At 54.1% G+C, this 286,896-nt stretch overlaps 1 protein-coding gene across 1 annotated transcript; it reads right to left on the reverse strand.

Moving 5' to 3' along the window:
• Positions 1-31,601: 31,601 nt before the first annotated feature.
• TCERG1L (transcription elongation regulator 1 like) lies at positions 31,602-224,604 on the reverse strand. Its single transcript, XM_047826214.1, has 12 exons — positions 224,251-224,604; positions 222,002-222,148; positions 221,064-221,244; positions 183,526-183,705; positions 100,638-100,729; positions 97,475-97,563; positions 83,862-84,016; positions 72,694-72,763; positions 52,969-53,104; positions 40,488-40,577; positions 36,555-36,673; positions 31,602-32,328 (listed from the first exon to the last, which is right to left on the reverse strand). The coding sequence occupies exons 1-12, from the start codon at positions 224,602-224,604 to the stop codon at positions 32,172-32,174; spliced, it is 1,770 nt and encodes a 589-aa protein (XP_047682170.1). The 3' UTR covers positions 31,602-32,171.
• Positions 224,605-286,896: the final 62,292 nt, after the last annotated feature.

Genomic DNA, 286,896 nt, shown 5'->3' on the forward strand with positions numbered 1-286,896 from the left:
AAGGGGTGGAAATGTACAGAGACCGAAGCTGGCCGGGGGCGGGGGTGTGGGTGGCGGGAATCCCCAACCGTCATCTGAGGAGAACTCCAGGAGGAGAATCTGCTTCCAGGGACCTGGAGAAAAGGGAAGTGCTCTCTGGTCAGGTTATACTCAGTGACTGGGTATGTACAAGAGTGTGCATATAAATTTGCTGTAGATATAGATTCTCTGTGGATAGACAGACCGACAGGCCGGCCTTATTGACTCTGTACATATTCTGTTTCATATAATTCAGTAAAATAATTATGTATACAGTAGGTCTACACAAACCTATGCATGTATAGAGAAGTATATATAATTAGTTTGGACTAAAATAACATGAAATCTAATTTATCAAACTTCCTATTCTATAGGCACAAATTAGCAGGACTACAGGGGCGCCTGGGTGGCTCTGTTGGTTAAGCATCTGACTTCAGCTCAGGTCATGACCTCATGGTTCATGAGTTCGAGCCCCTCATCGAGTTCTGGGCTTACGATGTGGAGCCTACTTGGGATTCTCTCTCTCTCTCTCTCTCTCTCTCTCTCTCTCCCCCTCCTACATCTGTCTCTGGTCTGGCGCTAACTGTCTAGGGTTAGTGTGGACACCACACTGTCCTCAGCAAGACTGTCCGCACTTCAGGGACCAGCTGCAAGTTCCGGGGTCCCCAGTCCACCTGCACCTCCAACCAAACTGGCTACAAATCTAAGTGTTTCCTTACCTCTTCTGTCTCAGTAATTCACTAGAATGACTCAGAACTCAAGAAGGTGCCGTGCTTTTGATTCAGTCTGGTTATAAAGGACACCAATCAGGACAAGCCTCACAAAAAGAGGTCTAGAGGGGAGCCTGGGTGGCTACGTCGGTCAAACGTCCGACTTCAGCTCGGGTCGTGGTCTCACGGTCTGTGAGTTTAAGCCCCACGTCGGGCTCTATGCTGACAGCTCCGGGCCTGGAGCCTGCTTCGGATTCTCTCTCCCTGCCCCTCACCCACTCACGCTCTGCCTCTGTCTCTCAAAAATGAATAAATGTTAAAAAAAAAATTTTAAATAGAGAGGTCTGGCAAGGTCCCACACATGGAGCTCACCCCCTGGAATCAGGACAGACCAGCTTCCTGCCTGTGATGAGTTCACCCACAAAGATACGCACCTGACCCAGGTAGCCAGAGGTTTTACTGGGGTTTCATCACACGGGCGTGTGTGGTTGAATCCTTGGTCATACACCGAAGCCCGTCTCCGGCGCCCCACCTTTACCACACATCGGGGGGTAGCTGGTAGCCCCCGCCCTGTAATCGCAGTTGGTCTTCCCAGCATGGCCGCGAGTCACCTGACTAGCACGAGCTCAGATGTGGTCCCAGGGCCTACCGTGAATAACGAAGATGTCCACGCTTACCTCTCAGGAAACCCGAAGCGTTTGAAGCTTCCTCCCCACGCTCAGAGATAAAGAGCAGACACATTATTTATTATGGACAGTTATTCCAAGGGCAGTGGACATTGATTTCTTGTTCACTGTCATTTCTAGCGAATCACGAATTATTATACCCTTGATTCTCTCTAAAACTATGAAATACGTTTTGCACGGCACCTGCATTCTCCACGTATTGACAGTGATAATCCCGGTCGCTGGGAGAGTACAGACCCCATAAAGCAGTAAAAGGAGAGAAAACCACACCTCTTCATGCAGATGAAAATAAAGACATTGACACATTTGAGTAAAACACAAATGCAGTGTATCCGATACAGAAAATCCTGTTTCTGAACATGTATTTTTCAGCCTAAAGATAGTAATTTCCCCCAAATTGTCTAAGCACGTGGGGACGTAGCATCACAACCACGGGGGAGTGAGATTGTGTTCTCGTGGATCAGCGGCGGGATGGCGAGTCCCGCGGCCGCTGTCGCTGTCTGCACTCAACGTGACCACGTGACGAGAAATGCAAAGGAGGGAAGAATTTGTACTGGAAGTGTACAATTTGCCCCCAGAACTACTGCAGGGTAGAATCTGACTTTTGTTGGGACGGACAGTTGGCTCGAAGAAATCCCATAACACGGAGGCTCCTCTGGCAAGGTGGGAAATTTCAAACCCACGGGCGCCTCCGTGGCTCTGTTGGTTGAGCGTCCGACTCTTGATTTCGGTTCAGGACATGATCCCAGGGTCGCGGGATCGAGCTCCACATCAGGCTCTGCACTGAGTGTGGAGTCTGCTTGGGATTCTCTCCCTCTCCCTCTGCCGTTCCCTAGCTCACACACATGTGCTCACTCTCTCCTCTGCCGCCCCCACTCTCTCTCTCTCTCTCTCTCTCTCTCAGAATAAATAAATAAATTGCAAACTTTACGACCCTTGACGATTATGATTCACGTGTAGAATGCCTGGAATGGTCCAGAACCTCCTTGATTTTTGTCCTAGGCTTCTCCTAGACCATCTCCAGGATGAAGCACTGGGTTTTCAGCTTCCGGGACACAGCCCCCTCTATTTACAACTTCTGCTTGTGGGGAAAATAAATAAGTCCTTTTCCTGAAGCTCCAGTTGACGTGAGTTCTAGTTTAGAGGAAGTTTGTCCTGATGTACAAACATCATTCGAAAGAGGAAAACGGGAGCCCCTTGCCTTTATGACCAGCGGTAGGAATTAAAGAAAGCGACTTTGCCGTTACTGGTGTCTCCCTCTTACGTTTCTTTGGATGTAATTGAGGAAAGCGACAATAACAACAACAAAAACAAACCACACAAACACAACAAAATCAGAGTGTCTGTCGGATTTACTTTTGTCCCTGAGTGTGACAGGATCCGAAGGCAGGGGGCTGTTTGTCAAGGCTGTTGACAACTGAGGCAGGAAGTAGCTTGTCAGTCTGGGCACCTGCATAAATACACTGGACGGTACCGTCCTTTCAGAGGACAGTAGCTCTTTTCAAAAAGACTGTGATTTAAATAAAGTTCAAGTTGGCCCCAAGGCAAAAATCTGGCTTGGAAACACCCTGGGAGGCTGCCCAGCTCAGGCCAGGGGAAGCTGTCAGGTGAACTTGGGAACAATGGTGGACCCTGGGTCCTGGAGAGAAGGGCTCTGCAGATGGGAGCCGAAGAAGGGAAAGGCTGCGTCCCTGTGTCCAGAAGCAAGGCCACTTGGCGGGACGCACCCAGGCAGGCTGCCCCTCGTCACGCGGCCGGCGGAGCCTTCTGGCGTCGTGTCAGGCAGCTGGCTGCACCTGCGCCTCGTGATGTCCGCTTCTGCCGCCACAGAATCCGTGTGCTTTTGTGCTCTGTGTCTTCTGCTTCTTTCTTAAACTTGAAAGGACGTACGTGTCTTTGAAATCGTGAAAACTTTCTTTTCAAAGAGTCACTTTGACCGGAGGAAGATCTCAGAGTTCAACACACAGAGAGGACGCCTCCTGCATCCGGCCCCGCATCTGGCTCTGCTGCTTTCGGTGGAAAAACTCTTCCAACCATCGTGTTTCCTCCCATTCCTGATGATACACAAGCACAGTCAGTAATCTGGAAAGTGTCTCACGTATGACCGTGCAATTTGTCAAATTCATAAGAGATCGTCTGGAATTACTGCCTTTCAAAAGATTTCTGTCAAGACACGGAAGTAGGGTATGCGATTTTTCTCATCAGAAATCCTTTGCTTCTGGGGCGCCTGGGTGGCTCAGTCGGTTAAGCGTCCGACTTCGGCTCAGGTCACGATCTCGCGGTCCGTGAGTTCGAGCCCCGCGTCGGGCTCTGTGCTGACGGCTCAGAGCCTGGAGCCTGTTTCAGATTCTGTGTCTCCCTCTCTCTGACCCTCCCCCATTCATGCTCTGTCTCTCTCTGTCTCAAAAATAAATAAACGCTAAAAAAAAATTAAAAAAAAAAAAAGAAATCCTTTGCTTCTTAGGGAATCCGTTCTTCCTCGTGCACGTGGCTCTGGGGGACAAAAGGAAGAGTCGGCTCTGAGAAGCTGTGATTCGTGGCTTGGCTCCGTCGGTGGATTTTGAGCCGTGAGATCAAAAGCCCTCCCGTCACTGTGTTGACTGCGGCTGCGAATCTTCCATGGAGGAGAGGCTCGTCCTGCTTCAGAAACTTCAGGGCTGCCTCTCACGTGTTCCTGCAGGCAGAAATCAGGTGGAAAGTTCTTTCTATGTCTCTTTAAAAAGGAATCTGAGGCCTCTTCTGGCAAGATGGAGGGGCCATACTCTTTCCCCTTATGTACCCTCTCAATGCAGCTAAACACCCAGGAGTTATTTACATGCAGACCCAACAGATCTCTGCCAGGAAAGACAGGAAACTGGACTGGCCAGGCACCCGGGGACCTAGGAGACAACTACCGGGTTGTCTCTGGGTTTCTCTTTGCCTCTCACACCCCACCTGGGAACTGAAAAAGCCCACCCAGGACCCGAAGCCAGGTGGGGAGCCTAGACTCCCGCCCTCGCCTGGCTGCAGCGAGGCTCCTGGGCTCCCTCTCCCAGGTGTGTCCCAGAAGGCCAAGTTGGGAGCCACACTTGCACTTCACGAGGCTGTCCCCAAGCCTGTCCCTCCCCATGTGGTCAGCAGAGACACCACTCTGGGTGCTAACAAGATGTCCTTCATAGCCCCTCCTCGCTGGGGTGAGGTGGGGGGGGGGACTTTGACCACCCTCCAGAAGTAACAAAGCCGCCCCCACCAGGTGCCATCAATGGAGGTCACCTGCCTGGCAGTAACAGGGATTCCTACCACTCCTGGCCACAGAGGGACCCAGTAGGAGCCAGAACCTCCGCCCTCCCCCAGGCCGCGGTAAGGTCCCCGCCTTGTGCATCGATGGAGCCCAGTGGGAAAATGGACTTCTGTCCCCGCCTATTAGTGATGTCAGCGGAAACCAGCTGAAACAGAAGAAGACTGAAATAGTTTCTAGAATCTCAAAACATAATACCTCAAGGGCCAGGTTCCAATAGAGGATCACTCATCATACCAAGAACGTCTCAAACTGAATTAAAACAAAATCAACAGATGCGATTATGAACACTCCTCAAACAAATGGGAAAATGGAAAGTTTTAGCAAAGAAACGGATGATTTTCAGAAGAAACAAAGGGAAGGTTTAGGACTGAAAAATACCATGACAAAATGACGCCCTCGGCAGCAGAACGGAGGGGGGCGGAGGGAAGAATCAGATCGTACCTAGAAGGTTCTGTGCCGCGTGAATGCGGCACAGTGCGTCATCTAAAGTGAACAATGGAGAGAAAATAGACTGGAAACAGTGCGCGGAGGCTCAGGGACCCGCAGGACAATAACGAAGCTTAAACATCCGTGTCAACAGCTTCCTGAGGTGACAAAGTGGGGTGAGCTGGAAAGGTGCTCAAAGGAAACAGGGCTGAGATGTCCCAAATTGGTCAAAAGACAAAAGCATAGATTTAGAAAGCGATCTCAAGTGGGATAAGCTCCAAGAAATCCACACCGAGATGCGTCATTGTCAGACCCTGCAAAACAAGAGACAAAGACGGTTATTTTAAAGGCAGGAGGGTGAGCGGACAATTTACAAGCGGGGGTAACGACCGGGATGCACGGGCTTTTCCTTGGGGGGCACAGGGGTCACAGGAGGTGGGTCTTCAGTTTTCCCGTCCCGACGGGAAACAGCAGCCAACCCAGAATCCGCTATTGGCAAAAATCTCCCTGGGATGTGAAGGGAATGAGGTCTTGTCCGTCCCAGGGGATGGGACACGGGGAGAAGGTGTCACCCCTACAGAATGTCTGAAGAGAGCAGTAAGAGAGGAGTGTGGGGAAAGGAGCTGGAACAGACAGGGAAAAGTACCAGCACAGACAGTAGACTGTTTGCTGGTTTCTTTATTAAAAAAAAAAAAAAAGAACTAAATATGTAGCTCCCAGGTGACCCACCAATTTTCCTCGGGGACGTTTATCGCAGAGAAATGAGGACTTCGGTTCACACCAAGATCTGCACCCGCACATTCGTGGGGGTTTTGCTCATCACGGGCCCAAACTGGAAGCAGCCCGGATGTGCCCGGGTGGGCAAATGAGCCGACGGCCGTGGTCCCCCCCCCCTCCCGCCTGTACCACGGGGCACCGATGGCAGTGAGCAGGAGTGAGCTGCTGTGACACACAGTGGCCTGTATGAGTCTCCAGAAAATCGTGCTGAGTGAAAAAAAAAAAAAAAAAAGCCAATCCTCAAAGGGCGCACACGCTGTCCCCTTCGAATTCTGGACGGGGGGTTTGCAGGGGCTCGGGGGGAATGGGCACGCGGGGGAGCCGGTGGTTAGGAGGGTGTCGCGTGAGCTGTGCGATGCCGGGACCGCTCTCTGTCTCAGCTCTGTCGATACTGACGTCAGTTACAATTGTCGGGAGAAACAGGCCCTCTGTGCGTGGGATCTACAACTGTCTCAAAACAAAAAGTTCACCCGAGAACAGGGGAGTCTGTGGGAGCCTGGGATTCTGCCCAGCGCCTCCTCTGTGCGTTTCGGAGACTTTGGTCCTCGGCCGTGCGCTGGCGAGGGAAGTGTTCTCGGCGGCAACCTCGCCCGTCGGACCCACACTGAACTCCAGGAACGCTCTGGCTCTTCGGCAAAAACCGACTCTCCTGGAAAACTAAATTCTAGAAGCTCCACGTGTATTGCAAATGGCGGTTTTCGAAAAGCAGCGTTTTCGGGACTTACTGCTGCAAGACACAAGGCGGCAAGGACACCAAAGACGACAGGCGTCGTGCTGTCTGCCCCCCCCCGCCCCCCCCCCCCCCCCGCTGGAGCCCAGCCCGGGGCGGGGGAGGGGGGCCCATCCACGCCTCCTGCTGTGCACGGCTGACGTCACTTTCTGGTGCTACCGGCCCAGCTAAGATTTGTGTCGATTATTTGACAAGGATCGGAAGCCAAATTGTGCGCGAGCGAATGACAGCTGCAGGCTCTTTCCTGTGACACCGGGTCCCCTGTCTCCGTTTAAGGTGGCAGGCTCCGGTGTGGCGAAGCACGGGGACACGCACGCGAGCTGTTCTGGGCGCCAGGCGGTCCATCAGGCTTTCGTCAGGGTCTCCGAGGCCCAGGCCGCACGACGTCAGCAAAGAGCCGCTGAACTCCGGGACTCCTTCACCTTCTATTCCCAAACTTCCAAAAGGGACTTCCCTGTGGAGCATTCATGGTAGGCCTGCCCGAGTACGACGCGCTTCAGAAGAGGACAGCAAGGTGCCGCCGTCCCCGGAGAGCAGGAGCTCCGTGTCGGCTTTGAGGCACGTTCGCACACAGAGGCCCAGCTGTCCCCATTCACAGCGTCCCTCAGGTGCTGCCCTGCGTCCCCAGCATGCGTGCTGGCCCGTGCTCGGCTCTCCGGGACGCGGGCAGCAGCCTCGGTTTAAACGGCCCGGCTACCAAAAGACCAGAGGTGGAAAGCCTCCTCCCTGGGTGAGCGAGGAGGCCCTTGGCTTCCTCGGCTGTGAGAAGAGGGGGGAAGGAGCCATCACCCCGGGCTCCAGGCGCTCAGGCGCTGAGACCACGCGTTCCTGGATGTGCGGGGAGCACCCCCCGCTCCTCAGGCGGGACCCCGTCTTGGCTGTGGGAGCAGACCCGCGTGGCCGCGTGTGGATGACGGGCTCTCGAGGACGCCCCGGGCCAACATCGGGCTCGGCTGTAGGAGATGCGCTTCCTGAGCGTCTGGACTGTAAAAAGCAGGAGAAACCAGCTCAGCGTGTTCAGCAAGGCCACGTGTTCCGCCAAACAGCGGCAGAGGGTCGTGTTCTCGTGGGGAGAACACGGGGTGGGGGGCCCAGGACCATACCCCGCGCCCTCCGTGTCTCTGGGATGCTTTCACCGGAGCCCCTCGGGAGCCCTGCCCGTCTGCACCGGGAGCCGTGCCGTCAGGGACCCGCCACGGAGCTGCAGGACAGCTTGCTCTCAGGCAGGGGCTCGGTGGGGGAGTCGGCCTCGGGCCCAGACGGAGCCAGCAAGGAGGCACGGGCTGGGCTGAAGGAAGGTGGCCGCAGGGGAGCGGAGGCCCCAGGGGCTTGACTTCAGCCACCGAGCCCCTCCTTCCCCCACCCTGACCCCAGGCACTCGGAGTGCCTCTCCTCCCCCTCCCCTTTCTGAGCTCTCTGCTCGCACACAAGGCACAGCCGGAGCAGTCCACTTCTGTGCCCACACTGCTTCCTCCACCTGGAGCTCCTGCCTACTTCCTGTGCACCGGAAAACTCCTATGTGTACCTCAAGACCCAGCGCAAACCTGGTCTTACTTTAAAAGTTTTTCCAGATTTCCTCGGTGCCTGCCTGTGTCTCCACCAAGTCCGGGGCACTGGGCTCACACCCTCGCTGCCACAAAGAGCGTTCGTAAAGACGAATATCCGCGAGCAACCTGACCTTCGCTGGATTCAGAGGGCCTCCAGGGGAGGGCCTCCAGCAGCTGGGGTCTGGCCCCCACAAGGAAGGTCTTGGGGTGTTCTACAAGGGAAGGAGGAAGGAAGGGAGTGTGGCTGGAGGCCACTTTCACATCCCTGGGGCCAAACACAGAGTGGCTGTAGCCAGCCCAGATGATGGCCCCCGGCCTGGGGACACGACCGATGCTTTGGCAGCTGGAGACATCCCGTGGAGAATGCAAACCACTTCCCACCTCTCAGAGCCATCGTGTGGGTCACAGCCGGGCAAAGTCCCCACCTGTGGCTGGTCCCCTCCCTCTACGGAGGGCCCCGGGGTGGCTGAGATGGGAGGGAATGGGGAGCACAGATGGCAGTCTGTGCTGAAGGGGTCCAGGAGCAGGGGTGGGGCCCTGGGGGTCAGCGTCTGACCTTCTGGAGAGAAAGCTGGATGAGTACCCCCCACCCCTCGCTCCCCCAGGCCCCAGACTTCCTGCGGAGCCTGCTGGGCCGGCTTCAGCTACGACAAGGGTGCCCTTTCAGAAGCCAGCACCCAGAACCTCTGTCCCAGAAGAAGGCGCCTCCAGACCCGTGGACCCACCTCCCTTGTAAGTCTGGGCGGAGCTTCGGGCATCCCTTGACCCGACTTGGGTGTTGGGTGCAGGAGTCAACGGGCAGCTTCGGTTTTGTTCGCAGAACAGGCCAGAGCGGTCTCATTTTGTTCTCCTGGAGTCACAAGCCACTCTCCTGGAGTCTGGTGCCCCACACTTCAGGGGTTGCAAAACTCCTCCCATCCGTGACCCAAGTTAATCTTCCTGGTAATTCTACCCACCGCACAGGCAGAGACTTGGGGGGGGGGGGGCTCTCGGCCGCTGCCCCAGCCTCATAATCAGCAGCCCGGATCTGGATCCAGGCAGCACTGGCCGTGGCTGGGATGACTCTCCTCGCAGAGCGTGGGGCTCTCCCTCCTCCCGACCTGCCCAGGCGCTGGGTGGGGGGTGGGGGGGTGCTCTCTGGAAGGCACAGCGTGAACCCCAGAGCATCAGGGGTGGGAGCCCCCTGGTGGGACAGGACCCCGTCTCTCCGTCCCTCCAGAACTGTCCCTTGTGAGATTCCGGGAGCCGTGACTGCCCAGTGGCTGAAAACACTTAATTTCACAGGAGAAAAATGAAAAACCCAAAATTGTGTTTCAATCATACACATAAAATAAACGGAATAACAATGAACCAAGAAAGGGGAAAAACAGCCCAGGAAATTGAGATCTATAAATGTGTAATGATGTAGAATGAGATGCTCCTTTAGTCAGTAGGGAGCAGAACAGAAATATTTGGTCTTGGCAGCTGATGAAGGCCGCAGCTCTGGAGGAGCGAATTTTAGGGTGAATCTGGGGTTTCGAAAACTCCGGCGCGCTAGCTGGCTCAGCCGTGGAGCCCCGTCCTGCTCTTTATGGGAGGCTCGCGTTGGCTTCCTCTGTCGTATTATTTTTGGAACGTGATATATCCTCGTGAGAAAGGACAAAGACGAGGCCTCCCGGGCCGTACTCCAGGGGTAAAGCACGGTTACCTCCGCTCGCGTTTTCTTCTAGTCTTATGCACATATATTTACATGATTGAGATTATACTGCATGTGCAAGTTTATCTCCTGATTTTTTTCACTTAATTTTCTGCAGTAAAAAGTTTTACGAGGCGTTGACAATTTTCAAGAATTATTTTAGTGGTTATGTAATTATCTGTTGCGGGATCTAGCACACTTTAATTATTCCCCTATTGTGGGACATATGATTTTTGCATTTTTTCACTGTTGTGGATAATGTCGCGATGAGCACCTTTGTGAGGAACTCTCTGATGGTCACTAAAACTGCTTCTTGAGAACAGATATTAAGGCCAGGCGTCACCAAGTCAAATTATGTAGGTCAAGGACTCAGGGCCGATGAATCCCGAGGCAACAGAAGCAAAGCGCCTGCACTCTTCCCTGAGGGGCGATCACTATCTCATTATTTGTAAACTTTTCTAATTTAGTAAGTAACAAATATCTCACTACTGGGCTGAATCATGTCTCCCTAATTCTCCAGCACATTTAAGTCATTTTTATGTTTGTTTATCAATAACCCCCTCATAAATAATTGACGCACTTCCTTCCAACACTTTTCAGTTAAGGAAAATGAAACACTTCTAATTTATTAATTGCTCATTCGTTTTTAATTTTTTTAACGTTTTTATTAATTTTTGAGAGACAGAGAGAGACAGAGCATGAGTGGGGAAGGGGCAGAGAGAGGGAGACGCAGAATCGGAAGCAGGCTCCAGGCTCCGAGCCGTCAGCCCAGAGCCCGATGCGGGACTTGAACTCACAAACCGTGAGATCGTGACCTGAGCCGAGGTCGGATGCTCCACGGACTGAACCACCCAGATGCCCCTAATGGCTCATTAGTTTTTGACTCTCAGAAAACTGACCCTTTGGCGTTTTTGTAGAAAGTTCTCCTCCCTAAGTCCTGCCCCTGGGATTGCAAATCATTTCATATGCTTTTCAAGTAATGTTTCAAATATTCATCTCATCGCACCCAGAAGAAAATAATCCTCTTGTGCTTTTTTTTTTATTGTTTACATACTTCACAACCCAACACACATCTGACAAAACCTTCCTACCCATCCAGATCTCAAATAGCCTAACGTTCCTTCTCTTCCTTCCTCTGGGCTGCGCTTCAACATTTAGCCCGGTGTGGCTTTTATGTGGCACAACCACGTGGTGTAAGAACCCAACCCCCCAACCGCCCCCCCCCCGGCTTTTTTTTTTTTTACAAAATAAGAACTCGCTTGACAGAGCATGTTGAGGAACGCATCCCTTCCTGACGGGTGGGTGGTTCCCACTGCGTCTGAAGCCCCGGGGGCCGGTCTTACCTGTCCCACCGACCTCCCAATTCTTCCCAAAGCATCGCACCCCTCCGGGGACTACAGGGTTAGGACATCTTAAGGTCTAAATAGGCCCGGCCGTTCTCGCCTTCTGATTGTATTCTGACCATGGTCTCTAGTAGCCAGCTCTAGGTAACTGTCCCAGGGGGAACGAGAAATGAGTGTTGCCCCTCCCCTCGCCTGGAGCGCACTCTTAACGGCGACCTGACCGCACGGGAGCGGGTGCTGGGGACAGGGGGATGTCCAAGGCCTCCTTGTCCAGCTCTTAACACACTCCCCACTTCAGGGCCGCCTGCCAGGCCCCCTCTGCCCCTGGCCCTGCAGGCACCGCACCCATGGAAGCTCTTCTGGGGACCTGGGGCCGCTCTCCTCCCCTGGGGGTCCCCCGCCCTCTGCACGTGAGCCCTCGAGTGCCATCGGGAGCATTGATAACGCCTCCCCAAGGGTATCAGAGGCGCGGGAACCAGGTTTAAGAAGCACAGTTCACAGGACACGGTCCCTCCAGGCATGTGATCTCGGCCGCTGGGCGGTGCCCTCGCTTCTTGGACCTTAGGTTGCGGGTCCCCGAGGGCGCCTCCCGAGGCCCCGAGTCATACTTAGAGCACCTCTCTTCACGCCAACCGTGCCTGGCGTGAGTCCGGACAGGGGCAGGGGGAGGCCCTGACGCAGGAAACAGTAAGACTGAGCACCCACACGCAGAAGGAGCGGCTACAGAACCCTGAAGTGTGGATTTCCACCGGGAAACCCGGACACCCTTGTAGGAAATCCCGCCTCCCAGCCGCGGCGCTAACACAGTGACGTCAACGCTCAGGACCAGCGGTGGTTGATTTAAAAAACGGGAAAGAGATTGTGTACTCCACATGCGTCCTTAAGTTGTTTCGCAAGAGGGGACTTCGGGGTTGACCAGTGCTGATTCCATGAAGAAATGTCGAGAGTTTTGCGTGCAAACATTCCGAGGGCAAACGCAGGAGTAAGGGCGATTCTCTGCGCTCCCATGTCGGCAACTCAGAGCACGACACGCGCGCTGTTACTCCACAAGGTGGACCCTGTAATCTCCAGGTCTGGCGTGGGACGCGTGCTCGATGGATGCTGGGTGAAGGAGAAGACAGGTGTCGTTCTAGAATTCAGATCTCCACTGTGTACGGACGAGCCTCGCGCGTCATCCGCCGGGTCCCCGGAAGCGGGGGTGGGGGTTGCTGTTCCACAGACGTTCGTGATGGAGGAGCCAACCTCTGCTCCGCGAGAGCCCCCCGGGACCCCCAGGACCGCTCGGCAGCCTCTGCCCCCACCTGGAGCATCTCTGGCAGCAGATGGGCTCCGCGGGCGTCCTCACCAGGAAGAGGCATCCTGGGTTGTGGGGAATCTCTCCCCCGATGACACCCAGCCAGTGGCTGTGTGGGGTCCCCAGCGTTGAGAACCCCACCTCTGAGTCTCTTTAGAGCCTCTGGGCCAAGCGTGAGGCCCCCCCACGGCGAAGTGCTGACAGGTGGCCGCCTGTGGGTCCCGCCCCTTCTCCCCAAGCAAGCCGCAGTGGCTGAGGCTGTGCTGGCACAGCGGGGACAGTGCCCTCTCTCCAGGTTTCGACGGACAGGGGGTGGGGGTGGTCAGCCACGGAGCTCCCCGGGAAGCTCCCGGACCCAGAACAGCAGGTGCAGGGCGAGCAGCACCGCGGACAGTCTCTGGGCCATCTCCTGCCCCTTCCTGCCACATTCACCGCTGCAAGAACAGTGGGGTCCGAGACGGAAGGAGAGCCCTCCGTAAGACAAGCCCAGCGTGCAGCGCTCGACCTGGGAATTAACAGCGCAGCTTTGTACAGAACTGCCCCTGACCCATCCGTGAATTCAGACGGCACTTAGACTCACTGGGCACAGCAGGTGTTCACCTAACACCTGCCCCGCAGCGGATGGGCGCACGGCACGGCACGCTCTCCCGGCAGAAGTTTCCACGGAAACTCAGCATCCTCGGGGACCACTTCCACCCGAGTGCGCCCACCTGCCACGGCGGGACCCGGGTGCGTGTGGGACACAGACAGGCTGCTGTCTCAATTCTTACCATTGTTTCCTCTTTCTGCCAGGTGGACCCAAGTCCCCACGACCAGTTCATGATCGAAACAGCAACAACAAAAATGCTCAGTTAAACAGGAATCAGTTAAACAGTAATATCCTGACATGAGAAAGTCTCCTTCAGTCCCACAGCCGAGCGCGGCCTGCGGAGAGCGCCTGGTGAGACCGGTGCGCCCCGCACCCTCACCTGCGGGGCAGCGAGTCAGACAGGAGAAGCCCGCAGAGGCCCAGGAAGGGGCCCCTCTGTCTGCCATGGCGCACAGAATCCCCGCGAAGCCCATCGGAATCGAGGATGAAACTAAGTCCCTGAAACTGAAGCTAAAACCAAAACGTAGAAAAGCAAACAAATTAAATAGTTGTGTGAAGTGTCAGGATATAAAATCAAAATAACGAATAGCCTTCACACGATGACTGAATAGAAAAGATAATGGATAAGAGAACACCGTTCACGCGGCAATAAAAAGAAAAAAATACGTAAAAAATAAACTTAACAGAACCGTGAACCTATGGGAGAAAAACTGAAATGTCTCCTGAACAGTAGAATTAGACTTACCTACATACAGAGTCACCCTCGTTCCCGGGTAAGACAATTCAAAATTATAAAGATGCCCGTTTCCTCTGGCTAACGTATAAATTTCTGAGATACCAATAAAAATGCTAATTAGTTTTTTTTCTGAAGCCAAACAGGTAAATTCTAAACTTCATATGGAAACGAATGCAAGATATCTTTAAAAAAAATATCAAAAGCAGGGCAATGAAGGGAGACTTATTAGATCTGAAAAGTATGATAAAGCCTCTGTGATTAAAACAGTGTAATACTGGAACATGAATCAACACACCAAGAGGAGAAAATAGAAATCCATAAAGAGACCCAATTACCTGAGGAAATTGAGCATGTGTTCACGGCAACATCTCTCAAATCCTGGGGGAAACAGAGGTGTTTTCAGAGGTGCGAGAGACCCGAGAGCCACGTGGGGGCCTGGACGGGTCCTCCCAGCACTCGCCGCAGCCCCCGGACGGGCCCCACGGTAAAAGTGGATAATTCGAGAGTGAGGAGAAGGCAGGGCGAACTGCTTTTTAACCCGGAGGTGGGAGAAGATTTTCCACGGGGAACTCAACATTTGGAAGCAATAAAATGCAATGGCCTCCTTTTTAGTCGTGTGGTAATATCACCACAAATGAATCCAAGATACATCGCGAACTGCGAGAAAATATCTACAACTTTGCTCACCATGAAGGATAACGCGGTAAAACCTGCACAAGGTTCGGAACGTCGGAGGCAGAGCAGACGCCCCGCACGGGGACCGCGACACCCGAGGACTCCCGGGGACGGGGAGCTTCTCTCCGCCGACCCCGGGGAGGACCCGCTTTACTTCTAAGTGAGAAAAACGAAGTGCAACAGGGTGTTCATAGTGTGCAATCACTCACTCTTTCGGAAGGAATCACAGGGAGCATCAAGTGTGGAAATAAGGTGGAGGGGTAGGAACGATGACTTCTCTGCTTAATCGGGTTATGGCTTTAATTTTCAACGACATAAATACCTTAGACATGCAAAAAAACTAACTGAGAAAGGATGACCGGGGCGGGGGGGGGGGGCATTAGGCACCCGGGTGGCTCTGTGGGTTGAGCTTCCGGCTCTTGATTTGGGCTCAGGTCACGATCTCGAGGTTCATGGGATCAAGCCCGGAGTTGGGCTCCATGCTGACAGCACAGAGCCTGCTTGGGATTCTCTCTCTCCCTCTCTGTCTGCCCCTCTCCCTGCACATGCTCACTTGCTTGCTCTTGTGCTCTCTCTCAAAATAATTAAGTAAACTGAGAAAGAAGAAAAAAGAAAAGGAGGAAGGAGAAGGGAGGAAGGAGGGAAGGAAGGAAGAAAAGGAGGAAGGAAAGGAGGAAGAAGGGAGGGAGGGAAGGAAGGAAGGAAGGAAGGAGGAGGGAGGGAGGAGGGAAGGAAGGGGGGAAAGGTAAGCCATGAACTGAAACGGAAGTCCATGGTCCAAGTGTGCATCATCAGATTCACAACAGAAGTCACGCCAGAAAGTGACAAACAGCTGTTAAATAGCGAACTCTGTTCGCCCTTAGTGCCATCCAGTCTGGAGCAGTGACAGCAGAGTCTGAGTTCCAGCTGACAGGTTTATCGTTGACGCAATGCGATGCCAGCTCCGAGACGTGCCGCGCGGCACATGTGGCACTTGTGGTGGCGCTGGGTGTGGGGCTGCTCTTGGGGGAGACGGGGGCCAAGCGCAGGTGGCGGAGCCATCAGATGAGCCCGCGATGCTGCCCTGGAAGTGAAGGCACCAGTGTGAACCACGGGTTTTAAAGTTACGTGTTTAAATTAAAAACCTACGTGTACAGTTGCATAATTAGCTAGTGTAATCGCAGGTTGTGTGTATGATCTCCTATGTCTGCACGTGAAAAGGAGTCGGGGCTCCTGGGGCGCCTGGGTGGCTCAGTCGGTGGAGCATCCGACTTCGGCTCAGGTCATGATCTCGCAGTTCGTGGGTTCAAGCCCCGCGTCGGACTCCGTGCTGACAGCTCGAGCCTGGAGCCTGCTTCAGATTCCGTGTCTCCCTCCCTCTGACCCTCCACCGTTCATGCTCTGTCTCAAAAATAAAATAAAACATTAAATTTTTTAAAAAATAAACAAATAAACACTTAACAAAAATACAAAATAAACAAAAAGAATCAGGGTTCCTGACTCCAGCCCCGCAGAGCACTTGGTGACCCCACACGTCTCATTGCCCCCGAATGAGAACAAGCGTGTGCACGAGGACACAGACGCCCGCCCCCCGGAAAGCCTTCCCCTGGCCGGACCCGGGACACTCGAGCGTCACAAGGAGTACTGGCAGCAGCGGCCGTAACATTCTGAAACACGTACTTTACAAAGACCGTGAGAGAGAAAAGGGGCGGAAAGGGACTGTTCTTTGTTCTAACGTGGGAGTGCACTCTCCAGACTTGGCCACCGGTCCCTCCGGTGAATGGGCCACAGCGATGGAGGCGGGGTGCCAGGGACAAGGTGTCCGTGCGGACTGAGTGTGTGCCCCCCCTCCTCGGAGCACACAGCACCATGCAGGAAGGGGGAAGGGGGGCCATTTCCGGGCGCACTGACAGCAGGACCAGCAAAGCGCAGCGGCCTCGTGGCATTGTGCGTGTCCCCGGAGGAGGCGGTGACAGGACGTGTGTGGCATCTGGGCAGAGATGGGGCAGCAGAGGCGACTCACGGAGAGGTGATCTGCCCACACCAGCGCTGGCACCGGTCCTCCATGGATCCGAGGCCAGGAGAACAGACGGGACGCTGGGAAGTCCGGATTTTATTTTCTTTAAGGTTTATTATTTATTTTTGAGAGAGACAGAGACAGAGCATGAGTGGGGGAGCGGCAGCGAGACAGGGAGACACAGAATCCGAAGCAGGCTCCGGGCTCCGAGCTGGCAGCACGGAGCCCGACGCAGGGCTCGAACCCACAAACTGCGAGATCATGACCAGAGCTGAAGTCATACTGAGCCACCCAGGCACCCCATGGATTTAAAAATGTTCAGAGTGACCTGGCGCCCAAATCTAATGAGTAAAATTTGGTTGGATCCTGGGTGAGAAAAAGTATAAAAGATACTTTGTAAAAACGAGCACAATTTGAGTGTGGACGATTAGCTGATGATCGAGTTACGGTTGGAGAATCTTGGGTAGACGGTGGTGTCTTGGCTGCGGGGACGGACTCCTTGCTCTCTGGGGACACATGCTGTGGTACTCAGGGGTAAAGTGTCTTAAATTCACCTGCAAATACCTTAGGGAAAAAGATGTGTGTGTGTGTTTCTGGCTGCGTGTGTACGTGTGTGTGCACGTATGTGCCTACAGAGAGAGCTCACGTATGACATTGTTGCAAAGTTACGAATCTGATAGGTGTGGCAGGGTTTCTTTAACGATTTTTAACAATTTAAGAATAGAAGTTGGGTAACAGAGAATGATTATAAACACACAAACTGTCCATTTCCTTTAGTCACGGCTGTGAGAGTTGAGTCACAGCTGGTTCTGGTTGGGAAGCAAGGGACCCTCAGATAGCAGGTGCCTCAGGACACGACCGCATGGGCCCGGGACCGCCCCTGGGTCTTTCGCACCCGGAGGCTCTCCGGGCACATCGTGGACGGCCGCGTCCTCTGCCGGTCACGGGGACGCCTCCAGGTCCTTCCATCCCTGCCCCGGGCTCCGCGGTCAGCTCGCCCCTCTGACCCCGGCTGCGGTCTGTGTTCAGGGCCCAGTCGGAGATTCCTCAAAAGCATTCACCTCCTAAGCCACATCCCTTGGAAAAATATGCTTGTAATATTGTTCCGCTCGGATCTACACGCTCATGGTCCCGTTTATACAACAGCTACATGATGTTCCGTGTTTATGTGCTCATTACAAAAAATTTTACAGCAAAATAAAATCGATATTTCAAAAGGACATTATGCGTTTAATAATTTCCGTGCCCCAGATGATCTCACACTTGCGTCTTCCCGTGTGTGCAGGTGTGTAGAAGCGGGGCGCACGGGGTCTCTTGGTGCACGAACACACGCCCGGGCCCTGCCACGCCACGGCCTTCAGTCCAACCTTGTAATCCAGTCCTGGCCACACCGCCCTCCTGCAGCACTCCACGTGTTCCTTCCACGCACACGCACGTGCACACACGTGGGTCCTTGCCCCGGGCTGTTCTCCGTTACAGGTGCATGTTTAGCCTGTGTAGCTGGGACCCTGCAGTGTGTTCCTGCAGCCTCTGTGCGTTCAGGTCACGAGAGCTCAAAGCACCGTGACCCTGGTCCTTGGTTCCAGTGGGGCAGCGGTCCCTGCCGCCTGATGGCCCACACTCAGTTCCTGCTGCCTCCAGCCTGAACCCACCCCTCTGCCAGCCTGGCCCAGGTCCACTGCTGCTCACCTGCCGTCTAGCTCACTGAGAAAAGCAGAATAAGATGGCTGGGGAGGGGAAGGCTGTCCCTGTGTGTGTCCGGCGAGCCAAAGGGACCGCTGTGGCCCCGAGGACGGGCACCCAGGCTGTCCATACCGAGGGAGGGACCGGGACCGAGGATTCCACCCGGAAGCAGGCCGCTCCACGGTGCGAGCTCCCAGCTCGGTCTGGGTGGGCGGGGCAGCCCCCCAGGGCACAAGTGTCCTGCTTGGGACCCCTGACCTCTGCCTCTGGCTTTACTCCAGCCTCCAGGCACTGCTAGCTCCTTTCTACAGAATCCCACGGCCCATTCCATCCTGACGGGAGGCGTCTCTGAGCGCTTCCCAACAAGAGACCCTCGTCACTGGGAGAGCGCCTGCTGGCACTATCGCAGATGCGAAGGCCCCTCGAGGCTGGGGCTGGGCACCCTCCCACGGTGCCCTCCCCCGACCTCGACAACCCGCAGACACCTCCCCGACCGCAGGGCAGGTGCTCGTGGCCCCGACGCGGCCCTGGGGGGCAGCCTCCCTCACGTCCGGGCGCGGGAGTCGCAGTGGCCGCTCCGTGGGCTCGGAAGGGCCTGGACGTTCCAGGGGCTCAGCACACCCCGACTGCAGGATAATCTGCCGCCCCAACCCCCCGCCCCCGCTGCAGACGGGAGCTCTGGGTCCAGGGGCTTCGGACAATATCCTTTGCCCGCGTCCCTAACTTCAGCCTGACCGACGGAGCCCCCGATGCATTTCTGTCAGGGAACAAAAGCATCTATCAATTAATTGATGTTTTGTACCACGACTCTGCTGAGGCTGTCAATAAATGTTTCTAAAGATGCGAATTTTGCCATTTCATTATTGGACTTTGCTGACAAATGTATATTTTGAGTAGCTGATTCTAGAACGAGGAACGCAGCAGGAAGGCGGCCAACCTTGAGGGGCCCAGGACCCCACCTACGTCCGCAGGGCCACACCGACGGGCCAGGTCTGCAGGCACCGAACCCGGCCTTCCCAGGGCAGCAGACCGTTCCCACCCGGATCTCACCTCGGCGAAAGCCGTCTACACCGCACGGGACAGCACGAGGGACACAGGCAAATAAGACCCAAGCGCAGCGAAGCAGCCAGTTCCACCTGCTCGGGGTGAGGCTGCGCCGCGGGGGAGGCCAGCTCGGGGGACGCGGACTGGGGGCCGGTGAGCGCGCCACGGCCTCGCTGAGAGCCCGTCAGCACCGAGACCCTGCCGAGCAAAGGCGAAGTCTGGTCTCTGGTGCCCACACCTGCGCCAGTTCCCAGAGGGGCGCCCGGGTCCTGCCGCTGCTCGTGGCCGGCGCGGCCGTGCGAGACAGAGGGACCCTCCTCCCTTTACGTCGGGCCCGTGGGGGCGGGCTTCTCCACTCCGAGTCCCCGGACGGGCACGAGGGCACCGGCAGCAGGACACGGATAATGCCCCAGGGCGTGACCGCGGTGCCTCGAGTGAGCTCCGGACCCTCCTCTGTTAGCACTGACCCCAGAGCCCAACGGGCGGGGGTCTGATGTCGGGACCGCACAGGGAGGGGGGCACCCGAGGGACCCAGCTTCGGGGTCTGGTGGCTCCTGATGGAGGCGTGGGCGTCTGGGGGGCGATCGTTCTCTGCCCGCTCTTCCACGTGCATGAACACCCCCCCAATGGCCCGGCTGCACCTGGGTCAGCACCCAGAGGCCCCATCTCGGTACGTGCAGTGTTGTTCGGAGCCACAAAGCATGAAGGCCACCCCGTATCCCTCCACCCTGTCCGGCTTCTGCATGAAGCCCCCCAGAGGTGGCCCGAGCCTGTAGGAGCTGCAGGGTCTCCCATCGGTCACAGCGCCGGCAGGCAGCCCCCCTTCCCCCCCGTCTCTGTGTGGTGGCAGGACTGCGGGGAAGGTGGTTCATTCATGAAATTCGCACAGAGGCTTCATCAAGCCCCGGGACTGTTGCGGGCTGGGGGCCTCATCTGCTCCCCCAGCTGTGCTGCCCAGGGCCACGGGGACACACGTGGCACAGCACGGCACCCACGAGGACACGGGATTGGCCAGCTGTGGAGCCCGGGGCACACCCCAGTCCTGGCCGGGACGGTCACCTTGCCTCTCTGGGCCTCCGCCGCTGCAGACCAGGGTACGGACTGAATGAAAACGACACAAATCTGATGAAGGCCTCTCAGAGACAGGTGGGGCGGGCAGCCTCTGTGTGGGGCCGAGAGCTAAGTCGCCATCCAGGGATCCGACCTTTAAGGCGAGGCGTGGACGACGGTGGTGGCAGCCAGCGGGTCACCTCTGCCCGCCCCTCCTCGGCCTGGGGGGTGGGGGGGGCCCTGGACGGCCCTCTGCTGGGGCTGGAGGGACGCGGGTTGGCACCACAGATGGTCAGCCCTGGCTGGCTGCGGGGTCAGCCAGCCCCGAGCTTTCTGAGCAGAGGGGACAACCGTCCCACTGCTGTCCCCTGTGACACAGGGAGACCGGCCCCGGGAATGGGTGTGAGTCAGGCTCAGGCGTCTGGAACCGGCAGGTGGGAGCATTTATCACAGGCGGTTGGCCCCACAGGTGCGGAGGCTGGGCAGCAGGGAAGGAAAGGGGTCAGCGGGACCACCGGGGCAGGGCCAGCTCCCCACCTCCGAGCCCCCATCCTGGACAAGTGAGCCCAGGGCAGGAGGAAGAGGAAGGCAGGGCCAGGCGAGCCGCCGAGCCCACCAGGCGAGCCAGCGGGTCAGTGGCTCCAAGGTGCGTGATCCCCAAGCTGCCAGGAGCTGTGCTGGGAGGGGACCCAGGAAGGCAGTCGGGCTCAGCTGTTGGCACAGTGCACCCCCCATCACCGGCTTTGACCTCGGCAGACCGTCCTGGAATTCAGAGCAGAGGCTTAGCAATGATGGAATCTGAATCTCGGGCACAGGCGGATGGGGAGTCAGAGGCCGCAGAGGGGGAGGCGTTGACGGCTGACCCCGCTGCGCCCCGCCGCGCCCCGCCCGGGAAAGCGGGTTCTGCCGGCTGGCGTGCTGGGGATGGGGAGGCGGGGACAGGCTCTGCCCGCGCTGCCCGCAGCCACCAGCCCCCGCGTGATCAGCGACCTCCACGGAGCCCACATTGTAGCCAGTCTGCTTTCTGTGGCCGAAAGGGACTTTTAAATCCTAAATATTTTCATGTAAATTTGTCTTTAGACTTACGCTAAAAACACAATACTGTCAGAGGGGAACACATAGCTAAGAGGCTGATTTTTTTTTTTTCCTGAAGATATTTTCATTATTTGATAAGGATTTAAATGGATTTTAACTACCTCCCCAGATAGTTCTTTTTAAATGTTTTAATTTTAAGACCTTCCTGGCTTAATACATTATATGGTGCATAATCAGGTTATATATTCTCTGTCCTATCTCAGCCTGAATAATGGGAAAATGGGATTATAATAATACCTCTGCAGGGCAATTAAATGCAGCAATCACGGTGCAGAGCTGGTCTCCTCCCAGCTCGAGCTGCCTGGGGGGTGGGGGGGGGGGTCTCCCTGCCTCCCACATCCCCACCCTTCTGCCTCCACAGGGCCCGGCAGCGGCCATGCCTGGGGCGGCCCAGACCCAAGAGTCCTTTCCCGGTGACAAGGCCGTCATGCGGGTGGCATCGACCGAGCCCGTGGTGTGCCGGCCATCCTCACACACGGCCCCTCTCCCTTAGGGGCTCCTGCAAGACGGGAGCCGCTGTTCGGCGCAAGAAACTGAGCTTCTGAGAATTTCACCGGCCGGCCCGAGCTCACCCACTGAGCACCGACTCTGACCCCACAGACTCCAGGTTTAAACAGCTCTGCCCATTCGTCGACCCTGGAGGGAAACTGAGGTCGGGTGGGTGCTAGATCTGTGGCCCTGAGCAGGCGGCTTCTGCCTGAGGAGACGCTGAGTCTAGACGGAGCACTTAGCTCAGAGCCTCGGGTGATGTCGCCTGCCGTCCGTGCTGCTGGGGGTCCCGCTGAGCAGCGTCTGGACACGGGGCCCTTGAAACAGTCTGCCTGAGCCCCTTCCCCAGGTCAAATGCTCACTGCCCTTCTGTGAGTCAGTTTGCTCACCTGTAAAATGGGGCACTAATCTCGACTATCTGGTGGGCCCACGTGGGGATCACATGAGTTGTGCCTCGAACCGAAACCCCTGGCGAAGGTCTGCGGTGAGGACATCCGAGCGGCATTGTTGTCTGGAGTGTCATTCCACCCCAGGGCTCGGCGTGCGGGGCCAGCAAGGTTAACTTCCCCGCTGCTGCCTGAGCTCCACGGTGAGTTCCTGGGGGCGCGGGGCCTCTGTCTGCCCCACGCCTGAGTCCCCAGAACTTACCTCAGTAGGGACGCACCTTCGCCAGCTGTGACCTGCTCGTTCTGCCGTCCGCGGGTAGAGACACGGGGCATTCGGGCAGCCCGTGACCCCACCCGCACAAGGGACTCCCAAGTCAGTAGCCCAGGGCTTGCTGTCCTGGCCTCATGGGAGAGCCCCTCGGCCAGCAGAGCTCAGGCCAGCGGAGGGGAGGGGACGGACGAGGGGCGCTTAACGACTCTGCCCGAGGACAATTTACGGCGAGCTGCTGCACCGGAGGCTGCCAAGCGGGGGCCGGCGACTTCATTCTGCTTCCCGGCACCGGGCGATGTTGATGCAGAATCGTCGGGACCTTTATGGGCCGTTTCCAGTTCTAAAATACGGCATAAGTGGCAAAGTGATCGTGCGCGTGGCGAGAACTATTTATTACGTGTGGGACCGTGATAAATATTTCTTTTATATCCTAAATAAAACCCCCAAATCCTGGGTGTTTTGTGGTCCTCTTTTATATCTTCCCATTATGGCCCTGGCCCTGGGATTTAGCCAAAATTTAGTGGCAGTGAACATGAGCTATGTGGAGCCCCCCCGACCCCGGCAGGTGTCAGCACGGGGTGCCACGGGCTGGCTCGGCCGCTTTCGTCCAGAAGGAAGCCCCGCTCGGACGGAAAGCGGTCGGACACGGCACAGAGGAAGAGCTTCTCAGAACACGGGCCACTCGGTTGGACACGCCGCTCTCCGCACCCAGAACAACGGCCCAGCACACACCCCTTTCCTGAGAGCAGGGCACGGCATGCGTCCTAAAGTCGGTGAGGACCGTGTGCAAATACATTGGATCCAGACGGCATTTCGGTTCTGTTAGTCTGAGCTACGAAAAATGGCGTAGATCCGACTCTCGTATTAAATGCGCACGGCGAAGGTAGAGGAGGTCCCAAGGGCAGGGGAAGTGACGCGTTCCTTGGCACACCTCGCCGGCAGGCGACTTGTCGAAGGGAGCATCTGAGACGCCCACATCTGGAGACTCCCGGATGCGATCAGAGGACTGAAACGGAGCTCCGTCTCGGAAGGACATGGCTTTCAGAGAATGTGAAAGAGATCCGACCCTCCTGGGGACGGCATCCCGTGCTTCTCAGGTCCCTGCCCTCTGTCCGCTTGGGGTCGAGGCCACTTTCCAATGACGGTCCCACATCCGGGTAGGTGCACAGGGAGAGCCACAAATTTGGATGTTCCCCAGGGGTCTGTGGAGACACTCGCCATCGCAGAGCCTCCGAGGGAAGGACCAGGCATGGGTGAGTGGGTGACGGAAGACAGACAGAGGGGACAGTCTGGAGGCACAGGTGTGCACACCCAGGCGCACACAGACACAGGCACACACCCCACACACCTGTACGCAGTCCCGCAGGGCAGCGCTGGCCTCGGTGGGCCAGGAGGGAGCAGCCGTGCCCGGCAGGCTCATCGCCCCTCTGCAGAGTGTCAGTTCTGTCCCCAACTCCGCCATCGGGCACCGGGCACCCAGCCGGCTACATCCAGCCCTGCCTCCAGCCCCCTCAAATGCCAAGGGGATATTTTCCCGGATAATTCGGCACAACGCCACTGAAAAGAAAACGTTTGGAATGTCTCTGCCCTGCGACCAGGCAGCTGGTCCTCGCTCGACCTCCTCCGAGACGGTCCCGGCCGGCTGTGGCGGCCCCGTACGTCCCAGGACAGAGGGACAGACTCAGCATGAAGTCCTCTGCTGGCCCGAGCTGTGCTCGGCGAGCTCCCTTCCTAAAGATAGCTACGTCCCAGGACACACAGCAGGTCAGCAGAAGCAGAGAAGACAAGAGCCCAAACTGAAAGGACCAGAGTCCCTTCCCAGCCACCACTGCACTGGCCGGCCCGTGGGAGGTGAGTAGGGACAGTCGGTGGCAAGAAGGTGCTCGTTTCTGTGATGGGAGTAAACCTACGGGAGAAACACCCACCCCTGGGGTTCGAGCAGCAGGGTTGTGTCGCCAGGTCGGAGCCCCGGAGCTGGAAAAGCTGGCACTGGGAAAGGGCAGGGCTGTCTGTTCCCTTCTCCCCCAGCAGGTGGGAACAGGGAGGGCCTTGGAGGAGATGGTGTTTGGATGGAGGTGAAAGAGATCCAGGCTCCAGAGGAGCCGGGAAGCAGGCCCTCCGACCGGCCACCCTGGACAGATGTCGCCGCCAGACAGGCCTCCAAGCTCCAGAGCGTCGGTGTCCCCGCCTGACCTCACCCGCACCCCCACACCCGGGCACCTGCTGGGGTCGCCCAGCCCTGGCAGGAGCCACGTGAGGCTCACTGTTTGTTAGGGAGCAGCACCTGTGGGGGGGCTGGGCTGCCATCGTTCGGGGCAACGTGGCTTCTGGGGCCAGCCGGCCTGGGAACCCCCCTGGGCTGGTAAGGGCAGCCGCGAGGTGGAGAGACGTCCCACTGGGTTACGCTCAAGCTGCCAGTGCAGGAGCGCCCGTGCGCCCCGAGACCTTTCCTCAGCTCCTTCCCCACCAGCGGCAACTTGGGCATTTCCAGAAGCATGTGATTTCGGAGCAGCTCCCGCGAGGCTCCACTCACCTGCATTACTGCTTGATCGCGGGAATGAACCTCCCGCCCATCAGTGAGCCGCTCGTGAGGCTTCCTTCCAGGGGCTCCTGGGCCAAGAGGTGACTCCCCCTGCCCTGGGGAGTCTCGGGGCCTGGGGGCCTGGGGGGGGGGTGCGGCCTGGAGCACAGATTCTGGAGTCAAACGGACTTTTGGGCAAGTCCTGGCCGCATCTCTCTCCAGGAGACTTTGAGCAGATTGCTCGATGCCTCCAGACTTCGGGTTCTCTGTGAGCTGAGGACAGTTAACAAAACCCACCTCGGGGGATTTTGTTGGAGGCACGAAACGAGGCAAGGAACCAAGGCCCGGCGGAGAGCGAGCATTCGTCAGATCTCCCGTTAGAATGACCATTTCTGTGATTTATAGGTCGTCACGGTCATTCCCAAGGAGGAGCTTGTTGGAGTTTCGAAGCCTGCACAGCAAGTCGCTGAAACCGGCGGGCCTCCAACAAGGGCCACGTCTGGATTCGCTCGTGGGCCTGCCGGGGGGGGGGGGGGGGGGGGGGCTTGGGGAGGGCGGCTGGTGTCTGTGCCCCTTGGGGTCCACGCTTGGCAGCTGACGCCGCTTGTCACCTGAGACCCCAGCCAGAGACGAGGGCCACGGCACCTTCCCCTCCCTCTCCCGCCAGCCTGGGCTTCCCCGGGTCACGGTGGCTCCCAGGGGAGGCTGCCTCCGCTCTGGGGCCTGGCCCGGCAACCCCCGCGGCCCCGCCTCTGCCACGGGGCCCGCCCACACCCCGCCCCTGGCAGGCTTGTCCGCACGCGGTCCGGAGGGCATGCGTGGCGGTGCATGCGTGTGCGATCGTGCGTGTGCGATCGTGTGCGTGCGTGGTCATTGTCGGGACGTTCGATCCACCGCAAACTTGCACCAGACGCGTGGACGCAGCCCAGCGCTGCTGGGGGGGGAGACAGCCAACGCCCACGGGGGGCTCGGTCCACAGGCTCCCTCACTTTCCTGCAACAAGCAGGTGTCACTTCGATGATCACTAAACATCGCAATGTTTAAAAAAGTGTGATATAGTGTTTAAAGACTGTTTCTTGGAAAATAGAAAGTGGAGACAGAGAGGGTTTATACCACATGGCAAACATCTCTAAAATTCCATCCAAACAACTCTCTGCCTCAAATTCCTCTCCCTCCCCCCGAGCAGGCGTCTCCACCCTGCGCTGGCTTGGGGCGCCCGCCAGCCGACCACCGTCCTCCCACGTCACCCCTCCACGTCCACCGCTCTCGCCTCCTCACGGGCTGTCTCACGGGTTGTCCCGTCCAACACGGCAGTGTTTATAGGCACTGACTCTCGAGCCATTTTCTCCCACCACTGACCCCAAGGAGGCATGACTCCATTATCTCAACCACCTTTCTTGAGTGATCAGGAAGCTTTAACCTGTTCACACTTTATTATTTTTTTTTAATTTTTTAATGTTTATTTATGTTGAGATTAGAAGAGAGAGAGAAAGCAAGCTGAGGGACAGAGAGAGAGAGAGAGACATGGAGGGAGAGAATCCCAAGCAGGCTCCACAGCACAGAGCCCAGCACGGGGCTTGAACTCATGAACCTCGAGATCGTGACCTGAGCCAAGACCTAGAGTCGGAGGGTCTACCAACTGAGTCACCTAGGTGCCCCTGGTTCACACTTTAAATACCTTATGGGGAAAATGTCAACCAAGCAAAGGTTAAGTATTTGGGGACAAAAGATGAACGACTTTTTCCCGCTATTGTTGGGGGATTATTTGAAACAGATCATTCAAATGAAGCAACAGGAAAATAAATAGTAGAGACAATAAACGCTTCATACAAAAATAAGCCTTAAGCAAACCCAGGATAAGAAATCTGTCACTGCCGTCATCGATAAAGAAACCAGTGAGAACGCATCCATGTGCTCTGTCCTTTTTATTCATTCACCAGCTCCATAGGGATCCCTGCTGCCCAGGGCCCAGGGCACCTGCTGAGGCCCCTCCCTGCAGGGCCTGGGGGGGATGGGGTGGTGAGCTCTTCGAGGGGCTTCTGCCCACAGCAAGAAGATCTATGTGGGGAGCACGTGACAGATGTGGCTTCACCGAGAAGGCAATGGAAACTGGGCAAAGAGAGGAAGACGGGGCCCCGTGGAACCAGGGGCCTGCACACCAGGACCCACGTGAGCGCGCCAGTGCATGGCAGGATAGCTGGGCGAAGGCTGTGGTCCAGGGGGCGGTGACTGGCTGGGTGACGCTTGGGGAGACAAGCAAAGGGGCAGGTGGGTGAGAGGCGGGTGCTCTGGAGGTCGGGGTGACGGGCGGGACTCAGACCCCATGGCCCTATTGGGAAGCTCCTGCCTCTGGGACACGGAGGGTTAATCCAACGATCAATGACAGTGACCCACCACTCCTGCGTTAGTCCTTTGACTGGATGCATTTTTACCTGATCGACAGGCACTCAGTTTCCTGCTGGGTTTTAGCAGCTCAGAGGGCACGACTGAGTTGCCCCACGTTACCCGGTGGTGTTTCCAATGAAAGGAAAAGGTGCAAAAATTAAGCAAAGCTGCCATTTAAAAGAAATCTTGGTCTATTGTCTTCCTATCATGTCTTAACTACAGATCGATGGCTTAAAAATGGATTAATTCCACAGCCCTCAAAGTGGGCAAATGTTTGAAATACAGATCCCAGACACCTAGGGAGCAGCTTTTTCTCAAGCTGGTTCCCCTTCTTCTCCCTGAGGGTTTCCCTGATTACGCCAGAGTTGACCTTTCATCTCCAACCACATGATGACTGACAGCTAGACAGACGTGAGCATAAACATGGATGTCAATAGACTATCTGTCTACGACCTTCAATAATCTCATTTTCTGAGATTCAAAATCACGGTCAGAGGAACGAAAATGAAAGTTCCCAAACGTCTGGGTGAAAACCAGAAGCATCTGGAACTTCCCATAGGGGCCAGGAGGTGCCTGTGTGTTTCTAGGTGCTAACGTCATGGATGTTTTCCACCTCCTTCCAGCACAAAGTCTGGGCTTGTGTGATCTCCTATGTCCTCCCACTAACATGGTTTCTGGAGTAGTTCTGTGTCGTCGTGAGCCTCGGATAACTACCCTTGGAGTGTGATGATGGTGGTGATTAAGTCGTGCTGACAGCAAACAGATGGCCCGCAGCAGGAACGACTGAGCAGGGCTTAACAGAAGGGCCGTTAGGGGCGCGGGAGCAGCTATGGTCAGCACGCGCGGCCGGGTGCCCGGGACCAGCCTTCGCAGGGACTGTCCTGCTGTGGGCCTGAGGGAGCAGGACGCGGTCCTCACCGGAGCCGGGGCCCCAGGAGGCCCCCAACCGGGCCGAGCAAGTACTCCAAATCCGCTGCTGCCCACGCGGAAGCACCGAAGGCCAGAGGTTGTGGTGGGGAGGCTCCGGGGCCACCGGGCAGGGGGGAGGAGCTCAGGCAGCGAGTCCGCCACCGGGCCCCGCGAGGCGCTCGCTGCCGTGGGTGTAGACAACGCTGTGGCCCCAGCGTGGCAGACAACCGACCCAGTTCCCACACGTTTGTGGGGCGAGGCGAATGAAATCAGTCACGTGTCCGAAACCCACAGTAGTCCCCGACCAGGAAACAGTAGGGGCAAAGAAGGGAGAGACAACTTAATGGGAAAGCATGGCCCTCCAGCCTCTGCTTCTGCAGACGGCCGCGGAGCCCAGATGGCGATCGCACCTTCAGCCGACCCTGCGGTGCCCCTCGCCCCTCGCGGCACCTCAGACCCCAGTCTGTTCCCCACAGGCCCTCAGCGTCTGGCAGGCCCAGCTGTGTGCTGACTGGTACCCCGGGCGCCCGCTGAGCCCTCTGGCCCCGGACACTGTCCCTGTCCCACGGGATACGGGAGACATAACTTGCCCTCGGCAACTGGGATAACTGCCCAGCAAGCGTAGCCACCGTCTTCTCCACTCGATGTTTCCGCGCCACGAGGCGTCAGAAGGGCCAGGGGCCCGGCTTCAAATCGCATCAAGATGGTGGATGCTGCACTTGGGCCACGGGTTCTCCAAATCCACTAAGCCCGGGTTGCGGGGATGAAGGTTATCGGGCGGCATAATGAGAAGGGTCGCTCCCATCTCCCCTTTTTGGGGGCCGGTGTCTTGCCCCGTGATTCCAGGGAGACGGCGACATATGCCAGCTGCTGGTTTAAGGCCAACAGGTGACCCTCGCAGGACCCTACCCGACCTCGCCCGACCTCGCCCGACCTCGCCCCGTAGATGTACTGTGCCTTCAGCAGGCCGTCCCAGCACGGGACCAGCCAGCTGCTTCTGGGCCTGAGGGTTCATGGGGGTGCCCGTGGGGCCTGGGCGTGAGGGTTCGGTGGGGGGGGGGGAGGTGCCCGCGGGTCCTGGGCGTGAACCTATTGTTGCAATGACTGTCCCTTAAAATGCATTTCCTGGTCAAGACCACACTGTGTGGGAAGCCGTGTGGCCCAGCAGCCATTCTGCAAGAGCGTGGGTGGTAACTAGGGGAAGGGGAGGAGCATCTGAGATTCACCTTTGTGAGGGGGAGTTGCTCCCCGGAACAATGGGGGGATTTGGGGGCGCCTGGGTGGCTCAGTGGGTTAAGCATCCGACTTCGGGTCAGGTCACGATCTCACAATTCGTGGGTTCGAGCCCCGCGTCGGGCTCCGTGCTGACCGCTTAGAGCCTGGAGCCCGATTCGGATTCTGTGTCTCCCTGTGTCTCCGCCCCTCCCCCACTCACGCTCTGTCTCTGTCTCTCAAAAAATGAATAAACGTTAAAAAAACAAAACCAAAACCAAATGGGCGGATTCATGGGACCAACCCGGAACAGGGGTCTGGGTCGGTGGACACAGACCAGGAACAGTGGGGAGGGAGACACTGGCCGACGGGCCCACACGCCCAGGACCGCCCACCTGGTTACCCGGTCTCGGAGCTTCGTACAAACAGCGCGGGACGTGCGAACTCCCGGTGCTGCGCCCACCGCGCTCCCCTCACCTCATCGCCCCCATCCCAGCCTTGCGCCTTGTAGACCCCCAACCAGCCGGCGGTTCAGCCAGCCCCCAAATCAGTGTAGACGCGTGCCCCGGGCCCCCTCTCATCTCCCAGGCAAGTTTACAGAACTGCCGTTCGGTCTAGCCTGATGCTCCCCCGTGGGGACTTCCTTCACCTGCCCTCGGGGCCACTCCTGACCTGGGGGTGGGGGCTGAGGCCAGCACAGCAGGACGTGTGACCGCTACTCTGGGCCTGCCCCTTCCTCCTCAGCTGACGGACGGCAAGGACCTGACCGGGGGGGAGGCAGCAGCCAGGGGAGCAGGGGTCCACCGAGGTCTTCCAGAACCACTCAGGCTCAGCCCTGCCGCTGGCCTCTCCATCTGAGGTTAAATGCTGCCCCGTACGTCCGGCTGCACGCCGAAGGGGTCAGGTCACACTTCACGCTGACAACGTGGGTGCAGTCACGTGGGATCTTGTGGCCAGGCAGCCGGCCTCTCTCGGGGCAAGCAGCCAGTCAGCTGGCTTTCCAGTGGACGGGACAGATGGCAGGAGGGCCGCTGGCTTGTGCGAACCTCAGGGGTTGCCGGGGGTTCCGTCTCTGTCCCGGCTCCGCGTCCCGAGGCCCGCACCGCCGGCCGCCTCCCCCAGCCCGCCGTCTCTCCGGGTGCTGTTGGGCGAGGGTATGCCACCAGACCCGCCACACGAGCCACTTTCCCGGCATCTTAGACGGCGGGCTCCCGGGGCTCCCAGAGCCACGGCCGCGCCTTCTCCAGGGAGGTCCCCATCTCTGCACGGGTCGGGGGGCTCCTTCCGTGGGGGCTTCTCTGAGCCCTGGGGGTCACGTCTGCTCCTGTGGCTGTCGTCTGTGCGTTCTTTGGCGGTCACCCGGACTCACCAGCCTCATTACCCGAATGCCTTTATATGTGATAACTCTTTCCATTAAATTTCTCTGTTCAGTTTACAAAGTGGTTTCTACTCCAGATTGGACCCTTACCGGAAGGTCTGCCTCCTGGCCCCTGCCCCGGATGCCCAACCCCACTGGCTGCTGCCTGAACCCAAGTGATGGCCCCAGAACCCAGATCTAACCCAGAAGCTAGCCTCACAACACTGGTGCTGAGACCAGGGCTTACTTAACCCAAAGAAGAGAGAAACCCGCCCAATTACGTCCTAATACGCGTGGCAGAGAGCCGTGTTCACCGCACTGAAGAGGGACCGGGGAGGCGAGGAGGAGGTGTCGCTGTGCCCTGGGGCAGTGGCAGCGTATCTGAAGAGAGGCCCCGTAAGCCTCGAAATAAACAGGCAACAATTTAGAGAACGCAGTTAATTAGCTGGGTTTTAGCCACCATCGCTCCACCCAGAACGGGCAGGTTGAAAGGCAGGATTTTTGTTTGTGCTCACTCAGCCCTTGTGTGCGTTCACAAACACTGTTAGGAATCTTTCCAAACAGACTGTCTTCAGTTGAAACACTGTTTTGCCGCTGGAGATCGCAGTGGAAATCTTACCACCAAAACACACTGGTTTAAAATATTTATTAATTAAAAAAAATTTAAAATTCTTTTTATACAAAGATGATGAGAAAAATCTCATGCAAACTGGGCATACAATAAAAATAACTCAACTATTCGTATGATGATTTTGTACAAAATAATCCCATTTTGAGTAGGACCCCCGACAGACGTTGCGGCCGCCCTGTCTGGGGCCCGGCGCCCCCTCGGACTGCTGCGGGGGTCCGGGGTCCACGTGTGGAGGCGCTCAGGGTCGTCGCTATGACTGGTGATGATGATGCTATTGCTACTACTCGGGACACCGGACGGACACCCAGCACTCGGAAGGAGCCCCCGTGCCACGGGGCTCAGAACCCAGGGAACACACAAAGGTTTGGAGAAAAGTTTCAGGTACTCAGATCAACTCATGAAAACACCTTGAGAGGGATATAGATATTTCTGCTGAGCTACAAACCTGCGGTGGGTTTATGATTTGTATATATTACAAGTACTCTGCGTAATTAAACAATTAAGGGAGCGACCTACCATGGCAATTAGAAACGCATCAGACTCGGAACGCCGTACAAAAGAGAGCTTCAATATGAAACAGTAATCCTCCGAGAAGTGCGCGCAGCCCCGCGCGGCACCCTCCGCTCCGCACCTGTCCTACTGCGCCTCTCACACGTTCATCTCATCTTCCGCAGCCGGAGTCGGTTTTCCTTGTCCCGTTTCTTAAGAATAAGTATGAATTGGTTGAAAAAATGCTCCTGGTCCTTCTTTCTTTGAACAAGACGAAACCTCTGGTCCCGGCCGTACTTCTCCGCAAACTCCTTAAACGTGGTTCTGAAAAACAGGAACTTTCCTGAGACCTGTCTGCCCGGGAGCGGTTTCCGCACCTCCTGACCCCTGCAGGCTGGCATCACCTCCAGAGGTGGACAGCCGCTACCACCCGATCTAGCTGTCCTCGGGCCACAGGGAGAGGACATGGGGAAGGTCGGGGACAGGGGCGGGACTTGGGGCAGGTCGGGGGACAGGGGTGGGATCTGGGGCAGGTCAGGGGACAGGAGCAGGATTTGGGGCAGGAAATGGGCATCCCACACCTGCCCCAGCTACTCCCGTGCTGGGTGCCACTCCCCGTGGGGGCCCTTGGGATCCTGACCCCACTGAATACCTGCATGGCTACCTCTCCCCAGCCTCTGGAGATGAGCCCAGACTCTCCGGCTTCTTCAGCCTCCCTCACTCGGAGCTCTCAACTGCCACCTACGTCCACCACTGCTTTGGCCACACGGGTCCCCTCCTGTCCCCTCTTAGGATGTCCTGGCTGCCACAGGCCACTCAGGTAGCCCCTCTGCCTGGCACGCTGTCCCTTACGTCTGCTCTTGTCACTGGCAGCCGGGCTCCGCGTGTCTTTTTTGAGGAAACTCACCCTACAGACGGGGTCCCTCGCAGCCCTTGTCAACAGCCACAACCATGGTAAGCCCAACTGTGCCATCTACTCCTCCCCGCCCCCCGCTCCACCGGAGGCTCTGCGATCCGTGTTGTTTCCCGCCAAAGGTCCCGGACGCCTGGCGGCAGTGGCCGGCGTGTGGAAGAACCCAAGGTCAACTGAATGGGCCGGGGAGTCCGACGCAGGGTCTGGGCGGCTCAAAGGGCAAGTGGGTAAGCCCCTTGCAGGGACAAATGGCACCTTCGCGAGCACCGGTCCCCACAGCCTCCCCCTCCCAGGCCCGAGCTGGCAGCTGGGAACAGGCCCGCGGGGCTACGGGAGCTCGGTCCGGGGATCCAAAGTCCTCCCACTTCTCCTTGTGGAGGACTTCATACTCCGCTGCAGACATTTCACTCTTGTATCAAAGGATTATAATGTAACAGGAGGGCTGCACTGACATGGCTGTCAGGCGCCCGGACACATCCCCACCTGCCACCAGCGTCCCTCTTCCTGGTCCAGCCCCACAGCCTCCTGGGTCACGCTCCGGGGTTGTGCCTGCTCATGCGCGTCTCAGAAAGAAAGCGCTTCTCTCTGCTGCCCTCCTTCCTTCTTCCCTCTTCCTCCTTCTCTGGACTGAAAGTGTACATCCCCCAGGATCCTAGGTGGACCTCCCGGCACCCCCCCAGTACTAGTGTTGGAGGGGGGGGGTCAAGGCCTTTGGGAGGTGACTAGGTCACAAAGGGCTCACCACACGCTGAGCCAGAGTGCTGATCTCGGACTTCCAGCCTCTAGAACTGTGAGGAATATCCGTTGCTTGAGGCCCCTGGTTTGTGTTCCTGGGAACAGGAGCCCAAATGGACTAAAGGACTAAGGCCCTTGTCTCATCCTTCCTTCCTTCCAAGATGAGAATCACAGGGACTTGCTACTCTCTTCCCTTGTCTGGATAGCAGCCTGCATATCTTCCATTCAGAGGCTGAGCACAGGTCTTGTCTACAAGGTCCTGCTCGGGGCACTTCTGAAAAGAAGTGTCCCTGAGGAGAGAGGGAGAATTACAAATCTGTGGCCCCCCAGCCATGCCGTGGGGCATCCTGGCTTCTGCTGGGCCTTCCAGTGGGCCGGGGGGAGCCCCTGAGTCACCGGCACAGCACCCCCTTTGCCCTCTGGCAGCTGGGGACACAGCCCACCTGCACCTAAAGGAGGCAGACAGTGTGGCCTTGGGAAGAAGCACAGAGTGCAGACCCCACAGCCTGAGCGGCAGACCGAGGGGAGGACCCCCGTGGCCCCTCGCCCCATCTCAGGACCCCCAGAGCCGGGCAGGACTGGGAGCTGGCTCTGGCCGTCCCCGTGGCTGTGGTGACAGGGCCAGAGCACAGTGTAACTGGCGGAGCTGCTGAACCCCGAGAGGCTGCTTCTAGGGTGCTCAGATGGCCTGTGCTTAGCTCACCCGGCCACCCGTGTGCAGCGACTTGAACTGCACGTATTCTACTAGGAAACCTATGGAACAGTGAGGGGAGAAGGTGAAGTGGTCCGTAAAGTCTTGACGATGTTGCAGAATCAGCCATTTTGACATAAAAATGGCTTAATAATCATAAAAGTACGTATGCACGGTGCACATTTTTAACATAGCAGGCAGTTTAATCTACCTTTAAAGAAGAAGTAAGTTTAACTTTCTGATTTCTATCAGTCGTTTTCCTTCTGTGTGTGTGTGTGTGTGTGTGTGTGTGTGTGTGTGAGAGAGAGAGAGAGAGAGAGAGAGATCTTTCTCCTAATTGCCAGATGCGTTGTGAGTATTTTCTCCTTTGTCTTCAGGACGGGAAGGGGAATGTGTTGACTTCCTGTTAACATTTTACCAATGGACAGATTGAGAATATTTGGTGATGATGGTGATGATGGTGATGATGGTGATGAGAGGCATCTCTGTCACCAAGCTTCTTCTACCTGCCAGGTGCTATGTTCGCTTCCGCGTCTGCACCACCCAGGGAGTCTGCTGTAGCTGTACTGCCCACAGATGATGCCGGAAGCTCAGAAAGGTGCAGTGCCTCACTCCACTGCAGGGCTGAGGAGGGGTGGGGGGGGCTGTGCCCCGAGGCAGGGGCTGCACACCAACTCCTCTCTCCTAGGGTCACCACGTGGGGACACAGAGATGCCAGTGTTCTCATCTCTAACCACAGGAAATCACAATTTACAAACGTTTAGATGAACATTTGCTCTTCTAGATTAGCCTTTTGTGATGGGGGTAATTCACGCTGCATTTTTCCCCATTCGGAAAACATCCGTCCTTTAAATACTTGGAGAGGCTTTATAAGGACCATACAACCAACATCCAATTATTGACCAGGTGAACTAAATAATTATCAATCAAAACATGGGAGCCTATGTCTTCACAGAAAGCAAACATCAATTAATGTTTTTTTTAAAAAAAATAATGTTGTATTTATGCATTATTACTAAAATGCCGAAGTGCCCGCATTATTATTAAAAATAATAACACATAAACGTCCATTCAGATGTATCTCAACCCCAAATAAAAATAAACCGAAGTCAATTTTTTTGGCTTATAAAAGTTATAGTCCTATATTTCTAAAAGTAGTACAATGTTCATTACTTCTTAAATATCAGCCAATTTTAGGGGTGCCTGGGTGGCCAGTTAAAGCGTCTGACTCTTGATTTTGGCTCAGGTCATGATCTCACAGCTTATGAGTTTGCACTAACAGCATGGAGCCTGCTTGGGATTCTCTGTCTCCTCTCTCTCTGCCCCTCCCCCTGCTTGCATTCTCTCTCTCTCGCTCTCATAAATAAATAAACACTTTTACACAAAAGCCAATTTAAAAAAAAAAAATTTTTTTTTAACGTTTATTTATTTTTGAGACAGAGAGAGACAGAGCCTGAACGGGGGAGGGGCAGAGAGAGAGGGAGACACAGAATCGGAAACAGGCTCCAGGCTCTGAGCCATCAGCCCAGAGCCCGATGTGGGGCTCGGACTCACGGACCGCGAGATCGTGACCTGGCTGAAGTCGGACGCCCAACCAACTGCGCCACCCAGGTGCCCCACACAGAAGCCAATTTTAAAGAAGACTTAAGTTCATGCATTTTTCTAAGTTCTAACATCCAGTTTCCTATTGGTTTATTTCACGGGAACAGTGCCAGGTTATTTTAGGTGACTTTGGCAGCAAATTTACTTGGCTCATTTGCCCTGGTGTGTGTCCCCTCTCTTTCCACCCTGGCCGACTGGGAAGACGTCCACAACCAACGGTGAGGTTTATTTTACTGCCACTGTTCGGGCTCTGTATGCCTAGTCTCCGAGTTCGTGTTCCGTGCGCTTACTTTCTGATCCCTAGATTCGAGGTTAGCCCTCATCTTGAGTGCTGACCTACTGACTAGTTATTTACGTCATGGAGTCAGGGTGGCCACGCTGGAAAACCAGGCAGGGCAGCAAAATGGAAGGGTGTGGGGAGCAGAGAGAACCGTGAGCCGCGCAGGCAGGCAGCGCTGGTGGCTTAGTCACCGACAACTTCACCATTATGCTTGTGAGGTCTCCGCGATGGTAGGTTACACGATTTAACCAGAACAGACTTTAAAAGCCCTCTTACAGTCATTGGTAAGTCTCCCGCCCCGAAGTCACCCGGCATTTCTGTCTCCATACCTGGGTGACACCTTAGATTCCTCCAGAAGTTTCTTGAATTCTTCTTTGGCGAGCAGCAATTTGTTTTTCTTCTCCTTATATTCTTCTTTTATCCTTGTCTTGACAAACTGTTCGAATATCTTGAAACACACACATACACACACAGAAAAGTATTACAGGTTGCATATCAGAAATGAAATCTTGTGCCTCAAACACAACACAAAAGAACAGCGAGCATCTGTGGTTAAGCCTTTCTTTTCCATAAGATGGAAGGCACAGCCCCTCCGGGAGGGGCTCTCCTGAACCAAGCGTCTACATAATTAAGCCTGGATTCCCAAGAGAATCTCGGGGTCAAACGCTGAATCAGCCCCGCTTGGGGGCGGGGGTGGGTCCTGTTTCTTGTTTCAGAATTCCGTGAGCAGCTTCTGGGGTCACGCGCTGTCTGGCTGACCTTCACATCGCTGCCGGTCGTCCCAGGAACACATGAGGTTTTGTCATTTGTTCTAGTCAATTCCTACAGTTGACACAATTGGTATCTGAGCCTCCAAATGTGATTTTAACTCGGGAAAAGAAAGTCAACCCAGCATCTCTGATCCCCCAGCCTCTAGTCTCTAAGAAGACCACTTGTGGTCTGGGCATCAGGGCGGGGGCGTCACGCAGACACGGCAAGCCTCTCCTGGGGGCGTCACGGAGCCTCTGGGTGGTCAGACCCAAAGCGAAGACCTGACCCTCGGACACTGCGTGATACCCAGTTGGACAAGAAGTGGGTTTTGAGCAGGAGAACCCCGTCCCCTAGCCTGAAGGATACGAGTATCGTCTGGTGGGCAGGTGCATCATGGCCCCGGGACCCTCTCCCTTGCAAGCTGACAGTCCACACAGTGACGCGACACCGAGGACCCTCTCTGCAGCCGTCAGTCCGTCAATGGATGGGGGCAGCGCATCGTTGTGGTATGAGGTGCCATTTACAAACCGGAGCCCGAAGGAGGTAGGGACAGCTGCTTCATTCCTAATGCTATCCGAGCCTCAAGAGCATTAAAAAGAAAATACCGGAGATGACTTGAGAGTGTCCGCACACATGAATAAAAAGATCAATACAATTTCCACGTGTGGCCCTGGAAGGCCTATAAACAGCAACTCTGTCCCAACCGGACCCAAGGCCACTGCCGACATTAGACTTTGACCCGGGCGCTCTGGGGGTCTCCCGCACTCCTGCCCCCGAGGGGGAGGCGGGGAAGACGCGGCCAATGCAGGAGGCTCTCTCGGCTTGGACGGGGATTTCACACTGCCTTTCAGTGGCCACTCGCCTTACGGGATTATAAACACCCAATGCTCCCCTGTCCTGAAGACTCTGCACGGAAAGGAAACATTCAGGAGCAGGACTTGCATGGAGAAGGTGTGCTTATATATCGAAGTAGGACTATATCGGCTTATCTCACCTTCAAGGCAAGTGGTGTGCAACCTGGCCGGCTCTTAGAACTTAAACTAATAAAACAGGTGAAGGAAGGGTTATTGTCCACATAAAAGGGGGGGGCTCCGTCATCAGAGCTTCCGCTCTACTAATTTTAAGTCTGGACAGAACCCTGCCTGGCCGCGGGAGACCCGTTTCTCCTACCGCTGAGCGCCCACCCATGGAACCCGAGTTCTCGCCTCTCCCTCCGCCCTGTCGCTCTCTTTACGCCGCTATGATTTAACGTAGCGGCGTCTTTCTCCCCGCTTTGACAAATTACACCAGCTCCACTCAAAGTGGGGCACGACTTTTTAAAAGAGAGACCACTGGCCATTGTCCCGCTATGGTGTGTCCTCCCATAACGAAAAGGAAACACTATCTGTTACCGTGGAAACAGGTCTGACGAGCGTGGCCCGACCCCTCGTCTCTGTTTGGGCTCAGTCGCTTCTCCTTTGCAGCCCCCTGGGGAGGACGGGCCATTGGCGGTTTGCCCACCGTGATCTCTAGTTTCCCCATAGAAACACCATGTGACAGCGGGGCCGGTACAGGTTCTAGCCGGCTGCTTGCCATCAACGGTGGGGGTGGGGGGGGGGGGGTCCTGTGAGGAGCACTGGGGTTTCGGGTGGCCTAGATATTGCCTCCTTCTCCGGCACGGCTCCAGCCCCAGTGCTCATAGGAGCTGCGGCTTCCCCCGCGTCGCGGGTGGTTTCTGATCCCAGGGCTCTCTGGTGCTGCTCTGTGTCGACAGCCAGCGAGGCCCAGTTCCTGCTCTTCCTCCCGGGGCCTCCGGGGCCACGCTGCAGGCTGGTGACCCTGAAGTTTCCTCTGTCTGATGGCGTCCCCCAAACAGCGCACTCCGGTCTGATCTGTCTGCACAGCGCACATCCAGGTGTGGGGGCCCGGACATCCCAGCCCAGGTGGCCACAGCTGCACCTGCTACCATGGGTGGGGGGGGACACGCAGCCCCGTGGTGCTCACACGCGCGTCTCGTGCAGGACGCCCCCAGAGCAGTTCAGCAGCACACCGAGCGTCGCGTGCTCCCATCACGTGCGGGGGGGCGGGGGGTAAGCGTAAGATCCTGGGGGGGGGGGGTGGGCGGCGGGCTTCCTCAGCTTCCTTCAAAGGGGCTAACGGTCTCTAAAAACACCCCTGAACTGGCAACGATGGTGCTGACCGCGCCATCAGCGAAAGCACGGTCCGCAGATGGCCAGCGTGCGGGTCTTCACCAAGTAAGGCATTCTTCACAAAAACAAGCGGACTACGAGTGCTCACAGCCGAGTAGTCTGACCGTTTGCTCTTTAACATCGCACAGAAGAGCGAAATATTACTGATGATTACAGTCTACAGTTTTCTTCGGCTGTGTGCACACGTGTGTGTGCGTGCGTAATCTAAACTCCTCTGACTCTATTGTAACTTTTTTTTTTTTTTTTTTGAGCCACTTAGCTAACACGTTTCGCACGTTTTCAGATGTTTCCTTCTGGAAAATACAAGCCAGCTGCAATGCAACAAAAAGGTCATTAATTCTAAATTCCTCAAAGGTCTAAGTTCCGTGTCCCAGTGTGGCCGACCCAGCACCATCCCAAGCCCCGGCGTGTGCCAGCGGGGCCCTGCCATCGGCGGGACGGGCAGGGGTCCGCAAGCCCGAGGCTCCGCCCGCTCGGTGCTTCACTGATCGTGCCGGCGTGTGCTTGAGGAAACTTCAGGACCCACGACAGAGCTGGAAATGGGGTTGCCCTTTCTGTCCTCTGGGCCCCGGACTCTGCTGTCTGATAGCACGCGGGCCGTGGTGACAGAGGCCACGTCCGAAACAGCTCTCCAGCCCTCTCTGTTTCCAGCGGCCGATCCGATGACCCACTTTCCATGTGCATCATTTCACACTCAGAAGAGCGCAGACAGAAGAGGCAGGACTGGAGCAGGAACCAGAGACCCCAGAGACCTCCAGGGCACCCCGGACCCCGGCCGGGCTGTGCATCAGGGCCCAGTCCCTCAGCCGGCAGTCAGCACCACCCGTCCCTCTGTCCGTCCGCTTCGTCTTGGAAGCCGTATCGACAACCAGCCAGCGCAGACCGGCCAGGCTAACGTGTCCTCCGGGCGAGCTGCCTCTCGCCCACCTCTGCCCTTTCTGGGACCTGCCCTCTGGACCTGCCACCCCTTCCCTCATACACCCTCTTACTGTTTCCGGGACCCTCCTCTCGTTCAATGTCATCGTGTAAGAGCTTAATTGAGTCTTAGCACAGCTATCTGGGGTGCGGTCAGTGTTCCCAGCACGTGCATTTTCATCTGTCCTGTGGGGTCACCCCCGGATGGTCTGCTAAGACACTGAGGGGGGATGACCGTCCTCCGCACCGGTAACCACTGCTGCGCACAAGCTCACACGCGAGACCACCGGGTCTACCCCTTCCCCTCTGACAAAATGAACGTGACAGGCGCCCGCGTGTCACGAGCGTCAGGAGGAGTGTCCTGCTCGCGCTGTGTCTCCAGAGCCCGCCAGCCCGCCACCACGTTACCTGCTTCCGCTCCTCAGAGTTTAGCAGGAGGTAACGCGGATCAAACACGATTTTGTGTAATTCTTTCTCCCAGGTAGAAAACGCTGACACCTGAAGAAAGATATTCAACAGAGTTGTTTTTAGCATCCAGCACAGAGCCCGAGGTCACGCTGAAATCATCGATGGGGGCAAAGAGCATCGGGGTGCCGTGGGCTCGGCGACGCAGCCTCGCACGAGAGCGCTAGGCAACGCCAACGTTCCAGGAAATCAGCACCTAGAGCTCTGGGAAATTAAATTCTATACTCATGTCGCTATTTCTTCCCTGGGTTTCTTCCAGGGCCACGTGCCGCTGACCTGAAGCGCCCATTCTATCTGTGCAGCTGGAACGCCATTCTGGAACGTCACATCTTGAAATCAGAAATAAGGGTAAAAACTTTCAGAACCCCGCAGACCATGACAGAGGGCGATTGCTTATAGTCTGCACTTTGCAACAATTTTAGTTGATTTTCAGTCAACATTTAAATCTTTTTAGGTAGGCCATGTTTTTGGAAACAAACCATGTTACAATAGTTTCGGATTTGCAGAAAAGTTGACAAGAACATTACAGAGTGACCACATATCTCAGCCTCCCATACTGTGAACATCCTACATCAGTATGGATGCCAGATTTGTCTACACGGTTGTCAACAAAAGTCCACATTTAAGACTTCTTTAGTCTTGGGGGCACCCGGGTGGCTCAGTCGGTTAGGCATCCGAGTCTGGCTCAGGTCATGATCTCGTGGCTCGTGGGTTCGAGCCCCGCGTCAGGCTCTGTGCGGACAGCTCGGAGCCTGGAGCCTGCTTCCGATTCTGTGTCTCCCTCTCCCTCTGCCCCTCCCCTGCTCACACACTCTCTCTCTCTCTCTCTTAAAGATGAATACATATTAAAAAAAAAAAAATAACAAAGAAAAAAAGACTTCCTTAGTTTTGACCCAGTTTTCTTTTTCTGCCTAGGATCCCACCCAGGACAGCACGGGACAGTGTCATGTGAGTTTCTCCGACTTCCCTTGGTATTCTGGCCTTGACGGTTTTGCTGGTCAGGAGTGTTGTAAGATGGCCTCTATTAGGATTATCTTTTAGATAATTAGATGATTAGACCAGGGTTCTGGGTTTTGGGGAAAAGCACAGAACAAGGTGCTGTCTTCATCCATCACATCACAGTACTTCCTGTCACGGTGACTGACGACACTCGGTGTGGACCCAGACCACTGGGCTGAGGCTGTGCTCACCAGCTCTGTCCTGCACACACTCACTCTCTGTCCCCTTCCCGCTGTGCTTTCTGGGGGGGAAGTCACTGTGTGCAGCCCCTCCTCGGGTTATGTTCCACCTCTTGGGGGGGGGGTATCCCAATACGAGCTATTTGGAACTCTCAAGGGGATATTTACCGATTCCCCCACATTTACTTATTTATCGCATCATTTATTTGTACCATTACAGGCTCATGGGTATTTCTAACCTGGGTTATAACCCAATATCATCCAGACGCTTTGTTTTTGCCCACATTCTTCCAGCTTTGGCCGCTGAGAGGTTTTCCGACTGGCTCCAGCGTGCCTTTGGCGTACCCCATCATCGTTTCGGGGGGCCCTTCCTTATTTTCTGGAACTTCAAGGTGCCCTGGCCTCATCTTGTGTCTCTCCTGCCCCAGCCCTAGAGTCAGACGATTCTCCAAGAATCGCGGTTCCTTTTGCTGGAGAACAAATCAGAAACCGTGACCTGGTTCTCCGCCGTGGGACACGGAGCTTCTAGCTTCTCCCCGCTGACAGAGCAAGGAAACGTTTAAGTCATGTACACAATAATTTATCCACTTAAAAGCATGGACTAGGGATTGACTACGCCCTAGGCCCCACGCTGCGTGCTGAGGACTCAGAGAAAGTCAAGGTCCTGACATCAGAGAGCCCATGGCCTGGGGCAAGGCAGACAAGTAAGCTAATGATCCCTTGCGAGGCATCTGTGTCGTATGAGGGACACTCCCCGACACTGAGAGGCCACGGCGAAGGGACATCCCCATCCCCAGGGATCAGTTTCCAGAACACTGACTATTCTGGAACATGGACACTCCTCAGGCTCCCGAAGGGCCGGGGGGTCCAGGAGGAGCTGTCTGGGGTGCAAAGGCGTGTTCGTGAGCTGGGGGTATGTGACAACGGCAGAGCACGCTGGGGGGCAGGGAGGGGTCGGGGAGAGGCGGGATAGTCCCAGGCTGACGCAGGACCTGCACTTGACCTGGGGAGCTACGGCGGGCAGTCACACGTGATGCGCATTTGAGGGAGGCTACTCCGGCCCAACGGGCGGGGAATGAACCCTGGGCCCAGAGGAGACAGCAAGCTAACGGTGGCTTTACAAAAACAAAACCCATTCACCCTCTCACCTCTGAGCACATTGACGTGTTGATGGTAGAGACACTATTTTAATAAACAGGTGCTTTACTTGGTACACCACAACGTGTGGGGTTTTTTTTAATCGACGCTTTCTACCTTTACTAACAAAAGTCAAAACCCCTTGTTAATATTCATGAGCTCCGTTACTGGGCGGGATGACCCAGGCTCCACCCGGGGACTTCTTCCAAGGAGAACATGGTAAAGTGTGGACACGCCCCAGGGATTGGGGGCAGGGTTCCCGGGGAAGCATCCAGGCAGAGCGATCCCATCATTCCTTGGCTCCCGACCACAGCACCGTTAGGGCAGCTGTGGAGAGAAACTGTGGGCCGCCTCGGCTCAGCCCAGGCACACAGGCTCCTGTCCACCTGCTAGGGACCGGTCTCTCAGCTCGCTAGGGAGGGCAGAGGATGTCACAGAATCGGTGTCATGTAACTAACTCTACCAGGATTATGAGAATTTGGGGGATCCTAGACGTATAATAAAATCATTAAAAAAAATTAATGGTATATGGTTGCCTCCAAAGGAATTTGCAATCTGTTAAGAGGAGATAAGCCGCGTCTACAATGACTGTAATTCACAGTGACAGAACAGGTGTTGTCACATTACCTGAGAGCCATGCTAACAGGTGCTGCCCAAGTTCAGAGAATGGCGGCCGTGGTTGCGAGAGGGACAACCAGGTGTGGGACCCAGGGCTGGGGATCAGAGCAGATGGGACGGATGGATGGCCATGTTGGAACATTCGCCACCTGTGGGGGCACAGCCTTGTCTGTGAGACCCAGCTGTTCCCAGAGGACCCCGGATCATTGCCGTTAGGATCGATACAAGAATCGCTGCGGACACAGCCTGATCTCACTAGGCCTGCGCCTCCCACGTCCCCAAGGTCACGTCTAGGTAAGTTCATTCTACGGGGCTGGGAAGGAGGTCTCCCCACTCTTGCTGGGTGCCAGGAGGAGCCATTCTCAGCCCCAAGGCCACCGTGTTCCCTGTCGTGGCCCCCCACCCCATGCCAAGTGGCTGGCTTCTCCAACACCCACAGGAGAGTCTGTACGAGCCCCAGGCTTACGTTACATCATGTAATGTCCTTCCGGGTTGGCCCACCGCCCTATTCACGGGCCTGCCCAGTCTCAAACGAGGGGGTTCCTCCGGGGTGCACCCGGGGGTGGGGACCTTGGGGCTGCCTCAGGATCCTGCCCACCCGGCGGGCCCAGGACTGACTCCAGCACACGACTGTTTCTCTCTTATGTCCAGCCCACACTTCCCGACACTTTGGCGCTTCCCCGAGATTTCGTCTTTGAACGGTGGATTTTTCAGCAGTTTTAAACCCTCGCGTGCAGAGTCCTGCCGTCCCTCTGCAGCCGGGGGGTGTTCTGTGCCGATTCGGTCTCCCCCGCGGGGCCGTGTTCCGTGATCCGCGATCAGCTCCCGACCATCAGCAACGGTGATCCAGGCACGTCTGAGCGCCTGGGTGTGCCGGCCACCGGGAGACTCTGCCGCCAGCCTCTCCTGAGCCCCGCGCACGTTCTCCATTTCGTCCACGCTGGGGTGTCATCGCCGGCCAGCGTCGTGGGCACGTGCTGGACGGGTCACTGACTGCTGGGCCACGGCCCTGCCTTCTTCCCGCACAGCCTCCTGCTCCTGGGGTTCCTCGGGCACGCGCCGTCCCCGTCGTCTCTAGGTCCTGACTTGCTGTTGGTTCCCTGGCGTCTACGCTGCCGAGGACACTCCTGGCAGACGCAGCTGTAAGATGGCCTGCGGATAGGCCTTGACCTCCGGGCGGGGACCAGAGGTGCCACATGGCTGGCTGCGGGGGGGGGGGGGGTGTCCCTGTGTGGCACGTCTGCACCCACAGACGTCACTGCTGGGAGCGGCGGGGGGAGGATGATGAGAGGCAGGGGAGACGCTGGCACCATGGCCGCAGGAGCCGGGCCCTCTTCCAGCCGCTGTCAGCGTGCTCCCCGCGAAGACAACCTCGCTGGGAAAACCCCCGAGTGTTTTGCAGGAACCAGCTGCAAATGGAGGCTGGTCACTGCAGTGCCTGGAGACGGTGGTCTGGTCCCCAAACTGCTCCCCGTCCTCCAGCGCTCTTTTCCCTGGACCCCAGCACCCACCCTCCCGAGGGCTCCGTTTCTTGAGATCCGACTGGCCAGCCATTCGTTCAGCCAGGGCCCCCGTGGCGGCTTCTTGGTCAGCCAAGCTCTGAGCTGCTCCCGTGCAGGGCCCATCTTCCCTGAGCGAGGGACCTCCTCGGCCCCCTCCACCTGCTGGGCACAGGAGAGACCCACCCTCTATCAGAAGCCCCCTGAAGGTGACCAAGGTCTTGTGCACGAGGAAGAAAAATCGCCGATGAGATTGTTTCTGACCTCAGCCCCAGCGTCACTAAAGCCTCTGAAACCGGAGGAAAAGGGTCTCGCATTGCGTTCCGGCAGGAACACCAGGTGATATGCCAGCAAGAGCCTCCCGGGAGGCCGTCACAACCGGAAAGGCCCCCGCAGGCAGGACGCCTCGAAGGAAGCAGGCAGATGCTGCTTTTATCTTCAAAGCCAAAGGCCACTTCACGAGCTTGTCACTCACTGGATCACACACAAGACCAGGGACCCTAAGGACCACAGAAAATGAAGGAAGGCTGGAAACGGAGGGCTCGTGCCCGGCCCCGAACTTGAGGGTCAGTTGGCAGGACGGCGGGCTCCGGGGCCCATTGGGGGGTGGCAGGGCCACCGGGGCTCCCCTCTCATGCCCTGTGGGGCAGACGATGAGCCTGTGAACAGGTGATGTGACTGAGTCGCCTGTCCGTCCACGGCGCCGCCCCCCTGCACTGTCCTGTCACCTCCTGAGGGCTCTGTCGGGGTGCCCTGGCTGTTGGCTGGGCTCAGGAACACGGAGCTGGGTGGTCTCAGGGTCTCGGGGGCAATTTCCATCTCAAACACAAAACGCACTTATTTCAGAAGCCAACGGTTTTGCCCAAATTTGATTCTCAAACACGTCGTGTTTACTCTTTCCTTCCTCTGCGTTCCTAAACGTGATAATGGAGCCTGGAGAGTGGACGGTCCATCCGTAGGGTGGCTTTTCCCTCTGGTTTCCACGGCCTCCACGCCCCGCAGAAGGGCATCTGTCACAAGCACCTCCCAGCTCTGTGACAAGGACACTGGCCTCTGAGACACGGGCCGCACCTGCCTGGCCAGTCGGCTCTTGTCTTAGGCTTCTGCCTGCACACGGTGTCTTGGTGCCGAGAGGTGAGCGAGGCTCCTGTATGACGTCTCCTCATGTCACGTGAAAAACCAAAGAAAAGAGAAACAGGAGAGCGAGACCCCTCACAGGCGTATGGCCTGTTCTCGCAGCTGCTAAGCAGTGGGCTGGGCTGGGCCCCGGGGACCCGCCGTGCTCCCCGGCCCCTGGCAGGGCCCATCGCTGGTCCCCTGAGCTCAGGCAAGTTCCCCAAAGTGTCCATCGGGGGCAGCAGAAGGTATCTGTCACCAGATGGAGGGAGGCGGGGAGCAGGTGCAGGGGTCTCCCAGGCACCCCAAGACCACTGGGTGCAGGTGGACGTAGTGTTTGCCTAGCCACACCAGAGGCCCAGTGGCCCCTGGAGAAGGGTCAAGAACCTCCCTCCGGCCTGAGCCCACTGACCTCTGCCTCCAGGACCAGAGGCTGGAGACGCGACCCCTTGTTTAGTCTGTGTCTGCGTGGGGTGTGCCTGCCAGTCTGTCCATGCCACTCAGGAGCCCCCAGCCCCAGCTCAGCTCCCCACCCAGTCCGCCCACGGCTCCCCTCCCAGGACTGGTTCCTCCTGAGCACCGCAGTGCCCCCCCCCCCCCCCCCGCCAGCCATCACCCACAAACCCGGGTGGCACCAGGTCTATGCGGACGAGTTCTGGTTCCGAGAATCTGCATAGCTGCCCTCCACCCGTTCCCGTCCTCCCTCTTCCCTCCTCTCCCACTGCGTCCCACAGGCTCAGGCTGATACCGAATACAGTGTTCTCTGTAATTAGCACTTACACCATTACCCTCTTTACCCAATTTCCTGGAACGCATGGCTGTGTCTTCCGGAGCTCCTGACAATTAAAGGCAGCGTGAGAGGCCGTAAGGACAGGCGTGCTCCCGGCTCGGCTCGTCCTTGGTGGGGAGGCACGGGCACCCCTGTAGGCCGCCGGGATGAGGCCTGGGTGCAGGCGGTGCGTTTGGGGGGCAGCCGCAGGCATGCTGCGAGGAGAAAAGCCAAGGACGCCGCACAAATGAGCAGGTGACCACGGCGGGCTCCAGGGCCGGTCCCACCGGCAACCTCGGAAGACTCACGTGGAACAGGCCCACGGCTGCCTGGGATTTGTCCCGCGTAGGACGGGGACGTGGGGGTTACCTCCAGGTTGAAAATCATCCACGGAGATGTCCGATCTCTAAACCTAGACATGGGAGCGGTCCACACGAGCCCAGGTGAGCCAGGTGAGCTACAGGTGGGTCCAGAGGTGAGCAAGGGGTCTGCCCGCTTCCCCTGAACTCTGGGCACTTCGACTCCCGCCCTCACCTCCCAGTGCTCATGGGGCTTTAGCAACTTCAGCTTCTTTCTTCTGTTTTGACAGATAAACAGAATTTTGTGCCATGGTTGCACAACATCCTCCGCCGATTTGATTTACGTTTGCGGGTTGTTTTCACCTTAGCGACGGGCGGAATCCTGCTCCGGCAGTGAGAGGGGTGGTCCGCCTCCCTCCCCAAGGGCATCTTCATGATTAGAACAGGGTCTCATCGCTAACCACACGTATCTGAAGATCCGGATTGCCAAAGGCCACGGCCGTCAGTCCCGGAAAGAGGAACCACAGCACAGGAGGGAGACAAGACATAAACCCCAGGCAAAGAGCTATAGTATTCAAAAGACGGTATTTACGTTTCTTACTATTCAGTGCTGCTGGGGCTGCTGGGAAACGCCGTGTCAGGAACTCTCAGACGTGGCCACCAAACTACTCTTCCCAGAGCAATTCGGTTTATCGACCACATGTTCGTAGCCCGTAGGAAACAATTCTGCACACAAAGTACACACGTCCATATGATCATCAGAGTATTATTTGAAACAGCAAATTTGGAGAATATAAGAAATGAATGAAAATTCAGGATTTCTGAATTGACAACGAATTGAATATTATGACCTCATCCAAGTGTTTTCCAAAGGATTATATGAATGCTTTTTAAAAAAGCTGGAAAGGGGTGCCTGGGTGGCTCAGTCAGTTAAGCATCTGACTTCGGCTCAGGTCATGATCACACGCACGGTCCGTGAGTTCAAGCCCCGTGTCGGGCTCTGTGCTGACAGCTCAGAGCCTGGAGGCTGCTTCGGATTCTGTGTCTCCCTCTCTCTCTGCCCCTCCCCTACTCATGCTCTGTCTGTCTGCCTGTCTCTCTCTCTCAAAAATGAATAAACATTTAAAAAATTGTTAATGCTTGGGGCACCTGGGTGGCTCAGTCGGTTGAGTGTCTGACTTCGGCTCAGGTCATGATCTCACGTTTTGTGAGCTCGAGCCCCACGTTGGGCTCTGTGCTGACGGCTCAGAGCCTGGATCCTGCTTCGGATTCTGTGTCTCCCTCTCTCTCTGCCCCTTCCCCGCTCATGCTCTCTCAAAAATGAATAAACGTTAAAAAAAATTTTTTTTTTAAATTTTAATGCTTAAAAAGGAAAAACAGTACACAAATTTATAAGTAGGTTCAACCTCATAAAATCAACTACATCAGAATGTTTGGTTGAACCATGTTCAACTACAGGCCAATCCTGGTTATGTTCTAAGACGAAAATACTTATTATTGATATTTTTAAATCTAGTTTTAGAAACAAAAGACTGGAAAGAAATGTATCTCAATGAAAATAATGATCTCTTAGGACAGACAGGACTTGGGGTGAATTAGATATTCTTTTTTGCAAACTTTCTTTCCATGCACACGTCACTGTGCAGCAGGACTGTGTGTTATTAGTGGTGTGACGTGTGCCCTGTGGGGTCCGCGGACTTGCCACAGGTCCACGAGGAGCAGACACCGCAGGTGTCCGGGCTGGGACTCACACAGGTACCTGAGACGCGTCGCCTCCAGGGCCGTCTCGCCTACGTCGGCCGCTGGTCATGAGGATGACGGAGCCCTCCCGCGTGCGTCCGGAGGCAACGCCATGTGCGTGTCTGAGAGAAGGGCCGCCAGACACGGCTCACGGGGAGGGAAGCGAGGTGGCGCTTCCTGCTGCCGGGAGAAGGCCTCCCCCGCCGCCCTGTTAGCCAGAAGGCACCCGGTACTGTTACTTTACGGCAACCTTGTACGACAGCCTCATGGTGGACGGCCGACCCAGTGCAGAGAGAGACCGGCATGGCCCGTGGGTGTGAACGCGTGGTCTGTGAGTTTCTCTAACAGACTCGGATCCCAACTCCACGGAGCTCAGCTCCACAGTCAGCCACCATGCCAGCCAGTCTCCCTGAGGCCACTCACCGCTGGGAAGCTGGCCGAGGGTCACCCACAGAGGGACCCCAGAGAGCACAGCAGGTCAGGGCCGTGGGGTCCCTAAGGTAGGATCTGGGACTCTCCAAAGGCCCTTGGAAAGCCATACTTTTTTTTTTTTTTAATGTTTATTCATCAAATTCAACTGAAGCAGGCTCCAGGCTCCCAGCTGTTGACACAGAGCCCGATGCAGGGCTCGAACTCACCAGCTGTGAGATCATGACCCGAGCCGAAGTCGGATACTTAACCCCAGCGTCCTAATGGCTAGGTGCCCCAGCCGTACCCACTTCTAAGGGATACTTTGCAGGAGGAAGATGTTCTCAATAAAATGTTTCTAATACATTTGCCTGAATAGGAGGGATCACATTAATAATCTGCTATTCGACGAGACCTGCCCCTTCACAGGCTGAAGTGTTTTTTTTTTTTTTTTTTTTTAAGGCTCTACTGTGCTTTATACAGTAAAGCAAAACAAAAATAAAACCTTCCTTGAGCCGTCAGATACATACTACAAACACGCAAAGCCACAGGCCCTTCCCCAATCTGTGATCCCCACGGAAAAACCCCAAACATGCCCTTGTTAAACTACGAGAAACCCACAGGACCTAGCTCCATCGTTCCATAAGTACATGAATTTCTGGACTGAAGCATTGTACAAATGCAATAAAAAACATTATTAATCACTCAGTCCATGAAAAAAGTGACCTTTCTGTGCCTCATTTTCAAGCAACAGGAAATCTTATGGGCTTAGCTATCAAATTCTCTTGAGCACTGAGTAACTTATAAAATATGCTGGCATATTTTATAAAGTCAAAAAGCCATAAATGGTGGCATTGCTTTATGACATCAGCAGTAAATTCAGATTAATCTTTTCTATTCATGAGCTGCGTGTGGGATTCTTGCAAAATCCTCCTAAGACAGGAGGGGTTCAGGCTTCGCCCAGGTCTCTTCTTTCCAGGGAAAACTCAGAACTCCGGGTGGGTACTCGGCATTTCTGTGTTGTTTTGCTGATTCACATCTACCCGACCTACACAAGGTTCTCACGCAGAAGAATCTACGAATCAAAGGCCGAAAGGAATCACCCACCTCGGTGAGGCAAGAGCGTAGTGAAAATCTCATTAGTAAAGCTGCTCGACCACAGCCATTGGGATAAATTCAAGAAATTGCACAGCCCTGGCCTGCCGGCAGGCTTAGCAAACACAGGTAGGTGTCTCAGGCAGCCCTGGGCTCTCCCGGGGGTCGGTCTGATGCTGTGCTGGTGAGGCCGGGCTGGTTGGCTTCCCAAACAAAGAGGGGGACATGCAGACGAGATAAAATAAGTTCCTGCCTCCATTTCTCAAAGGCTCCTAATGCCATCACGTCTCAGGGAAGAGGGGTCACGTCTCCTGCTGGCTGGGTCAACAGGAACAGACTGGCCAGGTTGATCCAGACACTAAGAATTACATATATTTCTGTGCGTGACAAGGGCAGACAGCCACCCGCGTGTTGATCAATGCCTAATGAGACTAGAGACAAACCTCAGGAGTGTCCACGCCTATGGCTCTCCAGAGCAGAAGCAGCCCATTCTGGCGATTCTGTCGGGGGAGGAGTATGCTTTATCACTTCTCCCGAGTGATGCCGAGACCTGTCCTGCAGACGCCTGGTGGCCATGCGCGTGGAGAGAACAGAACGGGGAATGACAGGTGCTTCGGAGATAAGCCCCTTCGTCACGGGCTCGGCGGGCGGGCTCCAGGACCAGCGGGTCAGGGGGCACGTGTGGCGACATCACAGCCCAGTCCCAGATAGCGTCCACATGGACACTGAGGGGAATCTCGAGAGGTCGTTGAGCGCCTGCTGCACACCAGGCCCTGGGGACCCAAGGGAGCATCAGGCAGTCCCGACCCCGCAGGAGCTGAGGCCTCTCACAGCAGCTTGGACAATGTGGAAGGGGCACAGGAGTCATGTGGCATCCTGTGTTAGCCAGGGGACGGGCGGCAGGGCAGGGGACCTGAGGCGAGAGTGGAAGGCGGGCAGGGCATGGGAGAGACGGGGCAGGGTGGTGACACTGGGCCGTGAGGCCAGCCGGACCGTCACAACCCGAGCAGCCCCAAGGGTGGCGGTGACGGCATAAACACGCTGTTGGCAGCTTCCGGGACCCCCCGGGAAGAAGGGGAAGCAGCCCGCAGGCCCACGTCCCCAGCGGGCCCAGCTGAGCGGAGTGCAGGACGAGGCCGAGAGCAGCGCGAGGCCCCAGTGAGGGCTGTCCCGGCTCAGCGGGTCTCTCCCTGTCCCGTCGGAGATACGCAGCCGCCCGGGCGGGAGCAGGGGGCCCACTGCTCCCCGGGCCATTGCACATGGCAGGATTTGTTCCCCAAAGGGTCTCAACGTCTTGAAAAAATTGTTTGCGGGGGGGAGGCAGGAACTGACGTCCTTTTGAAGATAAAATTTCAGCCCAACACATGCAGGTTCGAACATCGTGTCTGTTCAAGTAACCCATCGTCATCAGCGCACACAGGCCGGCCCCCACGGGCCTGTGCCCCCGGCCCCCCTCCCGGCACGGCCGTGTCACCTCGCATCCGTGCCAGTTTGGGCTTCGCACACCCCACCGCGGTTTTGACTTCATGAGGCGACTTCTCCCTCCAGGCCCTCACGGCCAAGGGCTGTATTTCATTTGTAAGTGAATGACAAGACCGATGAAGTGATGCAGATGTTAAAACCCATGGTTGGAAGGAAGAGAGGCCCCCGCTGTGGACCGCCTCCCTCCTACCTGTAACACTTAAAGCTGACACACCCCAGTCGCCCTGCATCGCCAGGGCCTCATGCCAGCCTCACTCTGGGGAGCCCTGCTCGACCTCCTGCTCCGGGGGAGGTGGGGTCTCCCGACACCCGGCCTCAAGGGCCCGCGGCACCTGCCGTTGGGAGGGGCCGGCCCAGGAGGCGGCCTGGGCACAGCGATCGGCCAGGGAGGGAATCTGCTCCTTGTGCCAGGCCTCCCAAGGCCACCAGAGTGTCCGTGACCGTCACCACCACACAGGGCCCCCGGTACCGCGTTCAGCCTCATTCTGTGAACAAGCCCAAGTGGGCTATTAGAGCTGATTCATTTTATACCTGAGAGCCAAAGCTGGAAATAAAAGTCACCGGAAGGAGATCTGGTTCTAAACTGTTTCTCTCTTGAATTCAAAACAAGGTTCACAAGTCCACTATAATGAAGACATCCTCATTTCACTGAAAATAGTTGAACGGATCCACAGGTGTGACAGTCCCGGCTTGTCCAAGTTAGAACAGGGGACGCCCCCTGGGGGGCACGGACCCCGAGACCTGGCCGGGCTCCAGCAGGAAGCTCCCCAACATGGGTGCTGTCCGTACACGACGCCAGCCAGTGCCCGTCCCCCATCTGCCTCTCCGGGGCCGGCACGAGCGGGGGGGGGGGGGGGGGGGGGAAGGGGGCCGGGCGGCCACCGCACCCTCCAGACCAGAAGCAGGGGCCCCTCTTCGTGTCGCTTCAGCCTCAGCCCGACGCCCTGCACTCAGTGCGGGAGGAAAAGCGTCCCTGGGGCTGCGGGGGTGGTCGCTCGGTGGCTGGCGTCCCAGGGGAGCCGTGACCTGCGTTCGGGACCCGCCCCCTCGCTCCAGGAGCACGTCTCCGAAGCGGTTCCTTACCCCTCGCTCCAGGAGCATATCTCGGAAGTGGGTCACCCGCTCCTCCAGCGGCAGCAGGATCTGGGGAGGCGGCGTCTTGGTGTCCTGGTCCACTCCTTCTGCCTCCTCTGGCCCAGGACTCGCGTGGCCTTCTGTCCTTTAGGGCACGAGACACAGACAGTCAGCCGTGCCCTCGGAGACCCACCTGCCCACCCCTAAAAGTCCCCCAGGAAACTCTTTAAGAAGCAGACACTCGGAGAACCTTTCAAAGCCTGGTGCAGGCAGCCCAGCAAAGGTGGCGATTTTCGCTCTGGGGCGAAGACTGCTTTGTTGCGTTTGGGGCAGAGCTGAGGCTGAGACCCTGACCCCAGGGGCGCCGGCAGGGAGCGAAGGCGGCGGTGGGTGCGTGCGAGGGCCCACGAGGTGGGAGGAAGCCCAGAGTCACCGTTTCACTGCCTAGACCCGGCCGTCAGAGGAGGTGAAGAAGCCTTTCCATCTGACAAACCACGGGAGCCCACACTCGGCTCTCTTCCTGGTGTTTGGGTTTGTTTCGTTTCAGGGAAGACCTTCCTTTTGGACAAATGCAGGAAGACAATTACCGGAGACCAACCCGTCGTCACCCTGCGTACAGAAAACGCCGTCCCGGGGTCTAGCCCGACAGGGAGGTTTCAGTGACAACAGGGGGAACTCGACCCCCACCCCAGGCAGTCTGCGCAGCGATCGGTGCAGAGTGGGACCCGCAAGCCCTGGAGCCGTTCCCTCCCTCCGGTTCCCCCCGGCCCACAGCCACCGCCCAGACGCAGCGGGCACAAGCCAGGGCCCGGCGGGCACCAGGGGATCCAACAGGCCGCCTTTACCAGGCTGGCGGCCGAGAGGAAGGGAAGAGCCCACTCTCGCGAAGCACCAACCTGGCACCCGCCTTCTGTCACACGCCCGGCCGCTCGATGGTGCTCTCGGGTCCACAACTCATTCCAGCAGCATTTGGGAACCTGCTTCCCAAACACCTGGGCATTCGTTGCTGCAAGATGTTCGGGGAACAGCAGACATGGCTCTCTCGCGATGCCCCTCTCACCCTCTGCTCCCCGACGGGAACAAGCCCGTCCAGCCGCCGCGCCTGCCCCGCCTCACAGCCTGGGCTCTGCCCTGAGGCATGTTCTCCCCCTGCCCCGGCCTGGAGAGCCACGCGCTCTGACCCCCCCGGAACCCTCTGCTGGGCCTCCTTCTGGCCCACCCTGCCCCACGCTTCCCCACGGTCAGGTCCCACGGCCAGTGACTCCCGCAAGGACCGGTGCAAATCCATTGTGTCCCGAGACCCCCTGGTTCAGAGAACCTTCACTTCTGATGCGCTTTGGTCGGGTTAGACCAGCAACTGTAAAGAGAAGTCCCCTGGGAGGCGCCTGGCCTCAGCACCTCCTGCGGGCCCGCCAGCACCTACGTGGAGACGTCAGAGCAGAGGATGTGCCCCTCAAGAGCACGGCACGTCCCTGCTTCTTTGCAAACCCAGCCTTACCCTGCGAGTTAGTCAGTGAGAGTCACTTACGCCAGATACAGGGAGGGGCTTCCTGACACAGGTGTGGCATGGTGCCCCCCCAAGGGGACACCCAGCGGTGCCTGGAGACATTGGTGGTTATCACCGCCGGGGAGGCGCTGCTGGCACCTGGAGATGTCGAGGCCGGACGCGCTGCTAAATGTCCTGCCTCACACAGGACAGATGCCCGCGAGGGCTTGTCCGGCAAACCTCCACCATCCACGCATTTGGGGAGGGAGGGGACAGGCCCACTGAAGGTCATACCATCACTTAGTGGCCGGGACCAAGGAGGTCCCTGCCTCCTGACACCTGCTTTTTCCATCACTGTCTATCCAAGATACCGCGGAAATCCGTTAGTGACCGGCTCCAGGATGTGCCGAGAATATACAACGTTCTATGTCTAACACTCACCAGGGTTGCGCTATGCCTTAATCCAACCTAATACAAAATGTGCGAAGGGAAAAAAAGAAAAAACATTGGCTCGGCCCATTAGGGAATCTTATTTATAGACCAACTATTTCAGGAGAACTTACATTCTTTGCTGCTTATGTGATTATGTGGAATTTCAAGAAAAAGAAAATTACCAGTGGATTTGCAATTGTATCATAATCCAAAGGGTATAATTAGGAGTTCTTTGTAATAAATTTTCATTAGTTAAAAATAGAAGTGTGGAAACAAGACACGTATTGTAACTTGAAGTGAGATTAATAGGAACGTTGCAAGCCCAGCAATGATCACATTTTACCGCTCACTCAACACAATACTCTGTTCAGAGGTGCTGGGTGCCTTCCATATTGTGAAGCTATCGGTTCAATTGGAATTGGTCAAAAGTAATGCAAACTTGCTAAATATATTTTTAATAGTCTCACGGCTGAATGAGTGTCGTACCTTTACCGAAAAGCAAGTTCTAGTACTTGGGATACAACTAGCTTCAGGCCGAATCACCAGGGACGAGAGGCAGAAACCCCAAGGACACGGTAATCGGTGCCCACAGGTCCTGCTGGCCGGGTGGGTGGGAAAGGCCTCTCATCCGGAAAGAGTTTTGCCGCATGGCAGACCCCTCGCCAGGTCGACACCCTGCTTTGGGAAATCTTCCAGGTCAAGTGCATAGGTTGAGGAGGGCCTGGTCCTGCCCAGCCTTTCCCGCAGAGCAGGGGTCCCCAAGTCTGGGCCGCGGTGCTGGGGTCCCTTCACTCTGAGGGGCAGCTCCCCGGCTCCTGGCTCCCTCCGCCCTCTGACTGCTACTGAGCTTGTCCAGCCGAACCGCTGACGGCCTGCGTACGTGAGCACGAGCGACGTCCACCCGGCCGCCAAGTCTGTAGCGACAGGGTTTGCCGACCTCGCCCACGTGCGCAGGGCAGCAGGCTATTTGGTAAAACTCGCCGGACGCGTGCTCCGTGCAACCAGATTCTAGACGCGGCACGTCTGGTCACCGTTTCCTTTTTGCGGATGACGACCTCTAACGGGCTCATCTGAGGCTGAGGGAGCTCAGGCCGCGGGACTTTGCACATCTGCTGTGTGCCCAGAGGCCGCAGACTCGCAGACGTGCCTCTCTCCGGGAGAGGAGGGGAAGGGGCCCAGAGGCGGCACCGTCGCCGCAGCAGCTGCGCGCTGGGGGGCATGGTGCTCCGCGCGTCTGAGGCGCCCGCCGTTGACCCCAGTGTCCAGTCGCCAGTGTGCCATCATCCTGCCACCCCAAGGGGAAGCTCACGGGGGGCCCCGGACGCAGCAAAGGCCAAACCTCGGTCCGCACCGACGGACTGAGGTCCGCACACCCCAGAGTCCTCGTGTGGGGCGATGACAGTGCTCACCTCACCGAGCTGTGAGGATTCGTGAGATAACCTGCGAACCCCTCCGAGCTCCCGCCCACCTCCCCCCTCCCCCCCCCCCCTTCTAACACCATCACGCGAGAGGCCGTGCACAAATAGACGGCATTCACCGTAACGCTGCCCCGACGGCAGCACCGGAGCGGGAGGGAGGTGAAGGCCGACGCCCGGTCCCGGAGAAGAAGCCACACGTGGACGTGCAGAATTCAACGTGCTTCTGAGCCTCCGTGGGGACGGCTCGTTGCAAACTCTTGGGCGAATAATGGAAGCTCTCTGGGCCTCGTTTTGGTACAACCAGGCGGTTTGGACAAGACGATCTTGACACGCCTCAAAGCACCTCCATCCTGTGATGCGAACGGGATCCTGCTCGCTTAGTCCTGGTGAAATAGTCCAGCATCTGGATTCTTCCATAGATTAGCTCTGCCTCCTGGTTTTGACTATAAACTTGGTAAGAGGCCTCCCGCATCTTCCTCCAGATGGTCATAAAACGTGCAGCAGGAAGTGCCCAGGGCAGCGGCCTCTGGAGGGACCCACCAGCCCCGCCCCGCGGCGACCCTGCGTTCTCCCAGGTGGGCGATGGGCAGGGGGGCGGCCACGGCGGGAGCAGTGTCCTGGCAGCACCGTGTTTGCACGTGCCACGGCCACCACTGGGGTCCCTGCAGGAGACGGCCAGCCTGCGGTGCTCTCCGAGGTGCCGGTGGCCCGTCTCAAGTGACCTTGGTTTCATTTAAACCACCTCTCTCTCCCTCCTTGTCCTTGGGTCCGCTTCCCAGGGGGAGGGCAGCTTGGATGGCGTTTCTGCTTTACCACCATCGTCTGCAACCGGTGACCACTTGGTGCCACACTCTGCCGAGGGCCGGCTGGCCGGGCGATGAGCTGACAGGGGTGGTTCCATCAGGTAATAGCGACTGTGTCTGGTCTTTGTCCCTGCTTTCTTTGTGAATTTCCTGAGTGACTGGGGTGTCCTTGTTAAGGAGCCCGTTTTGGCCACCCCTGAGGTTACAAGACACGGTGACTCGGGGTGTGCCCTCAGACAGGTTCAAGGGAGGGCCAGGCCCACTGGAAACACCAGCACGTGAAAAGAGGGCTGGAACCCTCAGGAAGGGAGGGGGCTGGATGTCGAGTTCGGTCACATGGCCAGTGATTCAATCCGTCCTGCCTATATACCAACACCAGTGGGTTTGGAGGAGCCTCCTGGCTGGTGGGCCGGTGTCCCAGGAAGGAGGTGCACCCAAAATCCACAGGGACAGAGGCCCAGGACCCTTCCAGAACTCACCCTATGCATCTCTACCATTTGGTTGTTCCCGGGTTGTGCCCTTTATGATAAAACCACAACCTGAAGTACAGTGCTCTCCCGAGCTCTGTGAATCATTCTAGCAAATCATCAAACCTGAAGAGAGGTTATGAGAACCCCCGGATTTACAGCCAAGTCAGAGAGAAGTGGGGACAGGCTGGAGACTCCCCCGTCTGCTGGTGTCTGGAGTGGAGGCAGTTTTGTTTGGACTTCACCCGTGGGGTCTGTGCCGACTGGGGGCAGTTACGATCAGACTCGAGTGTGGGACACCAGGTGACTCTCAGAGAATCACCCTCAGAAGGCAGGCACAGGTTTTTGGGTTTTTTTATTCTGTCAGCAGGTGTGCCTGAGGGCCTGCTGTGTCGCCCCCGGTGGCCAGGGCAGGCCACATGGCTCCTGGGCTCCTGGGTCATTCATGGCAGACCACCCCCCCCCCCCCCAACCATGCAGCACTCAGCCAGGATCACCGATGGGTGCCTTTCAGAGGTCGAGAGATTCTGTCCCCAGTCCCTCCTGGCTTGGTGGCTCACCAGCTATACCTGGTGTCCCCTGGCCCGTAGAGGCATCCACCAGGTCTCTGCCCTCGTGGTCCCATGGCGTTCCCCCATGTGCATTCATGTCCAAATGGCCCCCTTTTTTAAGGACACCAGTCATTTGATTAGGGCCCACTTTAATGACCTCATCCTAACTAATTACATCTGCGACGACCCTATTTCCAAATAAGGCCCCATTCTGAGGTTCTGGGGCTAGGACTCCAACGTACGAATGGGGCGGGGGACACGATTAAACCCATAACCAGGTCCATCCTCACTGGGCAGGAAAGTGCCACACCCTCCAGGACGGTCCAGGTTTTGTCAACGAAGAAGCAACGGGCTGGAAATCGGGGGCCCGAGGTCTCCCTGTGTGTGAAGTGGGGTGCCGACATGCCCCCCAACCCAGGAAGCACCGCACCAACCTCACTCTCCCAGGGATGGAGACCGCCTGGGTCATGGCTTTTTTTCTAAAACATTCACGTTGGTTTGTGCAGAGAGGTCTCAGCTTCTCCAGGACATGCCTCTGTTTGCCCACAGCCCACGCAGGTGTCCCCTGTGAGCCTCTTGGTGGCATCACCACAGAAGAGCCACGTGCTTTCTCAGCTCCTCAGGCTGCCAATCGGTCCACCCGCCTCCTGTCTTCATGGCTGTCTCACCTCTGTGCCTTCGTCGTGACGCTTCATCCTGACACCTGCTCTTCCTGTCCCTTGTCCGCTCACAGGCCTGGCTTGGTTTCCATCTGGTCACCTGGCCTGCACGCCATACCTTACCCTGAGTGACTGAGCCGCTCTCTCCTCTGCACTCGCAGGTGTGGGGTTCCTGCAGCAGGTGGCCCGGACACACGATGCTTTCGGCGGAGCCACCGGGGGATCTGCCTCTCTGGCTGCCAGGCACGTCCCTGCATGCAGCATGAGGGCTTGTTCATGTCTTCTTCTCCAGCCCTAGGCACGTGCTGGGTGCCCAGAAAGCAGCGGCTAAACTGTTGACTTAGATTCTGTGGTTGAGTTTGTTCCCTGTGATTTCCTAGGACACACGTTAAATGCAGGAGAGCCTCAGGTCTCACTTCCTAAAGGGGACAGGTGTTGTGGTCTTTAGACGTCTTTCTTACAGCCACAGAATGGTGTCCTTCTGAGCGTTTCCTCTTGAATTTGTCTGGATGTAATTAACACATTTGTGTGAGCCTTCTGAATGCATGGCTGTTCTCTCTGAGAAGAGTTGTCAAAGGAATTCATAAAACAAGGTTGTTTTGTAAACGTCCTGTGGTTTGGTATCCACCGCTCTGTGCCATGTGAAGTGGCTGAGAGCAACGCTTCAGGACCCAGGCAAGACTAGAACCCTCCCATGGCTCACGGTCACTGTCTTCTGGATATTCATTAGCCTCTTCAAGCTTCATAGTCCTTGTCCTCAAAAGGGGAGGAACACAGAGGAAGAGGAGGAGAAGGAGGAGGGGAAGAAAACAGAGAAGAAGAAGAAGAAGGGGAAGAGGAAGAAGGAGAAGACAAGGGGGAAGAGGAGGAAGGGGAGAGGGAGGGGAGGGGGAGGAATGGGTGAGGGGAAGAGGAGACAAAAGAGAAGAAGGGGAAGGGGAAGGACAGGAAGAGAAAGAGGAGGAGGGCAGATCTACACTGTAGGGATGACACAGGAGGCGGAGCGTTTGTTGGGCATTAATGGTTTGATCTCAACAGACTTGTCTTTGAACTTGGACTTTCATCCAAACATGCTGTGTATTTTCAGACAAGCATCATCATTTTCCTTTTTTTTCACCTGTAAAATTGGAATTATAATAGTACTTGACTCTTAAGATCTGTTGTAAGAATTAAATGCAGTAATATGAATACCTGATATTTGTTGACATTCTGTGTGTAAAACCATATCCTCCTACTTTGCCTACATCACTTCATTCAATCCCAGTGCTACAGGGCGACATGGTTATCATCCTGACTCTACAGATGGGAAAACTGAGATGATGCCTGAAAAGTAGTTAGCACAATGGCTGCTCTATACATAGTGCTGATGCTGCTGCTGCTGCTGGTGATGATGATGATGGTGGTGATGATGGTGATGATGATGGTGATGATGATGGTGATGGTGATGATGGTGGTGGTGATGGTGGTGATGATGATGATGGTGGTGATGATGATGGTGGTGGTGATGGTGGTGGTGATGGTGGTAGTGATGATGATGGCGGTGGTGATGAGGATGGTGGTGATGGTGATGATGGTGATGATGAGGATGGTGGTGGTGATGGTGGTGATGATGATGATGGTGATGATGGTGATGATGGTGATGGTGATGACGATGGTGGTGGTGATGATGAGGACGGTGGTGGTGGTGATGTGGTGATGGCTATGATGAGGATGGTGCCACGTGATAGTGGTGGTAACAGTAATGATGATTCTTCACTTTCATCGTCTCTGGCAGCCTCTGACCACCCACACCAACCCTCCGAAGACTGGGATCCAGTCCTCTATGTGGCTGGATGAAGTCTCATCTTTTATTTAATAGAAGGGGAGAACTTGTTCTTTCTCCTGGCAAAGAAGGCTGGGAATTCATCATCAAAATACTGCCAGCCTGTAACTCTGGTGTTAGACACAATATGAAATTCTGCAGGAATCAAAGTCTCTGTGAACCTCTGCCTTGTGGGGCCTCAAACATTATGTTGTGTGGTTGTAACAAATAGTCTTCAGATGAGGCGAACTTTGAAAGATGCGCATTCTCTGGTCTTTAGCCCTGACACGGAGTGCGGTAGCGTGCCCCTGGCCACTGTCAGAAGACTGGCGCATCGATCAGGGTGGGCTCCAGGTCCCTTGACAGGGTGGGAGGGTGCAGGGGTGCCGGCTCTTCCAGCAACGCCCTTCGTATGCGGATGGTCGGGATTCAGCAGTGGCCTCGAGCAGGGCGCCTCTCCCGGATGAAACGCAGCCATGGGCAGGATCCTGGCTGCGGGGCCTCAGCACCGGTCCCGGGCAGGATGGAGTGAGGAGCCGTGGGAGCACAGGGATGTGGCTGTCCCTGCCTGCACACAGAGGTGAGGCTCAAGGCTGACAGGGACACAAGGTGCGCCCGGAGGAGCAGGACTCAGGCTCCAGGCCGGGCCTGGGACCTCGGGTTCTCAGCGCTGCCCTGCTCTGCCTGACTGACCGTGGACCCCCTGGCAAACCTCTGTGTGTCTCCTCGCCCGGCCCCACCTTCGGGCCCTGATGACACCTTCAGGGGGGTGTGGGCTGGGGACCAGCACAGGCACCCCGGCTCTGCCGAGGCCAACCCCTCCGTGGCGGGCTGACCACTCAGCCGTCCCCTTTCTGTGCACACAGTTACGATTTGCCAGTGACCAGCCAGGACCTCCTACCACACGATGCTCTGCTGGCCACGGCCTTCGGAGGGACCGAGGGGTGCCAGCTGCAGACTTACTTGTCAGCCTAAAGGCCATCTCTGCGCTCGAAGGCCAAGGTCCCCTCCGTGGAAAGCAGCGGCTGAAGGCTGTTTTCTGGCTCATGGCAGACGGCCCCATTCTGGGCTGCATAGAGCTCGGACCCCTGTCTCCAGAAATGGGTCGGTCTGGTTGTCAAAAGGGCAGGTTCTGAGTGGAGTCCCGCTTCACGACCCAGCTCCGTGAGGTGCCGTGCTGTCCTGGCTTCAGTGCTTGTCCTGGAGAAATCGGAACAAATTCCCAGCAGCTGGGGGTCCTCAAATGCCTTGGCGGATCCTGTGCGGTCTCATCTGGGAACACACAGGGCCTCAGCACCCAGGACCTGATCTCACACGATGGCAGCACAGGGGGCCCGCGGATGGGTCCCCGCTGTTCCTCGAGCAGGCGTTTCCTCCTTGCATGGGGCTGGTGGCCCGGTGCTGAATCCTGGGCACGCCCAGGCTTGCGGGGGGTGGGGGCGTCCTCGGCTTGGGGGACGTGGGCCGAGGCCCACGGAGGCTGCCGTGTCACTTGTATTGCAACAGTCACGACAGAACTTTGGGGAAGCACCGGAAGGAACGCATCAGCCCAATCCCACACACCTCGGGACACAAGACTCCTGGACATTTGAAGCTTTAAACCACAGGAAAACCTCCTGATGTGAAACAAGGCAAAGGCAGAGAAGTTCTCAGTGTCCCCAAATCCTCACGCTACAGCAGGCCGTCAGGACCGCGGAAGACAGCCCGCAGACGACGTCTTCACGAGTAGGGCGGAGGCTTCCCTGGGAACTCTCACTGTGGCGGGCACAGCCAGGCCCCAGGCACCAGCGGGCCCTCGGGTGTCAGCGACGGCCCCAGGAAGCAGGGAGGTGGCGGAGGCCCAGGGGGCCTGACGTGTCCCCGGGGCTGAGAGGCAGCCACGGGGCAGCGGCTGCCCGGAAGGGGTGGGGCCGGACCTGGAGGGGCTCCGGCTTCAGAGAAGCCAGCATGGTGGCCGGGCCTGCGAGCTAAGGGTCCCTCAGGTTAAAACCCGGGACAAGGACAAAGAGAAAATGGCGTGAACTTATCGGGATTACACAGAGACACCAAGGAAAGGGAAAGGAGGGTGAAAGTGGGGGGCACCGTGGACAGGCTCCAAACACAGGGGCACATCCCCGTGTCACGACGACGAGAGGGAGTGTTCCAGAGCCCGGTGACCAGGAATGCCGCCTCGGGCCATCTCCCCAGCACCCTCTCGTTTCACTCGAGCTGCAGAAAAATGTCGCCGTGCAACCCCACGTACAGGAGTAAGAGAACGATGATGCCCCTGCAGACAGAAGGAGCAAGGCCCGAAGTCAGCCAAGAATCTGATGAAAATAGTAACCAACCACTTGAAAATGAGCTACCTTTCCTTTCCTTTCTTTTTTTTTTTAAGTTTATTTATTTATTTTGAGACACAGACAGCACGTGTCGGGGAGGGGCAGAGAGAGAGGAAACAGAGAATCCCAACCAGCTCCCAAGCTGCCAGTGCAGAGTCCCACGCGGGGCTCGAACCACGAGCCGTGAGATTGTGACCTGAGCCGAAACCAAGAGTCGGATGTTCGACCAACTGAGCCACCCAGGTGCCCCGAAAATGAGCTCATTTTTCAAAGGCTGTGGTGGAGGTTATAAAATCACAGCCTATATCAGAGTAGATAATTCAGGGGGAAAAGGGCATGTTGTTGCCCCAAATAAAGATCTGAAAAGACAGCTGGATGACGCGGGAAATTACAAATTAAAGGGAAACAAATTAGAAATGAAGCATAAACCAGAAGGTGCACAAACACGCCTTAAGGTTAACAGATAAGAACGACAGGGAAAAACCTAAAGAAACCAGGAAAGGTACAAAGAGGGTGTGAAAGAAAGTGACATAGGAAGGCAAAGACCTACTTGTGTCCTTGGAGTGGCCAGTAAGGAGGCTCAAAGGATAAAATGGAACAAATTCTAAAAAAAACCCCACAAATTCAAGAAAATCTCCTCGTATTAAAAAGATGTTCACCTACATTTTGAAAAGGTACATCTCATGCCCGGGGCAGTCAAGCAACAGTCACCAAGACAGGGACAAGCGCTTTGTTGTTGTTGTTGTTGTTTTTAATTTTTATTTATTTTTGAGACAGAGAGAGAGAGAGAGAGACAGAGCATGAGCAGGGGAGGGGCAGAGAGAGAGGGAGACACAGAGCCCGAAGCAGGCTCTGGGCTCCGAGCTGTCAGCGCAGAGCCCCACGCGGGGCTCAAACTCACAGACCGAGAGATCAGGACCTGAGCGGAAGTCGGACGCTTAACCGACTGAGCCAGCCAGATGCCCCTCTTTATTTATTTTTGAGACAGAGAGAGAGACAGAGCATGAGCAGGGGAGAGGCAGAGAAAGGAGGAGACACAGAATCCGAAGCAGGCTCCGGGCTCTGAGCCGTCAGCACAAAGCCCGACGTGAGGCTCGAACTTACGAACCATGAGATCATGACCTGAGCCGAAGTCAGACACTTAACCGACTGAGCCACCCGGGCACCCCAACAAGCTCCTTGTTTTTTAAAGGACAGGACCCGTAACAGGGGGAAACACATCAACTGTTTAACTCTGGGAACTCATCGTGAGTTCATCGCCTTTGCAGGACACTACCAAGTCAGCACAAGGCTTTGACAATGAGCTTGGAAGGGGAAGAATCCAGCTTTTATCCTGTTTTCTATCTGGGTTATAACTTAAGGGAACCAAAAAGTTTATGAGGCCATTGCTCTTCGTAAAGTGTTCAATCCAGCAGGTGCAAATAAAGTGGGACGACTCACACACTGGTGTTTGACAACCCTTACGGAAATGACGGTCCTACACAAATCACCCGCTCACGTCACAAAAAGACAGGTGACCAGAGAGGCTGAGGCTCCTGGCGGAGGGAGCTCAGTGCTGCCATAAGGTTTTCTTACCAAACGTGGACCAGACCGGAGCTGGGGCGGCCTGTGTGTGTGGCTGCACGCACAGAAGCTCAGGGGCGGTGGAGCCCCTGGACGCGAGGACACGGATGCGGGACTTGGGTCGGGGGAAATGCTGATCCCTTTCAAAGCAAATGAAGAAAACCAACCTGGGGCAGGAGAGGAGAAAACCGCAGACTAAAACAGACTCAGGAAGGTGATCAGCAGGGTGTGGAAAGCAAACCTGACTCGGACGCTGGTGCGAAAACGAAGAGTAAGAGAAAAGAAAACCATCAAGGGAATCTGAACAACGTCCGGGCGGCGATTCGATCACATTAAGGAATCGTTGTTTGCTGCTTGTTTTCAGGCGTGACTACGGATAACTTCTAAAAACCTGGTATGTTAGTCCTGCGCCCTGAAATACGTCCAAACGGAATTTGTATGGGACCTGGGTTTGTTCCCAAATAGTCTGAGTGGGGGGCACAGACCAGACATGAGCTGCACTGGCCGTGACGTTACTGAGGCTGGGAACGTGGCCCCGGAGGGCGGATGTCCTGCTCTGCTTTCTATACTGAACTTTGCCCCGTTGAAAAGTTGAAGGACGAACTCAGGGCTGGGTCTGCTGAGTTGACCTCACCTGCGTTTTCCCTGCACACAGTCCTGCTCTCATGGCGGACCATCCTCTTGAGGCCGCACCTGCTCTGTGTCTGTCACCATAGAGGCAAACGCCGCCCTGCCGCTGCTCCAGCCACCTCCCCCTGCCTCCCGCCAGCTGAGCGTTCTTCGCGGTAGACGCGGTCGTCAGAGGGCGCAGAGCTGACCCATTACTTGTCCCAGGTCTGCAGCACGTACGTTCTTGCTCACGGGACACAAGAGAAAAAGCTGCCTCGGGCTGTCGCATGCATACACCTCCCGGGGTTAGGGAGGGAGCCCAAATTGTTGACAGCCAGTCTGGAGAAGAGGGAGGTGAGACGTGGGCCAGCACGTGGCGACGTCCCCTCTGTGTCCCCGCCGTGACACCGCCATCACGCCGCCGTAAGGGTCAAGTCGATTGGACGGAAGGGCTGCAGGAGACAGGCTCACTGTCGCAGCAGGCGCCCGGCTCCAGGCCGCACCCCCTTCCCCTCACTGGCCGTCGGGCGCGCCCCCACAACGACGTCTGCTGAGGCAGAAAACGCATTTCCCATTTCCCCTTCGAAGGGCTGCAGTGATTTCGGACATCCTAACTGCAATCGAGGCAACGCATGCAGGTTGCTGATGCTTGGTCGGTCGCTCGTTTGAGCGGCTTCTGGGGAGCAGCTGTAGCCGCGATGACCTCTCAGTAGGGACAGTCACCCTGGGTGTGCCACGGTCAGCGGGATGGAGAGGAGTCTGGGGATAGGAAACTCCCTGGATTCCGTTTAAGACGGAGAGTTTGAAAGTGGGAATTTTGAGGAAGAGGTGGAAATTGAAACTGTCTTCTCAAATCAAAGACCATCTCCAGGAGCGGTCCCGTCCTAAGCTCCCTTGGGAGCGGGTGGCAGAGGACACTGCACAGGGGTCCCGGGGAGGCCCCCGGGGCTCATCGTGGTGGAAGGAGAGAAGGCCAGCGTGAACCCAGACCCCACACGTCTCCTCGGGCTCCTCCGTCCTGGGTAAGCCTGTCAAAGTCCTGATTGTTTGAGACTCAGCTGACGCCTTGCCTCCCTGACCACCCAATGTCCGCGTGGCCTTGCAGGGACCCCCTGAATGCTTTCTCAGGGAAGGCAATGCAGACGGGCACAGCTCCGGTGTCGATGGCCCGTGTCACGCCCGCGCTGGGCCCTCCCTTCCTGGGCAGGGACTCAGATCAAACAACAGCTGTGGTTCTGTCATGCAGAGGCCCGAGGAGAAGCCAGATGCCCACGGAGGGACAGACCGGAATCGGTGACTGTGCCCGGCCCCAGTGCAGGGGCGGCAGGGGGTCCCCATGCCGAGGGGAGGGGGCTGCAGCTCAGCCGTGGTTATCGTACACCCGGCAGCTTCAGCACAGAGACACAGGATGGCAAGTTCCGGGATCAAGGGCTAGAGCGGGGAGTGCCGCCGACATGGTGGCACCAGGGACGGAGACATTTCTGCTGCAACCAACTGGCCCCGGGGTGCCCCAAGCCAAGGAGGAAATACGGTTGGTCCAGCGGTGCCGCGCTGCAGCGTCTGGGATGCTGGGTCTGTCTGGCATGGCCTTAACACTCCTGTCTTCCTGGGCTAGAGCTGCCAGAGACAGAAAACGACACCCAAGTGTTTGTGTGTCCCCGGGCCCCACACAGCAGGTGCGGTGGGCACCTGCTCGGCGCACGCCCGAAGGAGAGGGGGGAGAGCCAAGGACTGGTTATAATCTGGGAATGTGGCCACCTGTTTGTCCGTCCATCCGCTCTGTCTGTCTCTCCAGGAGCCATGGCCTTCCGTGGGAGGCCCCAGGCCTCCTATGCATGACCATTTGACAGACGTGGGCCTCATCCTGTCCCTGAAGTGTCCATCCCACCACAGAGATGGGGGCCATGGGAAGCTCCCAGATGGGGACAACCTGGAGGACACCGGGGGCCCGGGCACACAGTGCAGCGCATACAGCAGGTGCTTAGCATTTGACGGATGCACGGGCCAGAACCTAGCTTCTCTCTGCTGGCCTGCCTGTGGGCGGGTGCCACGTTGGACTTAGGAGGTCACGGCAGGCCGGGAAGGTCCCCAGGGTCTCCTGTGCACCCTGCATGTGGGTGTGCTCTCGACGGCATGAATGGACCCCTCGTGGAAGAAAATTCTCCAGCAGTCCCTCCCCCATGTGAGGGAAGACAGACTGATCATAGACATCACAGTTTTATCTCAGAGTTCAGGCACCTGCTGCAGCACTAGAGGTCCCCGGAGACCCCCGGCCAGCCCTCCCGCGCAAAGGTAAGTGATGGCAAACCAGAGTCCCAGGAAGGAAAGGTAGGCTGAGAGTTCTGACGAAGAGCCAGCGAGGGAACTTTGGGGGGGGTGAGGGCTCCGGTCGACTTGGCCTGGCCTCCTGCAGGCCGGATTTCAGATCTCTCCACGGGAGACCCTTGCGTGACGGGTGACGGCAGAAGTCTGCCTGTTCACCCCAGGGCAAGGGGCAGCGCCCACCGCGTCTGCGTGCAGCTGGCGTGCAACACGGGTCTCCTTACCAATGCTGGTATCTGGTCACCCCTTCAAAAACACAGAGGTTTATAATTCTTTTTGAAGAGCAAATAAATGGCAGGAATATGTGTGTTCCAGTTCAAAAAGACAGTGAAATCCCAGCACAACTGATCACTCCATCCCAAAGGCAGCTGTCACAAGGTAACCTGTGTGGGACGCTCTAGTGACCTGTGGCACAGGTTTCTATGCAGACCCCACTGATCAGCTGAGATCATGAATTATGTACCAAGAGTAGCAGAAGGGCGGTGGGCGTTAATCGTTTGTTTTCCACGCTCATCAAAGACCACAGAAAGACGACGCGCTGTCCTATCTTACGGAGTCTCCTGGAGAAGAACGTGAGACTCCCACCCTGACCCTGGAGTGCGGATCATTCTCGTTCTATCAGGGCCAATTAAAGATACAGTTTTATAGCAAGTTTATTTTTAAGCCCACCTATTTTCTAGCATTATCTGATGGCATTTCAAAGAGGCGATGCTCTCACTTTCTCAACAGCTAACCTCCGTGGGATTCGAGAGACCCGGTACATAGAAAGGAAAGAGCTTGGCTCCTGGTTGTGTCTGTGGCGTGATGCCCCCGCCGCTGCCCACACTTACTGATAATCGTTTGCCTGTGCGCCGGAGATCAGCGGCTTTCTGACTGCGGTAGGAGGGTTTCCTTCCACCTTCCACAGCTGGCTCTGTCTGGATACGGGCTTGACTGGGGAACAGTGTCAGGGGCAGTGTCTGCAACACCTCCACACTTTATATTAGGCTTGTCTTTTGGATGCTAATGTTTTTTTTCGTCCTAAATGGATTGTCCCAGCCCTGGATTGCCCCCAGGTGGGGTGTAGAACTCCAGGAAGACAGATCATAACCTCACGGCTCTGTGCGGGGCACCTCGGGATCATGTGTGGACACGGAGGATGGGGGTACCTCCTCAGGTGACCCCAAAGGTCCTTCAAGACCCAGCCTTGTCCAGAGGCCCTGCTTGGGGCGTGCCTTGGCCACGTTGGTTTGTCAAGAGAAAATATGCGGGGCGTACTTGGGGCAGACAGAAAAAGGACCGGGCACTTCCTGCCGATTCAATTAGGTCTCCAGCCCACGCCGCTCACGACCCCAAGAAAGCGCCCTACTGATGCGACTTTTTTATGGGATGAGGCCAACTTTACCCCTTCTACCCAAAGCCATCAACTGGGCATCCCCAAACTTACAAACTACAAAAGTTACAAACTTAGAAATAAGCAATACTCCAAGCCAAGAGATTTCTTTTGGTCACCCACAGGATAAAAAATCTGCGCCACAGCTGTGGGGCCAGTGGTAACTGAAGGAGCAAGGCCACCCTTTCGTGCTCCAGGAAGCCGTTAGTGAGGAGGAACCCCCAGCCCATCAACTGGTAAAATCAGGCACCGCTAAAAGCCACACGTTATCGTTGACAATTTCTTCTCTAATGCGTCTTGTGGATCATTTCATTCTGATGTTTAAACTATATGACTCACATTCGCTGGATCCTTGAGATAGTACCGTTCAATTACCTGACATAAATCCTAAGTTCTTAAAATAGACCGCACATGTGAAAAGCAGTCTGAACTTAGAGAAGACCACTCAACCAGAAACCGGCAAAACCCGTAGACACTGCACAAAACGGCAAAACAGGGAGACACAATCACTTTCCCACTTCCCAGTCCCGGGGGGGAAGATGCAGGGTCACATGTCATGGGCGCATCCCGTTAAGTAGTAAATAACAAGGCACTTGAAACTGCTCACCAGGTCATGTAAAATATTTTAGTAATTTGAAAGCTTGTCACTGGGACGTATTTCTCTTCCCAGGGAGTTTTGGGAAAAGTATCATCTAGACCTGAATTATTGGAACAATTGAGCTAATTCCATCTGTGGAAGAGTGTGCAAGATGTATACGAGTCGTGTCGGGGTTTGGAAGAAACGCAGGAGCAGAAAGCGACGTCCAGTGTTTCCTGAACATGGCGGCTGCTGAGTCACACGCCGTAGGAGGATTTGACACGCTTCTTGATGACGAAAAATTTCATTAGTTATACAATAAAGGTAGGTCAGAAGGGACTGATTTCAGCAGGTCCTCTGAAGGCTTGTTCTCTTAATATCTATGCCAGAATCCGCCAATTAAAAATACACAAACGCAGTCAGGAGCTCGAGAAAAGCCCGGACTCACTGACAATAACCTTCCCAAAGCCAGACACGGTGCACGGAGATGCCGGTGGTCTGGCAGCCCAGGGCGATTAGCTCTGAGCAAATGACACGCGGGTCAGGCTGTGGGGGGAGTTTGGAAAAACCGCACAGGAGTGAGCCTTCCAAACAGAACACGTGGTGTGTGTAAATGGCTCAGAGATGAATGACCAGGACGGGTGGAATATTCTAGAAGCCCAGTCCAGCTGCATTCACTACAGAGGAAGCACTTCCTGCCAGAGCTCAGCGGGAGAAAAGCGTGGCCAGGACAGGGACCCCCAGCCGGGGAAGGAGTCTGCAGGAGGAAACCGGGGCAGCAAGGCCCACAGCTTCTGGGTCTGTTCCAAAGCTGGTGCTCATTTGCGGAAATCATTCAGAGGAGTAAGACCAAAATTAATGTTCTGACGTTACTTGAATGCCAGCTGATCAGAATTCAAGGCCAGTCCCATGGGAACATGAGTGAAATGGGGCCACGTGTAGGCAGATGTCCCAGCTACTCTGGACCCCATCCAGCGTCTCCTCCAACCCGACTCCAACATCATCAAATGGTGGCTCCATGTGCATATTTCGGGTGCCTCGGGAAGCTCGTTTGGTTTTTCAGATCGTGGATACGTGTATGCAAAGACCAACAGAGACCGGCTTGGCTGATCCCCATGGTCTAAACATAAAAACAAAGACATGACACTCTACTCCCTTTCCTGGAGCCGTTGGCCCCGTGAAAGGCACATGGCCACAGGGAGCCTCTGGCCGTGCCGACCGGCAGCCCTGGTCCCCTTCGTCCCAGGGAGGAGCCTTCCCTGCACCCAGACAGCCCCCTGTCTTGGGGAGGACAGTGCTCACCATCCCCTGCAGTGTTTCTAGAAAGTTCTGTGCTGTCTGCTTGTGATCAGTTGAAATTACAACATACCTGGGCCCTGGCCAGCGAAATGATTTTTTAAGGGGCGCCTAATAGGGAGAGACCCGAAGGCATCGACATGAAAGGAATGGGGACCACACAGGGCTAACTCTGCAGGTCTGGGTCTCCAACCTCACTGGTCCGTCCTCAGTCCCAGAGAAGAGTCCCATCCCGACTGGGGGTCGGGTGTCAGGCGCCCGGTGCCCAGCGCTCGCTCTCCCTCCCTCCCTCCCCCTCCTTCCCTCCCTCTCTCCCACCTTCTTTTGCCAGGAAGCCACCCCTAAGGGCTGAAGAGGCTGGGATGGGCACAGGCTGAGACAAGATGGCATTTTCCTTCATCACCGTAAACAGGTGTCACTGCGGGAGTCTTACTTCTAAGGCACTTTTTTTTTTTTTTTTTGGTAGAAATAATATTGAGAGGGTATTTTTAAGACTGTACAACATAAGGCTAAAGAAGAATCAGGTGAAAGAAGGGCACCTGGCTGACTGTCAGTGGAACATGTGACTTTTGATCTCGGGCCCCATGTTAGGTGCAGAGATCACTTATAAAAGAAAATCTTTAAAATGTTAATGAAAAAAAAAGAAGAATTGGGCGGCATGAAAATGGTGACAGATAATGGTTTTCACCAAAACACACAGATCAGTGATGTGAGGTCTACCTTCCTCAGATATACAGACGATGATTTTTCTTTGCCACTAGAGTGATCACACTTTCCGTTGTGATGCTATTAAAAAACCACCAGTTTTCACAAGTTGGCTTTGGAGTCTTAGCCAGCACCTTCCCCTTGTCTCCCTCGCCCTCACAGCCCCGATGGCAGGCTGGAGCCCGCCCACCCGGCCGTCTGCCTCCCTTGTCCACACGACGAAGCTCTTCTTTGCACTGTTTCCGCGTCCAGAGACTCGTCTGAAACGCTTTCCTTTCAGAATGACTTCAAACGTGAGGCTCTTTTCTGCGTGAGCAGGGTGGGGGCTGGGCTCTGTCTGCAGCACCTGCCTCCTCCGTGCTCGGGTTCTAGGGCACACTGTGTAAGGAGAACGTACCCACGGTGCTCACCCTCCGGGGGCACGCTGATCCCTGCCGCCGGCCGAGGCCATCCCGTGAGAGGCGGGACGAGGGGGCGGCTGGTGCGTGGCCGGGAGCACCCACTGGGCCACGATGAGGGCCGGGCTCTGGCAGGACGTGGGCACCCCCTGAGCTCAGGAAGCGGCCCGTGACTCACGCTTCACGGGTGGCCTTTTATATCCCCCTCCTTCTCTGCCACGGGCGGGTGCCGGACAACACGGCCACGCCTTCTGCCCGCTTCCTAGGGGCTTAGACACACGGACCCGGGCTTCACCCCTGACGTGGGGGTCAGAAGGAAAGGAGCCACGGAACCGGCCCAGCAGGAGGGGCTGCAGGGGTAGCAGTCAGAGGAGGGTCCCGCACCTGCGTGTGCTGCCCGCACCACAGCCACAGGGTGACGGGCACAGAGAGCTGTGTATTCGCTAGTGTGACCACAGTCACACGCCCCCCCCCCCCCCCCCCGTCACCTCATGCTGTCATCGGGAGCTTCTGCAATCTCGCGCAGGTGGGGAATCTGAGGTCAGGGTGGAATTATTTTGCCCAGGTCACAAAGCAAGAGGCGCCCACCTCCTGCCCCAGACCTGCCTGACCCGCAAAACGGTGTCCTCTCCTCCCCCCACACCTGGCGCCTTCCATCCACACCTTCAGGGCTCCGGGTGCCAGGCCAGGGCTGAGCACGTGGGCACCAGGGAGGGCCAGTGCGGGCCCGACGCTGGCCAGTGTCCAAGGTGCCTGGAGCCCTCCCGGGCACCTGCCTGCCGAGGCACAGGGCACCCGGAGCAGTCACTGAGGAGGAACCTGGGACCTCCTGTTGCCTGTCCACTGGTTACACCTCTTCATTGCTCACACGGCAGGGCCAGAATGATCCCTTTTCTTCCTACACCCCCCAATTACCCACTAAGGAGAGACGCAGAAGCAAAAGGCATCGTCACCTACCGGTTCCTCTTGGTTCTCATGTTTCGGTCTTCCCTGCCATCCTCAGACCTCGACCCATCGCTGTGGTCGGCTGGAAGAAAACCAAGTTAACAAGATTGCCGGTCAGCGCCCATCACCCTGGCAAAGCCCGGGCAGCCCCCACTTCCAAGCGGAGTCAGCTGGAGGGTCAGGAAACATATTTCCCACAAAGACTGATATCAAATCCTGGAACCAACCTTCCCTTGGTACTCGCTCTATGTTCCAGCAGAATACAGATCTGATTCTCTTTCGTGCGGAGAAGGCATCTCTAGCTGCCGCCCGTGTGTAGAGGCTGCTAGATCGTCCAGAGAAGCCAGAGGCTGGAGACTGGGAGGTGGGCATCACCCAACCCCCACCCCCCTGCCCCGCCGGCACCTTGGGACTCAGGCCCTGGATAAGCCCTTCTGTGTCACGTGCCCCTGCAGGTTCTCACAAGTGACCCGAGAGACCTGGTCCCCCCTCTGTCCACTGCAGTGAATCACCCCACTTTTTTTTTAATATTTTATTTATTTTTGATAGAGAGAGACAGAGCACAAGTGGGAGAGGGGCAGAGAGAGAAGGAGACACAGAATGTGAAGCAGGCTCCAGGCTTAACCGACTGAGCCAGCCAGGTGCCCCTCTTTATTTTTGAGATAGAGAGAGAGAGAGACAGAGCGTGAGCAGGGGAGGGGCAGAGAGAGAAGGAGACACAGAATCCGAAGCAGGCTCCAGGCTCCGAGCTGTCAGCCTAGAGCCCGACGCGGGGCACGAACTCACAAACTTCGGCGAGATCGTGACCTGAGCCGAAGTCAGACGCTTAACCGACTGAGCCACCCAGGCGCTCCGTGAATCACCCCACTTCTGCACACGGCATGTACCTCACTACTGGCCACGCAGCTTCTTCAAAAACCCAAATTGATTTTGAAGACAGGCCCCCTATTTCCATCCTGAGGAGGCTGGCCTTGTAAATATCTGATGAGCTTTTGGAATGAAAAAGTAAAAAGGTGCTTCGGCATTTCTTATTTGTCTCCAAAAGGGAAAGAGGAAAAATGAGTATCAGGATGCTTCCAGAGCATTATTATTTCAGTCCTGACAGATGAATGATTTCCAAACGCTCCCTGGCGTTACAACTGATTTCTGCCCTGCTTCTCATTCTGTGTCCATCATGCACAGGAGACCACTTTCTCGTGTCCGCGTCCCGTGTGGGCAGAGGTGCAGGGGGCTGGGCTCCGTGGAGCATCCCCGGTCTCCGCGTCCCCCAGCCCACCTGGCTGCCTGAACTCCGCCCTTCCTGGGGAGGCTCTGCCACGAGAACGGGGCCACGAAGGATGCGCTGTTTGGAATCCCAGCGAAGCCTCCGCCCCCCACCTTTTCATAGGCTTCTTTCTATGTTCAGTGTGGGGCTGCCTGCAGGAGGAGAGAGTCAGGTTCTGGAAGCTCCCGGCTGCCCCAGCCCAGCCGTCGTCCTGGTTGGGGTTCCTCCCACGCACAGCCACCCACGCCAAGCTGCGTGCACTACACTACGCCATCACGGGACCAGTGGGCGCTTGCCAAGAACCTTCTGGAAGCACCTTCTGGAAGAGGCTCGCCCAGGAAGGAGACGTTACAGACACGGACATTGTCCAAATGAAGATGGGGAGCGGGGCTCCCTGTGGGACAGTGGGGAGGGGTGGTCCGGGACCTCAGCCCTGGCAGCCTCAAGCGGCACCTGGGGAGCCCTCGCGCAGGGAGCCTCCTGCGCTGGTGACGCTTGGGGCTGGACATGCTGCAGGTTGCTTAGCACATGCCTGTCGCAGGGGGGACAGGTCCCAGGTGCGACAGCCAGAAATGTCTCTAGAAACTGCCAAACACCCCCTAGGGAAGAGAAGCCCCCTCCTGGTTGAGAACCAGGTCTAGAGACGAGAGCATTTGTGACACCAGCTGATATGGGGAGGACTCACCGTCTTCACGCTTCCACACTCTCTTCCCACATGGCCCGTCCAGGGCGCCAACAGTCAGCCCTTCTAGGCCGCTGCCCCAAGAGGCACACGCACCTCCCTGCCCCTACCCTGTCCTCCCCACCCGGCCTCTCTGCTTCAGTGGCCCACGGGCACCCCAGCCCTGCACACTCAACCTGTCCACCCCTGTACCCACTCTGCCCCGTCCCTGCCTCCATGCCTGCCAGACCCCTGCACCTGAGACGCCAGGACTGGATCCCGGCCCCTCTGCCCCGGGGGGGACAGGGGTCCCCCAGGGGCTCCGCCTCAGTGACCCCAGAGCAGCCGCGAGCCTGCCTGTCTGCATCTCAGGGTGTCTGAAGGTGCACCTCCTTCCCAGAGCGCTTGGGGGGAGGGGACGCTGCAGCCAGGTTTCGCAGAAAGAGAGGGACTGTGTTTTGCCATCTGCTGGCCTTTCAGGCAGAGGGGACGGGGTGACGGGGAGCAGGCAAGGTGTGGCCACAATAAGAAACCAAGTGGAGCAGAGGCAGACCACGCCCCTCGCTCCACTCCAGTACGTACTTGAGGGAGGGCAAAGGGTAGACGTGAAAACTCAGAAGTTTTTTCAGGAAGAATGAGGTCATACAATTATAAAGCTATTGATTATTTTTTAAAGATCTTTTGTTGGTTTGTTGCGGATAGTCTCGTCGTGAGGAAAGTAATCAAGACACAGAATCCAGAAGCCGTAAAGGAAAATATTCGTAACCGCGACTGCCTTTAACAGCACAAGACCAGAAGGAAGATCACGCGTTCGGCAGAGCGGGGGGCGCTGGGGTCGGCAGTTCCTCCGGATGCCCACTGAGCTCTGGATTCGGACGAGACCGCATAGCCGCCCGGATGAGCCGCCAGCCTTCAATAGCCACAGAGATAATAACGGAGCAGAAACTCCAGAGGCCACACGCAAGGATCACACGTTTAAGAAAATCGTTTGGAAAACTCACAAATGGATGCCTCCAGTCCTCCACAAGCAGGAACCAGAAACCCCTGAGGATAGGAGACTCTGTTTTCCAGGATTTCCGTGTAATAAACCCAGAAAGTCCAGTTCTCAACAAAAAATTACAACCCATACAAAGAAATAGGAAAGCGTGGCCCATTCACGAGAAACAAGAATTGGACAGAAACCCTTCCCCAGGAAAATGACCTCCGAACGGATGAGAGAGAGAAATGTGGGAGCTAAAACCATAAAACTCTTAGGGGAAAACACAGGGAGACATCCTGACAGATTTGGTAATGGTTTCTTACCCATGACACCAAACCACAGGCGATAAAAGGAAGAAAACCCGAGAAATGGGACTTCATAAAATTAAAAACTTTTGTACATCAAAGGACACTAAGACCACACAACGGGAGCAAATGTTTGCAAATCACATATCTGCCAAGGGATTAGCACCCGGACCATGGGTAAACTCCTACCGCTCCACAACAACACCACAAACTAAGACAAAAACAACCCAATTACAAAAAGGACAAATGACGTGAAGGCACGCTTCTCTAAAGAAACCATACACGTGGCCAAGAAGCACGGGACAAGATGTCACACACCCTTAACCATTAGGGAAACGCCAGTCAAAACCAGAATGACGCGCCACTTTACATGCTCTATGGTGGTGATCACAACAGCAGTGATGATAATACTAACGATAAAAACAAGATCAGCGGGTTCTGGCGGGGATAGAGAAGGATGGGAAGACCCCCGTGTTGGGAACGTAAAACAGCGTCACTGCTGTGACAGAAGAAGTCGTGGCCGCTCCTCAAGAGGCCAAATGTAGAACTGCCCCTTGAGCCAGAAATTCAACTCCTCGGAACAGACGCAGAAGAACTGAAAACAGGGACGCAAACAGATATCTGTGCGCCGATGTTCATACTAACACAATTCATGGTAGCCAAACGGAGGCAACAGCCAAGCGCCCATCAACCGACGGACGGACAGGAAATGGGTCCATCCACACGATGGGATATCATTCGGCTGGAAACAGGAACGAACGTCCGACAGAGGCTACAGCCTACGCGGATAAGCCGAGAAGACACTAAGCTCGGTGAAGCCAGTCAGACACTAAGGGGGCAGGACCGCCTGGTGCCCCCCGCAGGAGGCCTATGAGCCGGCGAGTCCATAGCCTTGGGGGATGGGGAAGGGAGGCTCCCGGGGCTGCGGGAAGAAAGTCACGGGGACTTGCTGATAATGGTTACGGAGTCTCTGTCTGGGGTGAAGACAGAGCTTTGGAGGATGTGGTGATGGTTGTACAACAATATTAAGGAAGTTAATGCCACCAGATTGCACACTTGAAAATGGTTACAAAGACAGACGCCAAGTTACGTATACTTTAGTACAATCAGAAGAAATTCGGGACCGATTTTTTATGGAAAAAAAATCAAAAGATGAGGAAAAAAATACTGTAATCGTGCTGTAGCCCAAATGCTGATATCTACAACACTCCATATATTTCAATAAAAGAGACAAAGACTTAAGCATGTCACGGAATACAAAACAAAACAAATGGCCAATAAACCTGTGAAAAGGTTCAATTTCACTCAAAACTTAAAAAACGCCAGTCGAAACAAAGAATGGTTTTAAAATTCAAATGTGGATGATCTCTGGTGCTTGCAGAAGTGTGCAGAATCTATTAGTGGGTCTGGGAGCTGGGCTATTGTGGAGGAAAATTTAAAAGGCATGTACCTTTTGACCTGGCAGTTCGGATAATATGAATCTGTACAATACAAACGCTTGTAAAGATGCTCCTAAGATAAATACATGTGCACAAAGACATTCTTATCAGCACGTCCAGCTGAGGGAGAGGGAGCGGGAGAGAGGAGGGAACCTTGCACAGAGGACCTGAGCACTCTTCGGAGAAGCCTGGGCCCCGGGAACCAGGGTCAGGGCTGGCCAGATGTCCAAGTCCCGCCTACAGGACTGCCCCACGGGCACGCCCAGAATACGAGGCTCAGCTGGCCTGTCCTTCCGCTGGATGGGGGCCAAGCTTTGACGGGACAGCTGCACCCCTGACCTGAGTTCTCTGCCAATCGCCCTGCGACAGCTCTGTCTGCATTTCCTAAAATCCATGAAATTTGCAACAGATGAGTCATTCATTTAAAATCGTTGTCCCAGGGGCGCCTGGGTGGCTCAGTCGGTTAAGCATCCGACTTCAGCTCAGGTCATGACCACGTGGTTTCTGAGTTCGAGCCCTGCGTCGGGCTCTGCGCTGACAGCTCAGTGCTTCCGATTCTGTGTCTCCTTCTCTCTGCCCCTTCCTCGCTCGTACTCTGTCTCTCTCTCTCTCTCTCTCAAAAATAAATAAAACATTAAAAATAATAATAATAATAAAAAACACATAAAAGTTGCTGTCCTGTGCTCTTTAGGACTGCTGTTTGTGAGCCAACGGGAAGAACGGGCACCCCCGTTCCCTCCGAGACACAGAGGAGAAGCAGCCCCCAAGACCGTGGCTGCCCGGGGCGAACAGAGGGGCAAGGTGGGTGCACTTTCCTGCTTGGCCGCGAGCCCCGAAACCTGTCCCCCAGGCTGGGTCAGGGCAGCTGGCAGAGGTGGGTGGGGGTGTCAGCACTGGGGGACACGAGGGAATCCAGGGCCCTGCCTGAATCCAGGGCCCCGCACCGTGGCTCCATCACCTCCACCAGCTGGGGGCCTCCTGACACCAAAATTGGTCTCTGTGTTTCTTGTTTGTCTGCAGGTGGTGTTTAGTTTACGGCCTGGCCGCTGGTCTGGGACTCACTTTGCTCCTCCCCCACTGCCCCTGGGCCCCCTGCTCACTGCTGGGGTTGGGTGTCAGCCCCGTCCCCAAGTACACAAATGACTGGTCTGGAAAGGAACTAATGTCCTCCTCCTTCCCCTTCCTTCCCTTCCTCCTTCATTCCTGGGTCTGCAGTCAGGGGGTGACAGCTTGAAGCATTAGGTTCTGGGGAAAACCACTTTGAAAAAATGCTCTTCCCGCCTCTCGGGGTTAACAGCTGCACAGACGGGACCCAGCCCCTGCATCAGCACTAACTCAGCAGTGTTGCTGACCCCGGTTGAGCCTCTGCCCTGCCGTCCTGGCCACCCAGCTGCAGGAAACAGGGAGGTGACTGTTACGGAGCCTCATGAAGACCCCTGCTGTGATGCCTGTCCCGGCTGCCTGGCACATTCTGCTAGGAGTTCAGGCCCCCGACCCTGCTTTCTGGAGGCATGACGTGTCCCCACTCACCTGCCCCATCTAGGGTCTGGGTCATTCATCCCGCAAAGAGGAGCCACGGGAGGGGCCCCCACGTGTTGTCGGGTGTGGGACACATGTCACATGTGAAGGGCAGCGTCCCTCCCAAATAGCCGGGACGGCTGAACTCTGCTCGGGGTGGGGGCTCTGCAACCTGATCCCTGGGGACAGGTGATGCCCACACTGGAGTGTGGAGGACGAGTCGCTGAGCCCGGCCACCTGGTCCCCCTGTGGCTCGGAGATCCTCGTGCTGTCCCTGGGCAAACAAAGCCGGGGAAGTCACAGCTGTGTTGACTCACGGGGATGGCTCTATGTCCTACTTGGCGAAATGAACGTCATTAGCATTGTACATCTGTCTTGAATATAAATGACTAAAATGTTTACAAAGTAATTGAAGCCAAGTGACGTCCGTGCCCCCTCTGCTGCAGGTTGGGGACAAAGCGGCATTAGAGAACAAAGCCGCCTGCACCTGACTGTGGGTGTGTCGGGCACAGGGGGAGGTGCGTTCCCCTCACAGGCTCGCAGCTCACGAGAAGCCTGGTGGAGTCGGACCCACCAGGGTGCAAATCCGGGCCCCCCGCCTGACAGAAGCGTGACCTCGGGCCATCTCTTTTTTATCCCCTCTTCTGTAAAATGGGTATAAAGCCAGTGGGTTGCAGAATGATGACCCCAAAGATGGCCGTGCCCAGTCCCTGGAGCCTGTGACTGTATCAGCTTAGGCTGCAAAGGGAGATTTGCAAAGCATCCTTCCTTGAGATGGGAGAGCATCCCGGGTCGTCCAGGTGAGTCCAGTCTCATCAGAAGGACCCTGCCAAGCGGAGGAGGAAGGCAGAAGAGTGTCCGGAAGGATCTGAGGTGCTGTGCTGCCGCCTCTGTGGTAGAGCAAGGGGCCCGGAGCCCCCGAAACCAGGCGGCCAGAAACACGTCTGCCGACACCCTGGGACTTGAGTACCGTGACAAACTGGCGTTGTGGCAAGCTGCTAAGCAGGTGATGGTGCGTCCCAGCAGCGACGGGTAGTTCACACAGACGGCGCCTGCCCGATGAGGCTGGGGTGGGCTGGGCCCGCCGGGCGACGCACCCCTGTTTTCTGGGCGCACGTCCCTGCCCTCCCCCACCCGTGCCACCCGCAGCCCAGGTGCGAGGCCCGGACGGCCGGGAGCCCTCCACCCGGCACGAGAAAGGGGGGCTCTGGTGCCGCAGGGGAATGCGGCTCAAGAGCCGAGCGTCTGATGGGGCCGTGGACACCGAAGCCCGCGGACGAGCGCGAGCGTCCTCTGAACCGAGGCCCCGGCCAAGGCCCCTGCGCGGCCGGCGGGGTCGCAGGTGCAGGCTGAGGCTGGCGCCTCTCCGTTCACTCCGGTTCCGCAGGTGTCTACTCTCAACGAGCCGTGGACTTCGAGAGCCGAACCCAATCAGGACACGCTGCCAGACGGTCAGGAGACGGTCCCGGGCTCTGTCTGACTCTCTCAGCGACGCTACCAGAATGAAGGGGCTCTGCTGCTAGTCTGCTGACTGATGAGCGGCTCGGCACTTTTGGCGGTGCTGTGTCCTGGACCCCGAAGCCGTCTGGCACCATCAGCCCCTGCTTGTTTGCCTCACGTCCCCGGCAGGCACGCGCGCTTCTAGAACCATCGCAGCTAGATGCGGCAGCTCTTTTATAAAACTCGTGTATTTCATTTGCCTCTTGAAAGATAATTGGTATCCACTGGAAGGCTTAATTGTTCCATTCCAGACCAGAAACAGGTATTCATATATTCAAATCCATAATGACTCACGGTCGAACAAAATGTGAAAAACAAAATCCTCCACCAAGAACAATCTCCCCTGGAGCTGATTCTTATAATAATTAGGGTCAGATCACTGATGAGTCATGATGGATGAACAGCCAGGGAAAAATGTCACTTGCTGAAGGCTGGAGGTCATCAACTCTGCCCACTAATCGCTAATGAATCCTCCAGAAACACCCTCTGTCCTAATTGTTTTGCGGCAAACACAACAATTTGGGCGGGTGGGTCTTAGGAAATTAGAAATTATGCACGTAAATGTCAATCCTACCCTGCGACAGGAAGTTGCACTGAGGTCATTTGCATATCTTGAAGATTCAGGTTAAAAAAATACTGGTTTTTGTTTTGTAACTACACATAATCTTAGTAATCACATATCTATCTAGGTAGAGTAGTTTGGGTCATGGTAGCAGGTTACTGGATGACAAAATATCCTGATACAATAAATCTAAATTCATCAGATATTTCTGCTTGTGTTTGTCAGACTTAAGACTCAACTCTCTACCTTTTTTAGGTCTAAAATGAGATTCTTGTTAGGAGACTCAAGTGGAGCACTGATCTATGACCCACGTAACTCAGATCCCTGCCGTTAAGTTAATTAAACAAGGAGGCCACCAGGCTGACGTGGCTCTGGTTCCTTGGAGGTCTACTTAAGCAAACCGAAATCTAAGCCAGTAAATATCTCAGGTTGCAACACCAATCAAAACACTAAGGATGACCGGGGCGCCTGGGTGGCTCAGCCTGCGAAGTGCCCCACTTTGGCTCAGATCATGATCTCGCAGTTTGTGGGTTCGAGCCCTGAGTCGGGCTCTGTGCTGACAGCTCAGAGCCCGGAGCCTGCTTCGGACTCTGTGTCTCCCTCTCTCTACTCCTCCTCTGCTCATACTCTCTCTGTCAAAAATAAATAAACAGTGAAAAAAAGTGCTAAGGATGACCAATCACAAACAGGCACCTGTGTCTGAAGCTGCCGCCAATCAAACGGTTTCCCTTCTTCGCTTCCCCACCTTGTGTCCCCCCTCGCCGCCCCGCCCCCGCCGGCTCCCATCAGCTGCCCTGAACTGCTTCGGCTTTGGTACTCCCCAGCTGGAACCGGCTTCTGCTCAAACGAGTTCTTCAAATGTTTAATATCCCTCAGCTAATCCTCAACCCCGTCCTCCACCTACAATCCCCACAAGCCTTGAAATGGCAGGTGACTCAGCGGGGAGCTCTGTGCATGCCTCTGTTTCTCCTAGACCTGGCTTCATTAGACCCAAAGGACAGAAGCCACAGGGCAACCATGCGTTGACTGTTAATGAGCTCCTTCCTCATGCCTACCAATACTTCGGGGGGTGGGAAAAAGAGAAAAGGGAGGGAAGGGAGGGAGACAGGGAGGGAGGGAGGGAGGGAGGGAGGGAGGGAGGAAAGGAAGAAGGAAGGGAGGGAGGGAGGAAGAGAGGGAGGGAGGGAGAGAGGGAGAGAGGGAGGAAGGAAGGAAGGGAGGGAGGGAGGAAGGGAGGGAGGGAGGGAGGGAGGGAGGGAGGAAAGAAAGAAGGAAGGAAGGGAAGAAGGGAGGGAGGAAGGAAGGGAGGCAGGGAGGGAGAGAGGGAGGGAGGAAGAAAGGGAGGGAGGGAGGGAGGAAGGAAGGAAGGGAGGCAGGGAGGGAGAGAGGGAGGGAGGGAGGAAGAAAGGAAGGAAGGAAGGAAGGAAGGAGGGAGGGAGGGAGGAAGAAAGGAAGGAAGGAAGGAAGGAAGGAAGGAGGGAGGGAGGGAGGAGGGAGGGAGGAAGGAAGGGAAGGAGGGAGGAAGGGAGGAAAGGAGAAATAGCACCCAATTACCTAGAAGTACGTAAGCTCAGGACACTGCCTGCATTATCCGTCTTTTACGAATCAAATAAAATCCCAGCTATCGCAACTGCACCCCGTGTTTCTAATGGGACTGGGGAGTCCTGTGAGGCCCCAAGGTGTGCAGTGTTTTGTGGTCCGTGAGTCAGGGGATGGTTTTCTATGAGGATTTGTTTTCAGACCTTCTGTCAACGAAATATTCCCTGTAAAAGCGGACACCGCTCAGTCAAAGGAGGAAACAAAATCACAAAGCCAATTCGTAGTGTCCCTGAATGCAGCCAAGTTTTTACAGATTCAGTTCACGAGGCGCCTAAAGCACTTGTCTTTTCCCAATGTGGGTTGCCCCAGGCTCTCTGGAGAAGGGAGGGCCGTCTTATGTGAAACAAGCATATCACACTGTCACCTCTCAATCCTGAGGACCACCAGCAGCTCCAGAAGGGCAACACTCTCCAGGCTCTCGGCGCTGTTAAAAGTGCTAAGAAAGCTTTTACAATACCGCTTTCTCAAGTTGTAGTTAACGCCTCTGCTTCTACCTTTGACTAAGAACTGTGGGCAGGTGCTGGCTTGTGTTGGCCCTATATGATGGACTAAAAACCATCGATAAGCTCAATAAAGCACCCCATAAAAATAAAGACCCCTTTTCCAGGGGTCAAGATCCAGTTTCCTGGCCTCTCAGCCAAGCGCGTGCATCTCAGGTCGGGAGAGAGCTGCCGATTTCAAGGTTCTCCAGCATAGCCAATGCTATTTTAACCCACGTGCTCAGGGAATGGGGCTTTCCCAACACCGCAGCTAATAAAAAAATATATGGCGTCTAATCAGAAAGTATCCTTGCCGAAAATGCTGAACGTTCTTCTCAGACTCTGGGGAAATGAGATTTACACGGGTGTCTTCAGACACCACCACCTCCCGGCCAAGTAGCCCGTCCCCTACAGCAGGAACGTCCCCCACATGCCCGCCTCTCCCTGGAATTCAAGCACCCCTCAAATAAACGATGGATGGATTTTGTTCAAGGCTCTAAAACGAAGGCAGAAGGAAATTTGCTCTGGTTTGTGAGCGTCTGGTCTCTCAAGTGGAGCTCACGAAACATTTGGAATAAAAATTCAATGTTGGCTGACGACGGTGCTAGAAGCTTCCAGAGGCGGACAGAAGGCCTCTCTGAGTTCACAACTTTCCATAATGCGGCAAGGAAGCCCCAGCCAGCCCCCGGGAAGGACGTGCCCTCAGCAGAAAGTGCCATAAAAATTTAAATCCTAAATTCTAGAGTAGCCAAGACAATTCTTTAAAGATAAATTTCCTGCATAACCGGGAAAACCCCGCTTCCCATCACGACCATCAGGAACACGCAGTTCAAACACTAGGAAAGAGGACGCAAACGGCCCCGCTGTTAGTCACCTGTCGGGGCCTCCAGCTTGCGCTTGTGGGGCGGGTCCTCGATGATCCTGTTGAGGTCCCCACGGTTCTTCAGGTCCATGGGCTTCTCCCACACGGACAGCTGCATCGTCGGGTTGAAGAAGAAAACCCGGTCATCTCCCGTCCACACCACACACCTGTTTGAATGGAAAACTCACCTCAGTTACCCTCGGAGACATTTAGTTAAGAAATCATTGGCTTGCACCCTCACCCAATTATAAACCCTGTACAAATAATGATGACCGTGTCTGGCTTCTTAGGGGTTCTTCACAGAGATTCTCGTACGTCCCCATTTGATTCACAGGTCGGTACTATCCTAACCATCCTTTGACGGACACCGAAGCGGAGCAAAGCAAGCAGCCCGACAAGGTCCTTGGAGGTCCAGGCTCCTCCTGGCGTGCCAATACTCTCGGCTTTGACATAGCTCGGACCCTGCGCTCTGCCCCAAGGACTGCATACTTTGCAGGGGGCTTCCCGGTAGACATTCCTAAGTACCGTACACGCGGGCGGATTCATGGGCCGTCGTGGCCCAAGGGAGTCCATACGCTCCGGCATCAGGGATATGAAAGGGGCTGCTTTGATTAGCAACTCCGGCCCTCGTTTCCTGGCTTGTTTCTAAAAGATCAAAGGGTGAAGCTTTGTGTTTTCATATGTAGGAATCTAAAACCTCCAGAAGGAATAATATGCAATTTTAGGACCCCGTATCTGGGGAAGGTTATCAGGCAGGAGAAAGATTAAAAAGAAGGGAAGAAAACAAAAGAATTTATTTCACCTGTTCCAAAGGAGTGTGTGTGGATCCGTAAGGACTTGGATCTGGGGTCCCAAAGAACGCAGCCGCTCAAGGCCACCAGCCCAGCTTCCGGCTCTGTCCCGAGACTCGTCCGGGGACGGGGCAGGGAAGCAGCGGTGTGCTAGCCTGGGCTCCCAGAAGCTTCCTCTCGGACAAGGCCTCTCCCCTCCCTGGGCCTCAGTTGCCCACAGTGATCTCTCAGCGCCCTGCAGCCCCAGGCATCTCAGACTGCTGGTGCTGGGGGCTGAGCAGGAGAGCCCACGTGTGCTGAAACCCTCTGGCTATTGACTGTCCCCTGAGGTGGGGGCCTCTGCCCAACGGGAACTGCCTGCCAGGCACAGCCTTCGTCTCCGATAACCAGCTCCTCCCCTGCCCAGCCAGTGGCACGGAGCCGTCTGCCATCAGGATAGAGCCAGCCGTCGCCAGCCGCTCCGCTCTGCACAGAGGAAACCCTTCCGGCCCTGAATGTACAGCCCAGCTGACCCAGGAAGACGTTTCCCACGGGCCGCACAGAGGGCTTGGGCGCTGAACCCATGTTCTGGGAACTCTTAACAAATCAGTCTCCTTCCCGAAGGTGACACTGAGATGGTCTGCTGGATTTACTACCCCAGCCAGGCCAGGTTCAAGGGCACGGTCGGCAGAATGATGGCTCCTAAAACGTCCACATCTTAATCCTTCAAGCCTGCCAGCGGGTGACCTAACAAAGCAAGGGGCGGGGGGGTGCTTTGCAGATGTGATTCAGTTAATATCTTCGGATGAGGGAGGATCCTGGATTGTTTGGTAGAAGAGCGAGGCAGGAGGGTCCAAATCAGAGGGGGAGACTTCATGGAACCAGAGGTCAGCCGCACGGGGAACCTGAGAGACATAAAGACCCCCTGCGGCTCTCAGGTGGAGGAAGGGGCTCCAGAAGGCAAAAGCTGGAAAAGGCAAGGAACAGACTGCCCCCTGGAGCCTCCAGAAGGAATGTGGCCCCACCCACACCTGCACTTCAGTCCAGTGAGACCCGGGTGGGACTTCTGACCTCCAGTATGGTGAGGTGATACATTTGTGGAGTTGAAGCACCTGGGTTTGTGGGAGACCGGTCAGCGGGGCTCGCCTGTGGCCCCTCTCCGTCCTGGGCACCAGCATCGGGACCCGCCTCCAGCCAGCAGTGACCCAGGCGCCAGGCACCGGGCCCACAGGCACTGGCCACCACTGGCCCAGGCATCCCAGGAGGAAGAAGACAGCAGCCTGCCCTCTGGCTGACATCTTCAGCTCGAGACCTGTCCTTAACTAACCTTCAGGTGACCTTGAGAGCTTCCCTCACCCTGGCGGCCTCTGTTCCATCATCCGTGTAGGAGAGGGTTGGAATGGAAGTCTGCATTATTCCAACACCCCCCCCCCCCCCCCCGCTACGGGGATGTGAAAGCAAGACGTCGGGGCCCCTGCCTTTGTTAGAGGCGGGAGGGCTCCCGGGCCACAGGGGTGCTGCCCGCGCTGGAGCTGGAGGTCCAGGGGGAGGGCTGGCAGCTAGGAACACAGTGTTCCCATCCCTCCCCTGCCCCAGGCAGCCTGGGCGGGCCTTGCCTAACCCCTGCAGGCCGGGAGGGGGGTGCATGGCTTTACAGCGTGCAACCCGGCGGCATAGAGCTTTTATGGAGCATGAAGCCGAAGGTAATCACGCTGGCCATAAGTGATGCACAGTTCAGCCACCATGTGAGCTCCCCAGACGGGCTTCTGGGCCAACAGGGACCATAAACCCTGTCAGGGCCGCGAGCCTCCTTCCTCCTCGGATGCAGCTCCGGGGACAGAAGGCTCCCCGCCCATCAGGGGGCCTTGCTCCTCACCACACGCAGCCCTGGTCTGGGCACCCCCACGCCCTGGGCCTGTGACCTCCGGGGACTGGAGGGGGCTGGTTTTCCTGTCGTCACGGCAGCTTCACCTGGAAAAAGGCTGTGGGTCAAGCCACGTCGGAGGCCAGCTCTGTGCGGGAGGCGACGGCGGACCCCGGCCTCTTCCTGCGTGCTGCCCTGTGTGCCTTCGGGCTCAGGGCGCACACAGCCCCACACGTGGTTCGGGAGCCTCCTCGGGCTGGGCTGTGGCTGGAAAGGGAGCTGCAGGCCGCAGCGTCGTGCATGCTGTTCGACAGCACGGGGCCTCAGTGGAATGTTCTAAAGCATCCCTGGCCCCTGCATTCGTCTGCTCACTTGACATAAAAGAGGGGCCATGTGGACCCACAGCGTCTCCCCAGAGCCCTGACCTCACCTGACAGAGAATAACCTCTGTCAGCTTGGCTGTGGCTGGCACACCTAACGGGTCCCTCGGCACCCGGCAGCCAGGCGTCCCGTCCCCACCGCCCCCACCAGCCCCAGGGGCCCCGCCCCCACGCTGACTGACCTGTTCCCTCCCCTAGAGCCATGGAGGGAGACGGCACTCAGCTGGGAGTCCAGGGGCCTGGAGACCTGCCCTCCGGGGCGGCTGTGCCTCTGCGTCTGTACCACCCGAGCCTGTGGCTTCATGCCTCAGCGTCCTCATTTCTGAAAGAAGGTTGGCGGACTGGGATCTAGTCCCAGACGGTCGTGTAAGTCCCTCCAGGCTTCGATTCCAGTTTCTAGACTTCTCTCGCAATTTTCCAGGTTGGTGCCAGGACCCCAGTCACGGTCAAGCTGGTGTCCCTCCCCTCAGACCGACGTTCCGGGCAGGTGCGCCCACGCCTGGCTCCCTGAGCCCGGCGGCCTTGGGTCACGGCCGCACGTCCGAGGTAGCTCTGCTCAGCGAGTCGCAACCTCACCCGGGGCAGTCTGCAGCCCCCCACTTCAGCTGGGGTCAAGGGGCGGGTGCGGCCTCAGCTGCCCTGCCGCTTTCCCTCTCCCCTCTGCCTGGAAATCACTCCTTGGCAACACAGACATCCAGATCCCTGCCTGCCGCTCCCTCTGGGACGTCTGATCCGGACAAAGCCCAAAGGGGAGGAAGGACTGTGTTCCAGGAGATGTCCCAACAGGCGAAACAGCAGGTGGTGCCCGTGCCGGGGACACGGTTGCCCCCCTCTGCCCTAGAAAACCTGCACTGTGGGTTTTCAGAACGAAGACCTGATCCCACCAAACACAGCACTGTCATCGTTACGGTGGCTCAAGGACTCAGGCGTGAGATGTTCACAGAGAAATGGTTAACTAGGGCCTGTGGATGTGACACGGTCCTGGGGCACATCAGTTTGTCCCACAAGTAGCTGGGCCATTTCACATGAGAACTACTGAGGAGCAGGTAGCCTCGGAAAGGCAGGTGCCCAGTGGCTTGGAGCAGAGAGGGGACGGCATTGGCTCCAGGCCAGCCCCCCAAGGTCCATCACGGGGACCAACCTCAGATCACCCCCAGGCTCTCTCACCTGGCTCTGGGAGGCTGTCCCACTCACGGAGCAGATGGCCTCCTAGGTTGTTGACTGTAAGTCACTGGTTTCCCAAAGGCCCGGGCAGCGTGCTGGGTCCTAAAAATGTTCTGGTCAACAGCAGGGAGGAGACTTGAGAACAAGAAGACGCTGAAGACAGATGAGGGAAGATACCCACCACTCCTGGCTTGGGCAAGCCCACAGCTGTCATGTGGTGCCATGGGGTTTAAGAGAGATGGGGTTTCAACTCTGGGCCCTAGGCTGCCACTTGCCCATATCGTGTTGTCCTGACGTTAGGCTGAAGGGAGGCCCGTGGGTCCAGGCAGGGTCCAGGCAGGGGTCCGAGCAGGTGTGTCTAGCAGGTGAGTTTGGACAGTAGGTTCAGACAGGTGGCTTATGGTCAGGCGGGTCTAGGCAGATGGGCTTGGGCGCATGAGTCTGGACAGGAGGCCTGGGCAGCTGGGTCCACGGAGGGGTCTGGACAGGAGGCCTGGGCAGCTGGGTCCACGGAGGGGTCTGGACAGGAGGCCTGGGCGGCTGGGTCCACGAAGGGGTCTGGACAGGAGGCCTGGGCAGCTGGGTCCACAGAGGGGTCTGGACAGGAGGCCTGGGCCAGCAGGGGGCTCTGGGCAGCTGTGTTCAGAGAATTAGGGACTCTGCTGAAGCCTACCCCAGATAGGCTAAATGGTGTCAGAGGGACCCCTGGGTACCCAACCTCCCCTAGTGCAGACAGCAAGGTGGGGGCTGCCCGGGTTGGACTGCCCTCCAGCAGAGCCTGTGGGACCCTGCCCTGAATTCCTCCCAGTGTGTCGGTTTCCAAAGAAAACCAAATAACACTCCAGCAGGGATCAGGGCAAGACGGGAAATCTGGTTCTCTCGAGAGCCGCTGCTGAAGGCTGACAGTCTGACGTCCGGGGTCCTCCCTCTGCTGCCTCTCCTTTCCCCAGTGAAGCCCGTGTGCAGAGACGCTAGAAAACATGTGCTCCAAAGAGCCGCACGATGGCAGGACCCCCGATGTTCTCCCTGAGGTGGACGCGGCTCGTTTTGTCCCGAGGGGCTTGCAACCAGGCTCCAGGCACCGCTGTTACCGCCAGGAAGAGACTTCACACCCGGGGACTTAATTGGTACCATCCTCCCCAGCTCCTGGGTCAGTCCCCTGTTCCGGGGACACGTTGACTCCGTAAGCTCCCGGTGCCGGGTCCAGAGACACCCAGCTGGCATCCGAATCCTGGGAAAGGCCAGCACCCTGACTGCCCCAAAGTGTAGAAGCAGTCACTGCCCCCTGACTTCCATCACCGAGCGTCCAGAACAGGGAAAGACGGGGGCTAATCAGACCCTTACTAGGAGATTATTACCAGGAAGAGAGCCGAGGGACAACAATGAACATGGCACCCACTTCCCATCCAGGCTGCAAAGAACCCAGTTCCTGTGCCGTAGGGACACGTGTGGAATTGAACCAAAGAGCTGGTGGCAGGGTAAATAAACGTGAATCCCCAAGAGAAATCTGCCCATCCACTTGTTACGGTTGGTTTCAACTAGATGGAGCCAGCTGTAACATGCAAAATTAATTTTATGTACCATTTTATGCACATTTTAAGTAATATGTATACGTTCGCCTTCTTTAATCATGCTGCATAATTTTTGGATAGCTGCCATAGTCCCTCTTCTCCTTAACTGTCCCAGTATCCCAGAGGATGTAATTAGCACATCACAGCTATTTAAGTCTGGTACAGAACATCCACACTTAGCAGCCCTAACAGACGGATCCGGATCCCATCGAGTGGAATCTGGGCTTGCAGTTGTGGTGTGCTAAAGGGATCCCACGGTCGCCTTTTGGATGGCGAACCCCCAGGGCTGCAAGCTCCAGGGGTGAGGGGTGTTTCTGCTTCTCTCTCCAAGCATGCCCGCCCTCCTCCCCACATACAGGCAAAGACTCACTTTGGGTCCCTGCCTGTCCCAGGACTGTCCTGAGGGGACAGAGCCTGATGTCCCTTGCAACTCACCCCCAGGGCCGAGGGCTCTGGACTGAAAGGCAGGGTGTGGGTGCCCTTCACTCTTCCCTCTCTGTCCTCACCGCCCCCATCACGTCCAGGAAGGGCCCTCTGGCTGGTGCACAGGCGGCTTGGATGGGGTGACAGGTTCAGGGAGGAGTAAAACCTTCCCTCTTGTGATAGTGTGATGTGGACCAAGACATGCACATTTGGTCTTGTTTCTGGCACAGGGTTCCTAAAACCCTAGGCGTTTCCTACGAGGTGAGAGCAGAGACAAAAGGCGAGATGGCCTTCTTGCTACTTGAATGACAAGCCCTTTGTGCTAATGAGGTGACTTTGGGGCAGCCCTCAAGGATGGGGGCAGGTGGCCAGGGAACTAACCATGTGACCAGAGGGTTGGAACTTTCAACCCTGCCCACCCCCTCCTTGAGGGAGTGGAGAGGGGCTGGGGGTTGAATCCATCACCGACGGCCAATGATTCAGTCAATCGTGCCTACATGACGAAGCCTCCATAAAAACCCAAAAGGGGGAGGGTCGGAGATCTTCCAGATACTGGTGAACACGTGGAGCCTGGGGGAGAGTGGCCCCGGGAAAGGGCACGGACGCTCCTCACCCTCTCCCCACACCTCGCCCCTGCATTTCTTCCACCTGGCTGCTCCCAAGTTGTATCCTTTTGTAATAAACCAATAATCCAGAAAGTAAAATGTTTCCTGACTTCCATGAGCCGCTCTAGCAAATTAATCGAGACACAGGAGGGGGTCTTGGGACCTCTGATCTACAGCTAGAAGCACAGGAGACAGCCCGGACTTGGGATTGGGGTCTCAAGTTGAGGAGGGGCAGTCTTGGGGGACCGAGCCCTTGACCTGTGGGATCTGAGTGGCCTTCAGGTGGACAGTGTCCCATTGAGTTAACCTGCAGGCCTCACAGCTGGTGTCACCGAATGCTGGGCGTGGGACAGTCCACCACGGCAGGCGCCGTGCTCTGGGGTCTCGTGACCCCAGCAGACCCGGGCGCGTGCTTCTGTCTGCACCTCCTCGGCCTGCTCTCCACCCCACGGCGCTTACTCAGGGAAGAGCACACAGGTAACCAGGTGGACCGCTGCTACTCCAGACGAGGGCCCGGCCACGCCCCGCAGGACCGGTCATCGTGGGGAACCGCTGATGACGGCTCGTGTGCGCTCAGCTCCGGGACGTGGAGGCCGGGCCATCTCTCCTGCGGAGGCCGGTCAGACTGGTGAGACCCCAGTGTTGACACCAGACAGGTCGTCCCGCTGCTGGGAAGGGGTGCCGCCCAAGACGCCGAGGGCACACAGTTCACCCACCGCGACGCTCGGTGCCCTTCGTCCTGCCGTGTTCCTGAGGGAGGAACGAGGCTCCTGCCCCCGCCCTGTGCGGGAGGCTGAGCGTGTGCGTGAAAAGACAGGAACAGCGGGGGGTGGGGGTGGGGAGGGCAGGAGTGGCCGCTCCCAGGCTCCGTCCTCTCCGCAGCCCCCACACAGGGCGTTTTCCACGACGAGGGTCCACGGAACCGGTGCGTGCCGGCCTGCGCTCCCGACCACAGTCACTGCCACGTCTTTGCAGAACTCCTGAGAGCATCTGTCTGCCCTTCTTTGGTTACTGCACGACACCTCTCTTCCCATTTTCAGATGAGCAGCCCAGAAGCGCCAGGAAGTCATCGGCAGAGCTGGGCTCCTGCTCCGGGGACCCGGCCTGCTGTCCGTCCGGCCTCTCGGAGAGGAGACGAGGAGCCCCAGGAGGCTGGCTCTCAGCTTCGGAACAAGGCCCAGGACCCCCAGACCGTCTTCACACAACAAAGGCCCCGGGAACCCCCATCCTGACCGTGGCCGAGGCTTCCCGACGAGTCTGCCTTCACGGAGATCCAAAGCGCCGCCTCCCTCACTGTTGCGGGCGCAGGACCTTTTCACGGCTGTGAGTGCTGGCCACTCGGTCCCCTGTCCGGCCAGAGATGCACAGAACCGGCAGCCTGCCCCGCGCAGGTGAGGGGCCACGGCAGCTCCTGACACGACACTCCACCCCCGCCTTGGCATCAAAGCGAGGCCGCCTGAAGACTAATAAAACTAAGCCAAGAGCAGAGCAGAAGCGGCACGTCTCGCGCTCCATTCCGGGAGCCGCTACCGGGAGGCCTCTTAAGTGCGGATCTAAATGGCAGCCTCCTCATGCGTCTCCTCCGTCTGCCTTAACGAACCACTTTGACATTTCGCTGAACATTAGAGTCCCCTCCCCGACAAGTAATGTCCCACCTGTCCCCTCTTCGACATAACGAAAGGCTCGACTGTGCTAAGGGGACGGAGCGACACTTGGCGTCTCTTCAGTGGGACGTACGCGAGGCAGCGACGGTGCCCGGGCTCCGGGCTCAGCTGCCGTGACCGCGCGGGACCCGTGCGCACGCCCTGCGACGCGACCAGCCCGGCGCCCTCGGGGCTGCGTTTTCCACGACTCTCCTCTTGCCAAACATCATCCATGCATGTTGTGCTTTGGGGAACGTTCCTTTCTTTCTGGAAAAGCGCTACCAACTTCCTCCAAGAACTTGTCTTTTATATTAATTCGTTTAAAGCCAAAAGCGTCCACTACCCGGATTTAGAAAAATCTGGAGAACCTACTTTTAAAACATCACACTCGGTAAGTTAGGAGTTTTGAGTGAATAAAGAGACACCACCGATAGGTGCTAAAATATCCAATAAAGTCAGAATAAGAAGCGTGGCGTTAACACCAAGTCGGGAGGAGCAGGGAGTGCCCCCCGGGATGCCGCACCTCCAGTCACCTGTTCCAAGGGGGGCCGCCGGAGCCTGACGCGCACAGTGGCTCCTCCACCAAGCACGTCTCTCAGTGCCTCCGGGGCCTGTCGCTACTGCCTGACCTCTCGCTCCAGGGCAGAAGGCCACAACCAGCCAGCGGCTTCCCCGTGGCCGCACCACAGCCACGAACACGCACCTCTCGCGAGACCACCTCTGTCCTCACGGTAACCGCACGGAAGCCCGGCCGCGGTGGCACCTGCTGTCGGTGCCGGCCTCCTGACCGTGAGCGTCCCCTCGTCTTTGGGCACACCGTGGTCTCGTCCCACGCCGCTGGGAAAGGACTTCCCGTTTTGCTATGACGGCATTGCAGACGGAAAACCTGTACTGCGTCCACCCTGGCGTTTTGGAAAGTGGTACTATTTCAAACCCAATGTTCTTTTTTTTTTAATTGTACAAAAATAGCGAATTACTTGTAAACCCACAGTCTTCCCAAGAATTTTAAAACGTTGACCGCCGGCTTTGGCATTTATTGTCATGTAAGTGAAAACCTCATGAATTTTACACTTTGTGTGATAGTTACTTTTGACTTTTTTCCGTGTCTTCAATAATTCCAAGGAATATGTTTTCATTATTTTCCAATAAACAGTAATTGCTATGTGGGTCGAAAGCCAAGTTATAAAAAAGGAAGGGGAGGATGGAAAGGAGAAACGGAGAAACAGAAATCTGGAAGACACTAAAGAAGACTGTTCTAGAATTAACACACCCGGAAGCAGGAGCAGATTGGGAAGGACAGCTCAGATGACGCCGCGTCTCTCCCTCTGGCTCTGACTCCCACTTCGAGGTGGATGGGGTGTCCCTTTTTATGAAAGTTCACACACTGTCTTCATTTTCTTCTTTCTCCTTAAAATACCATGCCCCCAATTATGCCATCCTTAAAACCTCCCAAGGGCATTAAGCTAAATGAGCCTCTCAATGGCAGAGTTGGCCGAAGAAATTTTTCTGGGCTCTGAAACCACGCCCAGTGGTTAAGCGGGCACACACTCTTGTACCCTGTGTCCACTCGGTGTCAGGGCACTGACTTGGCATTTTTGAAGGGCTTAGCACGATGCCAATATTTTTAAGAAGGCTGTACATCTGGCCGTGTCTCCTGGCAGCGAGAAGAGCAGACAGAATCTTAGCCGGGTGAGGACAATTAAGGAGGCTGTTGGCTCGGCGCTTAACGCACACCGATGAGCCCCCCTGCCCGGGAGGAGGCAGTGCCTTCTCCGCTCTCACTTCCAGACCAGCGTTCGCACCGTCAGGGTCTTTGCTGACCCTGCTTCTTCCTCCCACACGTTCAATTTCTCAGCTCCAACTGGCTAAAAATGTGACCACAGTGAACAAGGCAACAGAGTAAGAATAGTTTGATTTCCACTTTACGTGTTTTGAGTAGATTCCAAAACTTTGACTTCTTTACTGTGATTCCAGCTTCCCCCTCACCCCCAGCTCTGCAACGGTCAAGAGGATCCTTTCCGAGCCCATTTGGGCTGCACCACTTACCCTGGATCCTCAAGAATCTTCTAGAAATCCTACATTTTCTCTGGAGAATGTTGGTCCGAGATTAAGGCTCAGGTTCCATAGGTGATGTGTAATTCTCAGATCTGACCAGGGCTGGCAGGCTGACCCCTCACCCTTCCCTCCAGAGGAGGCTCTGCTCCCCAAGGCAGGAAGGGGGCCTTTTGACCCAGGGGACCGCCACGCAGAGGGTGTGCCTTCCGGAATGAGATTTCTCAAGACCTGAGCAGGGAGTCCTGGGCATTGGACTGTGACAGGGGACCCACTTACGAAAGCACAGAGCTTCTTGGGGGTCCCGCCCCACTCCTGGGTCACCTGACAGCAGCTGCCGGACACGCCAACACCCCCACTCACCTCCAAGGGACCCAGTCACACCCCCCCACCCTCCCCGACCTCCACCTCACATTAACCCCTCCTGGAATACTCCATCTGGGTGAGGGTGTCCTTAAAGCACCAGGGGCAGGTTCAGATGTCCAGACACACAAGTGGCCGGAGAGCACGACGGGTGATAGAGCCCGAATCCCTCACCCGCCGTGGGTCCCTCTGCCCCTGACTGCCTGAGAAGCTGGCTGACCCTCGAGAAGGGCCGACTACCAGCAAACCCCAGCACGAGGACGACAGCAGGCGGCTCGGGTTAAGCTAGTGAAGGAGACACGGCTCCTCCGGGCGGGAGAGCGTCGCTGCCGGTGACAGATGGCGGTGTCGGCAAAGAGTGCGGTTACAGAGGGTCCCACACGCGCGACACCACGATTAGCAGACCACTCCGCTCGCAAAGCCCCCTCCCAGCTGGAGAGTGAGAGAGTGGGGGCCCTTTCACCCAGCAAGGTCGGGGGTCCGTCCCCATTTGCAGGGGACGTGCGAACCCGGCCCCCAGGGCGTGGAGGGGGTTCCGTCAACACTCACACCCTTCACCCAACGGCGGCGCCACGAAGCCCAGCAGCTCCGCTGCAGGCGGAACAGGGTGGGAAGACACAGACGAGGCGGCAGCTCCCGACACATCGGAGCAGTAACACAGGTTCCAGCCAGCGAGTGTCATTCTGACTCAGAAAGTGCGTCCCCGTGGGGGCGGGGACCTGCACGTGCACCTGCACGTGCACAGGTGACAGCGCCTCCATCCAGCCGGCGTCCTCAAGGCCTGCCCGCCCCATCCTGCCGGCGAGGCGGCGAGAAGACGCCGGAGCCTGGGCCCCGCTGCCGGCCGCTCGGCCGGGGAAGGGCACGCGCCGACGTGTAATTTGCGGGCCGAGGACCCACCCTGCAGCGAGCGATTTCCCCGACCCCGCTTAGCACTGTGCGTCCAACACGGTATGACCTACGGGGCAGACAGACCACGGCTTCACAGTGAGAAACGCCCAGTGCTCAAGGTCACACATTCCACCTAATTATAACCCTGCAAGACAAGGGCAGCATCCCCAGCTCGGCGTGACAGGGCCGCTCCCCTGTGCTGAATTTACCCCAACCCCCTACACACGACTTGTAAAGCGCACCTGTCTTAGACACACACCGGACAGAGTCTGCATGCAGAAGGCCCCAAAAGGCCCCGAGCAGCACGTGTGGCATAATAAGAAAGAAATGTTTGGTCTTCGTCCTTCACTGCACCCCTGGCACCGACCTCCCAAAGCCCTTGGGATTGGCTGAGTGATCGGAACACCTTTTTTTATTCGCCGGGAGCCCCTCTGACCACCGCTGGGTCCACGCCGACGAGGTGACTCCTGGAGGGCAGGGCAGGTCACCAGAAAGACCAAGCAGGTGATTCGAAGGTCGGTCCTTCTGTTCCACCCCCAGCCGCCAGGGAGGGGCCGCAGATGGGAGTCCAGTCCCCCGGCCAGTGACACCGGTGATGCAATCAGTCATGCCTTCGTAAGGAACCTTCCAGAAAGCCCCCGGAAGAGCGGGATCTGGGGAGCTTCCTGCTCGTGGACACTCCTGCCCTGGCGGTGGCGCTCTCCGGGGCACGGATGTTCCTGGACCCCCCTCCCCACACAGCTCAGCCACCGGGTCTCTTCCGTCTGCCAGTCCATGCTTCCTGATCAAACTGCAACCGTGAGCAAACCTTTTTCCTGGGCTCTGTGAGTCATGCTGACAAATTACCAGACCTGAGGGGAGGTCGTGGGAACCCCCGAATCTGCAATCAGCCAGACCAAAGTGCGGGTGGCCCGGGACCCCATTTGCATCCAGATCTGCTGCGAGGGTAGCACTGGGGGACTGAGCCCTTAGCCTGTGGGGCCTGGGCAACTCTGAGTTGGAGTCGGAACTGAATTGAATTGCAGGATGCTCCCTAAGTGCTGGGGCCCCTGGAGACGCGGGTGTGAACTCTGTGTTAGCAGAAGGAGGCTCTTCCCCAAGAGGCGTTTTCAGGGTGCACAGTGGCCGCGGCCGAAGACAGAGGGCGGGAGACCGCCAGGTGCTGGCCGACACTGACCGCCGACCGTGCAGAGAAGGGAGGAATGGTCCAGTGGCTCCAGTTAAGAGCATTATTTATCACAACAAGCAGGTGATGGGGGCATCGGTGGTCACGTCAGACGGGGACCAGTAGCGGGTGGCTTTCCTACCCAGGAGGCACGTGAAGCCGACCCAGGGCGCTGCGTGTGCTGTCCGAATTAGCTGCTCCTGCCAGCTCTGTCCTACCTTCTAATCTTCAGGTTTTAAAACTCATTTTTATCATAATAACCTTTTTCTTCTGCTTCCAAATTACTCCATTATAAAAGGACATTTTAAAAAACCAAAGACAGTGGCTCCCTCGTGGAGGCTAGTTTGAGCACAGCATACTCAAAGATCAGGAATCCTCACAGGGCAGCTGGAGAAAGCCAGACACATCTTTAATTAACAGCCATTCAGTTACTAGCTTCTTGGAGGGAAAACAGCTCTTTGAAGCGTAATGCGTGCTGCCTTTTCTTCAGACACCGTCTTTCGCTGATACATACGCAACAACTTATTATTTTAACACAGATTTGCAAACGCACGGGAGCAGGATAACTTATCACTTAAATGCTACTTTTCTTTCTGCAGCATTTGACAACAGTATGGTGCTGGTACCTGCCGTGAGCCACAAATTAATTTCTTAAAGCACGGCATTATCTAAGGAACGTGCACGTTCTCTTTAGTGCCAACCAACCATCGCTCCCATGGCTCGAGGCATCTTACCAGGGGGATCCGGGCACCGGGGTAGAGGCCACGGGTCTGTTGCCCTTTGCTGCGCTGTCCTCTCTTGTGACTAGTATCGACGGAGGCTCCTTTTAACAGAAAGAGAAGGAGAGCACTTTTTTTTTTAAATTTAAACACTCGTCTTCAATTAGGCAACCAAGTGAAGGGCAAGGCGGTTCATGCAGACACCCGCTGGATAATGACCCACTCAGTACAGCTAAGCCAACGGGACTGAGCAATTATGCTGAGAATACGGAATTTAAGGCACAACAGGCCGTGCTGAGGAATTCAGACCAAGGCATCTCCCTGATCACCCCAGATTGGCTAGACTATCTGCTTTTGCAGATACAGAGAAAGGCAGCCACCACCAAGAGATGGCCTGTGGATGCCTTAACATCTCAGGGGCAAAACATCACACAGGATTCATCTCCAGAAATGGGCCGACCCAGAGGCTGGGGTCCAGTGCTTCCAAGACTGTGCGCTCTGGGAGGGAATCTAGAAGCTGCAAGGAGGCCTGGGTCCACCCGGACTTCCTCATCTGGGCCCCTGAGGACGGGGGGCGGGGGGCACGAGGCCACGCCCTTGTAGCATCTGGTGATGTTCTCTCCTTCCCGAGCACCTAGCTGGGGGCGGAGATGGGGGGTGGTGCAAGGGATTCTGGGGCAGAGTTGGGTTTGAAAATCACTCTGTATCTGTGGCTCTATTTAGAAAACAAAGAATGTCTGAATATTACACCACCTAGAAGAAAATGAAGATGTATTCTCTAATATTAAAAAGGAAAAAAAAAAAAACAACAAAACTTTAGCGGTGTGGTAAGGACATGTTTTTCCTCTCCCGGCTGTCTCTACAGTTTTAATCTCAAACTTAGAATAATAACACTGTGTTCTCCTTCTCTGAAAAAATCAAATGAGGTTAAAAAACACCAGAATATACTCAAAGCAACAACCAGGCTCTCAGAGGAGACTGTCATTTGCAATTAAAGCTCTGGATTCATTGAGTTGAGTTGAGTTGAGTTGAGTTGAATTGAATTGAATTGAATTGAATGGAAGAAGGCCATCCTAAAATTCCGGGATCTCTATTCCCACCACTGTTCGTGCCAGGACCTTATGGGATGAGACACTGTAGGTGAGGTGATCAGCGGCCCGTGTGGGTGACGGGGCCGGGAGGTCAGCGCTGCACATGGCAGAGCCGGCCAGCGGGGAGGGCGCGGGCACAGAAGTCCACGCGCTGATCCGGGGCCCTGAGGGCTGCACCCCCTGTACGTCGCGTCAGCCTCCCTTCACACACAGGAGCTGGAAAGGCAAACGCTAGATCCTGGGGGCACGGGAACACGAGATCCAGACAAAAAGCCGAGAGAATCCCAGTGTCTCCAAAGCCCGGGCCGCAGTAAGTCCCACGCACAGAAACGTGGCATCTGCGTGGCTGACCCTGTTGCCATCTGCCCACCCACGAGCTGGGGACAGAATGGCCCACGTGGTCGGGGGTGAATGGCTGGCCGAGCAGAGCCGGCCAAGAGGAAGGACACAAGTCGTGGGATGAAAATGTTCCCCCGGAAGAGTCCCTGCGTGGCCTCTGGGTGAGGGCAGAGGGCAAGGCACGTCTCCAACAGACCTAACGCCCAGGAGCGAAGGGGTCGGGACGCCTCTTTCGCACGTGTGCTTCCCTGCTGGGGGCCCCCTGTGACCCTTTGCTCACCCACACAGAAAATTTCACTGAATACGTGAGGCTTAATTTATCTAATTATCCTTAAGTTCTACAGTTGAAGAATAATTTCTTTTAGACTTTTTGGGGAGCAGAAGATGCCTTTCCTTCCTGTGAGGGGGGAAAAAAAAAGGTCAGGATGAATAATGAGCCTAACAGGAAGGACTCAGACAGTGGTGTTAAAAATGTATGTCTATTGAGACCACAGTTTCCGTTACTGATCCAATTAGAGAAACAAGGGGAGATTTTCATCATGGAGCTAACTGAACGGTAGAGACCCAATGAGAGCCTCTGAGTACTAGGTCTCCCCAGCTAATCACTCACACAGCTCTGGCGCGGCGAGATTGGTGACGGCGACTAACGTTCGGATTTGGCAATGCTGGGATTCTCTACTGCTAATTACCAGGGTCTGCTTCTTGTTGCACGCGCCAGTTATGATTTCCTGTTGGTGATAAAAATGGCTCATCGTGGCATAAAACTCCCTTTCCGTGCTATGGTAACGAAACTGAATTGGAGGTGTGGAGCCCAGTGATGAAGTAGTTAAGGCACCAGAAAGGCTATTTGTTTAATAAACATGTAATACTGGCACGGATGCTGATCTCTTCCAGAGAAATCCTGCACCAGGGAGCAAAGGTGTCATCTGCACTAACATTCGTGACCCACTGACACCATTTAGCGCCGGCCCTAAGGATGAGAAGAGGCGCCCGTGTCCATGATGGTGCCCCCGACCGTCCCTAAGGGGGGAACCGGCAGGACAGCCGGTGGGTACAGGAGGGTTCGCGGGGCCGGCGGGAGCAGAGACGCACCCGTGGAGGTGAAGTCAGAACGTTCACAAGACCCTGGGGCGACCACAGGCCTCCGAGATACCTGACAGCTTGGAGCGAATGAAATTTGTGATTTTCAAAGACAGCGATAAAAGCTAATCCCTCGGGTCTCTCGTGGGAAGGTAAATGTGCCGAGCACAGCCACGGTCAATCCTTAAAATGCCACTTGGCAGAGAGGCAGAGAGAAGGGCCTGAGACTGGAAAGTGTGGAGAAAAAACCGATGTGTGTGGGGCTTGACGCACACGAATTTTAAACATCCGGAAACAGGCTCTGGCTTTGCCCTGTGGTGTCCGTGGCCCTGCAGCCCCGTGGCGTCTGTGGCCCTCTCCCGAAAGTGGGCGCGGCACACCCGGGAAGCCCAGGTCACCACACGGAGCCCCGGCCTTGCGAGGCCTGGAGCCAGGACCCGAGGGGAAGGCCTGGCGGCTTTTACCAAAGCCCGGGGCACCCACCCCTCTCGTCCGCGATCTGGAATCCACGTTCTCACTGGATTTGACTCCGCTTCACAGAGCAGACCCCAAAGCGTCAGCGAACGACAGGAGGGGTGAGGGGTAGGACCCGAGGGGTGCTCTGGGCCCGGTGCCCCTGAACCCCGGGGTTCAGGCCTGCAGAGCACAAGCAGAGTCCAGAGACCAACCTTGTCTTCTCCGTCCCCGGCCCGGCTCTTCCTGTCCGCGTGCAGCATCAGGCCGGGAGGACAGGGCGCTCGGCCACGCTCTCTGCTTTTATCTGTTGGACCAAAACAATTGCATTAGCATCCCATCCGTCAGACCAATTTGGAGAAACAGGGACAAAAAGTGTCCTCGGACGTTCAAACTGGCTGCACACGGTGGACCTCCCACAGAAAGGCCGTGCTGGCACAGGCCCTGACGGGGCCTCGTGACCAAGTCCCTCCAAAGACGCTGAGCTCCCTGGCAACTCCATCGGAGCCTGTGCACCGGCCACAGCACTACTGGCCACAGGTGACGGACCAGGCCCCGGGGGGGTGTGGGTTGACGGCCATAACCTGACAGACTTTTCCTCCTTGACGAGGAAAAGGGTCAACATGGGGCCGAAGAACCAGGCTTTCTTAGGCTTTGGGGGCTGGTGGCCACGATGGGCCACCCTTGGCCCCCATCCTGACCAGGGGACGGGCGGGGCCCACGACGGTCACACCCCAAGTCACCACAGTACACGACCCACACAGCACTTTGAAAAGTAGTTGTTTGTGGTGAGGGAGGGGGGAAATGGCAAAAACACAGATTCTGGGTACAAGAACAGAGATTAGATTTCACCTTCTTCTAAAATGTCCACTCAACCCTCAGACATTTGCAAGCGGGAAACAGGTGCAGTGAAACACAGCAAGACTAACCGCTGTTTTAATACTAAGAATTTTAAAAATCCCAAGCCATCTAACCACACGCCAACCTAACAGATTCATCCTGGAAGGGGCTTGAAGGTCAGGATCCCGGGGCTGCTGTCCGTCCCGAAGTTAGGAAGGCCCTGGCTGACGGTTCCCTGGGGAAGGGAGGAAGGCGTAGAAACAGCACCACTTCACACGTGTGTGTGCGTGCACGCATATGTGCACACACACGCACAGAGCAGGGGCAGGGAAGGTCCCTGTGCTCGCAGGGCGGGGCAGGGAAGGGCGGAGCTGGGAGGCCAGGTGGGGCCACCTACCTCCACCCCACCTTCCTTACCCTGCTGCAGACTCTGGCTTCCTCTGCCGCCGATCCCGGCAAGGAGGCCACGGGAAGGGGCCACACGGGCGGGGACCCCTCGTGGGGCCCTGCATCTGTCCGCGGTGGGCGTCTACACCTGGAACCCTTGGGGCCACAGACCCGGGTCCTGCAGGGCAATCTGTCCCAGAGCCCAGAGGCGGTCAGCTCTGACCACCGGGCCCCGGGGCAGCCGTGACCACCAGCAACCCCCGACACCACCGGCAACCCCCAATATGGGTCCACCTCTGGATCGGCCCTGGGGAGGAACCATCCAGCCTTCATTGAACTGGGAAACCGAACCTGAGTCAAGAACATTCCAAGCTCACGGGCAGCGGACACATTTTATTGTCGCTCACGGAGATAAGCAGAGCCCAGGGCCGCGCCGACATCTCCAGAACCCGTAGGGATTGCCGCCCAAGGCCCGTTTCTCGTCCAGGTGTGAGGAGCAGTGGGGAGCCTGGGCACCCAGGTCTCTGCGGGTCCACGCAGGCCTGTGCCGCCACCCGCACCCCCAGCCCCACGGCACGGAAGGCGACGGGGCCTCACGTCCACGCAGAGGGAGCGGCTAAGTGGGGGAAATGACCGACGCGGCAGCAAAACGCAGCAGAAAGTGAGGCGCTGCCCGGGAAAGCGAAGGGGAGACAAGCAGGACTCTGTCTACCGAATGTCTCAGGAGGGTGGGTTTCTCACCCTGAAATCACAGGACCACTTCCGCCAGTGTTTTATGTCGTACGCGGGGATGACGCGTCCTCACGTTAATGATGCCTGATTCACCAGCGTCAACGTCAAAGCCCCTTCCATCCACACTTCCTCCCGCGGCTGCGCACTCCCCGCTCTACTCCGTGGAGACCATCTGTGCGCAAAGACTCATGATCTAAACATCCGGCTACCTCAGCCATGTTGTCTTCCTCTGCTGGAACCAGCCGAGAAGCAAGTGTGGGCGATTCAGCTAGATCACGGGCACACTTTCCGGATACCCTGTCTCCCGCACCCATCCCAGGGGCCCCTGCCTGTAACAAGACCCCAGACCCCAGGGATCCCCATCTGGGCTGCAGCCCATGGCCCCTCGATCCGGCCACCCACCAACTGTGCTCGAGACGGGAGAGGGCTCGTCCAGGAGGCCTCTGAGAAGCGGGTCTGGAGCCCCCAACTCCTCTCCCACCAGCAGCGGAGGAAACAGGGTTGGGAGAGAGCGTGCGGCCAAGTCTGGGTGTGGGCGGAGGGATGTCTAGATGGGCCAGAGACACGAGTGGGCCTGTGTCAGGGGGGACCGTGGAGGACAGGAGGACCCACGGACGGCGGGTGTCCCAAGGAGCCAGGAGACGGAAGCAGGTCGCCCACCTACACTGCTTCTGAGCCCTCAGGGAACAGAGTTAAAGGGGCTCCCAGAGCCGCCAGGCGGGGCCCCAGACCCATGCTCCTTGTTGTGCGAGGGAGGCCACAGAGTGAGCTGAGCCCACCCTCCTGTGTCCCCGTAGAGACCCAGCCCAAAGCAGGCCTGAGGGGCAGAAAGACTCTGACTTGGAGCAGAGTCCCGCTCTTCGGTGATGGCCTGGGACTCTACCTGTTTAGTTACGGCACTGAGCCTGGCTTTGCGGCTAGAGATGAGGGGACGGAGCCAGGTCTGAAGGGGCCGTGCGGGGAGACGAGATCGACGGACTCCACGCCTCCCTGTGGTGTCTCCGCAGAAGGTCACAGCACTCGTGAACCAGGATGCGCATCGCTGACTTCTCCGCGTGAGAATAACACACACCGTGGAAAGTGTGCCAGGAGACCTGACCGTGGGCTGGGGTTCGCCCAGCTAATCTCAAATGCAAGTTGCCTTACTGAGGTTTACTCCCTCATTATCTCAACACAACATGAAAATAGTTGAAAATAGTTGATCTTGGTGAAAATCAGCTTCCGGAATCTGGCTTTGGAGGTGATGGATTTGCACGGCTCCCTGTGACTGGCTCTCTGAGGCCGGGGAGGTCATTTCAAAGCCCCGCATCACAGCCCCGGACCCCAGACTCTGCGGGACACGTGCTCCCACAGAGTCTGCATCTTCTAACAGTCCTGGGTTTGCAGCCGCCCGCGGCACCGTGGGCTCTCACGCGTGATCGGGTCGGCGTCTGGGCCGTTCCGCCGTGGAAATGCTTGCTCTGCGGCTCCCCGGGGGCCGCTTGTGGGGTCTGCTCTGACAGGTTCACGGACTCCCTGCCCTGGGCCTCTCCACAGACTCCGCTGATGTCATAAAACACTCCCCGGGGTGTCAGAGAGAACGAGTTTATGGAGGGAAACGTACCAGCCGTGATAGCAGAGGCACCGAGGCCCCCGGGCCCGTGCTGTGTTTCGCCCACGGAGGGAGGCGGGTGCTCAGAACTTTCAGGGCTATCTGCCTATTAATCATGCCCAGCTCCGCGATTTGGAGTGCTCTCAAATGGCCTGCGGTTCGATTTTCCTCCCGGCCGGGCTGAGAGGCGAGTGGGCCTGGAAGGACGGACGGAGGAAAGGTGTCTGCTGAAAATCGCCACGTCCGTCAACTGACACGTAGTTATTTGCTGCTTGTGTGGAGTCCGCACAGCCCTGGTGCTGGTGGGGGAGGTGCGGGGCAAGTGAGGTGAGCAATTATACGTCCGTCAGGGTGACCCGAGGAGACCACGGAGGAGGACGCTCGGAAGGCGAGCAGTGGCGGTCATTTAACCCCTTGGAAAAAACCGAGGTTTCCGGCCCCAGATCAAAGGCAGCTCTCAGGGCACAGGATGGGGCAGCAGGCCTGCTGGGAGCTCTGCCCTCCATTCAGCAGACGCTACACATATTAGATAAAGCACTAGGCTTTTTTAAAAACATTCAAAAAACTGTTTTTTTTTTTAATTATTAAAATGAACTGCAGACAAGTCAAAAGTGCCTAACTTATCAAAAAGATACGAGAAACGTATCAGTATCTCCTCATCCACAGGAAAATTCTACATTCAGTCTAGTTCCAACTCAGTAAGTACTGACCTCTCTTGCTCTGAGGCTCTCCATCTACAAAATAAACTAACCTCCTGAGTGTCTTCCGGTCTGGGGACTCGAAGAGTCATCTCCATGCTGGGAACTCTTGGGGGTATATCTCAAGGAAAGAGAAGTGACCTTGGGGGGGATGGTGAGAACAGTCTTTGGGGTTCCTGCTGGGGAGAAGGGCCAACTCTGGAAAACGGATTAACCCCAAGGAAGAGGGCAGGAGAGATAACTAACCGTTTCTATTCTGAAAGCCAGTAATGACCTCTGATGGACGGTTCCTTTGGAACCCACCCTCTCCGATGGATTTGGAATTAAGTGGGAAGTCTCCTCGTAGGCCGAGGGACCCCTAACTCACCCACGTCTCCCCCAGGGTGCCACGAGGTTGAAGGGGACCGCGAGACATCCTGAGTCCTCTGGCTGTTGCAGACCACTGGCCGTACAGGAAGAAGATCCACATCACCGACCCAGCACGCACGCCGGCCTCAGCCTGCAGCGTGCTGGACGTCAGCCGTGAGACGGGTTCGACAGAGGCCCACGGCGGGGGAGCCGTGCCTACACACAGGTGTCTCCCCCCAGTGGCCTCCGCTCCCGAGAAGCCTGTACATGTGGGTGTCAGGGGACAGACACCCCTGCAGTCACGGCGGCTCCGCTGTCTGCGTTTGCCACAGTCTGGCGACCTCATTTCCGCGTTTGAATGTTCCCACCTCCGAGAGCAGACAGTTCATCACGTGCAAACAGCAGTGTCTTATGGAGAGCAATGGGTGTTATTTCCACCTTGCACACGGTCTCCCCACAAGCACCACCTTGAAATTATCTCCCCGACGCTCGAGCAAAGCAGGGGCGATCGTCTCGCTTTACACGCAAGGAAAACAGACCAGGTGAGCCGTTTCCCAGGTTACAAAATAACCCATCAGGGAGGGCAGACTTGGTTTGTCAATTTAAGTGGCATCGGGCTCCCCCAAATATCTGACAATAAAATAAGGAGAAAAGTGCAACTGACGGTTAAGATAATAAAAATGACAGACTCCGGCCTGTCGTACGCGGTTCTCAATGAGGCTGGGAGAGCACGCTGGTTTTCAGAGTCTGCTTCCGGGGAACTAACGCCTCGAAGGGAGACCCCGCCCCTCCCCGGGAAAGTGGGGCTTCCCCTTGACTGCTGCCCCGTGGTGAGTCAGCAGGGGCTGCCGGTCCGGGGTGCCGACGGACAGACGGATGCAAGCAGGAGAGGCATGGGCTCCAGAGGCTGACAACAGGTGGGGTCCCAGCCTCGGCAGAGTGACGGGGGAGCGGCTGTGACGGCCTGGAACAGGAGGTCACTCCTTCCGTCCCTCTGCCCTTCATCGTGCCGCCCGCCCCGAGGAGCCCCTCACCCCGTCCCTACGGGCCTCAACAAGGTCACCACGGAAGGACGAGCCCTGCTGTGAGGACCGCGCGGAAAGGGCAAGGCTGAGCGGCTGCCCTCGGGTTCTCAGCCCCCAGCTCAGCGGCCGGAAGGCGGAGACAGAGACCCAAGTTCCTGGGAACCTCCCCGCCGTGCCGGCAAGCTGGGCAGTCAGCGTGGCCGCGCACAGAGGAGGCAAAGGTGGGCGGTCACGGGGATCCCGTTCTCCTGTCCCCTCCTCTCACCAGGGACACCCAGGCCGGGTCTCCCACCCTCTCAAGCCGCGTTACCATACAGAGTGGCCGCCACGGCCGGGATCAGGAGGCCACGAGTCAACGTCCCCGGACAGCTGGGAGTGTGGCTGCCTGGGTGTGAAGACGAGGCTGCGAATGTCCACTCCCAGCAAGCCCACGCCCCGGCAGCAAAGGCAGAAATCCTGAGGTTAGCCAAGTTTGGGCCGTTTGCTCAGAGAGTCTCATGGGGACGGAAAGACCTGGTAAGTGCCGGGCAGCGGAGCCTCGGAGACCGTGACCTGGAGCCTGCTCAGCGGGTACAGCGTCGGGAGGCTGGGACAGCACGTGCAGGGAGGGCCTAGGGTGCAAAGGGTCACTCGAAGGGGCCAGGGGTGTCGGAAACCTGCCGTGTCCTGGCCCGCCTTCCTGTTCCCCCAGCAGGTGCTGCCACATGAGGTCTAAGGGCACCTTCTGGAACTCTGCTGCAACTGAAGACTATTTTCCTATAAATGGCAAATCATTTCTGAGTCCTTCTAAATTTTTCATGGACAGTGATTCCCAGAGTTGACAAGCTGCAGAGAAAACTCATTTTCTACCTGTTTGTAACATCCTGGATCTCACTTTGCAGGAACAAAGGGTTTTAAAACACTCAGTTTAGAGGCCGTGAGCTTGGCTGTGACATGTTTTCACCCCGGTGACGGGTTTCTGTCCCCTCCGTCCCCCGCCAAGCTCCCACACCTGCACGTGCAGATTCTGCTGCTGGTCTGTGTGGGCGAACAAGATGCTGATGTCACCCCTGTGGACATGACGGGTCATCCTCACCAGATGATTCTAGAATCCGAGCCCCCGCAGCTCGCTGATGAAGGCAGGCTTGTGATGGGGCACGCCCACCTTACAACGGGATTACGTGGAAGAGGCCAGGCTGTGGAATGCTGGTGGGGACAGCGCGGCTCCCCTGTGTCCGGCAGGAGGCAGAGAGGAGTGGGCAGTGCCCCTCTCGCCTGGACGTGGTATTCTGGCCCAAGGGGAGGTCGGGGTCTTCCAGAGGAATGGCTCCAATGCTGTGCCACGGCCGGAGACCTACTCCAAAGTCAGCGGGGCCCCGAACAGAGCAGGTCGGCACCCGGGAGCATCTGTGTGGGGAGGGACCGGGAGGGCCAGTGCCCGAGCCACCTCGCTGACCCCAATGAACGTGTGTTCGGTGAGTGACCGAGTGACCCACAGGTGAGTCCCACACAACTTCAAAACCTATGTCCGAAGCTATAATTATTATCCAAAAGCAAGGATATTAAAGGCAAGAGGGACACAGCGAAGGAGAATTTCCATGAGAAAGGAAGCTGCAAGCCCCCTGTCCGCTATGCGGTGGACTGTGCCACCAACTCGGACCAGGAAGAGGACAGGAACGGAGCAGGTGGAGACGGGGGTGCGGAGGGGCCTGTGAGTGGCACAGGGGTGACGCGGAGACAGGCAGCGTGGGGGGAAGAGAGGGAGAGGGACTCCTGTCACCCGCAAACCATCGTTTACGTCCCCTTGGGCTCCGGGAGAACGTGCCGCAAAAGCCCAGCGTCCGAGCTTTCCCAAAAAGCGCACCCGTTTCACAGTCCGGCTGCATCACCCTCGCAGCACCGACCGTCCGGGCCGCGCAGAGTGACGGCCTCGGAAGGCCGAGGTCACCGCCTTGCTCCCTCCACGCGCACGAGGGCCGTTCCGCCAGACTGGCCCCGCGAGGTCACGGCAGCGCTGGTCACGGCGGTTGCTCCGGGGACGTGAGCTGCTTGGGTGTCCCCTGAGACGGACGCTGCCCCCCTCCGCGCACACGCGTGCGCGGAGACAAGGCTGGTTTGGGGATGGCTTCCTAGCCGTCCCAGAGGAGAAATTCGCTGGCCGCGGTCGCCTGCTCAGTTAGTAACTCTCAGGCCCACACGGCCGGAAAGGAATGGAAGAAAAGTCGTCTCTGTTAGGAAAACCACGCATGCCACGCGCTGCTTCCGAAACACAGACGACATCTGTGAACGCTGCCCCAAAGCGCGTCTTTAGCGGGAGCCCCTCCTCTGACCCCGAGGGCACAGCGCCACGTTCTCTTGCGTTCTTGCTTCCTCGGTGGGTCGGGGGCAGGGTGCGCGGTCCCGCTCACGTCCGCATGCCTTCCAAGGCCCCAGCCAACACCCGCTTCTGGGGCGCCGAGCGGGTGAGCAGGCAAGGGGCCCGGGGACGTGACCCCACAAGGCGGCGGGGCCAAAAGGCTTCCCCTTCTGCACCTCCGTCGAAGCGTTGGAGACCCACCGTCTGTGTTCTTCAGTCTTTCACGAGGCCCGCACCCCAAACGGTAGCCAGCCAGCCCCTCCGGCCTCTGGGGTCAAGCAGTTCCCCTTGTCTCCTCTGCTGACAGACCTCGGCCTGTGGCCATCTCTAACCTGACCAGCCTGTCCGTCTGGGACAGCCGCCCCCGGCCCTCCGCCCTGAGCCCTTCTCAGGCCTCCTGGCGGTCTCCTCGGAGCTTTCACAAACCCAGGGCCTCGGGTCCGCCCCTGGGCTGGCAGACCCTCGCCTCACCCCGGTGGAGGTTTCCCGGGCTAACGCAGGAAGGAGAAAGCTGGCGCGAGGCCCTCGAAGCGGCTTTGGAAAAGGCCGGCGTGCAGCGTGCACACCTCTTCCCGTCAGCCGAGCCGCGATCGATGTGAAAATGAGCCTCTTGTGGCTCTGGAGTGCTGCTTGAAAGGCCGGGGCTGAGTGTGCTTCCCGGGGCCTCGCCGAGAAGGCGGGGCTCCCTGACCTCGTGCACAGGACACCCTGCTCTCACAGGCTCTCGCCCGGATTCGGAAACTGGCCGTGGAGACACCAGGGCACGCGGTGCGGAAGCCCCCAGTCCCGCAGACCCGCTGCTACGCACCCGCCTCGGCATAAATGCTCCCAGGTTGACGATCCGGTTTTCCACACTCGATGGCTCTCTTTTATCAAGTTAAATAACAGAATCAACAGATGGGACTCTGCTGCACACTCCAAAGAGCCACAAATTAATTGTTTAATGAGAAAACAAAGCCGTTCTGATAGAGCCGCGCAAAGCTCCGCGTCGGACTCCAGCGTTTAATAGCTCAGATGTGCTCGTGAACGCATGTTTGTGTCCCGCAGGGACGTGCTCCCCTCGAGGGACAGGAGTCCAGCCCTATGGCAGCCAGTAAGTGTCACGCGTGGGGGCTCGGGGCCCCCAGGATCACACGGCCCCTGGCTCTGCCCACGGTAGGAACAAAGCAGGTCTGTGCGGGGTGAGCCAGGCCCACCCCGCACAGCAGGCTGGCCGCCACGACCCTGCGGCCCCCTGGGCTCTGAGCCGCACCTGCGGGTGGCCCGTGACCAGGACGCTCTGTTTCCTTCTCTGGGTTGTGGAGACAATCCGTGCCATGACTACGGGCAGGACTGGCTTAAGTTATAAACAAAGAAGCATCAAAACGTGGATCGTTTCAGTCGGTTTTCAGACTTTTCTTTCAATTTGAGAATCGCTAAACAGGGGTATGAAGAATGAGTCCCTCAGAGCGCCCTGTGTCCTGGAGAGCGTGGCCCCTCCCTCCCCCAAAGGCCACAGGCAGCCTGGGGTCCACCCTGGTGGTGGCATCTCCAGCCTCATGACCCTGAAAGTTCAGGCAAGGCCCCGCCCACCAATGGGGCCACCACAGACAGCTGGGGTCGGGGGTTCCCAGCAAGCAACCTCTTCCAATCCCAGGTTACTGAGCAAGGACCACACAACATACTCGATCTGGGTTTTGAGGTTCATGACAACTTTGCCAGTCTATGATCTACAGCAAGGGAACAGAACCCTAAACAATACAGCACCATGAGTTGGCGACAGTTTATGGGATGGTCTCTCCGTGAGGTCACAGCCCACACACCCCTGGGGGTCCCGCCACAGAGGGGTGACCGCCACTTTCATCTCTGTGCCCCCGGACAGTGGTCCTCCCCAAAGACAAAGGGTTTACTGCTGTTTCTTCCTCTCTTGCCCCGAAGCTGGTGCCCGGCACTGCCCTGCTCTAAGCACCGCATGAGGCGTGAGGGGGAGCGAGCGACAGGAAGGGCACGTCTGAGGCCAGCGTGAACTTCGGCGGTCAGCGGTGAGTGGCCAACCGACGTGTCGCCAGGGCGCCTGGGGGAGGCCAGGCCAGTGGGGCGGGCAACTTGCACACACAGTGAGCACGGAGAGAGTCCCCAGGACGTTCCACGGAGACCCCAAGATGGGAAGGCGTGAGGACAAGGGGGCAGGAGCGCCACATGGAGACAAGGAAGAGCAGACGCAAGGTCCCGGAGCCAAAGTCCCCTGTGTCAGCTCCGATCCTGGGGCGGGGCGGTTGGAGGGGTGGGGCCAGCGGGGAGCCAGGCCCCCCGCCGCCCAGCGGAGCAGTCCCCTCCCCACATCTGCACGTCCACAAGCATCAAGAGACGGAAAATGTGAGGACAGTGACTGGGGCCAACGTAGACAATGCTTTCAGGATACATCACGCGTAGAATGTTCCTGTTTCTGCACGTAACAAAAGTGACTCAGCTTTATTTTCACACTGAAAATTATTTTTCAAGCCCCCTAATTACTGTTCCTATTACTTCCCAGATAAAAGGAACCTCGAGGGGGGCCTACAACATCCGCGGCCGCGTTCTCACAATGCGGGAACCGAGTCTCGCAGCCATATGGTTCAAATATCGCCTTAACGCCGTGGTGATGCAGGCGCGGGTATCTGAGGCTTCAGATGTTCAAACGTCTCCAAAGCGCCTTTTTGTAACCTTTAGTTACAAATGGAAGAGAAAGCGTGATTCAACATACGCATACTTTAAATTACATCATTAAGTTTTACCAAACGGGAACACTTCTGTAGAACCACGGGATCCGACATTAAAGCAATTGTAACATGATAGGGGAGGTTTGCGCTCCGTACTTCTGGAACAGGAATCTTGATCGCTGAGTGTGTCCGGTCACGGCCGGGCTGTGGCTGCAGGCTCAAAGTGGGTGTGGGGCTGGGTGTCTGGGTTCAAGAGCGCCTGCTGGCTGTATCTCCTGACAGGCCCTTCCGCACTCAGGCCAGGAAGGGCACGGCGCCCCCCAAAGTCACTGCCCCGTGAAACTGACCGGTCTGCCCCCCCCCGCCCCCCACTGCTCCGGGTCGGCCCAGCTGGGACTCCCCAGTCCTCCAGCCCCACCACAGACGGAGCCCGGCCTGGGAGGATGGAACTGCGCTGGGGCTCAGCGAGGAACCCCCTCCCCCTTCACCTGGTTGAGGAGGCCCAGGAATCAGGGAGGATAGGGCAGTGTCTGACGCATCCTCAAGGACCAGACTGGACGGGGGCTCAGCACCCAGGCTGGGCCTGGGAATCAAGGCTCAGCTCAGCCACTTCCTATCCCGGAGTATGGGGACGAGGGGCGGAGGGCAGGCCGCCAAGGAATGTGCCCCTTTGGCGTGTGGATTATTTCGAGCCAAAGACCATTAAGGCCCAAGGAACAAGAAAGGCCGTTGATCTCCCCCTTCACTGCCCTGGGGAGTTTAAACAGGGGTCTGTACCAGGAAGACAGCTCTTCCCAAAGGTTTTCACATAAGAAAGACTTCTCCTCACCCGGCCCTGCAAACACTTAGGATTCCCACTCCCCATGACCTCCCTTGGAAGCCGGACCCCACCCCTTGTCCTTAGCTCAAGGGGGCACGTAAGCCTCTACTGCCTGACGCTGGAGGGGCCTCTCCCGTCCTCGTGGGGCTCCGGTCCGCACAGGATCAAATCTGTGTTTCTCCTGTTAATGTATTTTACGCCAATGTAACTGTTGGACGAGCCAAGAACACAGAAGGGAAGGTCTTCCTACTCTCCAGGGAGAATCACGTCCCTTCCCTGAGTTTCAGTGTTCCCAACAGAATGGGACAAACACTGTTCGAGCTCTCATATCAGAATACCACACGTCGAGGGGACTGCAACAGTTCCAGAGGCTGGGAGTTCCAGATCTAGGTGCTGGCGCTGTGGGATCCCGGGGGAGCCTGGGCCTGGCCGGCAGGTGCCACCTCTTGGTGCGCCCTCACACGGCAGAGGAAGAGCGCTTTCTGGCGACTCTCCTTACGAGGGCACTGATGCCACTGTGAGCGCACCCCCCCCCCCCAAAACCACATCTAAAGCTAATGAGCTCCCAAGGGCTCCACCTTCAAAACCATCACCCTGGAGGCTGGGGTTCAACATGCGAGTTTGGGGAACACGGGCATCCAGTCCATACACAACCACAGGGAAGATCCCGGTGACAGGCAGTCCTTGGCCACGGCCGGCATGCACGCAATGGGATTCTAGCAATTATGGCGGCAAAGTCATCCTAAAGCAGCTTCATCTGGGGTTGGGCGGGCACAAAGGACCCCCGTGGGTCCACAGCAGAGGGGCTCTCTGGGCCCCGGCTCCCCCCATGGTAAACTCGGGCCCCTTGGGCCCTTTGACAAATGCAGCCTGTATGTCCAGCGGGGTCTTTCAAAAACTTGTTGTTGCAACTATTCTACCACAAAGGGTTTAAGGGAAATGCTGACAGTTAGTTCCTTTCAAATATATTGGGAAAGAGCACCCAATCCTCCCAAAGCATCCTGGCTGTACTAAAATGCGGCCGGATATCGGGACGCAGACACCAGTGGTCCTCTGACGTAGCAGTGAGTCTGACCGTGCGCAGGTGCCAGCTTTCCCGGGCTTTGAACCAAGCCCCCTGTTGAATGTCCTAGACCCTTCCCCTGGCCCCGGGGCTCCTTGTGAGCAGACATAAGAAACAAGTCCTGAAGGATTTTCTCACGGGTCCTAAGAGCTGCGTCCGGCACTGGCATCGTACGGCAGAGATGAAACACGTATCAAGGGGACATCACAAGACCCTGGGAGGGTGCCCTCCTCACCCGGCGTCTTTCTGGTCCCCGCGCCTGCCTGGGGGTGGGGGTGGGGCAGTCACCGGCTGGACCCCATCGCGTACATAAATTGAAAGGATTAGCGTTTATTTAAAAAAAATGTCTTAGCTATAAATCATGATTTGTGATACGTTCGTCCTGACCGAACTCATTTGCATGGTTTCAATGAACACATACTTACCAGGGCGTATGCCCTGTGCACAAAAGTTGTGTTTCTCGTAACTCTAAGTGCCTGAAACAGCAGGAGACAGTCAAGGACGGTCGGGGGCCACCGTGCATCCGATCGTGGTGGCCCAGCTCACGTGCCTGCCGCCCCAGCGCTCGCAGTCAGCTTCTCTGAGGAGCTGCTTCGGAGTCCGCTCGGACTCTGCGGTCGCATCTATGTGAAAACGCAGCCCTCGCCTAGCTGATCTCTGCTCACGCGTAGATGCAGTAAAATGAGTAGAGCAGTTCTCGTTTCAGTTGATGAAACGAACTCAGGCTTTCTAAAAAACCCAACTTCCTTCAAGTATTTTCTTTATTTTCAGAAGGGAAGTTATTCCAGTCATTTGATACAAATGGCTTTAATTAGTTTGAAGGCAAACATAACCTTTAACAAATACAGGCTGGGGATCGCTCGTCGTGTGCTGAGGGATAAAAAACAGTGCTTGCGCGCACAGTGATTTGCGATGTGAGCCCGTGTGATCCGATTCGGTGGCGTCAGAGGAAGCCCCCGTCTCCCGAAAAGAACGATCCCCCCACCCCCGCGGAGGCCACGGGAAGCCAGCCCATCTGCTCACGCACACAAACCCGGTTTTACAACACGGGGCGCCGGGAGCAGGACCCCCAGCGCGTCTGTGTTCCGCGCACTCTGGTGGCCTGAAAATCAGACTTGTGCTGCCTTGGAGAATGGTAGATGCCTTCTAAGGAACCTGCATTTTTAATGACTTTCTTGTAAAGGTATTAAAAATGAAAACCAGTTAATCCTACTCTTGCCATGGAACACGTGGTAAAAGGAAACCTTCATCTCAGAAATACTCAAATGAAGTCTTGAGTCGACCTGCCACCGGCTCCCCGGGGCTGGTACCACAGCGGGCAGCTCTTCGTGGACTAGAATCATCGACCAGCACATCTACTGCACGTCTGACCGTGGACCCTTTCAGTGGCACCCCCTCCTCTCAAGACGGACTCGAATCCCCTCCCTTCCCCTTCAGCATCTTGTTCCCTAGGAGCCCCCGCTGCCTGAACCCCCTCCCCAGAACAAGGGTTCCAGTGCTTTCCACACCTGCTCCGTGCAGAATGCCTTCCCCACCCCTCCCCCGCACACAGCTCAGCTCTCCTCCTCCCTGCGACTGTCCGGGACTCTCCACGGTGAGCCGACTTCCTCGCTCTGCCCTCCGCTCTATTTCTCACGTCTTTACAGATTGTACTAAAATTGTTGGCTAATGAATCTCTCCTTCTTGGGAGATAAACTCCCACGGCAGAAACCGTGTCTTAGCATTTTTGTCCATCATGCACCTGCACGGGAACTGGGGGTTTCACGGGGATCACCCAGCTCTGTTAGCCAAAGTGACTTTTCTACCTCGGTGACCATTCCTTCTCTCTGCATCTGGCCAGGCCGGGCTGTGGGCTTTTCCATCTCACCCGCTATCTGTGCCTGTGTCTGTGTCTGTGTCCCTGTCCCTGTGTCTGCATCTATCCCTGTCCCGGTCCCTGTGTCTGTTCCTTGTCTTTGTCTGTGTCTGTCCTTGTGTCTGTTTCTGTCTCTGTGTCTGTCCCTATCCTTGTGTCTGTTCCTGTGTCTTTGTGTCTCTCCCTGTGTCTGTGTCTATCCCTGTCCCTGTGCTTGTGCCTGTGTCTGTGCCTGGGCCTCTGTCTGTCCCTGTATCTGTCCTGGATGTTACTGTTTCCTAGAATTTGTCTCCCTTTCTGCCTGACAGCCCTTGTCCTCTGTGCAGTAGAGAACGCCAATGCTCCTGTCCTCTGCAAAGCCTTCCCATAGATGGCTACACAGAGTAAAGACCTTATCGTCCTTCTGTATTTTCAAATATATATATTTCTATTCTAGCATATCACATTTAAATGACTCATTTCATGTCTGTGAGCTCTCCGAAAACAGAAGCCATGTCTTTTAATCTTTAAATCTACTTTAAATCAACTGTGTGATGGATGCAAAATAGACGCTTAATGAATGCTGGATGGCTGATTACATTTGTACTCAAATGAATGAACAACCACCCTCTGGAAGAGAGAAGCAGGCTTATCCATCTGCCCCCTCCCGTGTGCAGAGCAGTCAAACAAAAGAGAAACAAATCAGCAAATAAACAAGAAACTGGACACAAAATTCTGCAGAAGCCAAGGCAGCAAGTGTGGGGATTCTCCATTCCAGAGAAACACCGGTCGTTTACGGGTCCCACCACAGAATGGCTACCTCCCAGCACACCCAAACTCCAGCAAGATCTGCCTCTGGACGCTCCCTGAGGAGACTGAAGTCGTAGTCAACTTTGTACCGGCTGACTCTGAAGGCCGAACAGGCAGCCCGGGGCTGCCAGACACCTGAGCACATCTGCGGCACGAAAGAACGAGGCCACCCGTGGGATGCAGGTCGGGGGGCAGCGGACCTCACGTAACGGAGGAAAACGTGAGTGTTCTTATTAGGGTCTGCTCATGCTTTGCATGGCGCCCTCAAAGGGGGTTAAGAAACTGCTGTATCCACGAAACAAGAACAAAATGCTGCCAAAAATAACTCTCAGAAAACATAACTAATCCCTGGGAACAAATATATACAGGCGGTAATACACGTTATATTCTATTACATATAGATACACACACACACATACACATATATATATATATATATATGTATGTATCTTTCCTAGTATATTTACATATATTTCTATTTCAGCTTACACGTATATGTGTAATACAGATATGACTATATTAATATATGTGTATATACATAAGAAAGACCATATCAACTATCTCCAAATAGAGAAGAATGTGATCGAGACTTTTAAAAAAGACAGAAATGTGACCTTGGGTTTGGCAGTGGGTTACTGGCTAGGACACCAACAGCACGAGCCACAAAAGAAAAAAACTGATAAATTGTACCTTCTCCAAAATGAAAAACTTGTATGCATCAAAGGACAGTGTCAAGGACGTGACAAGAGCCACGGGATGGCAGAAGATATTTCCAAATCACTTCTCTGAAAAGGGTTGAGCATCAGAATATACAAAGAACCGTTACAACTTAACAAGAAGACAACCCAATTCAAACGTGATTTGCTCAGAAGGCCCCAGACCCGCCCGCCTCTCGGCACTGGGAGCCCCTCAGGCACCCTTCCCTTGCAGCCCGCAGCCTCCCTGCACCCTGACACGCGCTCTGGCCCCCCACAATCACGCACGCCCACCAGACACACACCACAGCACCACGGGTAACCGGAAGGACGGGCCAAAAGCACTTTGGATGGAGGACCCGTGTCCCTTAATACAGACGACAGTGACTTCAGTGACGGCAGGGCGTGCCGGTCAAGGACGCCATCGCCCCCACCCAGCCACCCGTGCAGGAGGGTGTGACGCACGGAGGGGCGAGGACGGGAGTGGCAGGTATTTGCTAGGGCTCATCCAGGGTCGTCTGATGTCCAGGGGGCCCGGCCGTGAGCACTCGGTCTGGCGCTCCGCTCTGCTGATATTCAACCCCATGGCCTTGTTAAGGACTGGCCCTCATCCCCACCCCCCCACCCCTGCTCAGTGCAGGGGGTTTGCTAGGAGGAGGTGTGTGTGCCCTGCATTCTGTCCATTCCACAAGGAAAAATTAAAGGCCGAGATAATCTGCCCCTTGCGGGTCTCCTCGGTTCTCCCTCGAATTTCCCAACTTCCTTCCGCCCCCCTCCCCCATCACCCATCTGCCAGCAACAAAACAGCCCTGCGTGGGATGTCTGGGCCACGTGAGCGCCCCTGAGGGCCCATGCAGCACCTCTACGAAGCGCTGGGGCCCGCTGCCACTTGGGGGCACTTGGGGTGAGCCCGTCAAAAGAAGGGGGAGAGCCACAAGGTCCCCGGCAGAGGGCAGCGCCCCACGCGGCCCGCACAGCCACTGCCCCTTCCTGGCTGGTCTCCGGCCTGGAGGGGAATCGGTCTGGGAGTGAGTCAGCGTACGCTCTCCTCCTGGGAGGCATCGTCTCCGCTTCGTCTCCGCTCCGTCCCCAGCACACACCTTCACCGCCCGCCCACCTCTGGTGCAATTAGAGCCCTGAGCTCGAGGCTTTTGACAAGAAGGAGGACTGGGCAGTCCTGGCGGTTAATTGGCGGTGTTATTTATGGGCGTTGAATGCTCCTGAAGTTCCCTGGCCGTTCCTGATGCAATTAGCTTCGCTGATGGCAAGGTTTATGAGTTGAAATGGTGGAAATCTAAGTGCCGCCTGATACAACAGGACACGATAAAATATGGGCACGCGCTGCCAGTTTCCACGCAGAACATCGAGCCAACGGGCTTCAAAGTTTTACGGGAAGATAAAAGATGCCTCTGGCTCAACTACTGTATCCACACTGGAGACGTACAGACCACAGCCAGAGGGCGACGAGCCCCCGAAACACAAGGCAGATTCCACTTGTAGCCAGCCCCGCATCTAAGTATCACAAAAACAAATCTGAATTTCTGTATTTCGGTGACTCCTACATTCAGTAACGGGCACATGGTTCACATTAATTCAGGACAATTATTGCAGAAAACTCAAAAGACGTTTCACATAAATGCTTAGATAGTTTCAACTTCGAGTGTTTTGCATGTGACAGTTACACGTGCACGCGTATGCGGGACCTGATTCTCTACCTTTCTTTTTTAAATCAACTTAAGTGTTAATAGATAATTACCCAACGCCTAACTACTCAAATTCCAAACAATACAGAAGAATATAATGGGAAATAGCTCCCTTCACTCCTCACCCCAGACACACACCCGTCTTTGGAACCAGCGGGTGTCAGCCCTGGCTTCTGTGAGCTTCCTTGGGCGTTCCGTGCATTTACACACGAATACGAGTGCACCTGCTTTCTTTTTGTTTCTGTACACAAACATACAGTCACACATACTTGCGTTGTGCCTTTTCCCTCAAATCTAATAATGTATGTGTCTTTGAGATCCAGGTAAAGAGAGTCTGCGTTACCCTTGGGAACAGCTCTAAATAGTCACTGTATGGATGACTGAAGTTTGCATAGCACTCCCTCCCTCCCCATTTCTAGGTGCTCGGCATGAAAATCAGCGGAACGTGCTGACTTTTATTGTGCTCTACTGTTCTGGGCATGAAGATTCTTCTAGTCTTTTGCTATCACTGCTATCATTGCCCCCGCAGGTAAAGCCCCAGAGGCCAGTGGCTGGGTCAGAGGCCACGGTCTCTGTGATTTTGACCTTTGCCGAATTGACCATCCCATTTCTCATTTTTAAAAAATTTTAAATGCTTATGTTATTTTTGAGAGAGTGAGAAAGAGAGAGAGACAGAGTGTGAGCAGGGGAGGGGCAGAGAGAGGGAAACACAGAATCTGAAGCAGGCTCCAGGCTCTCAGCCCGTCAGCACAGAGCCCTACGTGGGGCTCGAACCCACAAACCCTGAGATCATGACCTGAGCCAAAGTCAGATGATTAACCAACGGAGCCACCCAGGCACCCCCCATTTCTCATGTTAATCAGTGACCACACCTCCCACCGAGGGGAGTGCCTGGCTGCCTGGCTTCCTGGCCACACGATGGGGCATCAGGTGCCGCCTGGGGCCAGTGGGAGACGTGATGCTTGTCTTAAGAGAGATCACTTCACTTTGTTTCCTCCATTGAACAAATATTTGTGGAGAACCTCCCCGAGTGCCGAGTGCCGGCCACAGTTCTGACGCTGCCGGGGAGTGCACGGGGAGCAAACCACATGAGATCCCCTGCCCCCCGGACGTCCGTTCTGATGCAGACAGACCTGGCATCACTATGACTGTGGACAGCATGGCCCCCGGACATCCATTCTGTGGGCAGCACCTTCCACAGCTAAAGTTTGCCGTTCCAGCCCTTCCTGCAGCCAGCGGCCCCGCACACACAGACACAGACCCGTGCACGCGCGCGCGCACACACACACACACACACACACACACACACACACACACACGCTGTTTTAAGATCAAAGGGCAAAGAGAGCTGATGGTGGAACCTGGCAGACGACACACCCATGTTGCTAAATCCGACCCCCCCGACATTTTTGCTGCCCCTCTTCCTGGGGTCCCTGCCAGCAGCAGAGACCCCCCCAGAGCCAGGGCGTCTGGTGTCCGCAGATGCTGCCTACGTTCCCGCTGGCCCAGGCGAGTTTCGGGGTCAAGCGGCTGGGGACCTGCCCCAGCAAGCACGGGGACGGTGGTGAGACGGGGAGCAAGTGAGTCCTCTTGTCACATTGGCAAACCTCCCAGGAGCCTGGACCCCTGAACGGTAAGCCGGGACCACAGCCTGTCTGTCCTCATGGGGCAAGCGGTGTGGCCGTCCTCCTCACGTGAGCTGCACATCTCCGCTCAGAAACCACAGCGGGATGCCCACAGCAAGGCCTATCATCCGAAAGGCTTAGGCCCCTGTGAGTACAGCCAGAACCCGGCTTATGAAATCAAGCTCAAATTGAAAAAAGGAAATCCCTGATTTTCAAGGCTGATTAGAGTTGGGAATCCCTTCCTGAAATGGGCACCAGGAATGCAAGCTTATTCCTAGGGATGTTCTCCCGGATGGTCTTGCAGCTCTGCTCCTCCCATGGCTTCCGTGGTAGGGGTGGGGTGGGGGCAGCACAGGACCAAGAAGGAACCCCCTGCCTGGTCCGGAGCGCCCATCAGAGGGGCTGTGGTCCCACCCGTGACGCCTGAAGCTGCCACACAGGCAGACATGCCTGCTGGGTGCAGTGATGCTGAGGGCTCTGCCCAACGGCACAGGCATTCCGGAAAGTTCTGCCTTGGGGTTTTGTGGGATTACCATGGGAAGTCACGGTGTGCTTACCATGTACATGCTTCCTGATGGAGTATATTCAGACAGGCTGCTTGTTATAAATAAATCCTCACCGGGGTGCCTGGGTGGCTCAGTCAGTTAAGCATCTGACTTCAGCTCAGGTCACGATCTCAGGGTTCATGGGTTTGAGCCCCGCATCAGGGTCTGTGCTGACAGCTCAGAGCCTGGAGCTGCTTCAGATTCTGTGTCTCCCTCTCTCTCGATCTTTCCCCTGTTCACTCTCTCAAAAATAATTAAACATTAAAAAAGAAAAAAAAAAAAAAGGAATGAATCCTCACCTTACCATTGTACACATCTGAGGACTGAAGGACGTTTTCACCCACCTGCTTCCCACCTGGTCCCGAGGGACTGGGCACCCACACGCTTCCCCCATGCAGGTGAGAGCAGAGGAGGCTCCCCTGGGAGCCGTGCCCCCCTGGCATGGCTGGCCCTGCCCTGCCGGAAGCAGAAAGGTGCCCCCACCGCACCTGCCACACTAAGCGAACTCCCCGCTCACTTCCCCACGCCGCGTCCTGAGCGCCCAGGAGCACCCCACCCCCGCCCTGCAGAAGAAGCCGAGGAGGGGTGGTGGGGAGAGACGGCACACAGCGCCTACATCTTTGCAGAGTTGAAGTGAGCACAGGGTCAAGTGCACACAGTGCCAGGAGCTCCCCGGGGGTCTGGGAGGAGCCTGAGGAGGGGGCCCGGGAGCTTGGGCTTCATTCAGGTCTCTGCAAACCCGTGGCTGAAGCAGCAGGACTGTTTGCCTTATCTGCTATTTTAACAGACCACGTCCATGCTTCCAAAGCCCTTCACGACACGAGCATGATTTTAATAGCTGCCTAATCTCTCAACAGAAACGTAGACTACAATTTGCTCAGTCCCTGCTGTTGGACACTTAGACTTTTATTATTTCTGATTGCCCTATTTTACACCATATTCTGTGGCTGCGCACCTGTCATCATGTTCTAAACTTTCAGCTGCTATTTCAAGCTTGAGCTGGACAGGTCACTTTGCTAAGGAGCCTGATCCCTACCTCACCCCATGTCCAGGCGAGCCCCGTGCGAGTGCTCCACTCGATCGGCTGCTTTTTAGAGGGGAGGAAAGAAGGGATCGAACAAGAAGGTGTCAAACCCCAAGGCTATGCAGGAGTAGCCGGCTCGACCCGTCCAGGGGGCTGCAGCCCTGTCCTGGATTGCTGACAACAGGGCTTCTTAGGACCGGGTCCCAGGATTGCAGCTGCTGGGCTCAATTATTTGTAACATTAAGCATCTTGATTGATATGAACCCATTTCTTTCTAGAAGCATTGTACCAAGTTACATTATCGACAGCTACATGATACTTTGCCACCTGCTTGAAGAAGCATGTAGAAAAAACTCACCAAGGACTGTTTGTGATGGGTCCACATTAGGAACACTTTGTCCAACAACAACAACATATGTTTACGCCCATACCACAGAATACTCCTAGAGCAGTTAAGATTGGAAGTTCTTTCTGTGTGACTGCATTTTGGTCTTCAAGGTACGTGGCTAAGTAAAAAATTAGAAATACCTGCACCACAGAACCCCATGCAAGTTAAAACAAGCATGCTCCACACAATCGTGAATGAATGTGTGTGCGCATAACGCATTCAAAGCATTCTGACTATCACACGAACCTTCTAACAGACGTCTCTTCTGTGAGAAGAACAGGGCTGAGAGCAGGTAGAGTTCCATATGCTTCTAAATCGTTCCCCTTTCTTAAACAGAATATATTCACATTTTATACTTTAATTGGAAAGAAGCAAACATTTAACCAATCAAGTCTCTAGCCCAGGAGACCCACCCCTCGTTTGAGACTCTGCCTGACCGAGCAGACCATCAACTGCCATCCTAAGCGGAGGTTTGGGCCGAGAGGTTTCTCTGGTCCTCAGATGATGGGAGAGTGGCGACGGCCACACTGGCAGGCACACGTGTGACGCGGCACGCCGATGCCACTCAGGAATTCAAGAACCATCGTGACAACAGCCCCGGAAGAATCTGGAAGAGCTGGGGCAGGGCTCGTCAAGGAGCCGCGGTGGGAGGGAGTGGCGCTCACGCTACATCAAGGGCCCCCAGACCCTGTGATTCCCCGAGTGCGTCTGCGGCGAGAGGCCCCTTCAAGGTGGCCGGTGCGTCACCGCAGCGCACCGCACAGCACTCGACGAGGCTCATTCTGGTGAAGGACGAGGGACCGGGCGTTAAAGGAGGTTGATGGCAGAGAAGTGCCAATTGCCCTCTTGTCATCGGCCAAACCGTTCCTGGTAGGTTCTCTAAATTGGCCCCACCCACACGAACACGTTTCTACCTTAAGGAAACACGTGTACGGGACTCACCGGCTCTCCCTGCCGCGCGAAACCGCTCGAGTTTGGAGATGATTCATCACCGTGTCGGAACCAATCAGCGTCAGCGACGACGACTCCTTCCTTTTCGGGAGCCCGCCATCCCCAGAGCCTCAGCGTGGCCGGGATCGGAAGGAAGGCAGGGGATTCGAGGTGGGGGACACACATCCCCTTCCCGGCTGCCGTGCCAGGGACCTGACGCTCATCACTTCTGCGTACGCCCCGCTGGGTGGCCTGGCCGCCTGAGCCGTCCTGGCTCTGGGTGTCCAGGGCACCTCAGTCTGGTCCCAGGAGCCGCTTCCCAGCTACAACCACACAGCCAGAAGGGACAGCTGGTGTCTCCACCACAGCACGGCTGAGATGGCCGCCGGCGGGCGGCACATTAGGCCACAAACCAACACGTGGGCTGGTGTGACCACCCTACCTACCAGGTGGCCACAGGTCATCAGGCTCCCCGATCTCAGTTCCACCAGGGACCTTCGGGAATCCCTCATCAGGGTCCTGGTGGGGGTCTCCTAGAGTCCAGGACGAGGGTCCTGGGCACCGACCTGGCACCCCCTTTCTCACACCGTTCCTTGAAGGGGGACACAGTTTCACTGCCATGGAAAGCTGGCTTGCCTGGGGACAAAGTGAATGCTTTCGGAGGAGAGGATTAATTAAAACGTTTGCTCTTAATTACAGCCATTGTAATCGGGTCATCTGGTGCTGCCACCACCACGTGTGGCCTCCAGGACATCCCAGAGATCAGTAGGATGTTTGAAATCCTCCGGTGGAGTCCACCAGTTTTGAACACTTCTGCGCCCTCACGGGCTGCCGATGCTGCTGCCAGGCCTCAGCAATAAGAAGCCGACCCTGCAGTGGGAAGGGTCCTGGGGGGCCCTGGCTGGGAGGATCAGCCTTCCTGGATCCCAGGACAAGCCCTTCCCCTCCATGGCCTGTGCAAACTGGAAGGAAATAAAGGGGCACCTGGGGGTTCCAGGAAAGAACATGGATCTCCACCCAGACCCACCACTGGCAGGCGCCAAAAACTAGCGACGTACTTGTCCTCATAACCTCCATACACGTGGCGGAGCAACAGGGCGGGGGGATCACGGTTAGATTCTTCCCCCCCCCCCCCCCCCCCACCGCCAGGTGCCAGGAAGCACCTGTTGCACACTTTCCAAAGGGAGGAGTTTTCTCGAATGTCAGCTGACCCCCACTGCTGGCTCACCGCCCATCAGCTCCGATGGGATGCGGGTCTCAGGTAAAGCGCATGCCCGTGTCCTTCCACGGGAGCCATCTGTCCAACGTTCTTCCTCTGGTGGCTAAAATGAACCATGGAAGCCGTGATGTGATAAGGGGAAATTTGTTTTCAGAGCAGAAGGCTTCCCGTAAGGGAGAAGCCCCCTTGGTAGGGGACTTTGTCCATCAGCCTTGTGCTTCCCAGGCCCCCAGTCAGTGGGGGGCCACAGGCCAGACCTGTGACCGCCCAGCCGGTGAAGAGTCCCCGCGGGAGCAGAGAGGAAAGCCGCGGCAGGACGGTGGGGGAACCGGGGGTCGGGGAGGGGGGGCAGGACGTCCTGGGCTGCGTCATGTACATCACACACTCTCCCAGTACTTCTAACAAATTTCACTTTGCTCATTGTACTAGTGTCCTGGGGCACTAATTGACTTAAAACGGCAGAAATGTGTTCCCTCATGGTTCCCGAGCCCAGAAATCCTAAATCGAGTGTCAGCAGGGCTGTGCTCCCTCGGAGGCTCCAGGGGAGGGTCCCTCCTGCCTCTTCCCGCTCCGGGGGGCTCCAGGCATCCCTAGGCTTGTGGCTGTATCACCCCTCCCCCAGTGCGGATCCCTTGCTCTGGCCATGTGGCTCTGTTCCCCATTTCTGCGTCCTTCTCCTTTTCTTGAAAGGACACCAATCATTGGATTTAGGGCCAGCCTAAATCCAGCCCAGCGTCCTTCTGAAGTGGGTTTCTTTTTAGAGGATGCTACAAAGTATGGCTCTGCTTCCAAGTTATTACAAATCGAAGCCACCAAGGGGTTTGCGCAGATGAGTCACAAATGTATAAACTGAGATACTCTAAAGCTTGAATGTCATTTAGTCCTTTATACCAAGAGAAAGTCCGGGGAATAATGTCACCCACCTCCTGGCTTCATCAGTGGATGGAGGGAGAGGTTTGGAGGCAGGCTGGAGACCCTCCAGACCCCGAGCCCAGCATCACGTCCGTGGACCCAGGGCTCGGCCGGTCCACGTCCAGGGTCTGGCCCGGGGCCGGGATCTGTCTCCACACTGGCCCCGTGTTCTCTCTGGGGCCGCCGTGGGAAGCCAGCCGCGTCACATCAAACGGCTCATTTCATAACCAGACCCATCCTCCCTCAATCCAGTCTCATCAGACCTGATTTCATTGCCTTTTGTGCTTGATAAGTGGCTCCCTTAAAGAGAGAGAGAAAATGTTCCTCTTAGCACTTGGTGCTTTCATCCCCGCAGACCTCTTTGGAGGAGCGCTGCATAATTAAACAGGGACGCAAGGCCTGGTCGCGAGGCACGAATCAGACGAGTCCTGGCGACCTGGCGGAGTCACTTACCTCTAAAATGTGAAGCTATAAAACCTAAACAGGCTTTCAATTCCTCCTGACGTCGAAAAACAATGGCAATAAAATCAAAAAGTGAGGGAAAGGAAAAGGGAGGTAGGCTCTGAGAGCGGCACCGGCCACGAAACCACATCAGATGCGAATCTTTCCCACGATGATCCCGCGGAGCAGCCTCGTTCCCACGTGGCTCCCACACGGACACTCGTCAGTGGGCAGAACGTGTATTTGGAACAAGAATAGAAACTTCCTCCTCCGCAGCTCCAGCTGCAGAGGGCACCTCTTTCCGTGGCCTCCTGTGTGGACCTAACGAGGGCCACAGCCTGGAACGGTGGACCTTTCCCCGGAGCCTCCACGACGACGCCCCCGGGGCCTGCAGGCCCAGTTTTGCACAGACCCGACTGCCTTACAAGCCGTGCTCAAGTCACCAGAGGCACAGGAGCCCGAGACGCAGAGCCGAGGACGTGGCTGGTGTCGTGGGGCCGAGGTGATGGCCCCCGCCCCACCCACCCGACCCCCAGGGGCTGCAGATCTGATCCTGCAGACACTCACGGCCCCCACCGTTCCCATCTGGGCAACTGGTGGGTAGCCCTGCGTTCTAGAATAACCAGTACAGACAAGGTCGCCAGCACACATCCAGCATCAACTGCCCTGCCCTGCTGGGTGTCCAGCCGAGGTCAGGGAGAGAACCCTCACAAGAAGGCTGAGGGGCCCCCCTCAGAAGGACCAGATCTGGCGATGGGCGTGATGGCCCCACAGACAGCTGTCGACCCGGGGGTAGACTGAACGCAGCGGGGCGCAGCGGAGGGTCCTCTGGGCGGACGCAGAGGCGGTGCGCTCAAGCACGGGGCACGGGGGTTAGGGATGAGCTGGGGGGCTTGTCACTGCCTCCAAAGCCCCCCAACATCCAGGAAGGACAGAACTCAGGACGGGACACCGGCCCTCCTGGACAGGCACCTGGGCAGCAACCAGCCATCAGCGCGAAGGGCAGCTGCTGATCTGGGCGGCCACCGGGAGGGGCAGAGCGGTGGACCTTCGGTGCACGCGGATGCGGCCAGCACCTGGGAGGCCGATCGGGAGCCCGGGCAACGGATGAGAGTCCATGAAGACAGGGACCCCCATCGCTGAGCTCACGGCCCGCAGCAGGGGGAGGGGGTGAGGCAACCGGGCCTTGTGTCCCCATCAGTGACCGAGGGCCGGACCATCGTGGCTCTCAGAGCTGGGGGAGACAGGTGGACACAGTGCGGGCTGGAAGGGGGCGGGACACAGCCTGGGGGGTCTGCACGTGGGGGTGAGGGAGGGGGTGCCTGGCCTCTGCATGTGGTCCTGCAGTCATCGCTATGAAGCAAATTCTGGGCATAATTTTAACACAGGGACCCTTGGGACCAACCCCAACCACAGAGCCGGCCCCACCTAGCCCCCCAGGGACAACAGGGCACAGGACCCGGAGGCTGGGAGAAAACAGATTGACCTTCCTAAGCGACCTCTGATCTTCTTGAAGGTCCAATCCTGCACCCTCCTCTGAGGGATCCCCCACATCCTCGACCCTTCCCTCAGGGATGCCCCTGATCCTGGACCTCCCCTGGGGGATCCCCAGACTACTTCCATTGGAAAGCTCTGAGGGCTCTGTCGTCCGGTCGCCCTGGCCACCATGCCCGGGAGGGGCTGCTGGCCTGCCTTCCTCTGCTCCCCCTGGGCTCTAGCTCCCCGGTGCCAGCAGGGACACGACCCAGTCCAGGACCACAAGCTCCACGGGCATGTGCTCTGGCCAGGCAGGAATGGCGGCGTGAGCCCCCCGGCCACCGAGAGACCCCGGTTCACACAGGGCCTCTGTTGCCGCAGCACCGTCTCCACGGTCTGTGTTTTAGCGGACAGATTTTCACCGTAGGAGTCAAGCACACACAGCGGGGATGCACAAACCCTGTGTGATCCGTCCGCGCCCAGCCACCGCCAGTGAGGAGCAAAGGCCAACGTCCACCTCCAGGAGGGCTCTCGGCCCAGCCTTCACACCCCTGCAAAACCATGAGCCTTTTCAGTAGAAACGAGAATGAAACACAAAGTGGATACTCGCCTACCGTAATTACGATTAAAAAAAATTGGAGATTTGTTTAAAAAGCATTAGGGGATCATTATTAGAACTTTGAGGAACAGACATTTTTCTATGCACATGGCTTGACTTGTAAAATAATTCTATTATCACAAATGTGAATGTTCTAGATAAATGTCCTCATAAATATAAAATGTACCATCCTCGCTGCCTGTGCGGGAGCCAGCCTTCTCCAGGATCGTCCCTGCCCCGCACGTCCCGGCAGCTGAAGGCCCATCTGTCTTCCCCCTGTGCTGACCAACACCCCGGAGCAGCGACCCAGGAATCATTACGTTTTAGAATCATTTAAATACTTACGACAATACGTTATTAAATAAGCCATTTTATAATTATCTAAATAAATATCAGCAAATACTTTTAAGCTGAAGGAAGACTTTACGGTTTTAATATTAATTTTCAGAGGTAAATGCTTTCTTAGCGTTATTGTCTAATAAATCAGAATCTCGACAAGGCAGCTCCCGCGGTAGCAAGACCCCAAACATATTCCCACCTACAAATGCAGCTGTCATCGATCAGAGCTTATTGGGAAGCTATCGCTATTTTACCAGGCCGGCCACACCGACAAAAGTGACAATTAAAAATCTAGAGGATGTTGGGGCGCTTGGGCGGCTCAGTCGGTTAGGTGTCCCACCCTTGGTTTCGGCTCAGGTCATGATCTCCCGGTTCAGGAGATCGAGCCCTACGTCAGGCTCTGTGCTGAGAAGACCCTGCTTGAGATTCTCTCTCTCTCCCTCTCTCTCTGCCCCTCCCCTCCCTCCCTCTCTCAAAATAAATAAATAAACGTTAAAAAAAATCTAGAGAATGTTATCCTTTTACTAGTTTTCAAAAACGTGTTTCTGGTTAAGCAAGGAACATCAGTGAGATAAGACTGGCCGGAGAAAACCCGGCCTGACCCGAACTGGGAGCTGCGGGAGCCCATTGTGCAAATGGGGACACGGACGCTGGATGTATGCGGTGCTCCCAGCCTCCGGCTCTGAGGCAGGTGTCCGCTCACAGATGGACACCTCCCAGTCCCTCGCGGACCCCCAGCCCGCCACCACCTAGGGCAGAGCTGAGAACCTGCCCAGCTCTCACCTCACTCCCTGAGGGGACCACAGCCCCGCAGAGCCCTCTCCAGCAGGGGACTCCCAAATGATGGGGACTCCATGGGCAACATCCAGGAGAAGACAGGAGAAGTGTGATCGTCTCCGGGGGGGGGGGGGGGGGTGTCGAGCTGTGCCACTCACGAGTGCCACTTGGCCCAACAGATACTAAGAAAACTAGAGCAGAGCCTTGCAGGATTCGATTGCCTGTCAGGTCTGTCCTGGGGGCACACCGTCCCCTCCCTCCGCCTACGGGGACTCCCTCCCCTCCCCCACTTCTTATTATTCTTTCTTCCAGCTATGCTAACTACCCCATCAGGCCCAGGTTGCAGACACATTTTGCTTATTAATAATAAATTATATCTGCAGTCAATAACTCATTTTCCAAAAATTAATTTAGGAGCTACAGTACACAGTTCCCCATGTAAAATCAAGCAGGCATTGCAAGCCACTGAAACCCCAAGTCATTATATCATGTCCTTCCCATTTTCTCATTTTCCTCCAGTGAAGATTTACAATTTCCACAAGGAGCTGCCATGCGCTTTAATGTTTTAATCAAAATAAAATGCCTAAGACATTTCGTTCAATCTGCCCCTCTGACTCACACCCACCTGGGGACACTCTAAATGCCGGTTTGCAGACGTTGCCCGCCGTGTAGACACGTGTGCTCTGGGAACGGCCGTGGAGGGTCGTGGGGTTGACGGGGAGACAGGAGGGTGCCGTCTGGGTGCTGGAGCGGTCAGGGCCACAAATGCAGGGATCAGGCCAGCCTGGAGGGACAGGGGCCACCCTGGGCCTTCAAGGTTTCCACAGGTAGGACTCTACTTAGACTAGACTCCCCAAATCAGGACAGAGTCCGATGAGCCTGGAGAATCTGACTGGGCCCTTGAACATGCAGCCAATCACAGCTCTATCTTACTGACCCCTGTGCCTGGGGTGGGGGCGGGATTCCTACTGCGATTCCCTTCCTGGCGTTGTGGACCCATGCTGTGCTGTGTCCCCGCCCCTCACTAGAACACTCCTACTACCGCTGACATGAGTCACCGTCGCCACCATCACCACCATCGTCACCTTCACCGTGGTCACCGTCATCACCACTGCCATCGCCACCATCATCCCCGCCGTCCCCACCACCATCACCGTCCTCAGTACAGCTGCTAACGCTCGTGGAGTCTGACTCCGTACGAGGCCCCACGTTAAGCATCCTTAGATACGGTGCTTCGCTTAATTCTTCCATATACCTCTGCCCTTCACAATTCATACCCTAAACTGAAGAAACTGAGGCTCAGAGAAATGAAGGAGCTTCTCTAAGATTAGATAAAGCTAAATTTTGAACCCCAGATATGTGACTTCAAGTCCATGGATTCCAAGCCCTAAACCACTTAGGGACCTACGCTGACCAGTGCCATCCTCCTCACCTCTGGGCCGCACATCGCTTCTCCGGTACCGGCCCCGATTGGGGGAGGCTGAGGCTGCCATCCCCAACCCCACTTAGCCTACACCCTGGACCCCCATCCAGGTCCCATTCGTGCCCCCCACCCCCCAACCCTTGCTCTTGCTGGGTCCTAACCAAGCTGGAGGTGTCACGGTCCACTAGACAGCAGCTGGCTCTCCTGGAGGGAATAAAGGAAATAGAGCCAGTTCTAGAAGCCTACCTCACCTCATGTGGCTTCTCCTCTGAGCCTCCCCAAAGCTGGGCCGGGTCACGCACACTGGACCGTCACACTCACGTGCGGTCCCCTGGAGGCAACCCAGCGCCAGGGACTGAGCGTTGGAGCCACAGGGTCAGGGAGGACTCAAGATCCAGGGAAGGGAGGAGCCAGAGAGAGTCAGGGAGGACTCAAGATCCAGGGAAGGGAATGTGACTGGAAGCACACACAGGCAGGGCCCCAGCCTAGGACTTAAGGGCCAAGAGGCAAGAGCCCACCCTCCGCACTCAAGGCCCTGCAGGGGGCGGCGCTCCAGGACGCAGAGCCAAAACGCACAGCACGAAGGACAGGTTCCCACGGAGTGTCCCCTGTGCTCAGCCTGCTCTCTCCCCCGCCCCCCATGTCTCTGTCTCTGTCTGTCTCTGTCTTTCTGTGTCTCTCTCCTCCCTCTCTCTGTATGTCTCTCTCTGAGTCTCTGTTTCTATCTCTCCCTGTGTCTCTCCCTGTCTGTCTCTGTTCCTCTCTGTTTCTCTCCCTGTCTCTCTCTCGGAGTCTCTCCCTGTGTCTTTCCCCCCACCGTATGTCTTTCTCTCTGTCTCCCTCCTTCCTCTCTCCCCTTGCACTGTGTGTCTGTGTGTGTGTATGTGTCCCTGTCCCTGCCCCTTTCTGTCTCTCCCCCCCACTGTGCGGGTCTGTGTGTGTGCGTCTCCCCATGGCACCCGCTCACCTACGGACACCGCCCGTGGTGGAGAAAAGCGGAAGGCCGGGAGGCAGTTTCCCCACCATAACCCACCATGAGCCATCAGCAAAAGGAGACATTTTCAGAATAAAATTAACTAACATGCAAAGGGACAGAGAGCCACAGTAATTATTTGCATTTGCACAAGTTCAGATGCATCCCTGGTGACAAGCCGGCCTCCTCTGACATCATCAGGTGTGCTGGGGGCGTCCCTTTGCCTTCCTGCTCAGTGCTCAGTGAAACCCTCAAGCACTCTGAAGTCAGACACCGAAGAGTAGAGGCTCTCAAACGGAGGAAGCGGAGCGCCAAGGCCTTGGAGCAGTGAGAAGTTCATGGACGGTCTCCCGTGTCTCAGAGCGCAGGCCTCACCCACAGGTGCCACCTCGCCACCGAAATGGAAGGGCTCAGTGCGGTGACAGTGATGCTCGGGTTCAGATCTGACCAGGGAGTGCCTGGCTCGGCTTGGGAACAGAATTAGGACGTGGATGCAATTTATTCCGCCACAAAACCTTTAAAAGAAGGATCCGTGGTGCGAGTGGTGTAGACCGATGGGGCCTTGGGTGGTAAAAGCCGGAGGGGCCAGAACTCACGCCAGATCTGGCGCAAGCTCTCCGGCACGACAGGAACGCCCTGCCACATGGTGACGTCTTCACTCGCCTCCCAGACGGTGAACGGAAGCCAGGTCCTGTGTTTCAGCCACAGGAAGACATTTGCCAGAAAGATCATGAATGGCCTCTCTCATGCATGTGATGTACGTTATTAACATGTAGGGCTTCAAATTGCACAGCCAGAGAAAGGGCATCACTAGGACGTGGCCTCAGGCCTGGCAATGGGGCACACCCCGACAAGCCAGAGAACTGGCTGCCCACCCCCAGTAGCCTCTCGAATGCACAGTGACTGGTGGCAAAGGATTGTCCGAAAAGGTTTCTGTCTCGCATCTGTCTGTCTCTCTCTCTCAAAAATAAGTAAACATTAAAAAATTTTTAAAAATAAACAAAGTGAAATAACCACTGTGCCAAGGTGGCACATTTGGGGGCAACCTGCCCTTGGGCCCCACAACGCTGAGAAGGACCTTTGAGATCTTTTCCTTAAGACCCTGCAAAATAAACCGTGTTGTGGGTCTGGGAGCACTGGGGGGGGGGGGGGGGGGGGAGGGGACAGCCTTCTAGCCCAGTCCCTGAGTCTGTGTCAAGATGGTGTCAGCAGGTGGAGAGAGGGGACAAGGAGGCTGAAAAGGATTACACGAGGATTGTGAAACAGCAAAGTAATCCAATTAGCAGAAATTTCCACAGCATTAATCCTAAGTGAAACTGTCTTTTTGCCTTTGCTGGGAAGCTACACGACCACCGTAAGTCCTTCTTGTTTCCTTCCCGGGTCAGGAAGCAACGACAGATGATAAAACACAGCAGCTCTAAGGATTTTGTGCACAGAAGCACCCAAACAGGGTCACGGACAGGTGTTCTCTCTGCGAGAGCTGCTGCCACGTGCAGAAGCATGGGGAGGGGGGCCCGCAGAGAGAAACCGCTTCGCCCCTCTGGCTGTGTGGACACGGGAGACAGGCACAGCCTCGCCGTGCCTCAGCTCCCTCATCTGGGGAGGGAATCCTAACAACACCTCCCAGTGCCTTCTCCCTGAGCCTGCAAGGAGAACAAGATGGGTGAGTATTTAGAGCCCTGCCTGCCCTAAGGTGGGGTTAGTGATGGCTGCTACAGTTGCCGTTACTCTGGGGTGGGATGACTGAGAAGTTTAGGGGAACAGCTTTGCACTGAGTTGGCTGAGAGCGAAGAATTCTATTTCCAGACTAGAAGGGTACAGTTGCTCCCGCCGCTAAAATCTGCCAGCTGAATTCAATTCTCTGTGTTGTCTTGGCTCCAGCAAAACTCACAGACACAAAGCACGAAGAGTCTGTGACTCAGGTGTACACTGGATCACATCACCCTCATTTCCAGGCTGGATAAGAGGATGTCGGTCTCACCCCTTGTGTGAGGCGCGAACCCGCGGTCAGGCCGGCTGAGTGCGTGTCTGCCTCCTTGTCCCCTCTCTCCACCTGCTGACACCATGTTGACAGAGACTCAGGGACTGGGCTAGAAGGCTGTCCCCTCCCCCTCCCCCCCCCCCCCCCCCCCAGTGCTCCCAGACCCACAACACGGTTTATTTTGCAGGGTCTTAAGGAAAAGATCTCAAAGGTCTTTCTCAGCGTTGTAGGGCCCAAGGGCAGGTTGCCCCCAAATGTGCCACCTTGGCACAGTGGTTATTTTATTTATTTTTTAAAACATTTTTAATGTTTACTTATTTTTGAGAGAGAGAGACAGATGTGAGCAGGGGAGGGGCAGAGAGAGAGGGAGACACAGAATCCAAAGCAGGCTCCAGGCTGTCAGCACAGAGCCCGACGCGGGGCTCGAACTCGCGAACCACAAGATCATGACCTGAGCTGGTGTCAGATGCTTAACTGACTGAGCCACCCAGGCGCCCCAGCATATTGACTGTTTTAAATGAAAGTTACCTAGGAGATAGGCTTGTACAAGAAGGACACTCAGACTTCCCTCTGTCCCCTGAAAGCAGGGAATAAACCTCCCACACAGAAGGTGCCCTCCCTGTACCAGGAGGGGAAGACTTCCTTACCACCAGAGGTGGGAAACGCAGGGCTCAGAGGGCGTTGTTACTTCTTACTCATTTACTACTCCAGCCGCATTCTGTTCAGCACTCTTCCTGACCGAAGCTACTGGAGAGAAGTGTCCTCTGTCCTGTCGATCCCCCACAGATTTATTATCTCTTTGTCTAAAAAGTATAAAAACTGCCTGTCTTGGCTATTTCTCTAGGTCTCAATTTCACCATTGGGCCTCCGCGTGCACACAATAAAACTTTGGGTTTTTTTCTCCCGTTAATCTGTCTCACGTAAATTTAATTCTTAGTCCAGCTAGAGGAATTCTGAAGGGTAAGGAAGAATGTCTCCTTCCCCACGGTGTCCACAGCACATGACCCGGAGTTAAGAGCACTCCAAACGCATGACGGGGAAGTTCACTCATTCATCTTGGCATATGCAAGACCAAAATCACAAGCCCCCAGTTAATGAGCTTATCATTAAATTAACCTCCAAAGTGGAATGACAAATAGAGAGGGTGAAGTTCCAGGTGACACATCAAATACACATAGACCATTCGAAGGGTCTCAGACACCCGCTAGTTTGTACACACACACGGCTGCTATGCCAAGATTCTTAATGACACCTGGAACTACCAAATCAGGCCTATTAACTGGTGGCTAATAAAACAGCTAATTAACTTGTGAATGCTGTGAGCAACCACAGATGCACGTAAGAGCTCACTTTACAATCAGATGAAGAGAGCTGAGGCATCGGCAGTTCGGACAGTTGGACGGCATGTGCCGGGGCAGGTGACGAAGGCGCCCTGTGTGGGGCCACACCCCTAGAGCACTCTCCACAGAAGGGCTCCAAACCCACTCTCCTCTCAGCCACTTGACCTTCGGCTGCAAGTTGGAGCTGAAGACTTTAATTACTAATCAGCTTGAAAATGCTCCCGTCTGCCCCTGGGAGGCAGGAGGCCCAGAAAGCCATTCCTTAATCAGCCCCAATCAGCGGCTGCACGGGCAGTGAGGGGTGTCTGTGGGACTGAGGACCGGCTGCAGCCCCCGGAGTCTAGGACGGTCCCCTCCCGGGATCAGCATGGCCCTGGCACCCGGAAAGAGGGCGCATTTCAGGCTCACCACCTGCGCGTCGACCCTCCCGTGACCTTGGTGGGGCTTGATATCCAGGCGGCCCACTTGTTCAGAATTCCCAGAGAAATGCAAATGTTGAAAATAGATATAATTGGAACAATAGTTCACATTACAAAATTTCTTCACTGGAACTAGATATTTGTAAATGCCCACAGGTGTTTAAACATGATTCTGTCCTGCAAAGTCCTAGTGACTATCAGGCAGCAGGCAGGGGCTCAGCCCCGGAGCCTCAGCTCTGATCCCCGCTCAGCTGGGCCACCCTCTGCCTGGCTGGCTGGGCTGTGTCCCGTCCGTGGAAGGGGGACAAGAAGCAGAGGTGCCGAAGCTCCCTGCCGAGAAGGTTCAATGAGCTAATTTATGCAAAGCACTTAGAACTGCACCTGGCCCAGGTAAGCCCTGAGCAAATGCGACCGTGTATCCTGCTCTCTGCTGTGTTTGCTGAACAAAGGCCTAACTGAAATAACAATTTACACAGAAACATGAGAAGTCAGTGGAGCCTGAGCTCGGGGCTACCGACGGGCTGCACCGGGCACAACACACGGAGAAAACAGAACCGCTGCCCCAGGCAGGTGCGGCGCGAGGACTGAGGTCCCAGGTCCCGAGAAGGGCTCACAGCGCCAGCCTGTCCTGCAGTGAGGACGGCTCCAGTGAGCGTGGAAGTGAATCGATAACACAGCAGGGGTTTCCGTTCAAGATGAGGACGTAACACCAGCAAAACAAAACACAACGCCGTCTGTCGACAGAACTGGCACTCGCTGGTGAATTTCCAGCTCCTTGAGAAACCCGCAGGCTCCCAGTGTCCCGGCAGGGGTGGGGGCTCACTTCCGAGCCCTAGGCCGGTGTGGCGGGTTCTGGAGACGTCTCCACTCCTCTCACGGCCAGAGGCCCGCCGGCACCCTGCCCCGCTTGGCCTCTCTGCCTCGTGGTTTGGAAGTGTCCCTCCTCCCAGAGTAAGGCCCTCCTCCTGGAAAAGCAATCTTTACATTTGCTATTTAAGAAAGGATTTACCATCCTCGACACTTTGATTTCCACTGAACATTGCGCATCAGGAGGGAAAGGGACTGCCTCCCTCCAGGGATTGTTTGCTGCAAGGCTCATCAGGCCCTCGGCTCTTGGGAAGTGAGGAATCCACTGGGGGTTTAGGCTTCAGTTCAGCCTAAAGGAGGATTTAGAATCCTCGAGATGGTCGGGGGAGGGCGTGGGTGTCCACTCTGCCCCACACGCCTCCGGCGCCCCCCAAATGCCTCAGGAGCTGTCACGGCAGCCCTGGTGGTGGCCCCGCTCACGGACGGGCAGCTGGCGCTCTGAGCCGGGCTGAGCAGCTCGCCCAGGATGGCACAGGGCCAGTGGAGCGTGGGCTCAGCCAGGCTGGCGGCCCCCTCCGGCACCTCTCTGGATGCCTGCCTGCCGCACTCAGGTCACAAGTGGGACACGTCCCCATACAGATGTGTCCCAGTCAGTGCCACTTTATTTAGTGGTCCTGACCCACTAACTGATGTGGGACACAAAGGCAGAAGGAAACGGCAGATAGAAGAAACGTCCTTATAACCTGCAGCCCAGTGACAGATAATTGTAGAGTAGAACATCTCTCCAGGAACTCCCTATGACTTGATGCTAATGCTTTGCTGGAGGGCAAACAACCTCAGCTTGATGATGGCTAGGCCTTCGGTATCCTGGGAATCTTCTTTAGCAGATGAAAGTCTCACTGGAAACGCCCCCTGGACTTTACCTCCCCCCCAACTCCACAGTATATCACTAGTCTCTCCTCCTGGCCCTGGGGCAGCTCTTCCTGCCCACAGGACCTGTCCCCGTGCTTCGATAAAATCACCTCTTTGCACCAAAGATGTGTTTGAGAATTCTTTCTTGCCCGTCGGCTCCGGGCCCCGCAAGCCCCACTATCACCCCAAAAACCCCATCACTAATGATTTCTGATCCTATGGAAACTCCAGGCCGTGGGTCAGCCAGGCTCTCATGTCACCTGCACACCAGTGACTCCCCTGCAGAAGCCACCACACCCCACGGGGAGCCAGGATGCACGCCAATCACCTAAGACTCTTTCTAAGTCATGCTAGTGTTTCGAGTTGGGAACTCACCGCTAGACAAACATAACTGCTGAGAGAAAATTTCCCTAGATGTATATTTAAACATAAATGGAAATTGTCACTCCAATGCAGCTTGATTAAAATGGAACAAACAAAATTGGTGAAAGCAGCAGCCTTTCAGTCTGGGGAGGTCCTCGTGTGTACGTGAGACCTGGGGGGTCTGACCAGTAGGGACCCTGGCCTGAACTGGACTGCGCTGGGTGGAGGGCCGCTGGAAGGAACGTGGTGGGGCATGCGGGCTCCAGGGGTGCCGGTCCCCCAAGAGAGCTGGCTGCTATTGGATGGAGGCAAGAACGAGGGGAGAACATGGTCGTGGGCCCGGGGTTCACGCTCATAGGTCAGAGACCCAGAAACTAGACATAGAGAAGGACAAAGCCAGTATGTCGCAAACAAACACAAAAATGTCTTCAACGGCAAAACCGCACGACCGAGAGAAAGAGTGACCAACTGGAGCTCAAGGGAGGCCAGGCCTCTTGCACACAAGCAGCGACCTGAGCGAAACTCCGCCCTGTTTAAGTCAGAGAAACAGGACAAGAGTCCTGAGCAAACAGAGAGCGTGTGCAAGATGTGTGAAGTCAAAGCGGGTCAAGTGCACGCAATAGGGGGTGACACGGGGACCGCAGGTGCCTGCAGAGACGGTGGGCACGGCTTTGGGAGCATCAAGCCCACCACAGACCCCACCACCGTCGCTGTTTCGCATCAGCGAGGCCTTCAGCTTGGACACGATTCGACCTCTTCCCGGAGTGGTTCTGAGAATCTTGGATAAAACAGGCTTGCCCCGGCCTTGTGGACTCCAGCGGGTTTTATCACGTTATCCTGGGTTACAGAGCAGGAAACGGAGTCTCCTCCTGCCAAAGTCAGGACGGGAACCAATTTTTCCAACAGCTTTCTCTTCCACTTTACTGGGACTCTAACAAGGGCAGCAGGAAGACGAACGGGAAACGGACCTCAGGAAGCAGCCCCACACTCGGAGGAGGACATGGGATTTTACCTGCGCCGACCAAGGTGGGTGGACAGACACTGATGGCACTTATGAAGCGACGTATGTTGGGCGGACCACGGGCCAGCCACGGGAGGCCGGCCACATGAATTTCCAGCGGTCCCCACAGCCGGGTGCCCCTGCCGGGCTGCAGGAGGAAGACGTTGCTGCTCAGGGACCGCGGCTGCAGAGAAGGGGACGGGAGGCAGTGCTGTGGTCTGCTGCAGTCTGGCTCCCAGACGCCGCTGGGGCTGTGGCACCTCGCAGGGAACCCCATCTTCCCACCTGGCACTATTGTGTCGGGACACCAGGGCGGTGGCCACACTGCAAAGCCAGGGGAAAAGTGGGAGGCACCCGCAGGCCGAGTGTGGCTCTCGTCTGGCCCCAGGTGACAACTGGCTTCTGAACTGAAGGTTGAAAGAGTGTGAACCCCTACAAGTAGGAGCGTCAGGCACAGTCAGGGTCCCTGTTGCTTGTGGGGTCAGCGGTCCGCCTCTTCCCCAAGGCCATCCCTTCTTGCAGACACCTGCCCCCCTTCCCATGCCCCCAGGGCATCCCCAGTGCGTCCACTTTCATTGTTTTAACAGCACAGGAATCTCGCTTATACTTCTCTCTAAAGTTCTGGGAGTGCAGTACTGGGAAGTACCAATCATCTGACAGATACATGAAACTGCTAGAGAGCCGTGTTTTGGTTTTTTTTTTAATTTTTTTTAATGTTTATTTCTGAGACAGAGAGAGACAGAGCATGAGTGGAGGAGAGGCAGAGAGAGAGGGAGACACAGAAGCCGAAGCAGGCTCCAGGCTCCGAGCTGTCAGCGCAGAGCCCGACGTGGGGCTCGAACTCACAGACCGTGAGATCATGACCTGAGCCAAAGTCGGATGCTCAACCGACTGAGCCACCCAGGCGCCCCAGAGAGCCGGTTATTAAAACACATAACAGGGGTGCCCGGTGGTTCAGTCGTTAAGCGTCCAACTTCGGCTCAGGTCATGATCTCACGGTCCGTGAGTTCGAGCCCCAGGTCGGGCTCTGCGCTGACAGCTCGGAGCCTGGATCCTGCTTCGGATTCTGTGTCTCCCTCTCTCTCTGCCCCTTCCCTCGCCTGCACTCTGTCTCTCTCTCAAAAATAAACAAACATTAAAAATAAAAATAAATCTTCAGACTTTAAAAACTAAAATGAAATAAAATAAAGCACGTAACAAGACAAAGCCCCATGGAAACACCATAGCCCTATTAGCTGTCCTCCCTCACCCCAGAGAGAGGGGAGCCCAGGGGCTCCTTCCCTGCAAAGACCCCGCACCCTTTCTGACCTGCAAGGAGCCACGGCATTGCCATTGCGCGTCAGTTACAGCTGATGCAGGAAAACTCTGAGCATGCTCAGATCTAGCAACACTTTAATTCGCCTCTGCAGTTGCTTTCCATGGAGACACCACCCCTTTCTCAACCTGTGGATTTCAGGCACCGGGTGTGGAAGGTCAAGGCATCAGTGGTTGACACAGGCCAATGCATCACCTAGAACCCACTTCTCATCCAGAAGCCGACCATCAAAGCACAAGGAAGGCAAGCTGCTGTCAAACAAGGAGGCAGAGGTGGGTGTGGAGAGGAGACTGCATGGGATTCTACAGGCCCCTGGTGCCGAGAGCTGCACCCACGCAGCCTCTGGAGACACGCCTGAGTCAGTGACCGGCCGCGGCACCTGCCCTGGAGGGCTCCGCTAAGGAGGGTCCACGGCCAGGAAACAAGAGCCCCCTTCATAGGAAAGCTCCCCCTTCTTGAATTCTTCATAAGCACAAGATGTGGGGAGATGCACTCCCTCCCCGATCAGACAGAGCCCTATGACAATTTCTATGAATTCTGATTCCTGGGGAAACACTACCCAATTCCATCTAGTTAATCAATATTGGCCTATCTTCCATTATAGTTGATTCTGTTGGTTTTCATCGGTTTATAAATGGCAATTAATTTTCTAGGGTAGGTTCTGAGAATATTCCTCTTTTTATCATCATATACATTTCTGTGGGGCTCTCCTTTTATAAAACTTCCAAATATGAATCCTGTAAAACCTGGACCCTGGACTCCACCGTCGGGCACGTGCCCACCTGCGAAGCACGCTGCAGACACACACCGTGCGATGACGATTCCTCCCAATGGCTCTCGTGGATGGACATTCTAACTGCCCCACTCATAAACGGGAGAAGGCACAGCATCAGGAGTACGTGGACGTCCCCCTGGAATCCCAGATCAGGGGATGCGGGGGCAAAGCCAGATTCACCCAAGTCACTTTTTTTTTAAGTTTACTTATTTATTTTGAGAGAGAGAGAGAGCGAGCAATCAGGGGAGGGTCAGAGAGAGGGAGAGAGAGAATCCCAAGCAAGCTCCATGCTGTCAGCGCAGAGCCCCACGTGGGGCTCGAACCCACGAACCTTCAGATCACGACCTGAGCTGAAATCAAGAGTTAGCCACTTAACCGACTGAGCCCCCCAGGCGGCCCCCAAATAACTTGTAAATGCGCTTGTGCTGTCCTTTGCGGGGACACCAGCCCGTCCCCTGTGGCCCTGATGTATTCCAGCTGTATTGGAAACTGACAGAGCGACCAGATAAATGAGTCCAGTGTTAAAAACAATCAATTGTGTAAATATAGGAAGATATTTAGGTGTGGTAAAAACAAGTTATCAGGTGTAAATTAATTAAGTTGCTTAAAGACGAAGAAGTCTGAAATCAGGAACCCACAAGCATCACCGTGTCCCGCGTGCAGAGCTGGGCGGCCCTCACACCCGGAGCCCTGTTGCAACCACGGTCCGTTCCTTGCTCCACTGGATTCTCAGAAACAGGCCCTCAGAAAAGGGCCCTTCCATCCTGAGCTCTGGGCCTGGCCCCGCAGGCAGTCGATCCCAGCCCCCCAGCGCAGGCCCCGGGCCAGCAGGGCAGTGCGTGCCGACGGTGCCCTCTAACCCACCTACTCCCCCAGGGTGCTCCACCCTGACCAGCTGGTGTAAGTAGCTTCCCCTCAACGGAGGGAGATTCCGGTCACTAGTCTTAACTCATCAGGACACCCCCGTTCAGTGGGCTTTGTGCCCCAGACACCATTGGGAGACTCCTGGGGGCCCCCCGGGAAAGCTTTCCAGGGGGACTTGGGAACAAGGGGGCAGTGAGGAAGGCAGCCCAGGGACCTGAGCACACACAGCCCCCACAGAGCTTTGGATCCAGGCCACAGGCTGCAGGGAGGGCCACGCGTCACTCAGCTCACCAACAAATACTTGCTGAACACCTACTACGCGCCAGGCCCCTCATCGACACGGGATCCCACGGGAGACGGTGAAGTGTGGACACAGTCTGACATCCACACAGCCTGCTGCTGGCCGAGGCTGGGGGGGCTCAGACGAGAAATCACGCACCAGCACAGGTGCCTGCCAGCTGGGGGGTGAGGTTGGAGCCCGGCCTGAGTCAGGGCCCGGGTGGAGGGAGGCCCTGCCCTCCGGGGGTAGCCAGCAGCCACTTCCTGCCCTTTGCACACAGACTGGCGAATCATTAAGGACCGTGAGACCCACGTCGGCCCAGTGGAGTTCTTCTCCTGTTTCTGGTTTGGACTCGAGATAAAGAGAGACGAGCTGGGCTTCCTGAGCCCCCTCTGTGAGCTGGGGACAGGCTCCAGACAGAAGGGGGAGTGCAGAGACCCTGGGGGTTGGGGACACTGCCCCGTGCCCCTGGGGCCCTTCCTCGGCTGTGGGGAAGGGGCTGGACTGAGCTCCCGCAGCAACCCCAACCTTGATAAACTGTCTGTCCCCTTGGCAGTGCTTGAAGGCCAGGGTAAGGGAGGAGGGTGGGTGGTGGAGGCAGGGTCCCGGGGGGCAGACCCCACACTTTGCCAACCGCTCTTCTGGACAAGCGCGTGTGTCTAACATCGTGGCTTCTGTCCTGGAGTCAGGGCCACCACCCGTCTAGGGGACATACAGCACTGCTCCATCGGGTGGTCCTGCGTCCCTCCCACCCCCGGCCAGCGTCTGCCTGTCTCCGTTTCCCTGTAGCCACAGAGCAGCTGGGAACTATCTCCCACCCGAGGACAGGTGTAGCATCCTCCTGGCCAGGGAGCCTCTGGGCAGGAAAGCTGTGGGAGTAAGAGCAGCCTGGGACCGGGAGGGCCCCGTGGCTGGGACACACAGGTGTCCCAACCAGCGGGACCCCTTCTGAAGGACAGGGCCCCTCAGCCTCCCCACCTTGCACCAGCCCCGGCCAAAACACGCTCCAGTCAGTACCCTTTGATGGCCGATCGTGCCCATGCATTAACCACAGACATTTATTAGGGGCCCAACTTCAACAACACCCTGAGTCAGGCATTAGGGACACACTGATGAGAAAGTTGCCTGTAACACCCAAGGCAGCTGACCTGACAGCTCACATTTTCCGGGTGACAGCAGGAGGCACACTGACAGTTCCAGGAGGTGCCCTGAGTCGTGCTCCGGGGAGGAGACAGGAAACACAGGAAAGAAAGACCCCGTCCAGGTGACGGCGTTCCCCCAGAACCCACTTCCGCCGGGTAAGTAGAAGCAAACGGGAAATTTCCCACAGACACACAGCAGGGAGGCAGCCTTCGGAAGTAACGTGCCATTTTTTACAGCTGGCCGGGTCCCCGAGCTGAGACGCGGGTCAGACACCAGAGCACGTCACACCCAGACAGGGAGTCCGTCGCCCTCGCCGTCCTGCTCTCCCGAAGGCAGAGGAGGCGTCTCCACGGGCTGCTCGGCCCGGCCCGTTGCCACAGCACACGGGGCTCCATGTGGCCTCCCCACCGAGAGCCATCCTGCAGCCAACGCACGTGGCTGACTGTGGTTGGGGGTGTTCCCGTTTTTACCCAGGGCCTGTGGCACGCGGAGGACGGAGTCCCATCCCTCATTCCTCAACAACCCCAAATCCGCAAGAAAACGGCCTCACTCAGTCTGGACCGCGACCGTGTAGCCCATTACGCAGTAAATATGAAACGGCCTTACAGGTTCCAGCCCATTAAGACGGCCGTTGCTGGTGTCAGTCTGGCGAATGCGCCGATTCATCAAATGAAAGAATGACTGATGCCCACTCAGTCATCCGGGGTGTCCAAATCTGACAGATGCTTCAGAATCACCACAAATGGTGTCCTTGTTTGGGCAGCGGTGGCCGCCTTTGGACCATGACCCACTTACCATTCACGTACGAATCCGTGCTGTTCTAACGGGCCGTGAGCCTGCAAAACGTGTTGGCTTCTTCCCGCAGGATCCAGCATTCTGAGAAAGGCACGTATCTCTACCGGCAGATAGCAAACCCACCAGAATTCTCCACCTACATCAGAAGCCCCTGCCCCCCAGCGAGGGTGTGGACGCCAGGCCTGAGACCCCCTGAGGACAGAAGGGAAGTTCCAGGTTTTCAGGTGGCTCATTCGGCACAAGGGACCTTTGCAAAGGCTTCCGCACGAGTCCAAGTGGGTGTCCACTGAAACAGCTCCCGGCTGTGTGGGACCGTCCCCCTCGGGGAGCGAGACCCTCGTGCCACTGTGCCCACAGCCTGTCACCTGGCCTGCCCCCCTCCCCCACGTGGATTAGAGGCTGGACCAGGTCCTTCCCGACTCAGCCTCCGGGCAGGTCCCGGGAGACGCCCTGCAGATGCTCCGCGGGGTTCACCGTTTCTCCAGGGCAGGTTCCGGGCCGCTGGCCTGGCGGGTAGGGTCCCCCAGGGGGCACTGAGGCAGAGGACAAGCTGAGCCGTGTCCAGCACAGGGGAGACCCTGGCGAGGCGTGCCAGGCGTGGGCCATCTCACCCCGACGGCCACCCCCGCATCAACACCACCGCGGGGCTGAGCTCGGCTCCCGGGAGGGCAGAGCCACCGCCCAGAATGACTTCTTCAAAAGTTCTTGCTGTTGGCCCTTTTTTCTTAGAATATAAACATATCCCGTGTTTTTTACCTTAAAAACCAACAGCTACAAAAATGAAAAAACCAGAGTGTATGTGCTCACACCCACATACACATGCACTCACACACAGACGTACACTCATGCACACACGCGCACTCACACGGACACACACACACACTCACACACGTGGTTTTGAGCCAGGTGAAGTCTAGTTATCACTCGATTAACTTTTTCCCAGCAAAATCTCCTGGAACATCAGACCCTGTGCTCGGCGGAGTCTGTGTCCTGCCCCCTCTGGCTCCCTCCAGGAGTCTGCTAACGGGATAAACTTTGCTCTCCCCAGGGTGATTTTTTGGACGCCTTCCCAGGCTCTCTTGGGCTCTGTCCACGCGGCTGTCTGCACACTGGGATGCGGGGACCAGCCTGCCCTGGAAAGCGTCCTCTGGGACGACTGGCCTGCAGGTGTGGCCTGAGTTCCGGCCAGCCCCTCGCAGCCTCCAGGGTCATCTCCGAGTCCTCCGCTCCCCGGGCCCACTGTTCCAGGGGACCCGCTGTAACCGGCACCCTGAGGATGCACACTCCACATGCCCACCCCAGATCCCCCCGCGGCACCGTGCTGGCCAAGTCCTGGCCGTCCTTCCAGGCCCCCCTCCCCTTGCTCTGTCCCCTGGGCGGCGGCGAGGGCAGCCCCAGCCCACCAGGGCTCTACAGAGGACACTTGGCATCTCAGAGATCCTTCCCGCTGTCTGCGGGTCCCGCAACGTCCCCAGCCCCTGACAATGCCGCCCCAGGGCTCCCCCGAAGCTGGTCTCCAAGCCCCAGTGGAGGCCCTTCCGTCCACCCTCCTGGGCGCGGCTGAGCACCTCTGGCCCAGTTATCCGACCGCCTTCCAACTTCAGGCTTCTCTCTGGGACACGGACGGTGCCCCCCTCCAGGGACCCGCGGGAGGGTGACGGGGGACACACCCGATGGCAGCCGGTGTCTCCCCAGGGCCTGGTGGTCTCCCCGTCCCCGAGGCCCGTCCCCCAAGTCTCCAGAGGGAACACCAAAGGCAAGACAGTCTGGCAGTAACAAGGTCTCACATGCAAAGCCTGGTGCAGTGTATCTCTGCTCGGAGCAGAGCGTGTGAACCTCAGGCCCTCTGCGCTCCGCAGTGAGCAGACGTGCTCGGTGGGCAGCTCGCAGGGGCAGCGAACACCATCCTGCACTTTGACTCGTTCACGTTGTCCACGTGTCACCCTGGAGAAATGTGTGTATCATCCCATCTCGCAGCCGGGCACAACGAGGCCCTGGAACCCGCAGCCCCCGCGCAGGGCGCCGCTGGCCGTGCAGAGCCCCCCCGGACGCTGGAGCTCGCACTTCCTTCTGCATCAGCAGGGGGCCGGCGTATGGGAGGGAGAAGGCTTTGCGGGGAGCAGGGCCGCCGCAGCCCCACGAAGCTCCCTCTGTGATGGGCCCTGCGCCCCAGACACCAACGTCCGGCAGCAAAGCCCAGAGAACAGACACCCGGCCGGGCCACGCAGGCTGGAAATGCACTACAAGCAGCGTCCTGGGGAGGGCCCCCCAGGATGGGCTCAGAGCGGGAGTTAAGTCTGTTCACGCCAGCACAGTGCTCTCCCCACACACAGAGAGGCGAAAATCAGAGGCGTCCCTCACGTTTTTAGTGTCATGACCTCAGGGACGCCAGCCCAGAGCATCGCTTCTGCCTTTTGAGCTGCCTTCGGGACACCCGGCTGGCTTTGATTTCCGAGCAAGGATGCACTTTAATGCTGATGGCCAAAGCAGGACACGTGAAGGGAAACCCCAAATCCCACAGCTGGAATGGAAGTGGTCAATCCAAGCACGAGGGCAAGGACTCCCTGAGGGGCAGACGGAGAAAATGCCCACGTCAGGATGCCACACCCCTGGACGCCGACCAGCCCCTCACAGGAGTGATGCTCTGATCTCTGCACAGCAGGATGCCCGAAGTCAGCGTTAGGCCCCGAAAGCAGGCAGACTCAAAGTTAGCGACTTGTTTTAAATCTCCCTATGAGATGAACTGACTTAAGCAACACGCACCCCACAGAACCCACACTGGACCCCAGATATTAGCTGTTCTTCAACCTCTACCTGGCCTGGTGCTTCCTCACTCCAAAGAACCCCACTCGGTCCCAGAAACAGGTGACTACCTTTCCAGAATAATGGGGAATCCAGAAAATGATTAGGTTTTCAACATTTCCTTTGGACCCTTTAGAGTTAGGATTACACCGTGAAAATCAGCATTCAGGAGGAGCGGGCTTTCTGCTTGGCGGCCGGGGAACCGAAGTTCTTATTAAGCAGACAACCGAAGGAAGTGGGCCATCACGGCTGGGACAGCTGGTGGCAGAGGGAGAGACACATCCCACAGATTCAATTTCAAGGCACTCAAGGTAAATTAGTCGCATAGTAAATACACGTGATCAAAAATCATTATGGTTTGGAAGTTTTAAAGCCGAGGCAACAAAAACTGGGTCGACCTTGAGCACAGAGGAATCCTGTCCTCCTGCCTAAGGGTGGATGGACAGACAAAATGCTCTATTTTAATGTGGGGGTGAAACTTGGGGGGGGGGGGGACTCAGGTTTCCGGCTTCAAAGTAAAAGCACCAAAGCCAAACAGAAGACCCAAATGTGGGGATTCTTACACTGCTGGCCTCCGTCACTCCTGCGGCTGGCGGCCACTGCACCAGGACAGGCAGGCTCTGGGCAGGAAGGAGGCACCCCTCCCCTCTCCCCGGTGCTCACCTCCTGCCCCAGGTGTGTCCCCTGCCTCTGGCCTCCTCACAACAGCAATGTTGAAAACTGGCTTGGCCCTTGGCCCTCATAGGCCACAGGAGAGAGCGACTCTCCATTCAGAGGCCGGCTCTCCAGAACTTTCTGTGGGTGTGGTCACGGGAAGGGGGTCTCCTTTCACATGCAGCTGGCCACCGGGCTTGGAAATGCAATGGCTGGTCTGAGCTCAACCCAGCACGTGACCCTGTGGAGGGCCGCCCTCTCGATGCCCGTCCACGGTGGTCTCGGGAAAGACGCCCCCTCACCTCTCATTCTCCTGGGCGGGGCTCAGAGCTGGCAATCAGGAGGAGCAGAATGCACTCAGCTGGGCCAGGAGGTGTGGGCAGAAGTGGACGGGTCGCCCCCACACACTGGTCCTCAGTCTCCCTGCCGTCTGGGCTTGGGCAGGAGAGCACAGCCCCTCCCCGACCCCGCGCGTGCACGCGCACACGTGCACGCACGCGCACGCACACGCCGGATGCAAACCCGACGTGGCCAGCATCTCCACGGACCACCTGGCTCAGGCTGGGGGGAGGAAGGATGGAGAAGCTCGAGCCATCTGCAGCCGCAAACCTCTGTGCTCTGCATCGAAGCGACCGCTCAGCTCAGCCACACAACCAGACCAGACCGAGAGTCTGCAGCAGACAAGCTGGCTGTCTCGCTGGATTGGCCGTTTGGGGCTGAACGGATGAGCAGACATGAGCACACATCTAAGACACACACTGTGGTTTTTCAAAAAAGAGGACAGTCATATTCATTAAAATATTAATCACTTAGAAGTGATATTCTTTATTTCACACTTTCTAAGCAGAAGGGGAACCTCTTCTCCTGGTATCTGCGTAGCATTTTTATTTCCATTTGAGCACCGCTATATTTAAAGCCAGGGCTCACCAGTGGTTCAGACGGGACGGGCTGGGACCCTTCTCATTCGCGGATGGTCCCGCTGGCTCCTACCATCGCCCTCCTCCCCCTCCTGGTCCTCCCTGGGTTCCCGCACCCTGACTTACATTCTCTGCTCCCTGATGAGGCTGCACCTGTCCTGCCCAGCCCTCAGCCACCTGGTGCTTCTCAGGGACATCCCAGTAGCATTACCTGGACTGCCTCCACGTGCCTCAGAGCAGAGGAAAGGGACTCTCCACCCCTTTGTGGGTCTCTATTCCTGGTCTAGCCTCTGGGTCATCACTACAGGGTCCAGCCAGGGCCCTGCTTCTCTAGGATGGTCTCCATTGAAGGACAGAGCCCACAGGGCTAATGCTTCCTTCAGAATTCCCTTTTTTTATTTTTAATTCCCTTCCTAATGGATGGGTTGGGGAAGTTAAATGCCTTCACATATCATACCAAGATCTTTAAGAAGGGCAAGTCGTGGTGGTCAATAACACGTTTTATGCTTCCCACCCTCGATGCCCATCGCCAAAATGCCTACTCAAACGTTCATCCCACAGCGATAAGGCAGTCCAACCTCACTACTCACGAATGAAGGTCAAAGTAACAGGGAAGGTTAAGAAACAGGTACAAATGCCGACTACTCATCAGCTTCTGATTCTGGGAGGTGAACGAGACCCCAGGATAACCCGAGATATATAGGGCTCTTCTACCGTGAGAAAGCTAATGACTAAGAATCACGGCCCGGTATGCGTGGCCTCCTAGCTCTCGTAGCAGCCTGGCTGCGGAAGGTCCCGACTGCACTTGGCTGCACTTTCCACACTTCCTGTCGCTGCATTTTATGAGGACAGGGTAGTTCATCTCTATCCTCCCTACACAGACCCGGTCCTGAGCCCTGAAGCATCTCTGGAGCAGAGGGAGGACTGTCCTGGGTCACCCACGAAACCCACACTCAGCTTCTCAGCACAATTCCTGGGTGAGTGTGGTGTAGCAGGGAGGCTCCAGTCATCCTGGAGAGTCCTCGCCCCAACCGCAGCCAGCCGTTCCACAGCCCAGGAGAGCAGAGCGAATGGAGACACGCCCCAGGCAGCGGAGCTAACACCCTTTCACCCCGGGCCACACAGGTGCATGCTCTGTGGACTGCCGCTGGCCCCAGTCCTCACCCTCAACAAGCGCTGGCTGCTCTCAGAGCCTGGTGCTGCAGGTGGTGCCAAGGCTCACACCTTCGATGTGTCACGTAGGCCAGGCCACACACCTGCTTGGTCAGAGCACGTGTTCCGGAACATACCTTTAGAGACTGTGACACAGCCTATTCAAAGCACCTGGGGTTTTGCTATTTAAAGGCACTTTCGTGAAACATTCTATAAAGAGAGTTAAGACCTGGCTTACATAATTAAGTTTCTACTTTACCAGTTTATGTGTACACACAATAGTTCATTTTATGTGTCAACGTGATGGGGCCGAGAAGTACCCAGATGTTTGATCGCATGCTGTCCCGGGTGTGTCTGCCGGCACATTTCTGGATGCGGTTAGCGTTCGCGTCCGTGGACTGAGTGAAGACGCTGTCCCCTCCCAGGTGTGGGTGGACACCGTCTGATCGGTTGAGGGCCCGGATTGAACAAAACAGTCGGGGAAGTATGACTTAGCTCTGCCGGACGACTGAGCCAGGAATCTATCCCCTGCACCCCGTGTTCCAGGTTCTCCAGCCTTCAGACCATACCTCTGGCTCTCCTGAGTCTTAGCTTGTAGCCCCCACAAACGCATGAGCCAGTCCCGGCTAATAAATCGCATTATATCCCACTATGATTCCCAGGATGTATCTATACAGTTACGCAGATACATAGACGTACGTGTCGCCCTGTTGGTTCTCTTTCCCCGGAGAACCTTAATACACAGACGGACACGTGTGATGTGCGTGCACGGGCACATGTACGTGTGGGACATACACAAACATGTATCCGTACAACGAAATACATGTGCACCTTTAAAGTCTCACCTTCAGTTTCACAGACAGGCTCGAAATTCTACTTGTTAATATGCAAATACACGCTGGAGGAAAACCTCACCATTTCTCATGGGGCGTCTCACTGGCCCTGCTTCCTGTTTCAGCCGCATGAAACCCAGGGCAAACACGGGGCTCTGTGGCTATGTGTCAGGGATGCCGCACCCACACCTGCTGAATCGGAAGCTGCATTTTGACCAGGTCCCCAGAGGATTCCCAGGGATGGAAGTGTGAGGGGCACTGGCCTAGAGCACCTCTGAGCCGGAGAAAAGTCCGCCCCCACGGGCTCCTGCTTCAGAAGCCTCCCGCCGGCCCGTACGCCCACCTCAGGGCCCCGGCCAGAGGGAGCCGCCCCCTCCCCACACTGGCCGGCAGGGCCTGGATGCCGCTCTCCGGCCGTCCAGCTCCCAAGCGCCTCATTCTACCTGTGTGAGCATCACCTCGCTCGGCCTGCCCGCACCTGTCCTGCCTCTGAGGCCGAGGCCACGGGACAGCTTCCCACTCGAGCCCGACGGCTCGTGCCCATGACTCTGAACCACCGGGTGTGAGTGGCAGTGAGTTCAGCAGTGGCCACTCGGTATATACAAATGAGAAGAGTATTTGTGCTGGACGCCTGCTCACAGACAAGAGGACACCAAACACACCGACAGTTAGCACAGCGTCCCAGCTGGGCTGTGTTCTCACCCCCGTTCACACCTCTGGGGTCTGAGGTGGGGTCACCCACCCGGATCCCACCGGTGGGCTGGCCGCCTGAGCTCTGTTCGGACACTGGCCTGGGATTATCCCTGAGGCGATCGGCCGTCTCCAGGGCCTGCTCAAGGCTTCTCGTGGCCAGAGGACCCAGGAGCAGCGGCAGCACAGAGCTCCACAGGCCGCAGGGAGAGGCGCGGGCGTCCATCAGGCTGGGGAAGGTGGCTCCCGAGGGGAGGAGGTGCCCCCGCCTGTGCAGGGGGGGCCTCTGCCGAGAGCCGGGTGCAGGGCCCGCACAGGGCACCTCCCTCCGTGTGGGGAAGCCCCCTGAAACCACACGAGATTGGGACTTGGCCTGAAAACCACTTAAAAAGGTGTTGTCAGTAGACGGTCCAGCCCAGGGGACTGCAGGCAGCGTGACAGTCAGAGCAGGAGGGGGACTGTGGCCTTGTCGGCCTGCCCGGCCAGGGCGAATCAGCCGACAGGTGCTCAGTAAGTGGGAAGCGAGAGGCCCTCGGCTGGGGTCACGTGTGGGTCCGGGCAGGCTCGTGGGAGGCTGGGATGTTTGCACGGTTGACGCCGGGGGCTTCTGACAGTCACGAGCCACCAGTCCGTCCAGCTGTCCTCAAGGTGGCTCCCATGCCGATATCAGCACCGGGTCTCAGAGAGCAAAGAGAATTCAGTCAGTGGAGACAGTTCGGTGAACGCCTACTGTGTGACAGGCCTGCACAATGTCACATCTGGACACAAATGTCATTGGCCTTGCTCCAGTGGTAGACAGCTGGGGCTCAGAGAGTGTGCACCCCGGGACCCAGACTGCTTGGACCACCGGCTGCAGAATGCTGGTCCCACACCACCACGGCCACACTGCAGAGGGGAGGCAGTCCGTCCACACCCCTGCCATCATCCCCAGCGTCCTGGCTGGCAGGCGGCCTGAGGAGGAGGAGGGCGTGTGGAGCCCAGTAAATCTCCCATCCCTCTGCCTGGGACCACCCAGGTCCCACAACCACCTGCCAAGACCTTGACCCGCCAGGAGCCCAGTCAAGGTGAACCGCTACCCAGATGACTGGGGAGGACCGCCAGGGGTGCCTGTTGCCTCCTGCCACCAAGGTTTTGTCCGTCACACACACACAGAACAGATCACTAATGTTCCCCGCACCCCCGGCCCTTGCACACACACAGCTGAACCCCGCAGGACCGGCCGGGGCGAAGCCTGCACACTCGACTGACTGCATGTGCTCTGGTCCACAGCCCATCTTTGTTCACAAAAAAACTGAGTCACGGGAGTTGATGAATCCTGAAGTAAGTTTAAAAATAGTATTTGTTCCTTCTCTTCAAGATCTCATTGGATAGAAAGATTTCCAGGAGTGAAGTGACTGTGTGCACAGAAAGCCCTTTGCCAGGAGCTGCTTGTGGGGGTGGGGGGCGCCTGCAAAGCCCCCCTCCCTCCGGCTCGTGGGACCGAGGCCAGGGAGCGAGCTCGCACTTCTCACCTCTGCGCCTGAAAGCGCCAGGTGTGACCAGCCTGTAGTCTTTGTAAACAGCTTTTGCAACAGGCTACACAGCAGAGTTACTTCAGAGGACGACGTATTTATACGTGTTAGGACGGGCTACACAGCTACGGGAGACGCTGGCCGTCCGAATGTCACACATAGCTCTGCCTGGGGCCAATCTCCCGGCTCCTGAGACCGAATTCCCCTGAGGAAGGTCGTGGGTCAGAGGCTGTCAGCGTGCCAAGAAAGACGACTCGAGGCCCCAAAATTCTGGCACAAAGACACTTCGTGCCGCTAGAAGCTGTGTCTGAGCCTGTTGCGATGCGAGGCCTCCCGGGCAGTGAGAGCTCACTGTTACAATTTGTAGTTTCTGATTATTAACAAAGTTACACTGACTCTGTATTTTCGTTAACTCGTGTATTTCTACTTTCTTGATCCCTTTATGTTTCTATGCGTTATGTTTTTGTAAGAGCTAATGTTAATATACCTGTGTGTATGATATACGTATATAGAGAGAGAGAGACTTAGGAAATTTAGATTATGCATTCACATTTCTGTCTTTTTATAACTTTTTTCTTCCACTGTACAGTTTACTAGTCTTTTTTTGGTCCCCATATTTTCTCTCGTTAGTGCTGGTTTTCATGTGCGACTTTATAATCCATTTTTAATGCTACATTAAAGCATAAATTTTGAAACTATGGAATACAGATTGCAGGGGAAAGAGGAGCTGTCACTTTAATTTTCATTACACATTTAGGAACGCCCTTAACTCCTTAAAAACTCTTGAAGGCAGACCATCAGGTGTTTTTGCTGTGATTCCTTCCTGCTCCATCAACCCCAGTCCGCCGCTCCTGAGACTCAGTGCACCTTTTAGGTACGCTCTCAGAAAAATATGCCACAGTAAGACAAGCTGATTTCACAAACGTCGTTTCAGGAATGGTTGCTATGACAAATAATGACAAATAATTTTTTTGTTGTTGTCGTCTATCACCAGCGGTTAGGCACACGAAAGGGTAAAATGGTGAATGGGATATGAAGGGCTACGGAGAAAATTATCGAAGTCTTTTATGGGAAAGTTCTGAGAAAACTGGAGAGGCTCCAGGGGTCAGGAGAGCGGACTGGAGATGAGCTCAAGGGACTGTACGTGTGCAGGAAGCGCACACTCCCTCCTTCTTGCTCCGATGTTGCAAGCAGTGAGCGCCCCCTTGCAGAACGCCCCTGAGGAGCCCCTGCAGGTTCAGAGGCGCGGGGACGGCGGCGTAAGGAGGCGGCCGCTTCCCACGAGTGGAGAGCCGAGAGTGGCAGGCAATCCAGCGCGTTTTCCACACGAATTTCAGTGATGACCCCTTGACAGGGAGACAGGCTGGTGGGGCCTTCTGGGAAGCCACTGGGCACCATTTTGTTTTTAATTAAAAATTAAAAAGTGCTTAACTTTTGGCCCAACAATTCCATTCTTGGGAGTCCGTTCCAAAGGAGGTGCAGAAGGGGCACCTGGGGGGTTCGGTTGGTTAAGAGTCGGACACTTGATTTCGGCTCAGGTCATGATCTCACGTGAGATCAAGTTCCACCTCAGGCTCTGTGCTGACAGCTGGGAGCCTGCTTGGGATTCTCTTTCTCTCTCTCTCTCTCTTTCTCTGCCCATCTCCTGCACTCGCTCACTCTCTCTTTGATCAAAAGCTAAAAGCAATATTTATAGGCCGGTGAGTCACAGAAGCTCCCAAGTGGGGAGTGTTCACATGCACTTTCACAGAATAAGGGGATCCACGTGTGCTGATAGGGAAGCCATTCCAATAGAAATGATTATGGGAAACTATCACTTTCCCCATAAACACTGCAGAAGAGACTACCCTTCCCCCTGTGTGTTCCCGGCACCTTGTTGCTGATCGGTTGACGGTAGCGGTGGTTTACACCCCCTACCCTCTTCCATCCGTCTCCAGGTCTGTCCTCACACCAGAACCACACTGTTTCGATTACTATCCCTTTGTGGTGTGTTTTGAAACCAGGAGGTTGATGCCTCCAACTTGGCTCTCTCTCAAGATTTTTTTGGGCCAGTCAGGGTCTTTCCGTGGCTCCATGTAAATTTTAGGGATTGCTTCTACTTCTCTAAACAACACCATTGGGATTTTGATACGTACAGCACTGAATCTATAGACAGCTCAGATTTCAAAAATAAAAGCCTTTCAGCCTGTGGACATGGATGTCTTTCCATTCATTTGTGTCTTTAATCACTCTCATTCAACTTTTATAGTTTCCAGTGTGGTCCCTTCAACAGAGAGTCGGGAAAACTGCCCAGGCACACGGGAAAGAATGAGATTGGCTCCTCATCACACACCATACACAAAAGTCAACTGAAGATGCATGAATGAAAGATTTACATGTGAGACCTGAAACATAAAACTAAGTGAACAGAGAAAAAGCTTCCTGGCTTTGGTTTGGCAATGATTTTTTGGGTCTGACACTAAAAGCACAAGCAGTAAAGCATAATGAATTGATCGAATTAATTTCAATTAATTGATTGAATTAACTGAAAAGGCAATCTACAGAGAGAAAATATTTGTAAACTATACATGTCATAAGAGATTGATACTCAAAATATATTGGGGCGCCTGGGTGGTGCAGTCAGTTAAGCGTCCGACTTCAGCCAGGTCACGATCTCGCGGTCCGGGAGTTCGAGCCCCGCGTCGGGCTCTGGGCTGATGGCTCGGAGCCTGGAGCCTGGTTCCGATTCTGTGTCTCCCTCTCTCTCTGCCCCTCCCCCGTTCATGCTCTGTCTCTCTCTGTCCCAAAAATAAATAAACGTTGAAAAAAAAAATTTTTTTTAAATATATAAGGAAGTCCTACAACTCAATAGCCAAACAAACAAATGAACAAATCACCGACTTAATTAAATGTGGGCAAAGGACTTGAAAAGACATTTCTCCAAAGAAGCTATACAAACAGCCCACAGGCATCTGACACTGTGTGCAACGTCCCTGGTCATCAGGGAAGACAAAGTCGTCACACCTGTTCAGGTGGCTGTTCCCAGAAAAGCAAAAATAATAGTAGGTGCTGGTGAGGATGTAGAAACATTGAAACCCTTGTGCACGGTTGGCGGGAATGTGAAATGATGCAGTGACCAAAGGGGGGAAAGTTTATGGAGGTTTCTCAAAAAATGAAACATGGAAATTACCACAGTATCCAGCAGTATCCAGCAGTCCTGCCGAAAGCGTATCTATCTACCGACATCAGGATTCGACACCAGGATCTTGCAGAGACATCTGCATCCCTACGCTCACTCGGCACAATTTACAAGAGCCAAGACCCAGACACAAGCTAAACGTGCGGTCACAGATGAACGGATCGGCAACGTGGTACGTGCACGCAGTGGAACGTTACACGTGACAGCACGGATGAACTTGGAGGACTTTACGCTACACGACATAGGCTAGGCACAGAAGACAAATACTGCATGATTCCACTTCCAGGATGCACCTGAGAGGCAAAGTCACAGCTGCAGGGAGAAGGGAGCTGTCCAGGGTTCTGGGACACAGAGTTTCAGTGATGGAGGATGAACACACTCCGAGCTCCTGAACGACGCGATGCCTGCCGTTAACATCACTGCCTCGTGCACATAAGAGCACGGTAAGTGGGTAGGTCTCATGCGAGTGTTCTAACCCGCAATTTTAAAAAGAACTACTTGTAGAACAACGTTTATAATGCCCTGTTCTTGCAAGCCTTCTGAACAGGCCTGTGTCTGCTTGTAGCACAGAAATAGTCTGGGAAGTTCTGGAGAGGCCACCAAAGGCAGACAGCGGGGCCAAAGTGGTGATGTCTTGCTCTGTGTACCTTTGTTCTGTATGAATCTTATAACGTGAAAATGCAGGGGCCCCTGGGTGGCTCAGTGGGTTAAGCGACTGCTTCGGCTCAGGTCATGATCTCGCGGTCGGTGAGTTCGAGCCCCGCGTCGGGCTCTGTGCTGACAGCTCAGAGCCTGGAGCCTGCTTCGGATTCTGTGTCTCCCTCTCTCTCTTCCCCTCCCTAACTTGCACGTTCTCTCTGTCTCTCAAAAATGAACAAACGTTAAAAAAAGAAAAGAAAATGCATTTGTCTGTTACTTTAAAATAACATGATCTCTAGGAAACAGTTTCTGAATTAAAGAAATCTACAGAAGGTATAGTAAAATGAGAATGCAAATGGTGTCTTTCCATGTGAACAAACGAGAGAGATTTCATCACATGGAGGTTCACCTAGACGCCTGTGCCAGGCAGTGAATATACCGGCAATACCTAATTAAACCCCAAATGCCAGGGTGATTCTTGCCCTCTCCATCTCCCAAGATATTGTGTATTGTGTCTTGCTTACGTGCAAACCTCAGCTTTTGAACCTTGTTAGCCCTGCTGTGGTTGGTGGTCCTCAGTGTCTAAATGTATGTACAAGGTCATACACCTCAGTCTGTGATCTACAATCCAACGGATTCAACCATAAAGACCATTAAAACAAGGTTCTCAGAAAGTAAGTCATTACCGTGATTTATTCAAGCAATGTAATGAAAACAGCCATTTGGTAACGGGCCATGGAAGCCAGGCTCACAGAGAGAACGGGGTACGTGCTGTCATGGCACCAGGAGGTCACCACTGCTCAGAGAAGAGCCTTTGAAGGTGCTGTCCCACGTGTGTCACAGCATCCAGCTCATTTGTCAGTAAACATGACATGTGTTCCATCACAGCCATCCCCACGGGGTGGAAGGACTGGAGGTCTTTTTATCCGCGGTCCCCCTGGGATCACAGCTGTGGACTACCCAGGGGTGGAGACACTGAATAGAGACAACTGAGTCCATGAAAAGAGCCTGCCAGGAGCTGAGGCCCCGAGAAGAAAAGGACCACGTCAGGGAAGCAGGAACATCTACCCGCCCATATAGGCTGGTGCAAGTAACAGGGTCGACTGACATGTTGGTTTGATATGAATCGAGGACCCACGGTTCTTATAAATTCCATCACGTGGACACCTGCTTCCCCCTTGACCCCGATGGATCCTTCTGAGGAGCAAGGGCAGTGAGTAGGGCTCTGTGTCCTGCATGGCCACCGTGAAACAATGGGAAGAAGTCTCATCTGAGAGAGAGAGAGAGAGAGAGAGAGAGAGAGACAGAGGCTTTCTGCAAGTTATGTGGGCTCCTATTGGGAGCTTTTCCTGGTACATTCATTATCTCTGGTGTTCCTTCCAAGATTCTGCGAAATAGAAATCACACTTGTATTTGCAACCCTGCAGCACGAGCCCCAGCAGGGCGAGTAAGGACCTCGGTTAGAAGCACACTTGGGGGAGGCCTGTGAAGACTGCTCCGAAGTCCTGGGGGCTGTGCTGGAGAGACGAGCCACCCTGTCCTCATCGGGAAGGCGAGGTCAAGACAGGACAGGGCCCGGCTGCTGCCTCAGCTCCACACAGCTGTGCCCGGAGCCCCTCTGCCTGGCAGCACTGGTCACCGGCACGTCCCCGGCACAAACCACACACCAGGCACATGTGCCTGCTGGTCCCGGAGTCTCCTTCCTGCCATATACTCGAACTCTGAGAACACGAAAACAAAAGCCCCAACTAGCCTGTGTGCTTTTTCATATGCTGTTAACCAAACAGAGCGCCTTCCCCAAAGGACACTGTATTAAGGGCTGCCAAACGCCAGGAAGCTGAGATATAACAAAACGCAGAGCTGAGCGGTCACCTCCACCCAGAAACAGAAGTCAGATCTGCAGCTGCCTTTCGAAGGTCTAATTCTACGCCTTCGCTTGAATGCAGCCTTTATCAGACATAAAAAAAGAAGTAACAGTCCAAAACCTGTTTGCTGCATGGGAACCAAAGATATGCAGATAGAAAGGACCTGCCATAAAAGACGTTTATGTAACACCCAGATTAAAAATGAGAATTAAATGTCAGCGTACATCTTATCTCCTAAAAATAAAGGCATGTCAAACAAAGAATACATTCCCTTGTTATCTGTTTATTTATTTATTACTCCGAAAGAAAGCTTTTTGCAGATTTGACAAGTGGTCAAATAAAGGAAACAAGTTTGGTAATAATCAGACATCTCTCACCAACACCACACTCGACGATTTGTATCTGCAGGGGCTTCCGAGCCCCACGTGCCCAGAGGAAAAGTAGCCAGAGGTCCGCAGGGCAGCATGGGCAGAGGGTCCTTACAGGACTGACCTTGAAGACCTCAAGGCCGGGCACACTGGGGAGAAATCGCCTTCAGCGCTGTGGAAATCTCACCGCTTGGCTTCATGCCCAGCTTCCTGCACAACGGACTGTGGTTCCTTCCCAGTCTGCAGAGACCCTGCACCAACTTGGGTCGGAGTGAGGATCCCCCTCAGGGCTCCTCATGACCTCCTAGCATGCAAGGTCTTCAAAAAACCTCCCAGGACATGGAGTAGAGCAACCCCATCCAGACAGACACAAGTCAGGTGGTGCCAGAAAATGGGGTACCTGGGGTTGGGGAAAGGGTCCCTCCCCAGAATATCCTTCCTGCCCTGCCCCTGTGAATGGACATGACTGTAGACCTTAGAATTTCTGACCCTGAGGACCCAGCAACACCACATCGACCCATCTTTAATTCTGTGCAGAGACGCACGGCCTCATTTCAGGACTGCATTCCCAGCCTGACGCAGTCCCTTGTCACACCCAGTTCTGGGCAGGGGCCGTGCACAGAGCAGGCACGCACCAGACCGCCAGCAGTGTTCCTGCAATGTGACAGACACCTGTGTCCTGCTGCTGGTAGCGGGCGCTGTCATCCACATAGGAATTAAGTTTCCTCCTACTCCTATACTTTCCCCGTCCATTCATTTATGGGCTTATTTACCGTGTCTCCTGTGGCTAACCCAGAAGCTTCTGGAAAGCGGGGACCCTTGCCTCTTCTTCAAATTGACCATCTCCAGAACCTGGCACAGTTCCTGGCACAGAGTGAGTGTTCAGTACATGTCTGGTGGATGAATGGATGGACGGGTGAATCGATGAATGAATGGGTGAATGGATAAGTGGGTGAATGGGTGAATGAATGGATAAATGGGTGAATGGGTGAATGAATGAGTGAATGAATGAGCGAATGGATGACTGAATGGGTAAGTGAATGAGTGAATGGATGGGTGAATGGGTGAATGAATGGATAAATGGGTGAATAGGTGAATGGGTGAATGAATGAATGGATGACTGAATGAGTGAATGAGCGAATGGATGACTGAATGGGTAAGTGAATGGGTGAATGTGTGAACGGGTGAATGGATGGGTGAATAGGTGAACGGGTGAGCGTCTACCCAGGAAGTCAGGCCCAGGACAAGGAATAGAGATGTGACAGTGAGCACAATCCCATCTGGGTGGAGTTCAGTCCCATAGGAGGGACATTGGTCAAACCTTCTCAAAGCACAATACCCAGCTTGAGGCCTCAAAACTTCAGGGAGACACCTGTGCTTCAGGGCCTCCTGATACAGATATGGAACAGCCAGAAAGACAAGATGAGGTCAGGGTGGGCAAAGGGGGTCCCTAACAGGTGAGACATTCCCAGGTGTTAGGAAGGAGAAGCAGACAGGAGCCGGTCTCCTGGGAGGGCACAGAGGCGGCGGGTCCCTTGGCTGGACTCCAAGACGCTCCACGCCACTGCTCCCACACAGATGGGACCCACGCCTGTCTGGAATTTCTCCTCAAATCGGGAGGAACAGCTGTGCAGACGAGGCAGAGGCGAAGAGGGAGCAGGAAAGACAGACTGAGGCGAGACGATCCAAGAGAAAGTCAGCAGGGGGACGGAACAGAGCGGCAAGTGAGACAGAGTGAGTCACACGGATGCCACGTGTGCCACAGGAAGAACAGAAAAGTGTGGGGGTGAGACACCTGCTCAGAGAAGGCAGAAACGCTCTGGAAGGTGCAAACAGGTGTTTTAAAGCTTCAGTAGATTTGGAAAACAAAGATAAGGAGGTCTTCCAGAATGTGGGGAAAAGTCAGAGAGGCAGAAAATACAAGAGAAAAGAGACAAGGAAGGATGACCGGTGACAGCTGGCAGCCCGCTGACAGGAGCCCCCAAACCAAGCATGTAGCAGCGGGGGAGGGGAGTTACAGAGAGCGCGAGGTTCCTACCACACTGTACGTAGTATGCATTTTACGTTCTAACGTACATAACGTTTATAATGTACTTAATACACAGTACAACATACAACACATAAAATATCACGCATCGTGTACAATACGTAATACGCAATGTGATGTGCAGCATAATATAAAAATGTAATATGCAATATATACTAAGAGTACTGTGTGAATGCATGTCTGTGTATGTGTAAACAGAAGAGAATTTCCCAGAAAGACAGAAATCTCTCTGTTGAAAATGCTCATAGAATGTTCCACTGAATTAATATTTAGAAATGTGTAGATATCATCAGAAAATCACTGAACGTCAAAGATAAACGAGATCCTGTCACCATAGCACTTTTCCAAAAACAAAACAAAACACCAAGACAAGCCACCTATGAAGTCACACAGACTGGAATGCGGCCCTTGGTGAGTTCAGAAGGGACTCTGAAGATCTTAGAAGATGACACGGTCATTTCTTTAAAATTTTGAGGGAAAATCAGTTCAAGCAACTATTAGCATCACCTGACACCCTACAAGTCAAGTGTGAGGGCACGTGAGAAAATGTGAACATCAGAGCAGGACATCGTGCTGGGGTCCGCCCCGGGAGAGGGCAGGTGTGACCAGGAAGGGGACGGCACCAGATTCAGGGGCAGAGGCTCCACACCGAGCCCGCCCGCAGCTGCCCTGGGGAAGGGCAGGAAGGAGACAGAAAGGGCGGTGAGCAAGTGGAGAATGTCCCTGGTAAGAGGAGCAGGGAAACAAGGAACGGCAGGGCGCCAGGCAGGAGCCGGTGGGAAAGGCATCCCGGACACGGTGGAGAGAAGCCCCTGACGCGACAGGAGGGGCCTGTCTGACGTTGATGCCACAGCGTTTTCCCCGGGCGGAGGGGGGTGGGGGATCCATTAACACATGGATCCAGGTTAGAACAAAGCAGGAAACTAGGGACGTGGCTGTGGACAGGTGTAACCCTTCCCACCCTTGACGATGGAGACATAGAGCTTAGGACTCAAAGTTGAGGGGGAAACGGGGAGGTGAGTACCCTCACGTTATTAAAAAAAGGAACAGAGTCACCATCTTAGGGACGGAACTCACCTTTTTACGGAAGAGGAATTAGACATTTAAGTATTCGATTTGCGTTGCCACTTATTTAAGACTGTTTGGTTTGAACTGTCTAAAGTGCTACAAACAGCATCTCGGGGGGTGGTGTGGGGAACCACGCTCCGGCCATGGGAGCCACGAGCCTCCAGTTTTCTCCCACCTCCGCGTCCGTGCCCTTTGGAACTCCACCATCCCCAGCCCCGCACTGGCCGGCGGTGCAGCCGCAGACTTGACGTGGACATCTGAACATGGCTCGCGCCTCGAGGCTCACCCACTCTTGCTGCCCCCTGAGCTCCGTGTGAAAAATGTGGTCTTGCTCAGGGGAGGCACGTGGCCAGCGCCCCTCTCTCCCTGGCTGCCCACTGGGCACATGATCAACGCCAGCCTCGGTCAGCCAACCACGGCCAGGGGCAGAGTGACAGCTGACGGCGGTCCCCGAGGGCCACAGCCAGGAGCAGAAGACCTGCCACGGAGCCCGGCCTCCGGCACTGACCACGTCACCAGTCAAATAAATACTGGCTGTTTTAAGCCGCAAGTTTTGGGGCACTTTGTTACATCGCGGTAGAGGACGGTCACAGACACGGGTACAGAGGATGCTACCAAAGCAAAAACCTAACAAAGGTGGCATTTACGTAAGGACCGGTCAGAAAGCAGGCGTCACACTCTGTCATGTGGTGCGAGTGACGAGGGAGCATTAAGGCGGGCTGAGGGCAGAGCCCGAGCTCACAGCCCTGCGTCCCGAGGTGGGATCTGCGGGACTCTCCTGGGCTCTCCGGCTGCCCAAGAACAAAGCAAAGGGAAAAACCCAGGGTAACTGATAGAGGTCACAGTCCTGCAGGACAGGCGTCTCCCTCAGTGTACGTGTCTCAGTAAATTACAAGAAAAAGGCAATCTTGTCAACAGCCTAACCTCCAGACCCCTGTAGACTCAGTTTCCTGGAGCCCCAACGTCGCGCTCCCCTCCAGAGTGATGTGGGAACAAAGGCCAGAAGGAGATGGCAGGTAACGTTAAGTTTCCTTCTAACCTGCAGCCCTTGGGCAAATACTTGAAGCAAATACAGAACAGGAGTTTCTCCAGGGCCCCCTGCTGCCCTAATGTTCATTCCTCACTAGAGGGAAAACAGCCTCAGCTCCACAAGAGCAAGCCCTCCCCTCAGGGATCTTAGGCATCCTGGTTAGCACATCAAAGTCCTTCAGGAGGCCTCTCCTTTGACTTCACCTCCCCCAACTCATAACCAATCACTGCAAAACTGCGGGGGCTGCTCTTTCTGCCCCCAGGTCCTGTCCCCGCACTCTAAGGAAGTAACCTTTTTGCACAGAAGAGGTCTCAAAAATTCTTTCCTGGCCATGGGCTCCAGACCCCACCGTCACCCCAAAACCTCATCGTGAACACCCCTCACCACCGCCTGTGGGATGATGTCACCCACGGTCCTGGAGGAGGATTCTGAGAAAAACACCGTGTCAGCCCGCCGTCTGCTTGGGATGAGCTCCAAGAAGAAGAAACTAGCTGAAGAAAGGAGCGTTCTGTTTTCAAGAAGACTTGCGAGGGGCCAAGACTTGCAGGGTCGGGGAGAGCAAACTGCTTATCTCTCGCCCCCCAGTTGGTAAGTGATCGGTAAGTGACTGGTACGTGACTGGTAACCGCCCCCAGATCAAAGTGCAGTGAGGCCGAAGTCGGAGACCAAACACAGAGCTCCTGTAAAACACCGCGTAGGACTCGGGGGGTCTGGGGCCCTGTCTGGTAGCGGGACAAGAGTCTTGTAAGAAGTCTGGCAGGGACCAACCTCCAGTTGCTGCAACTGGAACGGAGACAGGCCTCAGCAACCTGTCTGTCGCTTCTGCCGAATCTCGTATACAGAAAACCCGCACGTTTTTAAGAGTGTCGTATCAGCAGAAGCACCGCCTGCCTGAACTCAGCCCAGCCTGCTGACCCAGGAGGTCACGAGACGAGTACGTGGCCACTCTCCGCACCCCGCTGCACATCGGGCGCTTTGCCAGCCAGTCCGCTCTGCAGCCACTGACACCACACAGTAATCTTCATCTTCCACACGAGGCCAGAAGACATTGTCTGAGAGTGGCGGATCAAGAAACAAAGACACCAACGGTCCAGTTACAGTGGAGCATTAACCGGCAAAAATGCACGACCTAGCATAAAAGTAGCAGGCATTGAGAGACGCCCCCTCTGGGGTGGGGGTTCCAGGTGCCGGGGGCAGGAGACCCTCACCCTCACCCGTCACCTGGGTCTCTGTCCCCATGAGCACAGGCGTGTAGATAAAAATAAATGTGAATAGGTGTGAAATCACAGCTACGGGGAATGAATGCCACAGGTCAGAGGCGCCAGAGGCATCCCATCCTATGACAGGCATGTGCTCCGTCTGGGGCTTCAGGACCATCAAAGAGACAGACTCTCGGCAGCCTCCAGGGAGGTAACCGTGCAAAGGGGGAGAGCGGGCTGGGGGTACGTGAGGGAGGGTGTTCTTGCTGCCTGCAGAGATTATCTGCTGGGTGGAGGGACACACAGAGCGCAGTGTCACCAAGATTCACTAAGGGGTGTGTGGGGGGGGGCAGGGTACAATTAACTCCGCCTCCAGAGCGGCCAGCGGCCAGCTGTGTCCCCGACCAGCCACAGCCCGGACTTTGGTCTCAGGGATGTGGGAGCATGTCCTTGGTAGGTTTGGCTCAAGAGCATCAGCTGGGCCCCTCCAGCTCACGGCCACTGGAATCATGGTGTGATTGTGCTTTGAGCACAGGGTGACTGTGCTTTCCCTGTGGACAAACTGTCAGTGTGGCTTCGACACACCGCGGACTGCAGGGTCCAGGGTCCCAGTCCTGCTCGGTCACCAGGAGGAGTCTCACGGCATTTCCCCCAGGCAGGGGAGGCAGTCATCAAAGACCAGCACATCTCGCGTCTCGTGACCACAGGTGGGGTCGGGTGTCTTCCTGCCCAAGACACCCCGGCCTCGGGGCAGCAACGCAGGGAGCAGGAGGTCCTGCAGGGCCCGAATGCGGAATGCTCCGGCCCAGGGTGAGGAGAGGCCCCATCTGGGTCCCCAGGGCATCCCCTCACACCCTCCCGGCCAGGCCAGCGATGGGCCAGCAGGATGTGGCGAACGCCCCAAGGGTCTCACTGGCACCCATGCCCCGCTTGTGGAGCGGGCGCCTCGGCCCATGTCACGCGGAGAGCGGCTCGGAGGAACTAATTACAGAGACCGGCGAAGGGAGGCGGCAGGAGCATATTAATTACAGCATTTAATCCATTAGGCAGAGCCGCCAGCTTAACCTCTTTGGAATTCTTAGAGTTTGTCTATGATTAATTATTTTTGGAAATAACAGCCAGCATCATAGCTTGTTAATAGGCTTAAAATAATAAATTTCAAAAACACCGTGAGACGTTTGCACGGGATTTAGCTTCCAGAAGGCCAACAGTAATTTCACGAGACACATCGGCCTCGTTCCCCTGACTCGCTTCCTCTGCACGAGGCCACGGCTGTCCGCACGCGGGAGCCAGAAACGCCGCCACGTCAGCAGCTCCTGGCCCTCCCCGACCAGGGACAGAGGAGTGGGGGTCCTGAGAGATGCAGGCTTGCACATTAGCAGGCCCTTCGTGGTGACAGCCCAGGCCAGAGACGGGCTTCCCAAAGCAGCCACCGTGATCCATTTTGATTACCCGTTAAATATTACGTCTTCACAAGGAGCCGGTCCACAGTCCACGTGCGTGGGAGGGATGTAGCAGGTGTTGCACAGATTTGGGACATGCACCCGGGCCGTTGTCATCTAAGAAGGGAGCTGTGTGAGGTTGCACTGGGATTCAGCAGGGGTTCGGGCTGAGGGGCTGGCTGTCAGCGTCACTGATGTCTGGACTCTGACGCTCCTGAGCCCGAGAGCCACTGCCGGGAGGAGGTGCTGGTGCCCCCAACAGGATCTCCATCCTGGCCACCATGCTGACGGGGCACCTCCCGGTGCTGGGCCGCGCCCGGCAGGAGGGAGGTTACACTTCAGCCGGGCCCTCCGGGGCTCCCAGTCCGGCAGGGAGCAGCCCTGCACGATTCGCCGATGGCAGGGGGGCGCAGTGCTGTCCGGGGCACCAGTAGCACGTAAGCTGAGCGCAGGGGCCAGGCTGGGGCAGGTGCACTGGGGAAGGCTCTCTGGAGGTGACACCAGCTGGAGGTTTGAAGGCAAGCAAGAGCTGGCCAGGACCACCGCGGACAGGGGAGTGGGGCTCCTGAGAGACGCGGCGAGTGCTGGGCTTGGGCAGTGATGGAGAGAGACGTGCTGGTGAAGGCGCAGAGGCCGGGCCAGGAGGCATTCTCGCAGCAGGCCGGCACCTGATGCTGGAGCCCGAGGGGCTGTAGGCTGGGAGCCGCGTGGTCTGGACGGCGCCCTGTGCTTTTTGTGGCCCTGGAAACAGGCAGGGAGAGAGCTACAGGGTGTTTCCAGAGGGGAGCCCGGGCACCACCTTCTGCCCTCAGGCGGGACCACCCCCCGGCCAGATGCCCTCACCGCTGCAGACCCTCCACGCGCTGTCCTTCTCAGGGCCCTGCGGGCAGGCGGTTGGCGGCCAGTGACACAGCCCAGGGACGTGGTTACCAGCAGTCCGTGTTCAAACATAACCACCTAACGCCCTTTCCCGACACCGTCTCCACCCACCGCTCGCGAATTCCCAAGCCAATGGATGTCGGGGCGCAGACAAAGTCACGGCACCTCTCAGACGAGACGCAAACGGGCAGTTCCGTGCCCCCACAGCACACGCAGCGATTGGCACGTTTCCATCAGCAGCAGCACCTGACACGGCGGTCCTCAAACCTGCCTTGTGTCGGGCAGACGCAAAGTGTCTTGTGTGTAAATTCATTTCTATTAATTACTGTAAATTAAGTATTTATATACTTAAGTATGATTATGCATGAGCTGTAGCAAATCACATCCGTGCTCTCTTGCTCACCGTTGTCAAATTTTGCAACACGTGCATATAAATCAGCGTCATCTGACCTCATTCTCCTCCTGCCTGGGGACTCACTCCCTTAAATGACCTCAAGGGCCCAGAGGACCCCCCTGGACGAGCCCCTGGGGCACAGACCCAAGCCTGTCACCTGAGGACAGGCAGGACTAAAACGTCATGTCACAAAGGGCTGTTAGCACGGGTCATCTGTGACACCCTCTCCCCACAGCGCATCCTTGGTCCACCCATGTCTGTCCCCTTACTGTTTTCCAGACCCTCAGATCCACTTCTCACAGCCATTTCCCCCCACCCCCACCCCTACCCCATGCCCAGCATCACCAAGGTCACCCGGGCCCCTGTGTGACACCCACACGCACACACCCTCACGCCTGCACACGCACCCTACAGCTCACACTTACTGGCACCCACATCCTGGCACGTGTTTGCACACACACATGAATCCAGGGTCCACAGCCTCAGCCGCATGCCCGCTCTGGGGTCCAGCAGCCGGATGGCTCTCCAGAAAGTGCCACAGGAAGCAGACGTCATCCTGACCTGGCAAGCACTTTGAGGTGTCACCCGCAGCCGTGAGTGGGGAGGACCGTCCGTGGGAGGAGCCTGGGAGACAGAGCTCGCGTGTCAGTGAGGGCTGGGGGCCAGGGAGCCCTCGCTCTGGGCTGAGGACCCCTGACTCGCTGGGTGGGGACCTCATTCTGGCTCGAGCTTTTCCCGACGGAGGAGTTTGCTACATGGGAGCAGCGTGAGCTGACAAGCGTCCCCGCCAGGGCCTCAGCTCCGCTCAGGCAGTGCCCGGCCCAGCAGTGAGGACAGGACCCTACACAGAGCACAGGGCAGCTCTTTGGGCTGGAGGGACATAAACAGCCACCGTGACAAACACAGGCCCTGCTCTCAAGGCAAAGCAGGGGCTCCCGGCGTCCACTCCTTCCGGGAGACATCAAAGGGCCTCCCGGAGGTTTTCGCCGGGACAGCCCCGCTGCAAACAGAACCAGAACACCCGTCACCTTCCCGTGTCATCACCGCAAGAAAAAGATTTACAAAATGATCCGACACACACGAGCCAAATAACGCAAATAGTTGTATATGCGCTTGGGAAATTAATGAAATCGCTTTCAAAGTCACAGATGTACCAGTTACTAAAATGTGACTGAGGACGTGCGCGTGATCACACCGGGTACCAGATTCACTTTCCACGGGTCCCCCTCCACGACCATCTCGGCTTCACCTTTTGTACCAGGCCATGACTCGTGCCCCGAGGGCCTGGAGAGGAAGGGCCGCCCAGGATCCCCTCCCCGCGTTAACTGCACAAGAACCCACACCTCAAAACCTGGCCTCCTCACCCAGACTCAGCACCTTCTCTTCCTGACCCCAGGCTCAGGGCTGCAGGGGCATGCGCTGCCTTTGAGTCCTCTCTCCTGCCCTCCTCCGTTCCCCATCCCCCCAGGCCCACGGCCCCTCGCCTGTGTCCCATCCCCCACCCCCACCCCCACGGGCCCTCGCCTGTACCCCATCCCCCATCCCAACTGCCTGATCCTGGGGAAAAGGCTGGAACCTCAAGACGACCAGGCCAATGCAGCAGGGCAGCGGAGGGACTGAGACCTGAGACCTTCCCTTGCAGGACCCGCGGACCCTGGGCCTCTGCTACAATGACGGCCACAGTCATGCAAATTTGCAAAGCTACCAGGAAAGAGCTGAAAATTACTTGGAAACATTCAAATAGAAAATTACTGAAATTAGTCGCTTTGACAGAGTGCTCCTGCACTCTCCCCAGGAGGGGTGTTTAACTGCTGGGCTCTGAAGCGGTTTTCACCCCAGAGAGATCCCGGCACAGGGCCGCGCAGGGCCGTGAACCGCCCCCCAGCAGAGCTGCCCGTGGGGGCTGCAGAGTAAACAGGCGCCTGCACTGTTTGTTCTCCCATAAAGGGTTCATCAAGACACGGTTCACGTACCATAAAACTCACCCACTTGAGTTGGACAAGTGGGTGGTCCTTACTAGATTCATGGAGTTGTTGAAACCACCAGCTTCAATCAGTTTCAGAACGCTGTCACCCCCGTACCCATTCGCAATCACCTCCCGCTTCCACACACCCTCCCCACCGTCCCTCTACCCTACAGGACCTGTAATATTCTCCTTTCTGTCACTGGATCTCACGGTGGTTTGGGTTTGCATTTCCTGATGACTTAATGGTACCGAGCATCTCCTCATGTGCTCATTGGCCATCCATATGTCTTTTTCTTCGGAGAAACGTCTACTCAGATCCTCTGCTCATTTAGTCACTGGGTTCTTCATCTTGTATGTATACTTTCACAAGTAAGTGAATCTTCAACAAACTTGATAATTCTACAGCGCATGGAAAGGGACAGTTACATACGCAGAATCAATGCAGACTGGATGGTTTGTGCACATGCTGTCAGACCACAGGTTTCTTAGCACAGTCTCCAGATCCCCTCCAGGAGCGAGGGCACAACCTCAACGGCCATGAAACTCTAACACAAGGACGCCGTAAGCCTCCTGCCACCTGTCCCTTCAGCCACTGCCCATAACCTATCTTCCGTGTTTTATACCATAGATACTGAGCAAAGCAATGTCAGGGAGAGGGGTGCTGTGACCAAGCTCGCAGAGCCCTTGAGACTCGGACCCCCGAGTCCCTTTTGTGCCGTTAGCCTTAGCATCACTAAGCTCTTCGGGCCAGGGGCCGAGCCTGGTTCCTGACCCGCTGTGGGCTAGTACCTAGCCCTGCTCTCCACGGTGATTATGCCCACAGGCTGCCCCGTCATTCAACGGACACTCACCGAATACCCATCATGGGCCAGATGGTTCCATGGGCTGAGCCAGTTGTGAAGTTGTAACACCCTCCACCCTGCACCCCATTTCTCTGTGTAGCCATCATCTACAAGTCCACTCTGGCCCTGTGTTGTCTGGGCCAGTGTCACTGCCCACTCGTTCAAGAACAGTGGTCCCGAGGACAAAAGAAGCCTGGGGAGAGCCCTGAAGAATGGTCTAGAGTTGGAGGGCCCCCACCAACATCTCAACTCCTCGCAAACTAAGGGGATTCCTTTTACAAAAACCACCATTTCAGGCGCCGCCCAGGCCCGGGCCCTGCCCCTGGCCAGAAAGGTCATAGTTCCAAGATGGCAGAAAGATCTCTGTCTCCAGCTTGGAACCCTTACTAATTATGACCTCTAGAAACACCAGGCTTTATCCAAGCTTCATGTCACCGCCCTACCTTGTTCCCAGGGCACACACATTCCCCTGGGCCACCGGCCACACCTGCTGTGCCACCATATTTCCTGAGGGTGCAGCTCCCCCACACAGGCCGATGGCCGCTGCCTGCTCCCGCTAAGTCTCTCTCGGCCCTGGGCCTGTCAGGCTGAGGGTGGTCTCGGCCCAGGTGCAGGCCTGGAAGGAATGCCATGAAACTGGAGACGCCAGAACTGCCCTTTGACCAAACACAGGGGAGAGTCAATGGAAGGGAGCCTAGCGCCTTGGAGCCTTGAGGGGAACGCCCTGAAGAAGATGCTGGAACGTCCGCCCGAGTCCCCAGCAAGCCTGAGCCCCCGCGGCCGAGAGGAATTATACCCCACAGAGACGCCTCTGCACCCTGATACTCTCCTCCCCCACCACACCTGCATCCAGAGTCTGCTTCCAGGAGCACCGTCTGCTCTGGGCCAGCCCTCAGCGGGACTGGCTGGTGCCGAGAGGGGCCGGGTCCCGGTCTGCGAGGCAACTCCCCTGACTTAGGGCACCCGACTTAGCGTCCTCCTGGGGGAAGACATCTCCTCTCTCTGCTCACAACTGCACACGTGGAGCCTAGCCTCGTGCTGGGAATACAGCTGGTGCCCAGAACTGGGGGGGGGGGTGCCCAGGACTGGTGGTTTATTGAGCAGGGAACAGAGCAAGTAATTCATTCAAGAAAGTGGAGATTTCCTGTCTACACTGTGCTGCTGAGGAACCACCTCCTCCGGCTGTCCCTGCCGACCCAGCAGGTGCCACTTCCAGCTTCTAAAGAAAACGGGGCCAACGGAGCCTCCTGCTCACACGGTGCTTGAACCTGTGAGACCCCGACAGCGGCCTCCACCTGGCTGGCTACAGTCTAGTGTCTGTGAGCTCCTGGACAAGAATCGTCCTTTCCAGGGAAGGGAAACACACACACACACACACACACACACACACACACACACACACACAGGGTCCTTTGCAGCAACGAAACATGGGTACTACTGTAATTTCAGTTCTTTTTTAATTTTGATTTTAGAGACAGAAAGTGTGAGCAGGGGTGGGGCAGAGGGAGAGAGAGAGAACCCCAAGCAGTCTCTGTGCTCAGTGCAGAGCCTGACATAGGGCTCGATCCCATGACCCATGGATCGTGACCTGAGCTGGACTCAAGATTCGGATGCTCAATGACGCCCCCAGGGCACCCCTCAAGTTTCAGTCCTTGAAAAGCCTCAGACGGAACTTTTGGTCCCCCCGTATAAATTACCAAACCGTCTATGTCTCCACCGGAAACCGCAGAGCACTGCTTCACGTGGGCACGCTGGCCACTGTGGCTGCGGGGCTGGTGCACGCTGGGGGTGGGTTCAGAGAAGGCCACACAGGCCGCGTCCTCCTGCCCTTCCAGACCATCGCAGGACACCAGCTGTGTGCCCGGCACATGAGCGCCTGGGGGCAGAAGGCGGTACTCCGCCCTCGCTTGCGGGATGGTTCAGACACTGGTCTTCACCCCGTGAAGACGGCTGTGCCTGCAGAAAGCGGTGTCCACCTGCCCAAATGCCCACGTGAACGCCACACCCAGACCTGCTCCTGGGCCGGCAGAGCCTCCGGGAGAGAACAGAGCAGAGCGGCTCTACTATGTGCTTAACCATGAGGGCGAGCGGACCAGAGCAGGGGCCCCGCTGAGTCCACTGAGGACACATCCTGCCTGCATGCCCGACGGGAAGCCGGTGGAGACCGCGTGGCCCCCGAACGACCCTCTTAGAGACAGTCCAGCTAAAGCCACCGACCCGGCCGGCTGCGCGGGCTTTCCTCCAGCGGCTGCACCAAGCATGATCGTGAGGACGTGGAGGGGAGCGGCGAGTGCTGAGAAGTGGGTGCACCTTTGCACACACAGGCTAATCCCGCTTTGTCCCGCACTGCCTGCATGGAAAACAGATGTGTCAACGGTTCTCAGAGGCCAAGGGATTATGGGCAATTTTAATTTTCTCATTTATGCTTCTTGACTATTTTCTAAGTGTTCTAAGTGAGCATTAACCACTTTAATAATTGGGGAAATCTATGAAGGATATAATGAAAAGGACAACAACAGCCACAAAAAGATGCCTTCGGTTTTCCAGCAGCTAGACCGGAGGCCACTGTCACCAGGACTGTCACAGCTATAAAGTGATGGACAAGCTGTTCTGACCCTGTGGGCGCATTTCTTGCTGTAACTGGAGTCAGAGGCGGGGCTGGGAGTGGTTGGGCCAAGGGAAAGGGGAGAAGGAGCTTGGCGGGGCGGGGGGAGAATTGAAATGTGAGGGACCCCTGCCCGGGGTGATTGGGACGTGCCCTGCACACCGCCGCCCTGGGGGCTGAGTCCCGTGCCCCTAACGCTGGGCTGTGTGCAGGAGACACAGAGGGACACGCCCTCAGAGCCCCCCTCTGACCCAGGGTTTGAGAGTCCATGGACCGCACGGTGACGTGCCACATACTCCTTACGACTACTGACAGAGAGGATTCCCACAAGTTGTCGGCCCCCAGCATTAACCCCGGCCCAGTTTGCCCACAGGAGGTGGCAATCTTTTCGTTCCACGGCTCCTCTGGGCAGTGGGAAGTGACCGCACCCCGCAGCCCACCAGGACCAGGCCTGGTGCTTAGGGACCATGGCACTGAGGCTCCTCGTGGCATGAGCCCATAGTCACGGACTCGGCATGGACTTGGCCTGCTGGGGAGCTGGATTTCGCGCCCTGGAATCTCTTCTACTTTCCCAGGTCCTATTGAGACCCCACTCCCCACGCCCCGTCTCTGAGGGGCCCGGGCTCCACCCCTTTGAATGCTCACAACAGGCCTCTGGTGGCCCGTAGGTCCTTCCAACATCCCAGCAAGGGAGGGGGGTGCTGTTCTGCTCCCCCGGTTCCCTCCCCACCGCCACAGTCTCATGCACACAACCTGCCTCTCTCTCCTCCCCATCCTCCCACCAAATCGTGTGAGGAAACTTTGGGTGGGTCTGTGTGAAGCAGGAGAGAGAGAGAAAGCAAAGGAGAAAGTGTCCCTGTCTTCACAGGCTCAGCCGGGGACAGCGGGTGGTGGCCACAGGCACGTCCACCCCGGAGGCAGACAGCAGACTGGCTGGGGCTCCCAGAAAGGCGAGGCTGATCATTCTACAGCAAAGCCTGTCTTATTAAAGTGAGTTCTATGCAGGCACAACAGAAATTTAAAACTCATGAGAGACACAGAGAGAGCGAGCGAGCGAGAGAGGAAGGGAGAGAGGGAGAGAGAGACAGAAAGCCTGGGAATGCCTTATATCAGTAAATTTAAAAGTTTAGAAGAAATGATCAAATTCCAGGAAAGAAACATATTCCAAAACTGACTCTAGAAAACAAAGAAAACTTAGTCATGCGGTTAGAAAAAAATATCAAATTATTACCTAAAACTCTTCCAATAAAGAAAAATCAGAGGATGAAATAGACTCATAGGTGAATTCTGTCACCCTTCAAGAAACCAACCATTCCAGGGGCACCTGGGGGCTCAGTCGGTTGAGCATCCCACTTTGGCTCAGGTCATGATCTCACGGTCTGTGGGTTCGAGCCCCACTTCGGGCTCTGTGCTGACAGCTCAGAGCCTGGAGCCTGTTTCAGATTCTGTGTCTCCCTCTCTTGCTCTCTGCCCCTTCCCCGCTTACACTCCGTCTCTGTGTCTCTCTCAAAAATAAAAGACATTAAAAAAAAAGAAAGAAAGAAACCAATTACTTCCATCCTACATAAATTCTTCCAGAACGAAGAGAGAGAGAGAGAGAGAGAGAGGGACAGAGAGAGAGAGAGAGAGAGAGAGAGAGAGAGAGAGCTTACTTACTCTCCGAGGCCAGGACGAGCCGGTCTCAAAGGGTCACACGCTGACTGCAATCGCATGGAACCCATCACCACAGCTCAGAGGCTGCCCAGGGACGGGCGGGGCAGCAGTGGAAGGGGCTGATAACGAGCTCAGGGGTTTCCGGGGGTGCAGACGTTCTGGAACCAGACGGCGGTGTTGGGGACCCAGCACGCGACCCATAAAGGACACCGAGGCACACACTGCAAAGTGGCTGATGGTTAATTTCACGTGTGAAAACTCAATAAAACTGCACATCAGCCTCACTCATAAAGGAAGACAGACTTTCGGAAGTTGTCCGTGGGAGATGTTTCTGAGCAAGGACCCGGCGGTCTTCAATCCAGCACGAAGGAGCAGGGCTCCCAGGCCAGGGGCCGGGACGGCAGGAGCCCCCTCCTGCCCAAGGGGACGGCGGGGCCGCCCAGGTGCAGCAGACCAGGGAGGGACCTGACGTGTGTCCTGTGGGCGCCACCAGCTGACCTGACCGGGGAAGAGAGCAGAAAGCTCTCTGGGGCTGGACTGCGTGGGGAGGGCTGGCTGACGGTCCGGACCCTTTGTCAGCCTCTTCTACAAGATGAGGGGCTGCTCCTCCCGGCTCCACACCCACGCCCTCCCTTCACCCCCTTGAGGGGGGAGGGCCTCCCCACCACAGGTAGCAAATGGTGACGCCAGGCAGCTTCCCGGCCAGTACAAAGGTCAGTCCCCGAGAGTGGGTTACACGGTCCTTCTCAGGCTCCGTGCCTGGAACTCTTTCTTATGTTGGATGGCACAGGAGATGTGCCAATTTCTGTGCAGCACAGAGCAAACGAGATGGCTTCTGAAGACCCCTGAGTGGCTGGAGAAGGAATCAGGAGCACGTTCCCTGAGTAAAGCCGTGCGGGTGCCACGGGCTCAGGGATCTGAGCAGAGCAGAGACGTCGATGATGCCTTTAGGGGGAAATGCAACATAATGACCGAGCTGTTTCCTTCTCGGGGCAAGACTGTATTCCCAGGACGGATAACGGGGAAGGACCACGGTCTGTGCGTGTTGCACAAGCAGGGAAGGGGCTATTTTATGAAGCGGTATAATCTTAACAATGCCGCCTAACTTGACCAGTGGAAGTCGCTGCGTCTCCTCCGGCTGCCGAGTCTCCTGCCTGGAAAAGACAGAGCCGCTGCCGTGAGTGTGCACATGAGCCGTCTGAGCCCGAGCGGGTGTGTAGGCAGCACCGGGGGAGCCCAGGTCTGGACTTGTGAGCCATTCGCTACCAGGTAAGGGACGGGAGGGGCAGGCACAGGATAAGAGTACGGGGCCTGGAAACGGTCTGGCAGCAGACAGGGCTCAAGGCAGGTGCCGTGGACGAGGTCAGCACTCCCCTGGACTTCCAGAAATGGGCTGGGGTGTGGATGGAGGGAGAGGAAAGGCCACAGAAAAGCAGGTGGGAAGCACAGCACTTAGACGTCAGGCTGCGGTTCTAACCCTGCGTGCCTGCTCTTCTCCGAGGGTCCCCTGTTGCCACAAAGGTGGTCCTGCAGCCCGTCCCTAAATGGGCCCCACTGCACGGGGGGCGGGGGGGACACGGTGTCAGAAGGGCCTGGGACCCACATGGCTGCCAGCCCTTCCCCGCCGCCAGCTGGAGTGACAGACATCAGGGAAAGGACGAGGGTCTTGCCCTTGGGCGTCCGCCCGAGGGGAGGGGTGAGCCCCCAGCAGCTAGAGTGACGGTCTCAGCAGATAGGGTCCCAGCAGAGCGCGGTGCACGGCTCAGGGTGTCAGTCTGCTCTCTTCCCCCTCTGTCTCCCCTCTGGGTTCAGGCGAGACGGGCTAAGGATTGAGCACCAAGCTGCACTTTGCTCCCCGGGGCACCCTGCCGGCCCACATGGCCTCGGGGAGAGCCACCGCCTTCTGTGTGTCAATCTCGTGACCGATGGCCCACGGGGGTCCCCGATCAACTAGTTCACTGGGTGACAACGTCGACTAGCGCGTTACTCCCTCTGGATGGGTCTGCTGCAAAGCCCGCAGCACCCGGCCGGATGTTCGGTGCAGTGACAATCCACTGGGGTCGGGAGGGACCGCACCGGGGGAGGAGGCTGCGGTCCGGCACTTCCTGACAGGCTGTTTGTGTGGCGGGTACGTGCCCGCAAGAACCTTTAAACCGTCACGCTGGCCCCCGAGGAACGCTCAGCACACAGCGGGTGGCTGGCCGCCGTGGGCGCACCCGCGAATGGCAGGACGGCCGACGGCCGAGTCCTGGGAACCGGGAACCAGGGAGACCACACTGGGCGGGGAACGGGGTCTTGGGTCAGTCATGACCCAGTCCGAGCACTGCTTGTCCTCCCACTGCTTTGGGAGGCGGGAGGAAATCGAAGCAGGGCTCGCTCGCGATCGCTCGGTGATGGGACCCCCGCCGCACCCCCCCCCCCCCCCCCCCCCCGCCGAGAGGGAGACTGCAAGGCCACTGGCCGACTTCCTGGGGGTAAGTAGCTCACACTCCCCATCGCCGGCCTTTATAGAACTTCAAGTACTGTCGGGGTGTCTCGACAGCACGCGTCCTTCCTGGCTTAGCAGTTTCCCAGGAGCACATTTCTCTCAGGACCTAGGGCCATGCTGAGCCTGCAGACCGCCCGCCCTATGCTGGGGGACAGCGTGAGCTGGCCCTGCACTAGGAGTCAGTGCGAGCCCGGCCCTGCTCTGGGGGTCAGCGTGAGCCCGGCCCTGCACCGGGGGTCAACGCAAGCCCGGCCCTGCGCTGGGGGACAGCGTGAGCACCACATCCCAGCTACTCCTGTCGCGGAGGGTGGAGGACCAGCCAGAGTTCTCCAGTTCGTTACGTCAGCGGGCTAACAGTCATCAGGGGCACGTCCCGGAGCCCCGCTCACCACTATCGCACATCCCTCAGGGCCGGGGATCCCAGCACAACACGGACAGCGGCTTCACCGCCACAGGGCTCTCCCAGCGTCTACACAGACAGCCTGCGCCCTGGCCCCCAAGTCCAATGCCGTGGGTCAGCCTGTCCACACTGATGGCAAACCTTGACTCTTCTATCCCACCCTCCCCACACCTGCCCTTCCTGCCCCCCCCCCCCCCAGGATGACCCAGCCCTTCCTCCCTCTGCCGCTCCCGTGACCGCAGTCCCACTCAGGCCAGCCCGGGTCTCCACCACCCCTCTGCTCTCTCCAGATCCCACCCAAGCTCTGCCAGGCCGCCTCCCAGGCCAAGAGAAGGCACGCACCTTGCGACAGCTGTTTGCCCACACTCGGAGGACTTCCTTCCTCCTTCCTTTCGCCTCAGTTTCTACTGTGTTCCAGATGGCTCAGGTTGCCAGAAATCTGGCTGCTGGAACGGCTACTATCAGGGTTTAATCAGGGGACGTGCGGATACTATGTGGTCACAAATGTGACTTACAATGAAAGTCATAAGAGTGAGACGTTTCGTCTCATCCTCCTCAATGCCGTTCTCCTGGGACTTTCCAAATCCCTGAAATAATTATACTTGGTGCCCATACATTTCATGCAGAGTGTCTGTGTGGCCCTGGTATTATTTCCTCACCAAGTGGGTCTGTTTGAGAGTCGAGACCAAAGCAGCTCAGCCCAGAGACCCTTGTGGGTGGGTCCCTGGACCGGCCGCCTCCGAGGGCACGTCAGGGCACGATGCCCCTTCCCGAGCCCCCGAGCGGGCACCGCCCCCTGCCTCGGGTGGCCACTGGCCACGGCCACGGATGCTACTTCCACGGTGCCGCTCTCCCAGATGCGATGGAAGGCCCCGGAAGGAACCCGACGCGAAGACAACACGCTGGCTTGTGGCCACAGCCACCAGGCCTCCTTGGAGGAGGTTTTCCATTAAAGCAACAGCCGACACGTGGCTGTCGTCTCACTCCTCTGGCTCAGACCAGCCCATTTTTCCCACAGTCCCTCCAGGGTCCCCTGTTAAGACAGACTTTGGAAGATCACCAGGCCCACCAGAGGGTCTGTACCACATACACCACTGTGTGTGAGTGTGGCCTGGCCACCATCCTCTGCCCGGGCTGGCCACAGCCTCCCGGTGAAGGCCCCTGTGCAGACGGGGCCGGCCACAGGGCTGGATTCGGTGGACATCCCCACCGCCGGAGTCCTGGTCACCGACTTTTAGCATAAAATGGCTCGATGGATCGTGGAGTGTGAATGTGGCTGCCGGGAAGGAGGGACTGACAGCTCCGGGACGGGCTGGGAGCTTGCTGCCCTGCCCTTCCCAGCACCGGGACGTAGGTGAGGCGGCCTTCACCAGCCCCCCACGCTGCCTCCCGGCTGTAAGGATCAGGATGGGCTGCATGGGGTCCAGGAGCCTTTTCAGGGTGAAAGTCTGGGGTTTCAGGAAACTCAGATCTGACAAGATTGTAGCGACTGAGGCACGGCCTCTGCTTTGAAGTCCTTCACCACTAATGCTGAGCTGATGAGCGATGTCAGGAGCACTTCTCTGGCCCAAACAGTGCTGAGAAAGCCCGCGGCGTGCAGAAGTCTCCCCGTGTCACGACCCTGCGGGTGAGGCCTGGGCCGGGCGGGGTGGGGCACGGGGTGAACCCCGTCACAGCGGACTGTCACCTCTCCGGAACAACACACTGTTACTGGGTGTACCGCGTGCAGCAAAGACGGAGACAGCTCCGCCCTGAGCACTGGCCTTGGTTCTAGACCCACAGTGAATCATTCACGCAAAGCCCCCGCCCTTCTGGATCCGACACTCAGGGTTGGAGGGTGGAGAGAAAACAAGCCAGAAACAGACATTACAGATAATTCTGGATGATGAGAAATGCTACAAACACTGCAGAATGGGGTACCGGGGGTCTCAGACCTGAGGCCTGAATGACAGAGGAACAACCAGCCATGTGTAGAAGACACTGAAGGCAGAGGGAGTGGCCAGTGCAAAGGCCCTGAGGCAGGGCGGGAAAATGGGGACCGGCACAAGTGGCAGCCAAAGCACAGGCCAGGATCACAAAGGGTGGGTTCCAGAGACTCCGGACAGCCGTCTGGAGTTTGCTGCAAGCTCCTGGGAGTCTCAGGCAGGTGAGGCTTGATCAGGCACATATTTCTGAGAAGCCACTTGAGGCTCCCGCGTGGAAAACAGCTTATACCAAAGGGCGCGTTGGGAGCAGAGACTGTGTGAAGCAGCCACAGTCTGAAGGTGGCGCTGGCCCAAACGCAGAAGGTGGACTTGGGCGCGGGCTTCAGGAGGGGCAACGGCGGATGGGCTGGACGTGAGGGGTCAGGCAAAGGCAGGAGCCAAGGGGGCCCTTCAATCGGGCAGACTGGCAGGTCCCCTGGAAGAAGCAGGCTTAACCAGAACCCAGCAGGAGGAACACATTCTCGAGTTCGGTTTTGTTTTATGAGCAGGCCCGTGGGTCGGGAATCAATACTTCCTTCATAGGAAAATGCAGTTTGAACATCCATCAGAAAGTGCAGGTGCCCAGTAGGAAATCAGATCCGTCAACGCTGAGGTCAAGGGAGGAACGGGCCCTGGAGACAAGGCTGAGTGAGTTAGTATCCCCGAGAGGGTTTGGGACGCCAGAGAGGCCGTCTGGCACCCTGCAGAGCCCTGTGCACAGCGCCCCGCCCCCTAGGAACACCAGCAGGGGAGGAAAGTGCTTCCAGAAGGCAGAAGGCCACTGTGCTTGGCATTTCAGAAAACAGCCCGGACGCCCACCAGCACCGGGACACCGGACGCATTACGCGGATTCCCACCAACGACGGAAGGCTTTACCTAAGGGACGCGATTGCATTACAAGCACGTGCATCCTGGTATGACTGAAACAAACAAACAAACAACAACAAAACCGTCATTTTGAGCAAAAAAGGCAATCACAGAAGAACGCGTGAATTACGATATTTACGTAAAATTCAAAAAAGCCTAAATTACACGACACACGTTTAGAGATAACACATACACAGGAAGCACGTTTCTAAAAACGTCAAAGCAACGACTGGCACACAGTCCAGAGTACTCGCCCCGGGGCAGTCAGGAGTCGAGGCTCCGGGGCACAGGGGTACGGAAACATCTACGTTCTCAGGCTCAGAGGGAGGTATTTGCGGGTGCTACTGTGTCGGCGTTCTTTCCGCGTGGCATAAACACACACGTGCTTTTGTATGTGCGACGGATCTCCAATTTTTCCTTTCAAACCGAGAGTGAACTTGAGCTAACGGAGCTGAAGAGTCAGGCATTTCTCAGGGTGGGTGGCAGGAGGGGACCAGCCCCGGGGCGAAAACAGGCCAGGGGAGGACCTTCTCCAGAGCACACGCACTCGGGAGGTCGCTGTTTGAGAGTTAAGGCCGAAGCAGCTTAGCCCAGAGACCCTTGCAGGTGGGTCCCTGGACCGGCCGCCTCCCTCTCTAGGGCACTTCAGGGTTCTAGGTCCCTTCCCGAGCCCTCGAGCAGGTGCCGCCCCCCTGCCTCCGATGGCCACTGGCCACGGATGCTGCTTCAACGGTGCCATTCTCCCAGATGCAGTGGAAAGGCCCAGGAAGGAACCGACGCAAAGGCGACGTGCCTGTGCTACGGTTTGTGGCCACAGCAACCAGCTCCTCCAGACCCCAGGCCCTCCGGGCCCCCGCCGTGGGACGTCCTTTCAGGAAAATCTGCACTTTATGTGTGCAAAGCTCATGTTGCCAACTTGGCCATTTGTAGCTGGAACCCTTGACCTGAGTTCACCGTGGATAGCACACTACACACAAAGCCTTTTTGTTTGTTCAAATCCAGTATCTTTTCTGCTAAAAGCATCTCGATCCCTGTATCACAAAGACGTACGTCTTTCTCACAGAAGCCAAGGAGTCGCAGGCACTTTGGGGTGTAAGCAATTTCGTCGTGACGGTATTTCTGTCCCTGAAAGTCTCTAAAATGTTGATAGGTGTCATGACGTTTTTGATTACAGTGAAGGAGGAAACGATGCCTGGATGAAACAAGGGAAGGCTTCCTCCCCATTCGCCAGGTCATTGTCATGAACCTATTTTAGCATCTGCACACGCCGCTAACGACGGGAGCCACGGCCCCATGAAAGGCGGCGTGGCGGCTTTTCCTGGCTTGTCGCAGAGCTCGGGCGGAGCGTTTCTGATAGAAGAAAGAACAGTCACTTCCCAGCTGCTGTGTGGCAGGACAAAATGTGAAATTTAAACCATTAAATAGTTCTGGAAGCAAAAGAACAGGTGGTAAATGGTCTGCAAGGCAGATGGTGCTTTTTAATCGTTGTGTTCGATCGTCATCCGCTCGGCTAGCGACCGTAACTATCACTCATATTTTACCTTTCTCACTCGAATGCTTGCAAAATGGTGGCAAAGGTTTAAAAATAACTACCGTCATTCGTAAAAAAAAAAAAAAAAAAAAATCAAAAAAAAAAATCAGTTCATTTATTTCCTCAAATAGGGACACCAGTGGAGCCCGGCTGCACCGTGGCCCCACGTGGCCGGAGGACAGAGGCTCCAGGCAGGTTGGGGGGAGGGGGGTGGAGCCCCGGAGGCCGGGACAGCAGCCCTCCACTGGGTGCCTCCTCCTCCCCAGAAACCCCAGGGTCTCCATAAATGGAACACAAGGTACATCTTTCCCCTACGCTCTAACACATAAAGGCCAGTACGAATGGAGGCAAGCAGCATTCAGCTGCAAGCCCACAGAGAGGCGACCGAGGACGCCCGCCTCTGCTGGCCCTCCAGCTGCCACACGCCCTCATCCAGGGGCCCTGCGCTGCCAGCATCGGGGACGGAACAGTCGTGTCTCCAGGCCGCCTTCCCCGCCCCGTGAGTCACCCGTGACTTGGGAGCACCTGTGTGAGAAGCAGCCGATTGTGTGGCTGACGGAACTGTGGGTATTCAAGGTGCCCACGTGCGGTCTGCAGGATGGTCGCCCACATCGGGAAGCCACCAAAGGATGCGGTGCCCAGAGCCACGGGTTCAGCAGACGCAGGTGGGGCCAGGAGAGGGGGACTTACAGGCCAGAGAGGGGGACAGACGAGTGACAGACGCCAGCGCACGGCCCGGGGGATTCCCGAGGAGTGCGCGGGCCCTGCAAAGAGCCACGGCCAGGACCCACTGAGCCGCACGAGCAGGCAGCAGTCTGGAAGGAAACAGCCGTTTGTGACTGGGGAGGAACAGCGCGTGGGGCTTTTCAAATACGGTGTCTCCCTCGAAACGTTAAACCACGTAAAAGGCACTTAACCAAGTGCGGCTCTTCTGGCTGATCGTCTTTCCAACCAGCAGCCTGTTTCCTTCAGGCTCCTTCAGTTACTAGATCCCTGACTCTCCCAGGGGAGCCTAGTCACACGCTCCCTAGTGCAGGTTTTCACGCTTCGTCAAGTGCGGTTCTAGAATATAATCCAGGGTTTCCCAGCAGAAGCACTACCACCTTGGGCCGGATACTTCCGTATCATGGGGCTTCCCCGGGGGTTGTGGGGTGGGGAGTGTCCCTGGCCTCTGCCCCCAGACCCAGGAGCACCCCCCCCCCGACTTATAGTGACCAAAATCTGTCAAACCCCATACCTACCTCCAGGTGAGAACAGAAAGCTAACCCCTGTAGGGCCCCTAAGGCTCTCTGGCTTTCACGACCGAGCCAAAAGCATAACTAAAGTAGTCTAGCTCATTTACCGGATGGGAATGCTGTGAATAAAAACGAGGTTATTCATCTGCAGATGAAGGAAAATTCCCACGCTTTTATGAAATCAGCTTCAATATGGAGCACGCTTCACACATAGGTGCATCTGTCTTCGTCTGTGAAATCTGCTTTGCTGGGGTTGCTGCTCTGTCTCCGCCCCGCTGGCCCCACCCAGCCCTGACGGGACACCTCCTCCTCCTCCCCCTGTCCCCGTGCCCCCCACCCCGTCCCCTGTGTCAGGGGTGTTGGGAATGTCCCAGCTGGCCGCCTGAGCCTGCACCAAGAACGTCCTTCCACCTCACTGAACCTCACCGTACGGAGTTCCTGACTGTGGTTAAGACGAGTTCTGAGGGACGAACCGCTCAGGTGCCTCTAAGCTACGTTTCCCAGAAAGCGTTCAGGGAAATTCTGGAAAGGCTTCACCCCAGCTATGGCCAGTGTTGCTCACTGACATCAAGGGGACACCGCCAGTTCAACACTGCTAGGTGGTGTTATCTCGCCAGCACCCTGCTTTCCGGGGCGCCCAGGGAGGCCCACGCCCACACTGGCTCCAGGGAGGTGCACAGAGCTCCGCAGTCGCCCAGCGGTGCACAGAGCTGGGCGTCATGCGTCCGGACCAGCCCCTGACTGTATTTCATTCCCCCCCCCCCCCATCGCCGGCCCCTCTGCGTCAGCGTGAGGTTTTGGGATCAATGCCACGGGCCGTTTGAGAAGCCATCTCTGGAGTGCCGCCCCTCCCTCCCGCTTTCCGACGGCACATGTTGGCAGTTACGTACAAGACAATGTCACCACTGGTCTCCTGACCGAATACGCGTTACGGCAAATTTGATTACGGGGCCTTATAAAATGCAAACACAGAAAGACACCTAATTATTATGTCACTTTATAAATCATAGGAGGCATGGAAAGTGAAGCCACCCAGGGGCACGTGGGTTTTGGTTCTGAGATTAATTTTCTCAGAAAATACGAAGTCATCCTTAATGAATGCCAATGGACTGATGGATTTTAACTGAAATCTTGACACAACTGTAAATTATGTTCCACACAAGAGATCATTTATGTGTTTTATTTATTTTCCCCATCACACCCTCAATGCGTGTTCACTAACAGCCTAAAATAAGATTGTGTTCTTGAGAGTACAATGTCCCACCGACCAACTAATTTATCAAGCCGGTAGGAAATACGGGCTCCAAAGGTCTAGTAAAAAGACGACATTAGACTTATCAAAACCAATGTCAGCAAACCAAAACGGGAAAAGAACGAAACTAGGTTTTCCTGTTTCTACCATGAACTTGGATGCGTGTGTGTGTCTCACAATCTAGTGATGCTTCCTATTAGCAATAACCTAGCAATTGATGATATTAATGCTAAAATTAGAATTCTAGCAGAGGATTAATATTAGAACACATAGAATATTTTTTTAATTTTTTTTAAGAGAGAGAGAGAGAGCAGAAGCAGAGGAGGGGCAGAGACAGAGAGAGAGAGAGAGAGAGAGAGAGAGAATCCCAAGCAGGCTCCACACTGTCAGCTCAGAGCCTGACACGGGGCTCAAACCCATGAACCGTGAGATCATGACCTGAGCCGAAATCAAGAGTCAGACGCTCAACCGACTGAGCCACCCACGCGCCCCACCATTTTTACCCAGGTCTTATCACATGCGAACCCAACACTGGAGTAGCAGTACCAGCTCTCACGATTGAGTCCTTCCTAAAAGTCCTTCCGAATCAATGTTGTTCTTGCCACATTTAAGGGAAGGACCTGAGCCCGCGTCCACGGGTGGCTTGGACACACGGCCCGCTGGTCACCGTTAACGGACACACCTACAGCTGTGACCACACACGGACAACAGAGCTGCAGCCAGCCCAGGACCCGGAGCCCTCCGTCTCCCTCCCGAGCCCCTCAACACGCACCTGGGTTCCACCGGAGACGGTGGAGTGCCTACCAGCCCCACATCCGCCTCGAAGACCTTCCGGAAGAAGCGCGCAGCCACGGTTAAGGAACCCAAGACCCTTCGCGGCCACGCACGCCTCACGGTCAGCCCTGCGCCGTGGGGACCGCCCAAGCCCCCCACCCCTGTGCTCAGAACGAGCCCAGCCGGCAGTCCTGGGGGAGGGCGTGGCCAGCATTGCGCGTCTCTGGGTGTCACAGACTCAGGCGCTTAGCTAGTTTCCGGCGTGCCGTCTTCGCTTCCTCCCGAGCCCCGTGCGCCAAAACTGAAAACCTCCGGGGATCCTGACACTGTGAGTCACTACGCTACTCCCCAGAGACCCTTGGTAAAGGGAAGCCTCGTCTGTCCAGACGGAGACTTCGAGCTAGGCTTTACGGCAGAAAAAGCCCCGCTTGGCCTAGCAAGAGCTTCTTCGAAGGAACCAGGGTCCATCTGTGCAATCTGACGACGAGCAGCACCCTACCGACTGTCCCTGCCTGGGGGGCCGCGGGCACGGGAGTCCAGGGCTCTGCGGCCGGAGGCAGGCGGCTCCTGCCGGCTCCCCACACCGTGAGCTCTGGACCGGCTCCAGGCGCCGAGCGCCTGTGCTCTGTGCTTACCGGAGAAGGGGGCGGTCCGCAGGGGTATTTTGATGGGGGCCAACGTCAGGAAGTGGCAGGGCTGCGTGCTAGGGGGGGACGGGCCCCCAAGTCCCTCGGGCTCCACAGACAGCACGGCGGCGGCGGCGATGGCAATGGCGGGGCTGCTGCCGACGGGCTTGAGGCTGTCGGGACCACCACCTGCAGAAGAGGGACAGAGAGGTCAGCCCGGAGGTGCCCGGTGGCCGCCAGAGATTGGCACCGCCTCATCGGGCCACACTCGAGCGCCCAGAGAACACGAGCAGCCCGCACCCCGTTCTCAGAAGCCGATACCCAAGAAACACATGGGATGGTTCCCGACCTGTCACAATGTCGACTGGGCACAGAGCACACGCACGCTGCCGTGCGACGTTCGGAGGCACAAAGCCCAGTCACCAGGGGACGTGCGTGCCCTGGAGAGAAGTGGCTTTGCTGCGGTGCACGCGCGTGGCACACACAACCGGGGCTCCTGGCGACAAGGTCACAGTGACTCGGAGCCGCGAGAGGGCCCGGGAGGGGCACGGAAAGGCGGGCGGCGGGCCCGGAGCGGGACGCAGCTGTGGGTCCGCGTGGGGAGGCTCAGCTGCTCCCCGAGGCTGCCACCTGCCCAGCCTCTGCGGCGGAGAAACTCGATACCCCCGTCAGCCTGGATGGCTCCCCGTGAGGGGTCGGGCCCCAAACCTGGAATTCAGGCCGTCTGTTGTCTGTCCTGACGTAACTGGGAAACTGTGACAGTTTGCTTCTGTCTGTGCCTTTCCTGTAAAGTTTTATTTATCATTTATTTATTTATTTTTACTTTTACATTTACATCCAAGTTAGTTAGCATCTAGTGCAATAATGGTTTCAGGAGGAGATTCCAGTGATTCCTCCCCTACGCACAACACCCAGTGCTCATCACAACAAGTGTCCCCCCTGATGCCCCTTCCCCCACGTAGCCCATGCCCCCACCCGCCACCCTCCAGCGACCCTGTTTGTTCTCTGTATTTAAGACTCTCTTTGTTTTGTCCCCCTCCCTGTTTTTATGTTATTTTCACTTCCCTTCCCCTATGCTCATCTGTTTTGTTTCTGTAAAGTCTTTTAGTCCCTAAAATAATTGTGGTTTCTAAGAAATATTCTGCAGCTACCAGCTTACGTTGATGGTTCCAGTTCTGGAAAGCAGTTTGGAAACATGTTTTTAAAATGTTAATATAGATCACAACTTTTGATCTAATGTTTCCCTTCCTATAATCCGCCCACATGTCCAACGTCTTCAGATAAAGGTCTGTAGTGAGAAATTAGAAATACCAGCAAAGGGCAGGTGGTTGTATAAACAACGGTGCATCCACTCAGTGAGACACTGAACGGCCAGTAGAATCACACAAGGAGAAACACTCAGTGCCACAGGGGACGACCCACAACATGCTCAGTAAATAAAGCAAATTACAAAATCATTTCTATTTCTACACCATTCAGTCAACAAATCTATATTTGGTTGACTAGATGCCAAGCATATTCTAGCTCTTAGGGACGGAGCAGTGAACCAAACAGATAGAAGACCTGCCCTCAGGGACCACACCTCCCAGGTAGGGACGATACACAGAATACGCTTTCCTTGTTTATTTGCTTTGTGTTACAGGTTGATGGGCACAATGCCGAAAAGTAAAGCAGGGAGAAAGGATTGGGAATTGGTAGGTGGGTTTCATCTTCACATGGCGTTGTCAGGAAGGTCTGCCCTGGGACGGGAACCCATAGGTGACAGCCTGCAGGAGGCAAGAGGGGACAAGCAGGCCAGGGAGAGGCGAGGATGTGCGAAGGCCCTGAGGCAGGCGCCTAGCCATTGTGTTCCAGAAGCCGCAAGGTGATCAGGGAGGTGCAGCGGAGGGGCAGAGACGAGAAAATGTGAGTGGGGGTGGGGTGTGGGGGTCGGAGCGTCAATGATGGGAGGGTATGATGCGGAGTGGGGGGCATGCTCTGACTTCCATTTTAATGCATCGTCCCGGCTGCTTTGTTGGCAACAGACAGAAGAGGGCAAGCTGGGTTCTGGCTGCCCTCTGCCAGACCCTCCTGAGTCTGTCTTCGTTTCTGTCTTTCCGTATTTTTCACATTCCCTTTGACGGGCATATACAAGTTTTACAAATTTAATTTTTATAGAGCAGTTTCAAGTTTATGGAAAACTTGAGCAGCAAGCACGGGGAGTTCACACATATCCCACTGCACCCAGCTTCCCTATCACCCCGTCTTCTGCTAGCTGCTGCCACTGAGGAGCCAACACCGATACACTGTTATGAAGGGAAGCCCCTGGTTTAGAGCAGGTGCACTGTTTGTGCTGCACACGTGCGAGTCATAACATCATGTGCTCACCTCCACCCTGTCGCACAGAAGGGTCTCACTGCCCTAAAATCCTGTGCTCTGCCTGCTCATCCCTCCTCCCACCCCACCCCTCAAGACCACAGATCATCTTACTGTGTGTACGTTTGCCTTTTCCAGAATGTCTTCTATTTGGAACCACACGTTACGTAGCCTTTTTAGACTGGCTTTGTCCACATATCGACGTATCTTTGACGTCTGTCTTTTCATGGCCAAGATAGCTCCTTTCCTCTTATCACTGGACCACATTCCACTGTTTGGAAGGACCACAGGTTACTTATCCATCACCTCCTGAAGGACATCTTGGTGGCTTCCAAGTGTTCACAATTATGAATAAAACAGCTATAAACATGTGTGAGAACGCGAGTTCTCTATTTGGGCAAACACCAAGGAGTGCGCCCGCTGGACCGTGCGGTACGACAACATGTAGCTCTGTAAGAAACCGCCAGACGGTCTCTCAAAGTGGCTGCACCATTTTGCATCCCCAGCAGCAGCGAACGAGAGCTCCTATCGCTGCTCATGCTCGCGGGCCTTTGCTGTCCGTGTTCTTCTGGATCTTGGCCGTTCTGACAAGGGTGTCGTGGTATGTCCTCATTGCCATGTATGGAGTTACAGAAAAAACGCAAAAAACCACTGTCCTGAATATATGATCTTACTTGATAATAAAAGCCCATTATAGAAACTTTATAAGATGGAGTGAATAAGCGTATCAAAATGTCCCCGCGGCCTCCCCAGCTGAGCACCGCTGGTCTTCTGTTTTGCAGGAATCAGCAGCTTCCCGGCCACGTGGTCCGGCCACCGTCACGGCGCAAGCACAGCTTTGTCGCGAGCTTTACAAAATGAACACTTCCCCTACCATCAAATGGCTCACCCACGTCCAATTAGTAATCGGGGTCTTGTCTTCCAGGTACTAGGCCTGACACTCCAATTTGCCGTATTCACTACTATCCCCCGTCCTAACAGACATTGCCTCCCGTAAAGAAACATGACATAAACGACGGTTTGCCAAAAAAGTTCATTTCTGCATATATTGTTCCAGGACAGATGTTCAGGGTCAAAACAGTGTATTTTTGGGTGCATGTATCACTTTAATGAGGTAGTCGACTTTTGTGGAAGTCGACACACCGCGGAGGCCTCTGCAAACGTTTCTTATTAAGTGTGGCTTCTCTCCCTCGGGATCTATACGTTGAGATGCTCTCACCAGAGGTGTTTAACCACCTATTTGCGCTGCTCAGAGACAGACCTGCCGGTGTAACTCGGCACCAAGTTCCATGGCCTCGGGGACGTGTTGCCTGGCGAATCTGTCTAATAAACTCAACCTGTTCTTTACAATGAGGATGACCTCTTAGCAATAAATGGCAAAGCAACTGCTGACGTTCTCAAAGAAGCAGAGGCTAAATGCAAGAGCGTTTTGTAGATGAAAGTGTGGGGACGTTTATATTATCGTGTGATTTTGTTGTCAGGAATAATACGTCGCTTCCTGATTTCAAGCTATACTATGAAGCGCTACTCACAAAAACAGTATGGTACTGGCATAAAAGCAGACAAATCGGCCAATGGAACAGAACCAAGAGCCCAGAAACAAACCCAAACATAAATGGTCGACTAACATTTCACAAGGGAGCCAAGAACACTCAGTGGAGAAAAGACGGTCTCTTTAGTAAGCGGTGCTGGAATAACTGGAGAAATGAACCTGGACCCCTATCTTTAAAAAATTTTTTTGATGTTTATTTATTTTTGAGAGAGAAAGAGACAGACAGTGAGCGGGGAAGGGACAGAGAGAGGGAGACACAGAACCCGAAGTAGGTTCCAGGCTCTGAGCTGTCAGCACAGAGCCCCACGCGGGGCTCGAACCCGCAAACTGCGAGATCATGACCTGAGCCGACATCAGACGCTCAACTGACTGAGCCACCCAGGCACCTCAAAATTGTTTTTAATGTATATTTATTTTTGAGAGAGAGAGAGAGAGAGAGAGAGAGAGAGTTCAATGGGGGGAGGGGCAGAGAGAGAGAGGGAGACACAGAATCTGAAGCAGCTCCAGGCTCCAAGCTGTCAGCACAGAGCCCGACGCGGGGCTTGAACCCACAAACCACGAGATCACGACCTGAACTTAACCAACTGAGCCACCCAGGCGCCCCGGAACTGGACCCATATCTTACACGACTCACAGAAATTAACTCCAAGTGGATTAAAGACAGAAACATAAGGCCTGAAACCATATGAACCTAGAAGAAAGCAGATATGTTTTGGCAATCGTACCTAAAGGTCAATCAATGTGAACAAAACCAGCAAGCGGGACCATGTCAAACAGCAAGACAAATCATCAACAAGGTGAAAAGACAACCTGCAGAATGGGAAAAACAGTCATTTGCAAACCGTATATCTGATAAGGGGCTTATATCCAAAATATATATCAAAAGAAATATAGCTCCTACCGCTCAACGGCAAACGAATAAAAATCCCAAATGATGCAATTTAAAAATGGCAAAGGATCCCGATGGAAATTTCTCCAAAGAAGATACATGAAAGGCCAACAGGTATGTAGTGAGGTGCCCCACACCACTCATCACCAGGGAAATGCAAACCTGAACCACAATGAGGCATCGCCAGCGCCTGTTAGAACGGCCATCAACCCCAGATAAGATGGCAGGTGCCGGCGAGGATGTGGAGAAAAGGGAGCCTTCCTGCGCTGCTGGTGGGCATGTAAGCTGGTGCGGCCACCGAGGAAAACAGTGTGGAAGGCCCACCAAAAACTTAAACATAGAACTACCCCGAGATCCAGCAAGCCCACTTCGGGGAATTATCCCCAAAGGTAGCGAAAACGCTAACTCACGGATCTACGTGCACTCAAACCCCGACTCACAACAGCTAAGACACGGAGGCTATCCAAGTGTCCGTCGATGGATGAATGGATGAAAAAAATCGTACATAATAGACTGTTAGTCATAAAAAATGAGGAAATGTTATCATTTGTGACAACATGGATAGACTCTGACGGCATTATTCTAAGTGAGATCGTTCAGAGAAAGACACGTGCCACACGATTTCACCTATATGTGGAATCTTAAGAACTACAAAAATAAAAACAAAAAACCAAACTCCTAGAAAGAGATCAGTCCTGTGGCTAAAGAGGCAGGGGGTGGGGGAGGGGGAAGTGGACGGAGGTGTCAAAATGTAAAAGTTCCAGTTATACTATAAACACGTGCTGGCGACCTCACGGACAGCGTGGCGACCGTGGCTGACACCGATGCACGATTTATAGGAATGTGGTTAAAAGAGTAAATCCTGAGTTCTCATCATATGGAAAAAAAAAACGTTTTCTTTCTTTCCTTTGTGTTGTCTCTATATGAGCAGGTGGGTGTTAGCGGAGGCTATGGTGGCGACCATTTTACAACAGATGTAAATCACGCCAACGTGCTGTGCGCCTTAAGCCTATGCAGTATGTCAATTACTTCTCCATAAAACTAAAAAAATGAGTCCATCACAAAGGAACCCTGGGAAGTTAACCTGAGCTGCCTCTTCAAAACACAAAAACAGCTTGGAAAGATATTTCTTAACCTGCTTTGAATTCACTTGGTTACATATGAAAACGCAGCCCTCTCCAGGTCACAAAATCGACTGATTAATCTCAGTGAAGTCAGGACGTTAATAACCAACATCGGCAAAATGATGGTCATAATTGGTGGGTGGGACGGAGAGGAGGCCTGGTCTTCCCGCGGCAAGGGTTTGGCCAGGCTCCAGGCGGCGGAGTAACGTGCGAACTCACCGTGTGACACACGAACCAGGTGGCCGGTGTGACGGAGCAGAACGCGCAGCCCGCCTCCAGCACGCCGGGAGCGCGCGTGAGCCCCGGCACGCATGCGCGTGTGCGGAGGAGCCCGCGCCGGCGGGCCGCGCATGCGCGTGTGTGAAGGAGCGTGTGTGCGCCTGCACGTGTGTGGAGGAGCCCGCGCGAGCGGGCCGCGCATGCGCCTGTGTGGAGGAGCGTGTGTGCGCCTGCGCGTGTGTGGAGACTCGCGTGCAGGAGCCCAGGCGGGCGGGTGCTGGAGAACGGTTACAGGTGAGCGCGCGGTAACAAAATCCCGCGAGCCCAGCTTCGGGAGGCAGTTGGCCGCTTTGTGTTTTTCCTCTCGGTTTCGTTTCCCGCACCCCTCGGCCGGGCATTTACCAAGCATCTCTACCTGCCAGACTGCGCCCAGCTTGCGGCTGGGAAGACGACCGGATGCAAACAGATAAGCGCCCGCAGGTGCCTCCTGCCCATGGACACCGGCCGGCAGGTGCGCGGAGCCAGTGAGAGCCCCGGGACGCCGGCTGCTCCCCCGAGGAAGGCCCCTTGAGCCACGTCTTGGAAGATGAGCAGGCACTGGATAAATTGTGTCGACTGATAATAATTATCATAACTTGCTTTCCCCAAAGGACTGCAGAGAATCTCTTAGTTGAGTAAATAAACAGTGAGATAAGAAGTCCAGCCAAAAGAAAACTGCTAAGCCAGCTAAAAGATAAGCCAGGAAAGCTATCCCATAAGGATTACTTATAAAAAAATCAACGTTTTAAGCAGAACCGTAATTAACCGTGAGCTCTGCTTGAGGACGGGCTGAGGCGAGTGCAGGCCCGCCGCTGGGGGAGCTCCGGGGGCCAGGCCCTCGGCCCCAGGCTGCTGTTTCATCACTGTTCCCACTGTCTACCTCCTTCTCTGACTCCCAACTTGCAAAAGAGCTCTGTTTGCATGTTTTATTCCCCGTAGTCCCTCTGGTACCGCATGAGAAATTCTCCTGTCTTTGTTTGTGGCCAGAGACAGTGGGGTGGGCGAGGCTGAAGGAACTTCACAAGGGCACCTGAACCCCAGAGCGGGTGTGTCTGACCCGAATCCCCCTGCGGGGCTGGCGCCGGGGCCCCACCTGGCTGGCCATGGGCAGTCTGAGACACGTGGTGGACAGCAGCGGCTGGACGCCTTCCTCCTTTGCTGGCCGGAGCCCACCGGGGGCCACACGCACAGGGAGCCCTTGGTCATGGCTGACGCGCTGGCTTACTTAACCCAACACCGGCCTCGGGACCCTGGAGGGCAGGCGGGCCCTCGTCATCAGCTGTGCTCACAGGCAGACTGGCTGTGGACACCCTTCCAGAAGCTTCCTCCCAAACCGGAAGTCAGCCAGCAGCTGCGTTTTGCTTTTCTCAGGACTGGACAAGGAAACGAGAAAGGTTGGTGGCCGTGGGAGCCGGGACGTGGGAGCCTGACGTGGTCAAGGAGTCTAGAACCTCCCAGTGCAGGTACACGTTCTAGGTACGCACTCGGTTCAGATGGCGCTGTCTGTCCTGGTCCCCGGGTCTTACCTCTGCTCCAGGCGTGCTCTTGGCCCACAGGGCCTCAGCTGCATCCTGCAGACCGAAGCAGGGGCAGGCGGTGCTGGAGGGGACGCACCCCTGCTCTGGGCCTCCAGCCACCCTGCAGAGGGACGCGTCACAGAGTCACCAAACACGAAGTTGGGGTTTGAACCGCCGGTGGGTTGCGGAGTAGATAAAGGCTAACCGGTTAGCTTCTGTGTCTTCTCGGAACAGGAGGCAGGCAGTGCACACGTCGTGTGTCTGTGAGAGCGCCCACAGAGGCGAGGGCCCCTAGGTGTCCAGAACACAGAGGGTGCAGAGTAAACAATGGGCGGCTGGCAAGTCCTCGGAGGAGGAAACCTTGCCTGACAAATGCCAGCTGCTGCCTTCTCTGTGCTGAGCCACACATTCCAAAAAATAAACAATCATTAGTTTATTATGTCTATTTAGCAAATGATTTCAGCTCCGGTGGAAATCCTTCAGGCGATATATCTACCAACTGGTAATTATTTCTGCAAAAACGACTGTTCGATGAGAGCGGTGACTTCAGGCTCCTGGCGCATGTGCATGGTGCTCACAGAGGCAAGTCCGGGGACTGCGGCGGGCAGAGGGGAAGGACGCAGGGCTCGGCCTCGAGGCTCCAGCTGCCATCGCCCTTCCTGGCCCCTGAGAGCCTGGACACTCAGCGCCCGGGAGTGAGGACATCCTCTTAGCAGGATGATGATGGGCCATGTGCATCCACATGATAAGCCAGCTTTTCCTGAGGAGCGGAGTCAGAGCTGGGTGGCATTTTGTCTCCTTGTATCGACACTCGGGTGCTATGGTGAATGTGGACCTATAGAGACCCCATCGACATCTCCAGTCTCCCCCCCAACATTCTGCCTTGTTATCTTGGGTGAAGCTGGGCAGACTCAGGATCTCGGAGTCAAGCCCACAGCTGTGGGTGCAGAACTTGAAAATCCACAGTGGTGCTCTGAGCCCCACACCCCCTGATCGTATGATGAAAGTTGTCCATGGATCTTGGATCCTGGCACTGAAGGGGCCACCAGCCCAGATGAATTCGTCTCCTTCTCACAGCCACGGGGACCCTCTGGGTCTCCTCCCAAGGAGCTAAAGGGCAGAAGGTGTGCCTTTGACACGTGTGTCTCTACCAGGGACACCTGACGATGGTTGTTCAGAACGTTCACTGGATCCCAGCACATCCATATGAATGAGCACCCCATCCCCCAGTGGACAGAAGCCCGAATTCCTAATCACGGAGTTAACCCCCCGGGAGCAGGAGCATGGAATTAGGTCTCCTAGCCTGGGTGCTGCAGACGGTACAAGACAAGGACAGATGAGCTATTTAATGCTAACAGGGTGGCAAATTCACTTCGCTTTGTGCATCAATTTAGAAATACTAACTTGTTTTATTTTTATGATGTCATGTAACTTGGTACACAATAACGTGAAAATTCATTTTATTAAAACCAGAGATTAATTATACTACCCCAAAGAACAAATTGCCACTAATACTGGGTAATCTAAATGTCCTGATTGTGGTAATAAACTGAGTCAGGGAAGGAAAGGAGAAGAGAGATCAGGGTGGCAATTTGCTTAAGAAACAACGGACCGTCTAATGGTAGCTTCTACTGAACGCCGTTGAGCCCAGGCCTCCGCTCTGGGCCAGCACCTCCCACGGCAGCCGCTCTCTGGAACCCCAGTGCCATCACAGGAAGGAGGTGATGATGGCCGGCCAAGCTGAACCCAAGGGCTGGCTCGGCAGAGCGCCTGGCCTGCTCTGGACTCACTTGCCATCAGAACACCCAGGACCCAGGCACCCCTACCACACACACAAATTCCTTGGGGGTGGGGCTGTACCTGTAAGACATGCCCAGGTACTGTGCACGCAGTAGGTGCTTAATGGATGCATGCCAATCAAGCGGCTCCGAGACAGCATTTGTCTCCTGAAGGACTCACTCCATAAGTGGCTTAGCGGGTTTCATGGGTCCATACGGACTTGTGAGTCTACTGCTGAGAGGAGCCCGCCTTTGGGGGGCCAACGGTGCACGCTGTCCCTAAAGGCAGTGCGTTTTCCTGTGGAATGCAGTGGCTTTGGTGAAAGATTAACCTTTCGCCTAAAAATAAATGTATTTACATTCCCGAAAGGAAGCCTGAGGTTTTGCTGACCTTGAAGCGGACAAAATCTTATTTGTTTGCACGACAACAAAAGTTGTGTGAAGGGTTCTTTAATGCGTTAAGCAAAACTATGCTGTTTATCATCAGGCAGCTGTTTCAACCCACTTCACTATGCTCAGCGCACACATGATTTACACTCACCTCTTACCTGACTCATAATATCCCCTGGCAGTCATAAAGCACAGGAAATTATTCTCAGCCTGTGTCTCTCTCTTCAGAGACACATTTAGACAGCGATGCCATCAACCAGCTGACGAGTTTTAGGAACCTTCCTGCTTTGCTGCGTCTATCTTCATTATGAAATTAAGATGATTGAACGCCTCATAATGGAGACACCAAATATGCCTTTCCCCTCACCACCTGCCACGGTGGTTCTGTCCCCTGAACTTCCCCAGGTAGATGCATGCGGCTGTTCACTTGCAAGACGGCTCAGGAAGGTAGGTGGGGCATTCACAGATCACGCCAGGGTGACCGTGTCCACACTGACTACTTTCTTCCTCGCGACCCAAGTGCCGTCCCTAAACACAGCCTCTGGAGCAGGGTTCCGTACACATCCCCGATGACACACGGTACCTGAGAATGAACATTTTAAGACAGAAACTTTCAGAAAAACATTCTCATCATATGCTGCCGCTGCTGAAAGATGCCGTACGGAATTCATGTTTCCGTTATGGCAAAATACGGTACAACCACGTCTGTCCTTGAAGAATTGATACCCCAAGTGAGACGAGAGTCTGAGTTTTCAGAATCCAGGCGCAGGTAGAAATAAGGGTAATCACAGTGCTGCTCACACCGAGACTGCAGGGAACAGGAGGATTCGCGGGGCCATTCTCAGAACTTCCGCTCCTGCAGCCCACACGCTGACCGCCAAGGACGAAAGGGACTTGAAATCAGCAGGCTCATTACAGAGATTGTGAAAGATACGGAGGAGGTTTTAGTCCACTTTTGAACCCCGGCCCCTGAATCACGAGGACCCTCGGTGGCAGGTGTGTGCCCGCCCCAGAGCCCCAACAACAGCCCCTGTCACGGAGCCACTGCAGCTACAGGGATGGGCGGCAAGCACCTCCTGCAGGAGGTGAGGTGGTGGCTGGGCCAGGCGCCAGTGACACAAGGGCCGCTCTCTGCTTCTTGCCACGAAGGTTGGTGTTCCCTGTGGCCGTGTTCATGCACTGCCTTAGCGGACCATACGGAGCACCTCAGGGATGGCCTGCCTCATCCGGGGAGCAGTGGCTAACAGCCAAGGGCAGGGTTTATGGTGCAAAGTCAGGCGCTGGCTGGGCTGGGCAAGGATGTGAGGAAAGGACACAGAGGCCTGGGCACTCTTCCGTAAAAGGGCCGGGCAAGGAGGCTGGTCCCAGAGGTCACATCTCAGCAGATCTTAAGGAAGCAGCAGGCGGTGAGCTACAAGGATTTCTGGAGGAAAGGCGATCCAGGAGGAGGGAACAGCAGTTGCAAAGGCCATGAGGCAGGTGCTTGAAAAGTGGAGGAAGCCAAAGGGGCAGGGGCTTCCTGGGAGGTGGGGAGGAGTGACAGGGGGTGAGGGGGGACCACCATGTGCTTTGGGTTTCATTCCGCATGTGGATGGGGGCTTTGCTCACTTGCCAAGGCTCAGGCTGAAGAAAAAGCTAGAAAGCTTCACAGACGCTCCCGGAGAGAAGCCGAGAGAACCAGGCTGCTCAGGAGGCCACGTGCAGTGGCCACTGGCTGCACCCCGCCCCACAGGGCCCCAAGGGCTTCGACTGGGGACCCTGACCCCACAACTCCAAGCCTGTGGTCTTGGGAAGGATCTGAGCTCCCAGAGCCTGCATGGGTCACCTGTCTGTAACACACACCTCCGCAGGGTCACATCTGTGCAGTGCAGGCAGGGCGTCCCACCCCCACCCCCAAATTATCTCCACACCTGAGCCCCTGGGGTCTTTCAACACTCACAGCTGACCACCCTCCTGCCTCCAGGCTGCCCCGAGAGAGGCCGTCAGGTCCCTGAAGGCTCAGGCTCTGTCCTGCCACAGGAGCTCTGCCTGGTCACCCCGATGGTTTCCCATGTCCCCCTTCATGATGACCCACCCCCTCTAGTCCCCGCACACTTCCCACCCACCCCCCCACATACCAGACATTGTCAGCTGCGCACGCACTTATGAGTTCATCCCCTGAAAGCCTGTCTCTCTTGCAGCCTCAAAGCATAACGGCCAGGAGACCTTGGCCGGCTGGTTTAATAATGCCCTTCCAGAACCTGGTCTGGCCTCACGGCAGCACCAAGTGTCCCCAGACACTGGCGTCCACAGAGCCTGTGTGAGGAGCCGGTGACCAGTTCCCCTTATAAAGCGGTATGAACTGCACACAGTTCATGCTCAAGTAAAAACGGGTCATCGTCCTTGCAAGTTTCAGGTGTTGCAAACATGTGCTGCCTTCACAACGGGTCCGAGGGAGGGAGGGGGGACAAAAGGAAGGCAGAGGCAGGCAGGTAAGCAGGAACACAAGATGCTTGGTGCACTGTATTGTCATAACCACCATTCCTATGTGTAAATCCCAGGCATCGCGGTATGCCTTGACTTCTTATGACCAAAGCACTCCCAGGAGGGGCCAAAGAAACTCAGTACCATCATTGGCAAGAGCAAAGCGCACAAGCCCTGGAAGAAATGACAGATGTGTGCCACGCATGTGACAGCACCCGAAGCAGAGAAGACCATGGTCACATCAGTCTGGAGTCCATGAAAATTCCCAACAAAGGAGATGGGAGATCAAGATGGACCCAGAAGGAACACAGGCCACCCAGTGTCCTTCAACAGACCCACCTCAACGTACTGAGTCCTCAAAATGATCCAAAGGAATGGAAGGTGGATGAGTGAGTTCAGAGCTTTAGCAGGTCCCCAGTGGCCATAACACCCAAGGCAAACTTGTCTCAGCCCACGTTCAACCTCCCCTTCTGCCTTCCAACATAGTGGTGAAGCCACACCCTCAGGCGTGCACCCTAAGCCCACTGGAGATTCCCACCGGGAGTCCACTTGGGGGAAGCTTCTCCCCATGTGGCGGGGCCCAGCAGACCGAGCCTGCATCCCTCAATATTAAGCTGTGCACGGCATCTGCACCTGCACAGGAAGACACCTGTGCACACACCCCCGTCCCCTCTGTGGCTGCGGTGTGTGGAGTCAGCGGCACCTTCACCCGAGGGCCGTGGAGAAGCCCTTGTGACAAGCTCAGGGTGGGCAGCGGTGGGCCTCGCCACCAGAGACTCTGCAGCCAGAGGCGGACGGTGGCAGGCTGTCCTGGGCCCTGTCTTTTCCTTCCTCCGACATAACCGTGGAATCCAAGCCAACCCCGTGACCCCGCCCTTCCTCTCCTCTCTAGACCTTTAGACTCAGTCACAACGTTTCATTCATAAAACGTGTGGTCCTCGGCAGGAACCGTTTCCCTCTTCGTCAAGCCTGAATCAGTGTCTCTGTGCCTCTTTCTTGTGATCTCAACGGCAATCATCTACCGCCAACAGTCACTAACCTGCTTCCTTCCCTTGCAAACTGTAACACTCCATTCTCTGCATAGTCCAAACCACACTCGGTCTTCCTTTTAATGAATCAGCAGATGTTTTCTGAGTGTCCATTATGTACGAGGTCTCGCGAACACACGCCTAAAGGACACCGTGCATCCCCCACCCTGCATAATGAAACGTTGAGGCAGACTTGTCTCTCTTTCCTGGAGAATGAATGCAAATAGGCTAATTAGATCCGAAGAGATTCCAGGTTCATTTCCAATTAAAAAAATCCTCTGTATTGAAGATAACACTACCTGAAGTGAATACTTATTTTCCTTAAAAGAGTGACTAATGTATTGTTTATATGAGAGGCATTCATACTGATGTAAGGAGGAACAAGGAAGTTACAGGTAAAACTCGGGACCACCAGGTCATTATCCCAAGAAGAAATACAAGGGTTGGTCATTGGGAAACACTCAGATATTTATTCTTTCCAAAGGCAGATCTGACTTGACATTCATGAGGCTTAACCTCCAGAGCGTTCATGCACACAAACTCTCCCAAGCCTCTATCCTGAATTCCTATTAGTGATTTTGTCTTCTCTTCCTTAAAAAGGAAACAAAATTTGCATAAACGTCATGGTCAGAAACACCTGGTCCTCCACTTCTTACCACCTTCCTTCAGTATCTAAAAGTAAATATCGCCCAGTACCGCTGAAAACCCATGTTTCTGCAAAGCTGCTTGGAAAGAACTGATCCCATCCCCCTCTCCTGGAACACACGTAGGAGCCAGATACTGAGGTGTTAAGCTTTCAATTTTCTCAGAATTCTAACTGAAATCACATTTACATGAATTCAGCAAATTTAATTACGAAAACTATGACCATGACTGCAGGGCATCTTAGAAATAGGCATCGCTTTTTAGGAGATCTAGTGCCGTTTTATGTCGTTTGTTTTCATTTATAGTGTTGGTAATACCTAGTAAGCAGAAGAGAACCGATTCCTCATTATAGAAACCAGTGAAAGTAGCCTTGGGTGTCGCACCAGAGAGACTGGGTGTGCCTATCTGAAAACTTTCCACCAGGAGTATTTTAATCTATTCATGAACGTGATACACTAAAATGTTAACAAAATAATAAGCTAGAATGTAAGACCTATGGAGGCAGACCTCTTAATCTTCTTTGTTTGTATCTGTCCAGCATTAACAGATGCCCAATCTTATCGACCATGATGAATGGGACATTTATGAAAACGAATAATGTATCAGACCATAAAGCAAATCTCAGCAAATTTCAAAAGAACTGTTGTTAAATAAGCCACCTGTCTGACCACAACTTATTTAAATTATAAATGAATAACAAAAAGAAAATTGTAAATCTTACAAATTGTACAATTAATTAAACAGGTATATCCTAAAAATCCACGAGACATAAAATTGCAATAAAAATGTAAAATCTATAAAACTGAGTGACAAATAGACATTTACAGATTTACGGAAAGCACCGAAAATGATATGTGGAGAGAAAGGGGTAGTTTTAAATCTTTTATTAGAAAAGAAGACATAATTATTGTGCAAATATACAACTTAAGGAGTTAAGAAAAGAAAAATCTGAGTAAATCCAAAGAAAATGGAGGAAACTAGAACGAAGGGCAGAAATAAATAAGATTGAAAAATATCTATAGAAAATATCTTTAAAGCGCAAATGTTATTTCTTTGAAGCTCTAACAAAATGGACAAATCTCTAGTGAAGTTGAGCAAGTAAACTTTTTTAAGTAAAGAGGTTAGTATGAGCGCCTGGGTGTCTCAGTCCATTAAACATCCGACTCTTGATTTCGGCTCAGGTCATAGTCTCACGGTTTGTGAATCTGAGCCCTGCATTGGGCTCTGTGGTGACAATAAGGAGCCTGCGTGGGGTTCTCTGTCTCCCTCTGTCTCTGCCCCTCCCTCCCTCTCTCGCTCAAAAATAAATAAATAAACATTAAAAAAATATATAAAGAGGTTTGTAAATAAGCAATATTATATGTTTAAAAGGAGATAACTATTAATATAGTATATTAAAACAAAAAGTAAATATCATAAATAACCGTATACCAAAACGGTTTGAAAATTTAAGTTCAAGTATGAATTCTAGAAAATATACATATAACTTGCCGACCCTGGCAAGAATAAAAAATAGAAAGCATGAAGAGTCTTAAGACAATTAAATACATTAAATCAGGAGTTTAAAATCTTTCCACAAAGGAAAAACCAGGACTTTATATTTTGACAGAAAAGTCCTACAAGTTGTTGTGTTTTTTTTTTTTTGAAGCATCCCTTTCTAGTGTGAAACACTTCCAGAGAATTAAAAAAGAGGGTCCTCTTCTCAATGTATGCTATGCAAGCGATACAACTTCCACACTAAAACCAGGTGAGTAAGAAAAAAACGAAGGTGCAGGAGGACAGATCAACCACCCTAAACAAAAGAATAACAATAATGCAGCGCTCTATGTAAAAATGGCAATTTGTAAAAAGGAACTTGGATTTACCCAAGAATGCAAGTGATTTAACATTAGAAATCTTTTTTTAAACTTGATTGATTGACTGATTGATTGAGAGAGAAAGAGTGCAGCAGGGGAGGGGTAGACAGAGGGGCAAGAGAGAATCCCAAGCAGGCTCCACACAGAGCCAGACGTCAGGATCGATGCCACAAACTGTGAGATCATGACCTGAGCCGAAATGGAGAATCAGACGCTTAACCAACTGAGCCACCCAGGCGCCCCAACATTATAAATCTTTTTAATAGCATGTACTACAATAACAAATTAAAAGAAGAAAAATGTGCTTATGTTAATAGAAAGAGAAAAAAAATTGACAAAAATTTACTTCTAAATCATGATAACAAGCAGTTACCACCAGCAAATGAGGAACAGAAGGAACTTTCCTAAGCTCAATAAAGGGTAATTAATAAAATCTACAACATGCATCATTGTTAATGGGAAGGATTAAAAGCATCCCTTCAAAATGGGAACTGCACAGAGCACCTACAATCACGACTAGATTAGTTATTGCACTGACAGTCCTGGACAGCAAAGGTAAAAATAAAAATTCTGAAAGTAGAATTGAAAAGCATGAGAATGGAAAGGAAGAAACAAATCCTTTTCCTAATCATCTTGCAGAGCAAGATGTGGTTCTTGCAAAGCAGTCTCGTGTCCTATAAAGCAAGGCAAAGACTGTGACAATTTGGCTGGAGAAGTCTTTAAGAAGACTGGGGAATTAGGGAAAGTTTATGCTAAATGCCTACAAAATACATATGCACAGTGAAAATGTGAAAATAGTTTCTTCTGGTGCATTTATGGCAAGTAAACTCTGCTTCATCAGCTGGATTTTGAAAAAAAAATTAAAGGTAACATTTACTAATTTACTAAATTATTTCATCACGGAGAAATACATATTAAAATATTAAGTCAGAGTCGAATGCAAAACTGTGGCTATAATATCGCATCACATCTGGCAGTGCAGCCACACAGCAGCAGCATTGCTCAGAAACATTCCCTGGAGACTTGGGTGACTTTTTTTCCTTCCTTCTGCATTTTGGTAGTTTCTACATTTTTCCATACCTAACAAATGTGGATAATTCTTAAGTGGGCAAAAATGAAATATGTTAAAATGAAAGGCAATCCATTTGTGCATATAAACACCACACACGCTTATTACCTTCTAAATATTCTAGATGTGGGATAAAATTGGTGCCTTAACTGTTTTTAGAAGATCATAGACATGGAAAGGTCACATTTAAATTCAAGTTGTTTGCAGAATGGGCATTGAGTAAATTTCCTTGAAATGCTGTCTCAACACCTTATTGAGCAGGCATTCTATAAAATATCCTGACAAATAGATCTCTAAGGTCTCCACAGATACACTTGGTTATTATCTTCCTGTGCTGCCCTGTCCCACACAGGGACATTAGCCACATGAGGCAATCAAGCTTCGGCTGGTCTGCACTGAGGTATGCTGTGCGTGTAAAACACACTCGACTTCAAAGACAATATAAAAAAAAAAAAAAGGTAAATACATCATTAATATTTTTGTACTGATGACGTGTTGAAATGACAATGTTCTGGATATGTTGAGCTAAATAAAATTAATTGCTAAAATTAATTTCACCTCTTTCATTATGCTTTTTAAAATATGACTACCAGAAAACTAAAAATTCTATATAAGGTTCACGTTACATTTCCCAAGGGGAATAGTGCTTTTTTTTAATTTATTTTTTATTTTTAAAAATTTTTTAATGTTTATTCGTTTTTGAGAGATAGAGACAGAGTGCACCCGGTGGAGGGGCAGAATCTGAAGCAGCTCCAGGCTCTGAGCTGTCAGCACAGAGCCCGACGCGGGACTCGAACCCACGAACCGAGAGATCATGACCTGAGCTGAAGCAGGACGCTTAACTGACTGAGCCACCTAGGCGCCCAGGGAATAGTGCTTTAGAATAGGTACCAGCCTATTGAAACTTCCCCTGAGAAGAAAGTAGGGAATAAGCATGTCTAAATTAGATCTTGAAGTCCACAGTTATCATGGAATTCTGACACTCCCCTAGTTATTTTCTGAATGGGGATCAGCACTAATACAATGACTCAGGATCAAATCTGTAACTTACAATTCTCATCTTTAGACAAACTGTTCCATTACTTTGGGGAATGTCACCCATAAATTCAAAGAGTAAATGATCCCAGGATGCAAACCCCTAGTTCTATAGAAGGAGACGAGTTATGTTGGTTAATTATTTCATTATCTAGGCAACCTCTCAATTGTTGCTGATGTCTGAATACTTCACCACTGGTTCTAGGGACACAACAGTGTTCATACAGATGGAGCCTTGAAGTACAGTCTAGACACAGAGAAAATATAAAGTGATGACTCAGTCTCCAAGAAGGCACTGTCCCCACCCCGCCTGGAGAAGAATGTCTCCCCCAAGCAGCTGAGAGAGCGCCAGCATCCAGGATGGTGGGGACATGACCACTTACATCGATTACTAATGTCACAGTAACAGTGTATCTAAGTCTTGAAAGAAGCCCACTTTACAGATGAGGAACACTGAGGACCACGCAGCTAACAGGTGGCAGGTCACACTCTGAACTCAGGCCATCTGCCATCTGTGATGCCTCGTCTCTAACGCAAACTCTCAAGCCACTTATTAGAAGATGTCTTTCAAATGTAAATATTTTTCTGACTTTCTGCCTTTGGCACAATTCACAGGGATTCCTGGCTCTCCCCTCCCCCCCACTCCCCCCACACATAGTTTTCTCCGGAACCGGAGGGAAGCATGAACCTACTCGCTGGGTGCGGGGCAGAGACTCTAAACTGGCCACCGCAAGCCCAGAGTCCCTTGAGGGCTTCCTGTTTTCTGGAGGGTCAAACACATCTGCATCGCCTACTAAAATGCCCGCTTCTCAGTCACAGAGAGGCGGCGTGTCCCCCCCACCCTCCAAGTAAAGTTGGGGGTCCTGGAAGATCTACGTGCCTTTCCTCTCGCCGCAGATATCGCCGGGCCCTGTTGGCACAGGGGCTGCGACGTCACGGCTGTGCTTCCCACTGAGCTGGGCTGAGCCCTGCCCGGCAGTGATTAGCTCTGTGCACATCCTACTCTACCCCCTCGCCCGACCCTGGCACCTGGACATCCAGTGCCAGGGCACGGATCAAGCCGCCCACAGCAGGTTACACCGCGGGGACGCCACCTCCAGGGAGCGCCTGTGCTGGCCCCCGGGATCCACAGGGCTGTGTATCCAAGGAGGAAATGAAAGACATCTCCTTGGGTTCTCCACCCGTCCAAGGCTGCGTGGCAAGACAGAGCCCTGCTCCTTCCCCGGTAGGGCAGGGGCTGAAAGAAAATGGGGCATGGCCGCAGCCAAGCCCTTTCTCGGTGGCGCAGATGGGCACAGCTCCACTGTCTTCCTTCTGCGGGGCTCTGCTGAGAGGCCCTAGAAGCAACTCGTATTCTCACGTTCAATGCCATGAAGGAGAAAGAAGCATTCCTGTGTATTTTATGGCACTTTTCTGATTATGAAGTAATAGCTGCTCATTAAAAATGGAAAATAAAAGATACTCTATAGTTGGACGTCAAAGGTTCCCCCCCATTCCAGCATCCAGAAATAAGTACTACCGTTTTGGAGTGTTTCCTCATCATTTATCAGTGTGTGTGCCAGTGAGTGTGCGTGTGTGAACGGTGCTCTCAAACTGAACTATCCTGCCCATGCACTTCAGAACCTGCTTTTAAACCTTTTAAACTAATTTTTTTCGTTTCTGAACTAAGCTTTTAAACTAAACTAAAAAGCTTTTAAACTAAGCTTCTTAAATTAAAACAAACAAGAACATTCCCTTTTGTCTAAATAATCTCCCAAACAGGATTTTATTCAAGGTTAAAGACCATTTACTTTTTAATACTGATGTATCCTAACTCACTGGACCAAATGTCTAGTCATAGACATTTGAGATTTGATTTTTCTTCTTAGTGGTATAAATAATGATGCGCTGAATCGCTTTACATATATATTTGCTCTTTCTTGAAGAAGTAGAATCACTGGGTGAAATTATATTAACTTTTTTAAAAGATCTGAAAGTCAGGCTGCATGACCCATTACATACTAGATTTCGTAGCATTAAGAATAAGTGTACGTCCCATTGCACTATTGCAAACACGGAACAGAGCCAAGGGTTTTGAAAGTCTGTGCTAATTTAACAGGAATATTATATTTGGTGGTTTAAAATTGCACTCCTTGAGTTACTTATGAGTCATCCACATACCGCATAATGATCATTTATAATTATTCTCTAAGTCATCTGCTTATGTCTGTTCATTTTTTATTATGTATTAGAATGCCGTCCTATGTAACAATTGTTTTAACACCCATTGCATTGATCTGTATGGAGGTTAGTACCACATTTTAAAAACTGATGCAACTTGAGAATAAGAAGTGAAATCCACCTTACAGATTCTTAAAAATACATATTTGTCCATCTCCTGTGCATATTCCATGATCAACCCTTATAAAGTGATTTTCTCACATTCCAAAAAAAGTAGTTTCGTTAGCATTGTGTTACATCCACAAGCTAATGTGAGAAGAATTGGTAACTTGGCCACGTTCCATTTTCCCATCCAAACACATAAGGAGTCTCTCCAGCGAAAAATGCCATTTTCAGTTTTCTTTGTTTAGAGTCACACACAGGTGAGGATTCTGAGTCATCTGCCCATGTCGATGGCTCTCGATGGCTGTGTGCAGCTACTTGATGTATTTTCCACGTGCACTTGCCCACAGCAGCCTCTAAACAACTATTAATATGTAGGAAAAATATTGTCTTTTGTGTGTTTGCATTTCATCCATCTGTCTTGCTGAACTGCCTTTCTAGTTCTCAGTTTTTAAGCTGAACGTCGTGAGTTTTCAAAATATTAAAGCGTATAAACTTCGAGCGGTATTTCGTATTTGTGTTTCATTTCTTATTGCATTGGCTGGGACTTCCAGCAAATAGTCAAAAGATAAACAGGGATCGATTACCATGGGAATAACGGTGATGTTTGCCGTGCGATATGGCAGTTTTTAGATAAATACCACATATCGTGTTGAGAAATTACACTTCAGTTTTTAGTGTTCTCACTTTTTAAACGGTTGTTGAGTTCTATCAAACAATACATCTTCCTGAAATGCAGTTAAAGAATATTTTTTTCTCATTAAACCTACAGACATGACGTTGTTGCCAACCCCGATTACTATACAATTTCCACAACCATGAAATGTGTTCCACTGAATCCTGGCAGATGTTATTGTTACTATATTGTTACATTTTCAATAATGCTTTTAGGATTTTACAGCCACCTTTCCAATTTATTCCCTTCTCTCTTTTTTTTTTTCCTATTTTTGAAAAACATTGGTGAAATGGATGGCCGACTTCATAATCTGTCAGCATCTTACCATTTTCTACATTCTGAAACAAACTCTGTATGAGAAGACCCTGGCTGGAGTCCGGGAGACTTTACAGGTCACACCTGGGAGTGCCAGGCTGCAGAGAGAGACAGGTGCAGGGAGCCGTGAGGGCGAGTGTTTGAGCACCTGTCCTGGGGGCTGTGACCCAGGCTACCCCACCCTGGCCCGAGTTGAATAGCTCATTGCGTCCCAGAAAACAGTTCATCTAATTATTTAAAAAACTACCGGTATTGAGCAGAAATGTTTCCACCTAATCTGGTTTTTTTTTCTGACCATGGGTGGGGCGTGCTTTTTAAAATCAATTTATTTGTTTTTAAAACTACAAACGTATGCCTTTATTTTTATCATTTGCTTCCTCACATTTTCCCTATTTCTGTCTCCCTTCCTGCTGCCTTGACCGAAGGCGAACTGATGCTGGGCTCTCCTAGCGGCACGGCCGTCACACCTACCACTTCTCATGCGCACACATCGTATGTGGTCACCGCATAAAGCGTTTATTTTTGTAGAACTGATTCCTGCTTTATTCATTTATTCTTGGGTAGTGTTTTCACTTCCCGGATGCTGGGGGTCTCCTTACAGTTCACCTTCGATTTTCAAGTTCGATGAGAGTGACAGGCGGGAGATCTGCGCAATGCCTCTTGTAACTCCTTCGGGTGTGCTTCCGGGTGTCATTTTCTTATTTTTTTTTTTCAACGTTTATTTATTTTTGGGACAGAGAGAGACAGAGCATGAACGGGGGAGGGGCAGAGAGAGAGGGAAACACAGAATCAGAAGCAGGCTCCAGGCTCTGAGCCATCAGCCCAGAGCCTGACGCGGGGCTTGAACTCACGGGCCGCGAGATCGTGACCTGGCTGAAGTCGGACGCTTAACCGACTGCGCCACCCAGGCGCCCCGGGGGTGTCATTTTCTTGCTCATTTTCCTTTAATTTTTACTGTGAAAACTTTCAACAGTGATACAATAGAGAACAGTGTGATGAACCCCAGGGCCCCAGGGCCCCGCAAGTGTCAGCTCACGGCAGGCTTTAGACCTGTCCACGCTCACACCCCAGCCACCCCAGCCCCACACCCGGATTCTGATCCGGTAAACCCGTGACTGGCTTCAGCTCCGCCCACATGGCGTAACAGGTATCTCTCAGTTAGAAGGTTCTTTTTAAAAGCATAAGCATGGAACTCTTATCACACCTACAAATTACCAAATTAACAATAATCCCCTAGGGGCGCCTGGGTGGCTCAGTCGTTAAGCGTCCCCGACTTTGGCTCCGGTCACGATCTCGCCATTCGTGAGTTCGAGCCCCGAGTCGGGCTCTGGGCTGACAGCTCGGAGCCTGGAGCCTGCTTCGGATTCTGGGTCTCCCTCTCTCTCTCTCTGCCCCTCCCCTGCTCACACTCTGTCTCTCTCTCTCAAAAATAAAAATAAATAAAAATAAAAACATTAACGATAATTCCTTAGAATTATTAAACACTTATTGTTCAGATTTCTCCAGTTGTCTTACAATTTTTTGTTTGGTTTATTCCAACCAAGGTCAGACAAGGTTTACATATTTTACTGGGTACGTCTCTTATGACTCTGTTTAAAAGGAAAAAAAAAGTTGGGCGCCTTCAGACATAATTTACATGGAGCAGCATTCGCTCTTTCTAGGAGTAGAGCTCTCTGAATGTCCACAACTGCAGTCATGCAGCCACCCTCACAGTCTGATACCTGTCCACACCCCACAACATGCCCTCTGCCCCTTTACGGTCAATACCTTCCTGCCACCCCACTCAGTCCCTGGGAACCACTGATCTGGTTTTGGTCTTACAGCTTTGCTGTCCATGGCATGTCACAAAAACGTAATCGTATGCAACACACATTTGATTCTGGACTCTCACTTAGCATAATGTCTTTGGGACTCGGTGACATCGCTGAGCGTACCAGGGGTCCCTTCCTCGCTGTTCCCATCAGGGCCCCTTGTTTGGACGCGCCCAAGTTTGTCAGTCCATTCAACAGTCAACGGGTATTTGGATTGCCCCCAAGTTTGTCGCTCACCAAGAAAGCCAGTACAAACACTCGTGTCTAGGTTTTTGTGTGGACACGCCTCTCTGTTTTTCTTGGGTGAACACCTAGCAATGACATCACGGGGAATATGAGACCCTGCCAAACTGATTTCCCAGGTGACCCTCCCGTGTCGAACTCCCACCAGCAAGTTGGGAAAGTTTCAGCTGGTCCCCACCTTCACAGGTGCGAGGCGCCGCCAGTGTATCGTCTAAATCACAGCCGTCCTGATACAAAGGGGCGCCTCGTTATGGTTTTTCATTGGCATTTCCCTAATGATAGAAGACGATGAACATACTTTCATGTGTACCACTGCCATCCATGTATCTTTGTTGGTGATGTGGCTCGTCACATATTTTGCCTATTTTTGTTGGGTTGTTTGCTTTCTTATTATTAACTTACAAGAGTTCTTTGTGTATTCTGGATATCAATTCTTTATCAGATAATATGTTTTGCAAATATCTTCTCCCAGTCTGTGGCTTTTCTTTTCATTCCATTAAAAGTCCTTTCAAAGCACAACATTTGATGTCGACGAAGAACAATTTGTTGATACATTTTCTTGTATGGTTCGGGCTTCTGGTGTTCTATCTAAGCCATCTTTGCCTAATTCAAGGTTAAAACTTTTACTTTTATGTTTCCTTTCAGAAGTTCTAGGGGTTTGGCTTTTATAATGAAGTCCGTAATCTATTTTGAGTTAATTTTTGTATGTGATACAAAGTATTGGTTAGGGTTTGTTTGTTTATTGCAAAGATGAATGTTCAATTGTTCCTAAACTGTTTATTGCAAAAGGCAAGTTTTCTGTACTGAATGCCTTTGCACCTTTGTCAAAAATAAATTAACCCTACCCGTGTGTGCCTGTTTCTGGAAGGTCTCTTGCTACGTTCTATCGATCTCTGTTCCTATGCTTCTTCATTCCTGCAGCTTTATCGTGAACGTTCAAATCAGTTATGTACGATTCCTCCGCAATGTTTTCCAAACTGCTGTGGCCGTCCTGCTTTCTTCAGCTTTCCAGATGGACTCAGCTTGTCAATTTCAAGGACCTGGCGTTTTGTCAGCATTACGTGGAGTTTATAGATCAATTTGGAGACAACTGATATCTTACCATTATTAAGTCTTGCAGCCCATTAATGCAAAACATCTCTCCACTTCTTAATGTCTTTGATTTCCCCCATCAGTGTTCTGCAGTTTTCAGGGCATATATTTTAGCAGGTTAACCTGTTTTTGGTGTTTTAATGCTACTGCTATTTTATTTTAATTTCCAATGGTTCATCAATACTAATACAGGAACACAAGTGGATTTTCACACTAACCTTGTGTCCTGCAACTTGCTAACTTCACTTATGAGAACTAGTGGCATTTGGTAAACTCTTTGAGATGGTCTATATGCAATCATTTTGTCTATATATTTTTGCATTTTGACTGTATGCTTTTCTTTTCTTTTCTTTTTTTGTATTATTGCATTGGTTAGGACTTCTAGTAAAATTTTGCATGGGAGTACGGAGAGCATAAATCCTTGCCTTGAGAAAAAGCATCAGGAATTCACTAATATAATACTATATTGTAAATATAATATTAGCTGTGACTCTTTAAAAGATGTCCTTTCTTCGTCTGAGGAAGCTCCCTTTAATTCCTAGTTGACTTCAAGGTTTGTTTGTTGTTTTTATTTTTCTTAATCTGAAGAGATGCTGAATTTGACAAATGTATTTTCTGCATCCGTTGAAATGGTCATATTGCTTTTTTTTCTCTATCCTTTTGGTAAAGTAAATAACATTGATTTGCTAATGTTGAACCGGCATTGATTTCCTAGAAGAAGCCCTGCTTGGTCATGATGTATCAGCAGTTTTACATATTAGCTAATATCATGTTGAGGATATTTGTATCTCTGTTTATGAAGTATATTGGTGTGTAACTGTCTCTCTTTGCACTATTCGAGTTCTGTATCAGAGGAACGCTGACCTCAAAAAGAAACATATGCATACGTACATTTAATTAATTAGCTAATTAATTAATTAAAATTGAGAAACGTTATTCCCGCTTTTAGTTCCAAACAAGTTTACTTAAATTTAGTATCATTTTCTTCAAATATTGGGCAGAACTATACTGAAGCTGTCTGGGTCTGGAGTGTTCGCTGTTGGAAGGATTGACTTTACGAATTCAATATTGTTAATAGACACAGTGCCATTCATGTTTCTCATTTCTCGAGTGAGCACGGGTAGCTTGTGACTCACAACGAATTTGTCTCCTTGATGTAAACTGTTGAGCTTATCATCATGAAGTAGTTTATAATACTTTTCTGTTTCATTTTTATGTTAAGACCCATAGTGATGTCCCTCTTCTGATTCCTGACGTCAACAATCTGTGTTGTCTCTCTTTTTTTTTCCTTATTCTCTATAGCCAGGGGGTTTTCAGTTGTATTGACCATTCTATAAACAAACACATAAATAAAGCCATTGGTTTCATTGATTTTCTTTATATTCTTCTGTTTCTAGTTTCTTTGATTTCTGCTCTTGTCAATAGTATTTCCTTCTTTCTGCTTGTTTCTGGCTAATTAGCTCTCTCTCTTTTCTGGTTTCTTAGGGTGGAAGCTTTGATCATTGATTTCAGAACTTTCTTCTGGTTTTCTTTGTTTCTCTGTTTTTGGTAAGAACATTTAAGATCTAGTCTCCTAGCAACTTCAAAGTATATAATACACTGTTGTTGAGTATCAACGCCAAGCTGCGCCTCGGATCCCCTGAATGTATTAGTCTTCTAACTGCAAGTTCGTGCATTTTGACCGACATCTGCCCTGGCGATCCCCCCGTCTCCTCTCTGTTTCCGTGAGTTTGGCTTTTTTAGATTGTGCTGGGAAGTGAAATCACGTAGTATTTGTCTTTCTCTGCCTGACTTACGTAGCACGACAGCCTCAAGGTCCATCTGTGGTGTCACAAACAGCAGAACCTCTTTCTTCCTCGTGGCTGAGTAACATTCCATTAAGTATATGTACCACATCTTTTTTATCCTTTATCAATTAATCCACAGACAGACACTGAGATCGCTTCCATACCTTGGCTGCCGTGAATAATTCTGCAATAAACATGGGAGTGCAGGTGTCTCCCCAAGATCCTGATTTCAATTCATTGAATATATACCCAGAAGTGGGATTGCTGGATCATAGGAAAGTTCTATTTTTCATTTGGGGGTGGGGGGTACCTCCATATTGTTTTCCACAGTGGCTGCACCAATTTACATCCCCAGCAACAGTGCAAAAGTGGTTCCTTTTCCCATACCGCCACCAATACTTATCTCTTGTCTTTCCGACAGCGGCCATTCTGAGAGGTGTGAGGTGGTGTCTCACTGTGGTTTTGATTTGCATTTCCCTGATGATGAGGGATGTTGAGCATCTTCTCATGTACCTGTTGGCCATCTGGACGTCTTCTGTGGAGAAGCGTCTATTTAGTTCTTCTGCCCATTTTTTAACTGGATCGTGTGCTCTGTTGTTACTGAGTTGTAGGAGTCCTTTATATATTTTGAACATTAGCCCTTGACAGATGCATGGTTTGCAAATACTTCCCCCCATTCCATAACTTGTTCTTTCATCTTCCCGATTGTTTCTTTGGCTGTGCAGAAGCTTTTAAGTTTGATGTCGTCCCACCTTTTCATTTTTGCTTTTGTTGTTTGTGCTTTTGGCATCATATCCAAAACCTTGTTGCCAAGAGCAACATCAGGGAGTTTTTTCTTTGTTTTCTCCTAGGAGTCTTACAGTTTCAGGTCTTACGTTTAAGTCTTTAATTTTTATGAGTGTGTAGGATAGGGGTCTAAATTTGCCTTTTTGATTGAAATATAGCTGACCTACCACATTATAATAGTTTCAGGTGAATGACATAGTAATTCAACATTTATATATTATGAAATTTCATTTTTCTGCTCGTGGTCACCCAATTCCCCAGCACCATTTACAGAAGAGACTATTCTTTCCTCATTGAATATTCTTGGCTCCCTTGTCAAATAGTAGTTTCATACATATGTAGGGGTTCACTTCTGGGCTCTTTAGTCTGTTCCATTGGTCTGTGTGTCTATTTTTATGCCAATGCCATGCTGTTTTGGTCGCCGTAGCTTTGCATTATAGTTTGACATCAGGGCATGTGATGCCTCTGGCTTTATTCTTTTTTCTCAGGATTGCTTTGGCTGTTCAGGGTCTTTTGTGGTTCCATAAATATTTTAGGATTTTTTTCCATTTCTGTGTAAAATGCCATTGGAATTTTAATAGGAATTGCATTGAATCTATATATGTGGCTTCGGGTAATATGGACATTTTAACAATATGAATTATTCTGATCCATGAACACAGACAATGTTTTTTTTTTCTTTGTGTGTGTGTGTGTGTGTGTGTGTGTGTGTGTGTGTGTGTGTCTCTTCTGCAATTTGTTTTGTCAAAGTCCTATGGTTTCCATAGCACAGATCTTTCACTTCTTCGGTTAAATTTATTTCTAACTATTTTATGGGTTTTAATGCTATTGTGAATAGGATTGTTTTATTTCTTTTTCAGATATTTTAGTGAAATAGAAAATAGAAGTAGTGAAATAGAAAGGCAACTGCTTTCTGTATGTTGATTTTGTGTCTTGCAACTCTACTGAATTTGATTAGTTCCAACAGAGTTTTGGCTTACCCTCTGGGATTTTCTCCATATAAGATTATATCATCTGCATATAAAGATAATTTTACACCTTTCTTTCTGTTTTGGATGCTATTTATTTCTTTCTTGGCCTGATTGCTCTAGCTAGGACTTCCAGTACAATGTTGAATAAGAGTGGTGACAATGGACATCTTTGTCCTGTTTCTGATCTTAAAGAAAAAACTTTCAACCTTTCACTGTTGAGTACAATGACACCCGGGGGCTGGTCACATAGGCCTTTATTATGTTGAGGTATGTTCCTTCTGTACTCAGTTTGTTGAGGGTTTTTTTTTTTTTATCATGAAAGGATATCGTATTTTATCAAATGCTTTTTCTGCATCTATTAGGAGGAGTATATGATTTTCATCTGTCAGTCTCTTAATGTGATGCACATTTATTGATTTGCAGGTGTTGAACCATCCCCACATCCCGGGATGGATCCCACCTCATCATGGCGTATGCTCCTTTTAATGTGTTGAATTCAATTTGCTAATATGTTCTTGAGAATATAGGCATTTTAATGCAACAAATTTCTGTCCATACTCTGCTTTAGCTATGTCCCACAAGAATTTTTAAAATTGACTTTCATTTACATCCAATTCTAAATATTTTTACATTTTCTCCATCACTTCCTCTTTCAGCTATACAGCACCTGACAGTTTTTCATTTAATTTCCAGATACCTGGAAATTTTCTGGACTTTTTTTTTTCCCCTGCTACTGATTTCTAAATTAATCATATTGTGGCAAGAGAACACATGATATACATCTTGATATACATCTTTAACTATTTAAGATTTGCTGACTTGTTTTCTGGTCAGGAATATGATTTATATTGGTGAATCACACAAAAACTATGCACGCTAATCTCGTTAGGCAGAGTGTTCCATAAACGTCGACTTGATCAAACTGGCGGATGGTCCTGTGTAAGGTCTCTACGTCTGTACTGATATTTCGCCTTCTCACTCCGTGAACTCCTGAGAGATGAGTGCCGCAGTCTCCAGCTACTATTGGTCTACTTCTTTGTTCGGTCCATCCTTGTTTCAAGCATGCTGATGTTCTCTCACTGGATGCAGGCGCGTTTAATATTTGTTTATTTTTCGGAGAGAGACGGACAGACAGAATGGGAGCAAGGAAGGGGCAGAGAGAGGGCGAGACACAGAATTTGAAGCAGGCTCCGGGCTGTCAGCACAGAGCCTAACGTGGGGCTCGAACCCATAAATCATGAGATCATGGCCTGAGCCAAAGTCGGATGTTCAACCGACTGAGCCCCCCAGGCGCCCCACATGGAGACACGTTTAGAATTGTCATGCCTTCTTGGTATGTTTTTAAGTATGTTTTATTAGTTACGTAATGTCCTTTTTCATCCCTGGTAATACTTCCTGCTCTGAATTCCAATCTGCCTAATATTAATGCAGGCACGCCAGCCTTCTGATTGGTAGTTGCATGCTGTGTATTTCCTATAGTCTCACTTTTATCTACTCTATATGTTTATTTTTAAAATGACTTCCTTATGGACATCATGTACTTGAGGATGAATACTGCCTTTTGATTTGGGAGCTGATACTTTTGTACTTAAACCTACCATGTTGTAGTTACTATTTTTTTTTAACATTTGTTCCATCTGTACTTTGATCCTTTTCTTCCTATTTCTGCCTGCTTTTGTGTTGTTATGATTCTAATTTTATCTCCACTATTGTTTCATTAGTTACAACCTTTTAAATAATTTGTGAGTGCTCCCTTCATGCTTTATAATATGCATTTACTTCACCAGAGTTTGCCTTCAAATAATAACATAACCCTTGATGTGTGGTGTAATAGACGTACAGCTCTACACTTCCAATTTCTCCCTTCCCTTCTTTGTGATCGCCGACATATATGTTGATTTTATATATTCCATCTACATACATTATATCACTACTGCTCATCCTTTACACAGTTAGCAATTAAGAAGAAGGAAAATATATGTTACCTTACTGTATTTAATCTCTAGGATTCTTATTTCTTTTTGCACATGCTAGCTTCTCCCTGCTATTATATTACTTCTGCTTGATATGCTTCTTTATATTTCTTGAACTACAGGTTTACTGACGATGAATTCTCTTCAGCTTTAGTTTGTTTGGGAAAATATTTATTTCACCTTGTTTTTGAGAACTGTTTTATCTTGGTAAAAAGGTCTTGAAGAGAGATTTTTTACATTTTATTTATTTATTTTGAGAGAGAGAGAGAGCACCAGCACGGGAAGGGCAGAGAGAGAGAATCCCAAGCAGGCTCCGTGCTGCCAGCACACAGCCCAAGTCACGGTTTGAACTCACAAACTGTGAGATCATGACCTGGGCTGAAGCCAGGAGTTGGACACTTAGCCAACTGAGCCACCCAGGTGCCCCTTGAGAAGAGATTTTTTATCTTGGTCCTTTTCCGATGTCATTTTGTGCCTTCTGGCTTATATAGGTCCTGACAGTAAGACTACAATTTTAATCTTTGTTTCTGTGTAATGTGCCTTTTTTCTTTATTTGTCTTCAAGATTTGATTTTAATCTTTGAATCAGAAGTTTTAAAGTGATTTGTCTAGTTTTCAGCAGTGGAGTTTGCTGAGTCTCTTGCAGCCATCCTTTGACAATTTCCCTAATTTTTAAAATCATGTTTGGTCATTATTTCTTCAAATACTTTTTTGTTTTTTGCCATGGTTTCTCTCCTCCTCCTCAGAGTTCAGTGAATACATGTGTTAAACCATTTGTTATAATGTCAAACCTCTATCATTTCACGCGTTTTCTCTTTGCGCTACCATTTCAGTAATTTCCGTCGATGTGTCTATACATTGGCTCATTCTTTCCTCGGACGCAATCATATCTATTCATGAACCCACCAAAGTAGTCTTCATTTCTTATAATATGCTTTTTTTCCCTAGTATTTCAGGTTGTTGTTTTTATTTTCCATATCTGTGATGAAATTCTCCATCTGTTCATGTCCTCCTTTTCCACAAACACATGACGATATGAATCGCAGTAATTCAAAGTCCCCGTCTGAAAGCGCCAACATCTGCGGCATCTGAGGGTCTGGTTCTGTCGCTTGCTTTATCTCTTGATGATAGTTTAGCATCTCTTGCTTTGTTTGTGTGTGTTGTGACTTTTTAACTGAATGCCACACATCGTGGATAGAAAACCGAGAGTGGGACAAATAGGATTTACTGCTAGAAGCGGGCACGCCCTTTCTTCTGTGAAGCTGCTAGCGAATGAGGTACGTCAGCGTATTCGGGGGTTGACCTGGATTTGGATTTTGTTGCCGCAGTTGCCTTCAGTGTCCCATAGGCTTCGAAGCCCTTTAACGATGCCTTTTGCTGAGGATAAGCTCTGGGGTATCTGACAGACTTTCCTAATATCTGAGCACCCCCCCTCAATTTTCAGCCATCCTCATATTCCTGCCCCACAGAAGAAGGGTCCCTCTCCAGGTCTTACCCTGGTAAGTGGCAGACGGCTGTGACCCTCACTCATCTGTGCTAGGCTGGGCAGGAGCCCTGGTCCGGTCTCAGATGCAGATAATGTTATCTGGGCTTCAAGTATGAGAGTTTTCTAGTGTTTCTGCTGCTTTTAACAAAGTTGAGGGATTTTAAAAGAGTTTGTACCTTCGTACTCACATCTCTCATTTCTCGTCTCCCTAGTTACACACAACACAATTTGAGGTAGTCTATTCAAATCACTATTATTATTGTAATTCCTTCTCTAGGAAGAATATTGCTTGGACTTTTTCACTCGTTCCTGTAACCAAATTAACAAGTATTCTGTAAGATTGACAGATGGTTGATAGTTATAGATATTTTGAAGCCTAACTAATCCCACTCTTGGTTCTTGCCTTAGATTAATTTCTCAGTTAGTAGAAGATATTAAAGAGAGACTATACATCTTTATGACAAAATTTTCCCAAACTTCTCATATGCTATGGAAGAATTCTGAAGTGATAGTGCTGTCATGGTTTGGAAATCAGAGGAAACAGAGGATCAAGTCTGCCTTTCAAAACCTTACTGGTAATTGCTTGAGAAGAGAGGGTCAGTATTGACACATTCCGAATCACCATATAAAACACACGTGAACAAAGTCAAAACACAAATAGCACAGCAAGAGAGTAAAAAGAGAGTGAAAGAAAGGAATTACAGAGAACAAACTGATGGCTACCAGAGAGGAAGAGGGTAGGAAGACGGGCAAAGTGGCTGATGGGGATTAAGGAGTGCACTTGTCCTGATGAGCACCGGGTGATGTATGGAAATGCTGGACCACTACATTGTACCCCTGAAACTAACATCAGTTAACACCGTATGCTAACTAACTAAAATTAAAACAAAAACTTAAAAAAATTATTTTAAAAAAGGAATCACAAAATGCCATTAGAAACAGGATATAATAATATGGCCGAAGAAATATAAAAACAGGAAATCAACTCTAAATATGCCGAGCTACATCTCTAAAAGGCAAAGGCAGAGGCTGTGCCTTCAAATGATTAACCTGAGCTTAAAACAAACGACGAGGCAACACTGACAGGAAAGAGGGAGCCGTGCCGTGGAATAGTTGTCCAGGTAGGACAGAGGCAGGATTCACTTCCGACAAAGTCAAACTTGAGGTGAAAACTTGCTGCGACAAAGCTCATCGTGGCTTACTCGAGAACGTCTTTTCCCTGCTTACGCATATGACTTTCCCGTTGGACATACGTTTCTTCAATCACAAACTTTTTGCTCATGATTCTCTAAAGCTTCCCCAACAACCAATCGCATCTAATACTGTAGGATGATGTGAAGCTGTCCCCTGTGTTAAGTGGTGCCCCTACCATGCATAAAATTTACCAGGAAATAGCGAGAAAGATATCCGGCCCGGCCACGGGTAATACTTGAGCCGCACTCCGTTTCCTATGGAGGTCAAATAAAAATAGACGTGCCGTTTGCTTTCTATTTTACACATCACTCTCTCTAGCTATTCTCATCTTTTTTGTCGTCCCAGATACATACGCTCGAGACTTTTCCTGTGCTGTCATCTGTCATTACGTCCAGAATTGGTTCTTCTCTTTATTGAATTTAATGGCCAGAGTTCAAAATTTCCCTCTATTATCTCCTCATCTCTTCAAACTATCTTCCCCACGACTTTGCACCTTGACCAGCTCCCTTTCGATCTCATTGTTCGCTGCTTTTTTCATAAAACTTTTTTTTTTCCTACTGAGGTAAACCAAAAGTTGATTTACCCAACATATTTACACGTTCCTGTGCAAGAACCTTTTCCTAGGTTTGTTTCTCTTCCTCATCTGGTGAGTAAATAAGCCTTTCGTGAAGCAGAGTTCCGCACTTCAGCTTCCATTTTCTCTCCCTCTCTCCCTGGTCATCTCTGACCAGGCGTTGTTGGGGGATTTTCCCAAGGGAGGGAGGCCATGCTGGTGGCAAGCCGCCTCTCCTCCCCAGCAGTCCTGCCCTGAATCACTTTCTGACGTCTGGGAATGAGTGAGTCCTGGCTCGTTTCTCAGTGCAACCCATTCACACTTTAATTAGGGATAATTCCTTAAAAAGCCGCTAAATTATTCATCAGAGACTTAAGTTTCTAGTACAGCTGTAACTTTGCATATTTTTAAACGCTGGGATTTACTTTTCAATGAGAAAACTCCCTGTCTTCTCTGTGTCTGTTCTGCTTCACTGTGCTGAAGGGACCACGGGTCCTCAGCCAAGGAAGGATGGAAAATTCCGCAGCACTCTGTGAAGAGCGGCGGCTTCCTCACAACAGAACCGGAGGGATGACGGGGCCCGTCTGCTGATCCCAGATCCAAGCCCACTTACCGCCCATCCCTTCCCCCCTACCTGCCTCTGTGGTGTCGCCACACCCAGCTGCTTATAATGACCGGATGCAACATTTCCCATGTGTTTGCGTCTTGGAACATTCCACTCCCCTTCTTTGGAATCCCATTCCCCTCTTCCTGCCCCGTTAAAGTTCTGCCACGTACGTCTTGCTCGTGTGTTTCCGGTGGCGTCACCCTCCTGGGGGTCTTTCCTGACAGTCCCCCTCCTAAGATCTCCTCGAAGGCCTGCAGCCAGCATACATGATCCGTGTGGTGTAACTTTATCTGCCAACTTGCCTAAGCCCCGCTGGAGCATGATCTCCCTCGTGGCGCCTGGCACGGCCCTGGCTCAGGCGTCACCCCTGCGGGGGGGGGCGGGGGGAGGGGTGCACAGTGACAGCCTACCTGATGAAAGAAGGCGGGAATAGGATATTAACTATCCGCTTCCACGATTAAAACTGGTCAGTGGGCTTTTTTTCAGACCTGCCTATGATGGCGGACCATCACTATTCTGGTCAACATGAGGGAGACCGGGATGTATCAAAATAAAGTTAAGTCCTTTATAATATTTACTAGACTCCTGAAGACTTACCCAAATCCGAAGTTGTGCTAATATTACATGAGACCCTGTTGCTGTGCAGTTAATTCTTTTAAAAAAAATTTTTTTTTTAATTTTTTTTTTCAACGTTTATTTATTTTGGGGACAGAGAGAGACAGAGCATGAACGGGGGAGGGGCAGAGAGAGAGGGAGACACAGAATGGGAAACAGGCTCCAGGCTCTGAGCCATCAGCCCAGAGCCCGACGCGGGGCTCGAACTCACGGACCGTGAGATCGTGACCTGGCTGAAGTCGGACGCTTAACCGACTGCGCCACCCAGGCGCCCCTAAAAAATTTTTTTTAATGTTTGTTTATTTTTGAGAGAGAGAGAGAGAGAGAGAGAGAGAGAGACAGAGACAGAGACAGAGTGCGAGTCGGGGAGGGGAAGAGAGAGGGAGACACAGAGTCCGCAGCAGGCTCCAGGCCCCCAGCTGTCAGCACAGAGCCAGATGTGGGGCTTGAACCCACGAACCGTGAGATCATGACCTGAGCTGAGACTGACTGAGCCCCCCAGGCACCCCAATTCCTAACCAACAGTATATCTGGGGGGGGGCGATATTAATATGAGTCTCAGGGATCACCTACCCAGACCAACATCCCCACCTGTTTGAACCTCTAATTCAGTTCGGCAAACAACATGCTTACTCAAACAGCCGCATTCTAGAGTCACCTCACGTGAGCTCACGGTCTGCTCTGATCGTGCCCCACACACAGCACAACACTGCGCACAAATCACTACTTCGAAACCAACCATTATGCAGAAATTGCTATGCATCCAAGAAAGAAAAATGAGCTTCCCTCGGCAGGCCTGTTCAAAACGAGGGGGGCTGACTCATTCTTCTGGTTCTTTTGGAGTTCTAACAGTGCCTCTTTGATTAATTGAAAAGACATCGATAAAATGGATCTGTGATGGAAGGCCATTTACTTATGAATACGATTCGCAACAAGACCGATCAATTTAAAATATCAATTATATAACATATTTATAGATGATACACTAATATACAACATATAGTTTTATATCTGAAATGTGTAACTATATAATAACAAATTAATATAATATTTAAATGTATCCATTTATAACAAGATATAAAATTTCATAGCAATTTTAATAATTACTTTTAATTATACATCCACAACTGGACATGGAAAGGGTTTCATAAAGTTTTATTTTCTTATTAACTAGGGTGCTCCTGGCACGATGCATTTTTTCAGTTGACCCGGAGCTGACCTCCCCCGCCTCGCCCAGTTACTGGCACCCCTTCCAGTTCCTCTGTTATGCAGTTAGTAACACATAAACAAACCCCTAAATGTGCTCTTTGGAACACAAGACATTTAACACATACTTTCCAGAATAGTGATCCCTAACAATTCTGAAATGTATCAAAACATCAAGTTTTTCACAGAGTTCAGAAACTCCCCTCTCAAAACACATGCATTTAACTGTTATAAAATTATCTATGAAGGCAGACAAATATTTCCCCAGAAGACAGCAAAACGGTAAGTGCTATATTATTATAGTACTTATTATAAGTACTTATTATAAGTAAAAAGAAAAAAAAAAAACGGGGAAAAATGAAAGCAGAGATTTGACACACGGTAGACCAAGTCAGAATGGTCATTCTATTATCCACCAAGTTAGTAAGAAATATTCCTCTCTTTTGTTCTTTAAGATAGATTAGCCAGAAGGCAAAGGTAAAACTAACACAAATATGCTTGGAAGAAAGTGTGATCTGTTTCCCAAACGATAAACGATCTCCATAGGAAAGAAAAGTAGCCATAAGCTTCTTCAACTAGATGTTTCACACATTCATAGTAGGGGGCTCCTAAGAGGACTAGGTCTACTGAAAAATGTCTCTCTGATATTCAAGGATAGCACTCAAGCCAGTTAAAGTCACAGAATCTTGATATACGACGACATGCTATCTGATCATCTTTTATGGTCATTAAATTAAATAGGAAACAGGATCATCTCAGCGTAAAGTGTTTATAAATGTATGTATGATACTCATTCAGATTTTAATAACTCAGTAATGCATAATTACAAGGACAGAAGGGAAGATTCAGTCAAGAATCATTAAAGCCTGTGAAAAACACTAATAGTTGAGTTGTTCTTCATGACTTATTACTAAACAAGATCTATAGCAAATTAGAATACATAAGATAGGCAAAGAGACAAGAAAATAAATACGTCTCCTAAACCAGCACTGCGTTATCCACAGGAACATGTCCTTATTACTAAATTTTAGAGACACATATTGAGAAAAGCTTGGTAGGTAGGAAATTACAGGGAGATAATGTAATTCTGAAGTCATAAAATATTCCATAATGGAAGGCGTTGCAAGATAATCTTGGCATGGACAACATTTGCTTTTATAATATGATCTACGTTAAGGTGATTTTAAAAATCAACTTAAAAATTCATAAGATGATTTTATTCCCCTGTTGCTATATAGGGTTATTATACAATCCTTCATCCAGAAATTGTTTCATGGAAGTCTGTTCCAGGACAAATGTTCTTTCAGGCCACCAGACTCCAAAGATAGAACAAAATCCATCTTCCAAACGGTATATTTTTACAGGCCAGTCCCACTATCACCCCCAACGTGCAGGCAAAATTCATAAACATCCTGCATGTGCCCCTGCCCCTAGATCAAGGAGCGTGCCACACGCACCTGAGTCTGCATGGCCACACGTGTTCAACGGGTTCGATTAGCGCTCCTACCAAGAGCTCTCGGCAGAAGATGTGGTCCTGTTCTAAAATTTGAGTGCCAGAAATATGTGATTCTGTGCAAATAAATCCCCTCTACCAAATCTTCATCTTAAAAACAGATTCCATAGTCTAAAAACGCAGTAAATGGGATACCTAACACTCAGTTTCTTCATAAAAAGGAATCATGCTCGTGAAAAACTCTATAACTTGAAGTAACCATTTGTTTAAAACGACAAATATGGTTTTCATACCTAAAATTAACACGACTAAAGCAAATATATATATGTATATATATTTGCTGTATAAAAATATATATGTATGTATATATACACATATGTATATGTGTATATATATATATAAACTATATATATATATATGTATATATATACACACACACACACACATACACACACATATATATGTGTGTGTGTGTGTACATAGGGCACTGGGCACCAACCTGGTATCGGCTGAGGCGCCAGCACCAGTGTGGGAAGAGGCCTGGAGGCAGGAGCTGGTCTGGACAGAGACATCGCCACTTGATTCGCCAACAAGTGAGGCTTCTCGTGCCCGTGGAACAACCTTGATTCCTCAGGATATATCCATGTTGAGTCCAGAGCAAAGGAATTGTTAAAAAAGATCTGTCCAAAAATAAAGCAAGCGTAACATTTAAGACAAGACACATGATAAAAGCTAAACACTACTATAAAATATTTCTCTTCCCTAACCTTGATCAAATATTGGAGATTCTGTAAGTGGGCGCTCTGCAAAAGCATCATGCTAAAATTTAAAGATCCACGAGGCTCTGAAACCAGTCACCTTCTGGATAAAGTCTTCTGGGCTGGTCTTCAACTATTGGCTTGGTCACTTCAACCTAGCAGCCAGCTTACAGATTGAAGAATCAGCCCACTGAGGTCAACAGTCTGCCGTAGAGCAAGCCACCATATTAGTTGCATTCAGTTTTCCGAGCAAACAAAGTGTGGCCATTAGGTTTGGATTCAAAAGCCAAGATGAAGCATCAGAAAGGTGGACACTTAAAGCAATAACAGCAAGAAAACCCCGCTTTCAGAATTCATACTTAAATTATATAATGTTTCAGGCTAGATTCCGATCAACGGTTATAGATTCAAAAACTGAAAACTTTTAGAAGTAGATTCTGATTGGAAGTAGAAATCTCATATTGTTCTATGGAATCCACATTTTTAAGTTAAAACAAAAGGAACCCCCCCCCCACCTCTGCTGGTGCTTTCGAACAGACTGATTTTACTCTGAAAAAGGTTTCTCTCTAGACCTACAGATTACAATCAGAAAATGCACAGTGTTTTCTGCTGTTGTGGTGAGACCCAACAAATTAATAGTTAAAGGTCCCCTTATCTAATTAAACTGCTTGCATTTTACCTTACAATTAGGTATCCTTTTGTCTATCCAACTTTTCCCAACAGGAGGAGGAAGAGCGGCCGGGCAGACATGTGGGAAAATGGGCACCAGCTCCACAGTGGAAGAAGGGGTCAGTCCTATGGACGGAGAATGGCCACCAAACAGCCACTGAAAGCCAAGAGAAGAGAAGGGAGTGCTCATTAGCCTAAATAGATCAGCTAGGTCATACCACAAGATACCGGGGGAAAAGCTTTTGAAAAAGAATTTAAAAATGTATGCATTTGATTAGGAGAGAGATTCCCTCCTTCAACAGTGGAGGAAAACTGTAAATGTTCACAAAATTTTAAAAATTTAAAAGTTTTCCTATTTGAATCATCACAACGCATCACCAACATTGCATTCTTCCATACCGAGAAAGAATCTCCAAGCACAAAACCGTAAGAATGTGGTAAGAAATGGGTTTCCGCCTTGAGATAATGAGAAACCACAGTGGAAAGACGAAATGCTGGGCATTCCTCTTACAATTCTTGAATTCTTTTCATAAGCAAGCAGGGAGTTGTATTTTATGATAATCTGTTCAACACAACGTGTTGTATTAATTATGCTTATCATTTAAAAAGCCAACACAACTAATATTTTCAAAATAAAATCAGCTAAGGGGTTAAGATTCAAAGTTTCCCAAGGTTCACAAATGCAAATACATTCCAAGCCAAAGAAAAGGTAAGTGAGGTTATCACATAACCGAAGATCCCAGTGCACAGAATAAAACAGCAAACACTGAAAGGGGGCAGACAATTTAGGACACGGTCTCCCTAATCCAAATAACTGAATCTTCATCAGGGGAGAACCAGGAAGATCACTGCTCAATGGTATGGAACGTTTCGATATCTATTTGTTTTAAGATCATAAAAGCGTTTTTTAATTTTCCTGTTATGGGAAAATATTCTTCTGGTTCTAAATACTGTTATTTAACAGAAAACATGTAGCACGAAAATATTTAGAAGATAAGAGTTTTGGCTTTTTCTTTTTAAATTTACACACACACACACACACACACACACACACACAAATGCAGTGTTCTATACAGGAAAAAAAAACCGTAGTTCCTTGACATTATACACCTCTAGTGGTAGCACTCTGATATAACAACCCCTTCAAAACATGGAAAAAGCTACCAACGTTTTATTCAATAAAACCCAATATGAACTGCATCACACATCAAAATGTGATATCCAGCACCGCATATGTGATGTATCATTAAGTCTAAAGAGCAAATTAGGAGGAGTTTAATAATATCTTTTAGAAAAGCCCACAAGATAATATTGGAATTAAATTAATTAAATGATGTATTCTAACACACCACTCATTTGAATATGCTAATGAAGGCAATCTTTGGAATAAAATACATGTATTCCCTGATTTAAATGCATCTGCATAGTTAGATAGCAAACAATGGGTCTTGCCAAAAGCAGGCTGCCTTGCTCCGTTGCACCATTAATCAAAGGCACACTTTTTCTTTTTAATTCCAGGCTTTCGACCCCAAACTCTTCTAAAGTGCATTACGGCATTAGCTAATCTGGTGGACTCAGGCTGACCAAGGTGGGAGGGGAAATCGCCCGTAATATTTCCCAATAATAAAGGCAGGATTTCCTTGCCGGCTTCCATTGGTTTGAATTCTCTCAAGCATTGTCCTGAGTCTATTTTCAAAAAAAAAAAAAAAAAAACCCACCCAGATCAGAATCAGAAATAGCTATTGATTCCCAGCCTGCTTTTCAAGTCTGGCAGAGACTGTAAAAGTATTAACTTCTCTGCGATAAGTCAGCCCCGGCTCGCGGCCGCAGCGGCGGAGACTTCCGCACCGCGCTCTGGACAGCGACCCCGGCCCGGGCGAAAGTTGCGGCCAGGGCGGTCCCAACTTGGCCTTGGGGTGCGGGGTCCGGAGCGCGCGGCCCACGCAGCCCGGCGCCACCGGCCGCAGGACCTGCCGGGAGGCAGCGCGGGCCGTCGAAGCATGAACTTTGTCGCCGAGGCATGGCTGCCAGGCTGCGCCCTGATGGCTCGGGAAGCCGAGGACCACCGGGGGCGGGGAAAGGGCGCGCGGGCCGCTGGGCCAGGGGCCGCCCCCCGGGGCCAGACGCGGGCCGCGCCCGGGGGTGGGGGGGGGCGAGGTGGGGCGGGGGTTGGGGGGGCGAGGTGGGGCGGGGGTGGGGCCCAGCCGGCGACCCCGGGGCCGGGGCCGGGGCCGGGGCCGGGGGCTGCGGACACGTTACCTGCCCGTGCAGCAAGGGGTAGTGGAGCGCGGCGGCGGCGGCGTGGTCTGGCGCAGAGGGCAGCGGCAGCAGCGGCGGCAGCAGGGGCTCGCCGGGGGCCGGCCAGCCGGGCGGCCCCGGGAGCAGCGGGGCGGCGGGGGGCTGCGCCGCGGCCAGCAGCACGGGCGGGGGCGCGACCCCGGCGCCCAGCCGGAGCAGCCCGGCCGCGCCGGGCACCATCCATACCCAGGGCGGCGGCGGCGGCGGCGGCGGGTCTGCGTTCATCGGCCAGAGGAGAGGCTGCCGCCGCCGGGGCTGCTGCTGCTGCTGCTGCTGCTGCCGCCGCCGCCGCGGGAGCCTGGCGCCCACCAGCATCCTGCATCCCCGCGCGGGCGGCGGCGGCGGGGGCGGCGGGGGCGGCGGGCGCCCGAGGTGCGGGCCGGCGGCGGCGCGGGCTCCGGAGCCAACTCACTTGGTTCCGCGGCGCGGCCGCTCGCTCCGCCCCTGCCCCGCGCGGGGAGCCCCTCCTCCCGCCCGCCGCCCGCCCCCTCCGAGCGCGGCCGCCCTCGCCGCCGCCGCCGCCGCCGCCGCCCCCGGGGCCCCGGCCGGGCCCGTGCGCCCCCTCCCCCCAGTCCCCCGCCCCTACTCGAGGCTGCGGCCGCCCGCGCCCCTGGACCCCCAGCGGCGGCGCGGGCGGAGGCGGCGGGGCGGGGTGTGGGGGGTGGCGCGGGCGCGCGGACCCGGGTCCCGCGGATCGCGCCCCCGGCTCCCGTGCGGCGCTGGAGGCCGCCGAGTGGCGCGGACGGTGCGCACGGAGGGGCCCCGAGCTCGGCCGGGCCCGGGAGCGGAATCCACGCGCGGCGGCCAGCGGAGGCCAAGGCGGCGGCGGTGGAGCCGGGCGGGGCTGGGGGCGCGAGCAGGCACCGCGCCAGCCGCCCTCTGCCCGGATTAAGCGGGGCCGGCGTCTCGGGTCTCAGGGCCCCGAGGGGGTGCCGGCCGCGGACCCGACGCCCCGCAGGCATCCATCGCCACTGGGGGCGAGTAGATTTATCTCTCGGGAGAATCTTCCCAACATCTCCCTGAGTCCCCAGCAGGTCCTCTGCCCCCGCGGCCTGTGCCCCACGCCCCACTAGCTCCCTTGCGACGCAGCAGGCAGGTCGCCTCCGGGCCTTTGCACAGGTTGGCCCCGCGGTCGGACCGTGAACTGGTCCTGGATTCCCCCAGGCACAGGACTGTGCCTTCACCCACCGCAGGCGGCTTCTGCCGAGCACCCTGAGCTGCCTGGGGGCTGAGGACGGGTCCCTCCTCCCAGGACCCTCGCTCAGCCCGGAGCACAGCCTGAGCCTGCACAGCCGGCAGGTCCAGCGCCGGTCACACGCAGTCACCGCCAGGCGGCGCGTCGCAGCCGCTCGGGCCCACCTCCTGCTGCAGACCCTGGTCCCTGGGAGCGCCATCAGCATCACCTCCGTGTGCTCCTGGCCCCAAACAGCGGCTGGGACACCTAGCCCAGCCCTGGGCGACTCGTGTGCTGATAAATTGCTTAGGTCGCTAAGCCAGCAAAGCCCACCAGCAGCGAGCAGAGCCCGGGCTTCTGTGCAGCATTTGATGAAGGGGCTTCCGGCCGCCTAAAGCGGAAAGGGGGGCGGGCTTGGGATGCACGCATCCAAGAGCTTGTCTGGAAAGCTCACCCTGACCTAGAGGGACAGCATGCGCCCACCCACCCACCCACACCCACCGACACAGTTGAGACCCCCTCGGACCGCATTATCTCATCACCTCTGAACTGGTGGCCACATGCCCCCCAGGGAAGGTAGACCACCAGGGCGCCTTCAACTTGCTTCTGGCCTTGTGTGCTCGTCCTAATTTGCCTAATTTCCTCCTGGCCTGGCATGATTTCTGGTAGATGCGGGCATATGCTAATTTACATATCTGGCATCCCCCTACTTCCCTCCATGCAAACCAGCTTTCAATTAGCAAGTTTAGCTTTCTCTTTGATGCAAAAGTACTGGCAAGATTTTGGGTTTTTTCTCACCTAAAATCAGAAAGCTCTGCAGATTAGAGTCTGTTACTATTCAGCTTAAGCCCTTAATTCATGTGCATCTATTTGTCTGTGCATACACACGTGATCTTGACGGCCACAGCCAGACTAGGCTTTTCGGGGCGGGCGTCTTTAGGCAGGCTAATGTGGACCTCTTAAGGGTCCTGCTTGAACAGGAGTCTTCGTCCCTTCTTCCTCACCGGGGGACTGGAGACCGGGGACCACTCGTGGCAATGTCCAGCTCGTTTGCTTCTGCGTGAACACAGGGCTACGCGCACTGACCCCCTGCCCCTGGGAAGGCAGGGTCGAGCCAGCATCCCAGGCGCTTCGGCAAGCACTTGGGGAGGACTCTCGCCCCACTCCTACACAGCACTGTCCTTGGAGCGGTTCTACTGAAGGCAGCTTTTGTCACCTGCTGACATTTATTCCCTCCCCGGGGATTCCAGTGCCCTGAGTGCAGGTGCCTTGGGCAACCACTTGGCTCTGAATGACAGCTAGAAAGTCCCAAGTAACTGTTCACTCACATAAGCTCAGAGTAGTCCAAACTCTTTTGTCGTTTCCTGCCATGGGCTTAACTGTACCCGGTTATTACAACGCTTTGAATTCTTTCCTGTACCGTGCTCCATTCTGGCGACAGCACAGATGCAGAGTGGTTTCCACTAATGCGTTAACGGACATGATGGGGGACCCGGGAGACGGGCTTATCTCCCACTTCTGGCTCTTGTCCCACTCAGCCTCATCCCAGGGTCTCCCCCCTACACCCCACTCAGCCCGGGAACAACCCTAAACCCTCCGAGATAGTAGAAGCTCTCCTCATAGACACTCTAATCCCAGCGGGATTTAAAGGACTCTCTTCCAGCAGGAAGCCCTGTTCTCCTTGAGGACCAGAAATCAAGGACCCGCCCATCCGCAGGTGGAGGCTCTGTGCCAGGTAGATACTGTACTACTGGTAAGCAGGTCTGCTTGCCCGGCAGTGCCCCTGGGTTGGGGGGGGGGGTCGCCCTGGGCGGGGCACATGGCTGGCACCCCACAAATTCAGGTCGGTTGTCTCAGTGAGACATTTTCTTTATAAAGACTTTTATACACAACTAGTGTCAAGGTCTCCTAACCAATAAAAACAGCCCTAAGTCCACCTGTGGGATTCAGGGAAAACCAGCAGAAATTTCTAGCTGAGACCGACAGGGAAGAGGAGATCCACACCATGAGAAAACATGTCAGTTATTGACATATGCTAACGAGTTCTGGATTGTTTCTCACCTTTCAGGAAAAAATAATGTTGGGGGTTAGGGAGAGATCAATGAAATAAGATTTTGCAGGCTCTAAAAGGCTTTTCTTTTTATTCCAAGTTATTTGGTTCTGTTTTCCTAAATAAAAAGTAATAGAATCTGAAGAATGGGAAAGATACAGATGCTCCCTTCCAGACCTTCAGAGTTAAAACAAGCCCCCGGAGAAGGGGAGGAACGTGGAGCGGGAGGCGTCCCCCCTGCAGCGCCCCGCCCACCCGCCCACACGGCCGGAGCGTGGTCACAAAGCAAACACAGATGCCACCTCGTCCTCCCCTGCCGAACACTCACCAACTGTGGCATGATGAGGTGCTGGACAAGAGCCAGGGAGGCCGCCACAGCAGGGGCAACAGCTGACAACCTGGTGCCTGACTCAGTGCGGGTCAGAAGAAGAAGCTTCCGGGGAAAGCGCTGGTGGACGTGGGAGCCTGTGCAGCTGAGCATCTCTCCTGGAGGTGAGGACTTCGGGGGTGACCAGCAGCGAGGAGAAGGCGGCCCCAAGCAGGACGACTCAGAAGCCCCGGTGGGAAATCGGGGAAGATGCACCGTGTCACAACTGGAAACGCACTCGGGAGTTCGGGGGCAAAGTCGTGGACGGGGTGCGGGGCTTGGGTCAGCCCGGGAGCTGAGGGTGACAGCTGTCGGCGTCCCTGGGGGCAGGGATGGGGGCGGGCTCACCCCCGCCCCCCGATGACGTGTCACATGGAATGCATCCTATAATATCGCATTTCATACTGAGTTGCATTTTCTAACAAAATAGTTTTGATTCACCTTGTGCTGTATATAATTTAAATCTTATTTTTCACCCAACTTCATAGCGTGAGCATTCCTCCACATTATTAAAAATTCTCAGAAGAGCCCACTTATCAATAGCGGATGATTCGGAGTTAAGGTGCCCTAATGGGAATTTGGTAGCCGACACAACTATGCCTGTGTTTCATTTTGTAGTTACAAAACTCTGTCTATCTGTCTGTCTGTCTATCTATCTGTCATCTATCTAATCTGTCTATGTATCTATGTTTCGATCTATCTATCTATCTATCTATCTATCTAATCTATCTATCTAATCTATCTGCCATCTATCTATCTAATCTATGTATCTATGTATCTATCTATGTATCTATGTGTCTATCTATCTATCTATCTATCTAATCTGTCTGTCATCTATCTATCTGATCTATGTATCTGTGTATCTATCTATCTATCTATCTATCTATCTATCTATCTAATCTGTCTGTCATCTATCTAATCTGTCTATGTATCTATGTATCTATCTGTCTATGTGTCTATCTACCTATCTAATCTGTCTATCTAATCTATCTATCTAATCTGTCTGTCATCTATCTAATCTATGTATCTATGTATCTGTCTATGTATCTGTGTATGTGTCTATCTATCTATCTATCTAATCTGTCATCTATCTAATCTGTCTATGTATCTATGTATCTATGTATCTATGTATCTATCTATCTATGTATCTAATCTGTCTGTCATCTATCTAATCTGTCTATGTATCTATGTATCTATGTGTCTATCTATCTAATCTGTCTATCTATCTACCTACCTACCTACCTATCTAATCTACCTATCTACCTGTCTATCCGTCCATCTATCCATTCACCCATGACACATGTAAAGTGTTCCAAATAATGGACGGTGTAGAGGCGTGTGGAACAGAGCGAGGCCGCTGTGAAACCAGAGCCCTAGGCGGTTTCTCCCTGGATTCTCAGGACAACTTGGGAACCATGCTCCTCTCCCCGTGCCCCCAGCCTCCACCCTGCCCGGAGGCACGTCCCCAGGTCCACACTGATATTGGCTCATGGCACCTCTTGGGTCACCACGTGCACCTCTTGGGTCAGCTCAGCTGAAAGTCCAGGGATGGCAGAGACCAAATACGTTTCTCTTTTCTGTCCCCCAGCACCCAGCGAATGGAAGGTCTGTGTGGGAAGCTCCACTGAGCCCCCGCCGGACCAGGAGACAGATCTGTTACCTGACCGAGTCCCAGCCAACAGACAGTGACACAGCCGGGGCTTTGCGGGTTGTTTCCAAGGAGAGGGGCTGGGACCCAGCCAGGCCATCTGCCAAGCCACATGCCAGGTGTGTCCACCCAGAGGGGCGGCTTCCTGAGATCCACAGCAGGGCAGCCTGGGTGCTGGGCTCCAGAGAATGACAGAGAGAGACAGCTGTGCCTCATGAAGTGACAGCGCCAAACACTCACTCGTAAAAGGCAGAAGGCCCTGGGCAGGGGGCACAGGAGGTCCTACGTGCTCTGAGTACACTCATTCCTTGCTTTCTGCTCTTCAGACAAGGATGACCTGAGAAGGCAGGGAGGGCAGGGACAGGGGGACGGGGGGCACCCCCAAGACAGGCTCCGGCAGTGCTGGGGGGGGGGGGTCTGTCTTAACGCCCTCGCAGCTCCCGGCCCCTCCCTGTGCCTTTTACTGTCCCACCACTGCCCGGCAGGCCCAGCTGCTGGGCGGGGGGTTAGGGGTCTACAGTCTCAGAGCCTGGGTTACCCGGCCCTTACGATGAGGAGGGAGGAGACACACAGTGCAATGAATTCGCACCAGCCAGACGATTTATCTGCCTCGTTGTTGGCACACATCTGGCGGCATGATTTGTGGGTTTTGGAGACTCGAAATGGTTTGCACTCTCACTACGAAGCCCAACCAGACAACGAGAGAGCGCCGTGGTGCATGCTAAGCAGACCCAAATTTCCCATTCCGACGCAAACATTTACACGTAGGTATGCTTTTATTTTGTTCTGTCAAAACACGTTGACCTCATGCCAGACGAAGCCTCCGTGTTAACCCGGTTCCGATCTGCCCGGCATGAAGTGCTCTTTCCCCAGATTTCTTAACTAGGTCGGAGAAGGGGGTGGGGACTCCCAGCATCCACGTCCCTGTGGAGAGGCACATTTGACCACCACTCCGCTTAATTGCCCTGTGGCCTTGCCACATGCTGACTTGTAAGAGGGGCCACAATTCGAAAACCTGTTGGAACATTTCTGCTGATTGGAAATAACTCAGGAGGAGAAGCGGTCTGGTCTGAACTGGGAAGAACGTAGAGTGTCGAGTGCGTTTTTCACACAATCTGACTGTTTCGGGGCATAACCAGTAGGACGAGGTCACGGGAGGTCAAGGGGAAGCCTGCCACGCCACCTCCAAGCAGGTGAGAGGCTTTGGCGATTACGCACCAAAGGTGTGTCGTTCCTCTTTGCAGGCTAATCAGCTTCTGTACACGGGGCGCACTTTGCAGATTCCAGCCAGGCTCAAATTATTTTTTTTAGTATGAAATTTATTGTCGAATTGGTTTCCACACAACACCCAGGGCTCATCCCAACAGCTGCCCTCCTCAAAGCCCATCACCCACTTTCCCCTCCCTCCGGCCCCCCATCAACCCTCAGTTCGTTCTCAGTTTTTAAGAGTCTCACATGGTTTGCCTCCCTCCCTCTGTAACTTTTTTTTCCCTCCCCCCCCCCCCCCACCAATGGTCTTCTGTCAAGTTTCTCAGGATCCACATAGGAGTGAAAACATATGGTATCTGTCTTTCTCTGCCTGACTTATCCCACTTAGCATAACACTCTCCAGTTGCATTCACGTTGCTACAAAAAGCCATATTTCATTCTTTCTCATTGCCAAGTAGTAGTCCATTGTGTCTATAAACCACATCTTCTTTATCCATTCATCAGTTGATGGGCACAAACCCCCCAGCACAGGATCTGGATTCACAGCATAACCCAGAGCACATTTCTTTAGAGGCACGGGACAAGATTCCCGGGGAGCGGATGGTCTGCACCGCTCCTGGTGGCTCAGCACCTATCTGCCAACACGGGCCTGAGCTGACCGGAATTCTGAAGATCCACAGCCCTCGCTCCCCCCAGCAGCGTCCAAGCAGCCCGGATGCAGGGGCCACCATGCTGGCCATCACGCAGGCTTCTGTGTGCCCTGACTGTGAACGTGGGGGTCCAGCCCGCGGTCAAGGTGTACGCCGAGCTCCGGGCACAAAACCTAAGGGCGGAAGTGGGTGTCGTTAGGTCAGGCTGAGGTGTCTGTCCATCCTCAGCCTCTGTGCCTGATTCGACTCTTCCCTTCTCTTCAGAAGCATCCGGGCCCCGCAGCCTCTCTGCACAAATGTTTGGTTTTATCCAGCACCTCCCACTCCCGAGAAATGGCAGGTCTGAACTCAGCGACTGTAATCCTCCAAATCCAAATTCTCCCTTCTCGATAATAAATCACATTTCAACCGAAAAAAAATCGAGGATACGACTAAACGTGCTCTCTGCACCATTGATTGTCTTAATATTTTTCACCTTGATAAAATATTCTTAGGGCAAGAAAAAAAAATAGAAGTTCGTAGAAGATCGTCTGTTTTTTCTTCCCTTAACCATTAACTTAAGTAATTCTCTGCATTCAGCAAATTCTGCCACTTAACCTTTTCTCTGACTCCTCCAACTCATTAATAAATATATTGAAATATACTTGCTTTGGGACTAATCTCTGGGGCACCCGACTTCTGACCTTCTTTCCACGTTCAGAGTTGGACAGGGCAGAAGTTTGGAGTATTTAAAGAGCTAAGTGGTAAAGTAGAGGCACAAACATGAAAGTCCCGGGCCCCGAGAGTGAAGTTTTCACAGGGGTGCTGGTAGAGAGACAGCAGGGCCACCGTGCTGCTAAAAAGCTGCCCCGTGAGCTCCTGGGGCTGCCACCGTGCCAGCCTTCACGTGAGACATCCACAAGGGGCTGGGGGCAGGCGGCCCATGGCTCCCCCCTTCAAGTCCCCTCAGCAGGTCATAAAGATCCTGTGGCTCCCAATGTCCCCCTGGCCAAGGCCCTGACAGAGCTGGACCTCAGGTGTCTGCATGGGAGACGGGTTTGGATGGAGTCAGCAGTCTCCAGCAGCGTTTGGGCGTGTGTCTGGGGGGCCCTGTGACTTGGGACAAGTTCTGCCACCTGCCCAGACTCAGGTTCCCCAGACAGAAACCAGAAGCAGGTCACACAACTTGGCAAGGCTCCCATGGAGGCACAGCGAGCAAATGCTCACGGGGATGTTTGCCGGGAGTTGACAAAGTCCCCGGGTTTCACTGTTGTTCTCTGTGCAACGGCACAGGCACGGCTCCTCAGCTCCTTTGGCGACGCCGTGTCCCCACTGCCCGGAACGATGCCTGGACCACGGTGGCTCAGGGAGAAAACATCCACATCTTCGTCCGTCCCAGAATACCGCGGACGGGGGCTTGTGCAGGAAAACTCTCTCCTCAAGGCTGCGGGAGGCAGGTCTGGTGCCGGGACGTCCTGCTTCCTGGCTCACAGACAGCTGTGACCTCACATGGCAGACAGCAGAAGGAAGCGAGTTCTCCTGGAACTCTTACAAGGACACCAAGCCCCTCAGGGGCTCGTGACCTCAGCAAACCAAAGCCCTCCCGAATGCCTGATCCCCGAATACCACCACACTGCGGGGTAGGATTTCAGCACATGAATTTGGGAGGGGCGGGGACAGACATTCAGACCGTAACAGCATGCATACAGAAAACCCCCTAAACTCCATTCCACAATAAACAAGACCTGCCGGGAGCCCGGGGGAGGCCGGTATTGTCAGAGGGACTCTGTCCAGAGCCTCTCTGGACTCCCAGCAGCAAAGCTGGCTGAGAGATTCACCCACCCCGAGCCCCCGGACTCGGGACGCCCCGCACCCTGGGCCAGGTGCGGGAAGGGCCTGCCCCAACACGCCTCTGGGGCCTCGGAAGGGACACCTTCCACCGCAGTCAGAGAAAAAAGCAAAATAATAACAATAAAATAAAAGATCCCTGAAAGGGGGAAAAGAGTGACGCGTACTGGGCCCCACAGCCCTTCGTTTCGAGGGGAGAGCTCTGTTCACGGGACCAGACACGGTCCGCGCATTCCAGAGCCAAGCCCAGGCTGGGATGCAGAACGCTTCTAGATGCTGCTGCAGCCTCGGCTCTGGGGGCTTTGGGGGGCAGGAGGCCACGCACACTGGGCTCCCGGGCCCACCCACAGATGGCAGAGTTCCACGAACCCCACATCCCACCAAGCCCCGCGGCCGCCCCGGGGGGCACGTGAGGCCCTTCCGGCAGCCGAGCCGGGGCCAGGGTCCTGGTTCCACGGCCGTTGCTCTTTCTACCGTCAGCAAGGTGAGGACCCATGCCAGACGGACAGACTGGCTTGGGGAAGGAGAGGGCTGTGACGCATGAACGTCCCAGCCCCGCCGGAGCGGCCAGAGCCTCAGTGGGGCAGCCCCCGGGCCCCAGGCGTTTCTTTCGAGGGGCTCCCCTCCCTCCGCCTCTGCCCCTGCTTGCTCTCTCTCTGACCAGGGCGACTGCTTGGATTCGCAGAAGTTAAGCGTCCACCCAAGTGCCAGCCCACTGCACCAGCAGCACCGGGCCGCGAGGGCCCGAGGTCAAAGGTTCCTGTCCGACCTCAGCCCTGTGCCGCCCGAGCAAACGTTCCGATCTGACAGACGGGGCGGACGAGGGCAGGGCCCACAGCACAGTGACGCCACGTGGCTTTTCCTCCTTTTCCTAATAAAACCGTGAGCCGCCTGAGTGCCAACACCACACCTGGTGTCCTGCTTAGCTCACCTCCTGTCCCTCGACCTCCTGCCGGGGACGTGCCGGGTCAGTGAGCCGGTCTGAACCCCAGTGTGGCCCTGCACCCCCCTAACTGTGCAAGTCCCCCGCTCCTGATTCTTTGGGACAGCGGAGAGCCTTTCCTTCCCGCCCCTCCACCCCCACAGGCTCCAAGGACAGTCCTCCCTTCTCTGTCGGGGTTCCATTTGCCGGCCACCGAGGAGCACTTTGGCACAGCCACGCCCCCCGCCTACAGGCTCTGCCCAGGGGCCACCTGTCGCCCCTTGTCCTTCTTCCTGCGATGGATGGAGACACCGTCCTCCTCATCACTGGCTCCCTGCTCACTGTCCGCACGGAACAGCCTGTGTGGGGCCCTCACTGCGGGGTGGGCGGGGGACAGGGCACTGTCCCTTCCTTCTGCAGCCAGATCTCTAGACTCTCAGCTTGTACGCATCACGTTCTCGGAACCAAAGCACAGTCGGCCGGCGGGTATACGCACTTGCTGAACGAGGCTCTTACAAACTCTACATCGTGAACAGAGTTTCTAGTATGAAACGTGGAAAGAAAGTATGAATGAAACTCTTGAAAAATCCAAGGCTGAATTGGTTAAAAACAAACAAGTGAAGGAAAGGGTCAGGGGCCAAAAATGACAAGCAAACCCAAAACGGAGCCGTGACAAGGCAGCGGCTGTCATCTGACCGCGTGGCATTCGCTGCCCATGGGGACGCCTGCGCCCCTTTGTACTGTCGCTACGGAGACCGCACTGGGGATGGCAGCTGCCCCACGTCGTGCTGGGAACCCAGGAGTTGTGACGGCCACCGTGTGAGCCAGGAAGAGCGTCCCGCGAGGCGAGACAGGAGCCTGCCCACTGTGCACCTGCCGCCGGCTGTCAAAGGAAACGTGTCCTCTGGAAATTCATAACCACAGACTGTCCTCACGTGGAGTCAGAATTCACACCGCCCCCGCACAGAAAACCATTTGAAGTGGCCCGTGAAGGAAGGAGGCCCCAGGCACCTGGCAGTGAGGAGTAACAACCTCTGGAAGGAGACAGTTAGATCCAGGCCCTGGAGGTAAGCCTCAGAAGGAGATCAAAGGCACCTGTCTGGCCGGGAACCCCCCGGGAAAGAAGTCGTCCGCACTCAGGCTCGAAGAGAATAAATTAAAACAGAAGGATCAGACCCCAAGACGAAAATGTCAGAATTACTGGACCTGGGATATAAAATCTGTGTCCTTGACACATTTAAATAAAATCGAAATATTTTAGCTCACTCTGTAGAAACTGTTTTTAAAATAGTTTAAAGTAATGTCTTGGGGCACCCAGGTGGCTCAGTCGGCTAAGCGTCTGACTTCGGCTCAGGTTCGTGGGTTCGAGCCCCGCGTCGGGCTCTGTGCTGACAGCTCGGAGCCTGGAGCCTGCTGCGGATTCTGTGTCTCCCTCTCTCTCTCCCCTCCCCTGCTCACGCTCTGTCTCTCTCTCTGTCTCTCAAAAATAAATACACATTAAACAAATTTTTTTAAAAAGTAATTTCCTAAAGTTGCAGCTAAAGAACGAGATTATGAAAAACAACTAGGTGAATTTGTAAAGTGATTTAATGACCCTCATAGAGAAGAGCTCAGTGTCCTTGGCACGTGCATTAAAAAGCAGAGAAATGGCCTGAGAGAGGAGGAGCCTGGGGGCGTAAGCGCGGGCCGGGAGGTTCAGAGGATACGGGAAAAGGGCTCGTGTGTGTTTAGTAAGAGTTCTGGAAAGTGACCGAAGGAGGAGAAGGGGGGAGGCAATCTTTGAGAGATAATGATCACTTTCCAGAGCTTACAGGAATCACAGGTCCCTGCTTCTGGAGGTGCGACGGATCCAGACGCATTTGTGTGTGGCCATCACCGAGGAGGCCCCAGGACAAGCCCTGATCGGGGATGGGGCAGCAGGAGCGATGGACAGCTTCCGGAGTAAGGATGCAGCTACAGTTCACGCAGCCGCACAGGTGGGAGGGAATGTGTGCACGGCACCAGCCACACACTCGAAGCAGCCGCGCTCCGCGAGTCACAACAGCTCTGCCGCCCTTCTTCTCAAGTCCGGAGTTACGAGATTGGCCGGGAATGATGCTTCTGGCAATGAATAACATGCAGGGAGCACTCCTGGACCCGACCAGGAAGACATGCTGTCTCGAAATGACCAAGGATCTTCACGGGCGCCTGTCGGAGAATAAACCAACACGCGGGCCTTCTGGTCTATCCGCTGTTGTAAATCTTCTCGGATAAACCCGAATACCTCGAATGGGTCCCACGGATTTTCTAAGACATTTTAGAATCAAGGTACTCGCATAGACAAGACCCCACGTGAAGTATTTGCCCAAGGCCCCACAATCACGAGGGGCAGTGCTGCGTCCAAGCAGAAAGAAAGAAAGCTGGTGTAGGCACACTGATATCAACGAATACTTGGAGACAAGAACTATGATCAAAATGTGCAGCAAATAATGAGTAACAAGACAGAACATTTCCAAATGTGTACGTACCTAGCAACGGAAACTCAGAATACATAAAATAAGTATTAGCAGATTTTTTAAATAGACAACTTAGTAATCATCCTGGGGAAGTCTAACGCATCTCTCTTAGCAACTGGTAGAACAGCCAGGAGAGTATGGAAATCAGCAAGGTGCATAAGAAATGAACATAAGATAACGATGTCCGCCTTTTTGGTAAATACGGAACACGGGGCCCAACATCTGTGAAAGACAATGGCAAGGGCAAAATAAAGCTGTGTGCAAACCGACAAAGACTGAGAGCATTTACTCCAATGGACCCTCGCTATCGGGAGTTCCAGAGAGGCTCTGGGTAGAGAAAGCAGGGTCCCAGGAGGAAGGTCAGAGATGCCAGCAAGAACAGTGAGTAGAGAAAGCGGTAGACATGTGCATAAAATGTGCACCTGCACCCACCTGACAATCCTTGGTGGAGGAAAAAATTAAGTTAGGAATAACATACTGGACCAAAAAAAATAGCACATAAATCTGGAGAGAAATAAAGACACTGAATTTTAACCTTGTTAAATTAAATATGCATGTTAGAATTTCTAGAGCGAATACTAAAAGAATAAAAATAGAGTTTGGCAAGCTTTTAAAAACCAATATATAAAGAAATTATTTGCATTTCCATAATACATGCAAGTGGAACATAAAACTTAAAAATATGTAATATTTAAAATAGTAATAAAAATGATGAGGTTCCTGAGAGTAATCTACCAGAAAATGTGTAGCTTCTTTATGGATAAAATCGTGTAACATTGTTGAGATATTGAGAAAAGTCTTACAAAGTGAATAAAACATATATACAGATACGAAGACTCATATTTTAAAGCTGTCAGTCCTTCCCAACTTGATGTATAATTTTAATGCAATCAGGATAATCAAAAGCTGTTTCTTAATAGAATTTGAGATACGAATCCTCAAATACATCTACAAGCACAGGGTCAAGAATAACCAGATGTGAGGCACCTGAGTGGCTCAGTCTGTTATGCATCCAACTCTTGATTTCGGCTCAGGTCATGATCTCATGGGTTGTGAGTTTGAGCCCCGCATCCGGCTCTGTGCTGACAGTGCTGGGCCTGCTTGGGATTCTCTCTCTCCCTCTCTCCCTGCCCCTCCCCCCTCTCAAAAGAAATAAACATAAAAAAAAAAAAAAAAGAATAGCCAGACGTAATGAGCCATTCAATAAGGAAAACTACTCAAAGGTCTTTTCAACAAATGGCGTGGAATTCCTGGATAAAAGTATGAAATGCAACAAAACAAAATTTGAACTTTTGTTCTTCAGAAGAGACCATTAGCAGAATTAAAAAAAAAATTTAATGTTTATTTATTTTTGAGACAGAGAGAGACAGAGTATGAACAGGGGAGGAGCAGAGAGAGAGAGGGAGACAAAGAATCTGAAGCAGGCTCCAGGGTCCAAGCTGTCAGCACAGAGCCCGACGTGGGGCTCGAAACTCACGGACTGTGAGATCATGACCTGAGCTGAAGTCAGATGCTCAGCCGACTGAGCCACCCAGGTCCCCCCCCCCCCCCATTAGGAGAATTTTTAAAAACAACCCACACACTGGGAGAAACAAAATTCATAGCACATATATCTGACAAAAGATCCAGAAAATATAAAGAATATCCAGCCTACACAGAGAACTTCTATGCATTAACAGCAGTTCAATAAGAAAAGTTGATGGGACATTTTATAAAATTCATGGCTGATGCCCATGAATGTCACCAAGCTCTGAAAAGTCACAAAACATCATTAATTACCGGGAAAATGCAAATTAAAACCCATGGGAGATGCACTGCACATACCCCCAGGATGACTAAAATTAACTAACAAACGAACAAAACTGAGCATTGCAAATATTCTGAGGCTGTGGTGTAACCAGAACTCACTCACTGCAGAGAATGCCGATGGTCCCTCCAGCGTGGAATTCTGTTGGCCAGTTTCTTTCAATGTTAACCTTAGTCGTGTGACCTACAATTTCATTCTGAAATACGATAAACATGCCAGCAGTAAGACTTGTACAAAATGTCTGAGCAGATTTAGTCATGACAGCCCCAGACCGGAGACCTCCCAAATGTCCATCAACAGCGGACAATGGATTTTGGCACATTCAGACACTGAATTATTTCTCGGCAATAAAGTAATGAAAGTTCCTGAAAACTGCAACATTGATCAGCATTGAAAACATTATGTTGACTGAAAGAAGCCAGACGTAAGAGAATACGTACTTAGTTCCATTTTTTTCGCAAAATCCAAGAACAGGCAAAAACTGATCTGCAGTGATGGAAATTAGAATGCAGGTTGTGGTGCGGGTGGGGATTGACCTGAAAGGGACCGAAAGAAATTGTCTTGGAGGACGGACATGTTGTGGATCTTCCGTGGATGGGGTTACGTGGGTGCAAACATTTATCAGAATTCATCAATCGTTACCTCGAGATACGTGTGCTTTACTCTCTGTACATTTATCTCATCAAAACAGGGGCGCCTGGGTGGCTCAGTCGGTTGAGCGTCCGACTTCAGCCAGGTCACGATCTCGCGGTCCCTGAGTTCGAGCCCCGCGTCGGGCTCTGGGCTGATGGCTCAGAGCCTGGAGCCTGTTTCCGATTCTGTGTCTCCCTCTCTCTCTGCCCCTCCCCCATTCATGCTCTGTCTCTCTCTGTCTCAAAAATAAATAAACATTTAAAAAAATAATTAAAAAAAAACCACAGATAAAGGACTCCTAAGCAAGAAATACTTGTTTTACGCCTTTACAAATTAAACTTTTCGTTTGAGCTCGTTGCTGATTCGCAGGCAGTTGTAGGAAATCATACAGAGACATTCTGTGAACCTTTGGCCAGTTTGGTAACATCTTGCAGAACTGGGGTACGATGTCACAACCAGGGTACCGGCGTGGACACGGTCAGGAAACAGAGCACTGTCATCGTCCCCAGGACCCACACACTGCCCTTCCAGCCAAGCCCACCCCCACGCCCTTCCCGCCATCTCCTTACCTCCAGATGGACGCTAATCTATTCTCCAGAATTCCAAGTGGGTCCCTTCGGGATCGCGGTGCCAGTAGAGTCACAGGGCATGTAAGCTCTGGGGTGGTGTTGTCATTCCGAGTAATGCTCTGAGGACTTACCCAGCTTGTCATATGCGTCGACACTGCATTCCCTTTAGCTGTTTGTTCAGAGGTATTTCATGGCCGTCTGGATTGGTTTGCGTTTTGGGCTATGATGAACAAAGCATCCGTAAACATTCATGCACAGGTTCTTGTGGAAACACATTTGCATGTCTCTGAGAAATGCCATTTCTGGGTCATTTGACAGTTTGGTGTTCAAAGAAACTGTCAAATTGTTTCCCGGAATGGCTTTACCATTTCATGTTCCCGTATGAAAAATCAAGTTTCTCCTCATCCTCACCAGCACTTGGTGTTGTCGCTTAGAAAAACTCAGCAGCCATTCTGACAGATGTGGAGTTGGTGGGTTTAATTTGCTTTTCCCTAATTGGTGGTAACATCGAACCTCTCTTCCTGCGTTTTTGCCATCTGTATATCCTCTTTGGTCAAATCCTCTCGATACCTGGGGCCATTTTCTAGTGGGATTGTTTTTTAACATTGAGTTTTGAGTATTCTTTATATATTTGAGATAATCCTTTGTTGGACCGCTGATTTGCAAACACCTTCTTGCAGTGTTTACAATTCTTGTCATCTCATTAGCAAGGTCTTTTGCAGAGCAAAATATTTTAATTTTTATGTCTTTTTTTTTTCATTTTTTTCTGTTTTTTGAGTCATAGTTTTGGTATCAAGTCTAGAAACTCTTTGGCTGGCCCTAGATATCGACGTTACCTCCTGTGTTCTTTTAGTCCTTCCTAAACGCTTCATGGTTTGTGTTTTACATTAAGCCCACAATTCATTTTGAATTAATTTTTGAACAACGCATGAGAATTAGGTTGTTTTGTTTTTATTTGTTTGTTTTGCCTGTAGATTCCAGTTGGAAGCACTTGCTGAGAGGCCCTCTTTCCTCTCTGGAATTGTTTTTACTTCTCTGTCAAAAGTTAGTTAGGCAGGAAAAACCAACCCGAATGCGCAGCAGCTGACAATGCGCACAGGAAGCGTGGTAGGTCCCTACAACGGAATGTTAGCGATCAGCAGGGAGAAAGCGCGGACGTGCTCCAACACAGGTGGGCCGTGAAACCGTGATGCCGAGTGAAAGAAGTCAGACACGAGAGATCACGCATTATACGATTCAGTTCTTACGACGTGTCCAGAATAGGCAAACACGTAGAAACAGAAAATAGATTGGTAGTTTCTTTTTTTTTAATCCTTGACTCCATATTTGTTGTATTTCTTTTTTTCTTTTTCTTTTAATTTACATCCAAGTTCGTTAGGATATAGAGCAATAATGATTTCAGGAGTAGAACCCAGTGATTCATCCCCTACATGTAACACCCAGTGCTCATCCCAACAAGTGCCCTTCATGACCATCACCCATCTAGCCCATCCCCCCACCCACCTCCCCTCCAGCAACCCTCAGTTTGTTCTCTGTATTTAAGAGTCTCTATGGGGCACCTGGGTGGCTCAGTCAATTAAGTGTCTGACTTCGGCTCAGGTCATGATTTCACAGCTCATGAGTTCAAGCCCTACATCAGGCTCTGTGCTGACAACTTGGAGCCTGGAGCCTGCTTTGGATTCTGTGTCTCCCTCTCTCTCTCTCTGCCCCTCCGCTGCTTATGCTCTGACTCAATCTCTCTCTCTCTCTCAAAAATAAATAAACATTTAAAAAAAATAAAACAAAAAAGAGTCTCTCATGGGGGCGCCTGGGTGGCTTGGTAGGTTAAGCGTCGGACTTTGGCTCAGGTCATGATCTCACGGTTCGTGGGTTCAAGCCCCGCGTCGGGCTCTGTGCTGACAGCTCAGAGCCTGGAGCCCGCTTCGGATTCTGTGTCTCCCTCTCTCTCTCTGCCCTCCCCTTCTCATACTCTGTCTCTCTAAAATGAATAAATGTTAAAAAAAAATTAAAAAAAGAATCTCTTCTGTTTTGTCCCCCTCCCTGTTTTTATATTATTTTTGCTTCCCTTCCCTGTGTTCCTCTGTTTTGTATTTTATATTCCAGGGAAGGAAGTCATGTGATATTTGTCTAAACAGGTAGTTTCTTAAGGTTGGAGAGGAGGCAGGATAGGGAAATAAATGATAGCTAAATTTTGGGGGAGGGTCTTTTTAAGGTGATGAGAATGTTCTGAAATTTACTGAAGGGATAGTTGCACTAAAAACCACGGAAGTGTGCACTCTTCATGGGCAATGTGTCCCCAGCGACGCTGTCTGGGGCATGAAGAAGTCCTTCGGGCCGGGTCGCCCTGTGTGGTGGGGGCTGTCCTGCTGTTACCAGACCTTTGGCAGTGTCTCTAGCCCTTCGCCATGGGTTCCAGTAACAGTGCTCTGAGTCACGATGATGAAAGAACGTCTGCAAACATTGGCAAATGTCCCTTACAAGGAACCCCCTCAACATTGAGACCCAATGCCATTGAGTCAGAAAATAGCAAAAAAAAAAAAAAAAAAAAAGCAAACGTTGAAGCCACGTCAAGAGACCCACTGTGAAGACAGCCAAAGCAGAGCCACCCTGGAGCAAAGGCCGGTGGTTATTATGCGCACCCACACACCCACCCAGCACTCACGTGACTGACAGCAATGTGGACCACTTTGGGAGTCTTCTCCTTAAAAGATGGCTTCCTCACTCCTGGGGTTCTGTCTCTGTGTCCTGTGCTTGACCAGGATCCACGCAGAGGCTGGGAAACAGGGCCCTAAATCTCCCCACCGCTAGTTCAGTGAAAAGGTGGGCATGACTTTGCACAAAGACAGACGCCTGCTCTACTCCAGTGGGCGTCCCTCTTTTCCAATTCATTTTGACCAAGACGGTTCAAGCTCCCTGGTGAAGACCCCCTCCCCACGGCTGACGAAAGCATCATGCCCCGAAGGAGGGTCTGGCTTCGGTCCTCTTACACCTCCACTTTTGTGCAGGAGCGACTTTAGTGGATGCCACAGAGTGTCTCCGCTCTCGGGGAACGCCGGGCTGAGCTCCTACCACGGCATCACTCCCTCCGAATGACACCCGAAAGGGAGAATTCCTTGCTCGTATTCCTTAAGGAGGAACACGAAGCAACGCAGCAACCAGCCACCAGAGATGCCCCTCCTGCTATTCCATTCAAACTGGACCTTCCGTAGGAAGAAGTGCTAAAAAGCCGTATCTCGAGATTGATGGGTTGCACCACAAGAATAATTCCACTTTTACCATCAAGTGGCAAGATGCTTTTAAATAACATCACTCACGCTGTTGTGGATGTCCCCTGGGAGCCCGCTTCACGAAGAGCCCATGAATAAAAGACACAGAAGAAACCTCAACAGAGGCTGAGGCCCAGAGGCCCTTGCTGTGCGGTGAGGCTGTGTCAGGGCCAAGTCACCCTGATGTGGATGGGGTGTGGTCCCGGGCCCCTCCTAAGACCAAGCACAGACTCCTTAGGAGGTGAAATTCCCGCTAAGGACGAGCACACCGCGCGGTCACACGTGCAAACCCGCCTTGGAAGTCACGGAGAAGAATGGGTTCTAAACAAGCAGGGTTTCACGTGGGTTTCAAACCACTTAGTTTTGTGGGGCTGGAGTTTCGTCCTCTGTTCCCTCCGAAGCTTCCTCCATGGGACAAGACTCTTCACCAGCAAACACTGCCAGCCAATGGGACCGGCTGAGGAAGGACAGGGGCCACATCGAGGCCACAGAGGATGAGTCTCCCGGGGTGGGGTGGGGGGCAAGGTGTCCAGCCTCAAGGGTGAGAAGGCAGTGGAGGAAAAGAAGTACAGCATTGCCCATTGCAGGGGGAGCAGGATGGGGCCTGGGCAGGGTCACCAGGGACATGTTAGGGGCGACTTCTCCATCCAGCTGGCCTGGGCACTGGCCACTCCCAGCATGCAAGAAAGTTTGCTCTGGTTTTGGCCTTTGCTGTCCTCTCCTAGAGTGTTCTCATCCATCTATGCACATGCTACTGTCTCTCCAGTGTCCACCTCCAGGTCACTTTTGTGGGGACCTGGCACTTCCAGCCCAGGTGGTCACTGCCTTTTCCACGTTCACATAGCATTGGCACTGGTGGCCATGAAACATCCACGTGGGCCATTCCTCCCAAAACTGTAGGCCTCGGATTTATTCAGGACCCAGTGCAGTGCCTGGCATACAGCAGGCATCAGTGTGTGACATAGTAATGGATGGATGGGAAAAAGAAAGAAAAGAAAGAAAGAAAGAAAGAAAGAAAGAAAGAGGAGGGAAGGAAGGAAAAGAAGAAAGCAAGCAAGCAAGCAAGAAATGAAGGAAGGAAGGAAGGAAGGAAGGAAGGAAGGAAGGAGGGAAGGAAGGAGGGAAGGAAGGAGGGAAGAAGGAGGGAAGGAAGGAAGAAAGGTTTATGCTGTCACACACGGCTGTAGTCCATGGCTGGTGATGCAGTCAGCTTGTTAAATGCACACCCTCACCCCCCCAAATATGATTGCATAAAAACAAACACGAAGATGCAAATATGTAAAAAAAAATATTTTCAACAAATAAAGAAAGGGTGCTGTTGGTGTCGTCATCTGTCAGTCCCTGCGCGAAATCCTTCCCAGCAGACGAGAGCTGGCGTGGGAACAGCAATGACGGTAGAGAGAGCCCGGGCAGGCGATTCTAAGACCAAGAAGTGCCCCAGGACTGCTCCCGGTGCCGGGCGTGGCGGTTCAGGGGACGGAAGGCCCCTCACCCGGCTACCCCGCCGGCATCGAGCAAGCCTACACTCGTTCCGTTGATGGGGAGAGAACCGTATTCCATGCCAAGGACAGATTTTCCTGATGCGTTAATTACCATCAACCCACACACTATTTCATCCTTTTTCACAAATTGCCAAGAAGGGGTTGCCGTGTGAAGCCTCGGCATCGGAGGACAGTTGGCGCGCGGATCGCTAGAAGTTATTTAGAATATTTTATGGGGGCGGATGGTGGGATGCAAAGACGGGGAAAAATGTTATGTGTGCCTATCTTCCATAGCAGTGTTAGTTACTTCTGTCCCCTCAGTGACCCTCTCCACCTTGGCAAAGCGCGTTTGGGTTCCAAAACTCCCACAGCACGTGACGTCAGTCCTCAGGTGTTCTCGGATTTGTGAATCTCTCCACGAGGAAGATGCCCGGTCCCGATGCCTCCATTTACCTAGTGTCTGTTTTCTTTTTTATTTAAATTTGAAATTTGAAAACGCTGGAAAAATACACAACACATAACAGTTCTCCTCCACACACTGGGAAGTACACAGTTCGGTGGCACTGCGTGACAAGTGTCGTTGTGATACAGGTGTCCCCACCATCCATCTCCAGAACGTGGTCGATCGGCCCATTAAACACTAGCCCCCCGTTGTTTCTGTCTCCCAGCCGCAGTCCCCACCATCTATTCTCTGTCTCTCGAGGGACGACTCGAGGGACGTCATACAGCATTTGCCCTTTGGTGCCTGGCTTATTTCACTGAGCGTCGTGTCCCCGGGGATCATCGGTGTTGTAGCGGGTGTCAGGGTTTCTGGCCTCTTTTCGGCTGAATAACGTTCCGTTGTTTTGATAGACCACATTTTGTTCATCCGTTCATCCCTGGTGGCATTTCCATTGCTGCTGCTTTTTGGCTAATTGTGAATAATCCTGCTGTGACCATGGGTGTACAAATACCTTCAAAGACCTTGCTTTCAACGCTTTCGGGGCACACCCAGAAATAGATCGTTGGACGATACAGTAATTTTATTTCTAGTTTTGTGAAGAACCACCCTAATGGTTCCCACAGAAGCTGCCCCATTTTGCGTGCCCACCAATAGTGCCCAGGGCTCCAATTTTTCTTCATAAACTCTGACACTTTTTACTTTCTTTTTCTTTTTAAATAGTAGTGCACGTGGTAATGTATCTCCTTATGGTTTTAACTTGAATTTCCCTAATGATTCAGGAAGTTCAGCATCTTTTCATGAGCTTACGGGCCATTTTTTATGCCCCGAGAAAACTGTCTATTCAAGCGCTCTACCCATTTTTTTAATCAGGTTGTTGATTTTTTGTTGTTGAACGTAGAAGTTCTTTATATATTCTGGATATGCGCCCCTTATCGGATACATGGTTTTAAGGTCTTGTCTCCTAGTCTGTGGGTGCCCTCTTCACCCTGATGCACGCGTTTCCGGTCTTGATGAGGTCCCACTTATCCACGTCTTTTGCTGCTGGCCTGTTCCTTTCTGCATCCTTCTCGGCTCCCAGCTGTGTCATCGTCTCCCGTCCTCCGTGAGCTGCCGAGCTCCAGAGGCACTGCACTTTTTGGGAAACATGGGCATTGGAGTCTGGCTACTGGAGTTCGAATCCCCGTTCAACCACTTTCTGAGTGACAGAAAGCAAGGCATTTTACACCTGCCACTCAGCCTGCTCTGGGAAATAGGACAGGCCCCCTAACGTTTACCTTACTGTGTTGTAATGACACGGGCAAAGCCACGCTAAATATTCAGTCTCTGTAAAGGTCCTTGCACCCCGCTTTCAGGAGCACGTGGGCTGGGTCTTCACGGTCAGGGAAGCCCCGTGGACATGTTACATATTCCCTGAACATCGGGTAAACAGAGAACCCCGTCCCCCATCCCATTTCACATCTGGTGACTCAGGCTTCCCTTTCTTTTCTCCTCTGCTCTCCTCCATTTGCACATAGGATAGATGGATTTCTCTGTAAGTGCACCTGATATAAATGCCCCGTAGGTAAGCTTATCCTCAGAAATAAAATTGTATGTGCTTTTTACCCATCATTGAAATCAGGTCCAGCTAAAAAGTAGCACAAATAAATACGTTTGCTTTGTGTGTGTATCTTGTTTAAGCACTAATGTTTCGGGTTTTCTCTCTCGCACGTAGAAGTGCTGGGGACAGCCACCCAGGACAAAGGGTCTGCTCCCAGACGACTCTGAGCCTTACTGGCGTGTTCCAGACGGTCGCAGGTGGAGCTCCAGCTACGGATAAGCGGGACGAAGAAAGGGAGAAGAAACGCCAATAGGGGCGTGCAAGCTGATGTTTAAGAAGGTTTCCAAAGACTGCCACGTGCCTGAGGGCCCCCTGGCCTGTCTTTCGTCCTGTGGCCACACCTGTCTGCCAGAGATTCCGGGAAGTGCAATGTTTAGATTTATGAGATGCAGGTGTCTCAGCTGAGAAAGTCTATCACTCTGTAGGAAGGAAAAAGGCTGTTAGGTGACAGCCAGCAATCTCAACCACGGAGAATCTCTCATGAGAATTTACGCTTTGAGAAAAGTTCAGACTTCCAAGTAAGCTGTGTCGGTGCTTTCAGAGCAGACTTGGGGACAACCTCACCGACATTTTCGATGACACGAGATACAAGAATGCCCTTTTGGGAGATGCTGCACCCCACACTGAGTGGTTAAGTGCCTGTGGGCACCCTGACTCCCATGGTCATTACTCTCTGACCTCGAGCCCTCTGTGCCTGGCACGTTGCAGGCATCCACATTAAATCCGCGCAACTCGTAGCCGGGGTATCATTTTTATCTTGCACACGGAATGAAAGCGAGGAGTCCAGCACCCTGGTCACGCACATGCACCGAGCGAACAGCCAGCTTGGGGCTGGGGGGCCAGGAGAGAGAAGCCACCTGCACGGGCTCAGGCACCAGGTGTTTTGGCTGGTCAGCCGTCCCCACATCGCCCCCTTTCCAGTCACACACGTAGTGTGCTGCGATTTCTTCACAAAGGTTCCCAGAGGCCGCCAGGCATTTACCCCATAGGGCACGCATCATTCTCAAGACTGGCAGGTTCTCCTAGAATTTGGAGAAATGCACGGTATTTCTCCTGTTATTTTTGGATATGTGAATTTGCTATAGGGAAACACTAATCATTTAGATTTTTGCCTTTTATAAGTTTTGTTTTTGGGGTTTTTTTGTTTTGTTTTGTTACTTCTTAAATTATCTTTCCTGGGATGTATGTTATATGTATGCAATAAAACGCATCCATTTCCAATGGCTTGACAAATATAAACACCGATGTAACCACCTCCACAATCAAGATGTAGGACATGTCCACGACCCTCAAACAGTGCCCTGTGAATATCGTCCCACAAGCCATCCCCCACCACAGGCTCCGGGCAACCCCTGACCTGCTTTGCGTCCTGTTAATTAGTTTTGTCTGCCCCAGCATTTCACATAAAAGCATTTTTGCAATTTTCACCAATTTATGTCATTTCTTGGGCTCAGCGTGATGTCTGTGGGACTCACGTGTGTTTTTGTGAGGACGAGCTGCACACTCCTGTTTATTAATAAGTAGCGTTCCGTGTCTAAGTATACCCAGACCTGCTTATCAGTTCGTCTGCTGATGGGGTTTTTGGTTGTTTCTAACTTAGGGCGTCATGAGCAACACTGCTATAGACATTTGCATACAGTCATTATGCGGACATATGTTTTTATTTCCTTTCGGTAAATATATGAATGGAATTTCTGGCTTATGTGACAGTGTGTGTTTAACTTTATAATCAATTGCCAAACAATTTTCCGAAGTGGTTGTACCACATTTAATCTCCCCAGAAATGCAGAAGGGTTCCAGTTTTTTTTTTCATATTCACCTAAATGTGTTTAAGATTTTCTCCTTGCTACTGCACCTGTGAGCCTGTCTCACTGGGGCTTCAATGGGCCTTTTGATGATTCCTGATGATACTGAACATCTTTCCATATGCTTATTGGTCACTTTTATATATTGCTTTATCAAGCTGTCCTCAAATATTTTGCCAAGCTTATAATATTAAAATTTTAAATTAATTCCACCGAGGTTTAATTTATGTAGAATAAAATGTGCTGACTTAAAGTGTGTAATTCAATGTGTATAACGTAAGACCTTCTTTGTTGAAGTGCCTGTCCAAATACTTGTCCTATTTTCTCTCAGAATGTTTATCGTGTTATTGGCTTGTATGAGTCAGTTATTGTTTTGGATATGATTCCAAGATTCAGGCATTTTTCTGGAAGAAATGCTCCTTGGATTGTGGAAAGCCTATGGTTAATTTATAGGTGTTAGTATTAAAAATAGATGTTGGTAATTCTTTACATTGTTTTCATCACTTTTATGGATTTTCAGAGGTCCTAGCCATTATGGAAGTGGCTTCTAAAAAGACGGGCCCCACTGACTTACTTTGACATCATATTCTGTTAATTTGACCTATCAATCTACGCTGAAAGCAAATCACACATGTTCTCCATTAAGGTAGCTTTATCGTAAGTCTTGAAATCAGATAGTATGACCATTATGAAAATTAAAAATAACCAGCAGAGCCAAAACAATGTCAGAAGAGAACAAAATCAGGGAAGTTATACATGAATTTTGCAAGGGCAAAGAATACAAGGTCAATAGTTTATTTTAGATACCCTTAAGCAGGGTGCGGAAATGTCCTTCTATTCATAGTTTGCTGATATCATTCCTCGGGGATGGATGTTGGGTTCCATCAAATGCATTTTCCACATATATTGAGGTCATTTATTTTTTACTCTTTTAATATGGTAAGCGACATTGGTTGATTTTTTAATGTGAAATCACTCTTGCATTCTGAGAATAATCACCACTTGATAATAATATATTATTCTTTTATATATTGCTTGATTTGAATTGCTAATACTCAGCTAAGGATTTTTACATCTATATTCATGAGGAAAATTGGTCTGTAGCTTCCTTTTCTTGTAATTTTCTTTTCATAAATGAGCTGGGAAGAGTTCCCCCTCCTCTATATTGTGAGGGATCTTACGTAACGTTAGCATTACATCTTTCCTAAACATTTGGATAAGATTCACCATGAAAGCCATCTGGGTCTGCAGTTCCTTTTGTGAATGAGTTTTCAGTATAAATTCAATTATGCTACTAGATAAGAGATATTTATTTTTGTGTCATTTGTGTTACATTACTGTTTCTCAAGGAATTTTCCAACTTTGTTTATATTTTTATATTTATTGGAATATAGTCGCTCATGCTACTATCCTATTGTCCTATTAATTTCTGTAGGATCTATAGTGATATCACCTCTTTTACTGATGATATTAGTAGATTGTATTTTTTCTGTTTTTAAAAATAAGTCTCGCTAGAGACTCATGGATTTTATTGATTTTTCAAATATCACTTTACATTTATTTCCACTGTTTTTTGTTCGCTTTTTTACTTCATTGAGTTCTTCTCATATTTATTGTTCCCTTTCTTCTACATTCTTGAGTTTATATTGTTCCTTTTTCTGCTTGCTTCTTCATGTCCAAGTTTACATGATTAATTTTAAAACTTTCTTCTTTTCTGACATAGTTTTCCAAGCTCTAAATTCCTTTCTACGTCAGCTTTATCTGTATACCGTAAGCTTTGATACATCGTGCTTTGTATCACTGGATTCAAAACATTTTTGCTTAATTTTCAAATATTTAGAGATTTCCCAGATATTTTTCTTCCTGATTTCTAATTTAATTGCAACTGGTTCACAGAAGGTAGCTTATGTGATTTCAATTCTTGTAAATTTATGTGGATTTGTTTCAAGGAAACGTATTATCTATCTTGGTGAAGTTTCCTGTGTACTCGAAAAGAACATGTGTCTTGCGGTTGGGTGGCGTATTCAGTGAGCACTAGATCAGGGCGACTGATGGCACTGTTCGAGTCCACTCTTTCCATACCAAGTCTATAATTGTTGATTTCTATTCTTTACTTTTGAATCCTGAGCTTTGGTCTTTAAGTATTGGAAGTCTCATTCTGGGCACACACACACACATTTAGGACGTTATGCCTTCTTGACGAACGGATCCATTTCTTGTTGCAGAAGTTTGCTATTTACCTCTTACGATAATCTCTCTCAAACATGTTTTGTGTAGCAACAATAAAGCACCTGCAGCCCTTTTATCATTAATATTTACATTATCATTAATTATCATTAATATTAATATTTATCATTAATATTTATCATTAATGTTTTATCAATAATATCATTAATGGCATATTTCATCATCTTTCCATTTCCAAGCGTTTCTTTTTTTTTTGTATATCTAAAGCACATTTTCTGAAGACTGCATAGGTTTGTGTTGTATTGTTACCCAGTGTGATCATCTGCTTTTTTATTGTAATTTAGACCATTTACATTTAGTGCAACTATGGACAGGGTTGGGCTTAAGTGCATAATTTTGCCATTTTCTTTCTGTTTGTCCCATTTGTTCTTCTTCAGCTTGTTCCCCTGCTTTTCCTCTTTTTTACTAATTGTTTAGATTAATTGAGAAATTTTAGTATACATTTTCTCTTTCCCACAGGCTTATTAGCTAAATCGTCTTGTTTGTCTTTTTAGTAGAGGCTATAGAGACTGAGCATCATTAAAATATCACAGTCAGCCTTCAACAAATACACAACTTCACATTTAGTCCCATAAACTTACAACCATATACTTCATTTTTCGCTTCCCCCCCCCCCCCCCCCGCCGTATGTTACCTGCACTCACTGGACTCCAGTATGTGCTGCGAACTCCACAATACATCCCTGTCTTTATTGTTGTTTTCCCTCATGTCTCTGATAGATGATCTGGCGTTAAACAAGACCACCTTCCTTTGTTTGGCCAGTCAGAACACAAACATCTTCCAGCTCCTGTGAGCCACGGGAATCGCTCGCTTTACATCCACAGGCAGTTTTCTTTCAGTCGTTCTCACTTTTTATATAGATTTCCGGATCGTGCATGTGCAGCTTAACATTCAGCCAAATTTTCATAGGACTAGCCAACGGGAGGCCTATGAAAATTCGTGGAGCCCCTTCGTTACATAGCTTCTTCCTGTCCAGTGACCTGCTCTGCAAATTCCAGACACATCAGCCTTGCTGAACTCTGACTTTTGTCCTCAACTCAGGAAGACTGTCATACACCATCTATATGTATGTCATGCACACAGGCCTCCACTCCTTGTGCCACCGTCTGGGAAATACCTCCAGGGAGAAAGGTGAAGTGATCATAGGATCTCAGGGACTACACTCCTGAGTCGCCAGTTAACGAAAGACTCCAAAATCATATTTATATATTTTGTCCAGTTTTCTAATTGATGGAGTAAAGATAAGTTAGTTTTCATAAACTAATTTGTCATAAACGGAGGTGGAATGAGAATCATATAACATTATCTTACACTTTTCTTTCCCACATTCTAGCTTTATTTAAATACTTTTTGTTTAAAATTATTTTTGTGTAAAAAAATAAAATAATTATTGTCTCTAACCATTATATATTTCAGCTTTAAAAACTATAGCCCTGAGGGTTTTTTTACACACTCTCTTTTACGAGGTTTTATTTATATGTTCTTGCCTTTTATATGCTATGATAGCATTCATTATGCAATTTTGTGACAAATTTTACTTACACCGTCTTTATTTTTCCATGTTGCAAAACATTTCTGACAAACGTGATTTTAAACAGCCACAGAATAGTCCGTATGTGAGTGTCCCACGTCCCCGTGATGAATATTTAGGACCTCCCAGTCTTGCTAATCTGCACAATACCGTATGACTGTCTCTGAGTATAAATCTTTGTCTTCACATTACAGAAGGCCAAAAGGTAGGGGCCCTTTTAACATTCCTGATACACATTGTGAAGTCGCTGGTGTGGGAGTGTAGTCCGTCCATCTCGTGTCGTTACAGAGCATTAATCGTTTTTGAAACCGTTCAAGCCTGGCAGGCAACAACTAACCCTTTCTTGGGGTTTCAATTTATATATATTGGATTCCTACTGAGGTCGAATCGTTTTTAAAAACACGCTCATTAACTAATGTCCACGCGTATGCCTTCTATTGTGAATGATCGGCTCACGTTCCCTGCTCCTTATTCCGTGGGACAAATGTCTTCTCCTGATGCAAACTCCGCCAAGAAAGTGGCCCACCGGTTTTTCCCCTCCTCATACTTCAAGGCTTGAATCAATCATCTTCGCCTATGAAAAGCATCTTATTACCTCTGTGACATGTCTAATCCCACAGCCTGCTCTCCTCCCAGAGCTCATCCTACGTCTCGATTGTACGACTGTGTCCTTTTATAGGATTTTGTTGGGGACAGAAATTCTTTCCCAACTGTCCACGTACAGCCAGCCCTCACCTGCACGAATGAATGAATGAATGAATGAATGAACGAACGAACGATTCGTGCTCTGATGATGCTGAGGCCCCTGCCTCCGTGTTCACGGGTGTGAGGAACGGACAGTAGCAGGGACACTTGGTTCTTCATCCGAGGAGGAGCTGAGGAAACTGGCCAGTGTTCTTGAGTGGCAAATGTGAGGCAAAACAAGGAACCCGGCCTTTGGCGAGGACAGAGGCAGAGATAAGGACAAAACACGTCCTCTGATGAAGAGTGTGGTTGGAAAGCTGACATGGCTGTTTGGCGGGCCCAGCCAGAGCAGGCAGCCTGCCGGTCAGACTCCGCCGCCTTCCGCGCAAAGCCGCGGTCCGTGAGTCAGGGCGAGGCTTGGGGACACAAGTGAGAGGTCCCCCTACCGCCAGCCTTCCTCCTTGCAGAAGCCGTGTCTTTGAGGCAACCCAGTGCAGCCGCGGGCCGACGGACCTTGTTCACGGGCACGCCCAAAAGCGTTGGAGGGAACGAGGGCACACGTCTCCGGAGGAATCCGTCGGGTCTCCGTGGGGGGCCCCCCTCCCCTGCCTCACTTGCTGAGGCGCCCGCGCCCTGGGCTCCGGTGCTATGGGAACGCTGGCTGCGTGCCCCCCTCGCCGATGAAAACTGTCCATCCTTTCTTTGGATCACGGAAAAGCCAGATTAATGTGATTTTTTTTCCTTGATTCTAAGAAGTACATTTAAATGTCAACCGTCTGAAAGGAAAAATGCACTTCAGTCGATACGCTGTGCGGTATATTTCCCATAATGCGAGGTTTCACGCAAGGTCAATAGTATATGTAAATTTTACTCATTAAAATAAAGTCATTTTTATGTTTTCCTCTGGCACTGAATAGTTAAAAGAAAGATGTCTTAAATTGCCAGCTTGTCTCATTTTCAAGAGTAATTGAGATCCCGAAATAACTTGGATGAAACCTTTTTAAAAAATGTTTACAGAAATGAATTTTTCTTTAGTTCAAATAATGGGAAGTCAGTGTCTGCTTCTGTTTCGGATTTTTTGTTTAATTTAATTCCACCAATGCTCTTCTCCTTCGGTTCATCCCTGTCCAAATGCATCATTTTATCTTTTTAGTATTGATTATTACATCCCTGTATTGTAAAAGCATGTCGTCAGGCAGCTGCATTTATGGTGAGACGAGACAGTCCATTTCAGAAAGAAAAATCAGGCTTTGGCTCTCTGAGATTCATGACTATGACTCATTCTTCCCCCGGACGTACAGCTTGCTCCCAGGAAGGTGCCACTCTCATTTCTGAAAAGGGAACACGTCCACTCCTTTGCTTACTCTTTCCCCGTGAAGTATGTAGGGTGATCATTCAAGCCACAAAACAGGAGAACAGTAGTTCCCCAAGCACCCAGGGGAGCATGAGGCAGAAAGGGCTGGCAGGTGGCTTTCTGTCCCTTCCTGCGACGAGCTCTGTCTAAGGCAGGGGTTGGCGGGGTCGATGGCTCCACGGCGCCCACGGGCAAGTCTCTCGTGCAGCTCTTCTGGCCTCGGGGAGCACCCTGGCCTCAGCGGGAGCGGCCCCCGGGCCTGTGTTTGCAGCTCTCAGCTCAGATAGGGCAGGTGCACCGGTGACGCTTCAGCACAGCGTCCGCTGCGTGACAAATGAGGCCCACGCGCAATGGCCCGAAACACAAACGTTTATCCGGCTCGTGAGTCATGGGTCTCTGGCGGGTCTTTTGGTTTCAGCTGGACTCGCTCACTCGTCTGGAGGTGGGGTGGCTTCCACAGGCCTACGATGGCTTTCTTCGGTGCGTCCCCTCCCCCAGCATGCGGTGGGAACGTGGTGCAAAGGCAGAAGGAAAAGCCCAGCCCAGCAAGGGCCGTCCAGGCTTCTGCCCGTGCCGTGTTTGCTCACAGCCCCTTACGCAGCACGTCCCTGGCGGAGGCCGGGTTTAGCGTGGGGGGACCGTGAGTCGTCACAGGGTTGGGAATCTTCCACAGCGGGATTCCCTTCTGGCCAGCGCACGGGGGCTTCGCCCTGTCGGTGCCCTTCCCCCTGACAAAGTGAGCTCGGTCTGCGCTTGGGAGAGGGGGTCCGCCTCTGCAGCAGGGTCTCAGGGGCACCAAACGCTTCCATGGCCCAGACTAGCTGCCCCTTGGCCTCTGTGGGCCCGTCCATGGGCCCCAACAAGGGCCCGGCCTTGGCACGCCGTCACCCCACCTCAGTTATCACCTGCAGGGGCCGTGGGCGGGGCTGACCCTTGGGGGCAGGGTTAGGGAGAGGATAAGAAGACAGGACGTGGAATGGGACGGATGGTCCATGACTGAGGAAAGGGGTCTGGATGGGGAAGCCAAGACTTCGATGCCCCCGCCGCGGCCTGAGGCTGACTCCACGCGGTGAGACAGAAGCCTGGGCGGGACCCTCCTCCCGGGCCGCACGGGCACACCTTGTTCTGACGGGAAGGCAGAGACGGAGCCGGCGGGTCTCTGTGAGGAGGCCCCTGCGTTTGTTCGCAAACTTGACCCCCACCCCGGACGCTCACCCGGCTTTCCCCAGCGTCCTCACCCGGGACGCGACCTCTTTCATCACGGGCAGACGATCCCTTGAGATTCAACAGCGGCTCGCTTTCAATTCTGCCCTTTCGAGGCCAGTTACGTGGTCTTGGGTTCCTTATGCGAGATCTGGGGCCTTCTTGGACCCCACCTCCCAGACGGCAGTTCCGAGTCCTGCTCTTTAGGATCATCTTGAGAAATAGAGATTTTGCACACCTACTCACATGTGTGTCTACGCAGAAACGTGCATATATGGTTTTGGCACGTAGCACATAAACTTATCACTGATGTGTCCTGACTTTCAAAATCACAGTGTCCTCAAGGCACACAGGGGGAACGTGTGGCCTAAATTTGGGGTTGTCTCTGTGGTTTTGCTTTGTTATTGTTTAAAACAAGGTGGGGTCCAGAGATGTTCCCAGGGAGCAACTTGCTCAGAGCATCGTCCTGGGGGAGGCCTGCTCTTCCCCCTCAGCCCCACGGGACACCCGCTGTCCCCCACTCAGCCCTGCAGGATGCCGGCTCTTCCCAAACTCAGCCAGTCGGACCCCGGGGCTCCTGAGGGAGCGTCACCAGGGCTCCAGGAGCATCTGGAGGAGGTGACAAAAGCCTGCGCACAAAGCGGGAGTTTCTTGTGTTAAAGGGAGCCTGGGGCGGATGGCGGGGGCGCCGGGCCCATCAACACCCCCCGGGGTGATGCCAACAGCTTGGTGTCACACGTGGCAACAGGCACCGAAATAAATACAATCAGTTCATAACCATTTGCTGAACAGTTCGACTTTTCCACTTAACCACAGCCGTGTGTTGAACTGTTGGTAAATACATAACGTCACAGGGCCCAGTGGTGGGCGTGGCCTAGGTTCTTCAAGCACGGACACAAGACCACCCTGCAGAGCTCACTGAAACGTGGGGAACGCGCGGGATCAAGCGGGCAGGGGCTGAACCCGGGGGGCTGGCTCGGTATTTAGTGCGATCTTCCTGCAACTCTAGCCCAGGGGCCCCAGGAGGAGTTGCCAGCAGCAGGCGAGCACAGCGTCTTCAATGTTTATTTATTTTTGGGACAGAGAGAGACAGAGCATGAACGGGGGAGGGGCAGAGAGCGAGGGAGACACAGAATCGGAAGCAGGCTCCAGGCTCTGAGCCATCAGCCCAGAGCCCGACGCGGGGCTCGAACTCACGGACCGCGAGATCGTGACCTGGCTGAAGTCGGACGCCCAACCGACTGTGCCACCCAGGCGCCCCGAGCACAGCGTCTTCAAAACATCAGTGTCTGCAGAGCTGGGGGGCCCACACCCCAGGGCCCGGGCGAACCTCATTCCTCCACCCCTGTTCCTCCCTGTCTGTCCTCCTCCAGCGAACATCCCGCTTTTCCAGAAGGACAGCAATCTGGGACGGTGGTTCTCCAAGTGCGCTCCTGGCAAGGCAGCACCAGCTTCACCCGGGGGTTTGATAGAAATGCAGATTCTCAGGTCACGCCCCAGACCACCGGCTCCAACACTCCAGGCTGCGTCCCTTCAGGGTGTTCTGAGGCACCCGAGGTCTGACACCCATTGTCCCTGACGTCAGGTCACCACCGAGGGATCTGGAGCATGAAGTCTGCCTCAGACGCCGGACCCTGAGGACACAGGGCATTTTATTGCTTGATGGGTTTCCTGCGGTCCTGAGATTTGCTAGTGGAAATCCTTCCTCCCAGGCATCGTGCGGAATCTGTGGATCCCACAGGGGCACGGACTGGGAGTTGCCACAGGAAGCTGGTGTGAAGATCAACCACCTCTGTCGTCCCCAGTTCCAGGTGGGGACAGGAGCGGTGCCGCCCACCTGCACAGAAACAGTGCCCCCTTCCCCGGGTCTAAGGGACCCCGCAGGAGAACAAGCAAGCTAGTTAATGTGCAGACAGGCCAGTGAGAACTTTCGCACCCCCGGGGGGGTGAGGCTTCACCAAAAATAATTGTCCCATTCCACCGAGAGAAAACCATATCACACAGGGAATCTGCGGTTCAATTCTCAGGGGCTGGCGGTAAAACTGGAGATAATTGTGCGTGTTTACTGAGCCAGGCATCACTCTCCGCCCGGACGTGCACACGCGCATGTAAACCTCCAGCAGCACTTGGAGATGGCGGGGCGGCCGCTTACTTGGCACATGGAGACACTGGACAGAAGCACCGACTAGCCTGACCTGGCTCACGAGGCTCGGAAAGGGACAGGGCAGGATTTAAAAGCAGCAGCCGGACTTTGGGGGGTGCCCCAGCGCCCGCGACGCCAGGCTGCTGGGGCAGAGAGGAGACCAAGCCCTCGGCTTGTCTTCCAGCGGGGGCTTTAGGAAATCACTGAGCGTGCCCCTGCCGGATGCTTCCCCAGGGCCCCCCACTGGCGGGGGGTGCGACCCTGGCCTTGCGCTGTGCACACACGGGGCCGGCTCATCTCCAGGGAGATGCTCACACGATGGTCACAGGGAGGCACCGTGGTCCAGGCAGGCCCCCCCCCCCCCCCGCCCCCCCGCCAGCCTCCTCCGGAGGGAGTGCTTCCAGCGAGGACACTGGCAAAGCCCCACCAGGTCTCGGTAAATGATGAGGGGTCGTCACGTTAATGTCAGATCGGACCGGTCACTGCAGGACACCACGAAGGGCCCGGCAGGCTCTCATGTGGCAGCCTCCGCTCCCCAAGGCCCTGGAGTTTGCAGGAAAAGCAAGCAGCAGTTGGAAGCAGAACCCGTCTGGCCAACCTGCAGGGGGCGAGCCACCTGGTCGCTGCCCTCACTGGCCTTAGCTGCGACTCCAGACTGAGCACACCTCCGCGGGGGCCTGCTACCATCCGGCTCACGGCGCGGCTTGTCCTGGGCACCTGCTGCAGCCCGGGACCCTCCCCTCACAGGGCTCTGCAGCTGACCCTCAGCAAAATCCCAAACCCCCCTCCACGGCCCGACCAGCGATCTGTCCGCACGGCTCCCACAGGGGCCTTTGCGGGGAGTGGGGTTTCCCAAAGCCAGTGCCTGTCAGATCCCCACCCCCTGCCCCCATGACACAGCCACCCACGAACCGCCTTCATGCTGGCCTCCCTGTCCCCTCCAGCTGGTGGCAGCCACCACCCCCCACCCCCACCCCCAGTTCTTGACCTCAGCCCCCTCCAGCCTGACTCGTTAGAGGAGGCAGCACGTAGACGGGGGTCCGTCCTTCGTTCACGCCTCTCTCACCGAGTGTCCAGGCCTCCTGCATCAGATCCACCCACCGGCGTGTTCACTAGGCCCCACCCCGGCGTTCGGGACGTCGTCTGCCCTTGAACCTGCGTGGCCGCCACTACGTCACGACTGAGGGTGAGCGCGCTGAGTCCCCGCGTCCCCCTCAAGTGTCCCTCGCTGCCACGGTGGAGGGGGGCAGTGCACGCGCCGCAGTGCAGCCCCCCCGCCCCTGGCACGCCTCCCCCCATGCCCTGCCGCGTCCGCCAGGTGGCGCCCGCGCAGCCGCACACGCGGACCCTCATTCGGCGGTAGCCGTGCGGGGGAGGGGGGGGGGGTCAGTCTAAATTCCAGGGTAAGTTACGCAGGTCACGTCCGAGGGGGACTTTGTGCTCAGTCTTCATCCCCCGGGGATCAATGGCCCTCCGGAGGCCTGCTGTTTGGTCACCATCTATCCCCGGACTCGGGCCATCGTTGCGTGAAGCCCGTTTCCCTCCGGGGCCCCCTGCTTGCCCTCCAGCGGGCGCGCTCCGCTGGATGATGATGCGTTTACATCCCTCAGCGTCAACTCAGACAATCCGCCCCGAGGTGCAAAGGTAGCGGGAAGCAGAACCGCGTCTCCGCTGCCGGACACGTCACGTGGCCGTGCCGAGCATCTCTGTGCGCGTGAGGGATTTTATTGCCCATAAATCTTGAAGAGCCAACGCGTCCTTGTCCTTGCAGGAAGGGAATGATCTCCTGGTAGCACCTCGTGGTCTCCGAGGACTTACCTAGTCCCTGAAGCTGGAGACCGAACTCCGGGCGGGACGGGGGTGCGCCTGGGGGCTGTGGGGCCTGGGGGCGGCCTTGCCCTGGCCGGTGACCCTCTGACACCCCTGTGCATCACAGGGGAGCACGCGGGAGCCCATGCACCTGCTGTCAGGAAGGCCCGGTGCTCGCAGAGGCGAGGTGGGGAGAGGCTCCATCAGCCTTCATTTGGCGGGGGAGCGGGATCTCCGGGAGGGGGCGCAGCCAGCCCGATCCCTCGGTGGGGAGCCCCCCAGACCGAAATTGGCCTACATTCGAGGCCCTTCCTAATCGAAACTTGTTTCTCCTCTCAGAGCCCGATGAGAGCAGCCGAGGACCCACACGCGGACGAGAACGGGGTCACAGGTGGGCACACGGGGTGTTTGCAGGTGCGAGGCAGGGGGACAGAGTCCACCGGGCCCTCAGCACGTGAGGAGCCCTAATGTGATCTCAGCACCACCCTCCTGGCTTCCTGGGAGGGGAGCTTCCTAAACATGAGGATTTCTTTCTGTTGTTACTTTGACCTACTTCGCTCCTGTTTGTGTGGTTGAGAGTGGGCCACGCGGAGCCCTGTGGCTTTTTTGGGTCACCTGGGGGAGGCAGGCAGGTTGATAGTTTATCACAGCCTGCGACGGGGCTCCCAGCTCTACCTGGGGTTCAAACCGCCGCCTGAGACCTGAGCCGCGGAACATTTCACTCTAATTTGCAAAGACTTAAAAAGCTGCTGCACAGAACAAATCTAATCGGAACCTGTGCTGTGATGATGGGTCTCAAGCACTCAGGGCAAGCACCCATCTGTGCTCAGTTGTGCGGGGCACTGTGCTCACTCCTTTACACACATAACCCCTGGGGCCCCGGAGGGGGAGGGGCTCAGTCGGTTAAGCACCCGACTCTTGGTTTCGGTTCAGGTCATGATCTCATGGTTCGTGGGTTCGAGCCCCAGGTTGGGCTCTGTGCTGACAGTGCAGAGCTTGCTTGGGATTCTCTCTCTCCCTCTTTGTCCCTCCCCTGCTCATGCACTCTCTCTCTCTCTCTCTCTCTCTCCCTCAAAATAAATAAAGAAACTTAGAAAACTAAGCACACGACTCCTTTGATCCCCACAGCAGACCTGGGATGTAGCTGTTTCCATTATCATCACCCCCATTTTACAGCTGAGGAGCCCAAAGCACAGAGAGGTTAAGCAGTTTGGGGAAGGTCACACAGCTAGGAGGGGACAGCAGGGATTTGAACTTGGTCTTGGCATCTGTGTTTATACCTTCACTCTCCAGTCTCCATACACATTATGAAAACCGCATGAAGTGGGGCACCTGGGTGGCTCGGTGGGTTAAGCGTCCGACTTCGGCTCAGGTCACGATCTCGCAGTTCGTGGGTTTGAGCCCCGCATCAGAGGGCAGACAGCTCAGAGCCTGGAGCCCGCTTCGGATTCTGTGTCTCCCTCTCTCTCTGCCCCTCCCCTGCTCATGCTGTCTCTCTCTCTCCTTCAAAAATAAATAAAAACATTAAAAAATAAATAAATAAATAAATAAAACACATGAAGTCAATACCGCGGGTCTGGGCTCAGCCGTGCTCAGGATCCACGGAGCAGGGAGGGAGGCACATCTAGGTGGTGCTCTGTGAGAGCACTCGACCGAGGACCGTCAAAAGTCATTTCCGGGGGCGCCTGGGTGGCGCAGTCGGTTAGGCGTCCGACTTCAGCCAGGTCACGATCTCGCGGTCCGTGAGTTCGAGCCCCGCGTCAGGCTCTGGGCTGATGGCTCAGAGCCTGGAGCCTGCTTCCGATTCTGTGTCTCCCTTTCTCTCTGCCCCCCCCCCCCCGTTCATGCTCTGTCTCTCTCTCTCTGTCCCAAAAATAAATAAAATGTTGAAAAAAAAAAGTCATTTCCGTACAAGCTGCACCCAGAGGGGCAGGCTTATCCAGACCCATGGGGTCCTCCTCGCTGAGCAGAGGGAAAGTTCGGTGGCAGAAGAGGACGGTCTGGTTCCAGGCCACTTCCCTGTGCCTTGAGGAAGATCCCCTGGGGACAGGTTGTGCTTGGGACTTGCAGTCCAGCTGGCGTTGGACCCCGCAGGCTCCCTGCATCGGGACCTGGAGGCCGTGGGGAGCACGGCGCTGGGCTCCAGGGAGCGGCCTGGGGGCGCCGGAGGGCCTGACGTGGGGACGTGGGCCAGAGTCCCAAAGCGACCAGAGCAAAGCCCCATAAACCGTGTTTCACTGGCCTTATTGGCATGGATCCACTCCTGAATAGAATAATGATAATAATAATAATAACAAATAATCTCGTGTGACAAATAGCACAAGAATTCAATGATTCTAGTTGCTGTTTTGTCTTTCCTGACTCTTTGGCTGTTTTGTCAGAAACAGGATGCATCAAGGGGCACCTGAGAGGCTCAGTCTATTAAGGATTTGACTTCAGATCAGATCATGATCTCGTGGTTTGTGAGTTCGAGCCCCATGTCGGGCTCTGTGCTGAAGGTTCGGAGCCTGAAGCCTGCTTCGGATTCTGTGTCTCCCTCACTCCCTGCCCCTCCGCTGCTCACACTCTGTCTTTCTCTGTCTCTGTCTCTCTCAAAAATAAATAAACAGTAAAAAATTTTTAAAAGAAGCAGGATGCATCAAGGCACTACATACTTAGTCTTAAATTTCTGGAACTTACTCGATGCGGGATCCCTGACCTGGGCAGCTGCTCACAGGAGAAAGGGTTTTTTCTTCTCTCTGAAAAAAGAAAATCTGTAAGTAAATTAGTTGTGGGGCCACCGATAAAAATTAAATAAATGTTTACTTTATTGTGAAATTTGAATTTTCAACCGCAAAAATAGCCTGGGAAAAAAATTAAATGATTTGAGTCCCATCTCAATAAAATCCCCCAGAGGCAGCTTCTGGGAAATAAATTAAGTAGTGAGCGAATTGGACTCGACGACATTCAAACAATCTATTTTTTTATTTTTATTTTTTTTAATTTTAATGTTTATTTATTTTTGAGAGAGAGAGAGTGAGTGGAGGGGAGGGGCAGAGAGAGAGGGAGACACAGAATCCGAAGCAGGCTCCGGGCTCTGAGCTGTGAGCACAGAGCCCGACATGGGGCTTGAACTCATGAATCGCGAGATCGTGACCTGAGCCGAAGTCGGTCACTAAATCGACTGAGCCACCCAGGCGCCCCCAAACTTTTTATTTATAATTTGGCTTTCCAAATTAACAATTTCACTTAAAATAATTCTCCCACATAAGGAAGTGGCCGAGTTATGTGGCCCGTTGTGGGGCAGGTGACAGAGGTCTCAGGCTCCCTTTGTGCCCAGTCCCCAGTTAGGTTCACTCCGTGTGACATCCGGGCAGATGGACGGTAAAGGTTTCCCTGAATATGGGCCAAGACAAATTAAGAGAAGGCTAATTTGTGCTTACGTGCTTTGTTATGCCGAAGTGCGTCATCAGGGAGGGTGTTCTAGAGAAACACCACCAGAAGTGTGTGCTTGTGTGTGTGTGTGTATACCTACACCTGACCTGTACCTGTATTGACCATCTGTCTATCCTTCTGTGGAGAGAGGGGTGTAGGGAATTAGAAGGCTGTAGTGTCAGGTCCTAATCCATAGGGCAGGCTGGAGGCTCGGGCGGGATCCGGGGCTGCAGTCTTGAGGCAGGATTCCTGCTCTGAGACACCTGAGTTTTTGCGCTAAAGGCCCTCGCCTGATTGGATGAGGCCCACCCACATCATGGAGGGGGACCAACTGTGTGTCGTCCCTAACACCACACCCAGACTGCTGTCTGGTTCACTCAATAGCACTACAGCCTGGCCAGGTTACAGGTAAGACTGGATCACCCTCCTCAAAGCTGTCAGGGCTCCATCTGAGAACAGACATACCTCCTGTTTTCTTAGGAACAAAGGTTGAAAACTCTCCCCGCCATGTGCCAGGCTTGTCCCGGAGCAGGGGTGCTGTTCGATCACATGGGAGCCATGACTGCAGAGCCTCAAGCAGGCAGGGGGTTCTGGGATCTCTCCTGTCAGAGCTGGAAGAGAAGAGACCCCCATCGGGCACACAACGGAGGCAGAAGGAAGGGCAAGGCGGGGAGGAGAGAGATCCTGGGACCAGGCTCAGGGCAATGTCACCTCCCCAGGTGCCTGCCCTCTCTCAGTCTGGGCCAGTTCTCGCTATGCAACCCCATTCTGGGGCACCCCTGAAGTCTGGGCAGCCCCATCCGGGGCACCCCTGAAGTCTGGACTGCTCTATTCTGGGGCACCCGTGAAGTCTGGGCAACCCCATCTGGGGCACCCCTGAAGTCTGGGCAGCCCCATGCGGGGCACCCCTGAAGTCTGGACCGCTCTATTCTGGGGCACCCCTGAAGTCTGGGCAGCCCCATCCTGGGCACCCCTGAAGTCTGGGCAACCCCATCCGGGGCACCCCTGAAGTCTGGGCAACCCCATCCAGGGCACCCCTGAAGTCTGGGCAGCCCCATCCAGGGCACCCCTGAAGTCTGGACCGCTCTATTCCGGGGCACCCCTGAAGTCTGGGCAGCCCCATGCGGGGCACCCCTGAAGTCTGGACCGCTCTATTCCGGGGCACCCCTGAAGTCTGGGCAGCCCCATCCGGGGCACCCCTGAAGTCTGGACCGCTCTATTCCGGGGCACCCCTGAAGTCTGGGCAGCCCCATCCTGGGCACCCCTGAAGTCTGGGCAGCCCCATTCTGGGGCACCCCGGAAGTTTGGACCCGCTGCTCCTTTTTGCCGTCTCTCCACTCAATGATACAGAGACGAAAGCAGTCTCCAGCGCTCAGGACTCTCTCCCCTGCTCGTCTCTCCATGCTTGGGAGAAGGTAATGACCACGTGCACTGCCCTGGCATGGGGACGGTGACCGCGGTGTGGGGCCTGGGGTCGCAGGGAAGCCCACGAAGCATCCAGTTTATAATTTAGAACCTCTTCACCTAACATTTGGACTTATTTTTATGGTAGAGAATATCTGAAGAGGTTTTTCTTTTTCCGAGTCTAAAAAGAAATGTGAGGTTATTTTCAATGTCACCTTATTAAACCAGAAGCTGAAAATGCTTTGAAGCCGTGCCAGATGCAGTAGCTTCCCGTTCACTGAGGCTTTTCCCCGCGTGAGCCGAGAGCCCCTCTTCTCCCCTCGGCCACGTGGCGGGATAATAGCCCTCCTTCCAAATTGGTTTATCTCCGTCCACGGCAGCTTATAGCTCAGTGTCAGGGAAAGAAGCCCTCCCTTGGGAGCGTGTCAGCGTAGAATTGAGGATCCGCGGCCAGCATGGGACGCCGTCTCCAGCAAGATGCCACCGACGCTCCGACGTGCCCGTTCCCACCTCCGTCACGGTCGGCTCTGCGGGGGTGGGGGGGACACCATGCCACAGGGACACAGACCCTATCCTCAATCTTCGTTTCCACCCTGAACTCCGGCTTCCACACGACGCACCCCCTTCAGTGCTCCTGGGACCGCCGTCCAGCCCTGTCGCTCCACGGTGCTGTGGCCTCCCCTCGAAACGGCTGGCTGGGGAGGGAGAGTGGTCCCGAGTGCCTGACGCCATAGCTGTGGTGAGTGGGAATTTGATAGACTTCCCCAGAGGAGGTGCCCCAGGGCACGAGGGTCCCAGGAGGGCCGGCCCAGCAGCCCCCCACGTCTAGAAGCCCACCCCACAAATCCTGCTGGTGTTCCAACTACCTGGTGTCATTAAAACACTACACCAAGAATGAGTTAACACGACACAGGTGTATGGGCCTTCGGTAGGGATGCTTCTATCAACGGGCGAGTTCAGCTGTAACGCATGGCTAACGTCTCCCACCAGCCAACATGCTACTCTCTGGGTTTCATTTCTGTGCTCACAAAATTGGTAGTTTGCACCCGGACCGTCACTGATTTTCATCCCAGTTGGAGCTCTGTGTGAGGGATGCAGGGCCCCCACCACGGACCCCACGGGCCTCAGTTACCCCGGGCACCTCCCTCGCCCTCAGCTGGACGCTAGGACCAGAACGGATGACCATGACCACAGATGACGCGCCCTCACCCCACTGTCGCGTGCACTCTCCTAGAGATGCTCACGCCCCGGCAAGGGGACGCCCGCAGTGACCATGCATCACACGCATAGCTCATTATAACCACAAGCCCGACGCTTTGAGACCAACCACATCATTCCAGATTTGGGCTCCCAAGAGCCTTTGACACGCTCAGAAGATGTAACATATTTTATTTTGTAAGAGCTACTGGGTAAGCAGAGCCTTCCTCTGCTAATTATTTGTCAGGCCCCAGAAAAATCAGTCAGCCGTTCCCATGGCTTCCCCGTCATTTCGCAGAGACGGTCTCCGACTTTCTCCCTCCAGCTCTGCTCGGGGGGCCCGCCGCTTGCAAATGAAGGTTTAGGTGCAGAAATATGAGGGCGCATCCTGGCAAGAGAATCCGACAAAATTATTAGTTATTGCGTGGAGATAGAAGGGGATGGGATCAGAAATGTGTTCGCACACAGCAGTATTTTAACAACAAAGAAACGAACGGGAAAGATAGCATTTTCTACGGGAGCTTTAAAAATCAATTACTGCAGATTTCCAGTGGAGAAATATGTCTGCTCAGCAAAACTGTTTTCATCTCCCACATTAACAAGAAATATTCTGCTGATTTCCTGGCTCACCATCCCGCGTGGCCCCGGTGCCGAGGGATCTCCTGTTTGCCCCGAGAGGGAGAGGGCGCTGCTATCTCCCCTGGTTTCTAGAGCCCGCCGTGCACTTCTGGGGCCCACGGGCTCTCCGGCCGGCCCATCGCGTCGCGTCCACAGCATGAAGTGATGGAGGCCGCGGACGTCAACGAGGGATGACGGGTGGAGAGCCGGGAGGACAATGTAGTTCGCTGCCCGGGACCCCTCGTGCGTGCGGTTTCCCTCCCTCGTCATCGAGCATTTGTGGCCGTGGGAGAGGAGGGGGCCAGTGTCACCCGTGGGAAGGGAACCCCTCACGAGCCGGCCTCGTGGCGCTCACCTCTGCGGGGGGCCCTGCCAGGGGTGTGCGTGGCCCCCCGCCAAGGCCAGGAGCGCCTGCCTCAACGCAGAGCCTACGCCTGGTAGACACCCGGGTGAGTTGCGAGGAGGCTCCACACGCGAGGGCTCTCTTCCCTCCCCGTGGTGCCTCCCGCGGAGCTTCTGACCCGATGACTCATAATAGACGTGTTTGAGTCAGTCCCCGTTGGAACATCTCAAGGAAACAAAATGGCAGGTGCCAGCCCTTGATTTCAAAAGGAGGGCTACGTGAGTCACCCAAATAGGCCCCCACCCAATTTGTAACTGTCTCTGAATTAACTCTGCTCGCGGGCTGCATGGCGGCCGGCGGAGACCTCAGCTCAGGGGACCCCCGTCCCTCTCCCCGTCAGCTGTCTGTCACGTGTCTCTTCACACGGTCTGCAGGCCAGCAGGGGCTTCCTTTTGAAGATGAGGAGGATTGAGAACTTGGCGAAATCCCCCAGAGCAGATCACGCCCCTCTGGTCGAGCGATGGTTTGGGGAACTTGTCCTTGTCCACGCAGCACGGAGACGGGAGTGCCACCGTGCCCCCGTGAAAAGTTCCTGGTGATCCATGGCTCCCTTGAAGGCACTGTGGACAAGCTGTCGGGCCGCGCTGCCACGAGCCTCGCCCTGCCCCCGTGGCGCTCCCACTGCTCAGGCACCCTGGGCGGGACAGCCTGCCCCTGCCGGGCAGTCTTCAGAGTCTGAAGGTGCGCACGTGTGTACGTGTGTGCACGTGTGGCTCCGTGCGTGTGTACGTGTCTTTGTGTGTGTGCACACATGTGTCTGTGGGGCTGCACGTGCATGGGTGTCCATATGAGCGTGCACACGTGTGCACGTTCGCACGTGTGTATACGCGTGTGCATGTCTCTGTGCATGTGTGTATGCACGCGTGTGCACAGGCGTGTGTGCGTAAGTGTTCTAGCGGAGAAGGGTTGCAGGTGGACGGCTCCGGAGAAAGGCGCTCTGAGCCACCCCCAGCACCCCCAGCACCCACATCCGAGTCGCCTACACGGTGAGGCAAACACAGAGGTCTGTTTGTGAAAGTCGGGCTGCGGAAGGGAAGGTAACACGCAGAAGCGTTCACGAGCAACGTGAGACGTTAAAAGATTAAACCAAGAACAACTTCGGCTGAAGTATCTGCTTAATTAAAATTGAATTCTGGCAGCGGTATAACACGTGTCCCATTTAAAGCAAACCCAACATAAAATATCCCTAATTCACATGAACAATAAATGAGCAAGCGGTCATTTCCGTTAATACCGTCCTTCTTCCCTTTGCAAAGCTTTCGTTCATTCATTCGTTGGACAAACATTCCTGAACACACACTGGGGCTATAGCCATCAATGAGACAGTCACATGCTTGTCCTTAAGGAGCTCGTGCTGCAGACGGGAGGCACACGTGCAAAGGGGCAGCTGGAACAGAGCGTGACAAAGAGCCTAATGAGAGCTGTGTTCGAGTGACAGCAGGCGCCCCAGGAGCCGGCAGAAGCCCAGCGTGGTGCAGGGGGTCGGGGGGGGGGAGGGAACGATTAGTGGGTGCGGGGACCACGCTCGGGTGGCGCTCAGAAGAGGGAGATACTCGCGCTCGAGGCGGGTGTATCTGTCAGCGCGGGTGAGGTCGCACAGTCACCAACATCTCCACACCTCGGCCTTGGCAAACAAAGTTGAATTTCCTGCTCGCGTGAGATCTGCTGCGCTCCTGGGAATGCTTTAGGGTAACGCCCCTTCGGGTGGTGACTCAGGAACCAGAGACAAAGGCCAGACCCAGAGGCTACATGATCTGGGCGCTCGGCTTCCTCTGTCTGCTGGAGGGTCTCGTGTCGATGATGAAAAACTTGGCCTGGTGGTGACGCACGGTGATCCTGTCCCCGCCGGCCGTGTGGCCTGCCTCACCCTGAGCGGTCACGGGAAGGTGCCCCTTCCGATAGTCGGGAAGGAGGAAAGGGCCGGAACTGCTGAAGCGCAGGAAAGCCCACCGGCGTCAGGAGACGTGCAGACCCCCGAAGTGTGAGCGCAGAGGGTCATCGGAGAGCCTCGCGTGGCGACCCGCGGCTGCCCGTGAGGCTGAAGGGGACTCAGCACTTTCGGGGTGACCCAGCCTGCCAGGCCAAGGACCCCATCCCACTCCTGGTGCAGGACCACCCGAACGGTGCACGGTGCCCAGGGAGACCAGGCCAGGACTCAGCTCTGGGGACAGGAGGGGACATCTCTTCCAAAACGTAAGGCTGGCCAGCACTCGAAGGGGGGGAAAAACATGGTGACTTTATGCGGAAGACATCGCGGCTCCTTCCATCGTGATGTTATCTGCGCAGTAACGTTTGAACAAGATGTGACTCATGGACAGATCAGAGGAGTTCCTGTGGGCGAGAAAGGGACACCCGGAGGAGGGTCCTGTCGCCAGGTAGCAATCACACATCGGGGGAGACTTCGGAGATCAGCGGCTTCTTTCTCACAAGGTCGCCTCGAGCCTCCTGCAGATGGAGGGAGGAGCACAGATGTTCCTCGGCGCCGCCTCCGCTCCCGATGGAGACATCCCGCAACCCGGGAGTCCACCGGGAGGCGGTGCTATACCTGGAGCCACGCACTTGGGATCTCGGGCCGCGGTTGTTGCCGAGTCCCTACTTCCCAGGGGAGGAGCCCAGCGTCTTTGTGGATGGAGGGGGGGTGCCATCCGCGGGGAGCACCCTTGGGACCTGGAAGGCAACAATGGCAGCGACGCTAAAGGGGCGGGGACTCCGGGTCAGCTGGCCCCTCCATGCTCGCTGGTGGGGCGCCCTCGGGCAGGGGACCCTCGGCATTGCTAGCTCCTCCCACGTCGTAAATGCCCCGGGGCAGTGATCTTGAGAGCTTTAGCGGCAACAGTCGCTCTCAGTTCATCTTTCGCCCAGTGAACCAACGAGTCTCATTCCACCTGAGGACTCAATGGGTGCAGATCTGTAACCGGCATCATTTTAGGCGCATTGGCGGCTTCTCGATCTTACGTGCAAGAGGGAGCCATTCCTGAACTCGTTCATTCAACACCCTCTATCGAGCACCAGGACTGGGATTCCGGACGGGAGGACGTGGCGGAGCACCGTGTGACGGGTCCCGGCCCGAGCTTCGTCCCCAGCACGATGACGGGCGATGGCCGTCGCCGCTCCCTCTGCCTCCACTTCTGCCTCTCGGAGCCGCCTCCTTGACCTTCTCCTCTCTTGGGGCCCGGGACCCAGACCCTTCTCTGGGACACCCCGCACGGGACACCCCACACGGTCTCTCACAGCCTGACCTCTACCCTTTGGTCCTTCTCAAATTCCTCCGCCCCCTGCCCTCTCTTGATGCACCCGCCCTGAGGGACCTCAGCCCCCTGCCGCTGAACCCCCCACAGAGCATCCAGCATCCTGCCCTCCAGCTCCCAGACTCCAGGCTCTGCCGAGTCCCACCTGCACAGCAGGCACCTCGGGATAAAGCCCAAAGCTCACTATCGTTTTCCTAAAACACCTGCCTCTGCCGAATCGCTATCGGACGGGGATGCCCCAGCCTCTCAAACGCCCACTCCAGACATTTTCTGCCATCTTCGGGGCACACGTGCCCCTCGCCGCCCACCCGTGCTCGGCCCTGAATCTGCCCCGTCCACCCACCTGTCTTCCGTCCAACCCCTCCTCCTGCCTCGGAGTCCGAGTGACAGGCGACGACTCCGTTCTCCCAGGCTTCCCCACTCTGGAGCACCTTCCCTTTGCGTGTGTATCGTCCACACGGCTTCTGGCTAGACTGACCTCCACCGCCGACACCCGACGCGGGTCATCACAGCCCCTCATCACCGCCAACACGGCCCACGGGCGCCTTCGCCTCACTCGCCAGCCCACTGGTCCTCTCCCACCGCGTGCTCTGTACCCCGCGTCTCTCTCCGCAAAAGCCCAGTCCTTGCGGCAGCCTCCACGGGTCTGGCTCCTCCTGCGGGATCCAGGTCGGATGCACCTTGCTGCTGATGTCTGCCTGAACACCCCAGCGCGGGTGGCCAATCCTCCTCGATGCTTCTGGAAATAACAGGCACGCGTCACACCGTGCTGCGTGCTTCCCTAGGGCCAGCTGCCCTCACGACACTGGGACTCTGTTGGGGCAGGGCACGCGTCTTCGAGGGGCCGCCCCCGCTGCCCAGCTGTACTTTGCATTCGTGCACAAGGCGTGCACAGGGCACCGAGGGCGTCTGTAAGGGAGAAAAATACACCCAAACTTCTGTTTCATGCACCGTGTCCATCTGTCCACAGCTCCCTCCCTCTCTGTCTCGAAGCCGCGTGGATCACGGAAAGCAGCGTGCAGTCTTTCACATCCAGCTCTTCCCTTACGGGCACCGGACACCCGAGTGACGAGAGACTTCGAGTCCACGGGACGAGCAGATCCTACTTCCTGCCACGGCTCTGCCTCCACCTGGGAGTGAAACCCACACCAGCTTTCGTGGCCACTAGGAACCCCGGACTCGTCATCTGCTGTGAGGACCCACGAGTCCTAACACGGTGCCTGGGACACAGGGGTATCCGAAGCCTTGCGCATGAACGCTTCCCTCTGCTGCGATCAGCATCATTACCGGATCCATTTAGTGAAGAGACTAATCTGTTGAGCACCTATTAAGTTCCAAGTGCCATGCCACACTGGGAGACAGGAAGGCAAATCAGACGTGGCTCTGCTCCCGAGAATTCACTGCAGGGTCATGTGGTGACAGTCGGTGTTGTCAGATCTCACCGTTCTAGACCCTGAGCCTGGGGACCAGAACCTGGTCTCTGAAGCCCAACGTCGCGGTCATTCTTCTGTCCTGCTGGTTGACGAGGCAGAGCGTCCTGCAGCTCAGGACACTCAACCACGGAGCACGGCTCTGAGCCCGTCCCGTCCTCCGGGCAAGGTGCCTGGACAGCGCCCACCTGCACCGCACCTGCTCTTTCCAGGGGAGATGGGCACCTCGTGGTGACTGTCACCACTGTGACCCAGCCAGCAGGCTTCCCGGGGCTTCTCCTTCTGTGCTCTGCAGAGGTGGGAGGAGAAATATTTTCTTTACAAAGTTGAGATGAATTTTTAAATCGTGGCAGGACTGCATTCTCAAGCTGTTCTATGTTGTCTTGGCTGCTTTTCTGACATGTAAATTAAATCATCATTTCTGCCCCCGCTATTTTTTTTTTTCCCTTCTGGTTCGCAAAGCGAGTGCTGTGTGAAAGTTAGTGCCATGCAAGGATTTTAAACGTCTGAAACATTTTACTCCGTGGGGCGCCTGGGTGGCTCAGTCCGGTAAGCGTCTGACTTAGGCTCGGGTCATGATCTCACGGTCCGTGAGTTCGAGCCCCGCGTCGGGCTCTGTGCGGACAGCTGGGAGCCTGGAGCCTGCTTCGGATTCTGTGTCTCCCTCTCTCTCTCTGCCCCTCCCCCGCTCAGGCTCCATCTCTCTCACTCTCAAAAATGAATAAATGTTAAAAAAAATTAAACAGGGGCGCCTGGGTGGCTCAGTCGGTTGAGCGTCCGACTTCGGCTCAGGTCATGATCTCACGGTCCGTGGGTTTGAGCCCCACTTCGGGCTCTGTGCTGACAGTTCGGAGCCTGGAGCCTGCTTCAGATTCTGTGTCTCCCTCTTTCTCTGACCCTCCCCTGTTCATGCTCTCTCTGTCTCAAAAACAAATAAAAGTTAAAAAAAATTAAACGTCTGAAACACTTTACTTCTTCATTATCAGAAACATAATTGTTCCAAAGGAAGCTGCCTCCTCTCCAAATAACGTCCCTCCACCCCCCACCTGGGCGAGTAGCTGTGTGTTAGGATGATGTCCCTTAGAAAGGGGTGTGGAGAGCACCTTGTCCCTGTGCGGTGGGGGAGGGTGTGTGGGGAGACCCCGAGTGTGGGGGCCACGCTTGCATGTGGGGTGGGCGTGTCTGGAGTCCGTCCACGGTGTGAGATGGGAGGGGAGGGCGGGGTGCTTAGCCCACCACCGGGCTTCCAGCAACTCTGAACAAAGCAAAATGCCTAATTACGGGCATGAATCAGGTCTTCTGCTTGGCTGGGTGGGTCATTGTGATATTTGAAACATAACAACCAAAAGTCCTTAAAAACAAAACAAAATAGCACGGAATAGACGCAGCGATGTGGAGTCTGAAATTTGGGATTCAGGTTTCCTGGCGTCCAAATCCACGGCCCGGCTCCGCCGAGAGACCGCACTTCTCTGTGCCCCGAGTCCTTCGTTTACAAATTGCCGCAGGATCTCCAGGTTGCTGATGTGACATTCCTGGAACCAGTGAAGGTGGTTCCCTGTCTTCTCTTTTGTAAGTCGCTGTGTAATTGCTGGGAACAAAGTCTAAGCATGAGGCAGAGCCCGTGGAGTCCAAACGCGCCTCCCTCGGTCTTCACTCTTTTGCCCGCACACCTCAGCTTGACGTACAGAAATAACGGACGTGCGCGCGCCGCCCCCTCCAGAGCTCTCCCTCTGCCAAGACAGCAGGGGTGGGCCAGTCCTCCTAGCCGGTTTTGTCCCACACGTTGAGAGCTCGATGCGTTGGTACTGAACCCCATTCAGCCTCGCTGGGTTTGAATCGGCGCGTGCTTCTGGAGAAAAAGGTGACGTGCCCGATTGACATCTGCTTTCTTCATGGGCTGTCTACTTTCGAATTATTTTTCTGACAAATAAATCATCCCTTCCCAAAGCACAGACCAAGCTTTGAGAGCACATTCTAAAAATAACTCAGGAGACCGCAGAGCCAGAAGAGCCAAGTTAGGGGCATCGCTGTCTCGGACACAGGTGCGTCCGGGCGGCCGGGGCAGCCGCCTCGCCTCGCCTCGCCTCGCCTCTCGGGGGTGTGTGTCCACTCCCGCCCGCGGTCTCCCTGCGCCGCTGCTGAGTGCGGGCCGTTTAGACTTATCCCCACTGCCCGCAGGCTCTGTCTTTCCAGCTCGCTCTCTCATTGACGTGAAGGGGAGCTATTGATTTCCGATGATGATGCTGTGTCCATTCATTCCTTTTGCTGAATGTGTTCAGTTTATTAGAAACAGATCAGTAAAACGCTTCCTGTGCCAACGCAGGACCGTTGGGTGGGTGTCGCCCCTGCGGCCAGCCGTGCTCTCCGAGGGCGTGACGTTCCCAGGGTCGCTCATGAACCGGTTGCACACACACGAGAGCACACACCAAGCACATCTGCCAAGTGTCTAGCAAATGCCACCGATGGATCCGTTACGTGTCCATCCGGGGCGAGGGGGCCGGGCCCAAGGGTCCCGCCACATCCGGGAGCCTGCCGTCGCCCTCGCTCGACCCCCAGCACTCACCACCGCCCGCTGGCTGATATACAGTCAGCCCCCCTGTGTTCCTTGATTCCAGCCAAATAGTTCGTCCACCCTTCTCCTGAGACATTTATATTTTTCCTCGTTTTTGACACTCGGTGTCAAGTAAAACCTTTATTAAGCATGTGAAGCTTTTAGAACACGACCCAGACCATGAGGATAACATGGGACGAGCCTTCACAGGGCAGTGTCGGGGAGGCTGCAGCCAGATGAGGAAACAGAGGCATTCACAGAAGCCCTCCCCACACGCGGTCACCCACGCCTGCACCCGGGGCCCCCGTCCTCCCCGGTGGCTGCGCCGGGTCCCCACTGTGTGCGTCACTAGAGTCACACGGGGCGCACGTTTGAGTTTGTCCGCTTACGGCCAGCACTAGGTTTGTGATATTTACCCGTGTCGTCGGGTGTAGCTGCTGTTCAGCTGCCCGTCAGTTCAACTGCCCGTCAGTAATTGCTGTACAGGATTCTGCTGTGACCCTCCCCGCCGTCGATGGGCAGCTGGGCTGCTCTGGGTTTGAGTTGCGGCCAGTAAGGCTGCAGCGAACCCTCTAGAGGGTGTCCGTAAGGGCTCCAGTCACTCTGGGTTTCCGCAAACACCCAGCATTATCCACTGTGGTAATTTTAACCATTTCGTAGCGTGGCCATAAATCAATACGACATGGCCGTAAATCGAATTTACGGAAGGACAATTTGCGTATTATGAAATGCACTTAATTTAACGGACCAGTTTGATGAGTTTTGACAACTATATACATTTCCATCATCTTAGATGGGCCCTGATGTCCCTTCTGGCCAGGCTCCCCGCCCCCGTGCTCAGGCAGCCACTGGCCCATCCCCATCTCTGTGGGTTGGTTTCACTCTTCCAGAATTCCGAATAAACGCACGCGGGGGCATGAGGTATGTTCTGCCCTGGGTCTCGTGAGAATCACGGTTTTGTGGTTTGTGTGTGTGGTCATGTGAACCGGCATTTTATTCATGTCTGTTGCTGAATGTGATCCAAGCAACTTGTGTATTCAAGCCTCTCACTGAAACACGTTAAGGTCGTGAGTGAAGCAGATACGGACACACATGAACAAGCCTGTCTTCGACCTTCAGGTGTCCCTTCCCCTGGGTTAGTGCCGAGGACAGGGATTCGGGGCCAGGTGGCAAGGGTGCCTGACCCTGTAAGAAATCGCCCAGCCATCCAGCCGGTTGCAGGGTCTGGGGCCCCAGCCTACAGGTGCGGGTTTCCGGTTGTCCCACGATCTCGCTCTACTTGGATTGTCGTGAGAAGAATTCGTTAGCCTTTCCGGTGGATGGATAGCGGCAGCTCCCTGTGGTTTTGTTTTTAGTAGACGCTTGAGCAGTTTGGGGTTCATGTCGACGTTGACCGGAAAGTGCTCTCTGTGGTTCTCCTTCTCATTCCCCTGAGGACTCATGGTGTGGATCTTTCGATGTGTTGATCAATCATTCAAATATCTTGTTCCTGAGAAGCGTCCGTTCTGCCTATTTTTAATTAGGTTGCTGTGGATGGGGCGTTTGTGTCTCCCTGTCCCCAGATTTACACGATGAACCCTAAATCCCCAGTGATGGCTTTTGGATTAGGTCGTGAGGGGGGAGCCCCCGTGGACAGAATCAGTGCCCTCATAAGGGGATGAGGAGAGCAGAGATGTCTCTCCACCACGTGAGCACAGAAGGGGACAGCAGTCAGTGTGCTCGGAAGGGGACGTCCCCAAGGCCAGACCCCAAGGCCCCATCACTGTCTTACAGCCTCCAGGGCCGTGTGAAATAAACATTGGTTAACCCGTCTGCGGTGTCCTGTTACAGGAGCACGGGCAACCCTGTGGGCTCAGGATGTGCCCCCCGCCCTCACAGGCCTGCGACACATCCCTGGGGCTGCTCCTCTGAGAAGCCCTCCGTGCCCAAGCCCCTCGACCCCGCAGGTGCAACCCACCCACCCCCGTCCCCACCCACCAGCAATGCACCCTGTTCCAGAAAGTTCTTGTTGATTTCTCACTGAATTTCGCTTCTTTCCTTTTATTCCACATTCTCCCTTGGGGGTTCCTGCTGCTGGTATTTAGGAACTTTCCAGCATGCCTAATGTTTCTTTTGAGACCCCGATTCCACGCACCCTCCCTCACGGTGCTTCTGTTTGGGGGCGGGGTCTGCCGGCACCTTCTGCGGCCGCTGGAAATCTGTGGTCAGGGCCTCCTGTCTGTGCGTAGCTCCTCGATTCCAGAATCTCCAATCGATTCAATTTCATGAACGTCCGATCCTTGTAACAGCCTCCGTTTTTTCATGAATTCACCACATTTGCATCTACTATCTTTAACACAGTCACATGGTCACCGCGAGGTCCTTGCCCCCAGCCTCAGGGTCTGCGTCAGTAACAACCTGTTCTGGGGTTTCCTTTCCCCCCCTGGGTCTGAGTCCGGTGACACTGTCTTCTGGAGACACCGTCTTCTGGAGCAGGAGACATGAATGTCCATAAAATGTCGTAGCGTCTCATGACGTTACTCCTTCCAGAGGTCACCTGGTCCCAGCCCGGAGCTGTGCCCCTAACGCTGGGTCTCGGCTGGCCCACCCGAAGCCCCCAGGTTCCTACAGGCCACCCGTGTCTTCTCCGCAGCAGGCCCCTCTGTGGGTCAGGAAGTCTAGCTTTCAGCTCATGACCGTGACCGGAGCTCCCACGGTTTCTAGGGGCTTTCTGCGACGGCTTTTGGTTTCCAGCTTTGTGGAGGGGGAGCCCCGCCCTGCCCTGAGGCTGCTCCCTGCTCAAGCGTCCCCTCGGTCCCCTTGGTCCCCTGCCCACGCCCAGAGCAGTGCCTCAAGGGCCCCTCTCCTGCCGCGGTCCAGCAGGTGGCCTCTTCCTCCGCTCTCCTCTGTTTCTCTGTAGGAAACACGGTGTCCCACCCGCCCTCCCGCCTTCCAGAGACCCAGGTGCCGCAGCAGGACGCCTGAGTCTCCTTCGTGGCTCCAGGAGGCACTCGGCCTCCCGGAGGCTGCCCTCGAGCCACGGGACGTAAAAGAGCCTTTTGCCTTTTACCTCCTTCTGGCGCCGTTTCTCGTCCCTACACGTACCGTTCTGTCCACGGACAACACGCGCAGTCCACGCGGCGAGTGGGACATGGGGTCCAGGCTTTATTTCTGCTTCCCCTCGAACGGAAATCAGGTCTGAGACTCTGCCGAGCACCGAGCTACCTCCGTGTTTTCGACGTCCGCCTCCCGCCGGGGCATCCGCGTTGTTGTTTGGTTCGTTTGTCCTGCGCGAGTTATAGCTTCCATCCCAGGGACGGCTGGAAGGCGCTTTCTGACGTCCCGAAGAGTGACTTCTCTCTTCCTAACTTTCCACGCGTTTTAGGATCAGTTGGTGCGTTTCTTGAAAAAGCAAAAGGAAGTGCTGGACGATTTTGACGGGAATCGCATTTGAGAGTGATTAAGGGAGAGTTGACATCTTTACAATATTAAATTTTAAATAGTCATTGTTAAAAATAAAAATTTGTATTCCAAGATGCCAAGTGATAAACTGAGAATATGCCGCGGAGTCTTTAAGTGTGGTGATTGTAATTCAGCATTTTCGTGTCTGAGGCTCCGGGGAAATGTGGCTCTTACGCTGTCGATGCTGGGGTGTGGTATCGAATCTTTCCCGAGTCTGAATTTCTGTCTGTCAGAAGCACACAGGTGCCCTGCCCAGTCGGGGGGGCGGGGGTGACGCCCTAACACACCGCCCCAACCCCCACCTTTCAGGACAAAGATATGGCTGCCCTAGCCCCCGGGAGTCTGGCCGGGGCTCCCAGCCTCGTCCCTCGTGGGAACATCAGAGCCGCTTGGCCCACCGTCCTGCTTCTCCACAGGGGACGCCTGGTCCGTGCATCGGCTCAGCCCCGAGCCGCGGGCTGGGACCCTTCAGAGGGGCCACAGCTCGCCTTGCCTCCCAGCCTGCCCCTCCTCCCCACGGGTGCTGTTGGCGAGAGCACCCCCTCCCCGTCGTCAGCTTCCCACAAGCAGATCTCACTTCCCGACTGTGGGAACCACTTTCGAGGAAGGAAGAAGGGTCTGAAAGGAGATTAGGGAGCGGGACCCCGGGGACAGGGCTGTGATCCCCCCGAATGCTCTGCACCACCCACATCCCCCGCCTCGTCCCCCTTCGGACCTCAGCTCCAGCATCGCTTCCGTGAGCCGGTTCAGCGTGAGCTGCACGAACCCCGAATGCTGACACCTGGGTCCCTCCCCCGAGTTCTGACCCAGTTGTTCCGAATGTGCCCAGACTCGGGTCTTTCCAAGCTTCCCGGGGGACGCCGTTGTGTGGCCAGGGCCCAGGCCTCTGTCCTTCGGGAAATCTTCCTGCTGCCCGGGAGGCCCTGCGGCCCGTGTGTGCCGAGGTGATGGCACCGACCCACCAGCCTTGACGATGTGGGGGTCGGCCCCCCCACAGGCCTCGCAGCCACTCTCATTCGAATGTGGGCACCAGTGTCTGGGAAATGCCAGGGGGCTTTCTCGGTCCCGGGCTGAGGTCGTCCCCTTTAGATGAGGTTTAGAACCCAAATCTCTAAAACCGTTAAGTGCAAAGAAATGCCAATTTAAACCTTATGCTTTCTTGACCATTTTATTCATGCGGTGCTAAAGATTGAGAGAGATTTTCTCTTCTGTGTGGAGCTCTCTGGACGTCAGACTCCGCTCACCTCCCGTCCTGGAGAGCACCCCCCCCTCCCCCACACACGCAGGGAGGCCCGTCTCTGAAAAGGTGACCGTCTCACAGACTGGTTTCTTCCAATGAGCCTCGGTCTGGAAAATCCGGGCCCTTCCGAGAGCCTGGAGGTGAAAACAAGTGTCTTTTTTGTAGCCTCTGACAAGCCTCTCCCCAGCGCATAATAAATGCAGAAAACGTCTCATCACAATAAAATTTAAAAATACTCTAAACCAGTTGCTAAATATGATTTTTATAATTATTGGAATACTCTTATTTTATATTATTAAAGTTGGATATTTTAAATGAGATTTTCTATCCCCTTGAGCAGCCCAAAATGCAGGGTTTTTTTACAAAAAATAATTGAATTCTTCTACATTTTGATTAAACCCTTAACCAAGATTACCATAAATGAATGGCAAAATGAAATTACTTCTAAAACTATAGTTGACTTCCACATTTCTATCAATGGCCTGACTTTAAACACTATTTATTTATTCAAAAACCTAGGCAGAGAGCTCTTGTCATCATGTTGTAATTGTCTGGAAAGACCCCACCCCAGTCTCCTCTCACACCTGCTGTGGTTTGTTCTTTAGGCTCTACCCCACCTGCCTTCCTGCCACAGGCCCTTTGCATGTGCTGCTCTGGCGGCCTTTCTGCTCCCCCATCAGAACATCCTTTCTACCATCCCCTGCTCGTCCGAGGGCCCTCACCCCAGATACCACTTCACAGAGACTTCCTGACCCCTGTCACCCCAAGCCTAGCTTCCCGTCTTTCGACACTTCTTTTGAAACTTCTCGTCTTGTGACGCTTATATATAACACGGAAACCTTCCTGGTCAGTTGTGCAATGACAGGACTTGTGCCTGTCTCCCTCCTGGACCGTGGTCCCTGAAGCCAGGGCTCTCTTCCCTGAGGGGTGTGCACCCCAGGGCCCGGCGGCCATGCTGTGGGGGGAACACAGCCCCAGCAGCCAGACGTCTGGGGTCACTCCTGCCACCACGGCAGGAGACGCCCCGACCACCTGTCAGGAGTGTTTCACGGACTCAGAAAGGCCGGACCGGAACTTACTTTCACAACAAGAGCCTGGAACGACGGCCTTTCGTCTAAACGCCTTTAGGACCCTGAACGTCTAAACTGGAATGTTTATCACTATCGGTGGACACGGCATGTCCTCGTTTCTCGAGCCTCTGATACTTTAATTAAGCCACTTTTTTCTGGTGACAGAATTTTTCATACTCTCATTCACGGAGAAGAGGCTCTGTGCCTTCAGATAGATTTTACCGAAACGGCTCCGGAGGCTTCCCTCTGCCCACGGAATGGCCCTTCCCTGCCGGTGCTGTGACCGCGGAGGAAGAGATTCCCGCCCCGCTGTCCTGGGGGAGCCCTCGGCCCCTCTGCCGGCCCGGCCTCTGCGGCTGCAGCCACGCTGCTTCCTCCCCAAGTCGGGGCAGCGTGCACGCGGGACCCAGTAAGGAGCACGTGAGGGGGGCCAGGCGACTCTGGGGGGCGGGCGGGCCTGTTCCCGAGCTGCGCCGGCCGCTCCTGACGGCTGATTAGCCCAGGCACCCTGAATGAGCCGGGAGCCTTTGCAGGCTTGACCGACGAGGCATCGGTTTCTCTATCTGTGGCTCCGCGTGGCTCTTCAAGCTGGTAAATAGAACCTCACGCCATCGACCGTCCTGGTCGCTGCTTTGAGGGATCTGCTCCCCCGAGGGGGCCACATCATCTGTGCCCAGGACGGGCTGAAACACATTCCAGCGCAGCAGTCCGTGTCTGTGCTCCCCAAAACCCCGACGCCTACCTTCCTCTCCTCCGTGAACACTGTGACCAGAGCCTTCCGCGCTCTCCCGCCAACGAGGATGCCCCCGGGTGTCTCGTCACATGCGTCTCGTACCGGCCTGACCCGCGCTTAGGAATCCGTGTCACCTACGCTTGGTGAAGAAAGCTCACCGTCGATGCGGCCAGCAGAGCCCCGCCCGATTCCTCCCTCCCGGCCCATCCAGACGCGGCAGCACGCGCGGCCGGCCAGGCGGAGGCGTCACAGCGGGAGCCGCCAAGGGCTCTGACTTACAGCGACACATCAGTAAAAATGGGGACACGTGCATGCATCCGCGTGCCTGCATTTCGCATGAAAACTTCCACCGGTGAGAGAAGGTGTTGCTTCCCTGTGGTTTATCCCCACAGGGTTGAGTGTGGGGGTCCTGGGCTGCTGTCCACTTCTGCACTGTTCGATCCTGGGGACGCATCAAGGGGGCAGAGGTCAGGGAGAGCCATGGTCTCCAGGCAGGTCTACCGCCCTGGCCCACGGTGGACGGGAGCCGCAGACACAGTCTCCCCTCGCCCCTCCTCCGTGCCCCCAGGGTTCCCTGAGCGCCTGGGCCTCAGCCCTGGTCAGGGCGTGGTGTTCCCACGCCATTGATGGGCTGGTGGGAGAACAGAAGGTGGCAGGTGGGGGCAGGGAGGTGACTGGTGGGCGGGACTGGCCTGAATTTGGAGCTGGACAGGGTGGGGGCCTCAAGATGGGGTCACCAACTCTGACTGCAGCTGAGCCAGCTGGATCCCATCAGGACCCCTCCTGGGCTGAGCCCAGCTCAGGCGTATTTTACACGTATGGACAGATGGGTGTGTGTGTGGGTGGGTGGGTGGATGGATGATGGACGGATGGTGAATGGGTGGAGGGACAGACACACCTAAAAGGAAAGAGAATTTTAGAAGCCAATAGAAAAAGAAATGTTGTCCAGGCAGAAAAGACAAATAAAAACAAATAATGCCAGCAAATCACTTATATTTTAAGCTCCCAGGAAAATCCTGATGCATCCAACGCTGGAGACCAGGGGCTGGGCTCGGCGGGGCAGAGAAGGGTCCTTCTGGGAAGAGACACCAATGTCGGGTGGTCCCCTGGGGTCCTGCTGTGGGCTGGCACCACGCCCAGGGCCTCCCCAGCACCCCTCCTCCCCTTTCTTCCAGAAGGTTGGAGAGTGCCTTCTGTCTGAAGCTGTGGGGGAGAACACCCACAGACCCTGCTGCTGAGGTGGTCCTGCCTCGAACCTCGGTCCCCGGCACCCAAGCCCACGGCCTACCCCCCACCCCTGCCACCCGCTGTGGGCTCATAGACGAGACGCTGCTCTGCTGGGAAAGGAAGCGGGAGAGAGAGGGGGCCTCAGGGGGGCTCGGGAACCTGTAGAACACGGAGTGAGCAGAGAAAGTCTTACGAAGAACACCGTGCGAGCCTCTCGGTCCTGTTTCCCGGGAGAACCCAGCCCCAAAACAGGTGAAGAGAAGGACCCAGGCCCCACACCTGTCACCCCCAGCCCGGGGCTAGTCCCTCTGGGGGTGCGGGCTGGTCCTGGGAGCAGGAAGGGCCTGGGAAGGATGGGTCTGGGCTGAGAGGGACCTGCGAAGCGTGAGACTCGGCCACAAGCCCCCAACCCAACCCCGATGTCACCCCCGAGGCCAGCGCTGGGTGGACAGCACCCCACCTGAGGCTCCCACGGAGGCAGAGCCCGTGAGGCAGAGGGGACGGTGCCACAACCAGTCTGTTTGCAGCCCCCTCTCCACTGACAGTCCAGTGACTGGAGAGAAGGGCAGTGCAGTTCACGGGCACGACTTACGCACCATCCTTAGATGCCCGCGTCGTACGAATAAAGCTTTCTACCTCATTTTCTCTCATGTCCCATGCAGAGATCCAAAAGAAAGGTTTGAAGTCTGAAAATGTCAATTTTATTTTACAAACACGGGAAGCTAACACCAAGAAAAACAATGTCATCAGAAACTGCAAAATTTTCAAAAAGGGGGTGAAATTGGTCGTGCTGACTGGTGGCCAGTCTCCCGCGTGGCTCTCTCCCGACATAACACCGTGGGGAACACCTGATTCACATCCCGATCTACTGGTCAGCAGAGAAGGGTCTCGGTCCACACGCACTCGCCGAACTGCCCAAGCACGTTGTGAAGGGCTCCCCTTCGGTGATCGGATTTTCACCAAGATCCTCAGCCTCATTACTGAGGAGCATCTTCCTGCGTGGGAGCTTGAGATCTGCTGGGCCAGCCGGAAGTCATGCCGGCAGATGATCCCGGTGCGTTGGGAGCGGTGTCCCCTGGGTCCCTCTCATCTCCTGGGGCAGAGGTGCCCCCGCCAGCCCTCACTTGAATTTCCCCAGCGCCTGAGGAGTCGTCACAGAGACTCCCATGAACGCTGTTCTGCCACTTATTGGGAGGGCCTGTGAGGCCTGGACACGCTCATGTGTGGCTCGGCTGGAGCCCTAGCAGGAGACGTTCAGATGCACCTTTTCGAGGGATCCCCCCAGGAGACCACATGTTTCCTCTTGGGGCCAGTGCCCCCCCCCGCCCCCGCAGAGCTGGGGGTCCGGCTCGGGGGGGGACCGTTCTCGCCCCGGACAGCGGTATCGCTGAGGGCCTCCGTCACGCATGGCAACACCAGGCAGGAATGCTTGTGATTTTCCATGAGACACACATTATTTTTGTTTAGTGACTTCGAGTAGCTACTTGGAGGCGATCGACCATTATGGTTTACGGCTTTGACTCTCAGGTTGAGCGAATGTCACCCACGGGCGTCTCAAATGAACTCAAAACGTTTTGTGAATGTCTCTAATGTTTTCAAGTGTGTGTGTGTGTGTGTGTGTGAGAGAGAGAGAGAGAGAGAGAGAGATCAAAACGATGCTCACAGCTCCCTGCTACCTTTACGCCTCATCTGTTTTGGGTTTTCTTGTTCCGCAGGGGAGGGAGTGGGGAGCAGAGGAGAAGGGGGGAAGCTGCCCCACAAAATCGGGCTCGTGGAGCTTCACCAAGCCGCAAACTTGGCACGTCGCTCGCTGGAACCATTCAGCCATAGCACCACGAGGGTGACCTACGGCTCTCTTGACCACGACACAGACACCCTGCCCCTGATCAGCGACCGCTGGTCACGGTGCCCACGAGGGCAGAAAGCATCTGGCTCTACTCCAAGTACCGTGCCGAGATTTTACATTAATGTTGCACTTAAGAAATTTGAGCTCTGTAGCGTTTAGCATAATTTTCCTCTTTTACTGACTGTTTCCAATGAAGCGGCCAGGCAGGCAGCAGCGCATCAGAGAGTAGGGCCTCCTATAGCCACGGGCGATGCTGGGGTTGTCGCATCCCAGGTGGCCGCTGCTCGGGCAGCGGAAGGGCCACGGGCATCCAGGGCCAGGAGGCTCCCCCTTGCAGACTGGACTGGAAGTCTCCGCCCACGCGTGGGCTGCAGGGGAGAGCTGGGCGGGCAGGGAGCCCGGGGGGCGGCGTGAGGAAGGATGCCCGGGAAGCGGTGGCTTCCTTGCAGAGTGCGCAGGAGAGTGGATGGATGGGAGGTGGGGGAGGCCACGAGGGGCAGGCTGAGGACGGAACGCCGGCCCCCGTTTAGGGCTGGCCAGGCGGTGGGGGCAGGGCCGGGATCCAGACATCTGAACGGCACAGCGGATGTGATAAAACCGTCAGACGTGCAAGTCCCTGACTCAGGTAAGCGTTCCGCATCCCTGACACAGCCTGGATGCTGCTCCGCGGAAGCAGGTCTCCCCTGACTGCCCCAGGGTGGGTGGCCAGCCCGGGAGGGGTCCTCGGGGCCCACGTGGTCGCTGTCTGGGCTTTTAGCTTCCCACACCGCCCCCATTCTGTCCACACGGTCCTATCTGTCTCCTCTCCACCTCGCCTCTCACCTGTCCTGACCTGTGTTCTGTGTGGGTCCGGAGGCCACCAGCCTACCCATGGCCGCGCACATCCCCCAACCCTACACACCGAGAAATCCTGGGGCCAGCCCCCAGACCCCTTGGTGTCCGCAGCACGCACCCGCACTTATCCCTCCCCGGACTGGAAACCGGGCACGAGAGGACGCTCTCCCCAGGGTCTAGGTGACATATGTGACTGTCAGTGTCACTGGGGACCCTCCAGAGCACCCCCAGAACAGCCCCTCCACACGGCTGGGCCGCCAGGTGACAATGAACTCGGGGAAGCCTTCAAATGACACCCGCCTTTGAGAACGTCTCTCCACTGCCCTTTCTGCCCGCAGACTTTGTGGGAGAGGGGAGGCAGCCAGTCCTGACCCCCTCTTCACTCTTTCCAGCAGCAGGGACTACGGGTAAAAATGCCCACATTAAATCCCCATACAGATTTATTAGTTTTCCGTCACTGCGGTAGCTAATCACAAACTTGGTGGCTCAAACTCAAGAATTTACTACCTAACAGAGCTGCGGTCACGTGCACAAAACGGGTCTCGCGGGGCTAAAACTGAGGCTCCCGGGGAAACCCACTTCTTTGCCTTTTCCAGCTTCTAGAAGCGCCTGCCTTCCCCGGCTGGTGGCCCCTGGCCTGCCTCTCTGGCTCTGCTTTGGCCGGCGGGGTGTCTCTGTCTGTGACCCCTCTTCCTCTTTCAGGGACCCCTGTGATGCACTGAGCCCGTCCAGATGGCCCAGGGCCGTCTCCCCAGTTCCTCAGAGCCAGCTCATTCGTAACCTTAATTCAGTGTGCAACATCGACTCTCCTCGGCCACGTAGCCTGACCAGCTCCCAGGTTCTGGGTCTTGGACACGGACGCTGCCGCTGCCGGGTGTCTGTGCAGATGCCATTCCGCTGCCACAACGGGCAACTATTGTAAAACAGTGCAGAATGATACATGGGCCATGGTAGAACACTCCCTAGTACTTCGCAGCTTTCTGAACAAAAGAACCTGCAGAGAGATATTTGGACAAACATTCTCACTACGCATATTGAAAGAGAAAGAAAGAAAACCCATCGTCCGGGGCAAAGTCACAGGGCAAGATCTGTCGGTGCCAATAAATTAGCTCTTTGCTTACTTAGACTGCAAAGGGCTTGAAGCAGTCGCAAACATTTCACAAGGAGAGACGCATCACTCTGCTGCTACGAAGGTAATCAGCGAGGTAGGCCACACTGCGTTTCCAAAGCCTCTGCTCGCAGTAGTTTTCTCACCAGGAGTATAGTAAAACTCTGTCCCCAGATTCCAGGGGTGAGGAGAGGCGTGTGTCGTTGTGGCAGTGGCCAAGGCAGGGGACAAGGGCGGGATGAGCGGCCGTCTGGTTTACCTGGGACTGCCGGTTTCCTGGGACACGTTTCAGTCTGTAAACCAGGAAGGTCGCGGGCACACGGGGACGGCGGCTCACCTGTCTCGGGTGTGAGATTGCCCAGAATCGGGCGCAAGGACGCTCTGCCCATCCTGAGAAACGGAAAGACAGATTTACCGAACGCTGTGCATTTCACCCCATCTCCAGGGGACATGGCCCAGCTCATTTCACAAACGGGAAGCTGAGGCTCAGAGTCCCGCATCTGGCCCACGGCACGGCCTCGGGCTCAAGCCCAGGTGTGTCTCACCCCGAAACCCACTCTCTGAACCTCAACATTCAGGGGCTCGTTTCAAAAGCTGTCAGCTGACGTACGTTCTCTCCACTACCTCCGTGGTGGTGGCGGCTAGATGAAACGATTGCTCGTGGCCTGTGCGTGTGCGTGCGCGTGTGGATGTGCGGGTGTGTAGGTGGGGGGAGTGATATGAAGCCATGAGAATCCCCATCTCTCTCTGGCTTTATTTAAATCCTTCACATAAACCTTTCATAATCTGGCCCACGGCACGGCCTCGGGCTCAAGCCCAGGCGTGTCTCACCCCGAAACCCACTTTCTGAACCTCAACATTCAGGGGCTCGTTTCAAAAGCTGTCAGCTGACGTACGTTCTCTCCACTACCTCCGTGGTGGTGGCGGCTAGATGAAACGATTGCTCGTGGCCTGTGCGTGTGCGTGCGCGTGTGGATGTGCGGGTGTGTAGGTGGGGGGAGTGATATGAAGCCATGAGAATCCCCATCTCTCTCTGGCTTTATTTAAATCCTTCACATAAACCTTTCATAATGAAGGCTCCCCGGCCTTAAACTTTAACCGAAGGCTCAGCCAAAATCAAATGCGACCGGCTTCCTCCCAGAAATCGTCTGTCTGTGTCAGCCCCGCAGACTCGGAATTGAGCCTGGAACCCGGGCACGTGTGCACATTTCGCTCGGGTCTTCCGGAATGTCTGACACCTTTGCTACAGATCCTGGATGTCTGAGGCTCCGACGGCATCCTGCTGAAAAATAAGCCATTTGCGTAAAAGGTGTCTTGGATTTGAGGGGAAAGAGTGGGATATAAATAAACACGAGGGAAAAGAAAGCGCATAAATTGAAAGCTCAGAATAACGTGTAACTATTAAAGATTTCGAAAAATCCACGTTATCTGGTGAACAATCTCTGAGGTGATGGGGAGGATGACAATCTCCAGCTGGAATTATCGGCTAATGTTATTCATAACCAGGCGTCATCAGCCTCCATCCAGCCGCATGTTTTTATATTCTGTTAAATTCTGCATCCAGTAAACGACCGCAGCGGGAAGATTCGCGCGCTCTTTCGCGGACACACGGAAAGGGTGAGCAGAGATTTTTAACTGATGAGTCTTCAGCCGGGGACCCTCCTGAAGTTTTCATCATCCCCCTAATTGTAGGACTAGCGGTAACAAGCGTGCGGGATTTTTCCACGAAAACCCTGCCTAACAACCTTACTCCGGGAGCTGCTCTGTGGGCGCCCTGACCGCGCAGGGGACCCGCCGTCCTGGCGAGGGGACAGAACGCCCCCCTCCCCTGCAGCTCTGGCTGGAGCTCACCCCTTGGCCTGTTCACATTCATCCCAGGAGGCCGCCTGGGCATTTCTCTGTCTGTCTCTGGCAATTTGAAAAGTCAAAG

This window comes from Prionailurus viverrinus, chromosome D2 (genome assembly GCF_022837055.1).
Source record: "Prionailurus viverrinus isolate Anna chromosome D2, UM_Priviv_1.0, whole genome shotgun sequence".
NCBI lineage: Eukaryota > Metazoa > Chordata > Mammalia > Carnivora > Felidae > Prionailurus > Prionailurus viverrinus.

Coding starts and splice junctions, on each gene's coding strand:
- TCERG1L (XM_047826214.1), bottom strand. CDS start 224,604: ATGCTGGTGGGCGCCAGGCTCCCGCGGCGGCGGCGGCAGCAGCAGCAG. Junction 222,149..224,250: donor ACCCCTTGCTGCACGGGCAG/GTAACGTGTCCG, acceptor CTTGGCTTTCAG/TGGCTGTTTGGTGGCCATTC. Junction 100,730..183,525: donor GCGGACCGCCCCCTTCTCCG/GTAAGCACAGAG, acceptor TTGGTCCAACAG/ATAAAAGCAGAGAGCGTGGC.